This window comes from Episyrphus balteatus, chromosome 4 (assembly GCF_945859705.1).
Source record: "Episyrphus balteatus chromosome 4, idEpiBalt1.1, whole genome shotgun sequence".
NCBI classification, from domain to species: Eukaryota; Metazoa; Arthropoda; class Insecta; order Diptera; family Syrphidae; genus Episyrphus; species Episyrphus balteatus.
The window spans coordinates 61,317,220-61,605,577 of NC_079137.1; the positions used below are offsets into that span (position 1 = coordinate 61,317,220).

General features: G+C 29.2%; 11 protein-coding genes, 3 non-coding genes and 1 pseudogene across 18 annotated transcripts in view; 9 read left to right on the top strand and 6 right to left on the bottom strand.

The window, feature by feature from the left end:
* Positions 1-6,244, top strand: part of LOC129918343 (tyrosine-protein phosphatase 69D) — a 16,772-nt gene extending 10,528 nt beyond the window's left edge. The window contains exons 6-12 of the mRNA XM_055998817.1: positions 928-1,822; positions 1,886-2,038; positions 2,106-2,216; positions 3,524-3,703; positions 3,761-4,068; positions 4,136-4,271; positions 5,522-6,244. Of these exons, the coding sequence (XP_055854792.1) occupies positions 928-1,822; positions 1,886-2,038; positions 2,106-2,216; positions 3,524-3,703; positions 3,761-4,068; positions 4,136-4,271; positions 5,522-5,605 (1,867 nt within the window). The 3' untranslated portion in view covers positions 5,606-6,244. The remainder of the gene's footprint in view (positions 1-927; positions 1,823-1,885; positions 2,039-2,105; positions 2,217-3,523; positions 3,704-3,760; positions 4,069-4,135; positions 4,272-5,521) is intronic.
* Positions 6,245-11,088: 4,844 nt separating this feature from the next.
* Positions 11,089-16,891, bottom strand: LOC129918404 (alpha- and gamma-adaptin-binding protein p34). Of its 2 annotated transcripts, XM_055998910.1 has the most exons (5): positions 16,769-16,891; positions 16,623-16,703; positions 16,327-16,532; positions 11,567-11,846; positions 11,089-11,509 (listed from the first exon to the last, which is right to left on the bottom strand). In XM_055998910.1, the coding sequence occupies exons 2-5, from the start codon at positions 16,687-16,689 to the stop codon at positions 11,217-11,219; spliced, it is 846 nt and encodes a 281-aa protein (XP_055854885.1). In that variant the 5' UTR covers positions 16,690-16,703; positions 16,769-16,891; the 3' UTR covers positions 11,089-11,216. The 2 variants fall into 2 exon arrangements, with proteins under 2 accessions (XP_055854885.1, XP_055854886.1); XM_055998911.1 differs by lacking the exon at positions 16,769-16,891 and having other exon boundaries at positions 16,623-16,762.
* Positions 16,892-50,636: 33,745 nt separating this feature from the next.
* Positions 50,637-54,492, bottom strand: LOC129919834 (dynactin subunit 1-like). Its single transcript, XM_056000906.1, has one exon. It carries the CDS (start codon positions 54,290-54,292, stop codon positions 50,810-50,812), a length of 3,483 nt encoding a protein of 1,160 aa, XP_055856881.1. The 5' UTR covers positions 54,293-54,492; the 3' UTR covers positions 50,637-50,809.
* Positions 54,493-63,545: 9,053 nt separating this feature from the next.
* Positions 63,546-115,823, top strand: LOC129918047 (protein I'm not dead yet-like). Of its 3 annotated transcripts, none has more exons than XM_055998365.1 (14): positions 63,546-63,563; positions 104,628-104,651; positions 104,719-104,869; positions 107,370-107,486; positions 107,596-107,744; positions 111,045-111,159; positions 111,225-111,295; positions 112,396-112,521; positions 112,591-112,716; positions 112,780-112,986; positions 114,817-114,911; positions 114,980-115,260; positions 115,334-115,471; positions 115,536-115,823. In XM_055998365.1, exons 2-14 carry the CDS (start codon positions 104,644-104,646, stop codon positions 115,671-115,673), a joined length of 1,722 nt encoding a protein of 573 aa, XP_055854340.1. In that variant the 5' UTR covers positions 63,546-63,563; positions 104,628-104,643; the 3' UTR covers positions 115,674-115,823. The 3 variants fall into 3 exon arrangements, with proteins under 3 accessions (XP_055854340.1, XP_055854338.1, XP_055854339.1); XM_055998363.1 differs by lacking the exon at positions 63,546-63,563 and adding an exon at positions 73,792-74,205; XM_055998364.1 differs by lacking the exon at positions 63,546-63,563 and adding an exon at positions 93,548-93,768.
* Positions 63,928-64,009, top strand: Trnas-aga (transfer RNA serine (anticodon AGA)). Its single transcript has one exon. It is a non-coding gene; the product is annotated as a tRNA-Ser (tRNA).
* Positions 71,033-71,105, top strand: Trnar-acg (transfer RNA arginine (anticodon ACG)). The gene has a single exon. It is a non-coding gene; the product is annotated as a tRNA-Arg (tRNA).
* A 4,509-nt stretch (positions 115,824-120,332) lies between the features above and the next one.
* LOC129918949 (protein I'm not dead yet-like) lies at positions 120,333-122,888 on the top strand (annotated as a pseudogene).
* Positions 122,889-126,230: 3,342 nt separating this feature from the next.
* On the top strand, positions 126,231-192,214 carry LOC129917960 (uncharacterized). 2 transcript variants are annotated; one of them, XM_055998223.1, is made up of 7 exons: positions 126,231-127,123; positions 185,198-185,457; positions 185,520-185,630; positions 185,737-185,901; positions 185,963-186,063; positions 186,123-186,285; positions 191,800-192,214. In XM_055998223.1, exons 2-7 carry the CDS (start codon positions 185,337-185,339, stop codon positions 192,075-192,077), a joined length of 939 nt encoding a protein of 312 aa, XP_055854198.1. In that variant the 5' UTR covers positions 126,231-127,123; positions 185,198-185,336; the 3' UTR covers positions 192,078-192,214. The 2 variants fall into 2 exon arrangements, with proteins under 2 accessions (XP_055854198.1, XP_055854199.1); XM_055998224.1 differs by having other exon boundaries at positions 126,231-127,100.
* On the bottom strand, positions 170,488-171,070 carry LOC129917961 (protease inhibitor 2-like). Its single transcript, XM_055998225.1, has 3 exons — positions 170,935-171,070; positions 170,700-170,873; positions 170,488-170,629 (listed from the first exon to the last, which is right to left on the bottom strand). The coding sequence occupies exons 1-3, from the start codon at positions 170,966-170,968 to the stop codon at positions 170,598-170,600; spliced, it is 240 nt and encodes a 79-aa protein (XP_055854200.1). The 5' UTR covers positions 170,969-171,070; the 3' UTR covers positions 170,488-170,597.
* Positions 192,215-198,982: 6,768 nt separating the features above from the next.
* On the top strand, positions 198,983-204,865 carry LOC129918928 (probable 28S ribosomal protein S26, mitochondrial). The gene is made up of 3 exons (XM_055999697.1): positions 198,983-199,288; positions 199,345-199,633; positions 204,584-204,865. The coding sequence occupies exons 1-3, from the start codon at positions 199,086-199,088 to the stop codon at positions 204,770-204,772; spliced, it is 681 nt and encodes a 226-aa protein (XP_055855672.1). The 5' UTR covers positions 198,983-199,085; the 3' UTR covers positions 204,773-204,865.
* Positions 204,866-204,904: 39 nt separating this feature from the next.
* On the bottom strand, positions 204,905-209,892 carry LOC129918927 (DNA-directed RNA polymerase III subunit RPC4). The gene is made up of 6 exons (XM_055999696.1): positions 209,491-209,892; positions 209,060-209,424; positions 208,684-208,779; positions 205,538-205,674; positions 205,388-205,474; positions 204,905-205,326 (listed from the first exon to the last, which is right to left on the bottom strand). Exons 1-6 carry the CDS (start codon positions 209,727-209,729, stop codon positions 205,060-205,062), a joined length of 1,191 nt encoding a protein of 396 aa, XP_055855671.1. The 5' UTR covers positions 209,730-209,892; the 3' UTR covers positions 204,905-205,059.
* Positions 209,893-212,751: 2,859 nt separating this feature from the next.
* LOC129917974 (uncharacterized) lies at positions 212,752-213,322 on the bottom strand. The gene is made up of 3 exons (XM_055998243.1): positions 213,210-213,322; positions 213,048-213,143; positions 212,752-212,984 (listed from the first exon to the last, which is right to left on the bottom strand). The coding sequence occupies exons 1-3, from the start codon at positions 213,314-213,316 to the stop codon at positions 212,771-212,773; spliced, it is 417 nt and encodes a 138-aa protein (XP_055854218.1). The 5' UTR covers positions 213,317-213,322; the 3' UTR covers positions 212,752-212,770.
* A 2,796-nt stretch (positions 213,323-216,118) lies between these two features.
* LOC129919298 (uncharacterized) lies at positions 216,119-225,581 on the bottom strand. The gene is made up of 7 exons (XM_056000154.1): positions 225,452-225,581; positions 225,166-225,346; positions 224,806-225,053; positions 219,939-221,477; positions 219,694-219,874; positions 216,610-216,671; positions 216,119-216,488 (listed from the first exon to the last, which is right to left on the bottom strand). The coding sequence occupies exons 1-7, from the start codon at positions 225,494-225,496 to the stop codon at positions 216,204-216,206; spliced, it is 2,541 nt and encodes an 846-aa protein (XP_055856129.1). The 5' UTR covers positions 225,497-225,581; the 3' UTR covers positions 216,119-216,203.
* Trnar-acg (transfer RNA arginine (anticodon ACG)) lies at positions 223,620-223,692 on the top strand. Its single transcript has one exon. It is a non-coding gene; the product is annotated as a tRNA-Arg (tRNA).
* A 25,565-nt stretch (positions 225,582-251,146) lies between the features above and the next one.
* Positions 251,147-258,047, top strand: LOC129918664 (uncharacterized oxidoreductase SSP0419-like). Its single transcript, XM_055999294.1, has 6 exons — positions 251,147-251,408; positions 251,475-251,627; positions 257,201-257,377; positions 257,437-257,509; positions 257,565-257,745; positions 257,795-258,047. The coding sequence occupies exons 1-6, from the start codon at positions 251,199-251,201 to the stop codon at positions 258,003-258,005; spliced, it is 1,005 nt and encodes a 334-aa protein (XP_055855269.1). The 5' UTR covers positions 251,147-251,198; the 3' UTR covers positions 258,006-258,047.
* Positions 258,048-288,358: the final 30,311 nt, after the last annotated feature.

A 288,358-nucleotide genomic window follows, 5' to 3' on the forward strand; every position in this document is an offset into this window, starting at 1 on the left:
TCTTGATGCAAGATGTTTCGAATCTTTTCTTCGGATATCCTTACAGCTTATTGAACTAACCTTCACACGCCTATCCTCTAATACTATCTTATGGACCTTTTCGATTGTTTTCGATGTGGCTGCTGCTTTCGGGACAGAAATTCTTATCCTATCCACCCATGTAAGGATAAATTATTTTCATTAGTTATTTGACCATGTCAGAAAAATTGTGAAAAAATTGAAATTTCTCAAACATCTCTAGCTAGTCCTAGTCTGTTTGGAAAAAAATATTTTCTCGTTATTTGGATACTTTCAAAAAAAGTTTCTTCAAAGTTCCCAAAAGTTCTCATGATTGCAGGCAAATTCGCAAACGCATTAATCTGCAAATGGCCATTGCGCACAATCAGGCCCGGGAAAACAAATACCATCAAAATGCTTCATATTTTAAGTATTATGCTTCATACTTTGAACATAAACTTGGTTTTTCTCTTTGATTCGGCGTCACACTCAAAAAAGTTTGGAGGCGGACTTTGGAAAATTTTTATGAGTGAATCTTCGATATGCGCAGAAGCAAAAATTAATAGTATATACAAAATTTTCGGTGTTACAGGAAGAAACTGACTTTTGTGGACTAGGTTCAAGTTTATTCAACATAAGATTCTAGAAATCTCTCGGTAAACTTCCTAGTTTATTCGGTTAGAAAGTGATACAAATATTTAAGATTTTCTTCCTATTTTTTATCACAAAAATAAAAAACGGTTTATAGAAATAAAACTTGACGTTTGGGCTGAGAAATAACTTTCTAGTTTCTTTCTTATTTTCAAAAACGATTTTATTATATAATGGCAGTTGAAAGAATGAGAGCTAAATTTTGGTACAAAATATAACAATATAAATTATACAGTGCACATTAAACATATATTTAATGAATATTTGTATTTTATTTAGTCGTGCTCTGTGCGGAGGACGTACCAGCAACCATCGTCACTTAATCGGTTCCGCTCTAGCCAAACCAGCTGACATAGGACCCATTTCAAAAATGGATCTACCCCAGGCCTATAGAAATCGTCACAAAGACACCGATTATGGCTTCCTACGAGAATTTGAAATGCTTCCGAATCGTTTCAACGATCGCACAACCAAAAATTCCGATCTTAAAGAAAATGCGCACAAAAATCGTTATCCAGATATAAAAGCCTACGATCAAACACGAGTTAAACTCTCACAATTAAATGGAATGCAAGGATCTGACTATATCAATTCAAACTTTGTCATTGGCTATAAAGAGCGAAAGAAGTTCATCTGCGCTCAAGGTCCAATGGAAAGTACCATCAGTGATTTCTGGCGCATGATTTGGGAACAACATTTGGAAATCATTGTCATGTTGACCAATTTGGAGGAATATAACAAAGCAAAGTGTGCCAAATATTGGCCAGAGAAAGTTTCTGATTCCAAACAATTTGGCGATATAACTGTGACATTTGCTTCCGAACAAAGATTCTCTGATTTCTTGGTACGCAATTTGGATGTTTTCAAACGAAGTGCTAGCAATGAAGATGAAGAAGAACGTCGACAGATTACACAGTATCATTATTTGGTATGGAAGGATTTCATGGCTCCAGAACATCCTCACGGGATCATTAAGTTTATTCGTCAAATCAATTCGGTGTATTCAGTCCAACGTGGTCCGATTTTGGTGCATTGTAGTGCTGGTGTTGGTCGAACTGGAACATTAGTTGCTTTGGATTCACTTATTCAGCAGTTGGAGGAAGAGGATCAGGTATCGATTTTCAATACGGTTTGCGATTTGCGTCATCAGCGTAACTTTTTGGTGCAATCTTTGGTATGTCTTACTTTCTTATCTTTTTGGAACGTATTTTTAATGATTTGTTTTATGTCTTTTCAGAAACAATACATATTTTTGTATAGAGCTCTGCTGGACATTGCTCAGTATGGCAATACAGAGATTTTAGCTAGAGGCTTGAGTTTAACAATTGAAAATTTAAAAATTAAACCAAATGATAGCAAAGAGAAATGTAAACTTGAATATGAATTTGAAGTAAGTTTTATCTTTATTTTTTCTTGATTAAAAGAGATGATCAAATATTGATTGTTTGTATTTTTAGAAAATTAAAGCGATTGCTGATGAAACAAATAAAAGTTGTTCAGTTGGCAGTGGAGATGAAAATATGAATAAGAATCGTAGTGAATCAGTAATACCATACGATCGTAATAGGGTAAGTAAACCTTTATATTACTTAATATAAATATATGCAAAATTCCTATTAGTTTAAATGAAAAACTTGAATTCAATTTAAAATAATTTTAATGAACTAATTAATTTGTTGTTTAATATTGACTAAAATCAAATGCTCTCAAATTGAAATAATGATCATAATATGCGTCTTGAATTTTATAGTACCTATTATATTTGCTTGTTCTTATGAAACTACGCCATTATGCAAATCTTGCTATAATTCTAAAATTCCACCATGGTTTAACACTAATTTGAAAAACTTGAAAAATAAAAAAAATAAGGCTTGGCTTAAGTTTGGTAGATTCAGATTCGGACGATGATTTGAGAATTTACTCCGAACTTTTATTCAGACTATATTTGTGAAATTGAAGAAAAGTTAAAACAGAGCCCAAAAAAAACTATGGAATTTCGTCAAAAGTGATTTCAAACATGTTTGCCAGTTTCTTCAAAGATGCTTTTTATGTACCTCTTTCTTCTCGAACTTCCTATTCGTTCTTTCCTAAAATATCAAAATGTTCTACATCTTAGCTTAATACTATTTCAGCCCTTTTCCTGATGGTGTTCCATCATGTGTGTTAAAAAATGCATGTCCTATTTATCCCATCCTCTTTACTTTTATTCATTGAATCCAGTACTATGGAAAAATGCTTTAATTCAAGTGCTTATTCCAGTTCATAAAAAAAGGGTCAAAGAACGAAATCACGGATTACAGACCCATTGTCAAACTTTCTCTTATTTCTTAACATATTTGAGTCCCCTATCTGTATTTTGTTATCCTTAAACTGCAAATGAATTACATATTAGCGACGATCAAGATGGTTTCGTTTAAAATAAGTCAACAATTACAAATCTGCTCCAATTTTAACTCATTTTGCCTTTATTCTTTTGAAAACCGAAAACAAGTAGATTGTGTGTTTACAGACTTAAGTAAAGCATACGATCAAATGTGTAACAAGAGTTTAGTCAATAAACTTGAGTCTTAAGGATTTAATGACGAATTTTTGACGTTGACCTCATCATATTGAGCAATCGGATCAATTTTATGTCAACTCTGGTGTTCCGCAAGGAACCCATTTAGGTCCCCTTTTATTTATTTTGGAATGGAATTCGTGATAAAGCCGAATGTCAAGCAAAAACTTTAAAGAAGACTTTTTTAACATATTATAGTAATATTTGTTATTTTGTAGGTAAAATTTCAGTATTGTATGTAAATAGTTTTAACGGATTAATAAATTTCAATAAAGAGCTAATGCATAAAATTAACTTAATTTTCTATAAATATTTCAGGTCATATTGACTCCGATTCCAACACGAGAACATTCGACTTATATAAATGCGTCCTTTATTGAGGGTTATGATAATTCTGAATCTTTCATCATAACACAAGATCCGATGGAAAATACCATAGGCGATTTCTGGAGAATGATTTCAGAACAGAGTATAACTACTCTTGTTATGATATCAGAAGTAAATTCAGTTTTAATCCCTTTTATACAATTGTTATTGATATTTTTCTTATGTTAGATTGGTGATGGTCCAACAAAATGTCCTCGATATTGGGCAGATGATGAAATACAATATGATCATACATTGGTCAAATATATGCATAGCGAAAGTTGTCCATATTACACACGACGAGAGTTCAATGTGACTAATTGTAAAATTGATGATACGATTAAAGTAACACAATTCCAATATAATGGCTGGCCAACGGTGGAAGGTGAGGTGCCAGAAGTGTGTAGAGGTATTATTGAATTAGTGGATCAGGCTCAAAAACATCATACTGCCGAAAATAATTTCTCAACATCGACGCCAATTGCAGTACATTGCAGGTTAGTGTTTTTTGTGTTTAATTTGTTGATTTAACAATTAAATGAAAATTATTTTTTCTATTTTTAGTTTGGGAACGGATAGAAGTTCAATATTTGTAGCCATGTGTATACTAGTGCAGCAACTAAGAACGGAGAAAAAGATTGATATCTGTACAACTGCGAGGAAATTACGATCGCAGAGAGCTATGCTATTGGACACATATGTAAGTTAATTATTTGATTAAAATTATTTAATATAAAATGTGTAATGAAGTCTGGTGCAACCGTTGTACTATGATAAGGAAATACACAAAAAGGAACAAAGTGAATTTAAAGTAGTCTTGGTTTTATCCTCATTTGATGCATTACACAAACCAGAGTTGAATCTTTTCCTCTCTCCTCCGATGCTACTGGAACATTTTCGAAGGTTTCACCCGTTCTTGTCAATATCAATGGATAATTAAGGTCTTTGAGTTATTCTTAGCTTAAAAAAAGAGCGGTTATCAAGAGTGATTCATCGTTTAACTCTGCATTGATGTCATTTAGCGAAGTTATAGTTGATTCAGATTTTAAAAAAATTATACCAATTTTAAGCAGTTGGCTTTATTTCACTTTGAATGAGTATAGAGAATAGGGCCAATCGCTATTTTCCGATAGATTTTAGTTTCATAAAGAGCCATGAGTTAAAACAAAACTATCTCGTTAAATAAGTAGTAGTCATAAAGCGAGTTTTATTCACTCAGTCAACGCATTGAATACTTTTATAACCAAAATTTTTGAAAGACAAATAAGAACAAAATTTTACTTTAAAGTTGATTAATTCGGAGACTTATAGTGATGAGCGCTGGTAATTTGGGGAACTATCTTGCAGATAGAGTGAGCAAATTAATGATCACGCAAAAATAAAAAAATCTCCTCTGCATGTTATTGGTAGAAAGCTAATCAGAAAAATTTTCTCACATGAGAATCATTTAATTTGCACAACCCAAATGCGAAGCGGAAAAAATAAAAATTCGTGCAAACTTTTTATGAGTCGTGAAAATAAAAATTCGCGCGAAAATGGTTGTTTTTAATCCGACTATGATAAAGCCAAAAAAAGGGATATGTGCTTGTCCGTTATGGTATGGTTTGTGTGTTCATCTGTTCCAATTTAATTAATTAATTTAAATAAAAAAGTTCAAAAACTAAAACCTGATCGTTTTAAAAAGTATAAATCAAGAACATTAGATTAGATTAGATTAGATAAAAGAGACGAAAAATGTTTGGATTCATTCCTCAAACAAATAAACAAATGTTCATCCCCATTTAATTTTTTCGTGCTCCGAAGAACCGTACCTAAATTGTATTTCTTATAATTTTATATTATAATTTGAGGGAGTGGGAGTCTTAAAATTAGATTCTAACCCATGAGAACCATACTTATACATATTACAGTTAAACACGTTTTTATATACAAATCTTTTATCTTTTCTAGGCGCAGTACGAGTTCCTACATCGTGCGATTGCAAATTACGCCGATTTGCATAAGCTATCAACAGAATCACCATCTGAATGTTAATATATTTTGTTTTTATTTTATAACAAATCAGTGCTTCATTTTTAGCTTTTACATATAATATTTCATTGTGTATTATTGTACTGTGTAATGTTTAATAATTTAATTTTTTTTTTTGTTGCACAAAGTCTATTTGTGATAATAAACAAATGAAAACAAAAAATAAATAATTTAAATCAAACTTTAACCCCATCCAATAAAACAAAAATTCACCTAAAGACATAATATAACAAAAAATAATCTCATAATTGTAAAAAGTACTCTATTCATACGCTAAACTTGACGTATTCATTTTTTATATAAATTATAACATATTTCATTATTATTATTTTTTTTTTTTTTGTAATTTAATTTAAACAAACATTTTATACAAATATGTATGTATATTTGGGTTTGCTAAGCCAACATCTGTTTTGTCAACATCAAGTTTAAGCAACAAATATAAAAATTTAAATAAAAAAGAAGAAACAAATTAACTAAAAAAACAAAGATTTAAAAAAAGCAACAGAAAAAAATCGTCAAGTATTTAGAAAATAAGCTACCAAAGGACTAATACATATAATACAAATTATTATATATTTAATTATATTATCAATGTAAATTTAGAATATATAAAAAAAAAAACAAAAAATTTAAACTAACAAAAACCAATTAACAAAAAAATTGACCACACACATACACACAACTGAATATTTATTATTATTTGTTTTTGTAAACAAAGTCTTATTGTTTTTTTTCATTTTTTTTTTACAAACATAAATTTATATCTTCTATAAGATATTTATAAATATTTATACGCAAATGTTTTTTTTTTGTCTACTCCAGTTTTTTTTTTATACCTTATACTATACAACAAATAAAAAAACGCCATATTTATATACATTATTATATATCAAACAAAAAAAGAGAAATAAAAATCAAGAAAAAGAACGAACTTGAAACTATAATTGCTGCATTAATTTATAATTAGTTTTCATATTATTTTTAATCTGTAAGTTTTAACTAATAAATATAATAATTAAATTTAAAATAAACATCTCGAAGTATTGTATTTAGTTGTAAATGAAAAAAAAAAAGAAAGAGCTATGAAGAAGAGAAGAAGGAAATACTAAAAAAAAAACGCACAAAAAAAAAATAATGATTGAGCGTAACGAATCGTCATGTGAGATTTAATCAAATATTTGCAGCAGTTTAGTTCTTGTTTTTTTCTATCAAAACTTTATTTGTTTTCTTTTTGTGTTGATTGTGTACAATTTCTCTTCTATTTATGTTTTAATTTAGCAAAATTATAAATATAAAATTAATAATAAAAATAAAAAGAAACAAAAAAAAGTATATAATTAAATTAAGAAATTTAATGTTCAATTTAATTATTATTATATTATAATTATATTATTATTAATTATTATTCTCACATTAAGTACAGGAAAATAGATTTTTATACACAAAAATAGATTTTATTATAAAAAACTTTTGTACGTTTTACATTGTAACAACATTTTTTAAAATGGTTCCATCAAAATAATAATAATTAAAAATAAAAAAATAATAATAAATATATTTGTGAAGTGAGACATGAAACAAAAAAAATAAGAATCTATTGTGTATGTATAAATTACAGAAAAAAAAGAGGAAGAAAACAAAAACAAACAAAAAACATACGATATATTATGAAGCTTTTATTATGATTTTTTTTTTAATAGAAATAAATAATCTAGTCTATATACAAATAACATTTATTTTTTATTATTAAAACTGTTGGAAGTTTTTTCTATGTTCATTACAATTTTTTGTTAATTTGGTTCTCCGTGAAATCCTACAAAAAAACACCTTCCTAAAATATAGGTACATTTCTCGAAAAGGAAATTTCTAAGTAAAATAAGTCTGAAATCAACGACGATATTGAACGATACGGTACGAACTGTGTATGTAAGCTTTAACACATTTTTGTAAATAAGCGTGTATTTCTAACCTTTTAAAATATAACCCTTCATGTAGCTGTTGGTAAAATTGTAAACAAAAATGTAATGATTTTTGTCTTTTGCTGCGCCATGCCACTCAGAAAGAAATAGACAGAAATTCGCATTTTCAAGAAATAAGATCAAATTATTTCCTTTGAAGAATCATAATTCATAATCATAATTTTGCCTGTTGAAATGTTAAATTCCATTTTGTTTTTGGAAAAATTTAAGATATTACGAGTTTCACCTTCATTAATCGGAAAAACTTTATTAACTTCTTATTCGCTTTCAATTTTTTTTTGAGCAAAAAAAGTTTCAGTTTTTTTCGAATTTCACCACAAAAAACACAGGTTTTTGGTTCGTCTTAATACCGTCCATTAAGAGGGAAAAATAATTTGTGTCTGAGGCCGTGTGTGCAAAAGTGACGTGACCCATTTTTTTTTTTTTAAATAAGTCTTACTTAAAAATACATCTCTTACAACATTTATTTATAACTTTGTTGTGATTGCCATATATGTATTTTAATTTTATTTAATTAATTTTTGCACTCAACTATGTGTTTGATAAAAATGTTTAATATCAGCCTTACTCTACTCTGCGATCCACATGAGAGTCTTAAGTAAGAAGCGGTCAAAATTAAATTGCAACAAATTGTTTTTCTACAAAATTTTCAAACCAATTGGAGTGAATCTAAGAACCGATCGAATAGTATTGCGGTATTAGCTTGAAAAATTTGTTTGAAATGTGAATGTATACATATATCACTGGTTCTATGACCACAAAAGCCCCTTTTACAGTTGTTGCACTATTTTTAAGTCAAAAACAATTTTGGACGCCATATTTTAATAGTGCCAGTAATTCTAGTGATTCTGCTGCTGCTAGATGATCTCGAATTCCTTCGCAATAAGAAAATTTTAACCCGTAATAAAATTCATATAGCGTTGAAATTTTGTATAAAGGGAATGTGATTTGAATTTTTTAGTCGTTCAGAGTTCATCAGCTGAATGCTTTGGACTTCTATAAATTTAAAAATAAAAATGTTTTTAAATAGTCCCTACATTGAAACTACCTATTATTCGTATAAAAATTAAATCGAATCGGAAATGATTTCAATATCGTGTCATAAAGTTGGAAAAGGTAAGTTAAAAAAAAAATCAATTTTAATTTGTAATTTTTCTATCGGACAATAAGTTAAATTTCTTATAAAAATATGCTTTTGATTGTTATTTTAATCAATTCCAATTCATCCACTCAGTTTTATCTTTGACAGTTGTAACTAAAAATAACCAATAGAAAAAGTATAAACAAAAAAAAAATAACCAGAATTTTGAAATAAAAACAAAATTAAATTTGAATGAACACAAAAAAAAAATTGTATTAAAAAAATATATAATGCACCCAACAAATAAAATATAAAAATCCCACCTTAAAGCAGTTTTGAAAATGCAAGTTCAACTCCATTTTGTTATACATAAATCTAGTTATTGTTAATTTAATATTTTTGTTCAAATATATTTATTATTGTTTTCTTTCTTTTTAAGTCTTTTTTCTATTTTTTGTTAGTAACCTTTAAAGTTTTTTTTTTTGTTATAAAAGCTCTAAAATCTTAAAAACTAAATTTAACAAAAAAAAAAAAGATTAAAACAAATTCCCATATAAAAAACCTAAACCTAATAAATTCAAAATAAATTGTCAACTTGTAAAGAATTTTGTTTTGCCTTGTTTTTTTTATTTTGATTAAAACTATACAACTATAATATTTTCCCCTAGTTATATTGGAACTTTTTGTTTTTTTTTTCGAGTACTGATTTAAAAATTTTAAACAATAAAACAAAAGATAAAATTTAGATAACTATTTAAATTAAATTAAAGAGAAAGAAAGAAATGATAAAATTAAAACAAACAAACAAAAAAATATATTGTAATTTGTAATCATGTATCACTTATCTGATATATTTTGTATTAATAAATAAATGTTTAAATACGAAAATAAATACCAAATCTTTTAAATATTTAAAACATACAGCGCATGACGTTCATCTTAAACCGATTAAGTAGTGGAAGATAACAATGATTTCTAAATGAATTTATGAAGTTTTGAGAACACAGTCTAAAGCTTAGAAAAAGTATAAAGTATGAATGGAATTGGTTACGTAAATTTATATTCAGCCCCATTCTGAATGAAAAATCCCAGGAAAATGTGTTTGGGAGAAGTGCTCTCAATAAAAAAAACTTCCGGATTCCGGAAATGTTCTTCTCTTATTGATTTTTCATAATGATTAACGAAACGGGAACAAAATTAAACGGAAAAGGAACGATATGCAAGGAATTTTTTAAATGTAAGCCCTTCTCCCGAACACATTTCCCCGGGAGTTTTCATTCAGAATAGGGCTGATTGAAATTGCGATCAATCTCATTTTAGTTCGAAATTTTTGTTGCAAGGAAAACAAGAAATGAATCGCTACAAATTTAAAACTAAATCTATGAACTTGGTGTTCTTTCATAACACAATGTATTTTGAGCCAGACTCAATTCAAACGTTGTAGCACTTGGTTTCTAGTTTACAGTTATATTTATGTTGAGATTTTACTACTGGATAATAATAAAAATAAACACTTTAAAAAAATCTAGAATTCGGGGGCTGTCCTAATCTGAATAAATGAAATCACCTCATGCCACCTTATAATTACTTCGCTACTAGATTATTAGGTATTTAATTTCTTTCAACACTCATAGATCTTTCTGTTTTGTGGGAATGGATTCCAAAGTCCATTATATTAGTGTTGTTGAATTTAAAATCTAATTTATTAGACATTCCCTATCCTGAGTTTCACTGGGAAATATCCTGAGTTTCCCAAATATTTATGTTCGCCCGGAACTAAAAATAGGGCAAAAGTGAAATTCAATTTGCTCACGTGAAACTCACGATAGGGCTAATTAAGTTACTAATGTGGGACTTCCTACGTCTTCCTTAAAAAAAAATCCATCTGAACTTTATATCTCCTATGGTTTGAAAGTAAATTGTGGATCTATTAAATTTCATTATTCTATAATAATTGAGTTTATTTTTTGACCAATATCGACGGAATATTGGGTCGTAAGCCTCCAGAAAGAAGAAATCATGTTAAATGACTGCTTAATTCCTCAATACCAATAAATTTCGAGGGAAACCATCATGATTATTTTCGTTCCGATTTTTGAAAATTTAAATAGATTCCTCCAACAAAATATTTTCACGAAAACCAAATTCTCCTGGAGACCCATGATAGGACCCAATTCTCACTAATTCAGTGAGTATAGTCGGTAGTCAACCCCTGAATGGTTAATCTAATTTTTGTATCTATGCACCACAAAAGTCATCACTCCGAGATTTTATATTTCTACGATATCGGTAAGTGCTCAATAACTTCGACGAACCTTCAGTCAGGTACGATTTTTGTGATGCTTGAAATCCTGGGATATTAGGAACCACTCATGCTATCTATTCATTAAAATAATAAGAAAAAAAAATAACACAAAATCTCATACTTTGATGCAACTGATTTTATATATATAATTGGAATATTGTACAGTTCATTTTAAATTCCCTAAACAAATATAATAGATTTTATAATTTTTATTCTAACATTTTAACAATGAGTCATAGTCTGAAATTATTTTATGCTCCCATTAACGTCAATATGTTTGGCATCGTCATTACCCTCACCATCGTCATCACCGACTCCTTCTTCATTCATCATTCGCACAAATTCCTCTGCAAGTTTCTCCGCATGATCTAGCACTTGATCCCGCGACCATGTTGCAGTCTCCGAACGAAATGATTGCACTTGTGACAGGAGATTCTCAAATATTTCAAGTTGAGCTTCAACTGAATTCTCATCGGAACTTGTTTCTTGGTTGTTAGTTGGTGAAGCCAGGCCAATTGTTTTTAAAAAGTTTTTATTTGCTGAAAAAGTGTTATTAGATTAGTTTAGGTAGAAATATTGGAACTCAGTTTACATACCACCAGAACTAACATCGATATTAGACCAAACAAAACTCCTCAAAGCCTGTTGTACTTCATCATAACCCAATGGATCGTTTGGGTCATCTTCCTCGTCTTCTTCTCTCGATCTCTCAAGTTCTATCACATCGAATAGCAAATTGGAGCCCTGTTTGGCTTCTTTGTAGGTTATACCTTCATTGGAATCATCATAAAGTCGATCACATAGCAGAATTCCCAATTCGATTTGGTGGGTTTTGACAAAGTCAGCATAGTAACCGATTCTCTTTGAGAATCCTCGCTAGAAAAGGGAAATTCATTCATCACTCTATTTATTGTGAAATTAAATGATTCAATAGTGGAATAAGTAAAGCAAATTATTAGGGGATCCGGCCCAACAGCTCCGATTTTGATGTTTTTTTTTTTCAAACGTCGGTAATTAAAAATACTTTAGTTTAAAAATTTTTTCAATTTCATTTGTAATGAAATTTTTTTAAAATTTTTTTTTTAATTTCACTTGCAAAAAAGAAATAAAATCTTAAGAAAAAAAAAAGTCGCTATCATGAAATTGGCGAAAAGGTCGCTTTGAATAAAAAGTCGTCGCTTGGTCGCTAAGGCTTTAAAAAGGTCGCTAATAGCGACTAAAGTCGCTATTAGCGACGTATTGTTTTTTAACAATAAGGGGTAATAACACTTTGTAAGGACGAAATCGAGTGTCATTTTCATCAGCGTATAAAACAAAGGAGAAACATTATTTTCTTTTGGAGTTTGTTTAATGTCGTTTTCTTTCACTCCAATGAGAGTACCCTTTTAGTACTTATTTTTGCACTTTTGAAGGTTTTGTGTTCTTTGACGCAAAGTGTAAAAAAAAATTACTCCGGAGTAATTTTAGTACTACGGAGTACCCCGGATTTACTCCACATTTTTAGTCAGATTTACACCGATTTGAACACACACTTATGAATTTGAAGTTTGATATTTTAAAATTTTGTTTGAAAAGAGAAAAATGCGAAAATTGTTTCTTAGAATTCTTTTGTTATTAACAAAAACAACCATTATAAATATATTTCCTATTAGATTATATTCCGTAACATATATTTTTTCCATTATTTTCCGAATAAAAGAGTTTTTCAGCCAGTGTTCTTCATCAATAAAAAAAAATCCTGCGCCAGATAAAAAAAAATCCCATTTTTTTTCTGAGATGATGGGATATTTTTTTTTTACAATTATCAAACTAAGGGTGTGTGTCAATTAGGTTGAAAAAAAACCGATCAGAAGTATATTGAAAAATATACCAAAAGTAAAACTAAGTAAGTTTACTAAGCCCTGATTTTTCAATCGTCAGTTAGACTATCAGAAGAATAAATATCAATATAAAAAAAACTTTTATTCCTAGGAATGAGCTCTATCTGAGGTTTATCTGACTATTGAAAAATTGGCCCTAAGTAAACAAGGGAGAAATAAAGTTCGAAAAAAGGGAAGGAAGATTTTCTACCGTGAGTCTCCGGTAAAAACATTTTGTGACTCTTTTTGACGTTTCTCTTTGATCTTGTTCGATTTTTTGCTGTTCTGCTTTATTTTATTTCGTCGGTCACGGAGTCTGCTTCGTCGTTTGTGTATTATTTGCGTGTATAGTAAAGTTTTTAATTTATTTTCATAAATTTTTTTTCCCTAGGCCTGCTATCACTATTTTTTTAAAGGAAATTATCCATTTTTGCCTTGTCACACAGACAATTAAATAAAAAAAAAAAAATTTCTCTCATTATGTTCTATCACTCCAAAAAAGAAGTACTCCTTAACAGAGTGAAAGAAAACGACATAATTATATCAATAGGTAACAGAATAGGCTAATGTGAAATTTTTTAAATGGCAGCGTAGTTCAGGATGATCGCAAAATCCTGTGCTCCCATCGGGCGACCAACTAACTCCTACAGTTTTTAACCGATTGGGCTGAAAGGAGAATGGGCATTTTGGACGTTGAGCGGCCATTAATAAAATGGGTATCAAATGAAAGGACTATAACTTAGGAAAAACATTTACTATGGACGTTTCGCAGTATTGCGTTGAGAATGTAAGAAAATGCAGTATTAGTATCGTTAATGCATTATTCAATGTATGAACGGCAAATTGGTTTATATTTTTATTTGGAACATAAAATATGATGCTCTGTCATTTTCCCTGAGTCTGAAGTCATTATTCTTGAATATCCGACCAATAGAACACATAATATAAGATTTTTAAGACAACCACTTCAAGATTTTGTTCGAAAGTTTTCAAACAATTCAAACTAACAAAAAATTGAATAACAAAACTCTCAAAATAGTCTTGAAACTGTTGTTTTAAAATGCTTATAGTTTGGGTTCTAGTGGTTGGATATTCAAGATAAAGGTCTTCAGATTTAGGGAAAATGAGAGAGTATCGTATTTTGCACTTAAAATGCATACATAAGATACAACTTTGAGACAATCTGCATAAAGTGTTATATGCAAAAATGCATTTTATCCGTTTTTGGAGTACGTCACAATGATAAAACTTCTCCACAATATATTGGTTGCATGAGAATTATAGGGTTGTATGTCAACTCCCCTTTGTTTTGAGAAAATCGAAAGTTTGCTGGTTTTTGGATAAAATAGTTACATAGCAGTAAAGTAATGATGCAATCTTATAAAGGACCCTAAAAAAGTCATAAAACTATGAAAAAAAAAAAAACATTTATTTCACCACAAAAAAGGATTTTATGAGCATTTAAAAAAAATGACATAGAACCTTTTTATGAAAAAGTTTGTAAACAAATTTGAAAAAGGTTCTATGTTCAACATAGAACCTTATAGTTATAAAGACCTTACATGTATTAAATGTATTTTATATGAAAAAAAAGTGACTTCATCGTGAAATAGCCTTTGATTTAATTTAATTTTATTGAAGTTTTGCACAAAAGAGTCAAATTCTATTTTAAATAACATAAAAAAATACCACAAATCACGTTGTTGCATTTATAGAAAACAACAATTCCTGCTTTTGTTGAATTAGGTACACAGAAAAAAGACATGCTAAAAAACAATTAGAATTTGTATTAAATCAATTGAATGCTTTTTTCCCAAAAAGACAGTCGTCTTAAATATTAAAAAAAAAAAAAGTTAATATTTGTTTAATATTTTTATTTTTTGGATACCTACTAAGATGAAAGCTGAATCTCGTTTGCAGTTGCTTTATCCTAGTATATCTTGCCATCGGATTTAGGTTTGTCCGAAGGTACCTTTTAGGTACTTTTTGAGTTTTGACTTCTTTTGTTTTAAGTTAAGGAATCTAAGTGTTTCTTTAACTTTTGGTTTATTAATACGAACTATGAAATTCCCAACCTCAATTATGAAAAAAAAAGTTTTCAAAAAATCACTTCCAATTCTTGGCACACAAAAAACATTACTCCAATTTAATTATGATGTCAGAATATCTAGGTTAGGTAACCCGAATGAATTATTGCAAAAGTTAAGGTTGGATAGTACATATTTTGGTTTAAAGAGTACAGAACGAGATACAAAAATTCTTTGCTGTTTAGCAAAAGCCCAGGAGTGAAATCCGCCAACTTGATAGTCGATAGTTGTTAGTCAAAAACGACGAATTATGGAGCAAAATTGTCAAGTTAGCAGTTTCCACCCCTGTTGTTCAATACCAGCAAAAACATCAAAAGAGCTTTTATTTTTACTTTAGTTAAAAAATAAAAAATAACATAAAACCTTATTATATTAATACATTTATATGAAATCATGAAAGTTGTATGTCTTTTTTACCTGTACCGTCGGCATTAATTTTTTTCTAATTTTTTTTTTTTTAATTTTATCTGAAAGCCGTTGAAATTACGAAAATTTTGGTGTATAAAACTAATTTTTTTGTATTTTGTATGAAATACACCCTTATAATTCTCAGCCAGAGATATGTAAACCTTAATTACATCAAAAAATAACAAATTCATTCCTGGCCGCGCAACGTCCACATTCCATACAAACTTGCCCATTCTCCTTTTGTGTGGAGCTTAACAATACTATTCTCCAGTGAAGTACCTACGTAGGATTTTTTTTTTAAATATGTATTAATTTTTAAAGAAATGGCACTAGTTTGAATAAATTATTTCATTCCAAAAACAAAATTCGAAGAAAAAAAGACTTTATGGTCTTAAATCTTAAATCGTTAAATTTTAATATTTCAAAAATATCCTAGGTACTTTGTTTTTTAACTCTATGAGATGCACAATGTACTTTACCACGCGAATCGTGCCATTATGCGGACGGGAAGACCAGTGGTTTTCGCAACTACTAATGGCCCTCTTTCACTTCCAATTTATAATTTTCTTTAGCTCGATGAGTCGAACGTTTCTGCAGATTTCGTTATGCTTCTTTTGTATGGAAAATTTCGTTTCGCTTTAGCAGCGTACAAGTCTTAAGTGGGAAAACAGTTAGTGGGTTTTACTGTACCCAAAAAATAAAAATTTTACCTTCCAAATAACTCTTTAGTCATTTGGTACCTATTCGATGTGAAAAATGTGCCCAAATATTTTTGGCCAGTGGCCCAATTCCGCAAGTGTGATTTTTTCTCTGCCGTGTTCTTAAGGCAATTTATATGTTTCTTCGTGTAAACAGTGGAATTTACTCTTGCGGAATTGGGCACCAGGTTTTATATCAAAATACCGTACTGTGCGACGTTTTAAAAAAAAAGATCATCAAAATCGGAGCTGTTCGGCCGGGTTCCTTAATATTGCCATTTTTTTTAGCTATACTACAACTTACATTTCCTGAATCGAAATAAATGAGAAAAGCTTCAACACTTTCGATGATTTCCGCAGGCATTAGGTCAAGTTCAGTTTCCAGTGGCAGAAGTAAAAGATTTGTTTTGTAGTACTTTGTCGTCAAATGATATTTGTAAGCTTTGTAATTGAGTGGTGTTCCAACATCAATCGAAACATGATCTTCTTTTTCATCAATTTTACGAATTTCTTTAAACAAAATAGATACAAAGTATAACAGGAATTAAAAAAAAAAGAGAGATTAAAAATCAAAGAAATTTGGTGGACATTTTTTCTTACTGTTTATTATTTCTAAAGGGCTAACCTTTCCTTCGGATGCAATTAATACAATTGGGGATTCAATCATTATGGAATGTTTTTCTGTTGATAAAAGAATTTAATTTAACTGAAGGCAATTATATACTTTTTTGAATAAAAACAAATACTTTTTTTCTAATTTATTTATTAATTTAGGACAAAGAAAAATATATATTTTTGCAAAGTTGTGAAAATTAAAAATTTTTTACAGTTTTATTTTGACGTTTAGTATTTTGACAGATGTCTATTTTGTGACAGTGTTCGGGAATACATTACACTTAAGGTGGTGAACGCATGCTTAAAAAAAAAATGAATGTATTCAGTGCAAGTTTAGATTAAATTTGAGTTGGATTCGCTAGGAATCGTTTTCAATTCACTGGCAGAAGATTATTTTTTAGTACGTAAATTTTCATACAAGGAACACTTTCGCTAAAGCCTTTTAACACCAGTCCCAAAACGCAGTTTTCTCTTTTTTGAAGGATGTTCTATTGTTTCTTAATAAAGCTGCGTTCCTTTGGAAATATTTATCTACTGCTTAGTACTTAAAGCTGCTTTGAACTACTTTTTCAGTATAGCAAAAGTAGTTCAAAGTCACAGTACACATAAAAAGGTAATATATTCCGAACAGACATTGGTCGCCAGATTGTCAAAACATGACACTTTGGCGACCAATGTCAGCTACAGAATTCTTAATTGTTTAAAATACCGACGAAAAACGCACAAAAACCGATAAACCACGCACACCACTAATTTTTAAACAATTATTTACCATTTTCCGCGATGAAACAAGAAGAAAATTTGTTATTTTTCAATTTATAATATTTTTAAATGACATTTTATAAATTAAAACAAAAACAAATTTCCTGTTTACTGCGATTGAAATATAAAAATTAAAGGCCGACCTGACAGATTGGTGCCCATTTTTGACAAACAAAATTTGACAACGTTCGGAATATATTACCTTATTATGTGTACTGTGGTTCAAAGTAGTTTTAAGTACTAAGCAGTAGATAAATATTTCCAAAGGAACGCAGCTTAAATAAGTAAAAAGAGAATATTTAATAGGACATAAACAATAAAATCTTGTGAAAGAATTTTATTTTTTGTTCGTTTAATTTGATGGCCTTTTCTTCCAAACGTCATACAGTTCAAGTCATCAGACAACATCTTATTCTTGATTCGTGTGTTTTCTTTTAAGAAAGAGACGGACAAAGATAGTTTTAGTTCACCTTTGGGTAAATAGAGAGCTGGGGTTGAATAACGGCATATGTTCGTTAACGTATATGGCAGCTGCCTGGTCCCTATCTTTTTCCAGTGATTAAATAGCAACGGCAATAGTCCAAACGTTAAAGTATGATCGTAATCGTTGGCCATGATTTGACCCCTGAATTGTTTTACTTTTCAGGTTTCGAGTGGTTTAATTCATTGACAAACTATAGTATATAGTTTGTTTATGGGTTTTACAAACAAATAATATGCTAGGCAAAAATGTAAAGTAAAACCTGGGGTGGAATCGGCTAAGGTAATTTGCTATAGTTGACAGTCACAAATCACAAAATCGATCTGCGTAAAGTGATTGTCACATGTGATTATCACATCATATTCATACAAAAATAATATTTTTTTTCCTTTTTCTAATACAAAACACTATTAAATAAACGAATTTTATTGTCACAACAATAAATACAACAAAATATAATACCTACTTAATAATCATTACTTTTGTCTGAAAAAAATGTTGTTTTTTTTGCTGCAATGAATTTTGTAAGCATTTGTTGACTGCCACCCAGGAATTCGAACTTGTTTAAAATATTTAAATCTTTCGTTTAAAAAACACAGAAATATTTATAAAATAAATATTCTCAAATGCACATAAATATTTTTCAAGTTTTCTTTTCATTCTAATAGGAAGAAACATTTTCTTTTTAAAGAAGGACACTGCTTATAGAAGTCAAAAAAAGCACTCGTAATAAATTACCTAATTATTTTTAATAATTTGGTCCAATAAAACACAAAATTAAAGCAAAACAAAACGACACCACAGTAAAAAAAAATATTTATGAATAAAAATTTGACAGATGTGTGCCAATTTCGTATGTTCCCAGCAAGTGACGCGTCGATAATTGATACTCAAAATTGACGGTTTTTGGAGCAAAATGATCGTTTTTTTTTAGACTATAAACCATCGCTTTAGCCGATTTCGCCTTATGTTTTTATTTTACAAGCGATGAACTTTATTCTCAATGTTGTGTTTTGATTTTTTGCTGCAAAAAAAAGAATTTTTAAGAGCTTATTACAGAATTATTTAGTAATTCGTATAGAATTATTGTTGGAATTTCTGTACGAGTTTTATAATTATAAAATGAAACAAATTACTTCTTATCCTCGCTACGTAGGCATTATAAAAATAACTTTAAATTTAATAAATTAACAACATTATTAAAATTTCAATATAGACATTTTTTGATTTATTTGTAAAGCCTCCAAAGTCGACAACGAAAATGCTGACGAACAAATATCATCGAGTAGGGCTGTAAAAGTAACGACAAAATGAGTACCCGCATGTATACGTTACTTTTGATACTAGTACCCGCATCAATAATATCGTTACTCGTTACTTTCGTATGTTTCGCATTTTTCGCATATTTCGTATGTTTCGTGTGTTTCGCATGTTTCGTTACTTTCGCATGCTTCGTGTGTTTCGTACATTTCGTATATTTCATGTATTTGATACGTTTCGTATGTTTGGTATTTTAAGTATGTTTCGTACATTGGTATCTATAAAGGTGTAAAATTTTTTTTTGGAAAAAAACGAAAAACAATTTCTATAATCTAAGCTTCATTTTAAGGTCATAAACATTCAAATTAGTTGCGGCATTCTCATGTAACAAGATTTTAAAGGTAGCTATATTGATTTTTTTCGTTTTTTTTTAATCAAACGTGGAAACTTTTTTGATTTTTTTCCAAATTTTAAGACAAAACTTTGGTAATTTTTTGTTTATATTCGTTCAGTAATCTTGTCACAATTCTTTAGAGACCTTTATTTCAAAAGTACAACGCGCAGATCTCGAAATATTAACATTTCAATACAACCATGTCGAACAATTTTTCATTTATTTTTCTATTGAGAGTGATTTTCAAACCTCGTTTTCTCTGCTTTTTTTTTAGTTGAAAATTTTGCACCGAAAATAAACTAATTTTTTGAAAAACCAAAAAACTTTTGTACATTCTTAAGCTAAATATCAATACCATTAACACCAAGGCCATAAACAGATTGGTTGCGTCGTGGATATACATATTTCGGCCAAATAGAGAAAATACAAAAACGTCTCTTTTGATATTTCTGTATAAATTTTATCGATAACACAATGATTATTGAACCTTGGCACTACTGTTTTAATCGAGACAAAAGTAAACTCCAGATAATTATCTGCAGTTAGGATTCTGACTATAGTTACGATACCGACATGAGATGCGAAATGCGACAAATTGAGTGTATCACTTCATTTCGTATCTCTTACACGGGATTTAGTATTGAAACTGGAATCGCGTCGTTACTCGTATGTTTCGTATCTCGTACGTTTCGTTACTTCAGTACCAAGTAACGAAACATACGAGTAACGATACTGTTTAGAAAGTAACGTTTCGTTACTGAAGTGAATACCCGCATTTTAGTAACGAATACATACGATTTGCTACAGCTCTATCATCGAGTATTCTGTCAGTCAAAATAAAAAAAATTCAAATTTAATTTAAAATCAAGAAAAATCAACAGAAATAATTTTTACAGCAAGAAATAAATGAATTAAAAGTGAAAAAGCGTCAACACTGCTCTTGGAGTGAAGAAAAAAAATGCACAGGACAGTAAAAAGTAAGTGACAAATGCGTACCGAAAAACGAAATTTTCCGTTCAGGATTTCGTAACGAAATTCTGTATGGAAATTTTCGTTTCGCATCAGAAGCGTACTGGGCTTAAACTTATCAAATTTTTTTTTTAAATTATAATTTCTTATCACCTGAAGATGAAAAATAATCTTTTCGAAAACGTTTGTAAAAATAAAAACAACAATTGTACGCGGATAAGAAGCAATTTGTTTCATTTTATAATTTTATAGCTTATTAGAGATTCAGATTTATTATTATTTTTCCCAAAATGAGGTAATTTTGCCATTTAGGTCAGTTTGAATTTCAAATTTTAAAAATTTCCTGTACGATTCAAATGATAATTTACAAAATTATCTTATTTTGGTAATAGGTTATTAGGATGATGATGGCACCAAATTTGATGTGATAAGTTCTTCTTTAAAAATTCGGAAGTCTTTCAAATCAGCCAGTACCTGGGACGTTTCTTGAATCAGACTGTTTTAATGGATTCAAAGCCTTCATCGTGCAATGATTTGTATTTTTATACCTTCCTGTTTATTTCCATAGAAATTTTCTTTATTTGGATAAGTTATTTCTGTTTTTTGTTTATCATTGAAGAAAAAATAAAACTAAAAACTATTATTTATCGCAACTTAATATGTGATTTTATTTATTTTATTTTAGTTCATTTCATGAACCAACACGTCGACTGCGTTCACCATTGAATTTTTTCGCGAAAATCTGAAAAAAAAAAAAATAAATTTTAAATTTGTTTACCGAAATGCAAAGGCCTATTCACTGTGAACTCATACCTATCTTTAAACCAAAATTTGTTTCGAAACCTTGGTCCGCAGCTATCTGTCTTCGAATCTTAGGTAGAACAAAATATTTACATACAAATTAGTCAGGAACTAGACCTCATAGGAACTTTTGGTTTTCAGTTATTAATAGAGCTTAAAGACACCTTTCTTTTGATACCTCATTCGATGAATTTTTGGGAAATTTTTTAAAATGCATTTTTTTCGGCAATTTTTCAAAAATCTTTTAAGAATTAATTTTTAATGTTTGTTTACCAGAATAGATAGACTTAATCATTCTGAGCTCATACCTTCAAACCAAATCTTATTTCGACACTTGGGAGTGAAGATATCTGCTTCCGAAGGTATGAAAAACAAATTTTTTCTTTTCAAATAATTCTGTAACCAGACCTCAGGGAAACTTTTGGTTTTCAACCATTAATAAAGCTTAAAAAGAACTTTCATTTGATGTATTACTTTATGGATTTGGAGAATTTTTTTTTAAAATGCAATTTTTTTCGGCAAGGGGTACCCCTAGGATTTTTTCGAAAATCTTAAAAAATTTTTTTTAAATTTTTTTACCTAAATGCATTGGCCTGCTCACTGTGAACTCATATCTGTAAACTGAAACTTGTTTCAAGATTATGGTCCGTAAATATCTGCCTCCGAATGTAATTTAAGAAAAAATTGTTTGGATACAAATAACTTAGCAACCAGACCTTTCTTTTGATGTTTCACGGGACGCCAAATACCTACCTTAAAATAGAAGGAACCAAAAAAACTATTTTTTTTTTGCTTTTTTACAATTTTTTATAAAATTAAGTTTTTATCTGTTTGGATATGTTTGGAAAAAATCTGATGATTTTCTCATCAACAGGCAATGTTTTGATTGGAAATTTTAGAATCTCATTACATGGTTGTATTTCTTCTCCAAATTTTAATAAAAATATAATTAAAAATACATAATAGATACATCGGTTGAACCAGCCCGGCCGACAGATGTTAAACGCTTTTTTTTCCTTTAAACTGCTCACCTTGCAGTTTAAGAAAAAAATATTTTCAAAAGGCTTGTTTTAAAAGCATAACTTGATTGAAGAAATGGTAACGGAGTTACGAATAACAGAGTTACGCGCGACAGAGTTACGGCCGTCAAAGTATCGCGAAACCGAAGTTACGAAAAACTAGAGTTACGAATTCTAAAGTTATGTTAAGCTATGACATGATTTTTGGGTTGGCAACAATTGCAACAACAGTTCACCACACCAAAATAACGTCTGTAAAAAAAGGGGTGGTTTGGTTATTATTTTAATATAAATAATAACATAGTGGGTATTACAAAACATGCTATGAATAATTATATTAATTAATAGAAAAAAAAAATACGTATTTGCAATATTAGTTGGACAAATAAGAAGTTAAATTCAATTATGTCCCCCAAACTTACATAAGTATACTCATGTTTTTTTTTCTATTTCAACGTTTTTGCGATCTTCTCACAAAAACAAAACCATATATGTATATCTATACCAATCCAATCAAAATTTTACAAGATTAAATAACACCCATTTTCGCTTTACTCATTTAGTTCTGACCAATGAGAAAAATGTTAATCTGTTGTTTGTATTTCCATAATTCCATGTCGTTCCTCGCAATTGTTGCCAACCCAAAAATCGCGTACGCGTTTCGCGTAACTTTGACGCTCTTAACTCTGTCGCCCGTAACTCTGGTATTCGTAACTTCGTCGGTTTTCCATTAATTATAGCTCGGCAAAATGTTTGCCATAATTTTATATGGGAGCTAAATTTCCACTGTTTTACAATCTTTTTCACAGACAAACTGCATATTTTACTTTTGTACCTTTGCAAAAAGGTGGTTAAGACTTACGGCCATTATTCACTAGTTTAAAAAATACATCTGGATGTAAAGAAATTGAACACAAGCAAAAAAATACATAGTGATTTTTAACTATTTTCATAGTTAAAATCGGGAAAACTATTTTGGATTTGGATTTATTTTTGACATTTGACAATTTTACATCCAGATATATTTTTTAAACTAGTGAATAATATTATTAAAGATATTTTTGTTTTTGAGTTTCCAAATTTCTTTTCTCTCTCAGATTTTAAAATTGTTTTCATCATTGCTTTACCCGTTTCTTTTTCAGTTTTTCAGATTTTTTTGAAAAAATCACATTAAACCGGATAGGCAAAAAAACAAAAAAAAAAGGTTGAACGAAAAAGAAAAAAAACCGAAACGGTATTTCCCATCCCCAGTTTCCATGAATAAATCTCTTAAGTAAACAGCTTTTTTTCAAAGTTTATTTTTTTTAATTACAATTGTACATAAAATAACAATAACTAAGCCATGACTAAGTTCACTATAACATCCTTAGAAACTATGTTAACATTTTTAGCCGAAATTATGTCCCAGGAAGTGTTTTTTTTTAAGGTATGTTTTCAAAATTTATATACGATAATTAGCGGTCTAGCCAAAGTGACAAAATAGGTATGTAATTTATATAAAAAATTTTCACATTTAAATTACACTCAAATTTCACTTTTAAAATTTTCCAGGAAGATATAAAACAAATTTGATCAGATTTGGGATTGAAACTGGAATCGCGTCGTTACTCGTATGTTTCGTATCTCGTACGTTTCGTTACTTCAGTACCAAGTAACGAAACATACGAGTAACGATACTGTTTAGAAAGTAACGTTTCGTTACTCGTTACTGAAGTGAATACCCGCATTTTAGTAACGAATACATACGATTTGCTACAGCTCTATCATCGAGTATTCTGTCAGTCAAAATAAAAAAAATTCAAATTTAATTTAAAATCAAGAAAAATCAACAGAAATAATTTTTACAGCAAGAAATAAATGAATTAAAAGTGAAAAAGCGTCAACACTGCTCTTGGAGTGAAGAAAAAAAATGCACAGGACAGTAAAAAGTAAGTGACAAATGCGTACCGAAAAACGAAATTTTCCGTTCAGGATTTCGTAACGAAATTCTGTATGGAAATTTTCGTTTCGCATCAGAAGCGTACTGGGCTTAAACTTATCAAATTTTTTTTTTAAATTATAATTTCTTATCACCTGAAGATGAAAAATAATCTTTTCGAAAACGTTTGTAAAAATAAAAACAACAATTGTACGCGGATAAGAAGCAATTTGTTTCATTTTATAATTTTATAGCTTATTAGAGATTCAGATTTATTATTATTTTTCCCAAAATGAGGTAATTTTGCCATTTAGGTCAGTTTGAATTTCAAATTTTAAAAATTTCCTGTACGATTCAAATGATAATTTACAAAATTATCTTATTTTGGTAATAGGTTATTAGGATGATGATGGCACCAAATTTGATGTGATAAGTTCTTCTTTAAAAATTCGGAAGTCTTTCAAATCAGCCAGTACCTGGGACGTTTCTTGAATCAGACTGTTTTAATGGATTCAAAGCCTTCATCGTGCAATGATTTGTATTTTTATACCTTCCTGTTTATTTCCATAGAAATTTTCTTTATTTGGATAAGTTATTTCTGTTTTTTGTTTATCATTGAAGAAAAAATAAAACTAAAAACTATTATTTATCGCAACTTAATATGTGATTTTATTTATTTTATTTTAGTTCATTTCATGAACCAACACGTCGACTGCGTTCACCATTGAATTTTTTCGCGAAAATCTGAAAAAAAAAAAAATAAATTTTAAATTTGTTTACCGAAATGCAAAGGCCTATTCACTGTGAACTCATACCTATCTTTAAACCAAAATTTGTTTCGAAACCTTGGTCCGCAGCTATCTGTCTTCGAATCTTAGGTAGAACAAAATATTTACATACAAATTAGTCAGGAACTAGACCTCATAGGAACTTTTGGTTTTCAGTTATTAATAGAGCTTAAAGACACCTTTCTTTTGATACCTCATTCGATGAATTTTTGGGAAATTTTTTAAAATGCATTTTTTTCGGCAATTTTTCAAAAATCTTTTAAGAATTAATTTTTAATGTTTGTTTACCAGAATAGATAGACTTAATCATTCTGAGCTCATACCTTCAAACCAAATCTTATTTCGACACTTGGGAGTGAAGATATCTGCTTCCGAAGGTATGAAAAACAAATTTTTTCTTTTCAAATAATTCTGTAACCAGACCTCAGGGAAACTTTTGGTTTTCAACCATTAATAAAGCTTAAAAAGAACTTTCATTTGATGTATTACTTTATGGATTTGGAGAATTTTTTTTTAAAATGCAATTTTTTTCGGCAAGGGGTACCCCTAGGATTTTTTCGAAAATCTTAAAAAATTTTTTTTAAATTTTTTTACCTAAATGCATTGGCCTGCTCACTGTGAACTCATATCTGTAAACTGAAACTTGTTTCAAGATTATGGTCCGTAAATATCTGCCTCCGAATGTAATTTAAGAAAAAATTGTTTGGATACAAATAACTTAGCAACCAGACCTTTCTTTTGATGTTTCACGGGACGCCAAATACCTACCTTAAAATAGAAGGAACCAAAAAAACTATTTTTTTTTTGCTTTTTTACAATTTTTTATAAAATTAAGTTTTTATCTGTTTGGATATGTTTGGAAAAAATCTGATGATTTTCTCATCAACAGGCAATGTTTTGATTGGAAATTTTAGAATCTCATTACATGGTTGTATTTCTTCTCCAAATTTTAATAAAAATATAATTAAAAATACATAATAGATACATCGGTTGAACCAGCCCGGCCGACAGATGTTAAACGCTTTTTTTTCCTTTAAACTGCTCACCTTGCAGTTTAAGAAAAAAATATTTTCAAAAGGCTTGTTTTAAAAGCATAACTTGATTGAAGAAATGGTAACGGAGTTACGAATAACAGAGTTACAGAGTTACATAATAGATACATCGGTTGAACCAGCCCGGCCGACAGATGTTAAACGCTTTTTTTTCCTTTAAACTGCTCACCTTGCAGTTTAAGAAAAAAATATTTTCAAAAGGCTTGTTTTAAAAGCATAACTTGATTGAAGAAATGGTAACGGAGTTACGAATAACAGAGTTACGCGCGACAGAGTTACGGCCGTCAAAGTTACGCGAAACCGAAGTTACGAAAAACTAGAGTTACGAATTCTAAAGTTATGTTAAGCTATGACATGATTTTTGGGTTGGCAACAATTGCAACAACAGTTCACCACACCAAAATAACGTCTGTAAAAAAAGGGGTGGTTTGGTTATTATTTTAATATAAATAATAACATAGTGGGTATTACAAAACATGCTATGAATAATTATATTAATTAATAGAAAAAAAAATACGTATTTGCAATATTAGTTGGACAAATAAGAAGTTAAATTCAATTATGTCCCCCAAACTTACATAAGTATACTCATGTTTTTTTTTCTATTTCAACGTTTTTGCGATCTTCTCACAAAAACAAAACCATATATGTATATCTATACCAATCCAATCAAAATTTTACAAGATTAAATAACACCCATTTTCGCTTTACTCATTTAGTTCTGACCAATGAGAAAAATGTTAATCTGTTGTTTGTATTTCCATAATTCCATGTCGTTCCTCGCAATTGTTGCCAACCCAAAAATCGCGTACGCGTTTCGCGTAACTTTGACGCTCTTAACTCTGTCGCCCGTAACTCTGGTATTCGTAACTTCGTCGGTTTTCCATTAATTATAGCTCGGCAAAATGTTTGCCATAATTTTATATGGGAGCTAAATTTCCACTGTTTTACAATCTTTTTCACAGACAAACTGCATATTTTACTTTTGTACCTTTGCAAAAAGGTGGTTAAGACTTACGGCCATTATTCACTAGTTTAAAAAATACATCTGGATGTAAAGAAATTGAACACAAGCAAAAAAATACATAGTGATTTTTAACTATTTTCATAGTTAAAATCGGGAAAACTATTTTGGATTTGGATTTATTTTTGACATTTGACAATTTTACATCCAGATATATTTTTTAAACTAGTGAATAATATTATTAAAGATATTTTTGTTTTTGAGTTTCCAAATTTCTTTTCTCTCTCAGATTTTAAAATTGTTTTCATCATTGCTTTACCCGTTTCTTTTTCAGTTTTTCAGATTTTTTTGAAAAAATCACATTAAACCGGATAGGCAAAAAAACAAAAAAAAAAGGTTGAACGAAAAAGAAAAAAAACCGAAACGGTATTTCCCATCCCCAGTTTCCATGAATAAATCTCTTAAGTAAACAGCTTTTTTTCAAAGTTTATTTTTTTTAATTACAATTGTACATAAAATAACAATAACTAAGCCATGACTAAGTTCACTATAACATCCTTAGAAACTATGTTAACATTTTTAGCCGAAATTATGTCCCAGGAAGTGTTTTTTTTTAAGGTATGTTTTCAAAATTTATATACGATAATTAGCGGTCTAGCCAAAGTGACAAAATAGGTATGTAATTTATATAAAAAATTTTCACATTTAAATTACACTCAAATTTCACTTTTAAAATTTTCCAGGAAGATATAAAACAAATTTGATCAGATTTGGGATTGAAACTGGAATCGCGTCGTTACTCGTATGTTTCGTATCTCGTACGTTTCGTTACTTCAGTACCAAGTAACGAAACATACGAGTAACGATACTGTTTAGAAAGTAACGTTTCGTTACTCGTTACTGAAGTGAATACCCGCATTTTAGTAACGAATACATACGATTTGCTACAGCTCTATCATCGAGTATTCTGTCAGTCAAAATAAAAAAAATTCAAATTTAATTTAAAATCAAGAAAAATCAACAGAAATAATTTTTACAGCAAGAAATAAATGAATTAAAAGTGAAAAAGCGTCAACACTGCTCTTGGAGTGAAGAAAAAAAATGCACAGGACAGTAAAAAGTAAGTGACAAATGCGTACCGAAAAACGAAATTTTCCGTTCAGGATTTCGTAACGAAATTCTGTATGGAAATTTTCGTTTCGCATCAGAAGCGTACTGGGCTTAAACTTATCAAATTTTTTTTTTAAATTATAATTTCTTATCACCTGAAGATGAAAAATAATCTTTTCGAAAACGTTTGTAAAAATAAAAACAACAATTGTACGCGGATAAGAAGCAATTTGTTTCATTTTATAATTTTATAGCTTATTAGAGATTCAGATTTATTATTATTTTTCCCAAAATGAGGTAATTTTGCCATTTAGGTCAGTTTGAATTTCAAATTTTAAAAATTTCCTGTACGATTCAAATGATAATTTACAAAATTATCTTATTTTGGTAATAGGTTATTAGGATGATGATGGCACCAAATTTGATGTGATAAGTTCTTCTTTAAAAATTCGGAAGTCTTTCAAATCAGCCAGTACCTGGGACGTTTCTTGAATCAGACTGTTTTAATGGATTCAAAGCCTTCATCGTGCAATGATTTGTATTTTTATACCTTCCTGTTTATTTCCATAGAAATTTTCTTTATTTGGATAAGTTATTTCTGTTTTTTGTTTATCATTGAAGAAAAAATAAAACTAAAAACTATTATTTATCGCAACTTAATATGTGATTTTATTTATTTTATTTTAGTTCATTTCATGAACCAACACGTCGACTGCGTTCACCATTGAATTTTTTCGCGAAAATCTGAAAAAAAAAAAAATAAATTTTAAATTTGTTTACCGAAATGCAAAGGCCTATTCACTGTGAACTCATACCTATCTTTAAACCAAAATTTGTTTCGAAACCTTGGTCCGCAGCTATCTGTCTTCGAATCTTAGGTAGAACAAAATATTTACATACAAATTAGTCAGGAACTAGACCTCATAGGAACTTTTGGTTTTCAGTTATTAATAGAGCTTAAAGACACCTTTCTTTTGATACCTCATTCGATGAATTTTTGGGAAATTTTTTAAAATGCATTTTTTTCGGCAATTTTTCAAAAATCTTTTAAGAATTAATTTTTAATGTTTGTTTACCAGAATAGATAGACTTAATCATTCTGAGCTCATACCTTCAAACCAAATCTTATTTCGACACTTGGGAGTGAAGATATCTGCTTCCGAAGGTATGAAAAACAAATTTTTTCTTTTCAAATAATTCTGTAACCAGACCTCAGGGAAACTTTTGGTTTTCAACCATTAATAAAGCTTAAAAAGAACTTTCATTTGATGTATTACTTTATGGATTTGGAGAATTTTTTTTTAAAATGCAATTTTTTTCGGCAAGGGGTACCCCTAGGATTTTTTCGAAAATCTTAAAAAATTTTTTTTAAATTTTTTTACCTAAATGCATTGGCCTGCTCACTGTGAACTCATATCTGTAAACTGAAACTTGTTTCAAGATTATGGTCCGTAAATATCTGCCTCCGAATGTAATTTAAGAAAAAATTGTTTGGATACAAATAACTTAGCAACCAGACCTTTCTTTTGATGTTTCACGGGACGCCAAATACCTACCTTAAAATAGAAGGAACCAAAAAAACTATTTTTTTTTTGCTTTTTTACAATTTTTTATAAAATTAAGTTTTTATCTGTTTGGATATGTTTGGAAAAAATCTGATGATTTTCTCATCAACAGGCAATGTTTTGATTGGAAATTTTAGAATCTCATTACATGGTTGTATTTCTTCTCCAAATTTTAATAAAAATATAATTAAAAATACATAATAGATACATCGGTTGAACCAGCCCGGCCGACAGATGTTAAACGCTTTTTTTTCCTTTAAACTGCTCACCTTGCAGTTTAAGAAAAAAATATTTTCAAAAGGCTTGTTTTAAAAGCATAACTTGATTGAAGAAATGGTAACGGAGTTACGAATAACAGAGTTACGCGCGACAGAGTTACGGCCGTCAAAGTATCGCGAAACCGAAGTTACGAAAAACTAGAGTTACGAATTCTAAAGTTATGTTAAGCTATGACATGATTTTTGGGTTGGCAACAATTGCAACAACAGTTCACCACACCAAAATAACGTCTGTAAAAAAAGGGGTGGTTTGGTTATTATTTTAATATAAATAATAACATAGTGGGTATTACAAAACATGCTATGAATAATTATATTAATTAATAGAAAAAAAAATACGTATTTGCAATATTAGTTGGACAAATAAGAAGTTAAATTCAATTATGTCCCCCAAACTTACATAAGTATACTCATGTTTTTTTTTCTATTTCAACGTTTTTGCGATCTTCTCACAAAAACAAAACCATATATCGTCGGTGAAACCAGAAAAGTGTGTAACTCCATTTTAGCAAATTTTATAGGAGAGCAAAAAAACAAAATCGTTTTGAAGGCATTTGTATGAGTTTTCATTTTCTAATTTGCTAATAAAATAAAAACTATGAACTTTAAGGGATTCTGAGTTTAAGGAACGGTAGATATTAGGTTTGTCTAACAGATGGCATTCAAATCTAATTTTCAGAAAATTTGGACTTACACACTTTTCTGGTTTCACCGACGATATGTATATCTATACCAATCCAATCAAAATTTTACAAGATTAAATAACACCCATTTTCGCTTTACTCATTTAGTTCTGACCAATGAGAAAAATGTTAATCTGTTGTTTGTATTTCCATAATTCCATGTCGTTCCTCGCAATTGTTGCCAACCCAAAAATCGCGTACGCGTTTCGCGTAACTTTGACGCTCTTAACTCTGTCGCCCGTAACTCTGGTATTCGTAACTTCGTCGGTTTTCCATTAATTATAGCTCGGCAAAATGTTTGCCATAATTTTATATGGGAGCTAAATTTCCACTGTTTTACAATCTTTTTCACAGACAAACTGCATATTTTACTTTTGTACCTTTGCAAAAAGGTGGTTAAGACTTACGGCCATTATTCACTAGTTTAAAAAATACATCTGGATGTAAAGAAATTGAACACAAGCAAAAAAATACATAGTGATTTTTAACTATTTTCATAGTTAAAATCGGGAAAACTATTTTGGATTTGGATTTATTTTTGACATTTGACAATTTTACATCCAGATATATTTTTTAAACTAGTGAATAATATTATTAAAGATATTTTTGTTTTTGAGTTTCCAAATTTCTTTTCTCTCTCAGATTTTAAAATTGTTTTCATCATTGCTTTACCCGTTTCTTTTTCAGTTTTTCAGATTTTTTTGAAAAAATCACATTAAACCGGATAGGCAAAAAAACAAAAAAAAAGGTTGAACGAAAAAGAAAAAAAACCGAAACGGTATTTCCCATCCCCAGTTTCCATGAATAAATCTCTTAAGTAAACAGCTTTTTTTCAAAGTTTATTTTTTTTAATTACAATTGTACATAAAATAACAATAACTAAGCCATGACTAAGTTCACTATAACATCCTTAGAAACTATGTTAACATTTTTAGCCGAAATTATGTCCCAGGAAGTGTTTTTTTTTTAAGGTATGTTTTCAAAATTTATATACGATAATTAGCGGTCTAGCCAAAGTGACAAAATAGGTATGTAATTTATATAAAAAATTTTCACATTTAAATTACACTCAAATTTCACTTTTAAAATTTTCCAGGAAGATATAAAACAAATTTGATGGATTTGGGATCAGTAAGCCCAAAAATCATATAAGTTTCTTTCTAACAGCTCTAGTTTTTGAAATAAGTTTTAAATTTGCACATTTGGGGGCATGCATTGATTTATTTTCAAAAGATCGAGTTTTTAATACATATTTATTTTTTTCACATTATGGGTCTCATTCTAATTTTCTTATTTTATCTTATCACATGCGATTATTTAAGTTTCACTGGAAAATATTATTATTAATATAATAAATTTGACAAGACGCAAGATCAGTGAATTATTATTTTTAAATCAATTTTTGTTTTCAAATGAAATAAAAAAAAAAAAATCGACACATAAAGCCAAAAACTTAAGCAAATGAAAACGATTTTTTTTTCAAAAATTATTTTTCTTGTAAAATTAATTTTCGATTAAATCAGTAAAGTCGTATAGTTTTTATATTATTTTTTAATGTGCAAAATATAAAAGTAAAAAACAAATAAAAAAGTAAAATAAGTTAAGCAAAAATACCATAACACAAATATTTTAAACTTTACATAAAACATTAAAAACGAAATAAGGACAATAATCAAATTAATTTAACAAAGTAAAAATAAAACAAAAGCAAAAATAATAAAATAAAATAATTAAACAAATTAGGCAAGTACAAAACAATATTTAATTTTAATAATAAATTATAAATAGGCATTTTTGTATTTTTTTTTTTTTTTTGGAAATTAGAAAACGCGCTTGACATTGCAAGGTGATGAGCTTCTTATTTGATGCATCCCTTCTTGGTACCTATCAAACACCCAATTTTTTCAAAAGTACAGTAGCGAGTAAAAAAAAATGCAAACAATAAAAACATTGGAGTAAAATATTCCACAAATTGACTCTGTTTAATGAAAATAAAACAGTTTCAATATGCCAAATTTGGTAACTTTTAGATCTTGTTCAAAACTCTTTAAACCTCTTTCGTTTACATTTTTTTTTGCTCGCTACTGTATATCTAATAAATAAAAATAATAAAACATTCTCAATTCTTTTATTTTTAAATTATCAATAAAAACTTAAAAAAGTTTGTATATACAAATGATGTACTTTTTATTTATTTTTTTTAATATTGATGAGACGGCATCATATTTGGTTTCAATTATTGCTCGAAAGCCACTTTAAGTATACGGCTTTCTGAGCAACAATCAAAATTATATAAGTACCACAAATTTTTAATCATAAATCACTTATTTAAATAGATGGACATACCTACCTTGTTAAATCTTATTCGTTTTGAATTTTGATATGTACCGATTCCTCTGCTTTTGCCCATTTTTTCCGTTGTTCTTCACCAGGTCAGCATTTCCTCTAACGCAAATAACGATACAGGAACATGTTTACTATTTAAATTGCATCCGGATGCAAAGAATGTTTGTCAAGTTAATACTTCGTCCTTGAAATAATTATTGTTTCGTTTTTAATTTCTGCTGCACAATAAAAAGCTAAATTTTCTTATATATTTGTATTTGTAGTAACTTTTGTCACTAAATTTTACGCTATTTTACTTTTGCAGAACAAACAATATTAAGTTCATTTGAGAATATAATATAAAACTTAAAATTATTTCAACAAGAAAAGGATATAAATTCAAACAATAGTTTTTGAAGATGAGACAGCGAAGCAAGTCTTAACGGTATGAGAACTCACATTGCACTGCACCGGAAGTCTCAAAGAACGGATAATATCCTGTGATCATAACTGTTTTTCAATGTACCTCGAGGACAGGTAAGAGCTTAAGTATAAAGCTTTTTTAGCAGCAACACATTAAAATCTATAACACAGTACCAACAAGGATAATGACTTAACAATGTGTGGAATGGAAATGCGATATAAAAGTACAATAAGTGCTTTTTGTAAGTTGACACTGTTTTCAACCCTCTTTTGTGTAGGATTTTTTGTTGTTGTTTTATTCGTGAATTTTATTGCATCACTTGCGCTCATTTGAATATGATTTTTTGCTTTTTTAAAAAGCTTTGCAACACTTGTAAGGCTGTAAGTTAAATTGAATAAGCTTTGAATGCAATAGTTGTTTTTTTTTTTTTTTTCAACTCAATTGACCAATGACCAATAATTGAGCAATATATCAAAAATTGCACTATAAAATAGCTTTACTTAATTGTTTTTTAAATGGAGTGCTTCTATAAGGATTTGAATAGATGTGAAGGAAAAAGTAGGCATTTATCTAGCCAATGAAAATACTGTTGATTGCGCATAACATTTGTGTGGTTGGCTGTTAAAAAACAAATAAAAAATGAGAATGTTATATGATTACTTACAGATATTTTGAATTATATTACCTTCAACAAGCTCTGATGCCAGTGGTGGTAAAATATACCTTAACGTATGCGGTAGATTGTAATTATTTTTCTGCTCAAGCTAGGAAGAAAATAGTAGGTAATTTTATTTTTCGACGCTTTCTACGCAAAAATATTAATTTGTCCTGTTAGTAAAAAAGTGATAAATAGTGGAGTAACTAAAGCTCAAAAATTGGCAATATTAGGGAACCCGGCCGAACAGCTTAGATTTTGATGATCTTTTTTTCAAACGTCGGTAATTAAAAATACTTTATAGTCTATAGATAAAAAATTGCCGGTGTTGCCGTTTTGATTTTTTAAATTTAATTGATTTTTTTTTTTCAAAAATTTTTCTTAAATTTCATAAATTAATTGATGCCAAAAGAATGTCTAGGAAATTCAAGGAAAAAAAAATATATGGGAGTGAGGGACAATCTTCCATTGTTCAAGCGATAGATGCAATTTTCTTATTAATTGACTTCAAACACAAAAAAAAAAATATTTGAACACAACGGCAACACCTACAATATTCAAATATACATTTTTTAAAAGCTAGAAGCTTAGTCATATATGTTAAATTAAAATTAAGTTAATTGAATGAACGGCTTTTGAAAGAATGGTAATTGAACTCAGATTTTTGAAAAAAAAAAAAAATTATTGAAAAAATTTTAACATGTCGTTTTTTAAACTTGGTCGTAATATAAAATGCATTTATTTTCAAATTTTTTTGGCCGCATTTATTATGATTTCAAATTATAAAAGGAAATGTCAATATGTATTACGGTTTATGAAAAAAATTAAAAAGTATTTCATTTTTGAAGAAGTTTTGAAAAAAAATTTAACTTATTTTTTTTTAAAGTTCAACATCTAAACATGAAATTATTTTTTATTCATTTAATAACCCTTACTGTTGAAAGTTAAATAGCAAAAATTTAAAGTTCCTATTTACCACAGTCTTTGAGAAAATTAATTATTTCAATGCAAAAATTCAGTTTTAATACAAAAAAAACCATTGAAATTGAAGTAATTTTTCATTTTTTTTTTTCAAAAGTGTGATATATTTTACCTTTTTTGCTTCGAAATTCAACTGATAATATTTATGGCCAAAAATTTTTTTTAAATAAATTCATATTTTATTAGAAAAAGTTTGGAAAAAAGTCATTTCAAATTTTTCTAATAACATTTTTTTTTTAATTCTGAGTTTGAGGACCATTTTTTCAAAAAGTCTTGATTAAATTTAGTGGATTTAAATTTAAGAGATGAGAATGAGCTTCTGGCTTTTTAAAAATGTATTTTAAAATATTGTAGGTGTTGCCGTTGTTTTCAAAATAATTTTTTTGTGTTTGAGGTCAGAATGTTAGAAAATTGCATTTATCGCTTAAACGATGGAAGATTGTCCCTTACTGCCTTTTATATATCTCCCTTAAATTACCAAGAGAATCTTTTGCTATAATTTGTTTTATGAAATTTAAGCAAAAAAAATGGTTTTGTTAAAAAAAAAATTAATTTTAATTTAAAAAAACAATATGGCAACACCGGCAATTTTTAATCTATAGACTTTAAAGTATTTTTAATTACCTACGTTTGAAAAAAAATCGTCAAAATCAGAGCTGTTCGGCCGGGTTCCCTAATAATTTGCTTTAGTTACTCTACTATAAATTTCAGTTAAAAATTTAAATATTGTAAAATTTTTAAGTTTAAATATTAAAATAAAAACAATTGAAAAACATTTTTGTTTTGTGCTCTTGAGAATTGTAGAACAATTTTCACTATATAAAATTTTTAATTTTTGTTTGTTTTACTTTCAAAAATTTTTGTAAACATTTGGATACAATAGAATACTTTATCTTACACTTGGTTGGTGGGCAATTTCCTTATAGGAGTTTAAATTTGTGACATTGGCTGTACCTGGAATATGACAATTACGATTTTTTCAACGGCTCTTACAAATCTGTCTAAAATGATTCTATACCCTCAAAAAGGTACTTATTGATATGTACCTGTCAATGAATATATTTCTTCAATTCTCACTTTCTCGCACACGACTCAGAAGCGTTTAGCCCGTAATACTTGAAATGTAAAATGTTTCAAAAATAAAGCTTTCCAAATTTTAAAAAATCCACAAAAAAAATAATTCTATCAAGCCGATAATATAGGTACCAAACACGATCTCAATAATAGAATCAAACAAAATTAAAACTTTGAGCCGTTTAAAAAATTAAAAGTAATAATAATTAAAAATTATAAAAAAAAAATTTAATATTCTGAAAAATTAAAAAAAAATTGGTAGGTATGCTGGAAGAAATTATTAACCGTATATTGAAACAAGTTTTCAATAATTTTTTGCTTAAATTGATTTTTTGGGAAATTTTTTTTTTTAAATCCAAATTAGATAAATTAGTGGAGTAAAATTAGATTTATACCTCGGAATCTAGGGAAAGTCGATGAATTTGTAAGACTAGTATAGGGCTGCATTATCAAAAGGTCAAATAAGAAAGTTAAAAAAAAAATTTCACCGCTCTCAATTACAACAATTGTTAAGGACCGTTTACTGTCATTCCGTATGAAAGCGTTCAATCGGAATTGCTGTCTCATTTTAGGTTTTGCTAAAACTTTGTAGAGATGTTTTTCTAGGACTGTAAAGAAGCAAATCCATGATGATTTAATTTTAAGTTGCGTGGTTTCCCCGCTAACCGCATTCGAACTTTTACAAAACGTCATTTTCATGTTACTATAGTTTTGCGTCTATTGAAGATTTCCATATATGGCAATATCGGTAATTTTGCAGCAGGGAAAAATTAATTCAAATTAAAAAAAAAGTTGATGCATTTAAATTGTCACCGTTAGCAAGCAAACACATTTTACAGGTTTTTTTTTTATTTAATCTTTTTGGGCCCTTTAAAAATCGGGGCCTTGAGGTAATTTTCTCATCTGTCTAATGTTAACTCGGCACTATTACTTACAAACTTTTACCATTAGCAAGTACCAATGCATGTAACGTCAATTTTAGTCCCTAGAAATCACCAAAAACACTTTACTAGCAGGTTTTAAACAAATTGTTGGAGTAACTTTAAATAGAGGCAGACAAGCCGAATTGCGGGGCCCACTTTTATCGCATTTTTCACTATCCTTATTTCATGTCTCACTGTTATCTCGAGATCGATTTTTTAAACGAACCCTAAACTTGATCTATAGTATAGAAATAATATAAATTACCTTTACCTTTATATCGCAAGTAATATAAAGTTAAGTATAGGGAAATTTTTTGGAGCTAATATTAATTAATCGCACGTACTTTCTGTTATAAGTACATATTTCAAAGCACCTTTATCATAGATATTTATTAGATATTAAAGGTTTTGTCTAGGTAATCAGAAGAAAAATAAAAAAGAATAAAGGTAAAAAAAATTATAACTTTCAATTTTCCCAATTTGTACAAAAAAGCCAAATCCCTATTTCTCTTATCCACTGCGTACCTACAGGAAATTTAATCGAAATCATTAAAGCTGTTTTCAAAAAAAATTGCAATATGACCATAAAAACTTTATATGGTAGATATCCGTTAAAAAAGACATATTACAAAAAAACGGGTCTTGGAAACCACGCCAAAATCATCTGTACCAATTTTCAAGCAAAAATAGCTCGACGCACAGATGAAAAAAACAAACACGCACAGACGAAAAAAATCACTTTTTTAACTTCTCCATTATTGTAATGTTGGTTTTTATAAAAACCTCCATTTTTTTGAAACGAAAGCAATACTCGTGTTTTTATTTTTGTTATAATTTAAATTTTAACATGTTAAAATAAAAAATGTTAATGATCATAGCAGCTTGCATCTTTAGAGTTTGTACCTACTGCGCAATCGGCTTCGTTCATTTTAAACGACTCTATCAATAAACTTTTTTTTCCTAAAAATTAACTTTAAGGGAAAAAGCGTAAAAATTCTATAATTTCTTATACAGACATATTCTAAACAGATACCTCAGTGCTGCATTAAGTTTAAATTTTGTATTACCAATTAAATAAATTGCACGACTGGGGTCGCACGTACTTGCTCTTTTGCTTAAAGTAACTATAATGTTAAAGCTTTTTATTCAAGAAATTTAAAATTCGATATTTTGAAGAAATTTCATAAGTAGTATAAAAAAATTAAATCTGTTTTTATAATTAATAAAACTCCGTTTTAAAATATCTTAAAAAAAAAAACAAATATGCCATTTTATTTCTCGTATAAAAAGGTATTTTTAGAAAAAAAATTTTGAAAATTGTAGGAGCCGTTTTTTAAAAAAATAATTTTTTATATATAAAATTTTTTTAACATTTTTCAAAAAAAAAGTTGGTATGCCATTTTGAAGAAATAATTAATTTACACATAAAAACTAAATTTCAAAATTTTTCATTGATCCGTTTTCAAAAAATTGATTTTTCAAAAAAAAATTTTGAAATATTTTTTAAAAAACCAAAAATGCGTTTTTTGAAAATTTTCTAAAATTTTAATATTATCTTTACTTACACACTTTTGTATAAAAATTTTCATTTAAATCGGGTTAATTTTGTACGAGATATTCAGAAACGAAAAAAACCGTTCTATGACAGGTACCGTTAATAACGGTACAAAAAATATTTTTTTTATTTAAAAAGTTGGCCCTTATGTGTAGTATTACACACAAAAATTTTAATCAAAATCGTTAGAGCCGTTTTTGAAAAAAATTAACTTTTCTATTTCCGTTATATGGCAGGTACCGTTAGTTTTGGTCATAAAAAAAAAAATTTCAATTTCCCCTCTAGGGAATCACCAAAAACTGCTAACTACCAAGTTTGAAGAAAATCACTTCACTCGTTTAGGCTGCAGCTCCAGATAGAGACAGACGGACAGACAGACAGACAGACAGACAGACAGACAGACAGACAGACAGACAGACAGAATTGCCGGACCCACTTTTTTGGCATTCTCCATCATCGTAATGTCATGTAAAATTGTTATCTCGAGTTCGATTTTTTTTACGAATCCTAAACTTGCCCTATAGTACCTATATCGCAAGTAAAAATTCAAAAAGTTAAAGTTACTAAAGTTACGACTAAGATTAAGATTTGTCAATAAAAAAAAATTACACATACGCCGTAGTGACCATCTAAGTCAAACCGCAATTAAATAATAGAAATAAAATTATTATTCTATCTACATATGTATGTTATTATATTTCTTGAATCTTCTTTTGGAGTTTTCACTATAGTTGGGGTAAAAAAACATATTTCATATTTCGATGTAGCGTCAACTTAACAGATTCATATAAAAATCTTCGTCGCTTGAAGAATCTATAAATAACATCTCAGTGCTAATTGATTTTCGAAATTCTCTTGCTACTTTCAATAACTGTATTGTCTATTTCAACTGTTCAATATAAAGACAACATTTATAAACCGATGACAATTAAAATCCAGACATTTTAAGAAAAAGGTCAAAGAATCACAACAATCCATGAAAATGCACTTTTAACGGCAATACTCTCCTCCTATATCAACTCAACCTTCCAATGATGAAAAAAAAAAAACGTTAGAACGTCAAGACTTTTCCCAGCCATGTGCAAAATTCAATACAACAAAGTTGTGTTTACTAATTTACACTGTTGTATTAGGTATAAGAGTTTCTTGGCTTTTGTATATCCAAAAAGAGAAGAGTTTTAAAAGACATAAATAATAAATAACATCAATTGTCAAATGGTTGGGAACGAAAAGGCTGATTTCTTCTTCATTCACTATGGTTGGTAGAGGTATAAGGTAGGTTTTAGCTGATTTTTGGGAAAAGGTAAAATCTTTAGCGTATGTTTCAGTGAATTCTTCTTCTTCGGTTGTTCGGAGTGTGTCGCTTACGATTGATATCTACATTAGTTAAACTCAGCAGCCCTCCTTCGGGGAATGAAATCCATTTTCTTCCAGTATTATTTCTTGACTTGACTTCGCATTATTATTGCTGAAATCCAAGAAAATACAGAAACAAAACAATAAACTAAAAAAAAAAAAATTTTATGAGAAATGGATTTTGGTTTTCGTCGTTCCTTTTGCCTTCTTCAATATACAATACAGAGTACATTCAGACCTTAACAACAGTTAGGGCTATGAAATTTTTAAACAACACTTTGACAGTTTCAAATTCGAAAAGTAACATCACAAATGCATGGCAGCAAAACAATTAAGAAATTGCAATTTGGAGGGAAAATTAGCACGAAATAATATTCTTTAACGTTTGTTTGTGACGTTGCTTAATGAATATTGAGTTGGAATAAGATACCTTTATATGGATGGTGGGTGAGAAAATCACAGGCTATGTATATTGAAGAGAAAGCTTTAAATATTTTGGGTATATTTTGTGGAAAATGCTTACGCTTAGATTGAAGATGAAATCTATTATTGACTAGGTGAAGTCTAAAACGGAAATGTCACTCTTCTCTATGTCAACCTATTGCTGACAGTTTATTGGAGTTGACAACGGTGTTAAATTTAAAAAGACTATATTTTGTATTGGAAAATATAATGTATTTTAATATTTAATGCGAGTGTTTTTATACAAGAGGATTTGTTGGGTGGGTTAATTTGTTTTGGTTTGTGAAATTCAAATTTTTGAACAGGTTTAAATTATAGCTTTGGAAGGGATTTATTGCATTCAACGGAAAAGTAGAAAACACGTGTTTTTGAAATAAAAGGGTTTTTTTTATAAGAGTATGAAGGCATTAGAAAATGGGTCTTTTATGTTTAGAATCAATGATTTCTCCGAAATAGAAGATTTTAAGAGTATTTTTGGCATTGTGGAATCTAAATTAATTTTATTCCTATCAAGTGGCAAACTAGGTTCTGTTAAAAAATTAAGATAAGCTACAATATGGTTTTGAGGTAAAAAGGTAAAAACTGTTGACATATATTGCCGGTATACTTTGGCAAAAAAAAATCAAATGGAGAAGTAGGTCGCACGTGCTTGCACTAATTTCAAAAATTTCTTAGAATATTGAAGCTTTTTCTGTATAAATGCATGAAAGATTTTTTTAATTTAACTTTATAAGAAATTTAATTTAACTTTAAATATAGGTAATATAAAATTTGATTTCAAAATGAAAAAAAAAAATATTTTTAAATAGTTTTAACCTCAAAGATAAGTATGCCATAGTTGCAAAATTAAAATAAAAAAGAATATTATTAAACATAAAAAAATTCGTTTCTTTAGCATGATTTTTCAAAAAAATCCAAAAAAGTTTGTTTTTTAATGATTGTTTTATTTTAATCATAAAGGTCAACGTTTTTTTTTTGTAAATCGTTGAAATCAGTTCAATCGCTTACGAGAAAGTCAGAAATTGAGAGACTGTTTCCCACCTTCAAGGAGGGTAGGGTGAAGGTTGATTGGTAGTAGAGAAGGCATGTTTTCGTGAATTCTTTTGACAACACTTCTACAATCTTTTTGTTAATACCTATGGTGCATTTAAGTATGACATTTGAAGAATATTGTGTAAAACGAATTTTAGCCTCTCCGTCCTTAGTAAGGGTTCAAAAATATTTTTTTTGTCTCAAAAAAAAAAAAAATTCACAAATATTTTAATCAAAAGCGTTATAGTCATTTTTGAGAAAATTAAGTTTGTTCATTTCTATTATGTGGCAGGTATCATTAAATTTGGTCATAAAATTTATATCACTAAACCTTTTACATTTAAAGTCTAATTTACGTAAATAATTTAAAGCTTTAGATAAATGAAGTCTGGAAACCCACAAAATAAATTCTGGTGTACCTCAGGGTTCCGTTCTGTCTCCAATTTATTTTTTATTTTTATAAATTAACTATCCTTTCTGAAGCTTCTAATCCATTCAACTGTTTTGAATATTACATACTCAGTTTTTCATGTACGTTTTTGGATCCCGGAAATTACGCCAGATGAAATAACTCGAGATTTTTTTTTTTTGAAATAAGACCAACAAAATTCTTCATACAAATTCTGGATAATTTTCCTAGGAAATAAGTGTAAACTTTTCTGGGAATTCCTACCTCTTTTTTGATTTTTTGTTTTACATTTTCCGAAAAAAACTTGAATAAATGAGTTGAAAAAAATCTGGTTAAAAAAGAGGCAGAAAAATGTTTTTAGAATTTGTTGTTACATTTTGCTAATTTTTAGATACAAAGAAAAAGGCCAAGATAAAAAAGGTAGATTTTGTAATTTTAAATTGGGACAAAATATGGTAGGTAAATGAAATTATGTTACTAAAATCTAAAAACAGTTTTCTTGCTCTTTTTACAAAATAAAATTTGAAGACTGCCACAATATATCAGTTTTCTGGCATTATTTCAATTTTATTTTCCGACTCTTTTTACAACATAACAACATTTCTGGTGTTTTTTTTTTCATAAAAAAAGTTGTGCTGTAATTTCGGGGATCCACGCTTTCTGATTCACGTCCATGTTCCTCTACTTGCATCGAAGAATCCTAACAGCTTTCTGTTCTGGGTATGTGCAACCAATAAAAAGTAGCTTTTAATTAATGAACACTTACTCAACACACCGCCAAAAACTGTTGCCAAATATTTGGTTTTCTTTAAACACTTCAACCGCAATACTCGATGTTTAAGCAATACACATCGTTTTAGCTTCGAGTCAAATTTTGGACCATCTGTCAAAAAAAAAGAGATTTTTTTTCTGCATTCCAATAACTTAAGGGGAACTTTCTAAAATTGGCCCACTTCCAATGTAAAAAAATACACAATTTTGAACCACTCTTATGCTCAGGATGTTTCAGAAATTTCTTTAAAAACATCCGAGGGACAGGGGCGTACACTCCCTTGGGGCAAGCGGGGCGGTGCCCCGGGGCCCCCGACCGACCCCAGGGCCCCCACTGGGGGCAATGCAGAGAAGGAAACTGTTAGCATAAATTGAGTTACGAAGTAACAAGGGAGACAAATTATGTCATTCAGTGTAATGTATAAATGCATTGGCAGCCACACAATATATGTATATTGATTTTAAAAAAAGTTACCCCAGGGGCCCCAAAAAAAAAATAAACTGCTTTTTTAAAAGAAAAATTATAATTTTATCTTAGGGCATCAAAAAATATTACTTGAAAAATCTTTGCCACCATAAATAATACATTAGGGGCCCCAAAAAAAGCAAAAAAATATTATTTGAGGATCTTCAAAAGTGGTTCAAAACAATCAAATAGAAAATTAAATATAAATTCAGGGGCCCCAACATAAATACATCAGGGCCCAAAATAAAAACATTAGGTACGTTATTGGTGGCATTCCGAATATTACTTCAGAACAGAGGTACCAATACCAATTAATTCTTGGCTCCAACAAAATTATATTATATTTTAGGGGCCTCCTAGCACTTTATTTTGAGGCTCTAAAAATAATTTTTCAGGGGCCCCAAAATAAAAAAAATTATGTCTGATGATGGAAAATAAAATATGTATTTATTACTTCAGAACAGAGGCCCCAAGAACTATCATTTCTAAGCTAAAAAAAATTTTATTTTAGGGGTCTCTAAATATTTAATTTTAGGGGCCCCTAGTACAAGTGTTTACTACTTTTAAGAAAGACATTTTAAGTAAGTATAGCAAAGTGCATTACGAAAATATTAAAACATTAAAATAAACCTAAAAAATAAGCCATACAAAAAAAACGTATGGCGTATACGTAATTTTTTTTGTAACTAAGGGGCCCCCAAATATCAAAGGGGCCCCAAAATTAAGTCTTACCCCGGCGCCCCACAGTGGGACGAAACATAGCAATAAATAAAAAGTCATCTATTTTAGCGGTACTTTTGAGTGATTAGTAGGACATCTTAAATATGTACTTAGTCTAAATGCGTTAAAATTATTTGGAATTGTAAACAGTGTTTTTTTTTTTATTAAATGTGAATTTCGGATTTAAGTGAGGTTTTTAAAAATCGCTTAAATTTTCATATTGATATTTTTCTTGTTTTGTGATGCTCTATATATATATTAACTAAATCATGAAAAGAAGTTTTGCGCAAATTTGCTCTTTTTTAATTATTGACGTTTTTGTAGGCTTAACTCCAACAATCAAAAATTATGATCTTTTAAAAACGTGGATTGAAAGTAAGAAATCCGTAAAAATAATGAGTTTGATGTTTATTAAGCAATCCAATTTGCAACTGAAAATCAAAATAAAGCTTAAGAAACATTAAAAGAAATCAGATAAAATAAAAGTTGAACTCTAAAAAAAAGTTCGCTGCTCAGATCTTTTATTTCCATAGCAGGTGGGGGGAGAGGGCATTTATAGTTTATAATATAGATATTAAATGTAATAAGTGATAACAGGCAAAATAATTAGTTTCCAATCATTAAAACAAGAGAGATTCATTTCGCCGTTTTTCCCATACACTCGTCCCACTGTGCTCCCCGGCGACTCAACGTACGCCACTGCCGAAGGATGTAAGCGTTTTTAGATTCATTCATAACATTATTTGGATTGGTAATGACGTAATGAGGTAAGTGCTTATGATTTTATGCCTACTTATGTATCTGTTGGACTTTGAATATTATTCTTTAAAATTAATACATACATACTTAAATGATCTTTAATTCAAGAGATATAAAAATTTGCACGGATAACGCCTCCAATTATTATTCCTACAACCTAAACCCAAATAAGATGGATTGCATATATGCGGCATAAAAACTATATCTACATATATCAAAATGCAAATGACCAGAAGTGATTCTTTTTATGGAAATGACTTATTATGCACTTTCCGTGTAAACTGTTTCTCAATTAAATTAAAATGAAACATTGCAATTGCGGAAAATGATAATATTCGAAAAACCACTCACCACTTAGTAGCTTTTATCCGATGATAATAAATATATCTATACTCACATTCATATACACAATTTACTCTGAATGTGAACTAAATAATTGGGGTTGATTGTTTTAAGCGCACGCGACAGGTAGGTAGATATATTTCTGAAAAAAAAAAGTCAAAGGACATTCAACCCCGTTCCACATACTATTACCAAAACATAACAACACTAAAATCTGAATATACGAATAAGATAAAAGCCTTACCTAGTTAGGCCAAACAAAATAAAGTGTTCAGGTTTCACATTCGTATGTATGAAACAAGCATATCTAAACACTATTTGCCATCCATACGGGCCACATACGACTACGAGATGATGAAGGTAAAGTATTCTATAGATATAGTAGGTATATCCTGAATTTTGTGTTGATGAGAGTTGACTATATGAGTAAAAGGACTCGATTTCGAATGCTGGCAATTTGCAGTGTGTTTTTTAAAATCTGTTAATTAAATTAGCGTTGATGGCGTTGACATTTGACGTCAGAATGATTTTAATTGTCGGACGTGTGACTTTTAACTGTTGGAATTATTAATGTGAAAATATCTACCTTTTTTTCTACATTTTTTTTTTACGAGTAGGTAGTACCTACTCTTATTTGCTTGTTTTAATATGGTTTTTATTATAACTACCAAATTGACACAGTTACCCTTTTAAGTGTTCATTTTTTAACTTACACCAGGAACATATTGAATATTAGTTTGATGTGATTAAAATTTAATTTTTAATTGAAAAATTAAAATCATTTCAATGTTGATGGTAATTGAAGTTAATAAATTAGTAATTTTTGATAAATTGATTGTCTTTTTTTTTAGTAGAAAAGTAGTTTTATAATTGGGATACCTATAATTATTTGTTTCTAATGGAATTTATTAATATTTAATTTTGAAATACAAAAAAGTTTGGATTTATAGGTAGCACACTTTTAGTTTATCCCAAACTTATAAATGTCATCAATTTTAATGAGTGTACAAAATTTCAATTGTACATATTTTGGTAGATAGAAAAACGCAATTTTGTATTGGATCAAAAGCTTCAACATTTCAAAACTTTATATTTAAAAAATATTTTAGGGACCAAAATGTTCTCGGCTTAATAAACTTCTATGGCCAATAAGAAAAATTCTTTAAACCATTAATCTAAAAAAAATATCAGTTTGAAAAATAATAAATTATTTTCAGGATTCGAATATAAAAAAAAATAAAATGCACGACTGGGTCGCACAAACTTGCTCTTAGAGTTCAAGTTGCTTAAATATTTAAGACTTTTTATATAGAAACTTGGGAAATGTAGGTATATATAAAAAAAAAAAAAAAACAAAACAAAACAAAAAAATAAAACAATATCTGAAATCAAATCGCCCCACAAAACAAGTATGCAATTTTATTTGATATATTAAGGTGCATTTTTAGAAATAGGTGCCATTTTGTAGAAATAACTAATCAACATCTAAAAACAAAATTTCAAAAAAAATTCAATGTCCCGTTTTCGAAAATTTGATTTTTCAAAAAAAAATTTCAAAATTTTTTTAAAAATCCAAAAATTATTTTTTTCAAAATTTTATTTTTGGCTTATATTAAAATTGTATAATTGCTTTTGTATAAAAAATTTCGTTGAAATACAATAAGTAGTTTTGTAGAAAATCCGATTTGAAAAAAGCGGTCCTATGGCAGGTACCGTTAATAATGATTTTCAAAAAAAAAATTTTTCTTCAAAAGATAGATCTTGCTTAAAAACTAACATTTGAATTTTTTTAACAAAATCGTTGGAGCCGTTTTCGTGAAATTAAACTTTTCCGAAATTTTTGTATGACAGGTACCGTTATTTTTGGTCCAAAAAAATTAATTCCAAAAATCCCTCTGGAGAGTCTCCAAAAACTGCTACATAGCAAGTTTGAAGTCAATCGGTCCATCCGTTTAGGCTCTAGTTCCTTATACAGACAGACAGACAGACAGACAGACTGACAGACAGACTGACAGACTGACAGACTGACAGACTGACAGACTGACAGACTGACAGACTGACAGACTGACAGACTGACAGACTGACAGACTGACAGACTGACAGACTGACAGACTGACAGACTGACAGACTGACAGACTGACAGACTGACAGACTGACAGACTGACAGACTGACAGACTGACAGACTGACAGACTGACAGACTGACAGACTGACAGACTGACAGACTGACAGACTGACAGACTGACAGACTGACAGACTGACAGACTGACAGACTGACAGACTGACAGACTGACAGACTGACAGACTGACAGACTGACAGACTGACAGACTGACAGACTGACAGACTGACAGACTGACAGACTGACAGACTGACAGACTGACAGACTGACAGACTGACAGACTGACAGACTGACAGACTGACAGACTGACAGACTGACAGACTGACAGACTGACAGACTGACAGACTGACAGACTGACAGACTGACAGACTGACAGACTGACAGACTGACAGACTGACAGACTGACAGACTGACAGACTGACAGACTGACAGACTGACAGACTGACAGACTGACAGACTGACAGACTGACAGACTGACAGACTGACAGACAGACGGACAGACGGACTTCCGGGACCCACTTTTTTCGCATTGTCTATCATCGTAATGTCATGGAAAAATGTTATCTCAACTTTTTTTTTTTGTACGAATGCATAACTTGATATATAGTACCTATATCGCAAGTAAAAAAACAGCATATCACCCAAAGAAATGTTTATACCTATGCGGAATAATTTGATCAAGTGTCTACTTTATTTGAGAAGTTTGAGAAATTCCATTTTTTATCATCGCCAAACATCCGAAAACATTTTTTAATTTTATTTCTGAGCTCTATATGTAATTTTTTAAACTAGACATAAAATTTCATAAAATCGGACAATAGTTTTCGGAGTCCAAGATTATTTGCTCAATTGAGAATTGATCCCACTCAAAAGAACATGAATATAGAGCAGGTGAAACTGAAATTTCTACCGCTTTTATTTCGAGAAATTATATTTTGAAAATGAATATTCTTGACAATTAAAAAACAGTCATAATAAAGATACAATATCACCTTTCATTCTATACGTTACGTATATCAAGGTAAAGGTAACAAAGCGAATATAATTGTTACTTTATTGTTCCGTTTACCTAGCTACACCTTTTCAATATACCATTTCCCTTATTCAAACAAACAATGACTCAAATTGACCCTAACCAAAACTATAAATAAATGTATTTCAACTGACCAATTAAAGTTAGGGGTTGAATATCGAACGTTTCATTGGTCATCGCTAAAAACTGACCCTCACTATGTTCGAAAAGAAAATTAAAAGAAAAAAAAAAAATAACAAGGGGCCCTTTTCAATAGCAATTTAATTGTCTCATTTAACTATACCTAGCCAACTGCGTGCAACGTATTGGTGTGGTAGGTATTTTGTCAAAATTAATTATGCATTCATTTTTGTTGGAAAAATGAATGATCAATGATCAAAAAATCAACAATTCTTTTTCAATCAGATACTGAGTGGAGTGTATTAGGGTATTTTTATGGGCATGTTTTATTGTTAGCTACTATGTATGCAAGTTTGCCAAATTTTACACGGTAAATCACAACAAAAGATTGTTAAAATATACAAAAGTATTTGTTTGTTGTGTTTTAGGCTAGGCGCACACATGCGATTTTGATCGCGCGAATAAGATGACAAGAATTTCAATGACTGTAGACACAATTTTCAAATTTTTAATCGTGGGAAGCATGTGTGTTCACAGGCATTGAAATCCATGTGATCCATTTTTGCGACTGAATAATCGCGCGACTAAAATCACATGTGTGCGCCTAGCCTTAATGAGTAATTTTTTTACTTAACTTATTAATTTTTTCATTCTTTAACAAAAAACGAGAACCAAAAACGTTATAATAGAATTTCTTTCTCATTTATTTAGCTCCTTATTCCGATTCTTCTGTTCAGGATTAGTCATTTATTACTCAAGATATAGCAAAAATACTAAGAAGGCTTGTAAACAAAAAGCTTTGAAAAATCATACCTCGAAAACGTATCCGTTCTATTTCCCTACTTTCATTTTTAATGGTACACCAATTTTTTTTGTTAATTTTTTTTTATAACTTTTTTTTCATAATATAACTATTTTATTAAAAAAACGGTAGCGGGTCATAATTCTGCTTGTCAAAATTCTGTACGACAAAATTCTGTAGGGTCAAAAAACTGTAAGACCATAATTCTGTACGTCATTATACTGTAAATACAAAATTCTGTACGTCAAAATACTGTATTTTCAATACAGTATTTTTAAAGAAATTTCCTTTGATAAAAAAAACACTAAATAGTAACTTTAAATATAATTATTGACAGTAAAGTTGTAATTTTATACAAACATAATTATTAATGTAAAAAAGTGCGCGCGCACTTTTTTACATTATCAAAACGATATTTTTTACAGCATTTTTACAGAATTTTGATATACAGAATTTTGATGTACAGAATTTTGAAATACAGTATTTTGACCAACCAGAATTTTGACTTTCAGAATTTTGTTCGTACAGCATTTTGCACATACAGAATTTTGACATACAGTATTTTGGCATACAGTATTTTGAATACAGAATTTTGCAACATACAGAAATTCGACCCCAACCCAACCCAACCCTTAAAAAACAATTCTAACGATTCATTTTTTTTTTTTTTTTTTTGATAATTCTGTGTTTTTCAAGTAATCAAATGCCTTCTTTTTTAAGTCAAAATAAATTTTAACAAAAGCGTTTTGGAAAAAATTTGTTAAAAACAACAAAATCAATCTTGGGTGCAGAGGTTCACTTTCCCTAAATTCGCACATTCTCCTATTATAACCCGTTTTAAAATAATGATTTTACAAAAAATAAATTTTCTGAACATTTTCCTGAGCTTTTTTACAAATTTTTAATTGAATTAATGCACCTAATAACTTTTTTAACCATAAAAAATAGTTTTAGTTTGTTTGATCTGCTTACTTGATAAATTAAATAAAATTGATAAATTTTATTACTGATCAAAGCCAATTTAAAAACATGATTTGAATTTGAAAACGATTCAATAATAGTTCCATCACCCAGCTTTGTTTTTCAGAAAGGAAATAATGTTTTAATATTAACGTTGAGCACTGAAAAAATGTCTTTTCCCACAAAACATGTACCTAAATTAAATTTAAAAAAAAAATCAATGTTCTACAATTTACTTACCTTTAATATAGAAATTACAACGAGAATCAAGAATACTTATGAAAGAGTATGAACCAAATCTAGATTTGTACAAAAAAGCCTTTTATCTTATATCCAAACTATTTTACCATGAATTTAATGAATGCGATTTCTAAAAAAAATTATAGAAAAAAGACAAAACTACTTTACTTTGAAATATCTACTAAATTTTATTTCCACCGGAAGTCCATCAAGCTTTTTATCTACTTGTGATATCAGTTAAACAATATAATTTATATATATTTAATTAAAATATCTAAATAAATAAGTGTGTGTGTGGGGTTTTTTTTTCATTTTTAAAATATTTTTTAATGATAACAAAATGATCTACTATACTCCATTCGATACTCTAATAAATATTACATAAAATATAAATTATTAACTTCTACATTTTATTTATTTTTTTTTTGTTTTTTAATTTTATTTTACGAAAACAAAAATCTTCGCATGTTGTGTATTATTTTTCTTTGGTATTTTTGTGTGTAAAATTTAACTGTAAAAAGTAATCGCAAAAATTCAATATGTCTACAATTATTATTAATTTTGTGTATTAGTTATTTTTTGTTAATTTTTTCTTTTAGTTTAAACACGAAATGCATTAGTTACTTCAATACTAGGAAATATAGAAAAATCACTTTCAGCCGCTCGATGTGGATTACGTTTAAAATATTCACCTAATATATCTTGGGCCATCAATTCGGATTTAGTCTTAATATTTGTTTTAAATTTTCTATTATCTATGATATATGATAAAATCCAGTCATTTTTAAGCGTTTTAATATCCTTTTCGAGGCGTTCTAATTCTTTATCTCTCGGTTGTGGCACACTTATCGGTGTTAATTTCTTCAAGGCTAATTTTAATTCTTTCCCTTGTATTCGAATTCTTTCGTCACGTTCTTCTTTTAGGACAGTCTTTAGCAAAGATACTTCTTGCATTGAATTCAAATCATCTAATGTAGCAGTGCAAGCTTTCGATTTAAGATGATCTTTTAATTCCAAAGTCGCACTTTCCATTTTTGATATTTTTTCTTCCAATAAACTTATCGAATCGGCACATTGACGTTCACGGTTGTCGATATGCTCTTGAGTCTCATCGATACATTGTTTTAGATTTTCAATTGTCACATCAAAATCATGTTGAAGTTTCGTCAAGTTTCGTTCAGCCATATCTTTTCGAACTTGCATTTCCGAAAGTTCGTTAAGTTTCTTTTTCGAAGTTAATTTCAATTGTTTAATTTCAGCTTCACGATATTCTAATGCCGCTGTAAGTTTTTTAATCTCTTCAAGTTGTTGCTTCACTTGATTGGCCCGAATTAAAACTGGATTCGATCGAATGCACTTAGTTTGAGCATTATTAAGATTGGCCTTCTCAGCTTCTTGGATATTCTGTAAAATATGACTCATTTCTTCGTTAATAACATCGATAACAAATTGAAAATTCGTAACTGGACTTTTATCCGTCTCCTGATAAATCCTCGAACAATTCGAATACAACATCTTCCACAACACATCATGTGGAATCGAAACCTCCGACGAATCTTCACACTTCATCGATGAAATCTCATGAATTGCCTGCTTCGAGGTGCAGTGTAAAATCTGCAATAACTTTCCAAAAGTCTCATTTACAACTCGCATTCCATTAAATTGGTCCCTGGATATTGCATAAAATTCATATTTATGCTCTCGTGGTAACTTTCTTCGTAATGCTCTCAAATTAGCCTTGAATTTAGCTAAATTTTCCATCAAAAATTGCAACAAACAATACGAATCTGTAGTTTCTTGACCAATTTGTATCAAAGTTTGAATAATTCCAGCACTTGTCATAATCGAATCGCAACCTCTTTCAAAAGTCTCCACAATATCAGTGTAGAGTTGATGTTCATTGATTAAATCATTCGAATCCAAATGAATTATAGTCGAATACATGACACTAAAGAAATTCGAACATCTCTCAATGTCTTCGGTTGAAGAATTCTCATCGAGTTGTCCTGATTTGAGAAGTTCAATGATACCATCGATATATTTTTCATTATTCAACATTTCTGCTTTATAAATCGCAGCTCTCATTAAAGTTTCATGTTCACAATTATTTAATCCATAAATCATTTGATGTAAAATCATCTGAAGACTACTAACATGATAGAGACATCTCGAACGAAAAGCAAATCGATGAATTGAAAACCCTTCAAATATCGAATCTTTATCAAAGTCTACAGTCGATGGGAATTTCTCACGAATTTCATTCTGAATTATGTCCGATTTGAATATAAAACGATTCAGCAGCAGCTGAACTTGTATTGCATCGTAGTCTCCACCACGAACTTTGAAATCATCTGGCATAAAACTTAAAAGCAAATCACTAAGATCTCTAGTTTCTTGAAGCTGCATTTGGCTAAGCTGAACATCTATTGCACGGCTATAAGCTTTCGATTCGGTGAAAAGCTTAGTGAAATCAATTTTCGGTTCATTTTCTAGCGGAATTACAACAAAATCATCTGCAGCTGCTTCGAGATCTTTTTCCCTAGCTGTCAGTTGTTCATTTAAGATTTTCACCAGCTCACGGAATTTTATAATTGTGATGTCCCGGTCGTAGATAGTCTCCAAAGCGGCATCTTTATCACGAAGAAGTGCTTTGTTGGTTGCCCCAAGCATATCGATTTCTTCCCGTAAATCCATCTCCAAATCATGATTACTTTCGATAATTTGCTCATGAATTTCTTCTAGAGCTTCTAATTCAGCAACCTCTTCTTCCATCAATTTTACACGTTCTTCTAACTCAAGTTTACTCTCCGTCAAAGACTCAACCATAGATTCAGCTCCCAATGCTGCGTCAACCTGCTCATGTAAATCCATAATCTGGAATTCCATTGCATCAATACGCATCGATAACTTGACTTTAGTCTTCTGAAGCTCAGTAATTTCGGAAGCTTTAGTCTCCAATTCTTTATTGACCTTTTGTAGTTCTTGTTTATCCTGAGCAATGACATCTCTCAACCGAATTACAGTCTCTTTTAAACGATGATTGTGTTGTTGAAGTTTCTTTAACTCACCGCTAGATGGAATTGCAATCTCAGTCGATGACAAATGACTGTCACTATTTTCATTTTTCAAAATCTCAACATCTAAAACAAGCTCTTCGATACGTTCCAATGCAATATCCAATTCCATTTGCAAAGTATCAGCTTTTTCTTCAGCCATTTCTTTGTCAAGTGTCAAAAGTTCTACATTTTCTGACAGTTCATTGAATTCTTGTAAACATCGACTTTTAGCTTCTTGAGTTTCTCTAGCTTCTTGACGAACTCTCTGTAACTCACGTTGCAAATTCGCATGAGATTCCATGATTTTTATCTTAAATTCTAACAATTGTTCACATTGAATTTTAAGCTTGTCACATTCTTGAAGTTTACGCTTTTCATCTTGTCTCTGACGTTTGATAAGCTCAAGTTCTTGTGACAGATCTCTAACCTCAACTTTCAAATCATCAACAATTTTTTGCTCTTCATTGTTTATCATGCTAAACGATGGCGATCTCATTGGTTGCCCTGGGGTAAATTGCGGTCGTAAAATCTCCAAAAAACCAGTCTCCACAAAACCAAAAGACTCGGATGGTGAAACTGTGGTTTTACTACGAAGATGCTCGGAGTGCGTTGGTGAACTCAATAAACTTTGACTGCTAGAAGAAAGAAAACTTTTAGTACGATTTAATTTGGTTGTTTTTGGCGCTATTGGAACATGTCCATAGTCACTACTTCTTGTTGAATGAGGAGCAGGGGCATGAGCTGGAGCCGGAGCAGGAGTATTATTATGAGGAACAACATCCACAGTTGGAATCAATTGACTTGGACGTACAAAAACACCATGATTATCGGCACACTTGAAATAACTATAACCTTTTATAGTGCCATTGTTTTTTCCTTTCGGTTCATCGAGTATAACGCCCACCCATTTTCCTGCAGCAAAATTTGTTACCCCAACATAAGCAACTCGTCCTTTGGTATTCCTTCCAAGAATCTGAACTGTTTGGCCCACTTTGAGTGTTCTATCGGTGGATACGGATGAGGACATGTTTTATCTTTTTTTTCGTGTTTAGTAGCTTTGAATGCACTTTTAATTTTTTTTTGATGGATTTGTGGATAAATCGCTTCGTGTAAATTGCAAACAAAACTAAAAAAAAGTAAACTTTCAGTGATGTCCCATCATAATTATTTATTGCCTTTAGAATTTTATATTAGTTATATTTCTAACTACAGCGCGAATATTTTTAATTTTAAATTAGTTTAATTTACTTAATTTTATTAATTATATAGAAAAAAATAAATGTTTAATAGTTTTATAATAGCAAAAAGCCACGATATGCCAAAAATCACACGCAAATAAAAAATGGCCGCTGATTGTGCAACCGTAGTATACGATTATAGAATGCAAATGTAACTTTTATCTGTGTATGTGTGTATTACACATGTATATCACTATGTTTTAAAATGGCTATGTATAGATTTTTTGCTAGTAAATTAATTTTAATCCTATACGCGCTTAAATCAAAAACTATACTAAATCGATTAAAAGCAAAATATAAAAAACAACTAACCACACATTTTTTTGAGGAGGAGGAAGTATATATCCTATATTCACCGCAAACAATGCGCTTTTTTTTTCTTAAGATTTGACATTTTAAAAATAAACTTTTGACATTTTAAATTTTTTCTTCGATATTTATACTCATCTCACACACACAATTTTTTACCTTTTATCTTTGCATCAATTTGCCACCCATTTTTCCTTCCTTTGAAACTTTCACTTTTTCTGTTTTGAAATTGTTAGATTTTTTCATATGTATAATTTTTTGAACACACTTCCGGTTGATTTAGTAACAATAATTTGACAGATCATTAAATCACCACAAATGTCATTTACAAAACTCTTCGCAATTTTTAAATAATTTAAAAACTTTTTGAGGTTAAAACAAAAAATTGAAAAATGAAATAATGATTCTCGCGTAGTATAAATTTATCAAAATTTTAAAATTTTAAAATGCGCACAATCCGTAATTTTCTATATGAATGTTGTTGGAAAGTTGAAACTTTCAAGTTTTATTCAACACACTAGCACAACACGTTTTTTTTTTTTTTTTTTGTTTTGTTATCTTGCATTGATGGGGGAAACTTTATAATGTCAAAGGTATGGTGAGTGGGTGGCTCTACCAACCATCAGTAAGCTATTCAAAATGGGGGTTTTTCACAGACCCATTTTGATAAGTTTTAAAATTTGACAACAAAAATTTTAAAATGAATCCGCCACATCGCGCGGTATCGGTGCGCACGCATTGAAAACTCGAACGAAATATACAGCTTTTGGCAGAGTGTGAAGAATATAATTTTTTAGATCCGATTTTTAAGGGGTACAATATTCAACTGAAATGCTGAAAAAAAGCATCCCTTTCGGAGGAACAGAATAAAATACAGAGAGAGTAGGTACACTGTTGGGTTAAAAGTGGTAGAAAAAACGGGTTGCTGTCAAAAAATGGACCGGTGTACAATATTCAACACATTCGTCGTTTTTTTTTTTACAGTTAGGTACTGACTTGTCTGTGCAACCCTATTTTTTTTTAAAGTAAGCATCCTTTTAATAAAATCCACACACACTCTTATGAGAAAAACTATGCTTCGTCACGATGATGTGTGAGAGATGGATATTCTCGATTCATATGTGTGTATTATCAAAAAGGATCTTTTCCCCGATTTCTTTTTTTTTTTTGCTTGATTTTTTTGTTTTCTGGATGTGAATGATTTTTTAAAAGGTCCTTTCTTAATCCAAAGGTTCACGCGCAGGATGCACCCCTTCGTTAAAAAATGGGTAGACTTCCCTTTTTTATACCGATTTTTTTTTTATTTATTTTTAGTTTTTCATATGTGTAGAATTTTTGCGTCGTCATCATCATAGTAATCATCGCATCATCTTCAATCTAGAATTTCGGCAGGATATAATTCTAGGACGAACTATTTACTTCTATAAAAGTACATAAAAATGTGTACCTACTTACACCCATAGGCGCGTTTTTTTTCTAACTTTTTTTTTTTTTTTAATTGAAAGGATACACTGATGATGGATCCTTTGGAACGGATAACGCACCTTTAGCATCCATATATCCTTTATGTGTGTCGGTTTACAACAACGAATATAAAAAAAAATGAAGGGTTTTGAATTTCGCGCGCGTTCGTTTCCCCTTTTTTGTGTTTGTTGTAAAGAATTCTATTGTTCCTGGATGTCGTGTGAAGGGTTTAGAAGAGAAGCGGTACCTATATAGTTATTGCATAAGAGAGAGGGTTTTAACCAGGGTGATCTTGTATAAGTAAAAGAAGTTTTATCAGCTGGCTTTTGGAAAGATTGAGTGTTTTTTATATTTTTTTTGAAATTTTGTAAAGTAGGCAAACAACTAGAACTCTCTTTTGATAAAAATATGTATGTTATTTCCTTGGCAGACGTTAATTTGAATAAGAATAGAATTTAAATTTTATATAAAGGACATTTCTATTTATATCAAAACCTTATGTGTCTGTAGATTTGTTTTTTCTTTTTTATTTCAATTTTTTTTTTTTTTTGTAATAAAGTGTCTTTTGAGATTTTTTTTTCTTTTATATGTATATTTTCATATCATATTGCATAAGTCCTTTAGTTTTTTTTTCTTCTTTGACTAAATTTTTTGTTTGAAGAAACAATATGTTGTTGAGATTTATGGTAAAGTGGCGCGTAAACCTTTTTTTTTTTTTCTTATATCGGATATCCCGAGTTGATTGTAAGGATACATAATGTCGCAAAGTGTGTTTTTTTTTTCAAACAAAAACAAAAGGTCATGAATTAAGTTTATTATTGAGGGTCATTAGCACTCTGTTGATCATTTTATGAGAGATGGGATAAGGGAAGCTGTGTTATAAATGTGTACTTACCTACCTTTCTATGCATAAATTAAGAGGGATGATGTTATGTTTGAAGGCGAGATTTTGTCGCTATATTGATGTGTGCATATCTACTTGAGAGTGATATAGATACCAATCTATAGGATATACAGTTTGGAAATGAAGTAGATTGGTAGTTATCTATTATTCTGTGTATCTAAACATGAAAATTTTTATTGTTCACTGAAGCTACATAAGAATCGTTTTCTGTGTTATTTATACTTAAAACTAATTTACTTTTTATAGAGTACAAGTGTAGGTACCTTAATTTCAACTTTATTGATGATTATAATTGTTTGTATACTGCAGAAGTTCTATACGCATCACTTTTATAGACTGAAAAATATTGGACAAACAAACTACATAGAATTTTCAAATTTGGCCTTATACTCATTTTCCTTACGTTATTTCCAAATTGAATTTATTTCTGTTTTTGGGGGCAAAACTAATAAATACAAAACACAAACAACTTTAAAACTTATAATAAACAATACGGTTTGAAGTTGTTCTAAATTTCAACATAGAACAATTTTAAATTTATTTTCTTCAAATACTGTATTTAAACTACACAGAACTTTTTTGCACAAATCTCTCAACATGAAACCATTTGAAATTGAACTTTTATCAACTAAATATTAAAAGAACTACAAGGTTTTTGCTAAACAACAAAATCCTTTTCTTTATCTTTCTCTTGAATTAAAAAAAAAAGTAATCCAAATACAACTCGAGATTTTTTAGGGTTATTTTATAAGATTAAATCAATAGACTTCAATTCTACATAATGTTACTATTTTATCCAAAAACCAGCTTTAAAAAACTTTGAGACCGACTTTCTCAAAACAAAAGCAAAATATTTATAGTTTTCAACATTCGAATTTAAGTGCCTCCAGTTTTTGTCTCTACTTTGCCATTAACGAGGCTTTAATTTGGAAAATTATTGTGTGTAACACGTCTTGCTCCGTAGTAAGTACACCGAAAAAGTATACATTTTTAATAATAAAAAAAAAAAACAAAAATAAAAACACGTTTGCTTTCGATGTTCAAAGACTATTATTTCCTATAGCTTCTTCATAACGAATCTTTTATGGAATAAATGTGCTCTTAGTTTACTATGAAAGTAGGCTTGTTTCCTTTTATATTATTTAAAAAAATAACTCACTTATTTATTTTATCATAACTGGTGGAGCAGACAATTACCTACACAACTTTTTTACATATCGTCGGTAACGCGTGCAAATTGTGTAACTTCATTGTACCAAATTTTACAAGAGAGCAAAACAAACTTCTTGTGTTCAGAATAAGGTATTTTTTTTTCAATAATTCTGAATAATTTTAACTATACATAAATAAATAAAATTGTAATAAATGTTTAGTTCAAATCTTACATTGGTGATTAAAGATTTTAATATCACTCCTTAGAAAAATATTTATATGCGAAAAAGTTGTATAAATCTCTGATCGGCAAGTTTTTAACCTTGACACTTTTCTTACTTACAACATCATTATTTGTAAAAAGAAGAGCATTTACTTACTGTGCAGTATATTCAATACTTATTTACTTACTTTATACTCAAGTTATTTTGTTTTTATTGAGAAATTAAAATAATTAAATAAAAAATAAGAACAAACATTGAAATCAAGTTCGCTGCTCAGCTCTTTTGTTTAAACGTGTTCCAATAATTTTTCTTGCCATAAAGCGCTTATTTATCTTTTTTTCAAGCTCAAGTTGTAGATATTACCTAAAAAAAAAAGATATTTTAATGAAAGTAATAGTTGTTTAACTCGTTTTAACTCGAGATATGAGGTGTTCAAAATAATACGGCATTTTTCCATTTTTTCCTTAAGTTGGACTTGGATTTTTTTTTCGAAACAGTATTTCAGAGGAATTTTCTGGAAATGGCTTTGTTGAAGGAAATAATGCTTTAAATACTTATAAATGCTTTCTAAACTCAAACCAAACCGCAGTATCTTAAAAATCAACAAATAAAAAAAAAGAACTTAAAGTATTTGAATCCAGACCACTGTCAAACATGGATAATTTTAAACAAACTAAGTGAATGTTTTCTTTCTCGAAAATTCATAACATAACCCAGTTTCAAATCTCTTTTGAAATTTCCAAAACCCGATCATGTACAAGTACATCTCTTTAAAAACTATAATAAGAACCCTCAAAAACATGCAATAACATTAGTAACAAAAGAATTTTATCAAAAGATGCGTACACCTATTTTTTATTAGACAAAAGATACCAACAAAAATCAAATCCAATAATATAAGGGTCACTAAACCATCGATTCGTATTCAACTAAATCACAAAACCGTAAGTAATTGAAGGAGAGAGTTGCAAACATTACGTTTGTGCCCTTTTTTTTGCGCAAAAAATAGATTTTTTTCCCTCATTTTTTATTTTCTAGTAATTTTGGGTTAAAATAAATGATTTTAGTGAAAAAGAGGGGGCACAACTGAGAGTGCACCCTATCTCAATCCACAGTGAGTATTTTTTTTTCTAGCCTGCTAAATATTTTGCCTTCGATTTCGTGACTCAGTAGTTTTATTAGATATATGTGAATTGGGAAATTTTTGAAATATGACAATTTGATTGAAAATTGATAAAAAAGATAGAAAAAATAAAAAAAAAAACTTTTCTCTTAGGGTGCAATTTTTTTAATCACATTTTTTTTTTCAATTTTAAATAAGTTACGGTTATTTTTTTTTTGTTGTCTTTTCATTTCTTCCTTTAAACTCCAGATGCAGACACATCATGTAGGTAATATTAGCCTTGGCAGGGTGCAGCGGATGCATCACCCTTATAATGTTGTTTATGATGAGAATGTGATCTTAAGATGCAAAGATTCACACATACCTAGTTTTATATGCATTTCAAGATCAAACATATTACGAAAACTAGGGCGAGGAAGAACAAATTATACAGACGTTCTTCTTGTTTCCCTTTAAAAAATTCTCATGCACTTTGATTACATTTTTTGTTCTTAAATGTAATATAATGCATCTTTTTTTAAAGCCAAGGGAATTGTATACACTCAAAGACACCTATTGTGTTTTGAATATACAACATTATATTCACAAGGTACATTTGCATATAGATGAAAAAAGGAAATGTTGCATTTCGCAATTTTCCGGTGCGTTTTTTTTAGGATTGTTGCATTTAAACATTAGCCAAACTTTTTACAAGTTAATGAGAAAATTTTCCAATAGAAATATTCATTTTAGTATTTATAGTGGCTAATTGCTTCGTTCAAAAGGATATTTGAAGACAAACGCATCTGGGCATGATAACGTGATTGTCAACTGTTTGCATCACGTTACTCACCTAGATTTTTGTTTTCGAACAAAAAAGAATCATCTAAATTGGTCCAGTCGTTCTCGAGTTTTGATGAGTCTTACGCACATCAATATAGATTTATGTAATTGAACTTTAAGGAAAATCGATTGACTAATGGTATAAAACACATTTCTAGGACCAGAGGTTCAGTCAGGACATGCATGCGTTTTTAGGTTTTATTTTATTTTTCATGCTTTTTCTAGTTTGTTTTAATAAAACCCAAAAGAAGCATGCATGTACTGACTAATGTCAAAATAAAAATCTGAATAATTAAGCGGATTTTTGTTTTCATTATTTTGAAATAATTCTACCTGGTTTTTGGGTAGGTTTAAAACTGCCCGTTTTAACCGACTAAAAAAAAACTAAAGGCGATTTTCCCTAGTACAAGATTGGACAAAAATTTACAAAGTAAAGCATATTGCTGAACGAAACAAACATACATACAAAAATGTTAATTAAAATCCTTCGAGTCGTTTTTTGAGAAAAGTTTGTTTTCTATTTTGGTCATATGCTAGGTGGTTAACAGTGGCGTATTGAGGGGGGGGGGGCTCAGGGCGCTCAAGTCCCCTCCAAGCCTTCAAGATCATGTTATTATTTAACTGATTTCATCATAATGTACATGATTAACTGAAACTTGTTCGTAAATCTTAGAGATTTAGAGGCAGCACAGATGTTCGAGTCACCTTCAAATTCTGAAACGGCTGTTTGTGTTTGTTTGAGAAGAGCCTTAGCTGATGTTGAGGGTTGGTGTAGTTTTTTTTTCGGATTTTAATCCAATTCCGAATCCTTCAGATCATTTTTTTTAGTATTTTGACCATTAAATTTTGCAAAATTTATTATGCAATCTCAAAACGTTGTATTTGATCGTCTTAAGTATATTTACTTTTTTTTTTAATAATATTTTTCTCAAAGATATTGGAAATAGAAATTTTTGATATCTCAAAATCATTATGCAAATTCCAGTTTGCGTTTCTGATTTTGATTAAAAAAGCAACATATTACGGAGAAACATATACGAGTAGTAGGTATATTTTGGATTAAACATCAAAAAGAATTTCATTCAAAATTAGCTTTTCAGACCTTCACGTTCTGCATTTCACTTTTTGCGTATTCACTTGCCGAAAGTAAAATTAGGCGTTCTGCATTTAATCACTCATTTAGATTTTCTGATCGTATTAAATTCACTATGTTTCTGTAATTTGGGGGCTTTTTTCAATGAATCTGCAATTGACAAAGCAACAGTAATTTTACTTTAGAACAAAATAAAAATGGAAGATCCTTCAGTTTTGACAGTTCGAAGCAATTTCGAAGTTTTTGAAATCGATCGAAATGAAGAATATATTAATATTTCATTTCTCGTGAAATTGAAAAGTAAATTGAATTCACTTTCGGTCGAATTGCGGAACATGGGCATATATATCGAAAATAGTGATGAGTATAGCTCAAAAACTATAGACGTACCTAATAGGAATAAATCTGTAAACAGTTTTGGATTCAGCTCATGACAAATGTCGAACGAAATAAAGTGTTTTTTAAGAATGACTTGCTGTTTGTGTAAAATGTTTGCGACACAAAAACTTTGAAAAATCATTAGGTACTCTGAATGTGAAAGGAGGAGACAGTAGTACGAAGCAGTTAAATGCTACTATACCTATACCACTTTCAGTACCGCAGCACAACGCTTCCCTCTCGATCAAAGATGAATAAAAAATAATAGAAACATTTTTCGTACATTTAGGTACCCTCTAAAAAGTTTTTGAAAAATGATCCAGCCCCCTCCAAATTATTTTCTGGATACTCCACTGGTGGTTAATTTGTTTCCTTAAAAAAATTGCTTGAACTGAACTAATCACTGCACAACTGATCATAGAACAAGTAATCATTACCAGCCCATCAAAAGACAGTTCATCATATGAAACATTTTTCATCAAGAAAAAAAAAAAAACATTTAAGAGGGTCCCTTCTCAAAAGAATAACATTCATATAAATTGAACTAAAAATTAATTTGTTCCAATTAAATCTTGTGATGACATTTTCTCAGGATAGGCTGCCCATGATGAGTTGCCAAATGATGATTTGTGGTGTGATAAGTTGGGTTGATTCGAAAAAACAAATTACTGACACACTAGGCAAAATCCAAATTATGTTTTTTTTTTTAAATTAAGAAACGTTTCTTGTTTCTTGGACGCCAGTGTAATATATTTATCTTCTTTTCGAATATGGCGACATCTGTATAGTTTTTTTTCCATTTAAATAACAGTATTCCTCAGACATCAACCAAGCATCAACAAAAACCGTATAGAAATACTGCTGGTGAATTTTGAAATTCAATTCAAGAACCATTTTATAAAGTAGTATATTTTTCATCCCGTTATTATTTAATGAAAATTTCCCAAACAAGTGGTTGAAAATGCCGAAGGAAAATTTGAAATGTATTAACAAGGGAAGAAAAAATGCACAACAATACCAAACCGTGTAAAAAAATATACCTTAGGATAGGGATTTCATTCGTATATCAACAAAGCTAGGATAATGGTTGAAAATAGAAAATCAGCTCAAACACTGACTGGGGTGTAAAATAAACGCATAATTACATACATATTTAAAAAAGTGTTTTGAATTTCATCATAATTTAACGTTTTAGGCAAAAAAGTGGTGGTTAATTTTTGTACTCTGCATTGAATTTGCTGTCAATTTTGTTATTCGAATAAAATTTTAAAATTATTAGAGTTCAATAAAGAATTTATGTAATTTTAAAACTGACCGTGAAGTGAGTGACATTGAAAAACTACAGATGACAGACAGTAAATTACCTAATCATTAATCTTAATTAAAGTTAAATACCTAATTTATTGAAATTGCAAAATAAAACATTTTCTATTCCTAATGTTGTAGATAATGTTAATGTTTCTGATCTAATAATGTCTTTATTATTTTAAAGCAATGAAAGTGACAAAACAATCATTAGTTTGAAGTGTGATTTTGTGAATTATGAGCTTATAATTCCTATAAAGTGTTCAACAAAGAAGCTCCATAAAAGGTATGTACCGTTAAACCGCCTATAAAAATATTACACTCATCGATATTAAAATAACTTTGTTACGAATTCTGTCGAAATAGTCCAAAAACCAAAACAACCCAGATAAACGTCTCCTGACCTATTTCCAATTAGTTCGTCTTTACATCTGATTCATACCTAAGTACCGAAGATTATCTATGTGGATTACATACCTCTTCAAGGTCACGTATACATGTTGTATTCGTCATTTCTTACAAAAATAAAAACTCAACAGTGTAATGGTTGATGGGGGTGGGTGGAATATTGCACATTTATTGATGAAAGTGAAATCATTCTTTCAGTTTGAATAATAACAAAATATTATTCTGATGTACAGTTATTATAAGCAGTCGTGGCCGAGCGGTTAAGGCGTCTGACTAGAAATCAGATTCCCTCTGGGAGCGTAGGTTCGAATCCTACCGACTGCGAAGTGAATTTTTTTTTTTTTAATTTTTGGTTCATATCGTATCAACATCGATTTTAAAAGCGAACAATTTATTAAAGTTTTTGCCACTAGAAAAAGTTAGATAATTGAAAGGAAATAATTGGGATTGAAATTTGATTACAGTTAATGTGATAGTAGGGCATTTTGGAAGGTTAGAATTATTGTAAATGATGTTTTTTTTTTTATTAAATCCGGTGTTTAAAAAATATTTATTGCTTAAGAAAAACTTATCATATCGACGTGCCTGAAAAAAATCATAAAGTGCGTTTTGTTAAAAGCCACTATTTGATTTATTTTATAAAGATGAATTTTAGAAACAAATTCAAAACCGTGTGTTAGAGCATGTTCTTTAAATAACACATTTCACATTTTTACTTTAAAAAAAAAATTCAAATTTTTTTAAGAATCCCAAAATTATTTTTTGGAAAATTTTATTTTTGGTTTATATAAACACTGTACAAGTGCTTTTATTTAAAAAAATTCAGATTCAATTTTCTATGAGAAATACAAACCTGCCTACCGATTTTTTGAAAAAAAAAACTTTTTTGTATTAAAAGAGAGGCCTTGTCTAAAAATAAATGCTTCAATTTTTTGGTCAAAATCATGGGATTTTTTGAGAAAATTAAGCTTTTCCAAAATGATTCGAATTCGAATATTACGATAATAAGGATTGCGAAAAAATGGATCTCACAATTCTGTTAGTCTCTCTGGTCAGTCTATATCTCTCTTGAAGTAAAACCTAAGCTACTGACAGTTTTTGATAATTCCCTAGAGGAGAAATTTAATATTTTTTAAGGACGTTTGTTCTAATGACTAAAATGGAAAAAATTACTTTCTTTCAATAACAGCTCTAACGATTTTGATTTTAAAGTTCAAGTGACCTCAATTCCTGATGAGCCCACTGTCGTACCTGGGCGAAACGCTTTATAAATTTGGAGTTGAGGTCACTTGAACTGAATTATATTCAATAGCTCCACTTAAAATAAAAATAATTTTAATAATTTTATATTACATATTTTTGTTATTTTTTCTTCATTACTAACGATTTTGGTTTAAAAAATACGTGTACTTTGGCAAATAAAGTAAAGAAAGCAAAATGTCTTAAAGTTTTCAAAACCCTCAGTTTTGAATCTTTAAATAAAATCATTTTTTTTTTGAAAAATCAATTTTTTGAAAACGGCTTGGTAATTTTAATTTTTGAAATTTTGTTTTTAATTATGTTTTAATTTAATGTTTTTAATAGGTACTTTCTACAAAATAGCAAACCGACATTTTTTTTGGTAATTGGTGGAAATTCAAAAAACTCTTTGCTATACAAAAAATAAGAAAGAATACTCAGTTTAGAAAATTAATTTTTAAAAGAGTGAATTTTAAATCCTTTTTACCTACTGAATTAAAGAACGTTAGAAAAAAAAAATTACTGGATTGTCCATTTTGGTTGTAAGCCAGTGTATTGCAAGTACAAATTTGGATGTGAAAGAAACTGCTGGGTTACAGTTTCACTGAAAAAAAAATCGTTATTTAAATTTCAAAAAAGAACTTAAATTTTTGAGGCATATAATAAATTGCCCACTTCTACCCCTAATTACCTTTTTTTACCATCATCTTCTTTGAAAATAAGCGCGGTAAATATTTTCGTTACTCATTGTATTTTCGCTATTTGTCCACAAAAAAAATAAACACAAATGTGACATACTAGCACACTTATCATTTAAGTTCAAGCAACTCATTAAATTGATTGCATTATTGATAAAGTGATAGGAGTGTACCCATACGTGTATTTATTACTACACCGGATGAACTGATTATTACATCGACACCGTACAATTTTCTCGTGAGTTTAATTTTGCATTATATTGGTTGAATAGTATCTAAATAATGCACCTTTAAGTAGCGGCACCTCCCTGGTTCTTCAATAGTAATTTCTTTCTCCATTATAGTGAATGTTACATGTAACAATAACTTACTTATGGGAATTGTATGCCTTTCTTTCTTAATAATAGTAGGTACCTACGATATATTCTAGTAAATATAATCTCATGGGACATAATTATTTCGAAATGCACTTTTACTCATTTATTGTATTTTCTTTTTGTTGCAAAAAAAAAAAAAATGGTCAATCTGCTGCGACTGTACGTGGTCTTTTCCTTACCGGTATTTCAATCAAAAAAACACATAATTCAAAGATGATCGTGAAATTTCAGGTTCAGATATCTAAACTTGTTTCTGGCCATAGTGCAAACTAGTGGAACAGAAATAATCAAGCAATACACTACGTGCCAATATGCACATCCACATTATGTTGCGATGTGCGTTTTTCATGATTCATTAGAGGTTTTTTTTTGAACTTATTTTAAGCTCTCTTGACCGGCATGTAGTCTATAAAGTTAATTGACTCAAGATCGCCAATTCATTTGGAAAGTACAGAAAATAAAAACGTACACTCATTTGTAATTGTTTTTGTTTTTTGTTCTCTTTAAAGTTCCCAGGCCTATTTTTAAATTATAATAAAAATAAAAATTTGTATGAATGGATTTGATTGATTTTTTTTTTTTATTAATTTAAAATGCTGATGGAATTCATTGATTATGGTAATTGATTTTTTATTGATAAGAAAACGAAGAGTAGGTAAAATATTTTATTGTGGATTGTCTGCATTTTTACTCAGTGATATAATTAAATAATATGGTATCAACAAAATTAAGAGTAGGTATTGCCAGGAGTATTGGCCAGGAAAAATTAGGTAAAACCCGATGATTCTGAAGTTTTAAAAATAAGTGAATTTCCTTACTCAGGTTTCTATATAGTTTTAACTTAATTTGATATTAATATTTTTTCTTATATTTATTCATATGAAATTCACCTTTGTGTTATTGTCAAAAAAAAATTCATAAAGCCGGCTTTTTGAGCAAATTTTGCTATCCAAATTTTGTTTGCATACATCACTAAGCAGATAACGCACCTCCAAAAATCTAAACTGATTTTGGAGTCTTCCTCTTCTGTTATGTTTATCCACACGTTTTTAAGTATTATGTCCTCATCATACAAATTTCAAACTCGAACTTGTTTGCAAAAAAAAGTTATAAGCGTGTTACCAAAAATACAACCAGTTTCTAATGATGAAAAAATTCTATATTTGGCAAAATAATGGTCATCATGCGCATACACTAAATTAAGGTTTTAACAAATAAATTTATGACCAAAACTATAAGAGTATTGATCTTTAAGTTAATTGAATGATTTTTTTTTCTTTTGATCATTTGAAATGTTGCTGAGTGAAAGTTTTAAATGGACATTTATTGAATCGTGGTACAGGTGGAACAGGTACAATACAATACAAATATGGGTTAAGAGTGACCATATTTTATACACTACTTATGTATTTGATTTGTGATAGTTGACAGTCACATTGCAATATTTTCTTGTTGCTTTATGAGCTATAGAGCAATGTGACTGGCAACTTTTGTAAATCACATTAGTCAATTTATTACTAGATAATGTTTCTCATTTATTAAAAAAAAAAAAGAATTAAAGGTATTTTTTAACAAGTATTTTCGAGTTTCTTTCGGTTAGAGAATTACTCCTTTAAAAAGTTAAAATTCAGCTCATAGAAAGTTGGCATTTCAGTCAAAAACAATTTTGAGAGTTTAAAAAAACATAGGTATGGTCACCATAATGCATTTCATCGACCGGTCTTTGATGATCTGGTGGATGCTTCGGTGCAATGATCACCCTTTTTCTTCATTCAAGTGCGACGACCGACTTTAAAAACCAGTTTTTTTTTATTCCTGAAAATAAGTAGGTACATAGAGATATAAATATACCTTATTTATCTTTAACTTTATACTGTCTGCCTCACCTTTCTACATGATTTGACTTTAATCGTACAGGTATTTTCTATACAAAAAATATAGGGGGTCATGGAGGAAATCAATGTCAATAACTTGTCATTGTAACCAGATTGCAATAATGACAAACATTTGTAACATAATTATTCTGTAAGATCAAAAACGTTTGGTTTATTGATTTAATTCATAAGACATGCTTGTAAATTTTTAAAGATACATAATTGACGTCAAGAATGAGAAATTGAAATATCAATTACACACAAAATTGATAGTAAAATCAGAAGTTGGAGCAATCTTTGTATCTTACTACGAGTTTATCAAATACAAATAGGATTTCAAGCAGAGTTCGGGAAAAGGGTGTTTCTTTTTCAGCCTTAGCTTTATAAAAAAAAATTAATATGCACGACTGGGTCGCACGAATTTGATCTAAAAATTAAAAATGTTAAAAACCTTAAATTTTTTTTAATCAAATTCGGTAAATATTTACTTAAGTAAAAATAAAGAAAATATGCATCAAATTTGTTTTTCAATGGTATAAAACAACATCTTAGGTGTATTTAAGCTCAAAAATAAGAAAAATTCAAAATCTTTAGAGGCGTTTCTTAAAAAATTAATAACAAAAATAATTTGTTGATAAATAATTTTCGAAATAAAGTTAGTGTTGTACAAAGTTATTGTTAACCAAAACCAAAATTTAAAAAAAAATCAATGTCCCATTTTCGAAAATTTGATTTTTCAAAAAAAAAATTCAAATTTCTCTTTTAAATTGAAAATTTTTATTTTTGAAAATTTTGATTTATATTTATACATTAAAATTCGATAAAATTGAACCACTACCTTCATTATGCCGTTAATAACGATTTTTGAAAAGAATTTTTCATTGAAAGAATGAACGTATGTAAAAACTCAGAATTGAATTTTTAAATCAAAATCGTAGGATCCATTTTTGAGAAAAGTATTATGCCAACCCAAAAATCACATGTCATAACTTAACATAACTTTAGAATTCGTAACTCTAGTTTTTCGTAACTTCGGTTTCGCGTAACTTTGACGGCCGTAACTCTGTCGAGCGTAACTCTGTTGTTCGTAACTCCGTTACCATTTCGTAGATTTCGATTTCAAAGACTTAAAAACATGAAATTTGATTTAAAAAAAAAATATCTTTTTACCAAGGCTTAAATTTAAAAAAAATATCATAAACTTAATTTAGTTTTTAAATTCCAAAATTAAGTTTAAGGTAAAAAATAAAACAATTTCAAATATTTTTTCATAAATTGACAATAAACCTTAATACCCACTAGAACTATTATTGTATGGACTAAACAAGAATTTCTTCAATTGAAAAAAAAAAACTAAAATAAAAAGAAATAAAACAATGAGTCAGGTCGCTAGTTTTGGAACATTTATTTACTTTTCTTGCACACGTTTTTGTTGCTACACGAAAATTCAATTAAATTTACTCACTTCCCTTGATGTTATATTATTAAAAATAATATTTATTTTACAATATAAAAACTTTTCTAAAGATTTTATTTATAGAACTACTTCCATGTTGTCCAAAAAGTCTGAAATGATGATAAATGGTTTTGTTTGCGTCAGCTTACATCATCAAAATATTCCACATGATATTAAACATGTTTAATGTTTATAACAATTTCTATCTGATTGAGACAAAATTACTCATCACAGTTGTTAAATATTTTTCCATTTAATATTTTATCCAAAACCATATAAATTTATTTATTATTATCATGTAAAATTTCATCAGAATAGGGTTAGAGGTTAGGGTGCCCACCACCCACAAAAAAGTTTTTTTTTGCCAATTCAATAAAGAAATTCTATTTTTTTTCTGTCTGCGTGATTTCAAAAGTCAAATATTACATTTTTATTTAAGATACTAAAATACAATTCGACATACACGTGTAAGGCAGAGAGAGATTCATTTATTTGTTTGAAAAGAAAACTCTTTCTTCTTAAAAAAAAAAATAACGACTGTCCTTATCTTGAATCTTAAAAGTTCATCGCTCATCTAGATGCTTTTGTGTAGGCCGAATAGGAAGTGTGAGATAAAAATATATATTTTATTTTTTTTCTGTTTATATTTTTTTTTGGCGGGAAGAATTAAACACACAAGTAAGTATATTATACTCATTTGCTTTTATAACTTAGGTCTATAAACAAAGTTGAACACCCGCATCAACCACCTACGCAATAAAAATAGACACGTGTGGTAATCCAAAAATGATGAAAAATTTATAATAAATAAAAAAAAATTTGTATTGATTTTTTCAGACAAAAACAAATTGAAGATTTTTCAAGTTCAAGTGTAAGAAACACGTATTTTGTTTATTGACTTTTGCAAAGGGCAACGAATTCATGTGAAATTTTGTGAATTTATGAAAATTGTGAAATTATGGATTTTCATATGGATATTCATATAACGTGTATATTTTTATATCATAAAAAGATTTATGTTCTCCAATAGTTTTGAGCATGAAATAATGGTTAAGTTTAAAGTTGTGTTCTAAGGGATTTCCAATAGCCAATACTTATCGATAGCGAAGTTCAGAGTTCAAAAGAATCTAAATTTTAATTTAATTTACTGTGATTTCTTTGAATTATCTATCACAACAATCCCAGAACGATAAATTAAAAAAAATAATAATAATAATATTTCTTAGAAAAACGTCTTCTTTCTTGTTGATTCTTCCACTTTTAAATGAAGGTATTCATTTGTATCTAACCAATCGGAAAATACCTTCTATTTTTCTTTAGGTTTTCAATTCTCAGCATTAGGTTCTTACTTAACACTTCATAGAAAAATAAACAAAAATAAAAATCCCAACAAAACTTGAACTTGTTAATCGTTTATCAATTTAATAGTTTTAATTGTTGGGAAATGTATATACCAACAAATAAATCCCAAATACTTGATTGTATTCAGTTTAAATTTAACTTTACTCATTCTATTAACCCTAAAATTGGTTCAGTTAATTTAAATTTAGTATGTGTAATGTTTTATTTATTTATGATAATTAGAATTTGGTGAATCTGTTTCAAATATAATATTTTTGGATGCCACATGTATTTAGGTACATAAATGAAAAATAAATAAACATATAGGTACATAAAAATAGTTGTGCTGTTGATATTTCAACGGTCTTGTGGCGCAATGGATAACGCGTCTGACTACGGATCAGAAGATTCCAGGTTCGACTCCTGGCAAGATCGAAAGTTAAAATAATTTTTTACAAAAGAAAAAATATTCACTAATATTTTTTTCACTTGGGAGCGGGTCATAATTCTGCTTGTCAAAATTCTGTACGACAAAATTCTGTGTTGTCAAAATACTGTAATACCATAATTCTGTACGTCATTATACTGTAAATACAAAATTCTGTACGTCAAAATACTGTATGACCAAAATACTGACATGCAAAATTCTGTTTTGTAAAATTCTGTACGGCAAAATACTGTATATCAAAATTCTGTAAAAATGCTGTAAAAAAATATCGTTTTGATAATGTAAAAAAGTGCGCGCGCACTTTTTTACATTATCAAAACGATATTTTTTTACAGCATTTTTACAGAATTTTGATTTACAGAATTTTGATGTACAGAATTTTAAAATACAGTATTTTGACCAACCAGAATTTTGCTATACAGAATTTTGACTTTCAGAATTTTGTTACTACAGCATTTTGCACATACAGAATTTTGACATACAGTATTTTGGCATACAGTATTTTGAATACAGAATTTTGCAACATACAGAATTTCGACCCCAACCCGAATTTTTATTATAAAAAAATTTTAAGAAAACATTTCAACTAACTAAATAAAATTAAGAAAAAATATTTTTTTGAGTTAATAAAAAATATTTAACATTTTTTCTTTCACTTTTTTTGAAAACGGACCAATTAATTTTGTTTTTATATTTTGTTTTTATATTTATTATACCAATTTTTTTTTTTTGTAAATTATTTGAATTTTTTTTTATAACTAAACAAAATTTAAAAAAAAAAAACAGCTCCAACAATTTTGATAAATTCTTTGTCATTTACAAAATTTAATTGTAAATATACGTACTTGGCACTTAAAAACGTATTTTTTTTTATATTTAATTTATTATGTATGTTATTTTGTTTACTAAATATGTATAAAATTAAATTAAAATTCTAAGTTTTCCATACGTGCGTCGCGCTGTGGCGTTAACCTATAAGTAGCTATTTATCAAATTTTTTGAATAAAACAAACAAAATTTAATGAATGGCATTTCTACTTGTGATATTGGTACAAGTACATCAAAGGGCAAATTTAGGATTCGACCACAGAAGTGAAATTCTTTAAACTTCGTAATTAAGGGTTTTTGGTTATACCAAAATAAATAAAAATATAAATACATAGATGTGACAAAAAGGTTGAATAACCCTATCCTATGAACTTTATGTTTCAAAACTGTGTTTTTCTATTTAATTAAAATCTTGCGTTAATTTTGGGACATTCTATTATAGCATTGAAAAAAAAAATAAAGCCTTTTTTTTAAATATTTATTTAGTATTAACGGCAACTTTCACAGAACCGTTCTTTTTTTATTTAGGTTCCCACTTTCTCCCAAACGACGAATTTTTTAAGGTTTTATAAATCTTAAATACATATAAATCAAAATACAATTTTCAAAAAATATATTTTTGTATTAATTTAAAATGTTTTTATTTAAATAAATTTACTATTTAAAATTGTAGCTTTAATTCTTAATTTGTAATCTTTTGAAAATAGTACCTATACCAATTTTGACTTTTTTCGACTCTAACAATTTTTTTCCTTAAAAATCATCATAATACAAATAAATCCAGTTGCGTACTTTGTTGGAACTAAAATTCATTTGAGAAAATGATTTTTTTTAAAGAACGAATTTAAGGTTTTTTTTACATTTGTGTAAAATTCAATTTTACCAAATTTTTACTTGAACTGTGAAAATAAATTAATGCTTAATTTTCATAATTTACTTATAAGAAACCTAAAATTTTTGCAGAAATTACAAACTATTCATTTTGTAATCTCTACGAATATTTAATACAAATTAGTTTGTTCTTGTTGATTCTCATCATTTTAAGTACCTTACATTTACAATATATAATTATTGAAATTATTAAGAATTACTCAAAATTTATACAAATTAGCAGCTGAAATCTATATTTTTTTTAAAGGAAAAAGAAAATAGATTTATCTGCTAATATAAATTGAGCGTTATTCTATATTAGGTACTTAATATTATATGCATGGACTTTAATAAATACTATCAAAGCATTGACTTTAATTTATCAAAAAATATTTTAAAGCAAAACTATTGTATTGTTAATTATAATTGCTTAAATTTTGTAAAATAATTACTGTTAATATTTTGAACAACTTAGACACTTAGTCTGTAGTTGAATAAATAAATAAAATATATAGTTTAATAGCTGGCAGTGCTAAAAATAATAAATATCAGTTTGGTATTAATTATTTATTATTATTAAATCTGCCATCCCTGTTCTGCCTTCTAATTGCTGACGTCATATAAATTAACAAAAAACAATGTAAAAGTCCATACAAAAAAAAAATAAATGACGAAGGTGGTCTAGGTCTAATAGAGTAGAGATAGCACTGCCACTATAGAACCAGACATCAAGTGCATTTCTTGCATAGTTTGCTGTTAATTTGTGATTGTATTGTGTGTGTTATGTGTTACCACTTATGGACTTTTATATATGTGGTATGTGTCACAGAGGCAATGTGTATAATGACGGCGGGAATAGTGTGATCTTCAAAACAAACACACAACACAAAATAAAGAAAAACAAACCGATGCGATCGTTCGTTCTTCGTTTTGAAAAAAAATTTCTTTTCCGCGCCGTTTTACAGTTCACATTGTGAGAGTCGATTCAGTCTCATACTTCTCACACACGAAAGTGGTTCCCAAAGCGGTCGTTTGGTCGGCGGTCTTCACCGCATTAAAAACGAAAAAAAAAAAAAAACAGTCATTCCATTGACCAGATCAATCTTTAGATTTCCGTTTGGTTCTATACCTTTTTTAAATATAGCAGAAAGTTTGTCTGTCTTTCTTTTTTTGTATGTCTGCAATGTACCCAAACAAAAAAAGTGCATTAAATTAAAAAAATTAATAATTAAAAAAATAAAAAAGTTGTAAAAAAAAGTTACACTTTATGCATAAATGTTCTAAGTGTTTTTGAAGTACAAGTTCTTTCTGTTTTACTTTTATACTTTGTACTGCAGGTGCAAACTGCAATCTTCTAGAAATTCTGATCCAGTTGTTCTACAAAACAAAGTGAGTTCGATTTTTGGTTGTTCTGTTTGTTTTTTGTCTTCACGTGTTTTTTGAACAAAAGAAAAAGTATTGTTTTATTTTTCAAAACACATGTTTTTGAGATATGCATTTTTTTTTTTAATTCATGCGTGGAAAATTATGTTAGTTTGCAGTCGAAAATGCAAATTGGGTTAAACCTTTGTGCAGAAATTCTATTTTTAAACTGGCGAGACGACGCAAGCGAGACACTTAATTTGTTTTAGTCTCATTTTTTTTCTTTTTCGTAGAACTTTTTCAAAAAGAGTGCATTATTCGGCCTCAACCTTAATTATGTTTATTTTGTATTTAAGTCTCCTTTAGTCGAGTCGTTAAATATTGAAATTAATTCTTTTATTCCCAACTGTTTCAAGTTTTATTAAATTTATTCTTATCGTTTCTTGGAAAAAAACCGCTGGATTCCGTTGCAGAAAATCTGCCATAAATAAAACCAATCAACTTCCATATATGAAGTTGAAGGTATTTTATACACACCTTTAATTTTGTATTCTTTCTTCGATACAAGATGGACTCCTGGACTCGTTGACTTTTTATTATTCAAGATAGAAATACCTTTCTTTGAAGTGTTGCTACCTGACTGAGTTGGTCTTAGGTCAAAAAAGTGTGTAAATGTGCATTCAATACTTTCTTTTGTAAAAATGAAATAAAATTTTGATAACAATATTATTTTACCCGGAAATGTTAAACAAAAATTAAAAATCAAAAAGGAAAATGAAAAAGATGGTGCTTCTCGGATTTTTAATGGAATAAAACCAAATTACAGACTATACGTGACCGTATATAAGATTTTAGTATCTTTGTTGTTGTTGGAGTTCGAAAAATAGATTCCTATCGAATCCGTGCGTTGTCCGACGAGTCGTAAGATTGTATTTTTAGTCGAGTGAGCCTACATGATATGAGCAAAAAAATAATAAATCTGAGAAATTATAAACACATGTTGTAGCTAGAATGATGATGACCTTGTCGGTTTTTGGAAGGAAAAACTATTTCACAACAATTTCTTATCGAAAAGGAAATTGGTTTGAAAAAAAAAAAAAAATAAATAAAAAAAAAAATAAATAAAAAAAAAACGAAAAATGTTAAGGGTGTGTGTTAGTCAAGTGTTATTGTTTTCTTTACTTCTTATAGCAAGAATTTGGAGGATTTTGATTTTTAATGTAATTTTTTTGATTGATAAATTGTTTTAGAGGATTTGTTTTGGAAACACTTAAATCTGATTAAAATCTATAAATAAAAATCGATTTTAATGAACAGGTGATTTTCTTGTTTCAAATCGTTCGATTCTCTCTTTGTGGTATGATTTGTCAGTTTTGTTTTGAATGATCAACTCTCTAATCTCAAACACGTACCTACCATTCATTGATTTGAAATATTGAAATATTGCTTTCTACTGATATTGCAATATTGCAATGTTTAGTCATGAGTCATATCATAGCTGTCTTGTAAAAAAAAACTCAACTAAATTGTTTCAAATTTTGTATTCTTTGAAAATGGAAGATTTTTGGTTTAAAAATACATTTGAAATATTTATGATAGGAAACAGAACTGCAAGGCTTAAACACTTTAAAAAAGATTAAACATTTATTTTTCATTTAATTTATAATTCACACTTAGTTCAGAAAAAAAATCTTTTACCTTAATTTTTTTAAAAACAGGTATACGAGCAGGGGCGGATCCAGGATTTTTTTCTGGGGGGGGGGGGGCACAAGGGACGGATTGGCAAAAAAAAACAGCAATAACAGTTAGAAATAAAGTGAAGTACCATACGACTGACTAACAAGCAGAAAATTTTAACGACCCACAGTGGTCTAAAACCTGGCCAAAAATATTTAGGCACATTTCCCATATCAAATAGGTACCAAATGACCAAAAAGTTATTCGGAAGGAAAAATTTTCATTTTCTTGTTACAGTAAAAGCCACTTAAGTGCTAACCCTCTTACTCCTGGATTAGCCGGAAGAAAAAAAATATAAAAAACCAGAAAATGCACGTACAATTTTAATGCTATATTAAAGTTAGTAATCTATTCTTTATTTAATTTTTTGACTTAAGTTGTTTCACCAAATAGTTTTTGAGAAATTAAGTTTTAAAGATGAAATTTTGAAAAAAAAAAATGTTTACGTTTTTTAATTGATTTTGTATAAAATTTTGCAATATTATGGACATAATTATACCATTAGTTAATGACCTAGTAGTTTTTAGTCAAATACTAAAGACTTCATTCTAATAAATATTAAAGTTCCTAAGAATAACAAAAAAAACTGAATCATACTTTTTTGCCGAGAAACCCAGTTTTGTTTTTTTTTATTTGCATTAACCTTTTGTAACCCAAGGTCGTAAATTTAAAAATTAATAAGTCAATCGATTGGCCTTTATCTTTAATAAAACACGTATTTTTTTAAAAATTCAATAAAGTCATTATTTACTTAGTTATTTCGATATTTTGGGAGTAAAAAAAAAGTTTAAATAATTTATTTTTATATAAAAATGCAAAAATTCAAGTAAAAAACTATCTAATATTAATTTTTAGGCACTTTCCTAAAATCCAAAAATAAAACCCCGTTTGGTTTACTAACAAAAACTATTTTTTTTCTGAATTTCGTAGTTTTTACACAAATTTGCTTATTTTCAAAAAAAAAAACCCAACTTTCAACATTAACTGTCAATTAAAAACTATTGGTTAGAAAAAACTATTTATTAGAAATTTGAAGTACTATTTCGATAAAGCAATACTTAAAGATTATAATATTAGAAGCTTCAAAAGAAAAAAAAATAGTTTTGTAGAGCTTTTATGCAATCTTTTTCGGTTTGTTACAGAAATGTCACATGGGGCTACAAGGGGCTACAAGGGGTTAAATTGTTTTATACCTCAAGAATGTTGTGTTGAAATTGTAGGTCTCTTGGAGCCAAATTGACCAAGTTATGAGTATTTTAATACTTTCCTTAGGAACGTTTTAGTCTTTTAGTCCAGAGTCCAAAACTTTAAATCGTTATCCCCACAACTAATGTTTTCAACGCCGGTGCTCCTCATAACTTCAAAACTACTGCACCGATTCTTTTGAAATTTGGAACACTATTTTTTTTTACATATTTTTAGAGGTATCCCTGGAGAAATTTTCTCAATAAAATAATATTTATAAAAATCTATAAGTAAGGGTCGCTTTTGAGGAGTTTTTTTTCAAGGGGTCTTTATTTTCGGGGTGCAAACTTGGGCAAATTTCTGAAATGCAAGTTTGTTCTACATATCCAGCAGTTCTATAATATATAGTTTATGCAATTTTGTGACGTGTTCCGCTATTTTAAAAACACTAATGTTAAAAAAAAAAACAACGAAAAAAGTGCAAATTTTTTAACCACTCTGTATGAAATAGAGTTGCATATACAATTATTTTTTATATCATTCAATGTCATTCGATGTCCATATCAAAATTTTTCACCAAAATCACTTTGAAAATTCACTTTTTTTTAAATCGAAAAAAAAAAATTCGTGTGTACTCAAGAAATAGCCGTTTATTTATTTGTGAGGTGGAGCTTTTCATGGGAAAGGGATGCAACAATCAACAAAATTCGCATTTTCAGCCAGAAATAGACAAGAGTTTCACTCAAGTTCTTTCTGTTATTATTCATATATTTTTAAAACTCTTATAGTTTGATTTCCTTTAAGTATGAACTTTAAGTTCTGGGGGGGGGGGGGGGGGGCACGTGCCCCCGTGCCCCCCCCTGGATCCGCCGTTGTATACGAGAATGATATAAGGGCCATTATTTGCAATGCTTTTAATGGTTCGGCTATAAAAATGGATAATGGTTAAAAAGTAATTAGTAAAATCATGATTTGCATTTGTCAGGACCGTAATCACCGAAATGACGTCTTCTTTTTGAGGGTTCAATAATTAAGTTACGTATGATTTTAAAAGTGCATAATAGCAAAATCAAGCGGACACTGCTCTCAGCCGATCTGACATAACACATATTTAATACATAATACATTGAGAATTACCTTCAACTTAAATTAAAAAACGATTAAGCACGAAAAACACACGTTATAAAACATTTTTCAATCCAATTGATGGATACAAAAAAATAATTCTCGAGAACTAAGAATTGTTGCTTCTGTAGAATAGGAACGTTGTTAAAATTGTGTTTCGGTTGGGAATTAGTTAAACAAAAAAACAAATTTGAGCCAGATTTTCAAAAAGATTATATTTTTGTGCCAAAATGCTCATATGCTCATATTATAAACGAAATCCGTCTCTTTTGATATTTTGTACCTAATCAGAATTTTTGTTATTGGCTTTGAAAGTTCAGATTTTGTTAAATGGTTTCGGTTGAAATGGCTACTGTTTCAAATAAAATGCATGACTTTCTCTGAGTTTTCAAGTTACTTAAATTTTTAAATAAAACAAATGGTTAATGTGAATTAAAAATAAGATGCGAAATAAATTTTTTTCTAATTAAGAAAAGAAAAATATTTGCAATGAAAAAGCTTAAAATATTCTTTAAAAATTCATAAATTTGTTGAACTTGTCGTTTGGAAAAAAGTCAGAAAATAAAAAATAAAATTGTTTTATGGGAGGCAATATAAATAATGATTGAAAAAAAACTTTTTTTTCATACAAAAATAGACCTTTTTTAAAACCTAAAAATTGATTTTTTTTTATCAAAATCGGTAGAGCTGTTTTCAAGAAAATTGCAATTCCTTGAAAATGTTATAGGCATGGAAGGTATCCGGTGCACAAATCGGCGCATATCCGAAGTAAAAATATGAAGCTTTTTTGATGTATGTATAAATATTTAGTTAATGATTTAAAAAAAATGTTTCCACCTGAAACTAAAATGGCAATACGTCTCTGCACGAATTGATACTGAAACTAAAAATTTGTGTTCATTTTCAAAACTTCGTTTTTCAACTTTAACAACATTTCAATCAAATTTATCAATTTGTTGAATTTATTTTTAAAAAATGGTGGAAACATGGAATGAATTCAGTGTTATGAAATTTAGTAAGACTTCTATGTCCTGATTTAAAAAAAAACACACTTCAGAACTTTTCAATAGTGACGACTTTGTAGATAAATATTCGAGTGTCAAAGTACCTAAATGATGAAATCAAAGTTTGTCAAAGCTGTCGTATACCCAAAAAAATAAAATGCACGACTGGGTCGCACGAACTTGCTCTTAGAGTTAAAGTTGCTTAAATTTTTAAGACTTTTTATATAGAAATTTGAAAAAAAAAAAATAAAATTCGTTTTTTAAAAAAAATTAAATAAAATCTGAAATTAAATTGCCCTCCAAAACAAGTATGCAGTTTTGATTTTTATGTTAACATGCATTTTTAGAAAAAAAATTTTCAAAATCGTTAGAGCCGTTTTTTTTAAACTAACTTTTTATAAATAATTTTTTGGAAAAAAAGTTTTAAAATAAAATTGGTATGCCATTTTGTAGAAATCACTAATCAACATCTAAAAACTAAATTTCAAAAAAATTCATTGTCCCGTTTTCCAAAATTTGATTTTTTTGGAAATTTTATTTTTTGTTTGTATTTAAATTATATAAATGCTTCTTCAAAAAAAGTTTCGTTGAAATCGAACAAGCACTTTCGAAGATAATCGGATTTGAAAAAAACGGTTCTATGGCAGGTACCGTTAATAATGGTTTTCAAAAAAAAAATTTTTCATTGGAAGATAGACCTTAGCTTAAAACTAACACTTGAATTTTTTAAACAAAATCGTTGGAGCCGTTTTTGAGATATTTCAATTTTTCTAAAATCGTTATATGACAAGTACCGTTATTTTTGGTCCAAAAAAATTAATTCCAAAAATCCCTCTGGAGAGTCGCCAAATAACGCTACATACCAAGTTTGACATTAATCGGTCCATCCGTTTAGGCTGTAGCTCCTTATACAGACAGACAGACAGACAGACAGACGGACTTCCGGGACCCACTTTTTTGGCATTGTCTACCATCGTAATGTCATGGAAAAATGTTATCTCAACTTTTTTGTTGTTGTACGAATGCATAACTTGATATATAGTACCTATATCGCAAGTAAAAATATTATTTTTTTTTTAAGTTCTAAATTTATTTTTGTAACAATCCAATACTTCGTCTTTATTAAATATTTTTTCAAACCTATTTTTTTTTTTTTTTTTTTTTGGTGTACAAGGAGGTTTTGTTTGCTATAGTTGGTTTTTGTTGTCACTCGTACCGGCAAAATATTATAATGTTGTATCGAATTACATAGCATTCTACAGTTTACAATCATATACAAGTATGTACTTAAGTACCACATGGGTTGAGTTATCATCAACGATAAGAATATTTTATTGGACATTTTTTGTTTGTTTTTCACTATTTAACGATGCATACTTCAGATTCAAAATGTATTGCGTGGTAAAAAATTTGTATCCAATTAAGTTTTAATCTATTAAAGTTTTCTCAATGAATTTTCATAAATTTAGTGAAATATTTCAATAAGATCTTATCTATGTATTTTAAGTATAACTAAGTACTTAAATTTAGCTTTAAAACGTGAATAATTCAGCCATGGAAACAATATTTGCTCTTTTCTACACTGAGAAAAAAGTGACAGCAAAAAACAACGTAAAATCAATGAAAACCACATTGTATAGTTCATCTACCAATCAAACACAAAATCACAACTTTAATTTGTTTTTCTTTCAGTGTGCATTCTTGTTTATTTATGATGTTTGTTGAAAATAATCGTTTGGTAACTACTACTGTTAGGTACCATAAAGAATAATATTTTATCTAATTAGGTTACTGTAATAATGTGACAGTCCCTTGATTGTTTTTGTTTTTTTATCAGGAAAAAAAAAAAAACTTGACTTGAAACATGATAATTTCGATTCAGAAACGTTCCTGTAATTGAATCATGACGTGAAACAGCGACGACACCCCCAAACAAAATGCAAGACTATAGTTCTATGTTATGACTTGATTTTGCAATTTGATATTTTCTTAAAAAAAAAAAAAATTGACTTTAATCAAAACAAAAATAAACAGTTCCAACTCTGAACATAGAGAGGTACATTATTACTTTGTTTTTATATAAAAGAATACCCACGTGTGCTAGGTATTAAATTACAAGAATACAAGGCCAGTGTTTTGTTGCGTCGCGTCTAATATAAGATCGTAGAACGCGGCAACTTGTGTCACAAATTGTAAAGAGAAAAAAAAGTAGTTTATTACTTTTTTTTCATAACAAGGAAATTAATGAAAAATAAAAGCTATAGTTCGATATGCAGCCATAAAAATAAACTAGTAAATAAATAAATTAAAAATGACAACAACAAAACAAAAACAAAAGAATTTGCATACGAGTTGCACCTTTTTACCTACTATAATATGTATAAGTACAGTTATTACTATTTGAAATACAAAAACCACAAAAGACATGTATCATAATGATATAGTTTTTAACTTACAATATACATACCTACAAACAGTGGGGTGGCCTTGTAAAAAAATGGTGAAAATTTGAAATAAAGAAATAAAAACAAAATTCAAACGGACCACACTTTTTTTTTAGGTAGGATAATAAAGGGGTCAAAAACTTTATTTAAAAAAGTTGGCTTCTTAAAGATTTGATTGATTAAGATTATTGATACTAGTGCCTCTCAACACACTTTTACCGCATCTTCACTAAACTCGTAAATCAGTTAATTTAAATAAAAGTATTGAATAATTACAATTTGTATTTGTAATTATTCAATTAAAAGTACTTAAACCAGGTGAAGATTGAAGATAACAAGATCAAATAATATAAACAATCGGCTAATTTTAAACATTCCAATAGCATTGGCAACTCTATTCGAAATGTTTTAAGATATTTTGGTAGTAATAATCTAATAATCAGGGGCGTACGTTGAGTTGTGGGGGCCCCGGGACAAGACTAAATTATGGGGCCCCTTTGATATAGAAAATAAGAACAAATAAAAAAGTATGTATACGCCCACTTACTTTTTTTTTTGGGGCCCTTGATGTACCTATCATTTGTTGGTCGCTAAGAATATGCAAGTAATAATTTTTGGGGCCCCAAGATAATATGTAATTTTATTGTTTCTCTTCTTGCTTCGATACTTTTATAACCAGTTGCACAGAGAAAAATATGACCCGCTAAAAACTAACAGATTGCCATATTGTTTTACCGTCCATACATTTCATAAGGAAATCTTATTAAAATCAACGATTAATAAGGTTTTTTTAAGGAGATTTCTTATTATTTTTATAGAGAAAATCTTATTAAAAATTGACTGAAAAGTTGATTTTTTTTTTGCAACTTAGCACTAGAACAAAAATCGCGATCAATATTTTCATGGCAGGTTGGTTCAGATGGTAAGGTGGGCGACTAATGATTTGAAGTCTCCAGTTCGATTCCCAGCCTGGTCATCGTTTTTTTTATTTTTTTGCAGATTTTAAAACAATAAGGAAAACCCGATTGTTTTAATAAGGTTTCCTTCTTGGATGAAAACCATAGAGAAATCTTATTGTTTTTGTTCTATTTTATGTGGTCTATTTTTCTCTGTGTGGCTTCTCTGCATTGTCTCCTTACGGGGCCGTGGCGTGTTGGGGGCCCCGGGGCACCGCCCCACTTGCCCTAAAGGTGTGTACGCCCCTGCTAATAATAATAAATTTATTGAACTAATAACAGTAATCAGATACCACGTTTGGGGCAGGAAAATAAAAATTAATCAATTTAGATACGAGATTTTCTCTAAGTTACAAAAAAAAAATAGGTTGGTTTATTGATCAGATTGAAAATATTAAACTAAATGTTATCAAAATTAAATCTAAAAAAGATTGCTTTAAAATGATAGGTTGCTAAGTAATAACTGAAAACAAATGTAGGTATTAGAAATTTGTTTTATATAGTTTAAATTTAGGTAGGTACTTAAAACCATTTCGAATCCAAATATTTTAAAATTATGTTCATATTTGTTTTTCAAACTGATGTTTGTAAATAAGGCAACATTTTTGAACAACTTATTTCACAACCACATGGCAACACGGTGTTGGCATCAAAATTAACCACATTTTTTCAATAATCGATATCTTTACACCGAATAATAATTCAATATTTAAATAATATACAAAACAGATACACACGTGATGAATTTTTATTTTCTCAATTGTTTAAAAAAATTGATCATTTATTGATTGATGGTTAATTGTTTACAAGTTTTACCTAAATTCAAACACAAAAACATATACATAGGTACCTTATTTGATCATGGGAACACATTTTGTAATAATAGAGCAAGATCCCAGGGCCGCCAGACATTACTTATTTTCTCAAGAAAAAAATGTATGGAATTACGTAGTGCTAGGACATACTATTAGTGAATGGATACTGGCTATCTTGTGCCGACGGCCATTTTACCACTAACAGGTGCTAAAGGTACGAAAAATACGTAGTTAGATTTCTTATTTTCTCAAGGCTGATTTTTATATATGATACTCAGGGAACTAATACATTAATTTTTGTAAGCTGCCAGACCCGTCGGATGGGCCTAACACCTTGCCAGACACGCATTTCAGTATACGGAAAAGTTAGATTTTGTTATATGGAGGTCTGGGAAAAAATTTATAACACATTTTGACTTCAGGACTCGAAAGAGTATCAAGACACGAGTCGAAAACCACATTTTGAACAATCGCATCTAGAGTCATTTGGCCGCCATTTTGTTTTTTTAATAAAAATTTCAATTTTTCACATAACTCATGTATTTTTGAATCTACAGAAAAAAAATGTATTGCAAACTTGAAGATAATTTACTACAATATATGTTAAATTACTTTTTTCGATTATACCTTCGGTTTAAGAGTTAGGGTGGTTTTTTTTTGAAACCATATTTTCGTCATATCTCTTTTATTTGAGCTTTTTTGAAAATTAACTTGAAGTAAAAGTTGTAGATCTTTTTATTACCTTCAATTACTAAATTAACGGTTTTTCGATTTGACAGTCCGTTTTTGATCTGTAGGAAAAAAACTTCAAAAAGGTTGCAATTTTTTAATATAGGAAAAATATTCTAGTACAGGGTATTTTGCATTAGATGTAACAACAACCTAGGCGTGTAGGTTGCACTCAGACAAGAACAAAATCGTATATAACTAACACTGCCAGACCCATTCCGACAGCCATTTTTTTTGCCAGACACCTTAAAGCTTTGAAAAAAATAGTTTAACTTTACTTATTTTCTCAAGCTTCATTTTTATATATGATACTCAGGGAACTAATTCAATAAATGTTTGTAAGCTGCCAGACCCGTCGGATTGACCTGACACCTTGCCAGACACTCACAAATGCTAGCTATGTGTATCAGCGCCAGCGCAGCGTGAGCATGTTTGTAAAGGAGTTTTATAACAAAGCGTGTCTGGCAAGGTGTTAGGCCCATCCGACGGGTCTGGCAGCTTACAAAAATTAATGTATTAGTTCCCTGAGTATCATATATAAAAATCAGCCTTGAGAAAATAAGAAATCTAACTACGTATTTTTCGTACCTTTAGCACCTGTTAGTGGTAAAATGGCCGTCGGCACAAGATAGCCAGTATCCATTCACTAATAGTATGTCCTAGCACTACGTAATTCCATACATTTTTTTCTTGAGAAAATAAGTAATGTCTGGCGGCCCTGGGATCTTGGACTATAAAAACAATCTATTTTTTTTAAATTTTATATACTCATGTGTATATTTTTTCAAATATTTATTTTTGTTCTTTAAATATCCTGAAAATGTAGTTAATCTTAAATGTGGGTAAAAAATTAATACTAGAAAAATAAGTCCAATGCAATATCCGTTTTGAAATAAAAACTAATTTGCAACTAATTTATGAGCAAAATAAGTAAGATTTAATCACATTTAATAGTACAGGAAAGATAGACTTTTTCGTGGAACGAAATACAGGACGGCTGATTTTTTCAAATCTGAAAGAAGGGTATTGGAAAAGCTTAAGTCCTGGTTTTCGGGACGCCAACCCCCTGGCGAAATCCGCCATTTTGAAAAACGCGAATATGTCTATATCTCCCAAACTATTGGCCTGATCGAATAAGTTACTTAACCAAAAATGTAGGTAATATATATATCTTTTTTAGTGCATTCACTGTTTTTCAGCGAGGACAACACTTTTGAGGTTATGTCGTTTTATTTTTTAGTTTTTCGGTTTTATTAATTTTTCTCATTCTCTATGATAGTTACATCATTTTTTGAACAGTAAAAGTTATTGACCATCAAATTTCCAATAATTTGGTATTTTTTTGAAAGTCATGCGATGAATGAGTCGAAAGTTATTGATCTGAAAACTATATTTTTAGTACTGGAAAGTTAGTATAAAGACAGGCATTTTGTGGAACGAAATATAGGAAGGCTGATTTTTTTCATATCTGAAAGAAAGGTATTAGAAAAGCTTAAGTCCTAGTTTTCGGGACGCCAACTCCCTGGTGAAATCCGCCATAATGAAAAACGCGAATTGGTCTATATCTACTAAACTATTGGCTTTACCGAATAAGTTACTCATCCAAATTTGTAGGTATTATAAATATCTTTTCTTGTACATTCACTGTTTTCAGCGAGAACAACGCTTTTGAGGTTATGTCGTTTTATTTTTAATTTTTTCGGTTTTTTTAATTTTTCTCAGTCTATATGATGGTACCATAATTTTTAAGCATCGTAAAAGTTGGATGTTTGACTTAAAATAAAATATGTCCACAATAATGTAAGTTTTACCATAATTTTTTGTTTTTTAAATTTTAAATTAATATTTAGAGGAAACTGCCGGACCCAACTTAATAATGGGAAATACACTCCCTCTCATATAATATTTTTCTTGTTTTTACATAAAGTACACGATTTAGCCTTTTTTTCATACCTTATGTAAAAATAAATTAGTATACCTATCGTTTGAAAATATTGAGAAGGATTGTTCTTTAAAGTTCAGTATCTTTGGTTTGAAAAGTCTTGAAGGCTTCAAAAGTATACCAAATTAATGGAAATGGAATGATGTTCTACAACTTTTATTATGATAAAAAATTATGTAACTATCATAGAGACTGAGAAAAATTAATAAAACCGAAAAACTAAAAAATAAAACGACATAACCTCAAAAGTGTTGTCCTCGCTGAAAAACAGTGAATGCACTAAAAAAGATATATATATTACCTACATTTTTGGTTAAGTAACTTATTCGATCAGGCCAATAGTTTGGGAGATATAGACATAATCGCGTTTTTCAAAATGGCGGATTTCGCCAGGGGGTTGGCGTCCCGAAAACCGGGACTTAAGCTTTTCCAATACCCTTCTTTCAGATTTGAAAAAATCAGCCGTCCTGTATTTCGTTCCACAAAATGCCTGTTTTTTTACTAACTTTCCTGTACTATAAATAAAAATATAAAAATAGTAGGTAATTACATTACGCCACTAAAGTATGTTATTATAAAATCTTTTTCAATATATTTATAAATTAAGAATGTGGTCTTTACGATTTCTGATTTAAAAAAAAAAAGCAATAATAAATTGATCAATAACAATCTGATTTTATTATCATGATTTTAGTTTTCTATTTGAAAGAGAAGTGGTTATGGCATTTTATCAATTTAAAAACTTAGATACTTTTTTCGCTTTGTCATCATAATTGACATATTCGAATCAACGCATCATTTTATTTAATTAAAAAATACGGCTAAAACATATCGATATAATGTACCTATACAAACACACAATTTAGATACAAACATATTGATACTTTTCAGTGATTTACATTAATAAAAATATTTTTTAAATATGCCAAATAGGATAAAACAACTTCCACTAAAAGTAATTCAATAAAACATTTAAAAAATTTCAAATTACAAAAATTTGCACTAAAAATTATACATAGTTTTTTATTCAAGTCAGACTTGCTTATCATAAACTTGTGCGCATATATTTTACTACGTAAGATTGCTAATGTTAATAGATTATGAATTGGAATTTTGATGCTAAAGTCCTAAGATCAATTCTACAATGAAAATGAAACTTATCATTGATATAAATAATTTCAGTGGAATACACGACTTTATTAAAAATTACAAAATACAAATATAATATGGAAAGGACTACATTTTTTTAGCCAAGATTTCATAGAAATCACATAAAAATTTATTTTTATCATCAAATACATGTGTAGGTACAAATATTCAACGGAAAGTACTATGTCAAAAACAACTGTTAGTACAAATTTTCCAAAAACTAACAATTTAAAAAATTCAATTCTGTTTGCAATTTTGTCATAAAATTGGTACTTATTTTATTTACATTCAACAAACAAATGCACTCTTTACTCCCATTTATTAAACTCGGGTTGGGTTCGATATCCCGCTTTTTATATTCCCGTTTTTTAAAATCCCTCTTTTAAAATCCCGTTTTTCATTATCCCGCTTTTTATAATCCCGCTTTTTAAAATCCCGATTTTTATAATCCCGTTTTTTATTATCCCGATTTTGCAAGCAAAACTAGTTGTTTTATTTTAAAAAATCGCGCGATTTTTTAAAATAAAACAACTTGTTTTGCTTGCAAAATCGGGATACTAAAACAAATTAAAAAATGAGACATTGTTCTAAACGCATTTAACAAAAAATATAATCTATAAAAAAAAATAAGAAAAAGTAAGGAATGTGATACTAAAAACAAATCAATTAACAAACTAATATTTACTTTAAAGTTTCAGAAGAACAATCAAATCGTGATAATCCCATAGATTAATAATAACATAAAATGATCACAACTCCTTAAATTAAGTACACACTACATAATCAAAAGAAATTTCATTTAAATATATTTCAACTTATATTTGGATGCATTTCAACAATTTTGATATATAAATAAATGAAATTTCTTTTACTTGTGAACTCAATTTAAGGCTTTAATCATTTTATGTTGTTATAAAAGAAATACCGTTTTCATAATGTGTTGAAGGTACATATTGTGTGGGCAAAAAATCAGCTTTACTAATTTTTTGTCTATTTCTCATGATTTTTTTATTTGTGAATTAAGCAAGTATTTTGTAAAAAATCGGGATTTTCGGGATTTGACGGGATTTTAAAATGCGGGATTTCAGAAAACGGGATTTAAAAAAGCGGTATTTTAGTAAACGGGATTTTGAAACTTTTTTTTCGGGATTTTCGTAAAACGGGATTTTAAAAAGCGGGATTCCGATACGCTCCCATTAAACTCATTACTGAGATCATATGTAGATAAATATATTAAAATAGTTATTAATTTTAAGCTGCATTTAATTAATATTTATAATGTTAATTAACTTCCACTGTACGTAGACATAGGCAACTACTCATAAAAATAAAACTTCTGGTTACTTAGATTTTTTCAAATAATAAAAATAATACAACAATATTATGTAGGTACAAATTAAGTGATAATGTATATTGCGTGATAATAATAATAATAAAAATGATGTGGTATTAAATATTTATTCTGTCATTTAAATCTATTTGCTAAATTTATTCTCACAAAGATGCGATTTAATCCATCAAAAAGCCCCCAGGTGACATTATTCATTTACTCGTGAAAATGATATGACAATTCTGTCAAAAGTAAATAATAACAATTATTAATCAAAAGAATTTGCACGTTACACACGCGTAGGGAGAATTTATAATATAGAAATCATTTTCATTATACTATAGTAATACAAAAAACTTGCCACTCGAAGTTCTAACTAATTTTTTGTATTATTATTCTTTTCTTGTAATAATATTTACTTGTATTACACTCAGAAAAAACTACCTAGTAAATTTAAAATAAAAACATATATAAAAATAAAAAAATTGTAAATTTTAACAGTTACATATTATTTGAAAAAGTGTTAAAAGTTAAAAAAAAAAAAAAAAAATAAGAAGAGATTTCAAATAATGTTAATACAAATAGCAGAAGAATAATAAATTTAAGAAAATAGGTCCCAACTGGCCAACCTTCGGTACCCCGACATGACAATGAAAAATGTCTATTAATCAAAAGAGCAATAATTACTTTCTTATTTCTAACATTTTACATACATTAGAATATTCCTTATTCTGCTTTTTTTCGAACTATTCTCTTGATTAGATTACTAATTTTGTTTCTCGATCAATATTGCAGTTAAAATATGAAAAAAATTGAACGTATTACCAGTTTTATTGTTAATTGGTCACTGTGGTTTATTATTGAATACATTTGAATTTGTAGAACATTTTCTAACTATGTATATGTAGGTTTTTTTGAAACGAATTTTAATTTTTAATATGAAATTTTAAGATAAATAAAAAAAAAATCTCTCTATGGAGAGTTTTTAAATGGATCAAATCTAACACAAAATAAAAATAAAATGTCTACAATAGATATAAGTGTCGGTAGTATATTTTTCAAAAGTTGATATCAGTTTCTTTAAAACTGAAGTCTTAGGCTGAGAGGAAATAATACAATTTTTGAAGTTATACTTCTTATGGGAGGGTGAGTATGAAAATTTACTTTTTGACAAGAATGTCAAAGGGATTATGACGCGATCACCATGGGTAGCAGGGCTGTCGTTTCACCTTTAGAGTAGGCAGTACTTTAGTATTTAAAATAGCAGTACGCCGCAGTACGGCAAACATAAAACACACAACACGTTGCAAGTAACATGTTTCATGTGGCAAGTTGCATGTGGCAAGTTGTATGTGGCAAGTTGCATGTGGCAAGTTGTATGTGGCAAGTTGCGTGTGGCAAGTTCTAGTGGGAAGTTGCCTGTGACAAGTTGCATGTGGTAATTTCCATGTGGCAAGTTGCCAGGGTTGCAAAAAGCTCACATTTCAGCTTAGCTCACAGCTCAGCTCAAATTTGAGCTAGGTGAGCACCCCAACTTCCAACGCCTATATCTCGGAATTTTGAAGAAAATGGAAAAAAAATTTTTTGATGCCAAAAGGTAGCGGGGACTCTAACATACATTTGGGTACAACTCTCATCGCTGTAGGTCCACGCGTTCTCAAACCGGGAGAACTTAAAAGTAAAAAAAAAATTAGGCACGATTCTGATAAAATAGGCATGATGTGGTTTAACATGGAAGGCGATTTTTTTAAAATCTGACAATGTGCAAAGCGTAGGCCCATGACACAAGCTATCATTTGGCATCACTCCCAAAAATTGCTCTCAAGCGGTTTAGCTTCCAGGAGCGTTCAAAGATTCGGGGATTTTTCGAAAAAAAAAATTACCCCAACTTTCAAACGCGATTTTCTCGGAATTTTGAAAAAAATCGAAAAACCGGATTATACCACTATCGGGTAGCTGAGAATATAAGCTTTCATATGGCACCACTCCCCTGTCTCTAGATCAAAGCGTTCGAACGCCTATATCGCGGAATTTTGAAGAAAATGGAAAAAAAATTTTTTGATGCCAAAATTTAGCGGGGACTCTAACCTACATTTGGGTACAACTCCCATCCCTGTAGGTCCACGCGTTCTCAAACCGGGAGAACTTAAAAGTAAAAAAAAATTAGGCACGATTCTGATAAAATAGGCATGATGTGGTTTAACATGGAAGGCGATTTTTTTAAAATCTGACAATGTGCAAAGCGTAGGCCCATGACACAAGCTATCATTTGGCATCACTCCCAAAAATTGCTCTCAAGCGGTTTAGCTTCCAGGAGCGTTCAAAGATTCGGGGATTTTTCGAAAAAAAAAAATTACCCCAACTTTCAAACGCGATTTTCTCGGAATTTTGAAAAAAGTCGAAAAACCGCTAGCTCAAAATTTGAGCTGAGCTGTGAGCTGAGCTCAGCTAACTTTTGAGCTTTGTAGCAACCCTGCAAGTTCCATATTGCTACTACTTGTGCTGAAGCACACACAATTCTCATAAAATTACCATATCGCACATTTTATGCGCAATTCATTTACTTTCGTTAACCATCAACCGTACGTTCTGAACCGCACAACATGAGTAAATTTCACAGAATAAATTGAAAACTACATGGACGCAAGGAGGATGAAAGAATTAATTTATTGTTCACTTGATAAAAATTAAAAAAAAACTAAGTGTGGATTATTTACTTCATAATAGAAATTAAAAATATCAAATAAAATTAATTTACATAATACTGAATGAGAAGTATAACTTCAGTCGCGTGTACATGTGTACACACACTCTTTTTTTTACGTATTCTTAAAATCCAAAATGAGGACCTTTAACTCAAGAAAGAAAAATAAAATGCAGGACTGATTCCCACGTGTTTTGTCTTATTATAAAAGTTTCTTATATCATGAATATACCTATAAGAAATGTAAAAAAGTACAAAAAGTTGTTTTTAAAATTACAAAAACATCTGCCAATTTAAAAAAATTAATAATCCATATATCAAAACAAAGTTTCAAAAACTTCATTATCCGTTTAAAACAAAAAAAATTTTGGAATTTTTTTCATTATTTTTAAATTAAGATTAAAAATACGCTTTCGTATAAAATTTTTCGTTAGACCAGTTAAGTCATTTATTCAAATGGTTCTATGGCGATAGTGTTAATAAAGTTTCAAAAAATATTTGTTTTCTTAGAAAAGTAAAATCGTTCTTTTTATTCATAATTGTTAGAGCCATTTAAAAAAAAAACCACAAAAACGTAAAGAATAATTACGCCAAATATCCAACATTTTTTTTTTAAAGAAGGCATTGTTAGATGTATTAGATTACTTTTTTTTTCTTCTGAAATATTATTACCACAACACTCCATGGCTATCATTTGAACACTATGCCAATCCTCGTCAGTTTGAATTAAAGACATTTTTTAATTACAGAAAAAATTTAACAAAGCCCAATCACTTTCAGTTTTATTTATTTTTTCAGTTACGGTCACTATGGTGTATGCGTAACTTGTTTTTTGTTAAATTAATGAAATTATGTTGTCGTCAACTGCATTTTATTTAGAAAATAACTCAAATCCTTGTAGAGTTTTTAATATTAGGACCACATTGATAGTTACACTTGATCTATTGTAAAAGTCTTGGGGCCTAGTACTTTTAGTTTGGTCTGATGCACATGAAAACTCATTTTAGGTTAGATCCAGTCTTTATTTGTTTTCATAAACGAGTCTTATTGATACCATCACTCATTCATTTTTGCTGGGATATATTTTGCATGCCTATTTAAAAACCTACTCTATTGTTGCACTTTAACTTCCGTTTGAAACCTGGGTTTAATAAGATGATCCCATAACTGATAAAATTCATAAAGAAACCATAAAACTTCAAAAAATTCATATTCAAAACACACAACAAATATTCAAACCTAAGAATATGCAAACAACACTTGAAAAATAAACTTTCATTCAAATTTCAATATGAAAGAGCCTGTTTAAGTTTCATCAATATTTTTGAAAGCAACAAAAGATCAACAACCAGTTTACCCCTTTTGAAATAATAAATACAAAAAAAAAAAAAAATGTCACAGCTCTTCAAACAATTGATTTCCAATAATAATGTTGCCAACTGAAATAACTATGAAACAAAATTTCAAGTATGGCAAATGTCATTGACGTAGTATTTCTTTTTTTCAATACTATCAAAGATATTTCTGTTTGCAAATATTAAATATATGAAAAAAAGCGGGCCAACAGCGTGTGTAAATTAAATACTGATAATGTCAAGCAAAAAAATGGGTATTTTGTGTCTGTTTCATTCGATTATTATCAACAAATAACAACAACTAGTCATTATCACTTTTTACCTAGTGATAGGCATTTCAATTATATTTATTATCTGTCAATAAATAATAAGTTTGTGTTAATTCCATGTAATATTAATATTTACACTATTAAATATGATGAATAGTTTATAGTAACGATGCTTTAATAGATTCGTTTAACGGTTCTTAATTCATAACAATATGAAATTGTAATTTGTCGAAAATTTAAGTGCGTCAATTGACAAAATTGTAAGCATGTAATTATCAATATTTGATCGTCATTTTTATTATTTGTTCAAACTCAAGACTTGTGATAAAATTTTGTCAAAAAAACTGATTAGCGTTGAGTTATTATCACCAAAAAAAATGAAAAATTCAAACGTCAGCTCGTGATCGATTTAATTGTACAAGTTGTTATATTTGTTTTAACATTATTCTTTTTACCTCAAGCAAAGATAAAAGCTGACATAAGAATTTTGTCAAATTCACATCATCATCATCATCGTGTCTGTCGCGGTTTTTCGGGTTTCCTTAAAAGATAAGACGTCGGTCGTGTATTTCACAAAATGTGTAAACACATTTACGAGCTGTTCAATTGATACCTACTTTTTGTATGTCTTATTACAGAGATAACTTCTTCGTATATAGACGAAGTCAGCTGTTTTAATAAACATGAACAGCAACGGAGACAGCGATCATTAGCATCAAGAATATTGTTTCAAGAATAAATTCAGTTCGAAATTCGAATTGGTAAGAACCAGCTGGTTTTGCGGTGTTCTTTTCTGTTGTCTATCAAAAAGATAAATTCCGTCTTTTTTGTGATCCGTGCCAACAAGTGAGTGAAATGTATTTGTATATATATATAAATGAAGGGGGCTTGGCTATAGTGCCGCGTGTCGTATTTACTTTGATTTGGCTTCTTTTATATTCAAATATTTATTTATTCATTAAAAGAAATTTATAAACAAAAGTGTGTTGTGGGGTCATCTTTCGTGTGATAGTAATATATATTCAAAAATAAGAGTTAAAATTTGCATGCATGTGGTAAAAATAGTTTATCTTTCAAAGCTGTATCGATTATATTATTATTTCATAAGAATCAATTCAAGGCCGCTACAAAAAAAAATATGTGACTTGAAATTTTTGCATTTGAAAGTTATAAGTCCACTTTCGATTATTTTTTTTTAATTAAACAAAAATGTGATTTAATTTTTGATATAAGGTTTAGTTAATAATATTTTTGAGAGTTTTCATAAAAGTGTACCTCCTACATACAATGCATTTATTTCAATTATAATGTCTATAACAGCATCATGTGTTTAGTATTTTTCTGTCACCTTACTCAACATTTTATTTTCAAATCTATTTTTGTTTTATATAAAATATATTGTAATAGTGTGTCAAAGGGTGCATAGTTGAGGTAGCTTCGTCTAGTCGTCAGATAGTTTATTGATACTTTTGGCTACCCAAACATTTACTTGCCTTTTTCAATTTAAACTGCAAGCATTCTGTTTTGTCTTTATTAAAACAAATCCCTGTATTTAAGGCCATATCCAATATAAAAAATAAAAAGATAAATGCATTTTTCTGTGCCGTTCATATAATGTAAAATTTTGTTTACTGTTTAATGATAGGTTTTTGAAATAAAGTGTAATATAGCCCAGTCATTTTAGTCATTTTTAAGCCCAATCTGCGGAAAAATTCCTACTGGGCTGAATTTTGGTATACAGCTTAATGACGGCTTTGTTATGAAGATGTGAAAAATCGACATTGATATCGTGTCCGCGTTAAGAGTTATAGGGGTCAAAAGGTCACAAAAACTGGTTTTTCACGATTTTCAGCAAAACGGTAAGTCTTATCAAAAAATTTTCAAAGCAAGAATTGTAGACCAGATTATTATATATAAAAAGTGTCATGACACTTTTTTTCCTAAGACCCACCGTTTCTTAGGTATAACGATTCAAAAAGTTGAAGTTTAGTTGTAATCGTCATAATCCTATTCCTGAAAAAAAAAAACTCCTAACTGAAAAGTTCCTGAAATTTCATTATTTTTTTAGCTTGAATTTCGTTCCTCAACTGTTAAGAATATGGGGAAACCAAAAAAAAAATGGAAATTTTCGCCATTTTTCCGATTGGGGCCCTTCTCCCGAAACCATTTCCCTGGGAATTTTTGTTTAGAATATGTCTGAAAATATACAGGGTGTGCAATAGAGAATGGACAACCCTAAAACGGCTTATAGCTACACTTATGATTGTTCTAAAAACAGATAGAAAAAAGTTCTATCGCAACCAGTTCATAAAATATGGACTTTTTTTCGTTCAGTGTATTTTAAATTTTATCATCTTATGTTTTCGTTCACTACAACCACGAATGAATGAATTTTATTTATTTCTTTTTTTTATAATTTTCTACAATAATTGGATGAGTACATAAACACTTTAAAAATTTCATAGCTATTGCACATTTTCGTAAAAAAAATTTTGAAATCTGTTTTTTGATGCAAAATGCAAAAAAAGTATTTTATGAAAAATTTTAAACACCTGTGATATAAAATAAATCTATAGAAACCTAGGTGGCCATCTTTCTTAAAAATATTCTCCTTATACCAGAATATTTTTAAGAAAGTTGGCCACCTAGGTTTCTATAGATTTATTTTATATCACAGGTGTTTAAAATTTTTCATAAAATACTTTTTTTGCATTTTGCATCAAAAAACAGATTTCAAAATTTTTTTTACGAAAATGTGCAATAGCTATGAAATTTTTAAAGTGTTTATGTACTCATCCAATTATTGTAGAAAATTATAAAAAAAAGAAATAAATAAAATTCATTCATTCGTGGTTGTAGTGAACGAAAACATAAGATGATAAAATTTAAAATACACTGAACGAAAAAAAGTCCATATTTTATGAACTGGTTGCGATAGAACTTTTTTCTATCTGTTTTAAGAACAATCATAAGTGTAGCTATAAGCCGTTTTAGGGTTGTCCATTCTCTATTGCACACCCTGTATATTTTCAGACATATTCTAAACAAAAATTCCCAGGGAAATGGTTTCGGGAGAAGGGCCCCAATCGGAAAAATGGCGAAAATTTCCATTTTTTTTTGGTTTCCCCATATTCTTAACAGTTGAGGAACGAAATTCAAGCTAAAAAAATAATGAAATTTCAGGAACTTTTCAGTTAGGAGTTTTTTTTTTCAGGAATAGGATTATGACGATTACAACTAAACTTCAACTTTTTGAATCGTTATACCTAAGAAACGGTGGGTCTTAGGAAAAAAAGTGTCATGACACTTTTTATATATAATAATCTGGTCTACAATTCTTGCTTTGAAAATTTTTTGATAAGACTTACCGTTTTGCTGAAAATCGTGAAAAACCAGTTTTTGTGACCTTTTGACCCCTATAACTCTTAACGCGGACACGATATCAATGTCGATTTTTCACATCTTCATAACAAAGCCGTCATTAAGCTGTATACCAAAATTCAGCCCAGTAGGAATTTTTCCGCAGATAAAACCTAAAATTACTGGACTAATAGCTATTTATTATTTGAAATTTTCACAAAAAACTATAAAATCAAGTGAAGTCATATAAATTAAAAAATAAAATAAAGCATTAAGTTTTTTTAACGACTTCCAAAAAGGAGGAGGTATTCAATTCGTCTGTATTTTTTTTTTTTTTTTTTTTTTTTTTTGTTTTTCTTTATGTTTGTTACCGCATAACTTTGGACAGAGTGAATCAATTTTGATAATTCTTTTTGTATTGGAAAGGTAGTGGCTGCAATGGTCGCATTTCAATTTCGTTCAGTTTAAGCCATAGGAACCATTAGAAAAACCATAAAACCCCATTTTGAATCATGGAAGTCTGTTTTGTTTTTTTGATAAAAATTATTATCATTAAATAGTAATTTAAAAAATTTTTCCGAGTAGTGAAATTTTTTTATTTCTGCATTTTTCGTTAAAATGTTAAAATTTTACAAAATAGTTTTTTTGTACGTATTTAATTGTTTTTTTTTTTGTCGAAAAATTATTTATTTCAAAAGGATGGATGTGTTGATTAATAATAATTTAAATGGCATGCGATCTTTTTTTATTAGAAAATTTTTATTTATAAAAATAATTTTTTAAATTTTGTTTTCAAACATTTTTCTTGTTTTCAGTTTCTTAAAATGTCTTATAAAATTATTTTAAGGATTTTTTTTACCAATTTTTACATTAAGAGAAAGCACGTACGGCCCAGTAAGGCATTTTATTTTTACTATCTATACAGGTACTAAAGAGCAAGTGGAGCAGTATTCGAAAAAAAAAAATCGAACTGGAAACAACAATCAGACAAAGATAGGAAACATGAAAATTCTGTACGCCAGCCTATTGTAGAGTAACTAAAGCAAATTATTAGGGAACCCGACCGAACAGCTCTGATTTTGACGATTTTTTTTTTTTCAAACGTAGGTAATTAAAAATACTTTAAATTCTATGGATTAAAAATTGCCGGTGTTGCCGTATTGTTTTTTAAAATTAAAATTTTTTTAACAAAACCATTTTGTTTGCTTAAATTTCATAAAACAAATTATAGCAAAAGATTCTCTAGGTAATTTAAGGAAAATATATGTATAAAAGGCAGTAAGAGACAATCTTCCATCGTTTAAGCGATAAATGCAATTTTCTAACATTCTGACCTCAAACACAAAAAAAATATTTTGAAAACAACGGCAACACCTACAATATTTTAAAATACATTTTTAAAAAGCCAGAAGCTCATTCTTATCTCTTAAATTTAAATCCACTAAATTTGATCAAGACTTTTTGAAAAAATGGTTCTCAAACTCAGAATTAAAAAAAAAAATTATATTAGAAAAATTAAAAATGACTTTTTTCCAAACTATTTCTGATAAAATATGAATTTATTTAAAAAAAATTTTTGGCCATAAATATTATCAGTTGAATTTCGAAGCAAAAAAGGTAAAATATATCACACTTTTGAAAAAAAAAAAATGAAAAATTACTTCAATTTCAATGGTTTTTTTTTATTAAAACTGAATTTTTGCATTGAAATAATTAATTTTCTCAAAGACTGTGGTAAATAGGAACTTTAAATTTTTGCTATTTAACTTTCAACAGTAAGGGTTATTAAATGAATAAAAAATAATTTTATGTTTAGATGTTGAACTTTAAAAAAAAAAATAAGTTACATTATTTTTCAACACTTTTATTAAAAAAAGTTCTTCGAAAATGAAATACTTTTTAATTTTTTTCATAAACCGTAATACATATTGACATTTCCTTTTATAATTTGAAATCATAATAAATGCGGCCAAAAAAATTTGAAAATAAATGCATTTTATATTACGACCAAGTTTAAAAAACGACATGTTAAAATTTTTTCAATAATTTTTTTTTTTCAAAATTCTGAGTTCAATTACCATTCTTTCAAAAGCCGTTCATTCAATTAACTTAATTTTAATTTTACATACATGACTAAGCTTCTAGCTTTTAAAAAATGTATATTTGAATATTGTAGGTGTTGCCATTGTGTTCAAATTTTTTTTTTTTGTGTTTGAAGTCAATTAATAAGAAAATTGCATCTATCGCTTGAACTGTGGAAGATTGTCCCTCACTCCCATATATTTTTTTTCCTTAAATTTCCTAGACAATCTTTTGGCATCAATTAATTTATGAAATTTAAGAAACATTTTTGAAAAAATTTGTTTTTGTTCACAAAAATCATCAATTAAATTAAAAAAATCAAAACGGCAACACCGGCAATTTTTAATCTATAGACTTTAAAGTATTTTTAATTACCGACGTTTGAAAAAAAAGATCATCAAAATCTAAGCTGTTCGGCCGGGTTCCCTAATATTGCCAATTTTTGAGCTTTAGTTACTCCACTAAAAAGCAATTGAAGTCATAATGAGTTGAAAAATAAAAAAAAATTTAATTTTTTTAAATTTAAACATTTTTTTGCGTCTAATGAAAATTTTTAGGATACTGGATTTTTCGTTAACAACTAAAAACAAAATTATCTTACAGAAAATTATACATTCCTTTATTAATATTTTACAAAATGTGATTTTTAAACATTAGATGTAAAGTTCTGAATGACCAGTTTTGAAATCAATTGAAAATAAATTAACTACATTCAAAATCATTTGCTTCAACTATTAAGTCAGGGATAGAAATTTTTAGTTTACTATTTAAATTTGTCCATAAAAAATGTAACGCATACACCACCGTGACTCACAAATTGTTTTCAGTTTCTTAAAAATGTCTAATAAGATTATTTTAAAGAATTTTTTTACCAATTTTTAGAGAAGAGAAAGTACGTACGTCTCAGTAGCCCATTTTATGTTTATTAGCCATAAAATCGAACTCGAAATAACAATCCGACACGATATAACGATGATAGGAAATATGAAAATTCTCTATGTCAGCCAGTATAAATATTGAAATAGTTCCTAAATTTTTACTGAAGCGATTTTCTTCAAACTTTTTAGTTATGAGTTCGTAGACCAAAAATAAAAAATTTATCATTTTTTTTTTTATCAAATTTGTGTGTGTACTGAAGCAGTTTCTTAGTTAAAAAAAAATATTTTTTGTGATTTTTAGCTTTCATAAGTCTATTTTTTCTCATTCTGACTTACCCATAAAATATACAATACACTTCAACAATTTTTTTATAAAAAAGCTTTTTATTAGTCCTTAAATTAAAAATCATTAATATTTTTGAAAAATCAATTTTTGGAAAACGGTCTTATGCGTTTTTTAACCCCTTGTAACCCAACATCGTAAATTTTAAAATTTATAATGTCAATCGAAAGGGCTTTAGCTATAATAAAACACGTATTTTTTAAAAATTCAATAAATTCATTATTTGCTTAGTTATTTCGAAATTTACGCAGTAAAAAAATAAGTTTAAATAATTTATTTTTGTATATAAATGCAAAAATTCAAATTTTCAGACGCATTCCTAAAATCCAAAAATAAAACCCGGTTAGTTTATGCACGAAAAATATTTTTTCTGAATTTCGTAGTTTTTACATAAATTTGCTTGTTTTCCAAAAAAGCCATACTTTCAACATTAACTGCCAATTAAAAACTATTGGTGCTATTTATTAGAAATATGGCGCATTATTTCGATAAAGCAATTTTTAAAGATTATGTAAGAAGCTTTAAAAGAATAAAAATATGTTTTTCACAGCTCTTGGGAGATCTTTTTCGGTTTGTTACAGAAGCAAGATGTGCCATTTATTTTATCTATTTGAAATAATCTCTTAGTTACCTTTGACCAAGTACCCGCGACTGTAGTCTACATTTAATTCAGTTAAAATTTTATAATCCCATGCCATTTGACTGTAATTGATATCTTCACTTCATTAGCTAACTGTATTTTACTGATTGATTTTTGAATAACTTGAACTTGATTATTATTATTATTATTATTATTATTTGTGTACGAGAATCCAGATGAAAGTTTTGCGGTTGGTGTGGTTTTTTGATTTGTTTTGTTAGATGATCTTAAGCATTTGAAAATTGTTATGTGTGATAAAAAAAATGTCATATACTATATCCAATTCATGTAGAACGAGTATTTGGTTACAAAATATTTAAATTTTGGCCTTTTCAGTCGAGTTGAAAGAATTTATTTCTCTTTAATTTTCTTAAAGGCATTTCCAGTAGAAATTAAGTAATCCAAAAGAATTGAAATTTAAGACAACTTCATTTGCATCAAAAAATTCATAATTTTACCATTTTTTTTATGATAGTTAACCTAGCTTCATAGACATTATCATTTAATTTTTCCGTTGAACTTACTCAAAAAAAGGCAATATTTAAAAAGTTTATTGTTGCAATCTATAAAGACTTTTTAAATTGTAGGCTATCCTTTTTTTTATTGTTAAAAAGATAATAGATATTGCGAAAATTTTCATTCGTAAGTTAAATAAAATTTAATTGTTTTCTTATACAACAAAAAGTCGTAAATTCATTATTTCAAAACAATAAGTTCTTAAAAAGAATAATCACCGCCTGGCGCGTGATTGCAGTGTTGTGATTGCATTTTTATTTTTTTAACGATATATCTGTTTTAAGTTTTAATAAATCAGAAACGTTTAAGAATATAATTGTTTTATCGACAACTGTGATAAAAATTCGAAATAAAATTGCACTTACCTGTCACCTCAATTCTATAATAAATTTGCAGTGTTATAAGTTTAACGAGTGTTTTATAATTCGAAAAAGAGGTCTTTTAAGTTGTTTTATATTAAAAAAAATATTATTCAAGACTGGAACGTGTTTTGAATATTAAAATTTCAATTTTGAAGTTGTCGCTAAAAAGCTAACAAAGGGGTTAAAACCATAAGTTTCAGTTTCAGTTGAGCTTCTCTTCTTCATCAAAAGAATCAAAGTTTCATATGTACATAGGCCAATATTCTATTCAAAATAAATGAAGTCATTGGAAAACAATTATTAGTTACTGAATCGAAGGCAAAATAAATCGTAATTATTTAATGGTAGCCGGCAACTGCTGATAGAGTTTGAAGTTTACCCAGACAACATAGTTATAATAACCATCAGATTAATTGCCTTGACTTTGAACTTCTTCACGATTCTTGACATCGCATCATTTTGAATTAAACGTGACAAATTTTTAAAAACAACTTTTATTATTTTTTTTTTTTGAAATATCCACAATCATAATAAAGTGTCTCTTCGATATGGGTAATTCCATGAAAAAGTGGACACGAATTTTGAACAAATTATGCAGTCTTTTTTACTTTTTTTATTAGAAAATTACTATTTACAAACGGCAACTCTTTATGCAAGTTGCAAAAAAATATTCTTTGTTGTATTCCCTTATGGATAGACATAAAATTCAGGGAGTTTAATAATCTTAAAGCATTTTTATAGCATAAGCTTGACAACAACAGAAGAATTTCACATGAAAATGACGGAAAAACAAGCAAACTGAAAATATGATGAGTCTAATAGTGACGATGACAATATCCCCTAATGAGTGCTAAAATAAGTTAACATTTAAGCAAGCTTCGTTACACACTATTCGATTAAAAAAAAACTTGAGTGAAAATGCATCTTTTCTTTACTTTTGGAACCACAAATCGCAGGTAACATGAGTTACCAAAATAATGTAACGTGAGTTACCTAAATATTTAAAAATTTTTCCTCGAAATATTGAAAAAATGTTTGGTTTTGTCACTCATATTAAAAGCTTGTAATTTTGTATGTATGGAATCTTCATTGAAAACAAATTAAGATTCTTAATTATCACATAAAAACTTCATACTGTCGGACTCTTAAAATTCGTGTCCGATTTTTGTAACGTGAGTTACCATCAAACTTTTATTTTTCCCAAGCAAATGTTAAAAATAAAGACAATTTTTTTAGTTAATTATGAAAGTAATAGTTATGCTCCATTCATGGATAGTAATTTCGTATCAATTTATATTAAAATTGAAAAAAAAAAAAATATTTATGTGTTGGAAATTTTTGTGAATGTAACGTGAGTTACCATGGAATTGCCCATATCAATTAGGTCAAGGATGATTACTTTTATAGAATCTTAATGACACATTGCGAGCAACAGAATAAAAAAAAAAAAAAAACAGATTGTATATTTGTCACAATGTTAATTAACTTCTTCAAGTTTAAATGAATACTTCAATATTGTAAGTTGATCAGATGTAAATAAGTTCTATGAATATTATAGAACTATAAACAACTCCCTCATTTAAATTTATATTCATTAATATGGAAAAACAATAAAATGTTAAGATTTATTTGTTATGCACTTTTCAAGACTGCGACATTACTCATTAAAAATAAAAAAAAATTAAATAGAAAGGGAAACTTTATTACATTTGCATAACAATATTTTCAGTTAACTTTATGAAAACAATTGAACAGTAGCACAACTATTTTTATTGATAGCAGTAATTGCTGTTTTCATTTTAATGTAGGGTGTCTTAGGATAAAATGACTTACTTAAGTTTTTTTTTCAAATTAAAATTTAATTTTAATTTTTTTTTTATTTTTCGAAAAACCTGAAATATATGAATTTTCCCAAGGTACATTTTGTGTTATTTTAAGCTGCATTCCCCTACAGATAAATCGTCTTTGTCTGACATAATAATCCATACTATTATTATTAATAAATGATACATGTACCTACTTAATTTTTCAATCTTGAACATTTCCTTTATGTTTAATTGGAAAAATATTAACCCACACCATACCAAACCACCATTAATAATAAATGTATACCCTGATAACCATGAATATACAAATAATAGTGTTAGAACAACTACAACGATCAATTACATATTTTGCAAAAAGTGACATTGAGCTTGAAAATAAAAAAAGGCTTGTTTCGTGCACAAGTTCATTGTTAAATGTTCTTGTACTTGACACGTTCATTTATAAATATTTTAATATTTAATCAACAAATATATAAGCGATAATCTATACTATACTTTTGTTTAAAAGTTCAACAAGTCTAATGTACACGTATTATAATACCCCCAACTGCAGAAGAATGAAGGTTATAGAGGTGTTGCAAATTTGTTTTTAAATAAGTACCTGCAAGTGTTTAATGACTTTTTGGTTTAAGAATATGCAAACAAATTTAAAACATACCACACCTTTGCTAAATAGCTGCAGGTTTTGTTAAATGTTTTGTATATTTTTTTGCATTCAGGGACGGATGCAGGGGGAATATAGGAAAATTATCCTGACCTGTCACTGGGACTAATAAAAATATTAAGTTTTAAATGGTCACTTCCATGAAAAATATCAGTCCCAGAAAAACAATTAAAAAATATTTCTTAATTGGCGCCCAACAAAAACCATAAAGTCGATTTTTTTAAGGATTTTTCAACTCTTAAGAAAAAAATTTGATAGTCTGCATTTGAATCACCGCTTACATGAGTAAAATGTTACAATTTAAACAGTTTCCTTAAATGGCGCCCAACGAATTTTATATTCGTTAATTTCGTAACCTTGAAAATTATACTACTTTTAAGAATGCAAAACTAATTTATTCCCCTTTGAACCAATCTTCCAACTGCACCTGACTGTCTATTCCTTATATTTACTTAATTACAATTTATTGATTGACCTTACTTTAATGGTGTTTTTGGTGGAAGAGTCAATAACTCGAATTTTGAACAAAAGTTGTTAAAAACCCGAAAATAATTACAACTGAGTCAGAAATATTCGGATTTAGCAGGATCCCCGACTTTTTAATAAATTTTGTTGTTGGATTTAATTATTTTATTTCAGCAGTGTGAACAAGTTTTATAGAATTGATTTCACTTTAAATTCTTTGACTGAACAAAGTTCAAAGTTAATTTTTGAATTCTTGTTTTTTAAATAAAATGATTTATTGTTTTTTTTTTTTTTGAAGCTGATGTTGAATCAGGTTATTTCTAAAAGTTTGAATAAGAGAACGTGTTTGTTTAATTTTTTTTTTTTGCAGCAAATTGACTCAGTTGTTTGAGTTATTGCTAAATATTTAATTTATTTAAATAAATAAACAATGAATTTAAAAATTATTTTTCTTGACAAAAACATTAAACATTACACATTTAAGTACCTACTACATTTTGTTATTTTGCTTACAATGAAATAAGAATTTTCTTTATTAATAATTTTTTTTTTCTTTTGTTTTATTACAGATAACCCTCAGTCATTATGGAAGTGTAAGAATAAATTCGTCTTATTTTTGTTTGTTACAAAAATTTTAATTTTTTTCTTTTATAAATATAGGACGATAAGGGCCGAATCGGTGGATCCCGTTGACTCCAAATTAACTTGCAGTGAAAAAGCATCAAATTTCTTTGGAAATCATTGGAAGGGACTGATAGTATTTTTTGCACCATTAGCATGTCTTCCAGTAATGCTTGTGCATTTTACACCTGTAAGTAAAAGAAAAGAATTTTATTGGTTGTTTAATTTATTTTTTAATTTGTTGTTTTTAAAAAAATGACAAGAGGTATATTTTCATTTTTTGAATCAAACTTAAGAATAGTCATATTTTTATTGATTCTTTACGTTTTTTATCATGTGCATAATTCATTTCGAAATGACTACAGAAGAACGAGTTATTGGGGTTTTTCAAATTTGCCCCATGACACTTAGAAATTTTAGAGCTTTTTGTCAATACATAAATTGAAATAAAAATAAAAAAAAAGGCCAAACTGCACCTAGTATGTCAGTTGATATCTTCTATATCAACAAGTTTAACATAAACCAAGGAAAATCAAAAAATTTTTGAAATTCAGGAAAAATATCCAAAAATGGTATAAAAAAACTATTTTCAAAATTTAACTTTTTTTGAAAACTTTTAATTTTTCCTTGGTTTATCTTAAATTTAAACGATATTTATCAATAAAATGTTCAAATAAACTCAAATGAATTTGATTTTGCTCATAAAAAAGTTCAAAGAAGTAAGTCATTTAGACCTGCAGAAATATAGTGTTTTATTTCATCTCAAAAGTTCAAACGCTCACAACAGTAAAACTGTTCGATGAATAAATCTGTAACTTTTAAAATTAATTTCAAGTATTTTAAACTTCAATAATTAAGACTCAGTTTAATCTTACCACCCATAGAAATAAAATAGCGGTAAATTTTCTAAAAAACCGTAAAAATGCCTATTTTGATAGCTTTTCTAAATTAATCTGAAAAATAAGAAAACATTTTGTTTAACAAAACAATATTAATTTTTTTGTAGAGAATTGAATGAAGTTTTTGAATGTGTCCTTGAATATTCTGTTCAGTGATCCGTATTTGAGATATTGATAGTCAAAGTCAAAAGTATGGTTTTGGTTTGATGACCAATTTTGCAGTCTAAAAAAAATCGTAGAATCTTTAAGCCAAATAAATGGCCTTTCTAAAAATGATAATCATTTTATCAGAAAAAATGTTCCAACTTTCTTAAGAGAAAAGTAAAAACAAAACAAAGTTGGAAAATTTTGGTTTTTGTACAGTTTCAACGATTTAGCTATTTTACAGTTAGAAAGAAAATATTTTAACATTTAATCCTAAAACTAAAAGAATAGAGCCATAATTTTTTTTACTGAGATACAACCTATCGAAAATCACTAAAAAAAATCACGATTTTTTTTTTGTTCCCTTAATTTTTTGGGCTAGTGTTAAATTTTTAGGCTACTGTGAACTCTTTTCAAAATTAGTTTTTATTGAAAGTCAAGTCAGTTATCTGAGGCTTTTTTAATGAATGTTTAGGATTTAAACAGACAGACAGACTTCTCGCAAGGCTTTAATAAATGAAAATGCTTTTTTACTATCAATATTTACATCTTGCAAAACATAAAATTTCTGAAATAAATTTTGTAATTAAATAATCCTTTCAATGTTACTATCAGAAAAATAGTGAAATTAAGTTATATATTTTAGTCTTGCATTTTCATAGGTAACAATATTTTATTATTTTCAAGGGCAAATACACGTTATCTGGGTTAACACGAAAGAAAAGCTAAAAGTTTAAAGAAGCTGTAATTTGCAGACAACAATTTACAGACAGAAAAATATTCATGACCTAATTTTCTTATCATCGCATTGTCAAGATTTATTTTTGTCTGACACAAAACAAGGTGCATGATTTTTTTTATATTTGGCAGAAAAGTTACTGAGTGGTATTTTGAAAAAAATTTGTTTTCAAAAATGTATCTTACAAATTCAACCGCACTACTTTCGTTAAAAGGGAGAACTTTCTTAAACATTAGAAATGTGATTATTTGTTTTAAATATTTTTTGCATTGTCAAAAATGAAAACGATTTGAACAGAAAATTCAAATAAACTAACAAAAAATAGACCGAGTGTACTCAAGACTCAGACAGAGCCTTTAAACTATAGTTTTTCTTGTAACATTGTATTCACAGGGGCTTCTACATTGGACATTGAACTGTCTCTATCGGAAGTCTACATTAATTTTAGAATATTATAAAATAGTTCTAAATCCAAGAAAAACATATCAATTAACAATCCAGCATCATTGTTTATATAGATTTTAATTGATATTTATTAAGATTTTTGATTTATCACTTTCTGTTTTATTTAATTGATTTCACACCAAGCCCCCTTATTTTTTCTACTCGATTTTTTTTTCAATTGATTTCTATATACAAGATCAACTATTTTTCCTTCAATAACCAATGAAGCAATGAAAAGTGATGTTGACATTGTTTTGGAGGCATATTTGTTTGTGCCCCTTCATCTTGCAACAAATTATATCTCCAACTGAAGGTTCTTTGCCCGAAGTAAAAAAAAAAAAACAACAACGTTTATAGTAGCAAATTGAGAAAAACAAATAAATTTATTCCTTTCATTTTTTATTGTTTTTTTTTTTTTTTTTTTGTACATATATTTTTAATATTTTATTATTATTTATTAACAGGAATACAGATGCATGTATTTACTACTGGTGATGTCCATTTTTTGGGTCACCGAAGCCCTGCCTCTCTACGTAACATCGATGATTCCAATTGTTGCCTTTCCTATAATGGGAATTATGGTATGTGCAATAGCTTGGTTATTGTCATCATAAATCAATTTCAAGCCTTCACACGCACACTTCACCACTTCTACTTTATCTTAACTAATTTGCCTTTCTGAATTTACAGAGTTCAGATGAAACATGTAGATTGTACTTTGGTGATACATTGGTAATGTTCATGGGTGGAATTATGGTTGCATTGGCAGTGGAATATTCTAATTTGCACAAACGTCTGGCATTGCGAGTTATTCAATATGTGGGCTGCAGTCCCAGAAGGTACATATATTTAAATATTTTATATATCTATTGTTTATTAAAATTTATAATTATTACTAAAACAAATATATCATTGAAATATTAAGATAAATCATAGTTAAAAGTGTTAAATGCATTAATTACAAGTTAGGTATTGTAAGTCGAATGCGAAAAACAGTTGTTAATATAGAAATAATTTATTATTGCATGCATTTATTATTGCATGCATGATAAAGAGCTGCTGCTCTCACAATCATTGAAATTAAGATATTAGATCTTGAATTGAATAAACGTGCTACTATGCCATTAATTACAAACAATTAGATAAGAATTTCATTGTGAATTAAGGTGAATGAATGGGTCGCATTTACTGGACTAGATTAATAGTTTTCATAAGTTGTTTTTAACTTTTAGGGTTTAAAATCGAAATCTTTTGTTATGATATAATTTTGAAAATCATTAAATTGTTAACTAAGGTGAACGAGTTTTATTATTTGATTAGCAAAATAAACGTTTTTTTTTTTTAATTGATTTTGATAGAAACAAAAATATTCCACATACACCACAGTGACCATTTTTGTAAAATTTGAATTTTTTTAAATTTTAATTTCACACATTGTTGTTAAAGATGCAAACATTTTACATAGATATGCACTGAATAAGGCCTTTATTCCATTTAAAGATTTTTTGATTCAGACCATGCAAATATGCATACCTACCTAACTTATATTTTATTTAATGAGATAATTATTTTTAATAAAATGGGTAATGGAAAATAAATCAAAATGTTTGATGTTTAAAAAAAAAACCTGATTTGAAAAGTTATCTTTGTTCATTTTTTAAAATTTAATTTCATTAATTTAGAACCCTAAATTAATTTTGACCATCTTTTCTATCACTAAACCTTAATTGACTTTATGTTTCTATTCAAATCAAACAGTTATTTTTTTGGGAGAAGAGATGCAAAGAAACAAAATTATAAGGCATACCAATTCTTTGAAGGATTTTGTTTACTATATTCGTTATTAGTTGCTCTTTGACTTTGTCAACTGACCAAATTTATGCTAGCTATATGTTAAGAATAACGGTACGATAAAATTAAATAATTCATTGCTATGTTAAAATCCGTTTTGTTATTTTTATTTACCTTTATTTTTAACAAAAAGATTGGTCACTGTGGCGTATACGTAACATTTTTTTTTTCAAAGCAAAATTGAACAATTTATTACAAAACTCTTTTCGCAGTGACCACCCTAATATACATTTGTACATGTAAAGTGTTAAGATCACAGAGCCACACACTTGAATTTTTTGATCTTTAACAAACGAGTATAAGTGGGAAATTACACGTATACCGGTTAGTTTTCTTGTGATTATATTTTGTGTTTTAACAATAACAGTTAAGATATATTTACCAACATATGTATAAACAAATATTTTTGTGAAATCAATCCTTTTGGTTGCACTTGATTGTTTGCAAAAAATGAGACCAAAAAATTACATATTTGGTAAGCAATATTAAAGCGATTTTTTAAAAGTATTATTCGGAACCAACATAACATAAAGTTATTTGATAAGCATAGAATTTTTTAACATTTTTTTTCCAAAATCTTTTTAAACTTATTTTAATTTTAACGTATTTAACACCAACACCAAGAAAAGAGATATAATAAAAATAAAGTGGGAAAACTAAAAAAGAAAAATAAATAAGGATTTTATTGACCTTTCTTTTTAAATTTTGAAAAATTGTTTCTATCGCTGACCTAAGTGAAAAGAGTTGAAAAATAAAGAATTAATTTTAACAATTAATTGTAAAAAATAATGGTTATCTTCGGATTACACAAACTTAATGAAATGAGTGTCAAGTTAGCGTTATATCCACCACTTATTATTGAAAAGTGAGTAGTTAGATAACTTGGTTAATATTTTTTCACAAATTTGCTGTAGATTAATATAATTAAAACTCAGCAAATTAAAAAAAAAATACTTAGGTTACAGGGATAAAACATATCTTATATCATAGTTTTATCCATTTCTTTGTTATTTACCATTTATATAAATTAATTAGTTTTGATAATTTCAATTTTGTCGTTAACTATTTCTATAAAAATCTCTAAGTTTTGCGTGTATCCAAAAATTGCTTTAAATCGTTAAGCCATATAAATGATGAAAGCCACCGATAAATACATGATAAAGTTAAGTTGAGAGATACTTAACAATATTGAATACCTTGCAAATTGTGGAGAAGTTAAAAACTGATTTACTTTGATAAGTTGAGTTCAAACTTGTAAGACATCAAGCAATTATATAAACTTATTGAATGACAAAATAAAAACTATCACATCACAATTAATAAACTATAAACCATCAACTGTTTTGATAATTGATGGATATTTTGGTATCTTGACATTTTTCGATTCTTATCTGTAGACTCAAAAACATTTTTACAAAACCCATTCAGTTTTGGAAAATGTTCAAGAGTTTTACAAAATAATAACTTCTTTTTTCGATTTCGCAACCAAAAAAGTTTGTTCTGAAGCTGTTTGCCAGTAGATATTTTTTTACGGATAAAATGGAGAAAATTTAATGCTTGTCCAAAAATTTTGGAACTCAATATTTTACCTTAAGAACACATTAATTTTTCGTAAATAAGAAAAAGTGTGGCTGGTGTAGATTTAGATATTATTTCATTCATTTCAATTTCATTGAGAAAATTATACTTCGTGTATCTATACAAATGCAATAAGCTTCGGAACTTGCGTAGATCATAATCTATTACTGGTTAGATGTTGTTTGTTATCTTATGAATGCTATACATTGTTTTTGTTATTATATGTGAGAAGATTAACCTATCATTAAAATTATCATATTCAAACAAAAACCACTTCCTTGTTAATAAATTCTTATAATTTATGAACAATAATAAATTAAAAATTCTAAGATTTTTGCAATAAAAATGTATTTGCTTGAAAATCTATCTTACAAATATTTATAGATTTTATCCAGATAAATAGAATGTTTTTGAATGACTCATTTCCCATAGCTTCAGAACATTAATAGTGAATGCTATGAGGTGGAGTAAGGGAGTAAGTTAGCAAGTTATTTTAAGCCCTTTAAACAAGACAATGTTTTCTTAACTCTTCTCAGAAAAGTATAACTTATTTTCTAACGTTAAAATTTTTCTAAATGATAGTTTTTTCAGAGTTTTCAATGATAACCTAATACCTTTAAGTTTAAAGCTAATATAGTGCAGTTCATTTTAAGTACTTCATGTCTCAACCAAAAATACTTTAACACCTTTAACCTTTTTTCTTCATTCAGACTCCATTTTGGTTTAATTGCTGTAACAATGTTCTTATCCATGTGGATATCAAATGCTGCTTGCACCGCCATGATGTGTCCAATTGCTCAAGCTGTTTTAGAAGAACTTCAAGCTGTAAGTTGCAAAATAAAAACAAACAACCGACAGTTTTTCTAACAAAACATTTTTCAAAATTTCAGCAAGGACTTTGTACAATGTACACAACACCTAAATACAAGTCACTTGCTGCCAAAAATGATGGAGAAGAAGAGTAAGTTTTTTAACTAGAAATATTATAGACCAAAGTTGTAAAAAATCATTTTATATTTAATGCATTTGCTCTCCATTACAAATTTTTAAGAAAATATTTATTGCAAATAAAAGAAATTTGCATAAAAAAAAAAAAATATTTGCTGCAACTGACAAATATTTGCATTAACAAAAATTTATTGCAACTGAAAAATATTTGCATTGAAAAAAAAAATATTTATTGCAACTAAAAATATTTTGCATTTAAAAAAAAATGTTATTGCAAATGAAAAAAATTTGCATTGAAATTAAAATTTTTACTGCCAACAAAAATATTTTCTATTGACAAAAAAAAATTGTATTGCAAATAAAAAATTTACTGCATAGAAAAAAATTCAATGCAAAATGTGTGCATTAAAAATTTATTTTTAATTCTCGTCGAATTTGTTACAATTTTGCCTATTTAACCAAACATAAACTTTTTGCTCTATAATATTGAAGATAATATAAGGTAAAAAGTCAAAGATGTTAGAAATTCGACGAGTATTAAGAAAATTAATTATTAAACCCACACATTTTGCATTGAATTTTTTTTCAATGCAGAAAATTTTTTATTTGCAATACAATTTTTTTTTATATGCAATAATCTTTTTATGCGAAATATTTTTAGTTTTAAGTAATATTTTTTTCAATGCAAATATTTTTCAGTTGCAGCAAATTTTTTTTTTTTCCAATGCAAATTTTTTTTCATTCGCAATAATTAAATTTTTATATGTAAAATATTTTTCACTTGCAATAATATTTTTAATTCAAATATTTTTCAGTTGCAATAAAATTTCTTTTTAATGCAAATGTATTTCAGTTGCAACAAATATTTTTTTTTTCAATGTAATTTTTTTTTTATTTGCAATAAATATTTATTTTTTTAAATTTCAAATTCATTTTTTTTTTTAATTGATATTTTTACAACCCTGCTTTTCAATGTAATTTTTTTTTATTTGCAACAAATATTTTTTTTTTAATTTCAAATGCATTTATTTTTTAATTGATATTTTTACAACCCTGCTATAATAGACAACACTTTGGTTTCAAAAACTGATTTATTTTATTCTTCCAAATTAGGCTTCCTTATCCATCAAAAGTAACACAATGCTATTTCCTTGGTATTGCCTATGCATCATCGATGGGTGGTTGTGGAACAATCATTGGAACAGCTACAAATCTTACCTTCAAGAGTCTTTATGATGGGTAAATTTTTTTATTTTTTTATTTTTTTATGAAAAACAATAGTTTTGAAAATCCTCCATCATTTTTTAGTCGTTTCCCACATGCAACTGATACATTAGACTTTCCAACTTTCATGTTTTACTCAGTACCTTCAATGTTGATCTACACATTCTTGATGTGGCTATGGCTGCAATATCATTACATGGGTCTTTTCAGGTAAGTTATTTCTAAATTTTTTTTAAATTGAAATTTAGTATAATAAAATATTTTTTCATAAAGGCCAAAGAGTAAGGAAGCTGCTGAAGTTAATATTGGCAGAAATGGAGCTGATGTTGCTAAGAAAGTCATTGATCAAAGATACGAAGAATTGGGACCAATGAATATTCATGAAATTCAAGTTATGATTCTATTCATTATGATGGTAGTTATGTATTTTACCCGAAAACCTGGTATCTTTATGGGATGGGCTGATGTATTGAATACAACGTAAGGATTTTTTTTTTTTTTTAAGATAATTTCTTTATAGTGGAGTAACTAAAGAAAATTACTAAGGAGCGGCCAAACAGCTCCGATTTTGAAGATCTATTTTTTATACGTCGGTTATTACAAAAATTCTTTAACCTAAATAGGTTGAAATTTGCCATTATTGCCGTATTGTTTTTTTTTAAATTAATATTATTTTAATATTAAATTAAATGATACAAAAAAATTGTTCAGGTAATTTAAGGAAAAAATATATATGGACAGTCTTCCATCGTTTAAACGATAAATGCAACTTTCTCAGAAACATAAAAAAAAATATTTCGAGCAGAACGGCAACACTTACAATCAGAGATGGCAAAAATGGGATTTTTTTTGATTTCCTACATTTGTTACGTCTACTACATAAATGAGGTAGTTAACGTAGTTTAATGTAGTTAACGTAGTTAAATGTAGCAGACGTAGCGCTAGACGTCAAAATGTAGTTTGAAATGCCAATTTTACTACCAAATTGTCAAAGTCTTATTCAAATCGAAATACATAGCTGTGATAGTGTGAATTTGAATAGAATATTTGAAACCAGATGGATTTGGGGTGGTTTCTTTGAAAAGGTTTTACTTTACTAAACCAAATTCTCACGAAAACACAGCTATTTATTTTTTAATATTTTTGAAATATAACGTTTTTTATGTAGTTATTGCACGTAGCAAATGTAGGTAGTACATGAAACAAATCAAGCGAGTAGTTTATTCGATTAACTACGCGTAGTTAACCGAGTAGATTACCTGACGTAATCTACTCTGCCATCTCTGCTTACAATATTTAAAAACATATTTTCAAAAAGCTAGAAGCTCATTTCTAACTGTTTAACTGAAATCTACTAAATTTAATAAAGAGTTTTTGAAAAAATGGTCCTCAAACTCAGAATTTTGAAAAAAAATTTGATTAAAAAAAATTTTCATGATTTTTTTTTGTTTTGAATTTTTCGTAATAAAATATCAATTTATTTTAAAACATTGTTTGGCCATAAAAAAAGATAAAAAAGACAAAAATTAAAAATATTTCAATTTCATTGGATTGTATTGAAATAATTAATTTTCGCTAAAACTCTGAAAAATAAGACCTTTAAACTTTTTGTTTCTAACCTTTAACAATTAGGGCTTTTAAATGAAGAAAAAATAAATTTATATTTAAATGGTGAATTTTGATACAAAAAAATTATTACAAATTTTTTTTTTAAACTTCTATTAAAAAAAGTTCTTCAAAAACGAAACACTTTTTTTCAAAAACTGTATTATATTTCGACATTTTCTTTTATGAATTCAAATAACAATTAATATGGCCAAAAACTGTTGAAAAATAAATGCATAGTTTATTACAAAAATTATTTAAAAAGCAATGTTTTTTCAAAATACTGAGTTTGAGGACCAGTTTTTTTTGTAAAAACACTTCATTCAATTAGCTTGTGTATATTTAAAAATTGTAGGTGTTGCAGTTGTGTTCATATATTTTTTTTTTGTGTTTGAAATTAATTTGTGAGAAAACTGCATTTGTCACTTAGACGATAGAAGATTGTCTCACGCTCCCAAATATTTTTTTTTCTTTAATTTTCTACACAATCTTTTAAAAACAAATTTTTTTTGTTCACAAAAATTTTCAATTAAATTAAAAAAAAAAAAAAAACAATACGGCAACGGTGGTAATTTTTAAAGTATTTTTATTAACAGACGTTTGAAAAAAAGATAATCAAAATCAATTTTTGAGCATTAGTCACTGTACTATTAACAATTTTTTCGTATTTATTAATAAAACAAATTCCTTTTTTTTTTACTAAAGGGTAATCCGCAACTCCATGCCAACTATTTTTGTTGTTATTATGTGCTTCGTTCTGCCAGCAAATTATGCCTTTTTGAATTATTTCGGTGGAAAGGGTAAGTTTCAATTTTTCTGTCAACTTTAAACCTTCAAGTTTCAAAATCTTATTGTTTTTTTATTCTAGGACAATTACCCAACAAACCCATTCCTGGACTAATTACATGGAAATTCATTCAAACCAAAGTACCATGGGGTTTGGTATTTTTGCTTGGTGGTGGATTTGCTTTAGCAAAGGGTAGCAAAGTTAGTGGAATGGCAGAACTTTTAGGAAATGGTCTAAGTGTTCTTAAAGCTCTTCCATCAGTTGTTTTATTATTTGTTGTAATTGTTGTGGCTGTAATAATGACAGCATTCAGTTCAAATGTTGCAATTGCAAATATTATTATTCCAGTTTTACAAGAAATGGTAAGAATTATAAGTTACAAAAAAAAAGCATTTCAGCTTCTTAACAAAATTTGTATCATTTTTTTTGTTTCAGTCTGTTGCAATTAAAATCCATCCATTGTATTTGGTTTTGCCTGCTGGTTTGGCTTGCAGTATGGCTTTCCATTTGCCAGTTAGTACACCACCAAATGCTTTGGTAGCAGGATATGCCAATATTCGAACAAAGGATATGGTAAGTTTTTTTTTGAAATTGTTTTTTTTTTAAGAAATATTTTATAAATTTAATTTTTTTCTAGGCCATTGCTGGTATTGGACCAACAGTTGTCAGTGTGATTGTTTTGTTCGTCAACTGTTTAACATGGGGACAAATTGTGTATCCCAATCTTACAACATTCCCCGATTGGGCTCTACCAACAAATGGGACAAAAATCTAAAATTAAAAATTTAACTTAAAATTAAGTAGGACAAAACAAAAACACAGAAGATATATATTTTTACTATAAGATTTTTTTTTTATAATTTCTATATATTTAAGAACAAACAAAAGAAAAATATTAAGATTTTGCCACTCCCGAAAAAATGCATTTACAGTTGTTTTCTTTTTTTATAAATAAATAAATAAATAAAAGGATTATAAAGTTTGTAAGATATAAATGAATAAATAACATTTTGGTGCATTTAATCTTACAGATGTACTCAATTTTCTAAAAGTTTATTAAAATGGTACACATTTACACTGTATATTGTTATTATTTTTGAAAAAAAAAAAAACTGATGTACCTTATACAAAAACTAAATACAAATAAAATAACTTTTAAATAGAACATGACAGAAAAAGTTATATTAAAAACTGTAAAAAATAGACAAGATTTTTTTTTTTCTGGACAGTTTAACAAATACAATTTCTAGAACCTGGATATACATAAATGTTTAGTTTTAGAAAAAAATAAAATGTTTACAAAGAGATGGCAAATGCAAAAGAAAGCAAAAATAAGTGTTGTACAATAAAATATTTTTTTTTATATATTTAAAACAGGACTGAAAATGCATAAAAAAACGAAAAAAAAAAATAATTGTTAAAAGAATGAAATTGTTAGTTTATAAGTTTGGTAAATATAGTTAAAAATATTTTTTTTTTAGTTTAAATGTTAAATTAAATAAGAATAAATAATTATTAAGAAAAAAACAGTAAGCCTTTATTTGAAGAAGCAAACACAGAGGGAAGTGGATTTAAAAATGCTCAAAGCTAAACGCTTGGGTTGAATGTCGAGCAATGGTCAGTCACTCCATAGGATTAAAATCTTTTATGGATGTATAAAAAAAATATTTAGGTATGGATTTGAATGGATTAGATTTCGATATCTTAAAGCGTTTTTCAAGAAACTGCAAAGTTGACTTACTTTTTTATCTATTGATAAATTCAAGGAACTGTTCACGATTAACCATTTCAAGAAACTTTCTACTACTGTCTACACTCCCGCAAACTGATTTGTACCTACCAAATTTCATCTAAATGATCTTTCATTTAAACTATGCAATCGGTAACAAATAACCTATCAACTCAAGTAAGTTTTTGTCTCAACTTAATTCAGGATACATTACTCCTTGTGGAAGAGTGATTAAAGTACTCTGTTTATATGTTCTGCATAGTGTCTGAGTTTTGGGCAGGTTTTTGTATGCAATACAAGACTTGGCTCAATATTGAACTTATTAAAAAGTTTCGGCCACCCATTTGCCCAATTTGCTTTCTCACGATGACTTCTGAAAGTTTTCTTGGCAATTTGTTTTCAGAAAAAATGCTTACTCTTTAAATGTATTTGAAATGGCGCTCGAGTCTTGAAAGGAAGTCTTGTTTCTATATAAAGCTCGTAGTGTAGCATTTCACTAGATAAGGAAAAAAATATCTTTATGAAAAACCTTTTCAATTTTTTTACTTTTAGGGCCAATTTTTCAATAGTCAGTTAGTACTTATTCCTAGGGATAGAGAAAAAATCAATTTTTCAACAGGCAGATATAGCTTATTCCTAAGAATAAAACTATCTGCTTCTTTCAGAGACGAATAAAAATTATTCTAAGGAATAATCTCAACAAAAATATTGTGTCAATTGTCAAAGCTGTTTTAAAAGAATTTTGAAAAAAATACAGTGGAACACAAGAAAACAAAAACAATCATGAATAAAAATGACGTTTAATTTTAAATATTTTTGAATTTGACATTTTTTTTTTGTTATTCTGTAGAATAAAGGCTTGGCCACACTGGAGGGTATGCGGTAGCGGTACGGGTAGCGGTGAGGGTACTTGTATGAAAAAAATTCCAAACTGACACATCAACGTTCAGGTGTGGAATTTTTTTAGTACAAATATCGTTACCGCTATACCGCATACCCTCCGGTGTGGCCAAGCCTTAAAGCCTGAACTACATCAAAACACAAAGTCAAAAAAGTAAACACGATGTTTTTTCTTCTTCCCCCTAGTAGCTTGTTTGTATATCTCTCTTTCATTTTAAAAAAGTATTCGATTCAAAAAGCTTGAAAAAGACCAAGCTTTCAATTTTCACACAGTTTTAAAAACAAATACACTCAAACAATATTTTATATAATTTCCGTAAGGTAGCTCTTCGATCACATAGTTCCTGTCATTTTCCGAAAAAAAAGCTCTTTTGACAAACAATTGAAATTTCAAATACAGTCGATTCCCTATAAGTCGTACTTCTTTTAGGTCAAATTTTCCTCTAACTCTATTTTTTTTATAGTTTTTAATGAAACCGCCTGCAGCAAAAAGATTAAATAGATTCCTATTAGTCGAATTTCCCTCTAACTCGAACCAATTTTCGTGTCCTGTGACAATTCGACTTAGATGGAGTTGACTGTAATTTGTTTATTATTTTTTTTTTATTTGAAATTTCAAAACTTCAAAAACAAAAGAGCTTTTTTTGTTAATTTTTTTCCAATAGATGTCAGGAAAATATACATGTGATTTTTATATTTTGAACTTTGTTTACTTTTTCGTACTTTTTTGACTTTGTGTTTTGATGTAGTTCAGGCTTAAATTATTCTTGATTGAAAAATTCAATGTTTTTATCTGATTGTTTATGAGCCTAATAACTTTATTCGTCGAACAGTTAACTGACTGTTTATTAGAAGATTGAAAAATTGGCTCTTAAAATATTTGGAAAGTTACTCCTATCCTAAGTGCTTGTTTTTGTTAGATATTTTGATTTTATCGTTATTAAAAGTTCATTGTTCTTTACATGCCCGATGACCATCGTTTGGTAAAATCACTATTTCAGATTTACCTAACTTTCACTACCAGATTCCATTTTGTAAAATAATTGATGAAGCTTTTTATCATTGTTTGCAAAGAAGCCGATTTTTCCGAAAGTAACACAATATCGTCTGCCTAAAGAAAGGCTTTTACTGATATCCCTCAACAGTTCATAGTCGCTCAAGAACAGAAATATTAGAGCACTAAGGACGCGTCTCTTAATTAAACATCTAGCTGATGTTCGTTCTATTCCGGTGGATCCCGTTTTTTTAGAGATGTCAGTAAATTGCAGTTTTCACAAGAGTCGAATATTGAAACATGTATAAAAATTGGAACGAATTCAAAATATTTTTCGATTGTGTAGAAATTGACGACCTTTAATACACAATACATATCTTATACCTACGGTGACCATATTTCTGGAAGCGAAACCCGGGACAGATACAAAATTCTTTGGAACGTTTTTAAAATATTGATTTTTCAAAAAAAAATTTAAATTTTTTTAAATGAGTTTTCATAATTTTTCCTTATTTTGATATGAAGATTTCCTAAACGATTTGATTTTATGGGAGCGTTTTTGTTGCAATCATTTAAGTCGTTTACCAAATCAGAAATCAAGAAAATGGTTTTCTAATAATGTATGTTAATAACTTCTAAAAATATATTTTTTTAATCAAAATCGGGAGAGCTGTTTTTTAACATTTTATTTTAAATGATTTTGAAATTGTATGATCTTTAACACAACTCTTAACATTTCCTTAAAAGTTTTGAAATTTATCTGGGTTCTTTACTCTTTCATATGTTGTTCTTTATTCGAAAAAATTTTACCTGGTGTAGCAACCTGACAAACAGAAACTGGAACTAAATAATTGACGAACATTTATTAAAAAAAACACAAAGCCTATCCTAGAGGCAAAACGAAAATTTTCATACAAAACCAGCACAACGAAATCGTAAACGATTGTGCTTTCGTTGCTTAGGTAACGAAATTCTTACCTGTGCTAGAATATATAGAGAGTTTTCAATCTTTTGTCACTCCCATTTATTTGTCCAGGCAATTTTTCTTGCAGCAAGAGTTTTTTGGTTTTGGAGACTTAGAAAAATTTTCGTTTTGCTTCGACAGGCGTACTAGGCTTAATGCTTTATCCGAAAAATTAGAAAAATTTAATTTTACAACCACTGTTTTCTTGTTTTCCGTACAAAGTACCTACCTATTTAAAATATTGAATACAAAAATCAGAGAATGTGCAAATACGGGACAAATTACAAAATACGGGACACTTATACGTCTCTGGTTTCTGAAATAAAAACCCGGGACAAGCTGTACAAATACGGGACAGTCCCGGGTAAACCAGGACGGATGGTCACCGTACTTATACCTAAACTTTGAGGTCTATTGTAATGAATTTACCCTGCAATATTTGGAATGTTTTTTTTTGAAGCTTTAAGACCAAGATTCATTGTTTTTGAAAAAGAAGACATTTTTAAAATGTTGCATTCAACTATTCCAAAAATTCAAAATGCTATAAATAACTGTATCAAAAATCAGAACTAGTTACCAAATTTGGACTTCTTTACAGAATCAACAAGTTTACTGGGATAATTTACGAAACTTCAATTTTTCAAATATCACTGATTAGATTTTTTTTCTCTAATTAAAATTTATTCATCCTAGAATTAATTTTAAGTCTGTTGTCAAAAATTGCAGATATTCAAAAATAAGTCTTAATTTTTTGATGAACCTACCATCATCACACTGACCCGTCACCATGAAGTAAGTTAAATAAGTAATTTAGAAAATTTTCCATTATTCTTGTATTTTTTCAAACCACTTTTTTAAATATATGTAGTTCTGAAGACCACACATGCAGAAAAGGATGTTTCAATATTCTCAGCCTGCATTATGAAGGCTTAATTATCCTTTTACCACCAATTTTATTTCTTCCTGTTATGCTCATGAGCGATGATGTTGTATGTCCTTGAGTTTTCTTCATTTATAGAAGAAAGAATTTGAAATCTTTTGTTTCTTATTTTAAGGCTAACCGTTGTATGTACCTTTTATTGGTTATGGCTGTTTATTGGATTTCTGAAGTCATACCATTAGGAGTAACATCAATGCTTCCAATACTTGCATTTCCTCTAATGGACATAATGGTAAGTCACAAAATTTATCACAAAAAATCGCTGGTTATTCCATAATGATCTCCGCAGTCAACCGAAGAAGCATGTCGACTTTACTTCCGAGACACCTTGGTTATGTTTGTCACCAGTATAATGGTTGCAACTGCTATAGAATATTCAAAACTTCATATTCGTTTAGCGCTAAGGGTCTTACAAATTGTAGGTTGTAGTCCTCGAAGGTAAATCATTTATTTCATTTGTTTCAACAACAGACTTGTAAACTGCTAATTTTCAAGACTACACTTTGGCTTGTGTGGTGTAACTATGTTTATGTCGATTTGGATAGCTAACTCAGCTTGTACAGCTATGATGTGCCCAATTATCTTTGCTGTCTTGGATCAATTAACATCAGTAACGTTTTTGAAAGTGAGTTTTTTTCGAAACTGTCTAATTTTTTCATTTCAGCAAGGATTGGTCAAACAGTACCACGACGATGATGCAGACCTTCCAAAATCTGAGTAATCAAACCTTGATTTTTTCTATGAACTTAAAATTGTATCTTTAAAATCTATTAGGAGACGCCCGTCAAAACTGGGGAATTGTTTTTATTTAAGTGTTTCGTATGCAGCTTCTATTGGAGGAGTTGGGTCACTAATTGGAACTCCAACTAATCTTGCATTTAAAGGAATTTATGACAGGTAATTTTTAATTAATTTTTTAATTAAGAACTATGATTTGAAAATTTTGAATTTTTTATTTTTTCAAGTCGTTTTCCAAATTCTGAAGAAAAATTGGAGTTCGGGACTTATCTGGCTTATGCTTTACCATTTGTGTTTGCTTGTACATTGTTCATGTTTTTAAGCTTGGAAATTGTGTTTATGGGTTTATTTAGGTAAAAAATAATCCAAATTATAGATTATGACTTTAAAACAATGATTTTTTAGGCCAAATAGCAAAGAAGCTAAAGAAATCGAAGTTGGCAAGGAAGGTGAAGAAATTGGAAAAAGAGTTATTGATGAGAAATACCGTGAACTTGGACCGATTACAACGCATGAAATAACTATTGCAATTTTATTTGTTTTACTTATTTTTTTGTACATTGGCCGGAAACCCGGTTTTATGGACGGTTGGGCAGAACTTTTTGAAAATCCGTAGGTTTTGTTGTATTTTTTTATGAACCAGAAGTATATTAGATCAATTTTTTAGATCCATCAAGAACTCGGCTCCAACAATTGCGATATTAATTCTAATATTTGCACTGCCCGGAAATTACAAATTTCTCAAGTTTTGGACGGGTAAGAGAAACTTTATAGACTTTTTTGTGGTTTTCTGGTAAATTAAAAAACTTCAAACTTTCAGAGGAATCACTTGAAAAGACGCCAGCTCTGCTAACATGGGAATTTATTGTGCCCAAAGTTCCATGGGGATTGATCTTTCTTGTTGGTAAGACTGTTTGAAGTTTTTAATCCTTTTAGTTTTACTAACCAAAACCAACAATCAAAAGGTGGTGGAGCAACTCTTGCAGAAGGCAGTAAAGTTTCTGGAATGGCAACCAAACTTGGAAAATCTTTATCGGTGTTAGAAGTATTACCAGCGTCTGTTTTGCTCCTGGTGGTTATTACAACAGCAGTGATTTTAACAAACTTCAGTGCAAATGTTGCCATTGCCAATATAACTGTACCCGTTTTAGCCGAAATGGCTGTTGCAATGAAAATCCATCCTTTGTACTTAATTTTTCCAGTTGGATTGGCTTGCAGTATGGCATTTATGTTGCCAGTTGGAACACCACCGAATGCTCTAGTACAAGGATATGCAAATATCGAGACAAAAAATATGGTAAGAAATTGTAGGAACTGGAAAAAATAGGAACATAAAGCGCTTTCCTTTGGGCTTTGAGAAGAAGTTTTAAACTTCTTAGAAGCCCAATAATGATTGGATTTTGATTTTAAGAGATATTGAAACTTAAAGCTAATTAATTCTTCAAGAATAATACAAAAATTGTTTTACACAATAATAGCTATCCATTTTGTTTATTTTCAAGGCTTTTGGAGGTTTATTCGTATCGATAACAACTATTCTTTCAATATGGCTGCTGGCGCAAACATGGGGAGTTGTAATTTTTCCCAATACTACAGATTATCCCAATTGGGCTGATGAAGAAGCTAATGAAACTCGATCTATTGATGTTTTTTGGGAGGAACTTTAAAAAATTCTTTTTAACAAACAAAATCTTTGATTTTAATAAATGAATAATGATAAATGTTAACAAATAATGCTAATTCTGTTTTAACAAAAAAATTTTGAATATTTCAATAAAATTTGTTCTTAATTCATTTTTTTTCGTCTAATATTTTATTAAGCTACATTTTTATTCTAAAGCCTGGTTAGCAGATTGTACTAAATTTTAGCTGATTTTTGTATCTCTGTTTTTTCTTCAATTATTTTTATTTCCCTTAATTTTTTGTGACAGGTAAAAAAAGGACATGTTGAAAACGAAAATGTAGTTTTTATACAGGGAGTGCCTACAACTCGTCTGAAAGTCTGGGAGCTTTTATTTGAAATAAAAATAGGGTTTTGATGGGTTGAACAAGTCATAATTCACACTTGAATATATAATTTTTTTTCCCTAATCCAAGAAATCTTAGTCTCGGCGATAAAACAAATAGAACTCAAGATTAACTTTTTTAACTAGCAAAACTTGGGAGAGTTTGGAATTCAAATAAAATAATACAAAAATTAAACAGAAAAGTCTATAAAAAATAAATTGATTTATAATGTTTTTTTATGAGGAATACTTTTATGCCAAAATTTTGAATGTCGCAGTCAATTGCTAGCCAAAATCTCAATCATGTTTGTAAATTTTTTGAATACAAAAATAAAACTAATAAATTATATTATTAAAGTTGTATTCTTCTTTTGGATTAACTTTTTTTTATTAGTTTCAGAAAAATTTTTTTTAATGAAAAGCTTTAAAATTTTAAGCGTTTGTTACGGTTACATATGAAATGAATTTGATATTTGAATTGTTTTTCTGATTAAAGAAAAAGATTTTTTAAACACCTTTTTACTTGCGATACAGGTAATATAGGGAAAGTTTAGGATTAGTAAAAAAAAATCGAACTCGAGATAACAATTTTAAATGACATTACGATGATGGAGAATACCAAAAAAGTGGGTCCGGCAATTTTGTCTGTCTGTATGTCTGTCTGCATATGTGTGGATCACAATCAAAACCCATTTTATCCACTTTTTTTGATTTCGAGTAAATCGAGAAAAACTCGTATCTCGTAAACGAAACATTTTTTAGTACTTTTTTAAATGCAGGATTGATTCAATTAGGATTCCCTACAGTTTAAGTCTAGAAATCGTGATCTGAGGGTTTTAGTTTTAGAGTTATACCCAAAACAAATATGTATAGAAAGGATTTTGAAAATAACCTCTGAATTTCAGACCAAAATAAGAAAAAAAATATGACATTCAAAAAAACTCAATTAAGAACGAGAAAACTTTATTTCCTTTTTTTTAACTACGCCTACTTTCTTGAACAAATAAATTCAAACCTAAATGCCGAAATTTGTTTTTTTTTCAAAAATCCGTATAAATTTTCGGATATTCCCATCAAATCTCATCCCATGGATAAAATGGTTTTTGAATTTCAAATTTATTTTAGAAATAATATTTTGAATGGATATAAAGGATTTTGATGCAAATAAAATTGTTTGGATATAATGGGTTTTGAAACAAAAACTCAAGTGGATCAAATGGGTTTTGAAATTAACCTCTAACTTTGTGGTCTGATTTCTACGCCAAAAAATGTAGTTAGAGACTCAAACTTGGGCGCAACGTATGTATTTGAATAATAGAATCCTAATGTCATTTTTTTTGAAAAGTGGATATAATGGGTTTTGATTCTAATCCACACATATATGTACTTACCTCGAGGTACAGCCCACACGAGTGAAGTGATTTTCTTCAAACTTGGTAGTTAGCATTAGCAGTTATGGGTAGGGTTGCCAACCGTACTCTAAAAAAGAGACTTTTTACAAAAAGTCAAAAATTACAAACTCATTTTGTGACAGTTTTTCCCTTCACAAAATTAAAAGTAATGAGCAAAAAGCTTATTTTTTGGTTTAAAAAACTATTTTTTCAAAAACAAATAGCCCTAGAAAGAAATAAAAAATTTTTACTTTTGTATATTTGCCACTTTTTCACTTTTTAGGTCATTGTAGTTATGGCTTAAGGCTACATATTTTGAAAAACTAAAACTTTGTTTTTTTTTTTTTAGAAAAAATTAATCGCGACTGATGCTATTTTTCTTGGCCTTGCAATGTTAATTCAACGTAATAAAAAGAAATAAGAAGCTCAAATATTATTACCTTGATTTTTTACTAAAAAAAATCTTAAGGTTTAAGATATTAAATAAAGAAATATAAATTTTGAATTTGAACACAAACAACAAAAAAATGTTATGTACGGCAAGAAGAAAAAATACATTTTCAAGACTTAAAATAAATTGTACTCTTCTTTTTTCAAATGTACCTACTCTTTTTTTCGTCTCTAAAATCAAATATACTCTATTCTTTCTCAAAAAAGTTGGCAACCCTAGTTATGTATGACTAATGGCACCTGCCTTTTACGGAAATAAAAAAACGGATCTAACGATTGTGATAAAAAAATTTGTATGTAGTATGTATTAGATTTTATTAAAAAAATTTTGAAATTTCAATTTTATGTGTAAATTAATTATTTATTTAAAATGGCATACCAACTTTTTTTTTTGAAAAATGTTAGAAAATTTTTATATTATGTAAAAAATTATTCTTTTTTTAAAACGGCTCTAACGCTTTTCGAAATTTATTTTCTAAATATTCTTTTTTATATAAGAAATCAAATAGCATACTTGGTTTTGTGTAAAAGATCATTATTAAAACGGTGTTCAGTCAATTATAAAAAGAGATTTTATTTTTTTTTTTTTTCAATTGTTATAAAGTGCCTTAAAAATATCAAGTTTTAAATTTTCCCTAATTTGTTCAATAAAAAGCTTTAACATTAAAGTAACTTTTGCCATAAGAGCAAGTAGGTACGTGCGACCCCAGTCATGGATTTTATTTTTTTAAAGAATACCATTTTAAAAATATTATTTATACGTTTGTTAAAAATTTCAATTTATAAAGCATTGAACTTCAAATAAATCTTTTCTAAATTGTATCTCACAAAATAAAAGTAACATGATGTAAATACCTACTATCTAATTTATCTAATTTTATCTTTCATAAAACTCTCCACAGCAACACTACCATCCAACACCATACCGTTCGATCCAACTTAAATAAGCTCAACTTTCAAAACTGTTGTCTTTTTGCCAAAGCTCTTCCATTCAAAATCCCACCTCCCCCCACCTTACAACAAGTCAATAACAAAAATAAAACACACTCAACTTCATCTCTAGTTCGATATAAACTACAAAGGTGTGTCAGCCCAGCAAGCAGCAAGTTTGTTCCATGCTGACAGTGGACTTGTTGTAACTTTGCTTTTGGTTCAACATTATATCCACTTCCACCACCACTCTCTGCCACTCTGTTTCTCGACCCAAAAGCAATCCCCCATATGCCCATCTCCATGCCAGCAAACAGCTCCACATCAAATGTGCGTTTAAAAATTTTTCGAATTTCCAGTTAGAGTTCTGGCTTACACCGAGATGTTGTGTGCTGTCGCGGTTTTTTGAGGTCTTGTCGATGTCAATAAAATAAATTTTTGCGCCACGTTAAAAAAGGCAAAGAGTGATATACAATTTGAATGATATTTGTTTATTTTTATGATTTTAATTAATTTATTTATTAATTTTTTAAATAAATATTTAAATTTAGAAAAAAAAAAGTGGAGAGAAATAAATTAATGCATTTCTGAGAAGAATACAAAAAAGAAAAATGATGTTCGTTACGTTTGGCTGAACCGTGTCGTTGTTCAAGTCGTGAATCTGCTTTGTGTTTCTTTTTTATTTTTTTTATTTATTTGCAATTCCGCGGTTTCTGACGAAGGCAGTAGAGTGGAGAAAATAATAAAGAAAATACAAAAAAAAAAGAGAATTAACACCAAATCTCTACACACAAATACTTGTGCATCTTGTTGACGACGGTAATAGTGCCTACCTGTGGCATGTGGATACGATCATTTTTTTAAACCGAACCATCTTTGTATCTTAGTCGCGATTCGATATCAAACACATTTGCAAATTCAGATTCTCCCCCTTTTTGCCCCTTGCACCTTTTTGCCCCCTTCGAACTGGCCGGTCCTGTGTTTAACTTATCTGTCAACATTCCAGCCGTATATTGAGCGCGTAAAATTTGGCTCCCTTCGATTTAAATCGGCAAGAAAAGGAAAAGAGGAGGATATCTCTCAGTAATTGGAGAGTAGGCGTTTAAACTGAGAGACGGGGCGCACCGGGCAACCAGCTCCAGCCGGCCCCTCACAAACAGGTTAACAACAATTTACAATTCAGGTGTGTTTTATGAATGTATGTGTGTGTTTTTGTTTGATTGTGTAATCTTGATAGTGTGTTTGTGAATTGACTTATAATTCAGGGGTGTATATTGGCAGGAGGGGGGCCTTAGACCCCCTCTATTTTTAATTCACTTCCCGCGTTGCATTGAAAAGACCATTGCATTGAATGAGTAATAAACTTGTCAGACGCAAATGATAACACTGGTTTACAAAATTAAACTTTTTTTTTGTTGCCGGAACAAAAATATACTTTTCTGAAGGTTTTCGGTGTGCTGAACTTGAATCCGAAGTCAAAAAAATTCTAGCAGCTCCCGTTTTTGAGATATTACCGTTAGAAAGTGCAGCACTTCGGACCTTATTCTTTTATATAAGGAAAATTGTTTGAGCATATTTAGTAACGGTTTTTATAAGAACTATTTACCACCTTTTTAAATCTGTTTAAATCTCTCCGATATCTTTTTTACTTCCCGAGATATCCTCAGTTGTTTGATATTTTTAAAAAATTTATAATGTCATTATCTTCTTTATGATATATGAAGCCAAACCCACTGACTTCAGTTTAAGATATCTCGGGCAATACATAAGATATTGAAAAGATTTAAACAGGTATCGAAAGATGGGAAATAGTTCTTATAGAAACCGTTACTAAATATGCTGAAACAATTTTCCTTATACAATAGAATAAGGTCCGAAAAACTCAAAAAAAACGTTTTTTTGCATTTTCTAACGGTAATATCTCAAAAACGGGAGCTGCTAGAATTTTTTTGACTTCGGATTCGAGTTCAGCACACCAAAAACCTTCAGAAAAGTATATTTTTGTTCCGGCAACAGAACCCTAGTTAACCAGTGTAATCCTCTAGCCACCATCTAAAAATATATAAATTTCTAAATTTTAGTACTCGAAACGTGTAATCATGAAGGGACTGGAATCTTGGAGCCCGTTGTCGTTGTCGTAGGCTCCGGCTCCATTTGGGAGCCAGAAAGTTGCATCTTGCATCATTTCGCGTTCGTTTAAAAAACCTCTTTTGCTTGTGTTTGTTTAAGTTTCTGGTTCTTGTTGTTGAACGGCTTCCTCCAAAATTGGCATGTGACAAAATTAGACAATTTGGGGAAGCATGTCGTTTTGATTGCACTTCGAAACCAATTATTGGCAAGACATTCCAAAAAAATAGTGTTGTCGTCGAGGTTTTTAAAAATATGTATAATTTACCTAAGCGTTGTTGTGGATTGTGGTGGCGCGGTAACGCGTAGGAATAAAAAAAAAACATGGGAGACGATGTGTTTTGGATTGTTTAGGCTTTTGTATAGGTAAAGACCAGAGTGAGAACAAGATGGTGGCGGGTTATAGGAGATAAATACTGTTAACGAACAAGTTGTTGTTTTCGGAGAATATTATTATATGCATTTTATTTTTGCTGCTGTTGTAACGGCTGGTAGATGGTGCAAGTTTACAAGTTGAGTAGGTTGATGTTGTTTTTTGAGAATTATATAGAAGAATAAAAAAAAAAAAACTTGTTCTATGCATAAAATAAATCGAAAAATAAATGTTACTTCTTCTTATTCGGGTAAAAAAGAAGTTAGGCTAACGACATGTGCAAGTTCATGCATACTCGTAGGCATCAAGTTAGTTAGTCAATGAGACTATAAACGGGTTTTTTTTTATTTTTCTGTTTCGTATTAATTGCATGATGTGAATATACATATTTTTAAGTGGTTTGTAATTGCAAGGGAAATGAGGTTTTAGAGAACTTAGTAGGTACATGCAAAACTTTTTAATTGCTTGAGAAAGCGGCTGGAGTTTTGTATATATTTTCACAGTATTCAAGGTACATAAGTCAAGATAAGTTAGTATTTCTTATACAGTTGGGTACATAGGAGTAGGGTAAGGTGGTATAAAAGTGCGCATTTTAGACAAAACACAAAATAAAACAATAACAAAAAGAATTTAACTACTTTTTTTATATATAGTTTTTAGTTTATAATCAAAGCAACGAAAAAAACTTAAAACTGGTAACAAAAATATATTAATTCAAAAGTTATAAACAAAATACCACATTAGGAAATTTGCGCACTCTTATACATCCTATTGTGTAAGAGTGCGCGGCTTAGTTTGTAAGAGTGCGCGGCTGCGCACAGGTGTAAGTTTGCACAAAAGTCGCAAATAAAATTGCCTATCTTTAAATAAACAGAGTATTTTTCAACCCATCACTCCTTGCATGAGGAACAATCAATTTAGTCTTCGATTAATGGTTCCGAGAAATTTTCAATGTTTCCTAGTTACTCTCATTCGCTTGTTTTTTGTAAAACTTTTATTTGGTTTCTTTTTGGTTGGAATTCCTTTTTCTAGCTGCTGTTTGCTGGTATATGGACAAATGCCAGTTATTTTGAAGCCTTGGATAGCATTTACTGCTCTTTTAACCCGCGCACTCTTATACATCATCATGGTGCGCACTCTTACACTTCCAGACATGTAATCGAAGAATATATATGTATTTCACAATGCACTTTATGACCAATCTTACGTGTTCCTCAAATGTTTCTTTTTGTCGACTTTTCAATGTCCCATACTTTGTTTATTGTTATTTTTTGTTGTTAAGCGGAAAATTTAATTTGTTTGGCAAGAAAAATTTAAAAAAAAAAGTGCTAAAAAACTTTAACTTAACTACCACCTCTGTTTACAAACAAATTTGCATGAAATTTTGACAGCAGATCAAACTCATTTAGATCTTTCCAAAATAAGTGCATTCAGTCTTATATTCCCTTGCAAACCGTAGAAAATGGCCTTGCGCACTCTTATCAACCGCGCACTCTTATACCATCCTACCCTAATGGAAGATTTCTAATTCAGCTAGATTTAATCTCAGGATAACATACGTTATAGTGGCATTTACATTTGGAGGGCTAAGAGCTGAAGTTAATCAAGTTAACCAAGTCACAAAAAGTGAATTCGGAGATGTAACGAGATAAAGTCAAACCTTGCGCAGATTGTGGCACTAGATTTATATTTTTTTCTTTTTTTGACTTGGTCCGTTTGAGCTGTGAAACCTCCATTTAATCTGAGTCTTTCTTTTACGTTTTTTTCTTTTTCGTTTTTATAATTCACAGTTTCTATTGCAAGAAAAATGTGAAAAACAAAAGTTGTGATTTTTGGTTTGTTTACTTAATTACTTTGAGTGACCAGCTTCGTAAGGTGGGTACAATCCATTGTGGATTTGGGTCTCAATCTACAAGCTTCTCCAGCCAGCTCTACATTTAGCTAGCTACTTTCAGTTTTGGAAGCAAAGTTGATTGAGGTCCCCTTCCAATAGCGTGCGCTACGTGAGACGAGGTTTTCCTCTTGGGTTGGAGTCGAAAACTTTCCGGGCCGGAGCATTACTGTACATGCGCTTCATCTTTCCAGATTTCAGTTCTAGGCTTGTAACCTTGAGATGATCTTTTTACCTTCTGGTGCAATTTCTTCTTTTTTTTTTTGTGTAACTTTTAACAAAATTAGATTACATAATTTTTTTCTTAAATGTTGATTCTAAGAAAATAACTCAAATAAAAACAGAACACAAAACTTCTTCTGATTTAGTGAGCGGACATGCAAACTTATAGCAGAGTATTCAAGCTGGAAGATATCGAAAATTATTGTATAGTTCTAAATGATCAGCTGCTTAACCTGGGGTCGAACTACGGCATCTGTACGTTAACGTATTGACGCTTTATGTCTCTATCATTATCTTCTGATTAAATAGAGATAGCATTAGTCAAAACGCTAACGAACGTTTGCCGTTGTTCAACCCCTGGGTTACAAGAAATCCCACAGGGATCAATTCTCAGACCAGTATTCTTTTGAATATTCATCAATGATCTACCTTCTTAGTCTTCACGTGTCTCTGTGCCCTTTTCTTTTGACGCTGGTGTTCAACTTTATCATTCAATACTGTTTCATATACTGAATCAGTCAGCTAAAATATCCGTCAACAAAGTGCCTATTCTAGCAGCATTTTATGCTTTTACAGGCGCTTGATTTTGAAAATTTTTTGTTGAGCTCAATTAAAAATCGACGTAAACTTAAACTGTCTTGTATTCCGTCATCAATAAGCAATGCTGAAATTAAATATTTTTGTTTCCTGTGTAAACAAAACGAAGGTAAAAGCCATAAAAGCAACGATTTAATTTAAAACTAGTAAACTGAGTTTAGTTAGGTTTTTGTCTGGATGAAATATTTAAGAAAATTGAAAATTGTTGACAGTTATACCCTTACTCATAAAAATATGCCTTCCTACTCGAAAAATTCTAACAATTGCCGTTAGTATATTGTCGGATTTTATAATGTTTCTTTGTTTTCAATTTCAAATAAAGTTGCGATGAAATAGATGGGCTTACGGACGCCCCTCTGAATCACACTGGTTAACAAAATTAAACTTTTTGTTTGTTTCCGAAACAAATAAAATATACTTTTCTGACGGTTTTTGGTATGCTTAACTCGAATCCGAAGTCAAACAAAATTTAGTACTTCGGACCTTATCTATTATATATATTAAAGTTTGGTTTTGTGTACGTTCGCTAACTATCCACACAGACTGACTCATTTTCTTAATTTTTTTTTTGAAATCAAAGAGGCATAAGAGGAGAAGGTTTAAGACAAAAAAATTCAAGATTTTATAGGGTAAATAGGGGTAACACGACATTGAAAAAAGAGGCTATTTTCTAAACGGTAAGTCGTAAAGAGTTGACTTTTTTTTTAAATGATAGACAAATCTATTCAATAGTTAAAAAAGGTATTGAAAAAATTCCAAAAAATTTCAAAACCAAGTTGTGAAGGTTTTTTTGCAGTCATAGGCCTTCGACAAAAGACTAATTAGAGGTACGCAAAATTTTGCACAGAAATTTGAGTTACACCATGAGAAAGATATTAAAAAAAAAAATTAGGGGTCTAAAAAGGATTTTTTTCATAGGCCCTGTATTTTGAAATAAAAATTTTTGAAAAACAACCTAATTGTTAGGGACATTTTTGAGTAGTCTTTTATTTTTTTGGAATTTTTTAAAGTCTGCAAAAAATCTCAAACTTATAGGAAATATAGGCTTTAGTCATGCGCAAGCATTTACAAATTTTTAAATTTTAAAATGATTTTTGACCGAATAACGGGAAAAACAAGTTTTTTTGTATCAAGTTTTTTGGCCGTTTTTAACATAGGCCATATTTTACATAGGCCGCTTTTGCTACAAGTTTAAAAGTGAATATTTTTAAAATCATTTTACGAACTTTTCAAGTTTTGATTCCCTTTTTCATTTAAAATGTTAACTAATTATAGAGTCGAAAATTAAAAATAAATCCAAAAAATTGCGGAACGAAGTCCGCCGGGTCAGCTAGTTCTTTTATATAAAAAAAAAAATGTTTTAGCATGTTTAGTAACGGTTTTTATAAGAACTGTTTTCTAACTTTTTAAATCTGTCTAAATCATTCCGATATCTTTTTTACTGCCCGAGATATCCTCAGTTGTTTGGTATTTTTATAAATTTTATAACGCCACTATCTCCTTTATGATATATGAAGCCAAAACCCATTTACTTCATCTTAAGATATCTCGGGCAATACAAAAAATATTGAAAAGATTTAAACAGGTATCGAAAGATGGAAAACAGTTCTTCCTCATAAAAAAGAATAAGGTCCGACGAACTCAAAAAAAGTTTTTTTTGCATTTTCTAACGGTGATATCTCAAAAACGGGAGCTGTTTCTGAGTTCGGATTCGAGTTCAGCACACCGAAAACCTCCAGAAAAGTATATTTTTGCAATAAAACCCTTGTAAACCAGTGTTATATTAAAAACAAAAATAAAACACGAATAGTAAAAGGAAGTATGTATGTAGACGAATATAGATAAAGAAGTGTCATACTTTTTCATATTCAAATGTATTCAAACTCTTTTTCTCAAAACCCAATACATACCTTTATACCTACAACCTAGGTACCTACTTATAATGATATGGATATTCATCAGTGTCATATCAATGTCTGTGAAGTTATTACACAAGAAAGTATATTATCATCAAAGCTTTTTCTATTTGATTTTCACTTGGTATATTTTTACGTATTTCCATATGAAAATTCTTGTTCCGCTTCTCGAGATGCATGTCAAAGTGATTTTTCGCAATATTCTTAATAGCAGACCCGTTTGAATTGAATAAGGCAAAGGGGAATCTCCTTGTTACTCCTTTTATTAAATTGAAGTGGCTTAAAGTTTATATATATTTTTTAGCGTTTTTTTATCGCATAAGAGTGTTCAACAAAAATTTTAGCAAATAATTCTCTAATTCAGTAACAACCATCTACCCCAAAATCTATGAAGTACTCGTAAATGTTCAAATTGAACTAAATCTAAATTGAACTAACTACCAAACTAAGTTCCACCGACAATTTCGTTAATTTTTACAAATATAACTTGTAGTAAAAATAAATTCCTTGTGACAATTTAAAATGAATCCTTCATTCACCCAATATAATAATGAAATTTAATATAAGTATAATTTGTCGCCAATTTGTCGTTAATTTGTCGTTAATTTTTCTTTGACTTAGTAGAAACTCGACCTTGATTTCCTTTTTTTGCGTCTTCGTCTAGTTTGTACAAATTTGAAATTCCACTTCTAACAAGCGACAAATTAAATACCAATCCACCTATTGATTAAAGATGAGTGTTTTGCTAACTCCCTGTGCCTGAGAGAAAAATTGCAAAAAAATTGAATTTAATATCTCGATTAATTTCTTTTAATTTTATCTTACCAATCTCTTTTTCTCCATTTAAATAGGCATAATATGCACAAGTAACAATTATAAAGATGAAGAAAAACCTGGTTTAGAGCCTTAAAAGTTGTTTAGTTTAAACTGGAAATAAAGCCTACCTCAATCTAAATGTTAAATATGAGAGAAAACATCATGAATTGCTCAAATTAATTACACCTGTCAAATGTCTTGAATTAAGTTACACAAAAAAAAAAAACATAAATAAAATGATTCAGATACAAGTTGGACACAATTTTATATGGATTCCAGTTTTGTATCTGATAGTGTTAGCAAAAAAAACATCATCTTAGTTACATCTAACAGTTTAAAGCATGAAATAGAAATAAAAAATGACTGCGAATGAAGAGTGGGAACATTTATTTATAAACGTTGAAGGTTGATGGTACCCATTCGCGAAATCAGCTCTTTTTCTGTAATAACTCGCCTACGTTTTTTTCAACTTATCAAAAAGGTTTTAGTAAAAAAAAAAGGAATTCTCGAACCGTCCTTTAGCATCTTTTCATCAACAACAACAATTACACCTTTTATGACGGAAGAAGAAAAAGACGAACAAAAAAAAAATTCTGGGAAGTTGTTAATTACAAAACATAGTTTACGCATGACACGAGCTCAAGCATATTATTACACTGGGCTGAGTACTGTGAAAGCTTGAGATTTATAATTGCCACTGCCACCCACTTTACCAACAGAGCATCCAAAAGACTTGCAGAGACCTTCTTATGTGGATGGAGAAACATTTTCATAAATTTGTGTTATTATATCGTTCACCTTCTGTAATAGTTAAGAAAAAGAACTTGCCAAGAATTTGTATGTGTACCACCCCCAAAAAATTGTTTTGAATATAATTCATAAACCATTATCTATCCACCCTTCTACCATGCCTTCAAAAGAGTTCTTACTCATACTCATTATTATGATTTTGCTAAGTAGTTTTCTTAAAATTAATTAGTGAGTTCCTGTTCAGACAACTTGAAGTTATAAATTTTTGCTCAAGCAAAATATTAAAATGTGTAAGAGGCACAAAAACTTTTTCTTCACTTATTATACTCAACTATATTCTTTTCGATCTTTGGAATTAAATTTAAATAAATTAATGAACTTTAAAAGAAATTAGCAATTGAATCTTCTTGAATGTGCCTGAATCATCAAAGTTCCATCGTTAACTTAGGAATGTTCATTGCCCAAAAAAAAAACGTTCTTAATGGTTTCATGGATTTTGCTTTAATTACCTGTTCTGCTCTAATGATGAAACTAGGCCACAATTTGCAATAAAAAAAATGGACTTTTTCATGATTGTGCTAATGATGTTCTTGGTGCTTGGTGATGTTGCCCTTATCCTCAAAAGGCAAAAAGAAACGCCTTTAAAAATTGCGTAGAATAGCAAAATAAAATTTTATATATTTTAAACGTTTAATGACCGAATAAAAAAATGTGAATCACGATGAAATTACAATTTAAAATAAAAATAAAAAAAAGAAAGAGAGAGACCAAAAATTGAATCCATCTGGCCACGAAGGATAACATTTTGAATGGAGGACTTTTTGGCTTTTTAATTTAATGATGAGCTTTAAGGATGTTCAAGTAATGTTCTGGAAATAAAAACTGGCTTTCATGGTAAATAAATGTTGAAATGAACATTTCTGACGGATATGGAATAAAATATATTTTTCATTTTAATAGAAAATTGAAAACTTCAAAAAGACATTGAAGCTTTGGATTTTATTAAGTTGATTCTCGTTCATTAGTTGAATATTAAATAAGTTTAAAGTTGCATAACACAAAGTCAGATTAATTTTGCTTTTGATTATATGATCTATTAGGAGTAGGTAAGGTAGGTACCTATAGTTGTTGTCAAGAAAGTCACGTATTAAGGAGATGGGTCATGTTTAGAGCTCATAGATATTCACGATTTAAATAAATGAAATAAATGAGAAACTTCTCGTGATATTAAGCTTGACGGGAAACAATCTAAAACAATTTTCTTTCAAAAAGACATTTTTTACTTGAAATTGGATAATTGCAGGTTATGCACTCACTAAAAAAATTTGAACATGAGATAACCAATGATATTAATATGATAAAAAGTACTTAAAAAATGGGTCTCACAATCTCGAGCCAAAACTATACTAAAGCGATTTGGATTTTGAGTGATTTCTTAGGGGTGAATTTTGTATTTAAATCTTGTTGCAGCCTCAATGTTAAAATTTGAAAAAAATGTCAAAAAAATAGAAAAATATTTTTGAATTTAAAAAAAAAATTCATTTGCTTTTTTTTTTTGAAAATCAATTTGTCGAAACTGGATCTATGAATAATTAAAAAAAAACCGTTTTCTACAATTTTTGAATTTGTATTCTAAAAATTCTTTGTAATACAATAAATTAAAATGCATACATGGTTTGAAGTTCAAAACATTCGAAAATATATCTTTGTAGGTTTAAAAACATTTTTTTACTCTGTTTTTGTTGGCAGTAAAATAATGGCTGCAAGTAACAAAACCATATTAAAAAGGACTTTAGATGGTTAAAAAAAAAAACTAATTTGGCAATCTTGCTCCTACAGCCTTAAATGTAACGGAAAATGTGTGGGATTAACTAACATATACAATTAATAAAGGTAGAAAGCTGTATCTTGACAAAAAGACGTCAAATGATAGAATCGAAGTTTCGTTACAATTTTCTCGAAAAAATCGTATTTCTGATAAAATTCTTAGTAAAATTTAAAATTATTTGGTTAACTTTTAAAAATAATAAGAAATTGTTTTTGTTGAACTAATTTTCGAAAAATTTTTTAGCCAAATAAATGGAGTGAGGCTATCCTAATGTTGCAAAAAAACGACTAATTTATTGACATCCATTAGAAAACACCGTTAACTTTAAGAAATCAAGTTATTTTAAAAGTAAAACTTTTTTTTTCGTTACAACGGTTTTTTTTAAATCTGATTTTATCTTAAACGATTTGCTTTTTTTAAAGAAAAGCATATATATTAGGGTGGGTAAAAAAAAATCGAAATTCTTTTTTTTGATTTGGTACTCCGAAAAATCGATTTCTAGACACCTCTAGAATATACACACCAAATATGAATTCTTTATATTAATGGGAAGGTCCTCTGATTCACAATTTTCCATTTTTACATCAAGATTCTACTAAAAAAAAAATCATTTTTTTTTTTTAATCGACTTTTTAGCAAATTTCTTTACATATTCTTGTGGGAAATTGAACGCTCTACAAAAAAAGGCCTTGTACACTTTTTTCGTTTATCTAACCGTTTAATAGATATTTGAGGTTCAAAAATAGAGAAAATCTTTAAAAATTCGTTTTTTGTTCTTAATTTTGTAACAAATTGAAAAATTATAATATTCAAACGCGCAAGACATATTCTTGTAGGAAATAGATTGTTCCACAAAAAATGTCTTAATAACTTTTTTCATTAATCTAACCATTCTAAAGATATTCGAGCTCAAAGTTAAAAAAAATTATAAAAACATTTTTAATTTTAAAAATTTTCTAATTCACTGAAATATTTTCAAATTAGCAAGATATATTCTTGTGGAGGCTTAAACGTTCTATAAAAAATTCCTTGGAATCAAATTGATTGCTTTAACCGTTTACAAGATAATCGTATCCAAATCGCAATGCATACGAGTCATAAGAAAACTACTGAAATCAGTGGGCATTGGTTTGGATGCGAATATCTTCTAAACGGTTAAAGTAATCAATTTGATTCCAAGGGATTTTTTATAGAACGTTTAAGCCCCTACAATAATATATCTTGCTTATTTGAAAATAATGAATTTTCAGTGAATTAGAAAATTTTGAATAGAAAAAAATGTTTTTATAATTTTTTTAAATTTTGACCTCGAATATCTTTAGAATGGTTAGATTAATGAAAAAAGTTAATAAGACCTTTTTTGTGGAACAATCTATTTCCTACAAGAATATGTAAAGAAATTTGCTAAAAAGTCGATTAAAAAAAAATGATTTTTTTTTAGTAGAATCTTGATGTAAAAATGGAAAATTGCGAAGCGGAGGACCTTCCCATTAATATAAAGAATTCATATTTGGTGTGTATATTCTAGAGGTGTCTAGCAATCGATTTTTCGGAGTACCAAATCAAAAAAAAGAATTTCGATTTTTTTGACCCACCCTAATATATATGTAGTTTTTATATACCTACCTAAAGCAAAAATAAAATTTTGAAAAAAAAAAATAATTTTTGGATTTAAAAAAAAAAATTGAAATTTTCAATTTTGTTTTGAAATATCGAATTTTCGAAAACGGGACATTGAATTTTTTTCAAACGAACGCATTTAATGTTTTTTTTATTTCATATAAAACCAAATTTGTATAAAAAAAAGTCTTAAAAATTTTATTAATTTTAGTTCTAAGAGCAGTCGTCTTCTTTACTAGAGTTATTGTGTTATTTCAATCGAATTGTTAGGACTTTGATTTACCAGATTATGCTTAAAAGGGTGAAATTCAGCTCCATAAAACCTTAAAGGTTTTAAATTTTTGGAAGTAAATAGGGTGTGTAATATTGCTTTATTCGAAATTTCAAATTTTTACACTTAAGTCAACATTTGTTTCATGAAAAATTAATGTTTCATGTGCAAATATAGTCTAGAAATGGACTACTTACAGGGCTAACTCTTGATGTTTTGCTATAACTTGAAGAGGCAAAATACAAAGACAGAATTATTCTCCAATTCACTAGAAGTTTTAATTCGATACTTAAATATTTTCGAAATATTTAATCGTTGTTTTAACCTCAACTTAAAATTGAATAATATCAAGTGAGATATTTATGTGTAGATTTAAAAGATAACAAGATTCATTCTCAGTTTTTTTTTACTTGAACAAGACATTTCTGCTTTAAGGCCTCATTTAATCCATTCCGGATTAAAATCTATAGACACTTGAAATTAATAATCATTATTAAGTCTTTTCGTTGCTATTGATTTCCAAAATAAACCCTCTTGAAAAAGTACCCAAAAAGATCTTCTTAATATACGAACCTTTCAACAAGATAAACCCAATTTATAACAAAAAAAAAAGCAATTTAATTCAGAGAATGACTTCATTACAAGGTTTTATATTAAAAAAAAAAAAGAAGAAAAACAGAACTTATGGCTTTTTTTCGGTCTCTCTTCATTTAAGTAGCCATATCGTGAAAGGTTCTTTTGTATGAGATAAAAATCTATTTAACAGCGGAAATAAATCGCTATAGAGAGTACTTTTGATGTCATTGTCTCTTCTGATTCTCCGCAATTTACCTTAAAATACAAAAAAAAAATAAGACAAGAAGAATTGAGGAAGTTTTATCTAAAAAGACTTTGGTCTTAGATTGGAGGCTTTAACTGTTGTTGCAAATGCCAAGCCAAGTCAAAGCCAAGTTGTTGGGGCAACTTTTTCCTTTTTTAAGAAGAGATAAAAATCGTGCAAATTGTTGTCCCTCTATACTTAACTTTCTGTTAGAAGATACATTCACCAAATCTTTTTTATTTGTTATTTTTTTTTTTTTTGTATCTTTTGGATGATTCTTCTTCTTGTTTTTACCGCCATATGTTCTATGTTCCAGTATAAAGTATTAGAATGTTTTTTTTTTTTGTACAATCTCAAAGCTAAAGCACCCATTCACTTGTGTGAAACCACACAAAAGACCTAAAAGTAGAACGAAACCGTAGAATCAACGTTCTGATTCTCATGCCACAATATTTTATATAGAGCTGCAACTACTCGTACAATAATGATGATGATGATGATGGCGATGGTAAGTATAACCAAACAAAGTAAAAATGCTTGTTGTAATGTTGATGTTGCTGATGATGATGAAGAAAACTTTATTACGGCAGAATATTATATTTCACAAAAAAAAAAAAAAGATCACCGTCTCAGAGACTTCGGGAGATGCAGATAGTTAGACGAAGAAACCTCTTTTTTTTTACCTGGAAGATAGATGAAGCACAAAGTATCTTCTACCTACAACTTGAGTAGGAAGAAGAATAAAATCCACCTGAGGTCAATGAATGGATCGAACGTTCCGCCACTCGGCTGGTGGTTCAATTTTTCTTAATAAAATAAATCTGAGAAATACCAACTAACTATACCTTTCCTACAGACTTTTCTCTATTCTGGCATTATTATAGAGGTCTTGTGACGACTTGTGGTCTTGAGTTTAAATAAATTTTGTCATCTGTCATTTTGGCGGCGCTGGCGTCGCATCCAGAAACCCACTTGAAACCCATTTTTTTCTCCTCTGTCGTGCTCTCGTGATGTCATGAAGAATTATTACAAAATATCAAATCTATAGGATTGTGGTAATTCCTCGCTATTTTGACCGCAATGTTAAAGTTTGTCTTACAACAACTCTCACACAAAAATGATATTGCAATTTCACTCAATCAAAAAGAAGATCTTAAAGAAGATACGAAGTGGAAGAAGAAGAAAATTAAAAGCTTAACCAAAATGTCAAAATGTCAGAAAATTATTTATAATCTGATTACCTCCATCGTCATAGATCGGTGCATTCTATATTTTGCCTACGAACAAAAAAGTAGGTAAGTATCTGCTGTAAATCTACATACGTATGTTATTTGAAGTGACAGGGTTCAACTTCCTGTATTCCGTTTGTCTGAATTAATCTTCAACAACTTCCATGGTCATACAGTGGAGCAGGTTTTTGCATTTTTTGAAAGAAACTTACAAGTTGTCTTACGGAATTTACTGACAGGAAACTGTTAAAGAAGCACTTTAAAAGGTCGTGGTTAAATCTAACTTCTATAAGCTCACTTACCGAAGTTTAACCGAAGGAGAGATTTCTTGAAAATTAACAACTTCAACAAAGATATTGAAGAACTTATTATTTTTATAAGAAAATTAATTCTTAAGAAAGCCTTTTAGAAGGCTTATAGAAGCTATAAGTTGGGATATGTTAATTTTCTAGCTGTCTGTGAGTTGAGTTCTGATAATGTGGATTAGAATAAATACAGGTAATATGCTCGACTTACAAACTCACTTCTGTAAGGCCTTACAGAGGCTTCTATTGCTTCTGTAAAGCCTTCTAGAAGCAAATTTTGTTTTTGTGTTAGGTCTTCCTAAAAATGTTCTTAAAATTTTTGAAATTTACTGTATTCGAACAGATCTAATGTTCTGTGAAGTAAGTTGTGAAACCATTTTGTCCCACTGTCTTCGATCGCCTGGCCGTAGTGTAGTTTTCCATCATCATTTCTGATCACGGTGATAAATCAAAAAAGTAAAAATGTCGTTAGGGTTGACCTACTTTTGGAATATGTGGCTTCTTATAAGAGTTTATAGTGTATAGATCTGTTTTCTGTTCGGTTCTGTTCTGTTTTTTTCGTTCCTTCTGAATAAAACAGTTACTTTATATCTTTTTCTTACTGTAACTTGTTTTTTTTTTTTCTTCATCTTCTTATCATGACTTTTATATAAATGTGCATCTCTTGTGGTAGAAAAGACAAAAAAAAAAAAAAAACGATAGAGAAGAGGGCATCTCTATGCAACAGCAGCTCAAGCTAATTTACCGTGTAAATATGGAAATATTTCTTATTGTTGGTTGAGTATGATGATGAAGTTTCTCTTTTTTTTTCGTTTTTTTTTTGTTGGTTAAGAGTTTTGTGGGCAAAGAAAAGGTCCCAATTGAGAAAGATAAATATGTACCTACCTACCTGCGATTCATAGTAGTGATGATGGTAGATTATGTTTTCTAATGCAGGTATTTTTTACTTTATGGTTTTTCATTAAGAAAAGTGGGCGATTATACCATAGGAGAGATGATGAATAGAGAAATTTTTGTATTTTGTTTGATGATTGGAAAATTACTCTGTTGATTAAGTTTTTTTTTATTTTTTTTTTTTTAAGAAGGTTCAATTGAATACTAAGTAGGGAACGGTATTGATACTAACTTTTGTTAAAAACAGAAGGAAGTTTTGTTTCAAATCGAAATCAAAATGATGGAATTATAGGAGCCGAAGAGTCTGACTTGTCAAATAATTCTTATGGTATTTTCAAATGGTTCAAGAATTAATTACACTGGTCTGCAAAATTTAACTTTTTTTTTTCTTCTTCAAATAACTTTTTGATATTATGAAAAATTAGACTATTCTGAATCTAAATCTGGTTTCAGAAAAATTCTATCAGGTACCATTTTTGTAAAAATGATTTTTGAAAAATGTGGGTAGTTTCTAAAAAATCACAATTTTAGATTCACTTGAACTTGTATAAAATTAAAACTATTTGTCGCATTGAGCTCGATTGACACCAAATATGTCCTTTTACATTAATGTTTACTCATATTTTAAAATACTGATTGACAAAAAAAGCAGAAATATCGAAATCCTTCACTTTTTAGTAAATCCTACATGAACAAAAACACCTTAATTAAGGAAAATGTAAAATATCAACGCCCATTATATTTAAATAGTCAAATATGTAAGGAAAACCATAATAAAATACATTAAACAAAACTTTTACGTTTTTTGTAATTTTATATACTATTTTTTCTATTTAGAAATATCTTATTTGTAATAACACATTCGATAAACTGCCTTGTAAAGCTTCAGATTTGTTTCTCCTAAAAACAAAAGTGTACTTTTCCTATAGTTTTTGATGTGCTGGGTTAGAATCCGAAGTCAAAAATATTCTATCACGTGAGGATTTTGAGATATTCACATTAAAGTATCACAAAAAAACTACTATATCTCAAAAACAAGAACTGACCGACATTTTTTGAGTTTGGATTCAAAATCAGCACACTAAAGTCCATTAGAAAAGTATACTTCTGTTCTAAGGAGAAAGATATATTAATTTTTAAGAGATCAGTTTCTTTATGGTAAGATATGCCAAACCTACCAAACTTACTTAAATTAAGATATCTCGGAGAAGAAAAGAGATATTGAGAAGATTGAAACTGAATTTGAAAGAAAAAAATAAGTTCAATCATAAACCGTAATTATTTTAATTGAAAAAGATTACATTATGCCAAAATATTTCTTCGAAAACAGCAAAAAATAAAATGCACGACTGGGTCGCACGTACTTGCTCTTGTAGTTCAAAGCATCTTTATCTTAAATATCTATTGGAAATTTAAGATTTTGTGAAGAAAAAAAAAAAATAAAAACAAAAAAAAAATCGAAAGTTAAAAAAATTCAATTTTTTAAAAATTTTTTGAAAAACTTTTTTTTTTAATTTTTTTTTACATTTAACACTTCAATACCTATGATGTCTGTAAATTTTGAAAAAATTGACTTATGCTTTGATGAAATATATGAACTCAAAAAACATGTCAATTTTTGAAAAACGGCAACGCCATATTTCCGCTCTTGGCATTTTTTGAGAAAAACTAAAAACGCAGTTTTGTTGGAATCAATAAGAGTACTGCGCACACCAAATTTAAACGAAATCGTTAGAGCCGTTTTCGAGAAATTTGAAATACCTCGAAAACGTTATATGGGAGATATGCGTTAAATTAGAGATATTAAAAAAATAAAAAAAAAGGACCTAGGGAATTACGTAAAAATCATCTGTACCAAGTTTCAAGCAAATCCATCCACCCGTTTAGGCCCTAGCTCGATGTACAGATGGACGCACAGACGCACAGACGCACAGACGCACAGACGCACACACGCACAGACCGACGGACGGCATGACGAAAACCACTTTTTTGATCTTCTCCATCATCGTAATGTTGGTTTTGATTAAAACCTCGATTTTTTTTTTCTACACGAAACCAATACTTGCCCTATAGAGCAAGTAAAAAAGGGGTTTTGAGATTTTCTAACGGGAATATCTAAAAAACGTGACATGCTAGGTCAATTCTGACTTCGGATTCGGAATCAGCATAGAAAAGAATAATTTTATTTAAAGGACGATTTCTTTGCAGACCAGTGTTGTTTACCAGTTTGACCCAGTTTGAAACCTAGATTATTTCGGTGCTGCTTACGGGTATCTAAAAGTTTGGACACGATAAGAAATAAAGTTACTAAAGCAGGTACCTTTGCGTTATGTGTCGTTTGTTAAACTTTAAATCTTAAAAATCCAAAATTTAGAATACAAAAAAAAAAAACAACGAAAAACCTGAATAGGATTCTTGATTTTCTAAAACTTAAGTTTCAAAATTAAAATTGTTTGCATAAAAAACAAAATTTAATGCATTAAGATAAAAATGATGTTCGACAACCCTGAATAGCACACATATGAGTGAAGGCTAGAAGGAAGGAATTTAATATGTTTTTATTTTTCATTTACATTAATAACACTGGTCGGCAAACGAAAAAAGAGCTTGAACCAAACCATACTTTTCTAAAAGATTTTAGTGTGCTGATTCCGAATCTGAAGTCAAAATTTCACTATCACGTCACGTTTTCGAAATATTTGAATATTAACAGGTCAAAAACGAGTTTTTTTGGTACTTTTGGCGTTGAATTTAATTGCCATTAAATTTTTTTTGCAAAAATACTTATGCAATCTCCAAAAGCCATATTTTATCCTTTTAAATATGTAAATTTTTTTTATTGCTTTTTTCTAAAGGATATTTGATATAGAAGTGTGTGATATCTTAAAATCCTGGTGGTTAAGGTTACATATGGTTTTTCGAAGCAGATTTTAAGTAAATTACATTTTTCGACTCTTGATTTGGATAAAAAAAGCAAAATATTACGGAAAAATATATATTGTAGATCAAACGTCAAAAAACATTTTATTCAAAATTAGTTTTTGGGAGTCTATAGCGAAAATAGTGATGAGCATAGCTCAAAAACTAGACGTGTTGGAATAAATCTGTAAACAGTTTTGAATTCAGAACACTCAAATTAATTAAAATCACCTTACAGAGTTCTTGCTATCGACTTTTTTTGGTTTTTTGCCGACCAGTGTTATTTGATACAACATGATCTCAATAATTTTGAAAAGCCTTAATTGTTGAAGACATTTAAGAATTTGAAGTTACATTATTTTCTAATTTTATTTTCTAAATAAATTAACGAATATATTCTTTGAGTTAAAAAAAAGGAAACAAAAAATGCTACGAAATTTGTTAACAGCTTCTACTCTATAATGTTGAAACACTTATTTTAATTCAAAAATTAATTAAAAAAACAAAATCATCTTGACATGAGTATAATAGTAGCTTAATTAAAACTACCGGATCAAAATCAATAACTAACAATTAATTTAATATTTGAGAAGAACAGAAAAAAATCACACTATTGTGTTAAATGAAGTGCATTCTCCCATAAAATAAGCATCTATTCAATAAAAACTACACAAACTTATTAAATATAACAATCAAAAATACATGATGTGGCTGTCATATCTCCATCTCAACCTTCACTATCATAAAAGCGTGGATCTTTTTGTTTTTTTTTTGTTTTTTGTCTAACCATGAAATGCATCATGAAAGGGAATCACCTTCTGCTTGTTTATGTTTAATTTTTTGGAAAATTTATTACAATTGTTGTATACATGCAAGTAAAGGGTGTTTCTCAATTACACACATAAGAAAAGTGTTGTTAAGGCATTAATTGAAGATTTTGTTGATGAAATTTAGTGGAATTTCAAAATTTTTGGATACAAAATTCAAGATAACTTTAAATTTGTCAGAAAGTTAAGTTAGGTCATCTTCAATTTCCCAAAACCAAATTCATTTTATTTAAATTCCAAAATTATAACGACACACAAAAAAAAACACCCTTTAACGAATTGATACCTCCAACTTTACCTTTTTTTAAAGAAACAAAGAACCAAAAAAAAAAAGTAAGAAGCTTTCTTTTTAAGTCCTCTCTGTCTGCACTAAAGATTGTTTTTTTGTTTTTTTAAAGTCTGAAGAAGAAATTCTTGTAAAACCGTTACCCAAAAAGTCATCGGTTTGTCTTGTTTACTTTTTGGCTCTGACCAGTTTTAGGCCAGTGACCTTTTAATAAAAATTTCGATTTCTATCGTTGGTTTTTATTTTTGGTTGGTATAGGAGTGAGAATTTTAAAATGCTTTCAACATGTTTCCCCTTTTTTTCGTTTTTTGGAATTCTACCGTTATATGCATAAATTAAACTTTAAGTATTATTACCTCACAGTTGGTGTTCGTGTTTTATGTGTGTGTGTTATTTAAATGGCTCCTATGCGACGAAAAAATGCAGTTCAAGGCGCAAACATGAACCAGTGGTATATTAAAAGTCATAGGCTGGGTTGGGTGCTGGTTGAGATTTATCCAGGTGGAACATTTAGATCCAAAAATATTTAACAAAAAAAAAAAAAAAAAACTTAAATAGCTACAATAATTGGGTGCGGGTTTGAGATTTTTTTTTGTATCTTTTGTTGATAAAAATTGACTTCTTTTTTGGAGGGGGAGAGTCATGTTGTATAGAAGCGGAAAGTAGGTAGCCATTTGTATGCACTTCCGCAGTCAACACACGTGTTGTTTCGGTAAAGATCACTAAACGTTGATGGCTAGTTCCTGTCTGTATGAATAAGATCACTGATGGTGCGTAAAGTTACTTTACGTTTAAGTCATGAAGTAAAGTTTAATTCACTTGAATGCATCAGCCAAATGATACATTTTTTTTTTGGTTAACTTTTTCTTTTAAATTTTTGAATAAATTGCCCTTTTAAGCAAAACTTGATGGACTTGTTTGTGTTTTATATTATTTTTTACTTCCTCTTTAACATTTACTCGATGACATTTTTAGCAAAAGAGCAATTCAAGAGTTTATAAGACCTGTTTTGCATGTTGATGACCTGATGACAAACGGTTGGCGGATGTACGCAACTTTGAAATATGACATCATAACGAATGTTTTTATTTATTTATTTATTTTTTTTTTTTTTTTTTTTGTGAAAAAGTTTGGGAAGTCTAACCGGCTATTTTGTTTTATTTTTTTTTTTTTTGCAAAACATTTGTAAACATTAATTTAATTTTACATGGAAAATTGTTTATTTTATGAGAAGAAATATGACAAGGTGATTTATAAATTTAAACGTGAGAAAATATTCTAATTTTAAACTGTGAAGACAAAATGTAGTTCAAAATTTTGAGTATATAACAAAAATAGTGGAGAATGGAACTAATGTTCAGAAAGTGTGTTATAGATTAAAATCAGTTAATTTCACATCAAAATTTTGTTTGATGGAGGTGATATTTTATATTTATCTGTTTTTTTTTTTTTTACTAAAAACAATTCCAAAATAACACTTAAAATTGTGTCAAAACAGAAAGTAAATTATTTTGGAGGAAGGATGTAATATTTAAATACAATGACTTGTTGTAGGAATGTAAAAAGACATTTAAATCAAAATACTGTTGTTTGTTAAAGCTAGTTTATTAGAGTGTCGGATCTGGGCACCATATTAAAAAAAAAAAATTGTTTGGGAAAGGTCTAATACAAAAATTGAGTGAATTATCGCGACTTCTGGTGGGTTGTTGAACTATTTATATTTGAAACTTTTTAAATTTAGTCTTGTTTATTTTATCATCTTAAATTTCTTACAAATATTTGGAACTGAAAACTAAACAGTAAAAAAAGCCGATGTTGAAAAAGTTTTAATTCTATAGGCACAGTTTAAAAAGATGAGGTGTATAACCTATATTTCGAAGATTTTCTATTCAATTTAGTTACAGCACCTAATGTATTAAGTTTTAATATAATAATAATAATAATAATGTTTTTGTGACTATTAGTGGTTAACTTAGAATTGTTAGCATAGAATTGTGAAAATTTTTCAAACTCTGCTATATTTTTTTTTTTTTTCAATTGGAAAAAAGGTTTGTTAGGACCCTAGAGTTTGACTGCAGAACTTTGGACATCCCCCAACACCGTAAAAATGAACTTGTTTTCAAAAAAGACGACAGTGAAATTGTCACCAAAGTTCAAGTCTATAAGATGTGTTTCTGTATATCTGTAATTTCTCTTAACAAACGATAAAAGAAAAATTACTTCAAATTCTTCCTCCATTATAAAGTTTTTTGGAGGTAAATCAACATTGAAATAAATAAATATGGTCACATGGATTTGCTCTTATACATAAATAAAATTCAAAATTGTTCTAAGACCCTCCAAACAAAGTATGCCATCTGATTTCTTCTATAAACCCGAATTTTTAGGAAAAAGTTAATTCTGGAAACCCAATTTGCATTTATTTTTTCTATTTTTTCTTTTTTTTTTACTCAAAAAAGACTTACTATTCCATTTTGAAGCAATTTTTACTGAGATTAAGAAAAAAAAAATACATAAAAATTTCTTTTGAAAACAATAATATTGCTCTACAATTTTTGTTCTTGAGCAAGCAAAGTAAATTAATGTTCTAAGAAGTTAGCAAACATGTTTTATGTTTAAATCAAATTCAAATCAATACAAAATTGTTTTTAGTTATTTATTTACTCACTCCAGCTTCGAGAAAATGCACTTTAATTGTAATATGTATATTATTACACTTTACAAAAAAATTTGACACTTCTAAGTCAAAGGCTTAAATAGTTATAGCCATTTTACTGGGATTACATTTTTGTACGAATCCTCCCCACCCGTGGGGTACCTTCGTACAGCACATGGGGCACATTCGTACAGGATATTTAAAACGTTAATTTGACTAACTTTTGATTTGTCAAATGTCAAATATGAGTTTTAAAACATTTAATTACTTATTAATTTATTAATTAATTGAACTTGACTCAGAAAAAAACAAAAACACATAAAAAACTTAATTTTTCTCGATTCGATGATTCTGAAACAAATTATTATTTACATATATAAAAATACCAACCTTAATTTAGGGGAGAGTGGGGCTGTTTTGAACACTTTTTGCTTTCGCAATTGCTAGAAAGATATTTATTCGATTTATTGATCTGTTAAGTTTACTTATATGAAGCAGTGATATTGAACTTCGATTTTAAATTATATCTGGTTATTTTAGCATATTATTTATATTTAATTTTAATTTTTAACCAATATTAGATCTTATGTTCAAAAGTGCCCCATGTATGGGGCAGTTTTGAACATGGAAGGGGCAGTTTTGAACATCAGTATTAATTTCGTTGTAATGAATAAATAATACTTAACTTTTTATTAGTTTTTTAATAAGAACATACAAAAACTCCAAATTGATTATTATATCATATTCAATTAACCAACAAATAATAAAAACTCAGAAAAAATAACATTAAAATTTAAACTATAGTTATCAGTTTATCACATTTATAAGTTCAAAAGAAAAAGAAAAAAAAACCAAAAATTCATTTAAAATATATTTTAGAAAAATGGTATTCATACCATTTATGCTTCTCAGAGTAAAATAGATTTATTTTGCGATCTAAATCGCATTTAGATTTAAATATTAAATCTAAATGTTAACAAAGCGGATGTTCTTCATGTACAAGGAGCATTAATTGGTGTAGGACTTTAATTTCTATAACGCTTAAGCGGTATATAATCGAGTTCTCATCGAGAAAAGTCTAGCAGAACTTGAAGAATTCAGGAATTATTTTAAATCTTCAATTATGTTGTACATTTTTGTATTGTTGTATTCCCATTTTTTCTTTAATTTTGGCCACAAATGCTAATTTCATTATTTTTTTTATAAGAACATTACGATTTATTAAATATAACACATTCAAGTGTCCTTAAAATGTCTGATACAAACTGCTCGGGGCGGTTTTGAACATGTTCAAAAGTGCCCCACCATACTTGTTCAAAACTGCCCCTACTGTGTCAACGACATAAAATGTTGAATAAATATTTAACATTAATGTATTCATTCAAAAATTCACCGTCAATTAGTTTAAAATTCATTAACCATTAACAAAAATTGTATTGCGTTTTGAAATCACGTACCAATTTTTTTTAAACTCTTACAACTAAAAAACTGAAATAATGCAAAACCACTATAAAAATCACCTTCCACCTATAAATCTGAAAGTCAGTTGAGATAACGATGGAAAGTCATTGACATTTATGGATATCGTGTTGACGGGTTCAAATATCGAAATACTTCTAAAAAAGATTGATATACTAAAATTTTATATGCAGTGTTCAAATGTGCCCCGTGTTCAAAACTGCCCCACTCTCCCCTACTATAGAATGGGAAAAACTTATTATAGAGAATTAAATTTCATTTCAATAAAACTGTAACTCCGTGTTTTGATTGTTATCTGCTCAAGAAAATTTACTGGTGGGCAAGCGTATGCGTACGAATGTGCCCCATGTTTGACTGTACGAATGCTCCCCAAGCTGTACATAATGCAGAAAAATCGATTTTTGAAAAAATGTACTGAGATTTTGAAATATTTATAATCAAAACACAAATTTAACACTTTAATCAACAATTCTTCATTACTGTTTAGCCAAAAACATACTTAACTTAAACACAACATGACATCAAATGTACATAAAAAAATTACTCAGAGCACTAAAAAACACTAAAAGTTTTGTGGCGACCGAATCCGTTGCACTTAGGATTCAAAATTTATCTAGCAGCTCGGCGCCTACTATGTCTTAGCACACTAGTAAGCACGTGTTTGAATACCGTTTAGTTTTAGTTTTATGCTCACTGTACGAAGGGTGACCGTGTACGAAGGGTGACCACTTCCTTCTACGCATTTTTGGAAAATCAAAGTTAAATAACAATCATTTTACAAACAAACATTTTAGCAGAGTTGGAGTTCAGGTTGCAGAGTTAGAGTTGAACTGTGTATAAAATTAAATTTTCCATCAAAATAATTGATTTCAAAGTTTTAAAGAATATTACCAATATATTTTTCAGTAAACATTTAAACAGAACCTTCACAAAGATTAACAGACAATATTTAGATCTTTTAACATAATAGCGAAATGAATTTATGTTTAACAACATCAGAATCAAAAAATTGATTTTAAACTTTCTTGAACTCACTAATGAATGTGAAAATCCAATCATTTTTTCTTCAAAATTAAGTTCTAATTGGGATTTTTATAAAAATAATTTAATTTTTTAATCTGATTTAATAAATGATAACCTTTTTCCTTAAGGATAAGCTAATTTACTTAATAACTTGTTGTAAACCTTTCGAAGTAGGTATTCTATCGATCGACGCTTCTTCAGTGTACATTTCAATACGTTATAAAAGACACAAAAATATAATTCCTTTATATTCATACCATTATACAAAGGCTACTGCACTTGTTTCCATAGCAATGTTATTAAAAAAGCTGAATTTTGTACTTAATTTTATTTTCTTTTTTGAAGGGTTTTTGAGTAAAAAGTCAAAATTTTCTCCCTTATATTTTCCCTCACTGATTACCACATCTAAAAGCCATCACAACAAAGGGATTTAGGTTAATCTTCAGTTAAGTTTTGCTTCATTTCATCGGGTTCATTATACTATACAATACTTCGTGAATGAATGAATAATGTAAATATTTTATGAATACCTACGTATTTCGTGTTTTTCATCGTTTCATGTTTTACATAGATTTTCTTCAAAATGAAAAAAAACTAATACTTAAACCCTTAGCTCACTTTTTATAGCTCTTAACTTTTGACAGCTTTTATAATTCAAAAAGTTTCCTTTGAAAATGGCTTATGTTTGGAGCTAAAACACGAGCACCTTTATACAACACAAAAAAAAAAAATCAAATTAAATAGGCCAAGTAATGCACCATGCTTCATTGGTAGGTAGGTAACTTACAACACACATTCTGCCTTCTATACTCCTACTCACAGTTCAAGTGTTAACTTAACACATTTTCTCGTGAGCATTTTGAGCATGTTGCCTTACCTGTTACTTTATAGACCAGACGTTAGTTATTTATGCAAATACCTTTTACAAAACGTGTTGGAAAATCAAGTTAAGTGCGCCCACTCAAAGCTGGGGAGTTTATATACAATATTTTTATTTTTGTTGAAAAGGAATCATAGAAAATGGGAATGTATAGGTCTTCATTTTGTGGTTTATTAAGTTGAATTTGAATAACCCAGTAGGTTTTTGAATTAAGCCTTTTCGTACATATAAAACATTCCACCTTCTTCTTACTTTGAAAATCTTCAGTTTCTTGTCGATAATTCAACTCACTGATCAATGTGTTTCCTGTAAGTAAATTAAGTAAAAAAACAATTTTAAATACAGACTCTTAAAAGTTTTGAAAAGCAGGTTTTCTAACTCTTTGAATTGAGTTTACAATTCCCGATAACTTTCCATTCAAGCTATGCCTAATTGAATACCTTTCCGGCTTCCAACACTCTTAATAGGTTAACAACTTTTTTATATGTCTACATTATTTTGTTAACCTTATTTAACACCTGTATCAGACGACAAAATAAAGAAAAACCCAAAACAAATTATACAGAAAAAGTTTATTCAAAGTGAAAGCATTTTTTTTTTTGATGATGAAACGTTTTCAAAGATCGTTGCACCCAAAAACATGAAAGAAACTCAAGTGCGTGAACGCTTTTGTTGGCATTGAGTGTGTAACCTAAGTGTGAATTTAGTATAATTTTTTTTTATTTTTGTGGCTTTGTTGCATAGGTATAATGTATACAAAATGAAATGAAAGTAGGCGTCAGCATCATCGTCTTCGTCACCAAAGGTTTGTTATGCAAATAAAGTAAATGCATTTCAAATCCATAGAAATATAGTTGTTTGATAAATGTGTGGTGACAAAAATGCAATTAGTTGAAATAAAAGTGGTAGATATAAAGTAAAAATAAAAAACTATAAGCATTTTGGTATTGAAATTTTAGGAAAAAAGAAAAAGTTTATAATATGTAGATAATTTGAGCCAACTAGTTTGTTCTTTGAATTTGCATGTTGTTTAAAGGGTTTAAAGTTAGAATGCTAAAAGTTAAAGTTAATGAATTTAAACAAAATTGCAAAACATGAAGGTTTTAGAACAACTTTTTCTCCTTTAGAGACATGAACTGAAATAATTTCGAAAATGTATAAGAAAATAGGAAAAAATGTTTGCTTAAAGTTATGAAATTTATAAAGGAGAATGGGCAAATTTATATGAAACGTGGACGTTACGCGGCCAGGAATGAATTTTTCATTTTTTCATTTTTTGATGTAACTAAGTCCTACATATATTCTGCAGAAGTTTTATCCTTATGACGTACTTCAGAAACTCTGTCATTTTCCCTGACTCTGAAGACTTTAATGTTGAATATCCAACCACTAGAACCCGCACTATTAGCTTTTCTAAACAACAATTTCAATTTTATTTTGAAAGTTTTGTTGTTCAATTTTATGTTAGTTTGAATCGTTTTAAAAACTGTCGAACAAAAATTAAAGTTGTTGGCTTAAAAATCATGTATTATGAGTTCTATTGGTCGGATTTTCAAGATCAATGTCTTCATGATCAGGGAAAATGACAGAGCTTCATATTATATATTTGAAATAAAAATATAATTCAATTTTTAATTCACACATTAAATGATGCATTAACAATACTAATATTGTAATATCTTGCATTCTAAAAGCAATACAGCGAAACTTCCAATGTAAAAGTTTTGCCTATTAATAGGTATATCAATTTGAAGTTTAAAAAGTACACTTCCAGTTAGCTTTGCACATATGCACAAAAGTTTTAGGAAAATTGATTTCTGATTTTTTTTATTTTTTTTACAGTACACTGAACCAAATCCTTACGTAAATACAACGAAAAAATTCGTTGAGCCAACGAAAATTTAATTTTCAGCCGATGAAAAATTTAATTGGCTCAACTTTGGCTTTCATACGTTAATGAAGAACTTTATCAATCAACGAAAACTGTAGTATTTTAATGAAATTTTTCATAAAATATTTTTATTATGAGAATTAATGAATTTTTACATCACTTTACGATTTTTACTTGCGATATAGGTACTATATATCAAGTTATGCATTCGTACAAAAAAAAAAAGTTGAGATAACATTTTTCCATGACATTACGATGGTAGAGAATGCCAAAAAAGTGGGTCCCGAAAGTCCGTCTGTCTGTCCGTCTGTCAGTCTGTCAGTCTGTCAGTCTGTCAGTCTGTCAGTCTGTCAGTCTGTCAGTCTGTCAGTCTGTCAGTCTGTCAGTCTGTCAGTCTGTCAGTCTGTCAGTCTGTCAGTCTGTCAGTCTGTCAGTCTGTCAGTCTGTCAGTCTGTCAGTCTGTCAGTCTGTCAGTCTGTCAGTCTGTCAGTCTGTCTGTCTGTAAACGAAGCTACAGCCTAAATGGGTGAACCGATTGATGTCAAACTTGGTATGTAGCATTATTTGGCGACTTTACAGAGGGGTTTTTGGAATTAATTTTTTTGGACCAAAAATAACGGTACTTGTCATATACCGATTTTAGTAAAATTGAAATTGCTCAAAAACGGCTCCAACGATTTTGTTTAAAAAAATCAATTGTAAGTTTTAAGACAAGGTCTATCTTCTAATAAAAAAAATTTTTTTTGAAAATCATTATTAACGGTACCTGCCATAGAACCGTTTTTTTCAAATCCGATTATCTCCGAAAGTATTTATTTGATTTTAACGAAACTTTTTGTAAAGAAGCATTTATATGATGTTAGTATAAGCCAAAAATAAAATTTTCGAAAAAATAATTTTTGGATTTTTAAAAAAATTTTGAAAATTTTTTTTTGAAAAATCAAATTTTCGAAAACGGGACATTGAATTTTTTTGAAATTTTGTTTTTAGATGTTGATTAGTGATTTCTACAAAATGGCATACCAATTTTATTTTAAAACTTTTTTTCCAAAAAATTATTTATAAAAAATTAGTTTTTTAAAAAACGGCTCTAACGATTTTGAAAATTCTTTTTCTAAAAATGCATCTTAATATATCAATCAAAACTGCATACTTGTTTTGGAGGGCAATTTGATTTCAGATTTTATTTTATTTTTTTAAAAAACGAATTTTATTTTTTTTTTTATTTTTTTTTTTTACCTATACTTTTTCCAAATTTCTATATAAAAAGTCTTAAAAATTTAAGCAACTTTTACTCTAAGAGCAAGTTCGTGCGACCCAGTCGTGCATTTTATTTTTTCATCGATTAACGTAAAATTTAACTAACCACATTTTTTGAATGAGTATGAAATTTTTCGTTAATTGATGAATCTTTTCATTAAATTGGATTTTTTGGCACTAAAAAGGGAGAAAAAGTGTATGAAACGTTTTCATTAATTGATGAAGGTTTTCATATTACGAAAAATTACATATTTTCGTTGAGCCAACGAAATTTTCGTTGGGCCAACGAAAATGTAGTGTATAAAACGATTTTCGTAATTTTACGAAATTTATTATTTTCAGTGTACTAGTAGCTTCTTTTTAAAGGAAAATTTTGCAAACCCCAATATTGTACACATTTAAAAATGTTTAGCTCAAAATTAAGATGAAAAATGCGAAACTCAAAAGGAAACTTTTGTGACAAAGACAAAATTATTTTTTTTCCCAACAAATTTAGTTTTTCAAAGCTACAATTTCTAGAAAAGAAAAAAGAAATTAAAAATTCAACTTCTTTGACAATTTTTTATCGTTACTGAAGTTTCGTCTTATTTAAGCGTAAACCTTGAATAACAATAAAACTAGTCTAAGTACAAAGTCGAGAATCAAGCATTTAATTTTGATTTTCGCTTTTTTGAACCCCGTAATCGCTCTTAAATACGCGAATACGCCTTTGGCAAATACCAAATTTGAAAAAATCGACGAATAAAACATCTTAAAAATATGTTTTTTTTCCGATTTGGAGATTCGGAAGTAAAATAAATTCGATTTGTTGCAATTGTTACTACTTCGTAAATTTAATTTTTCCCATTAACCGGCCAAAACTCAATTTTGAAAGAACTTATTTATTTTTAACGCTTAACGATTGTATACAAAATGTTTAAGAACATTTTTTTAAATTTGAAATTATAAATGAAAATGAATACTTCACGATTATTAAGAAAAATATGTTATTGGAAAAAATTTACGTATTTTGAGAATTTACATTTTTTAGTTCATAAACTTTTTGTGTAGCATGTAAAAAATTAATTTAACGTAACCAGTTAAAAAATAAGATTTAAATGTTAAAACTTATTTCAATCTGTGTCACAAAAATAAACTTTAATACAAACAGTGTATCTATTTGTAAATATTAACAATATAACCGGGTTTCATATTTCATCAATAGCAAACAACCTTTCTTGTCGAATAAACAAACAATTGACAACCTACCTATAAATTTGTATAGAAACCTAACCAGTTTAAAATAAATTCATCTATCAATAACCTATCAAACCAGAATTATTACGATTATGATTACATATTAGTTATATATATCAAAAGCTTCATTGCCCACTGTTTCAAACTCGTGATTATTTATAAACCTTCTTTCTGTCTTTTTATCTCGTTTTAAGTAAATTCAGCCAACATTTCTTGATATCATACATCCATTAGCTATTTTGTGTTATTCATTTTTTTTATATTTATATTTTACAGTTGTTGTCTTTTTGCTGTTCATTTTCCACCAACGCCTAAATGAATTTATTAATTAATTAATTTTGAAGTGTGTCTTCTTCATTTCGTACTGTACGCGAGGAGGGAATATTTTTGGCACGCAATAAGATTTATATGTTATTTCAAGTTCATTGAAAATCAACCACATTAATTCAGCTATATTATTGGGGATAATTTATTAATCGTATCCCTCTTGGCTCACATCACTCCATAATGAATAGAAAAAAACAACATAAATATACAAAAAAATATAAACACACATTTTAGGTACCTACCTACCTTTTGGCTTTTTATTTACTATTTTTTCTATTCTCATGTGAATTTTCCCAGGTTCTTTGCTATTTTTTTTTTCTTTATATTAATGACCATAGTTCCTTAATGTTGGATTATGATGGAAGACATGTGAAAACTTTTATATTTCTTTTCTTTTTTTTGTGTAAAAAGAAGTTTTAACGATGTCGAAATAGGGTTGCCATGAATATCTTTTGAGCTCTACAGGAAAAAATGAACTCTAGGTTTTCTTTGAAGTCTATTTTGGTATATGTACAATATTTTATTAAAAAAGCTTTTTAAAATACTTACTATGTGGCAACCCTACGTGTGGGACTAAAGGTAATTTAGTTAGTGAAATTTTCTCAAGTGAAAGAAAATGTAATAAATCTACACAAGTTTACCCCCTAAAATTATATACTGAATTGAATTAAACCATATTACCTATTTTTGTTTGACTAAGAATTAGAATTAGAACTTGGCAAATAATTTATTCATTTGTGCGATGCTCAAAATAACCTACAAAAGTGTGTATATTTTCCTCTTTTCTTTTATTTACTTCAATCAAAATGAGTTCATAAAACCTACGACATAATTAATTTCACACCCTAGGATGGTTTATATGTCAATCTACATAAATAAATTTATGTAATAGACAGAATTTGTATATATGTATATATTTTTATTTACTTGAAATGTTTTTCTTTAATTTTTTTTTTGTTCTGAAAACCGTCTGAATGTTTCTATCTGGACGACCGACTCGACTGTTAAAATAGGTCAACGTGAGTTTGGGAAAGCATTTTAGTCGTGTGGTAGAGCACGTTTTTTGTTTTGTTAATGGCATTCAAAGTTTTTGGAGAGAGAGAGATATAGGAGTACAATGATACATGTAAACATGATATTAAAGGCAGCACATTTCTATTTGAAATGCATGCATATAGACGTAGTATAGTTGTTTTGTATATCTTGTTGTGTTGACCAAGTAATTTGACTGTGTCACGACAAAAAGTTATTTCGCTAAGGGTTTTTTTTTGCTTGGTTGTAATATGTTCTATACCTAGGAATGCAAAAGTTTGATATCATCACAAAAACAGTCTGAGTGATAGAGTCAGAAATTTGAGGTTTCTTAAGTGAAAAGTATAAAGCTTCTTTCACGGTTAAAAAATTTAAATTAAATATGAAAAAACATGAAAGTTCTATGAACCAAACTGACCAAAAATTTCCAAAATTTATATTATAAATCTGAGAAATCTTAAATAACAAAAAATAATACCCTTTGAGCTGAAAACCTAACATTTTGACTGAATATTTAAAGATTACTCATTTTTTAAGGTCTTAATAAAATTCTTAATTATTAGTTAAAAAGATTTAAATAGATTAAACCAAACTGTTTTTTTTATCTCTCTCAGACTATAAATAACGATTATCTACTTGAATCATTTAGGTACCTATTTACGTTGCTTTTAAATTTTGTACTACTTTGTTTTAAATCTATAAACAAAAATTGCTTAAGAATGCTTTAAGTAAAAAAGGTAATGGAATGTCTTTCTGCTTACGAGGCACAAGAATTTACTAATTACATATGTATGTAATATATCTAAATAATTTTCTTCATATATAATAATAAATACAAAATTCATGACATTTTTGGTATATTCGAATTTCTTTCACATGATATATTAAGGTGTGAAAAGAGGTCAGTGTATTACCTAAGTTCGTGTCAGTTTTTCTAATACTTTCCAATTATATACAGTTGTAAGTATGTAATTGTTGAATGGGTAAAGTAATTACCGTCAACTTGAACTTAAATTTAATTAGAACAACGTAATATTTGTTGACCTTCAAAAAAGGGTACCAAAACTATATACATAGGTAGAAGGTAGAGTAGGTGTACCTACGCTTTGTAATAGATAGAAGGATGGATATTCTGAAAAGTCTAAATAATTGAAGTTTAGTAAATTTTATGAAAGTTTAGCTAACATAATATTCGAACATAATAAAGAAGTAAATTCAATGACTCAGACTAAAAAACTAATATCAGCAAAATAGGTCAACGACTCTCTGACGTAAATATGACGTCAAAACATTTTCCAAGATTTAAATATTATGTGATCGCCCCTGGAGAAAGTCTGTCAACGCGTTGAAGGGTACGATAACACTAGCGCTGATACACAGCTCCCGGGTTTTGACATTTACGGGGGGTTGGCAGAGTGAAGATATTGTTGTTATGACATCAGAGAATAAACTCGTTGTTCGATTTCGTTTACTGTGTAATCCTTGCATTAATATTAAGCCTCTTTTTATTATTATGTTTTAGTAACCTCAATTTAAAAATTAAGAAAAACATTTAAAAACATCAATTTTGGATACTACATTTTTTTTTAACGGATTAAAGAATTTGTTTGAAATTTTGTTAAAGTATGTGAACTTCACCAACAATTTTCTAAACAAAAATTCCAAAAACAGTAAAATTTTTACCATAGTGGGTATTGTGCAAGATAGGCAGGAATTGAACTCTTTTTGAATTTATTACCAAAAACAATAATGTCGGTTGATCATTGCAATGAAATTCAATTTTTCCTGAAGATGAATATCATAATCGCTTTAAAATCTTAAACTCCTTAAGTAAATTTTTGTTACTTGCGATAGAATAAAATATATGTATATAATGTTTTCGATATCGGTTTTCTGGAATCATTTTCGAAATTTGGGATATTTACTGTGTTAATGTTAGACGTTGAAGGGTACTTTGCTTATTAAAAATTTAAAGTATGTAATTATTATTTCACTTGATTTTTTTCCGCTATACTAAACGATCCACGATCACGATCATACATATCAAAACCTTTTTCGCCATTTAATTACTTTCACATCATGTCAAGTTTGTTAGAAACGACCTTCGATAAATTCTTAGAAAATACTTTAAATAATCTCTCAAGTCTTCTCCCACGTTAATCATTGTCAATAATAAGTTTAATCTAAATAAATATATAAAAAAAACCCTGTAATCAAAACTTTAAAATTACATGTAAATTTGTTTATTTTTCTATGAATTTATGCTTACTTGACACGAATATTTTTAAAAACATTTTAACTATTTTTTTCTTTCCAGGTAAAAATTCTCACAAATTATTCAATTAATTTTTATAAATTGGCATGCAGGTAAATATCATTTAAAAATTAGTTCCTTACTTATTAGGTACTGAGAAAAAAAAACCATTTCAGAAATTCTTTCCAAACCAATTGTTTCGATTTCATTGTGTTATTAAACGAAGTATAAAGTATAATAGATTCAAACTTACGTGATAGATTGTAGCTACTTTTATTAGCTCTATGAGAATTATTATTTTTCTTGTTATATCTGCTGTCTATAAACTTATAAGAACAATGAATATTATTCTATTAATTGAATTTTCACAATAACACAATTATTCCCATGTTGTTGTATATGATTCATCATCATCATCATCATCATCGCACACGACTACTAACTAACGATAAATACTCTTAGAAGCCCATCATAAGGATAGAAATCTATTGAAATATAGAAACTCATGGAACAAATTGTACTCAGCATGCCAACAATTATTATTAAATATTTTTCTATTTCTTTATTGCATAATGGATCAGTGGGGCGTTGAAAAGATATGTCTATTTGAAAGGTCAGATTTTTGAAGTAAAGAATTTATTACACTGACTTGGCCAACTCTAACCCATTGATAGACAATAAAATTTGACTTTGCGAGGTAGCCCTTAGAGGCCAGGAATCAATGTTCATTGTTGGCACAAATTAATTCAAATAAAGAAGGTATTTATATTTCATTTCTGTCACAGATGGTTTTCAGTCAACCAGAAACAGAACTTGGAACGTTTGATATTCAATTTCTAGGGCATTTATAGGGTCTATAGAAGTTGGGATTGTTGTACATTACATCGCAATAAATAAAAATCATTTCTGTCAAACAATTCCACAGCAAAGCTCTGTCTAATTGAGAAGTTATAAAGGTCTTTGGTGCCAGAGTTAAAGTAAGGAAATATTTGATACGTCAATATTTGAAGGTACTCGTTTTTTCAAATGCCAACTTATAAATCCCTAAAGGTCTCCAAAAATACTGCCAATCAAGTTACATAAGTTACCATAGTATCCAATCAAAATCATTGTGCATTTGGTAGGTAAAACGTAATTGGATCATGGCACACTTTCGATCTTATTTTTATATTTGAATGTTTTTACCGACTTCCAAAAAGGAGGAGGTATTCAATTCGTCTGTATTTTTTTTTTTTTTTTTTATGTTTGTTACCGCATAACTTTGGACTGAGTGAACCAATTTTGATAATTCTTTTTGTATTGGATAGCTGGTGGCTGCAGTGTGGTCCCATTTCAATTTCGTTCACTTTTTGCCAAAGGAACTATTTTAAAAACCATAAAACCCAGTTTTGATCCATGGAAGTCGGTTTTGTTTTTTTGCTAAAAATGATTATTTGAGTTTTCAATTTCAATGCAACAACACTGGCTTGTTGGCTGGACATGGACACAAACGTTCATTTCGTTTCGTTTTTGGCTTCGTCTCAATGAATTCGATTCACACTGGTTAAGTGGATCACCACATAAAAAAAAAACGGAACCGAGCCAACAAACGCAGCCAGACAAAACAGACAGACAGACAAAACAGAGCTTTACAAATAATATTGCATTTTGCTTGCAACGAAACAGAATATTATGGTAATTAAATTGTTAGTGGTGCTTCAATTGAAATTAGTTTTATTACAATTTTTGTTGTTGTTGTTGTTACTGAATGTTTTTTATTGTTGTTGTTGACTTTGCTTTAAATGTATGTGGACATTATTATTTGTGCAACATATACAATTACATTTGTATTTTTTTTTTTTTTTTTTTAATTTTACATTCATTTGAATATAAACTTGTGCTGTTGGAGTAGATCAACCGGACGGACGTTGAATGTTGATGCCGGTTCAATTTGGTTGATGCGTTTTTTTTTTTTTTTGTATTTCAAATTCCAAAAGCAACAAGATTTTAACTGAGCTAATAAGCAACTACTGATTTTGTCTATGTCTGTATGGATAAATTGTTGTCATTCAGCTGGGATGTTGTCATTTTAATTACGAAATAGCATTGAATTTTGTTGATATATGCAAACAAACTTCGTTATAGAAAACTAAAAAAATAATTTTGAAAATTTAGAACATTAGGTATAGGTAGGTACCTATTGAAGATTTTGATTTGATTTTGCATAGACATATAAATGTATTTCCGTTCGATGATAGATATAAAATCTATAATGGGCCAGATGCTTAATGCAAATAAATGATTTTCTTTTTATAAAAAATTAAAGATTAAAATTTCTGTTACGAATTATACAAAATATGTATTTTAGTTAACTGGAAAATATTTTAGATACAAAAAAAAAACAATCAGACAATGATCCAAGTTTAAAAAAAGATTCAAAATAGTTTCTTTACCAAGTTAAACAAAAATTAGCGCGCACCATATCAAGGGACACGGTTGTACCTAACCATCTCAAGGAACTTCGACCCTCTTCTTATTTTTATACCAATGGACCGAGAGTAGTTCCTTATATATAACGCTTAAGAAATCACAAAAAACCTAAACTAAGACACGCACAAGCCTTGAATGCATTCGTAGTTTTTTTTATGAATAAAAAAGAATTATCTTAAAACCAGGTTATTTGAGAGAAATATTATTGTTATAGACTGTTTGGCTTTGGGTTCTTGGTTTCTGTTATAAATGAAACATTTTTACCAATTTTCATTTGTGCAACAATTTTTTCCTAGTTTTTGTGGTACTAATTACGAATTTCAACATTTCTTTAAAAAAAAAAACACCCTTTCACTCAAGATAATTTTGTACACTTTATAGATTCTTAATTCTTATACCTACCAACCAAAAAATTTACACAAAGTTTTAAAAATTAATTAAATTTAAGTCAGCTGTTATGATACCTTCCTCACACACAACTTAACCCATCAAAAAAAACACCCTGTCACCAAAAATAATTTTAAGAACTTTATGAATCCTTTGTTCCTGCTTTATCTAAAACCTTCATTCAGTGTAGCATGTTTTTCACATGGGTTTCGGTTATATTTTACTTGTTGAAGTCAAAAAACAAGCACCCTTGTTTTTAATCGGCAATAGCTTTTCTTAGAGCAATCGTATTGACTTTATTTTTATGCCTTTAGATTCAGCATCAAGAAATACCTTGAAAACATGTGTCATATGATGATATTCGACAAACAATTTTTTTAAGTATATTTTTGACTTTCACCCCCTCCCTTTTGTCCGCGAAAAAACACCCTTCCACCCAACTTTTCTTATAGACTTTTTTTTGTACTTGGTTCTTATCCCAAAAGCAAACTTTTTGAAATGTTTCGTGAGTGTAACAATTTTTTTTCTTTAAAATGCCTATTTTACCTGTACTAGTTTGAATTTTTAAATTTTTAGCAAGGTTATTCAGGGTTTCAATACAACTCATGAAATGCATGGCTACGATTTTGTAAATTATTTTCCTAATAATTGTTATTAACTACCCTATCACCCACCCGTTTTCTTTTCAACGTTGACTTGTTGGCCCTCCTGTAAAAAAAATTTATAACATTAAAAAAAAAAAAAAAAAACAAATACATATCTAACTCATTTTTAAAAAAATAGATTTTTTGAAATCTTTTTTATAAAAACGCAAAAATTAATTTTTTGAAAATTTTTTAAACTCTAATGCATTGATATGCTTCTTTGGCAAATACATTAAATAACGGTTCATCAAATATTTTGTTAAATATTTTTTTTCTCACAAATGTATTGTCTCATTCAAAATTTTAATCCAAATCATTCAAAAAAAGGTACATTGCAAAAAGTGGTAAATTCTCAACAAAGATATATAACAGAAAAAGGGGCCAAGTTCTCCTTGGTTGAAGAGATTTAAGTCTCACACAAAATGTAAAAAGGAATGCACCAAATTCTAAGATTTGATAGTTTTACATTTTAATTGATTAAACAAAATTTGTTTTAATACATACAAATCCAGATCGCTTCAGACCTTATTCAGTGATTTCTCCAATTTTCTAACTTAACGTGTCAAATAGGTATATGCTCCTTCAATTCTTCTTCAAACTTAGGAGTGATCAATTGTTATTTTGTCTTGATTTTAGGCATAATTTTCTGTATCCAGAAAAAAATAAAAAAAAGGTTACGTATACGCCATACACCTACACAAAAAAAAAAAAAAACGAAACTAGTTAAATCATGTTTGTTCTTTCATATAGATAGTATGTAAACATAAAATTTTAACACATTTTCATCAAACACGAAACCTTTGTTCAGGTTTTTATATCAATTTTACTTGATAAAGTTGAATGTATTCGAAAATTTGAGTTTCTCAAAGAAGATAAATTAAAAAAAAAAAAAAAACTGCTATTTGACCCTGAAACAACAAATATTTGTTTTCTATTTTCAAAATAAATATTGATTTGCAAAATGTATACACCTTTCCATTTCGCCATAGTTTTATACAAATGGTTTTTGTTTATGTGCTGTAAAAAATAAAAAAAAAAAAAACTACAATAGTTTAAAACTAACTAAAAGTTTGCAATATTTTTTAGTTCATTTACCAGTGCGTGTTCAGTTAAAAACCATTTATTCATATTTCGTGATTTTTCAACCAACTAACTTATCCTAAAATTTGCTTGCAACAAACTAGTTTCTAAAAGTCATTAAAAATTTAAATCGAATATATGTAAAACCATAAAATTTAACTTTTAAACCATAAATATTTAAGCACTCTCTCATGCTAGTAATAGGTACCTATATTTTCTTTTATGAATTATTTCCAATGAGAACATTATTTTTTATTATTGCTGCGGAACATAGTAAGTGTGGGAATTTAAACCGCAAACAATATCTGCCTATATAATATGCTGGGGGTATTTTAATTGTGACTAATTCTAAAATGACCTTCATATGAATGAATAAAACAAATAAAAAAAAAAAATTAACTCGCATATGTGACAATGACACACATTATTATTATTTGGCATGAAAAAGACATTTTTCATCAGTTGCCATAAAAAATTATAAAAATTGAAAATTGAGAACATTTTTAATAATTAATGACATTGAAAGAAGAAAAAAAAATTTCTGTAAGCTTCTTAAAATTAATAAATTTGATCTTTATTACTTTATTTGTCTATTCACATCCGGATTAATCTATTTTTTTTTTTTTAAGTTCAAAACATTCAAAAAGAACGAAATAATACCCATAGATTTTAAAAATTCACAAAGCATTGGCTAACAATCGATATCTTATCAAATATTTAAATAACAATCTAAATAAATTACATCCAATTTTGTTACCAATTGTTAGAAAATTCAATTTTATTTATTCACCACCAAACTGTTTTTGAACTTCATAATAAAGATGATAATTTAAATTCACATCAAAATGCATTTATAAAAAAGGTGCAGTGGGTATATTATCATTATAATTAACGGTCAATTTGAATGTGCTATACCAAATACATTGTTGTTGTTGTTTTTTTGTGAATATTATTGGCAACACATTGGAATGTGGTTATACCGGCAAGTAGGCATCAATACGACTTAATTCCAAAACCTGTAATGCCAAATAGACAACTATAGTGTGTGTGTTATTGACGTTAAACAAACATTCGCATATTATTAACTTAAATATCTATCCATACATAGCGCGCTCATAGAGCAATCAAAAATTCATATTTTTTTTTTATTTATATTTTGCCATTGGTTTAGCTTAATAATAATAATAAAATAGACCAAGACTTCATTTGTATTCTCTATGGTTTGTCCGTTACGTTCCGTAACAGATTAATATTTCTATCGTTTTCTAGGCTACCGTGTTCCGACTGACGATGATAACTTCCCATAGGAGTGAAATGCGGCTCGGTAGGTAGTAATACACGCACAAAAGTGGTTAATTTTGTACGATTTTTTTGTTGTTGTTTTGTTTTAAACTCGCGAAAGTGCATAGACCATAGCGTGTGCTTGTTATATGCATGAGTGCATTGTTTGCAGGATTGGTTTTGTTGAAAATGGCGCCCGAGTAAATGAATTTAATTGGTTGTAATGCCTTAAAGAAATCATATGATTTAAAAAGATCTTCATTTATTTTGTTTAGGGAAAGCAGTCTTAAATACGACTAATATAAATTCAGTTAAATTGTTTTATAGACCAGACTTTTTTTAAATGCCAGTTTTCAAACTAATTTTTAAAAAGAAAAGAAAAAGGATTTTCATGCACAAGGTTCAAAACAAGCATTATAAGCTCTAAACAATCTTAGGACTTTTGCTTTTAGGAAGGTATAATTTCTGTATCTTTTATCATTTCTCTATCACATATAGCTTTTAAGTTATCCATTATCACTTACCACTTATCACTTATCACTTATCACTTATCACTTATCACTTATCACTTATCACTTATCACTTATCACTTACCACTTACCACTTACCACTTACCACTTACTACTTACCATTTATGACTTATCACTTATCACTTATAACTTATCACTTATGTTATAACTTATCACACATCACTTATCACTTATCAGTTATCACTTATCAGTAGGGGAAAGTGGCCTAAAATGGCACCCCAAGGTGCCAGGGGGCCGAATTGTAGAATCGAAAATAATTAGAAAGTTTTATGAACGCGATTCTTTAGTTTATCTTACAAAACCAACATATACGAAATTTCAGCAACTTCAAGCCATTATTTGAAATTTGACAGGTCAAACTGTCTCTATCCACCTCAAAAAGTACACTTGTTATAATTTTGTGAAATTTTTTTTGCAAAAAAAAAGTATAAAAAATATTGTATTTTGGAAAAAGAAGTTAATGTATGTACGCATGAAGTATTTCTTATTATTTTACTGAAATAAGTTGGTTTAAAACGATTTTAAATTTTTTGGTGTAAAAATTAAATTGAAAAAACTCAAAATGGGCAAAATGGCCTACTTAGTGCTCGGGTAAAATGGCATACCTATTTCACATGCCATTTTAAATTTTTTTTTTCACATTTTCATTTTTTAAAGTGAAAATAGTTGCTATTTATGAAGGATGTACAGAGAGGAAGTCCTGGACTGAGGAAAGCCCTTGATTCCGTCAAAAAACCTGGAAAAAAGCATCCAAAACATTCAAAGTTGCAAAAACTACAAAAACGAGACGAGCAACCAACATGAACTGGGTTTTAAATGACTGGATGAAAGATCTGGGGGGATTAAGCACCACTTGTTCCAAGAAAATTTAAAAGGAGCCCATTGACTCAATTTCGCATTTAAAATAACGTATGTTTGGACAGTGTGCCATTTTACCCTGGTAAATTTGATCAGTGAAATTTGTAGACGTCTTGAAAATTAAAAAAATTAAATACCTTTTGGAACTTTTTTAACTCGCTAATGAAAAAAATGTGAGAGTAATATATTAAACTTTGAAAAGTATATAGCATTTAAGTTTGAATGCTACTGTTTTTCGAGATACAGGACATTTTCCTTAGGGGGGCCATTTTAGGCCACCTTCCCCTAATCACTTATCAGTTATCACTTATCACTTATTACTTATCACTTATTTTTTTATTGCTTATCACTTATATTTTAACTTATAATTTATCAAATATCACTTATAACTTCTCAGTTTCTCTAATTTCTAAAACTCGTTACATATGACTTTTCAATAACATTTCGAGTTTTATTTACCATTTACCGTACAACCATTCCAATCCACTTCTGTTTCATTTGGTTTTCCAGTTTAAAATGTTTCTCATTAAAATAGAAGACATACGAATAGTTAATTTTAAGGTAGGGAGGCTATTAAGAATTTTTGCTTGTCGATAGAATTTTCAATTTAGCTAGTGATACTGACTGACGCCCCAGAATACATTTCGCCGCGCCATCCACCGCTTAGTTGTAAATGTTGTTATGGGTGAGACTTATAGAGACTATTAATTCATAGATATAGTATTTCAGAGTAGGTGTGTGGTGGTTATAGCGGTTTTTCTTAATGTTTAGTAATTTATTTTGTGGAGAAAGATAAACATTTTTTCGCATTGATAACAGGTAGTATGGAAAGTTGAAAAAAAATTTATTTTTATAGTAAGTGTTAAAAAATTATGTGCGAAATTCTAAACCAAAATTTGTTTTTATGTATAGAATTCAGAAGTGATATTGACATATGGTTTTTTTCATATGATTACCGATTGGTACTCGTATATTTTTTTAAATTCTTTATATAGTTCGGTAGTAAGTGATGAATTTCACACCTCGTTGTGTGAATTTTTTTGTAGCGTACAAAATAGGTAATAAATCAATTATTTTAAATGTAAAGAAAAATAGTCAAAATGTATATTTTATGTTAAATTCACTTTGAACGGTAAAGTTGATGCCTTTGCTATTTCCAAACACTAAGTTTGGAAATAGTAAATAAAGTTGTCTGAAAAGTCACCACTTAAAGTAAAAAACTTAAACTACATTTAATTCTTCACACTATCTCAGTTTTTGTTTAATAATGAGAAGTAAACAACTAATGTACTTATTTTGTCCGTTTCGTTTTTTTTTTTCTATATAGAATGAGCTTGTGTTTAACAATTTAACTTAAATTTAGGGACTCTACCTGTCGCAAAACTTAGTATGTGCCTGCTCCACATAAAAAAAAAAACTACAATAGAATTCAAAATGATGTTTTCTTTACCATTACCTATGCCTTGACTCTGAAGACTAGACCTCTTTAGTGTAACTCCGTATTCAAATTACTAGGAACATAATATCTGGTTTGGAGCCTGTTCCATAAAACAACAAGAGTTGTTAAACAAGTGCCTCAAGTTCACATTTAACAAAAACATGATTTTTATGATGAAAAGGTTTCCTTACAAATATTGTAGCTAAATGTGAAATAATTCATTACCTAATAAGAATTTTTTGATGGAGTGTTTTAAAGTGACATCAGGCTTAGAAAGGCAAGTTTAAATTTAAGTAGAGTAGGTTTCTAGTCCCTGGATTGGATATGTAATTTATTGTTATCAAATTGAAGGATTTTGTATTATTTTGATTTAATTGAAAACTTGAATTAATGCTGAAAACGTTAAGAATAATTGTATGGAATGATAAAATCTCCGAAGTTCAAGGAAACAAAAAAAAAAAAATGAAAATCGTTAGGTAAGGGCAGTTTTTTTTAAATAATTTTTTATATAGGCAAAAAAATTTTCTAACATTTTTTCAAATAAAAAAAAAAGAAAATGTTGGAATGCTATTTTGAAGAAATATTAAAGAAATTTCGAAATATTTCACTAATATTCCAGTCATTTTAGTAATTTTTTACTCCAATCTACGGAAAAATTCCTACTCGGAAATTTTGTATGTTTCCTTTTTTTCTACAATATGCACCTTTATTGTTTAGAACACACTTTTTAAACATGGTTCAATATTAGTTTTGAGCTTGTTATCAATTTTCCAAACATGATTCCATAGAAAATGTCGTTTGGAGCTTCTCAAGAGAAAAGTTCCAGAATACCTTATAACAATATAAAATTATCTGCTGAAATAACTTAATGGTAATTAAAGATTGATAACAAGCTCAAAACTAAAATTGAACCATGTTTAAAAAGTGTGTTCTAAATAATAAAGACGCTTATTGTACAAAAAATGGAAACATACAAAATTTTCGAAAAACGTGGTTTGCCCTTTTGTATGTATATTATTTTTTAATTCCAATGTGTACATTTTTAATTTCTTTAGTTAATCCGTATTTATGTAATAAGATAAGTTAATAAGACCAAACAAATATAAGCTATGTTGATAAAAGCCTCAAAAATTGCGCAAAATAAACCAAAAATATGTATTTTTTGTATGTGGGTGCAATTTAGTCACCTTCTCTCTACTCCCTAAACGGTTTATTTTATAGAAAAATGTTATAGGCATATGTTGTAGATAATTTTACGACGAACAATTTTTATAATAACCTCTGATGAGCTCCGATCAATAGGTCGCGAGATATTTCCCAAAAACTTTTCGTGACCTTTTGACCCTTATAACTTAAAAGCTGGACGATATCAATGTCGATTTTGCACATCTTCATTAAAACGCCGTAATAAAGGTGTATACTAAAATTCAGCCCAGTAGGAATTTTTCCGCAGATAAAACCTAAAATTACTGGACTATAATTCGTGTTAAAAAAAGTGATTTTTAAATCCAAAAAATTTTTTTTAAATTTTTGTAATGATTTAATACTACACGCTTTGGTATAAACATCGGGTTAGTCTTGTAAGAGATATTTAGAAACAAAAAAAAAGGTTCTATTGCAGGTTCGATGTCAAATTCTCTCGATGTCAAATTTCTCCATAATAAATCGTTAAACCTCTAGTTTCTTCTACAAGTTGACTTCTTGTGGCAGCACTTTGGTGAAGTCGTAAACTGTTTCTCCTTCTTTCTAAAACTGGGAACTTCTTCCGAACGATGTAATGATCTCTTGTTGTCACTTCCTGTTAAGGTAGCTCAGGTGCCACAATTAAATAATGAATTAAATGAATACAAATATATGTATATAGCAATGACAACATAAAGCGCAATCAATAGCCAATTCGAAGCTTTCCGCAATCTGTTTTTGAAAAAAAAGGCAATTTTGTTCCACAACAACAATGCTGAATCCCGGTCTTATCTATTCAAATATAATTGTCTATTTACTTTGTTTCAAAATAAAGCAATTTTCTGAAGGTCAGACATTAATAAACTTTTGTAATGCACCTACACAACGTCCCATCATGCATGTCTTGATTTCTATGAAAGATAAGCAAATTAGGTATACAAAATAGAGATCTAGTTTGTTTTATTATTGCATTTTTTTTTTTATTTTGATCGCATTTTAAATATTTCAATATCACTTTTATGTCTTCAAAGTATCAATATTTGTATAAAGATCCAAAATCTAACATGATCCTTGCCGCAACATTGTCACAGCTAAACAAAAATGATACAAAGAAACAAATTAAAATGATATTCTAATTGACCTTGACAAAATTAAACTTACACTTTCCGCACTTGTTTGCACAATTTAAACTGCCCCTATTAGAATAGCTCACATTATCACTCCCACAGATGGGACTATATTCAAAAGTTGTTGGACATCTAGAAAGACACTGTTCGTAGCTGTTACTTCCTTGAGGATGTCCAATAACAAATACGAATACCATAAGAAGTGATACTAGAAACAAAATTCTATTCACAAAATTCAAAAAAATTAGATTTAATTCAATTGATCTCACCAAGGAAAAAAACAATTTTTAATTGATTAGCCATGCTTATAGTTTAAAAATCACAATATCTAAAAGTCAAACAGCTACCACAAGTTCTATGATTAGACTCACAGGCTTGCATTCTAAATCATTTCATTTTATATTCCAACTTTTGATTAGAATCTTATTCCGGCTCTAAAGAGAAGAGTTTTGTCTGTATTATCTTCTCTTTAGTAACTGACACTGGTTATCACTAGTTTTTAGCAACTTTTCAGTGTGAATTCATTTGGTAAATACTCGTATAATGATTCTCAATTATTAAAAAATCCCCTTAATTTTGCGCAAAGTCCACTCAAATAAGAATTATAATAAATCATGGATGCATCACGATTGTCAATATTAAATTAAGTTTTATAAGATAAAATAAATATTTGAGTTTTTTTTTTTTTAAGCTCCTACAAGAAAAATTAAAATGATTTAACAACTTGAACTCCACCATGCCCAAAAGGTGTGTCGTTTACAGTAGATAGAAAAAAAGTCATAAATTGAAGTTTTTTTGAAGTTTGTTTTGAAGTCTTTTCAACACATAAACGTAATTTTGAGATGATCTCAACGAATTTTGACATTAAAATATAAAAATACCTTAATTAATTAAAATAAAGTTGCCTTTTAGGCTTAAATTTAGGGTTTTCGATAAAATGTAAAAAAAAAACAACAGATTTTTTTTACCCTTTCTTAGTTTTTGATACTTTTTTCACTGGAGTCCAGTTTTTTTTTAATAATGTGGAATTCATCTGGACTGCATTAAAAAAGTCCTTAACCATATGATATGCCCAATAGTTTTTTCAATATACCTAGGTACAGCTTTTGAAAACCTGCCAACTTTTTGAACTAGAAATTTTTTTTTAGATAAAAATTAATGGAGATGTTCATAATAGGGTAATTTCAGATTTTTGTATGTTTTTCGCTCTTATTTATTAAACCATTCAATAAGTTAAGCATTTTAACACATTAACACTAAATTTAATAATTTATTTCTAACTTGTATGCTCTCTGAGAATATCTTCATATAAGATGTGACTTTCTAGTCCTTGTCTGTTGATATCTTATGTGAAAGGTATATTATTAAAAATTAGCACTACGAAAGGATTTTCGAAATTCAAAGATTTAATAGGGTAAATAGGGGTAAAACGACATTCCAAAAAAAAATGGCTATTTTCTAAACGAAAAGTCGAAGAAAGTTGAGCTTTTTTCAGAGGATAGAAAAAATTCATTGAAAGGTTAAGGTACCTATTGAAAAAAATTCTAAAACATTTAAAAACCAAGTTATGAAAGTTTAAAATGAAAACATTTGGTAGACCTTCGAGAAAGTGGTTATTATAGCAAGGGATTATTTTTTTTTTATTTGAATTGCCAATGGAAAGTTAGTGAAAACAAATTTGGCTTCTTGAGAGTGTTTTTTTTTTTTTCTTAGGCGCTGCGTTTTGAATTATGAATTTTTAAGGTTTTTTTTTGACTTTTTTGTGGAATGCATTTAAAAATCTAAGAGATACAAAAAATGGACTCGATTTTGTTTGTTTACCAAAACTATTGCCTTCAAAGATTCCATTTTCTAAAAATTGGGCTTAGTCAAAAACTGGGTTTTGGAACTAGGTAACTCTGGTGTTTTTGAAAAAGAAAAAAACAATTAAAACGGAAAAAATCGGAAAAGTCTGCAAACAGCTTTAAAAACCATATCATTAAAAAAATGGGGATGTGTTTGCACGAACGTAATTAAATTATGTCTTCAACCAATCCGATGTGTCTAAAACAATTTTTACAATATGCATAGAACTATTTGACTTCATTTCTATCGGAATGATGGTTTTAGAAAAACAAGCCCAATGCTACGTTCACTTTAATTTTATAATAGCAAGCATGTAGTTTTTGGTGTAGGTATTTACAGAAATTCTTCAACTGTCACGCTCAGTTTTGTTTTAATTATTTGAGATTTGTTGTTGAAGAATTTGTTTAACTAATAATAATAGAACTTCGTGTTTTTTTACGTTTCACTTCAAGTTTATGTCAGACTTAATAGAATTTTGCTCCGAAATTTTCATCGGTTTATTTCGGATTGTACTCGTATTTTTTTCTCAAAAATTATTTTTTTTTTAATAGATGTTTGAATTTAATAACGTTCTTATTTACTAATTCAACTAATTGAATTAATTCTCATTATACAAACTTAGTATTTGGTTTAGCAAAATTTCAATCATGATCTTTTTCTCTTATCAACTGTTTGCTATGCATTAAACGTGCAATTCCTATATTCACCTAATGAACTTGTTATTACTTTCTATTGTTTCTTAATTTTAATGAAGATAAAATTCAACACTTAATAGATTGTTTAGATATTGTTTTATTTTATTTGTTTTATAAACTGTTCACTTATTTAACTTTTTGAATTCAGTTGAATGTATTTGTGAAAATTTTATTAATTTTAGTTTAAACTCTAACATGTTCCTCTTCTTTCGATGGTCACGGCTAGAAAAAAATTGAAAAATTAGATGATTTTTTTCCAATTTAAAAAAAATAAACTTAAAACTTACGATTTCCACACCCGACAGCACAATCCAAAACTCCCCTATTAGCATAATTAACACCATCGCTGCCACAAAGTGGCATATATTCGTAAGTTACCATGCATGTTGAAAGGCAATCATTGTATTTCTTGGATGAAAGTATATCCTTTGTAGAAGGATCCTGATTTGCAGGTCGTCCAATAACAGTTGCAACAAATAACATTGCTAAAAACAAAATTTTATATGTAGGTTTGTTTTTAAACTAAAAATAAATTAATTAAATCACTGTATCTTACCAAAGAAAAAAATAATTTTTAACTGATAAGCCATTGTTTAGAAAAGAAATTAATAGAAATAAGAACTCAAAGGTCTACTCTAGGAAGATTTATAATTAGACTCATGATTTGACATTCAATATCATCTTCTTTTATATTCAAATTTTTTACCAGCAAGTTTGTTTTGGGTATAAAGAGAAGTGTATTTTTATTCTCTTAAAAATTATAGATTGAATAGAAAGAAATAAAATTGAATTTGATACTTTTTCAAGATTGAATGATCCACTTAATTTTTGTGGGTATCTATTAAGTATTTAGCCTTCCAAAAATTGATTGACTGTTTTGTTTTTAATGCAATACTTCATTTGGGATTAAGTTCACCTGCAAAATGTACCTATAACAACTGATATAGCGAGTTCTGAATTATCATCATTCGAAATCTACAAGTTGCATTGGCTTATTTTTGAAAAATTAGGTAAACAACTTGTTCAAAAATAGAAAATTAGTTTATTTTGTGTTTATTTATAACATTCCCTCTCATTTTAAATAATTAAATAAGAATTTGTAATAATGGGTCTCACCATCACTACCACAAATCGGCAAGGGTCCGTATGGTACTGGACATATAGCAAGACAGTCTTCATATTGTCTTTTAGTAAGAGTATTCTTTGATGATGATGATTGATGGTATCCTTGAGGATGTGCAATAACAGTTGCAATAAAAAGGAATGCTAAAAATATTTTTTATATTTATATTAATCCAAAAATAATGTATTAAAAGATCTATTTTACCACAGAAAAACACAATTTGTAATTGACTAGCCATGTTTGGAAAGAAATGTAGAATTTCGAAGCTGAAATGCGTTACTACAAGATCATTACAATAATCATTTTGTTTGATAGGTATACCGATTTTCTATCAGAATTTATTGTTTTTAGCTTTGAAGAGAAAAGCTTTACTGGATAATTAGAGTGATCTTTGGAAAACAACAAAGGACCCCGCACAATTTGTATGGGAAGTGGCCCTCGGTGAAATTGTCTGAAATTTTAGTATGTTGTTCTCTTGAAGCCCTTGATCAAAAGTCGATATGGGCAGAAAGTCGAAAAATGGACAGTTTTTAAAATAACGGGTTTTTTCCGATGACCATCTCAAACCTTTTAAAAGGGATAATTTTTCGTGCTAATGAAACACTTTGAGAAGATTTCTGCATGTTCTGACGGACGCTTCAGGATGCACAATCGAAAACCATTATTTGGGAGTTAGAAACTAAAAAAATGTTTTTTTATAAACACGTTTTTGCCAAATTATCGATCTTGTTTCAAAAAATAGAAATACTTTTTCTCATTACATAACATTCCTAGAACCGATTTTGGAAAAAACTATACTCTTCTAAAAGTAATGTAAGGCAGGTACCTAGATTTTTTTTAGAATAAAACATTGTTAAAAATTTTGGTGTAGATTCTACTAAAATTTGGATTACATATGAGGCAACACCAAAATCTTATTTAAATTTTACTATTACATTTGTAAGTTTAATACAAAATGTATTGAAATTTAATTTTTTTTTATATTAAAAATCAAGGACGTTTTCCTAAATTTAAAGTTTTAGTTTATTATAATTTTTACTCATCTTAAACTTAAACTTCCTAACTACTATCTCTTTTAATTTTTTTTTTTTCACAAACTATGTGAAGTGAAAATCTAAAGGCCCATAGAATCCGTTGCGTCCGTTCCGTCAATCGATTAGTTAAAGTTGACGGATGGGACAGAAAGGCGTGACCTATAGAATACGTCGTATGACGGATTGCTTTTTGACAGCTCACTTCAAATTCGAAAGTGTATTCGATATTTTCTCGCTGAAGGTGAACTAAGGAAGTTCTGATGCAAAATTTTTTTATCTTAGGTAGGTACTTGCTCTTCATTTAAAAACAATTTTAAATAACAAATTATCAGTTGTAGGTATGACTTTGGTATTGTTAAATTGAACTCTGCAACAGAATTTAGATATTTAATTGATATACATTATTAGATATATCGTTAAATGTTTTTTTCGAACTGATCGTGTGTAATTTATCGAGCTGTCAGTTGAAAACTTCGACGCAACGGACGCAACGGATTCTATCTGTTGGGCCCTTTAATGCAGATAAAATTTTTTCATTTGATCATACATTTTACTTCGAAAAAATACAAATCGCATTCAAATTAGTGCAAATTCAGATTTTTTATTTTTTATCAGAAAAAAGGTTAGGGGAGAGTGGGGCCAAATGTAACACTTTTTTCTAAAATCGATGGTTCTCCTACAAATTTGAAAGTGGGTCAACCAGACCTTTTTTAAATTAAAGACCCATGTTTTAGCTCCAAGATCCATCATAAAAATTTAGCAAAACATAACGGTAATGTTAAAAAATAAAGCTTCCAAAAAAAAAATCGTGTTGTTTCAACTTACCCCACATACGGGGCAAAGTGTAACACATACCGGGGTAGGTTGTACCAAGAACTAAAAATAAGAGAAAAATACCTTTATTTGTTTGCATTTATTTATTTTTAATTAATAACAATAAAAACAAACCTCAGTCATGAAATTTTGGTGCAAATTAAAAAAAAAAAGTGGAGCAAATCCAAGATTTCCAGAGAAAATTTGACAGTAGTCTTAAATTAAAGTTATTTGAATTCATAAATAGTTTTATAAGCTTTATGAATTCAAGTGGTGGTTCAAAAAGTGTTTCCAATTTCAAAATAAATACAAATTCAATTACAACCATTCATATCCACGGTTGTTAATTATATTAGGTAAACAATTTTTCAGTATAGGTAGGTTTTTACATGGTACAACGTGCCCCGGAAAAATGTTACAACTAGCCCCAGCATGAAATTTTTCAAACAAAATCAATTTAAAAAAAAAGCGAAACTGATATAGACATAACATATACACGCAATTTGAGCCAAAACACAGTTGCATATAACAAAAAAACACTTAGCACTCTATCTTTTTCGGGTAAAGAGGTAGACCAAAAATAAAATTAAAAAAAAAAGTTACAAACATGCATTTTTTGGGCACCACTAGTGTAACTTCTCACCCTGTCGTCTAATCTTCATCTGAAGAAAATGTGCCGGTAGATATGAAAAAATTGAGCATTTTTCTCCTTTACGCGTTTCTTAATATTGAAAGGAACATCGCTTTTTTTAGCTGTTAATTCTTACCCCTGTTACATTTAGCCCCACTCTCCCCTACCAAATGCATTTTTCTGAACCTAATTACAGTTTAATTAAAATTTAATTTTCTTGTATTAAAAAATAAGACGAGTATTTAATTTCAATTCTTATCCAGATAAAGTTATAATATAGGTGCAAAGGAGTTAGTTTTTATTTCAAATTTTCATTTTAATGTTTTGTATTTGAAATCAATAAATTTTTTCAAAAACTGTAATAAAATCGAAATATTATAAACTTTTTTTTTAATTCAAAATTGCCTAATTCCAAAGGTTGGCTGCAACAGAATTTTTAACCGTGTACGATGAATAAAACTAAAAGTAGGTAAAGGTTTTTCAGTTACTGTGTTTGGTGGACTTTTCTATTTAACTCCTTTCCATAAGAGTTGCAATAGTTTAGCAAAAATTTGGATATTTAAATTGTCATTCCAAATTTTGGTTAAGCATAATTTTGAAATATACATGCCTATTACCGAAGACGCAGATGCACTGCGGCGGGAGTGAGAGTCACTTTCACAAGATTTCGTATTACCGAAGCCGCCGCCGGTGCGGAAGTGATAGAATGACATTTGGCTATGTAAGAGTCAACAATGACATATGTCGGTAAGCAGTTTAGTGTGTTTTTGTGGATCGATAATACAGTTCATCCCGGGGAGTTCACAGATTATAATTTGATTCGGTTGCGGATCAAGTAGATTCCCCGGGAGTGAGTCACTGCGTCTTCTGTAATAGGCATGATAGTCTTTCGAACCGCTCCCAGAAAATGTCGGTATTCAAATCTTTTATAATGCACTAGGATTTTTTGGCATTTTCATCATAATCATCAATAAATTTGCAAATGCAAAAAATAACATCAAAATTAATTAAGAAACTTTTAAATTTAAAATGTTTAATTCATTCCATAAGATATCTATTTTATGTGACGCTTTGTTATCATCGTTTGTTTTATTTATTTATTTTTTTTTTTTTGCAAAGAAAATAAAAAGAAATATCTTTTTATAATTGCCCACAATAAAAGCTCTTAAATGTCACTTCCTTCGCCATCAAATTTAAAATTCAAGAAAAAACAAAGATTAATAACCTCCATAACTTTCACATAAAGTCTAATTAATAAAACTTCATTTTGGACATTTCATAATGGAGTTGTTTAGTTGAAACTCGAAAGTTAAACAAAAACGGCGGTGATTAACACGTTTTATTACAATTTTACGCAGGTTACTCACTATTTATAAATAAATAAAATTAAGTCGTTAATATGAAAAAATAATATCATTTTTTTGGCTACGATGTGAATTATAATCTAAACTTAAATTTTAAATAAAAAAAGAACTTCCTCCTTCCTTTCCGGATTTCAGAAAAAAAAAATTCAATATTATCATTAAAATAAAAATCATGTTATCCAAAAAATGTTGTGTCATGTTCTTCAAAAATACATCACCCACATCAAAGTCAAATAATATCTTTCAACAGAAAAAAAATATATATATAAAAATCATCATCAGTAGGTATGACGTGAAACTATTCACTTGTCAGATTTATTGCAAATAAATGTTTGTTAATCTTAAAAATTAAAAAGAAAACATGAATTCAAAGAAAATCACTACAAATGATTTTAAGTACAACCCACTCATATTTGTTTATTTACAAAATGACTAAGCCATCAAACAAAACATTTTTTACTCTAATTGAAAAAAAAAAAATAAATGTTTGTTTTTATTAATTAAAAAGAAAAAAAACCTAAGTTTATGACCTTTTGTTTTTAGCGCATATTTGGCCATGGTGAAAGTTAATTAAAACAATGCTATCGCTTTTTACATTATGAAAATCCATTCCATTTAAGAAATCGAATATCGCACAGTTAAATAATCACGAAGGATATAGTTCATGACGTCATATTGATATAACAAACAGTGGGGCAAATGACAATACATCAAATGAAAGGGCTTTTTAAGATTTATTCATGGTAAAAAACCGAAAGTTTCTCTGAGGTCTTTGAAACTAAACATATTTTTTTCATACATTCGAAACCAGATATCTTCGGACCCAAGTGTCGAAACAAGATTTAGATTGAAAATATGAGCTCAAAATTAACATTTCTATCCATTTAGATTTAAAAATTACAAATCTATTTTTTTTCAAAAGATTTTCGAAAAAAAATCATTTTACAAAATTTTCTAAAAACTCATCGAATGATACATCAAAAGAAAGGTCTCTTAAAACTCTATTCATGGTTGAAAACCAAAATTTTCTCTGAGGTTTGGTTGCAGAGTTATCTGAAACTAAACATATGATTTTTTTTTCCATAATATTCGAAAGCAGATATCTTGGGACCCAATTGTCAAAACAAAATTTGGTTTGAAGATATGAGCTCATAGTGAACGTGTCTATCCATTTAGGTAAAAATTACGAGTATATTTTTTTACGATTTTCGAAAAAATACGCTCCTGACCGTATCTCAAATTTTCGCTAACTCGACTTTTACTAATCCAATTTAATTAAGTATTCAGATCCACATCAAAATTGATTTTCTTCCAGTTTTTGAGTCGTTATGTCCTAATGTCCTTTGAAACCAATGAGCACACCAAATAGAATAGTGTGCGTGTAACAAATCTGATTAAAACCACCAACAAGAAGGTAAAACACAAGGTATCTGTTAATTTTCCATACCGTGTTTAAGGAGCATTAAAATCATTTCAACGGTGGGTAAAAACCATTGGCACATTCTCACTGAACTAGGCCATTATACGTTTGTCTAATAACAGAGAATATCGATGAAGTTAAAAAAAAAAAAAAAACAAAAAAATAATAAACAACAAAGTTTTTTTTTTATTTTTTATTTTTTGCCAATGCGGAGCACCAGGTCTGGTATTGATTTTCAGATTTGGTTTCTAAAGAAACTCCCTTACAAGTGTGTAATCTATACCGTTTTACTGCAATGCTATTAGTCAATATATAATACATATCTCTCTGTCTTTCTAGACAAAAAAAAATAATAAAAATAAAAGCCCATTTGAGCCCCAAATAGTCACAGTAAGTCTGAAGAAATGGCTGTTTCCTTAGACAACCAACTCAACTACTGTTGTTTAATTTTTTTTTGTCTGGAGGTAGTAATATTTCGTATATGGTATGGGGAAACCCATTATGATGCCATATTGCCATGTCACTATACGATAAAAACCGCATCGCAAATGACACACATTTTTAAGTCGTGCGTCGCCGCCGGTTTTTTTTTTTGTTTTTATTATTTTTATTTATGTTTTTACAATATTTTTGCAATAACCTTGCGCTGTCATCATACTCGTATTCATACGAAAAAAAGTCTCAGGAAATTGAACTTATAATGCCTTTTAAGTAAGTTAAGAACTTTTGCGAGCACAAGCTAGCGCCTTGGATATTAATTTTTGATTTAAGCTTTTCCATTATGTATGGGCATAATGTTTGTTACGTTTTTGTTCGCTCGTCAAAGTCGTTGTTCTTTTTTAGATCAATTACCTATAGAGTAAGAGCAATTTGTGAAATATGTATATTACTTACGTTCACGTCTAGAAGTCATTATAGTCATGCATTTTCCATAAACGTATACTATACATAAAGACCCTATATAACATGGCACATAAAAGGCAGACGGAACTTTCTATTGTTAATTAACATTCGTTGTTATAAATTATGAACTCAAAGTAGACGACTTATTGGCGAGGTAGCTTACTTTGTAAAGAGTTCCATGTGATGTTAATTTTTCTTCAATGGATTTTTAATTTATTATTACAAACTAAAGTCAATGACACCACCTGAGAGCTGAGAGAGAGAGAGAGAGAGAGAGAAAAAGAAAAAGATGTGACATGATAAAGGCATAAAAGTTCATATAATTATGGATTTTATTTTTGAATCAAGGCTAAGACACCTTTAGGCAAAGAAAAAAATTGACTTTTGTCACGTATCTGAAATAAAATATACCTGGGTTTCTGAAGAAGAGATAAAAGATAAGGCCAAAGTCGTTTAAAGACTACAGATTGCAGTTGGGTCTTTAAAGTTTTGAAAGAAAAGATTAAAAAGCTTATGAAATTTTTCTTATGATAATATTTTCTATGCAATAGTTTTTGGTAGTTGGGTTTTGTGGGATCAATTTTGCGAAACCCAATGCTGAAAACTTTGAACATAAGATTTTGTCTTCGCACAGTTAAAATTAGGTGAAAATTTCGGGGTATACAAGAACGCTTAGGAAGTAACTCATGGCGAAATATATGTACCTGCATTAAGGCTTTTGCAGACTCTAATCGTAAGTGATTCTGAGAACTCACTTTAAGGAATAGGTAGCGAAGGCACCAAAGTGGAACTTAAGTCCTGTTCATACGAATTCTATTCGTATCGGAAATTTGCTTCGATTCGCGAAAAACCAATCACGGAATCCGTTCGTGATGGAAAATTTCATACAAATTGTCACTACGAATGGATTTTGTGATTCTTTTTTCGGAAATCGTAGAAAATGTCCGATACGAATGAAATTCGTGATAAGGCCGATTTATCTAAAACATTACTTCTTGATCTCCAGAAAAAGGTAATCACATCTTTCAGTGCCTTAAAACATAAGAAATCAAAAAATAAAGCTATTAATAGCTGCTATTTAATCACTCTTTAAATATCATTTAGAGCGCCAAATTACTCTTTAAATTTCTTCTTGATTTAAAATATGATTGAAAATGTGGAATAAAAAAAAACAAATAAAAAGTAAGTGACCATTTTCAATTTTTTAAAGAGAAATATTTCAGATTGAAGTCATCTGTTTTGTCATCATCTTGATCAACTTTTCTCTACATTTTTGCTTTTTTCAGTGTAAATCAAATCATTATATTTATATGAAGAACAGAATACTCACAAAAACAAGCAGCGAAGGTGAAAGGGAAAGAGCCGGGAACATGTTCTAAAAAAGAGCAATGAATTTAACAGAGAGCAGTTTTGCTCATAAGAGCAGTGAAATCTTTAATAGCATATAGAGCTGTAGCAAATCGTATGTATTCGTTACTAAAATGCGGGTATTCACTTCAGTAATGAGTAACGAAACGTTACTTTCTAAACAGTATCGTTACTCGTATTTTTCGTTACTGGGTACTGAAGTAACGAAACATACGAAACCTACGAGATACGAAACATACGAGTAACGACGCGATTCCAGTTTCAATACTAAATCCGATGTAAGATATACGAAATGAAGTGATACACTCAATTTGTCGCATTTCGCATCTCGTGTCGGTATCGTAACCATAGTCAGAATGCTAACTGCAGATAATTATCTGGAGTTTACTTTTGTCTCGATTAAAACAGTAGTGCCAAGGTTCAATAATTATTGTGTTATCGATAATTTATACAGAAATATCAAAAGAGACGTTTTTGTATTTTCTCTATTTGGCCGAAATATGTACATATATCCACGACGCAACCAATCTGTTTATGGCCTTGGTGTTAATCGTATTGATATTTAGCTTAAGAATGAATTGGTTTTTCAAAAAATTAGTTTATTTTCGGTGCAAAATTTTCAACACAAAAAAGCAGAGAAAACGAGGTTTGAAAATCACTCTCAATAGAAAAAATTAATGAAAAATTGTTCGACATGGTTGTATTGAAGTGTTAATATTTGTGCCCTTAATTATGAAAGTGGACTAAGTCACTCCTAAAAATGGCATTAAATTAAGCCTAAAAATTTTATTGTTATTTAAGGGGTAAAGTTTATTTGAAAGCGAAATTGCAGTTAATAAACTTCTTTATTGCTCCTCTAGTGATTTCATAAAAGAAATATAATTAAATCGTTATAAAAAAATTATTATGCAAGTTTTTCTTCAAACAATGCAAAAAGTGACTTAGTCCACTTTCATAATCATGGGCACATTTCGAGATCCGCGCGTTGTACTTTTGAAATTAAGGTCTCTAAAGAATTGTGATAAGATTACAAACGAATATAAACAAAAAATTACCAAAGTTTTGTCGAAAAATTTGGAAAAAAATCAAAAAAAGTTTCCATGTTTGATAAAAAAAAAAACGAAAACAATTCAATATAGCTACCTTTAAACTCTTATTACATGAGAATGCCGCAACTAATTTTAATGTTTATGACCTTAAAATGTTGCTCCGATTATAGAAATTGTTTTTAGTTTTTTTCAAAAAAAAAATTTTTACACCCTTATACCAATGTACGAAACATACTTAAAATACCAAACATACGAAATGTATCAAATACATGAAATATACGAAATGTACGAAACACACGAAGCATGCGAAAGTAACGAAACATGCGAAACACACGAAACATACGAAATATGCAAAAAATGCGAAACATACGAAAGTAACGAGTAACGTTATTATTGATGCGGGTACTAGTATCAAAAGTAACGTATACATGCGGGTACTCATTTTGTCGTTACTTTTACAGCCCTAATAGCATAGACCATTTTTTTTGTTCTCCCTGTTCACTTGTTTGCTTCATATGTTTATCATTTTCAATATAAAAAAAAAACAGAACACAACAAATAAGATTGGTTTGGATTTTTGTAAGACTGAGGACTGAACAGTGAGCAGCTATATTGAAGAGCAATCGTTCACTGCTCAGTGGAAGAGTTTAGTGATTGAAAGCAGCTATCGCAATAGCAGCATCAGCTCTAGTTATCGCACTACCCATCGTACCACGGGGTACTACGTACTACTACTATTTTTTTTTTAAACGATTTCACATGTTTCGACGATATCTTTATCGAACGTCCAACTGGAGGCCAACTCTAAAGTTGGCTTATTTCAAATTTGACTGCAAACCAATAGTTTAAGCAAAATTTGAAAATATGTTTTTACTCATTCATTCGTAAATTAAAAAGACCTTTCTTTTGAGGTATGACTCGATGGCTTTCGAAGAATTTCTTTAAAATGCATTTTGTTTTAATTATTTTGGAAAAAAATTAGGTTTTAATTTTTATATCTAAATGGATAGGCCTGTTCACTATAAAATCATATCTTCAAACCAAATCTAGTTTCGAAACTTGGTTGCGAAGATATCTGCTTCCGAATATGTTTGTATATACAAAGTTTGTTTAGTTTCAAATAACTCTTTAACCAGACCTCAAAGACACTTTTGGATTTCAACCATGAATAGAGCTTAAAAAGACCTTTCTTTTGATGTATCATTTGATGGACTTTGAGGAAATTTTTTAAAATGCATTTTTTTTTTGGCTAGGGGTAAACCTTGATTTTTTTTTTTCGAAAATCTTAAAAAAAATAGATTTATGACTTTTGTTCTTTAATAGACAGGCATATTCGTTATGAACTCATATCTTCAAATCAAAACTTGTTTCGAGATTTGGATCCAAAAATATCTGCTTCCGAATGTATGAAAAAAAAAATATGTTTAGTTTCAAACAACTCTGTAACCAGAGACCTCAAAGACACTTTTGGATTTCAACCCTGAATAGAGCTTAAAAAGAACTTTCTTTTGATGTTCGAAGATATGTGCTTACAAAAAAATATAGGTAAACAATTTTTTTTTTTTTTTTGTTTTTCAATATTTGTCAATTCTCAAAAAAGGGATCTTAAAAATAAAAACTCGATTCTTACTCCTTAAATGGAAGTTGACCTCAAAATACTATTTTACTTGACAATAAAATGGTCATGAACCTAATACAAAGAAATTTTATTTTTATATGACCATGTCACGCTCCAACTACTACCAACTAACCCAACAACAGTTTGTTGTAGGTATAAAAAAATAAGACTCTTCAGAAGAACAAAAAAAAAAATTAGCTTTTGGAAATATAAAAAGTGTCTCTTTAACTCACTTGACGTAATCCGTCAACAAGCCCCCACGGCATATCGACATTAATCTTGACGTTATACCCTTTTTTTTAGTTGGCTGAAACTTTGTCTCCAGTTAAGAAAAACAAAAACACATAGAAGTTATAGACCCTTGCGCATAAAAAAACAAAGAAAAACTTTTTTATTTATAGATCAACCCCTCCTATATTGTATTTGTTTGTTTTGTGGTTCCTTACCTTGTTTTGACCTTTACCTCAAGATTGTATTTTTTTTAAAGATTTAATTGGAATCATTCTGAACTTTTCAAGAAATTAATCACTTTATTTTTATATTTTTTGTGTTTATATTTGATTTAATAAAAATGACATCAATATTTTTACCACTATAAAGTACCTTTGTGGGCTTGTTTAAAAATACTCCTATAACGCGTCTTTAATCAATTTTTCTTTATAATTTCAGATCTCAAATGGATTGCTGGCTAAAATTTTCTTTGATAGAAAGTAAACAATCTCGAGATCATATCGAAGTAAACGTCGAATGCAAACAAAAAATTATATCCAACTAAACAAACTGATTGTTTAATTATGCTGAAGTTGAAATGGCTAGACCGAAAACTTCTATTTACGCTGCGGGGATAACCTGCTTGGGTTTTATTTGCTTCATACTAGCTGCAGCCGCAGTTGGAATACCAATATGGGGCCATTACGATAGTCCATCAGGTGAATACCTACTATTAAATTATTATTTTTTTTTTAACAATACAATCTTTTTTATTAACCAGGTGGATATTACGACTCCGATAGAGGATACTTTAGTCTTTTTAAAGTGTGCAAACAATTAACGTACAACAGAGAAAAATGTGGCAGTGATGTATCTAAATTTCAACTTGCTTGTAAGACTTACCTTTTTTGAACTTTATGACCTACTTTATCCTTTTTTATTTAAATTTAAAGGACAGATATTTAAGAATCACATTAATAATTTATATTTTATTTTAGCCTCTGTTTACATTAGTGGCCTTCTGGCAGTACTTAGTACAATTGCATTAGGGATATATTGCATTCTGGCAGTAATACAGATGGCAATGATATCGTCAAGGGAAAAGGTTGTGATGAAATATACTTCTTTGGTTATGTTCAAAATGTTTATGGCATTAATAGGCTGTAAGTTTTTATAATTACTTCTATAAAGCTTCTTTAATATAAAAATGGTTTAATTCTTAAGGTCTTCTGGCTATTATTGCAACCATTTTGTTTGCTGTACAAATAGATGATTCGGAAAATTATGGATTCCGAGTAACTAGAGGAATTTCATTTTATATTCAAGTAAGAATAGTTTTATTATTTTGTATAAAAGGTGTCTTGAGAGATAAAAATCTTTACAGATAGCTGTAATAGGTTTAACAATAGCCCTTTTTGTGGCATCAGTTTATGATATGATGTTCTCAAGGAAACCTGAAGGAGATCCAACTATGGCTATAGATACATCACCAGCAAATGCTACAACATTCAATAATCCTGGATTTAAAGAAGGACGAACGAGAAATGGTAAGAAATAAATATTAAATCAATAAACTATCTACATATTTTTTTTCCATACTATTAACAAAAGTTGCTGAAACTTTGAAAAAAAAATCGTATAAAAGCTGATTATTATGATTGGATTTGGTACTTAAATTTGAAAACTTATTTTCATATGTCCAATCTATGATACGATTTATCAGCAAAAATAAAGGTTCAAATTGAATAAATCACATAACTTCAAATTAGTTTAGTTTTGTATCGTTTATTTATTTTAAAACTTGGAGTTGAAGATAAAGATAGAAGTAGAAATAGTCATTATTTTGTATTGTTTAAGCCAATTAGAGAAGAATTTGTCAATTAATCTTTTGACTTCAGAAACTTATTATTTTGTTTTATTTAAATACTTTGAACTACGGTATTGTACTTAGAAGTCCGAACATAATTTAAGAGACTTATGAGCTTTCCTTGTCGAATTCTTTGGTGTGCAAAAAAGGGGTTATAACTGCTAAGTCTTAACATTCGTCCACATACAAGATTTAATTTAAAATTTCTGAAATTAAAACTTAATTTAAGTTCTACCAGTTCTTAAGCTTACAGCTGTCAACTCGAATAAAAGTTGTCGTGTTTACAAATTTCCAAAACCTGACGAAGATGATGACGATGATTGTAACGAAAACGATAACAATGACGAAAACGGCGAATCAACAGGAAAGTGTCTCAAAAATGTGTGTTTCTGTGCGATTCATGAGCCTTAAATGTTCAACATAATTATCATTCCAATACATTCAAATATATATTTTCATATATTCACATCTATACATTATTTTTTCGCTTAAATTGTTTTTACATGAGTGAGTTTTATCATCTTGAAAATTTGATTGGCCAACCCTGAATTGTATTCTATGAATAATAAAATACACATACGTCAGATTTCAAAAATTTTAATAGGTACCCCACGGCAATTTAGTATGCTTTTGTTCAACTTAACACAATTGAGTAGGTACTTATACAAATGCGAAAAAAGACTGCATAAAATGTGTCAAAAAGCTAGAATGGGTTGATTTGACGCAAGAAACTTATGGAATTGAAAAATTTCAGAAATTTACTTAAAATAGAAAAAATATATCATAAATATATGGCAACACCAACCAGAAATCTTTTCTATCAGGTTGTTTTGATGCAATTTTTTTTTGAAATTTTTAACTGAATTCTTAGTAATGTATTTTTTTCCATAATTGTACGTAATTAAATACCCTTTACTTTTTAGTATTCAATACTTAATTTTTAGTAGAAAATTAAGAACTAAACGCATTTTTTTTTTTTGAAAAAATCGAAAGTAATTCAACAAAAACTACCAGCAGAAACAGTTTTTTTTTTTTCAAAGTACCGTACGCGTGCATGCGTCGATCAATTCTTACGTCACAAAAAAATTCCGAAATTTTATTATTGTTTTTTTTTTTTTTTTGACTTAGAAAACATATTTCCAACCAATCTTCCTTCCCTACTAACAATTTTGCTTCTATAATGCTTTACAGAAGCAACAATTGCATCTGTAAAGCTTTATAGAACCAAAATTGTTTGTCGGGTTATGAACCCAATAATTTGTAAATTAGGTTTTAATTTATTATTTTTTAAACCATGATTTGAACGGGAGCGTATCGGAATCCCGCTTTTTAAAATCCCGTTTTTCGAAAATCCCGAAAAAAAAGTTTCAAAATCCCGTTTACTAAAATACCGCTTTTTTAAATCCCGTTTTCTAAAATCCCGAATTTTAAAATCCCGTCAAATCCCGAAAATCCCGATTTTTTTTTACAAAATACATGCTTAATTCACAATTGAGAAAATCATGAGAAATAGACAAAAAATTAGTAAAACTGATTTTTTGAGTTGTAAATATCACACAATATGTACCTTCAATACATTCTGAAAACGGTATTTCTTTTATAAAAACATAAAATGATTAAAGCCTTAAATTGAGTTCACAAGTAAAAGAAATTTCATTTATTTAAATATCAAAATTGTTGAAATGCATCCAAATATAAGTTGAAATATATTTAAATGAAATTTCTTTTGATTATGTAGTGTGTACTTAATTTAAGGTGTTGTGATCATTTTAAGTTATTATTAATCTATGGGATTATCACGATTTCATTGTTCCTTTAAAAGTTTAAAGTAAATATTAGTTTGTTAATTAAACATTCCTTACTTTTTCTTATTTTTTGTATATATTATTAATCCAGTCAAATAAGGGTTTAACCTCGGAATGAATGTTAGTAGAAATTTTTTTTGCTCAATATCTTCCTTTTGCCATTCTATAATATATCTCAAAAGTCTAGAAAAATCTCATGTCCGCTTGTCGCGATTTCAAGGTCAAATCGCGAAATGGAGATTTTCAAAATTAGCAATAATAGGCTATGGTATTATATACACATATGATACATGATTTCAAGGTATTTTTTAATACTGATTCCAAAAAATCTAAAATCAAGACAATCTGACGTCTCTGGAAAAAGTTATACCTGTTTTTCATCTGTCAGCTCATATTATTATAACAGTTGCAAACTTACTGCCGAAAAACCCTTAAAAGTTATGGTAGATGAACTAAATTTTGCATAAAGATTTTAGAATCCATCATTATTAAAAATCAAAACAATCCATTACAAAAATATATATACCTACGAAATAATGGTATTTTTTGATGGAGGGGCAAATTTTAGAATATGCACTAAAGAAGATTCTTGTTCATCTTAGGAATAAGTGCAAATAGGCTAATTTTTTCATTTTAATCTTTGTTTGGATATTCTTTAATTACCCTCAAAAATCTAAAAAAATCTCATGTCCGCAAGTCCTAATTTTCTTGGTTTGAAAATAAGGTGCAGATTTTAAAAAATTGGAAAACTACACTTAAGATTTTTGTGTCAGATCAACATGAATAAGGTGCATTACTTTTCAGGGATGGTCAGGTTGACTTGTTTGTGAGTTTTGTTGGAATTAGTGTTAAAAAATACCTTTAAATCATGTCGCTTAAGTTGGTATACATATAAAAATTTAAACTTTTCTTATTAATTTTTTAAAATCTGCACCTTATTTTCAAACCAAGAAAATTAGGTCTTGCGGACATGAGATTTTTTTAGATTTTTGAGGGTAATTAAAGAATATCCAAACAAAGATTAAAATGAAAAAAATAGGCTATTTGCACTTATTCCTAAGATGAACAAGAATCTTCTTTAGTGCATATCCTAAAATTTGCCCCTCCATCAAAAAATACCATTATTTCGTAGGTGTATATATTTTTTGTAAGGGATTGTTTTGATTTTTAATAATGATGGATTCTTAAATCTTCATGCAAAATTTGGTTCGTCTATCATAACTTTTAAGGGTTTTTCGGCAGTAAGTTTGCAACTGTTATAATAATATGAGTTGACAGATGAAAAACAGGTATAACTTTTTCCAGAGACGTCAGATTGTCTTAATTTTAGATTTTTTGGAATCAGCATTAAAATATACCTTGAAATCATGTATCATATGTGTATATAATACCATAGCCTATTTTTGCTAATTTTGAAAATCTCCATTTCGCGATTTGGCCTTGAAATCGCGACAAGCGGACATGAGATTTTTCTAGACTTTTGAGATATGTTATAGAATGGCAAAAGGAAGATATTGAGCAAAAAAAATTTCTACTAACATTCATTCCGAGATTTACCCCTTTTTTCTCCTTATTTGACTGTATTATATATTTTTTGTTAAGGTTTTAATTAAATGCGTTTAGAAAAATCTCTCATTTCTTAATTTGTTTTAGTATCCCGATTTTGCAAGCAAAACTAGTTGTTTTATTTTAAAAAATCGCGCGATTTTTTAAAATAAAACAACTAGTTTTGCTTGCAAAATCGGGATAATAAAAAACGGGATTATAAAAATCGGGATTTTAAAAAGCGGGATTATAAAAAGCGGGATAATGAAAAACGGGATTTTAAAAGCGGGATTTTAAAAAACGGGAATATAAAAAGCGGGATATCGAACCCAACCCGATTTGAACAATGGGAAATCTGACTTTGTACAGAAAAGCATAAATTTAACTTTAATCATCGATATTTTTGCGATCTATGTATATCGCAAATAGAATTAAAGAAATAATTTTGAAAACTTGAAGCTCATTACCTTGAGAGACTTTTTTTTTAAATGAATTTGAAAGTGGCTATGTGAAGTTGGCACCCCCAAATGATAATTTTTTTCCAAACCCGCCTGGTTCGATTGCCCAAGGTTACTCCAAGATTTTTTTTTCGCTAGCCCATCCTTAGTTCTAAAATTATTTTTTTTTTACCTCAAAAATCTTTTTAAATAATATTATTTTTTTAAATAGAGTAAAAATTGTTGGTTTTGCACTGTGGCTCGTTTCCCCAAGGTAAGCCCAAGATAGCCCAATTTTTTATTTTCGGTATCCTACGATTAGTTTAAACATTATAGAAGAATTAGTTTTAATTCACCACAAAAAAATTTTAAAAAAATAGTACGCATACACCACAGTGACCTTTTTTAATTTATAATTTAGAAAAGGTAAATCCACTTGTGGTGGGCATTGCACCTCAAATATTATTTATTTGACTTAGAATTCTTACTTGGTTAAATGTAGTCCTTATAACATTCTTTTTAAGATGCTTAAGTAGATTTGTTTCATTTCACCTTAAAAACCACAAAATAAAAATATATTTTCAAGTATAAAAATCATTGATTTTTTTTTTTTGTTTGCCATATAAGCACCTAGAAGAGCTACATGTTTAGTAAAATCTATCCAAACATTTTTCAAAAGTAACAACAAATATAGACTGGTGTGTGTAGTGATTTCTTTTTCAGTACATGAATAGAACTTTTTAGACCTTTCTGAACTAACTTTGGTAATTCTAACTAATTAAAGCACTATTTTTCGTTAGCCTGCCCTTAGTTCAAAGTTCAAATTATAATTGAATTGATAAAAACACCGAAAATTTCGTTTTTTTGTCAACGTTCCGCTAATTTTGACTACCCAGTGTATTTAATAAAAATAAGATATTCTAGTTCAAATATCTTCCTAAAATCTATGTCAAAATAAAAAAAAAAACGGTGAGCAAAATTGTTTTGAGTTTATTAAGTCTAGGTTCGTTAACAAAAATTTATGTTTTATAAATTGTTTAAAAGTCTGAGTATCTTTTTTTGAAATAAGAAGAAAAAGAAAACATAAACAAAATTTGTTTTTGTTTTTTTGACAGTTGGACTAAAGGTCAAAACAAACCTTTAAAAGTGATTTTTTTTAAATAGGTAAAAGAACCAAAATGTTCACTGTTTCTGCTGAAATTCCGGTAGACGGGTAGAAGCATAATTTTAAGGATTTCCATTATGTGTTTAAATGTTTTTTTATTTGCTTGAAGTTTACATTTGTGGAAATTGCCTCTCCTACCAAAGGGGTAAGGAGAGGGGTCATACAGCGTCTTTGAATCTTATAGTTGATTTACCATATTTTATACATTATATAAAATTTATTCTATTTTTTCTTCTTTTCAGGAGTCTCTGTAACAGATGCTTCAGGGAAACCCTACAGTGGCATCAGAAATGGTGGCAGTGTTGCATCTATGAACACAACCCTAACAAGTGTTTCGAATGGTTCAACAGTTGAATCTGTTACCCGATCACCATTACGATCCAGTTTAAAGAAACCTAGACCTAAGGATACCTTGGGTATACAAAATCCAGGATTCTCTGGATCAGGACATTCACCGCCAATGAATCGAAATGGCAGTGTTAAAAAAGTTCGAATACAAACGCATAGTACGGAAGTTTAAAAAAAAAATTAAGAACAACAAAATCATAAAAAAGTATATTACTTATAAAAAATATATATATTTCTCACCACCACCACCACGAACCTACCTTATAGTCCGTTTAAAATTTAAACGTGTTGTTTTTTTTTTTTTTTTTTTGTTAAGAAGAAGAAGACTGTGTAAAAAGTAATATAAACATAATTCGTTGCATTAAGTCATATGAATTCTTTTAGTTATGTTTTATTTTAAAAATATGTACTGTTGTGCTGATGGAGTATAAACAAAAATTAATAATACCTTATTAAAAAAAATTTACATTTTTTTAAAAACCGGGCAAAAGCAAAAATAATTCTTCAATAATAAATAAATTAGATTTATCATTTTTTTAATTGAATTAACACCCACACATAATATGAATTTAAAAAAAAATAATTAATTTAAACATTTAATATAACAATTTTGTCTTCCATAACGTTACGTATATGTTATAATTTTTACCTTGATTCAAATTGCATATTTAAATTTATAATTATATAAAATTATAATTATGGAAGTACAAAATGGAAAAAAAAAAACAAAATATGTAAATATTTCTCAATATTATTGTTTTAACATCACCATTTTTCTTAAAACCGAACTTGAAGTATTTTAATTTCGTTTTTATCAATGAAGACATAGTTATTATTAAATTTAAAAAATTAATTTAAAAACATTTTTAGAAAAACAGCAAACGATTCCGTCCTATGGTGGAGCACGAAGCATCATCCACAATATCTGATATTCGTTGCTGGCACTGTGATTTAATATGAAACGTTTTAATATTATTTTTTTTTTTTTAATAATTTTATTTTATTTCAATTTTATTTTTATTTAAATTTATAACCTCACACCGTTTTTTTATTCGTAAAAATTTAATTTTTCTAAAAACAGGCACAAAATATTTTTTAAAAATATTGTTTGTTGAATTTTATTTTAAAAAATATAAAAAATATTGAAATTTAACCTTAAATAGTTATAAATATTAAAAATAATTAAAATAATATTTAGTTTTACACTTCAATTTAGAGAGTAAGTAAAAAATATATATTTAAAAATATATATTTGTTGATTGATCTTATATATTATTTTTTTTTTTTCTTTAAATTATATGAATTGTATAACAAATTATATCTATTTGTATATGAAATATTTTAGTCTTAGAATAAATGAAATTTATTTAAAAGAAAACGAAAATGATGTTTATTATTTAATTTTGAGAATTTAGCGGGCTGGCGTTGATCACAAAAGTATGTAGGTAATAATTTAGTGGCTCATCCGCAGTGACTTCAGGGGTGTTGTATTGTAATCCTGAAGCGAACTTGTTTTATAGGATAAGTTGAACTTACTAACAGAACTCAGGAAATGAAATATTGCATTAGTCTTTTCTAATGCAAATCAAAGTACGAAATGGGTATAGTAAAAAAAAAAGTTACCATAGCTATTTAATATCTTCAAAGAGTTTTAATACCACTGCCATCTTATGAGTTTAAATAGCACTTCACGTGCTCTTCTGAATAATCTAGCACTAAATTAAATTAATAAATTGCTATGCAAAAGAAAAAAAAAGTCCAGAAATGAAAAAAAAAAAATTATAATACAGTAAAATAAGGAGAAAAAAGGGGTAAATCTCGGAATTAATGTTAGTAGAAATTTTTTTTGCTCAATATCTTCCTTTTGCCATTCTATAACATATCTCAAAAGTCTAGAAAAATCTCATGTCCGCTTGTCGCGATTTCAAGGTCAAATCGCGAAATGGAAATTTTCAAAATTAGCAAAAATAGGCTATGGTATTATATACACATATGATACATGATTTCAAGGTATTTTTTAATGGTGATTCCAAAAAACCTAAAATCAAGACAATCTGACTTCTCTGGAAAAAGTTATACCTGTTTTTCATCTGTCTACTCATATTATTATAACAGTTGCAAACTTACTGCCGAAAAACCCTTAAAAGTTATGGTAGATGAACCAAATTTTGCATGAAGATTTTAGAATCCATTATTATTAAAAATCAAAACAATCCATTACAAAAAATATATATACCTACGAAATAATGGTATTTTTTTATGGAGGGGCAAATTTTAGGATATGCACTAAAGAAGATTCTTGTTCATCTTAGGAATAAGTGCTAATAGGCTAATTTTTTCATTTTAATCTTTGTTTGGATATTCTTTAACTACCCTCAAAAATCTAAAAAAATCTCATGTCCGCAAGTCCTAATTTTCTTGGTTTGAAAATAAGGTGCAGATTTTAAAAAATTGAAAAACTACACTTCAGATATTTGTGTCAGATCAACATGAATAAGATGCATTACTTTTCAGGGATGGTCAGGTTGACTTGTTTGTGAGTTTTGTTGGAATAAGTGTTAAAAAATACCTTTAAATCATGTCGCTTATGTTGGTATACATATAAAAATTTAAACTTTTCTTATTAATTTTTTAAAATCTGCACCTTATTTTCAAACCAAGAAAATTAACACTTGCGGACATGAGATTTTTTTAAATTTTTGAGGGTAGTTAAAGAATATCCAAACAAAGATTAAAATGAAAAAATTAGCCTATTAGCACTTTTTCCTAAGATGAACAAGAATCTTCTTTAGTGCATATCCTAAAATTTGCCGCTCCATCAAAAAATACCATTATTTCGTAGGTATATATATTTTTTGTAATGGATTGTTTTGATTTTTAATGATGATGGATTCTAAAATCTTCATGCAAAATTTGGTTCATCTACCATAACTTTTAAGGGTTTTTCGGAAGTAAGTTTGCAACTGTTATAATAATATGAGTTGACAGATGAAAAACAGGTATAACTTTTTCCAGAGACGTCAGATTGTCTTGATTTTAGATTTTTTGGAATAAGCATTAAAAAATACCTTGAAATCATGTATCATATGTGTATATAATACCATAGCCTATTTTTGCTAATTTTGAAAATCTCTATTTCGCGATTTGACCTTGAAATCGCGACAAGCGGACATGAGATTTTTCTAGACTTTTGAGATATGTTATACAATGGCAAAAGGAAGATATTGAGCAAAAAAAAATTCTACTAACATTCATTCCGAGGTTAAACCCTTATTTGACTGGATTATTACGCATACACCACAGTGACCATTCAAGTTTATACTTTGAAAATTCAAAGTATAATTCAAAGTATAATCAAAATTTGTTGAGTGTTCTTACCTTTTTTTCTTTACAAATTGGCCGTTTTCCATTGAAAACGTTAAACCAATAACTGTAGTATTGAGTTCTGATAAATCTTTGGCGCCGGGTACAAAGTGGTTAAGTCAGAAAAGTTAGTTTTGAGAAAAATGAAATTGAAGTTTCAATTTTTGTTCCCAAATCTGAATATTATTATTTAGAAAAAGTAATGATGCAGAAACATCATTTATAAGATCTTTTTTAAATTCCATATGCTGTTGACCAGAAAATGAACGTTCTTAAAAAAAAAAAAATGTGTTGACTTAACACTACTTTAGAGCCATTTAGTCATTCAAAATAAACTTGATACAAAGGAGTTAAGTCAAGAAAAATCTTTGTTTACATTGATAACAAATTTCAATTTGTAAAAGAAAGTTGGAAATATCAATGTGATTATTTACCTTTGAGAATTCTTTTTGAGCTAATATAATACTGTAGAAAAATGAATTTTCGTTTTCTGTCTTCCTCTTGACTTAACGCCTTAGGACCAATTTTTTTATTTTTAAACTAAAAATTAATGCAAAAACAAAGGATTTAAGTCAACTTACGCCCTTAGTACCACAAAATTTAAAATTTTTTGACTTAAACCTTTTGTACTGAATCATTTCTAAAGGAAGGAGATACACTAGAGCTATGGCGATAGGACCAAACGAAAGAGAAAACAAAAAGTCCAATAAAAATCTGAAAATCGAGTTTTTTTGACTTAACCCCTTTGTACCCCGCAGCAAAGAAATATGGTATTGAAGAAGACAAAAGATATATACATTCAACTGCTAAGTAATGTCGAATTCCTTTCAATTGAAAAATCGAATTTTCGGCGATCTCGAAGCGAATTTTTTCTGAAAATCATGTTCCATAGAAAAAAAATTCGCCTCAAACGAAGCAGAATTCGAATTTTTTTTAATCCCTCTTTTTTGAGAGATTTACACGGATTTGCACACACACTTGGAGCATTTGACATTTCTCAAACGTCAAGCTGAAAGTTTTCTTCGTGTTGTTTGTTTATTTGAGAACACCAACTTCAAATAAAGAGTAAATTTTAATTGAATATCGTATTTTTATTGCGGAAAAATATGAAATAAATAAAAAAAAAACAATGTACGATCAAAATATATTTTTTCCTGGCATATTTCTTGTGAAAAAGTAAAATTTTTGTGACTTTTCTTCTCGCAATTGTCGTCAGAAAATTTTTTCTCTGTAAAACCACAGCATATGACCAAAATAATAACCTTCTACTTCATATTCACTCAGATCTCAATAATAACTGCAATTTCCCTTTGATTCTGATTAAAATAAATCTATATTACCGAAGAAAATAAACAAAATTATTGATCAAAGGAATCTCTGGTTTTATTTTGCAGAAATTGTTTTGGTTTCAGCTTGACGTTCGTGTAAAAATTGTTGTCAAATGACACACATACAATAGCAAAAAGAATTCGGTCTGTTTTCATGTTCCTTTTTAACACCAAAAATTCGATTATTTTGAGGCGATTCAAAAAATTTAAAGGAATTCGACATAACTATAAAAACGGTTTTTCTGAATTCTGTAGGACGTGTAGTATTTTTTATCTAAACGTGACACAGTTCAATTAAAAATTTCTAAAACATTAAAGGTGCTCAAGACCGTAATGATGTTTTTCTTTTACAAAGGTAAATGCCTTTTTGATATTTTTAGTAAATTTTCACTCTGATAGGTACAAACGTTGAAAAAGAAGTATAAATTCAAAAAATTACTTTAGTTGCATCTAACGAACATTGATTAAATGTCTATTTTGTAAGCGTTTTTCAAAAGCGTATTTCAAAAAAGGTTTTGTAATGAATTTTACCTTAATCCCTTGTTCTCTATTTCCACGGCATGACATTATTATCTTAGCTCAAAAGGTTAGGATTAGGCTATGTTTATTTTTATACCATCAAGCGAATGTATTAATTTTTTTATTAAATGTTACTTTTATTTGCACTCATGTACCCAAGTAGATTAAATTGTTATATATTATTAAATAAATAAAAATTTTGTAATACTTAATAGTAATAATAAAATACAAGTAGTGGCTAAATCTTCGTAAACCACGATCCTTTTTTAATTTAACAAAATCGGGTTATTTAAAAAAAAAAATTTAAATCGGTTTTGCCGGGTTGAGTTTCATAGGAATTACACAAAAATATCTAACAGTAATCTTTACAAGAAGCTTCTCTGGATCAGCCTTATTCACCACATTTTTCTTGCATCATATGACCGTTTTGTCAACCTTAGAACGGTTGAATGCTTGACCGGTATTCTCAAAGCTCAGAAATTTAAAGTACCTAGGTACTTGTATATGGTATGAGAGTATGATGAATAATGTGGTAAATAAATAATCTAATGAACGCTCTTAGAGTGCCTGCATAATACAATCCTAGCAACCAGCAATTCTCACGAGTCACAAAACCTTTGTGATCTATAGCGAAGCAACTAACAAGAAATTGAACTTTTTTCGTTATCACGAAAAATACTTCCTCACGATATCAAGTTCACTTTTGACCTTATGTGAGTATTCAATTAGATTTTCCAGACTAGGGCTACCATCTCAAAAAAAAAAAAATCCGAAAACTCAACTCCTTACTCCTAAAACATGAGTGCTTGGAGAATAACCATATCCTCTGAAAAAGGCATTTTATCATGTGAAGGCAAAACTTATTCAAAACACAATTAACACGTGACCAAGGTACATAGATACATTCTTCCTAATCAAAACCTAATAGGTGCTGCTGATCGAAAAGGTCAAACAAATTTAGCATAACGTAAGGATGAACATTAATCGATTCTTATTGGAGATAATCTTAACCATACCATTAATCTGACAAAACTAACAGTTTTGTTAAAGTTTCTAATTACCTTCGATTAAGCTTCTAATGCACCTTATGACTACATTTTATTGAAATGTGTATAACATTCTAGTTTTTTGCCAGGTACAATAATAGCACCTCGGTAGAACCTCATTCCCGAATAACAAATTTGCTTCTATAAAGCTTTATAGGTGGATATGTGACTCCTGTAAAGCTTTATAGAAAAGATATTGTTTGTTGGGTTGGTTACGATATCGCCTCTGCGCAAAGCTAACCCTACTAACAATTTTGCTTCTATAATGCTTTACAGAAGCAACAATTGTATCTGTAAAGCTTTATAGAACCAAAATTGTTTGTCGGGAAAGGCTCCTTGTATGACTTTAAAGAAGCTGAAATGTTTTATTTGGTACAGATCTGTTTTTTTTCCAGTTACTTGTAAGTAAAGTTACATTTCAAATCCTTAGTTATCCTGTTTGTAAAGGAATTAGAATCCAGTAGTATTGCTAGTTCGAATTCTAATTTACCTTACAAATTGGTTTTATTTCAAATTTTGACAATATTCGCGACACCACAGGTTTAGTCTACAAACAATAAAAATTTTAAGATGCATTAAGGAAATTGGGCTTAAAATCCAGCTGAGGATATGTTTTTGACATTTTATTTATATGTGTTGCATACAAAAATTACCTCGAACGGAAATTAACGGAAAGATTATACTGCCCTCTATTAATCAATCATAATAAACATACCTCAGTATCCGCTGTGCATGATTCACACGTCCGCTGTACTGAATTTCAACTTTTGACATATCTCAAATTCACCACCATCCATCTGTCATTTCTGTCACTTCAAAATTAACCTAAAAAAGAAAAAAAAATTGAAGTGAAAAAGATTCCTCTTCCAGAGCCGACCGAATTTCCATAAAAAAACCAAAACAAATCAATTTTATATAAAAATCATGTTTCGCTCCGCTTTGACGGTGCTTTCACAAACAAGTGAAACTAAAATAACAAATTGTTCAATTGGTTTGGAATTCGTTCGATGGCGTCGCAAGCCTCGTTGGTTGCCAGTTGCCAAAAGCAAAGTATTTCGTATCCCAGAAAAGAAACCACAAACCGAAGATGAAAAACTTGAATTACTTCGATTGCATAATCATTACAAGTAAGTTTCAATTAGAATTAAAGAATCTTCCAACAGATGACAATTATTCAATTTAGAACTCAAATGAGATCAATGCGAATGTATTTACGTGAAGAATCCCAACGCATTAGAGAGACTTCAACAGCCGATCATTTGGTTGAGACACCAGAGCAGGAGGAACAAGAATTCCAACGTTGTGTGGATTTGAATAAAGAGTGGAATGCTAAAATCGCTGGAGAACGTAATGCTCGTTTGGCGAAGGAATACGCCGAGAGAAGAGAATTTATCAAAGAGAGGTTAGAATTGGCTAAGGAACGCGAAGAAGATCGACTTCAACGCATCGAGGAGATTGTCAGGAAAGAAAAGGTAATTCTTTTAAACAAATGTTAGTGGAGTAATTAAAGCTATAAAAATGGCAATATTAGGGAATCCGGCCGAACAGCTCTGATTTTGATTATCTATTTTTTTTTTTTCAAAAATCGTTAGTTAAAAATACTTTAACCTCTATAGTAAAGTGTGTTAAAGTGCTCAACTATAGAATTTTCAAATTTAATAGCTTTTAAAAGTTGCATTGCTTTTTCATTTTTATTAAAATAGCGAGCTAGCTCAAAATATAGTAAGATATTTGAATTTTTAAGAGATTTTTCAAATACCTATGTTGTTTTTAATTGCACCGTTTCCCACAGTGGGTACCCTACTAAACAAAGTGTTGACAAAAATAAAATGCTTTCATTATTTTAAACAAAATGCACATAAAACTCCAAAATATTTGAAAAAATAGGTTTTTAATAGTTTTTATGCATTTTTTGGAAAATGAGGGGTGGAATCGCATAAGGTGATTGGTGATAGTCACATTTGCGATCATAAAATGTGATCACAAAATATTTTTCGGCTGTGTAAGGCATGCATGTCAAACTTGCGGCCCACAACGAGTAACTTTGCGGCCCTCGACATTTTTGATAATTTTGAGCTTAACCCTCTGTCGGCACACGGGTGCGAATTTGGCAGCACAAAAATAAAAAGTGGCCACAAAAAAGTGTCTTTATGAGGGTGAAAAATCATTTTTTTGGAATTGTGAATACAATATTCGAATTTCTCGGAAAATTCTACATCAATTTCATATATGATTCTTTATAAAAGAGTGAGACCAAAAAAAGTTCTAGCGACATGAAAAAGTATAAACCAAATCTGCAAAAAAGAGGTGTGCCTACAGAGGGTTAAAGCCTGGTACACATATCCGAGCCAAATTTTAGGTCCCATAGAAATTATCAATATGATGCTAAGATAAGTTTTATCTCGGCTTAATTTTTTCGACACTTTGTATCGGATCTAAAGTGTATTTTATTATGAGTTTGTTTTGAACAATAATTAAAATTCCAAATATGCTAAAATATATCTCGATTTGCGTACCAGGCTTAAGGTTATAATTTATATTTTCTGTTCAACGCACATTCACCTCTTTTTTAATGAACAAATAAATGTGGAATGTACTCGAAAACAAAATTATAAATTTACCTATAAGATCTCGTGAATTAGGAAGCGAATGTTCTGATTTAACCCAACGAACGGTAGGTTAAATCATGAATGCCCTAGGATGGCATTCTTTGTTTTTTTTTTTTTTTTCATAAAAATAGAATAATTGTCGAATGATATGGAAATAAAGGTATTCGAGTTTTAGTGTGACTCCGAAGTAAGTTCCAAATTTCTATGAAGTGGATATGACCGAATTTCAAAATTCTTTTTCAGTCAGATTTGGGACAATTTAAAACCACCATTTAAAATCGCTTGCGAATTTCACACAACCTTCTGATGCAAGCAAAAATTTTTTAATTATTAAGAGAAATAAGATCCAGCCTAACTTACACCTTGGTCTGGTGAAAAAATTACAAGTAAAGAAGAGATTGTAGGTATCAGGAAGTAAACATTAATGTTACAATTCTTATTATTTTTATAGATACATCTGTTTTATAAAAATTCTAGTTTTACTTTTTTGCGGCCCATAAAAATTAAGATCTCGCTGTTTTGGCCCCCTAGAAACCATTGAGTTTGACATGAATGGTGTAAGGTGATCAGCAAAAATGTTTGATAAATTGGCATGCAAAGAATTGGCACACATCTGTCAAATTTTCATTCATAAATTTTTTTTTTATTTTGGTCTCCGTTTGTTTTGCTTCTGTTTTATTAAACAAAATAACTAAAAGTAATTAATTTACTACAATAGTGTCGTCACTTGAATCAATCTGTACGTACGGGGTGCTTTATTTGCATCTATAAGAAGTGTCCTCCAAAGAGAAAAACATTTAACTGTAAAAATGTTTGATGGTTAATACCTTTTTGAAAAGGATGTTTAATATAGAATAGAACCTCATCAAACATTTTTACATTTAGGCTATATCTAAAAAAATGGCCTTATAAGTCAACATATAACTATTTCAAATGAGAAAAAACTTTAACCCTCTTGGGGCGCCATCTAGCGTCAAAATAAAAATCTAAAAAAATTAGGGGATTTTTTTTTTTATTATTTAGAAACAGTTTTTCCACTTCGGAACTTGATTCCCAAAAAAACCTAAATAACGAACGCCCTAATGTACGTAAATGTAATGTCAATTAAAATTGAGTAAATTGAATTAAGTGTTTTTGAAAAATTGATCTTCAAACTCAGAATTTTGAAAAAAGAAATTATTAAAAAAAATTTAACATGTCTATTTAAATAAAATTTCGTAATAAAATATTATATTTTTTTTTCGAATTTTTGTTGGACTCCAAAGGTGTTTCCATAGGCACCGTTGCCAAAACAATAGGATGAATTGACCATTTCGAGAGGATTTATTTTTTAGACAGTGCCTCCTTCAGTAAAAACTTTAAGGAAGGAACAATAGAAGCTTTAACACCTTAGGAAAAAAGAAAATTTAGAAGAGAAGCTTTGAATTCAGCCATATCCACGAGCAAAATTAAAGAAAAAGCTGGGATAATGGAAAGAACATCAACTTTTCGGCAGATTATTTTGAGTACCGAACATCCTTAATTAAAATAAAACTTAAAAATAGCCACTAAAAAACTCTGTTTGAAAAGAATAGCGGTTGGAGATCGCACCTCTTCACATAACGTATGAAACAAGTTATTGAAGTTTTCTAAACTGACCAAATGTGTTATTTTTTTTTAAGGAAAAAAAGCTTAATTTGAATTGTTCTCATGGGTAATCCCACTACTTTCACGATTTTAACAAGGAGGACAAGTTTTTGACACTCCACCATTCAATACAACTGGTGTAAGGGTTTTGGGAGCCATTTAATACTACATTCGATTTGGTTTTCGTTTCAAACCGCTATTCTTTTCAAACAGAGTTTTTTAGTGGCTATTTTTAAGTTTTATTTTAATTAAGGATGTTCGGTACTCAAAATAATTTGCCGAAAAGTTGATGTTCTTTCCATTATCCCAGCTTTTTCTTTAATTTTGCTCGTGGATATGGCTGAATTCGAAGCTTCTCTTCTAAATTTTCTTTTTTCCTAAGGTGTTAAAGCTTCTATTGTTCCTCCCTTGAAGTTTTTACTGAAGGAGGCACTGTCTAAAAAATAAATCCTCTCGAAATGGTCAATTCATCCTATTGTTTTGGCAACGGTGCCTATGGAAACACCTTTGGAGTCCAACGCGTCATTTTTCCCTTTTTCTTTCGCGCTCAGAACTTTTTTGTACAGATTTTGAATGAAACTCACTAAAAAAATACTCCTTGATGCTTAATCTTCCAAATTTAATCAAATCAGTGCAATAGATCTCGCCAAACTAACTAATTTAAGGTGTGCGTCTAATCTTGTGAGCCAAAAAAAGTGCCCTTTTTTCTTACATCAGAGACAAGAAGGAGTAAAAAGTACCGTTAACTTCCACTCACCCACTATTTCTTTTTGCTTTTCTATTAAGAACTAAATAACCATTCTAACGAATACAATTTTTTTGGTTATTCTTGTACACACCTACAAAAAACTGAAATTTAAGTAAAAGAAAATTGGTGCGTCTAACCATGTGAACCGCACTGTACATATATTACCTTTCCTCTTCGGAATTCAGCTAACAATATTTATGATCAAAAATTTTTTTTAAAATTCATACTTTATTTCGAAAAAGTTTAAAAAAAACTCATTAAAATTTTTTCAATAAAACTTTTTTTTCAACATTCTTAGTTTGAGGAACATTTTTCAAAAGCTCGTTACATTTAGTGGATTCAAATTTAATAGATATGAATGATCTTCTAACTTTTTAAAAATGTGTTTTTAAATATTGAAGGTGTTGTGTTCAAAATATTCTTTTTTCTGTTTGAAATTCAGTTTGTGAAAAAATTACTTATCGCTTAAGGGCTAATAACACCTTGTAAACCACGAAATCGAGCGTCATTTTCATCAGCGTGTAAAACAAAGAAGAAATATTATTTTCTTTTGGTGTTTGCTTAGTTTAATTAAGTATATAAATAGGTAACAAATAAGCTAATGTTAAATTTTTTAATGATGTGAAATTTTTTAAATTACGGTGTAGTTCAGGGTGATAGTAAAATCCTGTGCTCTCATCGGGCGACCAACTAACTCCTACAGTTTTTAACCGATTGGGCTGAAATTTTGTGTGGAGCTTTAAAATACTATTCTCTAGTGAAGTACGTAGGAATTTTTTGAAATATTAAAATTTAACGATTTTATGGTCTTTTTTTCAACGAATTTTGTTTTTGGAATGAAATAATTTTTTCAAACTAATGCCATTTCTTTAAAAATTGATATTTCAAAAAAATTCTACGTACTTCACTAGAGAATAGCATTTTTAAGCTCCACACAAAATTTCAGCCCAATCGGTTAAAAACTGTAGGAGTTAGTTGGTCGCCCGATGAGAGCACAGGATTTTACTATCACCCTGAACTACACCGTAATTTAAAAAATTTCACATCATTAAAAAATTTAACATTAGCTTATTCTGTTACCTATTTATATACTTAATTAAACTAAGCAAACACCAAAAGAAAATAATATTTCTTCTTTGTTTTATACGCTGATGAAAATGACGCTCGATTTCGTGGTTTACAAGGTGTTATTACCCCTTAAATGTCCTTAAATTATTTAGAGAATCTTTAAGTCTCATTTAATTTTAAGAAAATTAAGCAAACAAATTGGTTTTGTTTTTTAATATTAACCTATAGAGGTCAAAGTATTTTTAATTACCGACGTTTGAATGAAAAGATTATCTAAATCGAAGCTGTTCGGTCGGGTTCCCTAATAATTTGCTTTAGTTACTCCACTATGTTCCAATTGAAATAAATCTTAACTGCTGTCAATATTTCAGGAAGCTGCAAAGAACTTCATCACTCGTGAGAATATTGATGCGGCAATAGAAACAGCTTTGGCCAATCCATTGGACTACAACTTCTCCATCGATCTTCGTGGCAATTTGTACCATGGTCGTACCACTGTCCCAGGTGGCTCACCCGATCAGAAGCAACCCGAGCCGGAGCTCCTCGCTGCAGCTAATTGAGACACGACAACTCTCCAAAAAGTCATTTGTTCATTTCGTTTATAGAAAAAAAAAAATAAAAATTTATAGCTTAGATCAACAGTTAACAAATAATATTTTCTTGTATTATTTTCATGTTTTTTTGTGTACAAAATTTCCCTTCTTTTTCTTCCTCCGATACAAACAACAAAAAAAGAGGTTTTTGTTTCTTTCTTTTTTTATAATTCCCGGCGTGTGTTTGGTGTTTTTTAAGAGCTACACAGTTTTTTTTGCTTTAAATCTAGAATAATTTGTTTTTGTTTTTTCTATTATTTTAGAAGATACTCCCAATCAGGAGTGGCAGTCAATTTGGCTTGTATTGGTCCCAAGTTAATCATATTTCCACTTCGTTCTTCTCGATTTGTGCTTATTGACATTAAATCTTGTAGGAATCCAGTTTCAATGCCCATTGTAACATCGAATTGAGCCTCGCCAAGGACTAGCTTCAGTTTACCCGATTTGTAGCGAACTAATTTACCTATTTGACCCTCCACCATTTCTTTGAGAGGGTTTTTCTTTTGTACAGGTTCTGTGGGCTATAAAGAAGAGATTTTATTGTCAATCGTAGGATTTTGTAATTCTGTTGATTTAACTTACTGGAGGTGGTTGTTGTTCTTTACTAGTACTTGGTGGTGGGTTCTCTGGACTATCATCAGGATCTTCACATGGTAACGTATCTGGTAACTAATGAGGAAAGAGATTTATTCATAAATACAAGAAAGCAAGTGGTTTGGAAATGTTTATTACCTGCATCATAAATATTTGCGGTTGAGTATTATTGAGAAGATCATCCACAGTCAATGGGTATCTTGGTGTGTTGGTTTGGGTTCGATTGACATGCAGAGCTTGAAGTTTTTGCAATATGGCATCAGGCTTTTCTTTTTCTATTAAAAAAAGGAAAAAAAAACAATTTATGCTTAGCAAAAAATGTGTACTATTTTTTTTTTTTTTTTTTTGGAAAATGAACTAAATAAAATGAAGCTGTAAAAAACGAATTTAAAGGCGGTTTAAATGAATAACGTAAGTATATTTGGTTATAGTTTATATTATTGCTTACATTAATATTTATGGTATAAAAACAAATACGAAACTAGAACAATGTTTTTTTTCTCTATTCTATTAATTTAATTTTCAATACATAATTTATTTAAAAACAAAATTAATAATATTCTTTCAGTCGGCAAAAATAATACAACTTCTACGTGCAGACACTATAATGTAACAAAAGTATAGTTCGTATCTACACTTTTTTAGATGAAAAGTAGAATTTTACTTTAAACTTTGGTTAACTATTACAAAATAATGAGTTGCATAACTCAAAGTTTGTTAATCTCGCTTGTAAATACGACTTTTACGGTCGAAAAATGTATCCTTTAAAATTTCAAATTTAAAACTCAAGATTTTTTATTTTAACTCGTTATAAAATATATTTCCAATGGAAATAGGTTTTGCAAAACATAAATTAATACTCCAAATGCAAATCAGTTTTCTTAATCTTCTAATAAAACACTCAGAAATTGTAAATGGGTTGTAACACATTGTTCTGGCATCGGTTTTTTGGAGTCCATGTCCATGACGTTCGCTCACCAACATTCTTAAACTAAACTGAAGGGAGTTGCAACTTTCTAAAAAAATATTTTTCACTTTTCTCTGGATCTGTAAAATATTCTCACTCAAATTTGGCTTATTTTTCAATAATTCTGTTTGACGAGCAAAAACGGTCTGAAAAAGCATCAAAGTATCTTGAGTATATCTTTGCTAAAATTCTTTTTATTCTTTTTCATCATAGAATCCAATCGCTTTTATTTAAAGTAAAACGTATGTTTCTTTTCAAGTGACGCGCAGTGTCATGCAATTAAAATAATAAACAAAGTAATAAAAATTATTTTTAATTTTTTTAATATAATTTACTAATTTTAATAAAACCATGAATATGGGTGCATTTTACGTTTTTGTTTATAGTTTAGTTTTTTTGATAACTCAGAATTTATGCTGTAAACAACAACAAATAATTTCTTTTATTTGAAAATAAGTAAGTATAAAATTTTAAAAAAAATTGTCTTTTGTTTGTCCTTTTTTTTATAGTGCAAATTTTTACTGAACGAAGTACCTACTGAGTTACATAACACAAAAATCACATACATTTTTTTCATGAGAATATTTTCTCCATACGTTAGAGCGTTATTTTTGAGAAGTAATGCCTGATTCACAATTCTTGCGCGACGACGAGACAAAAGCGTTGCGAGAGTAAAATTAATACCTAGTTTTCGATGTTTGGCCAAATAATTTCCTTCTTTTTACACACATTCTTCTATTTCCTGTCAAAAAAAGACAATTACCCAAACAAATCTTAACATTACCAAATGGCTTACGATTTAAATGACCAATTAAAAATCTCGTCTCGTAGTTCCGCAATATTGTAAATCGGCATCAGGTTTAAGTTTTTGAACTAAGTTTTTACTTAAATTCAGTGTCGATAATTTGGACAATACCAAATCATAAAAAAAAAATATAAAGGGTTTGTAGATTGTGTTATGCACACAACTTGACTTTCTGGAAAACGCCACAAAAAGAAATACAAGGTAGTTTAACATGCCAAGGAATTCCGGTACCTACGAATAAATTTATAGCTATATGAAGTCTGACATCGAGTTTTAAAGTCTGGCATGAGACACATGGCTTGAAGGGAATCAAAACAAAATTGTTTTTTTTTTCTTCTTAATAAACAAAAGTCTCCAAAAAAGTTTTTTTCTAGGTTTTACCTTTTCGTAAAATTATGCATTATTAATGCACTTTATATAGACGTCATTTTAATCAATACTGGGTTTGTCTCCATATATTTTTGGGCATTCTTCCATGGAATCATTTAATTGGATCCAAAAAGCTGGGATTTCAAATAATACATAGGTAATTTGATCTTTAAAAGAAAATACGTCCAAGTTGTGCATTTTATTATTCTTGTAACAAACACAAGTGTGGCAGATGGCACCACATTTTTAAGATCACATTTTGGCCTTATCTACACTACAATATTAGAAAATACGTTCGATTGGGTTTAACTAATTCATTACTTTTAATTTCTGCTGAAATTTTAACAAAAAAAATCAATCGAATAAAATTTAAGTCAAATAATTATCCATAGGTTTCTAAATACCAAATTTTTTTTACAATTAGAGCCCCCGCATACTTCAAACTTTCTTTCGGCCGATAGTTTAGTCAGGATGGGCTCCTAGTGTGCGCACAATCAGCCGACTAAATAGTCGATTAGGTAGGAAATATTTTAGTTTGTAGGTAATTTTGTAGCGTAAACTGTCGCATAAGGATTTATGTAGAACTTAAATGCTTAAGTCGGCCGATAGAAAGTTTGTTGTAGTGTGCGGAGGCTCCAAAGTATGAGGGAAAACTCATACTTTCATTTAGATTTCCCTCATTTCATCAGTTATGTTCTTTAGAGAGGCAGTTTTTTGTACTGAATTCAGATTTTGTAAATTCTGAAAATTAATCTCACTCCAATTAACTCAAGAATCGGTTTTTCAGTAAAGCCCAACAAACTCATATCAGTGAGTCAACATTAAACTAAGCCTTAGATACTTTAAAAGCTTAAATTGATAACGATGATTATTTGAAATAATCTGTATTCGTTGCACTTGGGATGAGCAATAACTTTGTACATGATTGCGCTTATTTTCGATAAAAGAATTTGCAGATTTATATCTACTGTTGTATCACTCATCTACCAACCATTTGCAACCAAAGAATTTTACCAACTTTTAAAGCAAACAAATCAATCAAATAATTGCGTTATGAAAATGAAGGCGAAGCAATTGTATATATTATAGACGTTCCACGAACATTAAACAAACCTTTCTCCCACCAGAACCGAAAACTCTTACCTTCAACAACTTCCATCTTCACTTCTTCACCATCAACCGTAGCTGTTACTATCTCTTTTTTCTCAACTTTATCAACTTTAAAATCTTTCCATTTGGCTGTCAAAAAGTACAAATATCTTAGACATTAGCCAAAAATTCTTTTCAAATCAAACAAATCTCAAAAATCAATCTCTGTTGCACTCAAAAATTACAACTTTTGCCAAACCAAAACTAATAAAGACACTATTTAAATCTCTACAGCATTGGAATGTTTAAAAAAGTGCTTCTTTATGATTATAAATAATCTACTCTCTTGTGCATGATTAAATAAGACATTGGCACATGGGGTAGATGAAAATTGAACAATATTAAAGTTTAGTTTGTGTTGAAAACTTACCTTCACTTAATTTAATTGGAATCCAATCTGGGTCAGACTTTTTGTCAACAAAATCATCCTCATCCGAATCACCAAGAAGCTCCCGAATGTGTTCTTGTTCAGCTTTGACGTCAATCTTAAAGCCACCCTCTCTTTTGATGAGTGTCGGCTTCCTCATCGCCGAAGGAGCATCATCCGAACGACTATAACCGCTGGAAATCTGTTTTCTCATACTCAACGCTCCAGCGCCTTCTGAGAAAACACCAGCCGTTTGAATTAAGTTGCTGGCGCCTCGTCCAGCACCTCGGCCACGACCTCGTTCGGTCTTGCCGCGGTCTGAACGGCCCCTGCCACGAGCCGATGTGTCTTTCGAGGTTTTAACATTTCTACAAACAAAATAACAACAACAAAAACAATCGTAGTAATGAAAATAAGAATTTTCCAAAACTTACGCATTTTTATTGCGGGTAACATTGAGATTTGGAGTAAAGACTTTTTTATTGACGCCGCCAGTTCCTCCTCTCCCAACACCGCGACCAGCGCCACCCAGAGTCAAATCTCTGGGCATTGAAAACGATGAGAGCCGGAAGGTCGCAGCGTCAGCAGCAGCAGCCGCATTGCCATTAAGTGTCATTGGTTCCTTTTTGATCGCAATTGGCTTGAAATTAGTTTTGGCATTTTCAGCGGACATAACGTTAAATAGTAGCAGAGTGTTGTGTGATGTTGTTGTTAATTTTAACAAATTTTTGTTAATATTTTTTTAAACAAAAAATTCACTTGTTTTTCATATGAAATTAGCAACAAATCGTTCTTTTGGTGTGTTTAATCTTGAATGAGGTTTTTGACAGACAGTTGTCAAAAGTGACGTTTTTTGTTGCGAAAGTTTTCTTGCACAGGAGCTTTGCATGTGATAAGAAATTTTTCGGAACAGATTAAGATATACAGTGAGTTGATAGATGGCGCTGTATGTATTGTCGTTATTTATTTGAAAAATGATTCTTATAGTGGAGTAACTAAAAGCAATTAGGGAACTCGACGGAACAGCTCCGATTTTAATGATTTTTTGTCTCAAACGTCAATAATCAGAATTAAAATGTTTCCATATTGTTTTTTTTTTTTTTTAAATAAAATTAAATTTTTTTCAACAAAACCTTTTTTTTTTGCTTAAATTTCATAAATTTAATGATTCTCTAATGGCGTTTTCGATTGGCAGTCCGGAAGCGTCCGGAATCATTCTGAAAAAATTTTATTCACACAAAACTGTCAGTTTTGTACGAATAAAACGCTTTCAGAATGATTCCGGACGCTTCCGGACTGCCAATCGAAAACGCCATAAGTAATTTAAGGAAAACAAAAATGTGGGACTAAAAGACAATCTTCAATCGTTAAAGCGATAAATGCAATTTTCTCACAAACTGCATTTCAAACAAAAAACAAATATTTTGAACACAAGGGCAGCACCTACAATCAGTGGCGTATTGAGGGGGGGGCTCAGGGGGCTCAAGCCCCCCCCAAGCCTTCCAGATCATGTTATTTTTTACATAATTTCATTGTAATGTATATGCTTCACTGAAACTTGTTCGTAAATCTTATAGATTTAGAGGCAGCTCACATGCTCGAGCCCCCTCCAAGTTCTGAAACGGCTATTTGTGTTTGTTTGAGTAAGAGCCTTAGCTGTAGCTGGGGGTTGGGTGGTTTTTTTCGGATTTAAGTCCAATTCGAAATTCTTCAGATCACTTTTTAATATAATACGTACGTCGAATATCATCACCGTGTAATTTTGCAAAAGTTCTTATGCAATCTCGATAAACACTTTTTTCAAAAATTATATACTTCTCAAAGCTATTGGAAATAGAAATATTTGATATCTCAAAATCTTAGTGGTCAACATATGTAACTAATGGTTTCTTTCAGCAAATGCCAGTTTGGACTTCGAATTCGGATTATAAAAGCAACATATTACGAAAAAATATATATTTCGAATTAAACATCTAAAATAATTTAATGGAAAATTAGTTTCTAGGCTTTCACTTTCTGCATTTTTCACTCATTTAGATTTTCTGATCGAATTCAATTCACATTATTTCTGTTTGTAAATTTGGTGCCTTTTTTAATGAATCTATAATTTTTAGACAAAATATTATCATAACTTATTTGTGTCTCCTTATTTTTTCTCTTGAATTCTTCTTTTTTTTTCATTAAAATTGCCGATAAAATTGCATCCAGCAGTAATAATTTAACTTCAGAAACAAAATTAAAAAGGATGATCCTTCAGCTATGACAGTTCGAAGCAATTTCGAAGTTTTTGAAATTGATCCAAATGAAGAATATGATATTTTATTTCACGTGAAATCTAAAAGTGATTTCAATTCACTTTCGGTCGAATTGCGGAACAAGAACTTTAAAAACAGGAGACAGCAGTACGAAGCTGTCGACGTCGAGAGCAGTTAAATGCTACTATGCCACTTTCAGTATCGCAGCACAGCGCTTCACTCTCGATCAAAGGTGAATAAAATAGAGAGAAAAATTTTTCGTACCCCTCTAAAAAATGTTTGAAAAATTTTCTAGCCCCCTCCAAATTTTTTTCTGGATACGCCACTGCCTACAATATTTACATACACGTTTTTAAAAAGCCAGAATCTCATTTCTATATGTACAATTTAAATCCACTAATAAATTTAATCAATAGTTTTTGAAAGAATGGTCCAAAACGTTATGAAAAAATTTTAAATGACTTTTTTTTAAATTTTTACGTAGTAAAATATGAATTTATTAAAAAAATTTGTTGGCCATAAATATTATCAGTTGAACTCCGAAGAGGAAAAAGTAGGGTCAAAAAAAAAAATAAAAATTACTTCAATTTCATCGGATTTTTTTGGATAAAAACTGAATTTTTGCATTCAAATAGTTGATTTTCTCAAAGCCTTTGGCAAATAAGAACTTTAAATTTTTGCTATTTAACTTTCAATATTATGGGGTATTGAATGAATAAGAAATATCTTAACATTTAGACATTGAATTAAAAAAAAAAAAAAAAAAAAAACAAAAAACTGTTTTTCAAAAACTTCTATTAAAAAATTTTTTCGAAAGTGAAATTATTAATTTTTTTCATAAACTGTAATACATTTTGACATTTCCTTTAATTTTTAAAAATAAATCGATATTTAATTACGAAAAATGTTTCAAAAGAATTTTAAAGTAGGTACAAGTGATCTCAAAACGACATTTTAAAATTTGTTCAATATTTTTTTTTTCAAAATTCTGATTTTAAGGATCAGTTTTTCAAAAACACTTCATTCAATTCACCTATTCCTAATTTTGCTTTTTAAAAATGTATACATATTTAGATATTGTAGGTGTTGCCGTTGTATTCAAACAATTTATTTGTGAAGTCATTTTTTGAGAAAATTGCGTATCTCTTAAATTATCGAAGACTGTCCCTCACTCCCATATATTTTTTTCCTTTAATTTCCTAGAAAATTTTTTGGCATCAATTAATTTATGAAATTTCAGCAAAATTTTTGAAAATTTTTTTTCACAAAAATCTTCAATGAAATTTAAGAAATGAATATGGCAATAGTTTCAGTTTTTAACCAATAGAGGTTAAAGTATTTTTAATTACTGACGTACGAAAAAAAGATCATCAAAATCGGAGATGTTCGGCCGGGTCACTCCCTAATATGGACATTTTTTAGCATTAGTTACACCACTATTATTTATATTTTATCATGTTTATTGACTGCATTTATCAGTAAATAGTAATTTTACATCATTATTACATTTTTTAAACTCGAAATAATTTGGAAAAATATTCTCTTTCAACATTGTTTTGTAAATTTGTGTTCGTTGTTTCTTATAATTCAAATCTTCTTGAATTGCATTTTGTTTGATTTTCCATTTGTGATTAATCGGTTTTATTTTCTTATCGAAAAAGAAGCCAAGGGCACTATACAAAATTTATATTATTTGAATTAAATTTAAAAAAAAATTAAAAGAACAAAAAATATACCAATTAAGTTGATCTCCTAGAGTTGTTTCGTTATAATTGATTTTTGTCATAAAATCAAGAGGGTCGGATGAAATGCTTTCTATTTTGTTAATAACTCTTTAAAAATTGTTTGAATGATAAAATGGACTATTTAGAGCTTATATAGGCAAAATTTTAGTTTACCTTGATGTAAAAATATGATTCAAAACATCAGAATTTAATTTAAGCCTTTGGCATAACACTGGTTGAAAATTAGTTAGATCTTTTTCAATTTGTGATGAGACTGGCATTGAAAATTGTTCATTGATTGGTAGAATTGATTCCAAAAAAACTGTTTGTGTTGGAGAATTATAGAAATATTTGTTGTCCTTATGCATTGAAATTAAATGTTCATATTTTTCTATTGGTAAAAATTCTATTCCTTAAAAAGTTAAAAGAAAAAAATATTTTGGAAAGTTTTGAGAAATAGCTATATATTTTTTTTAAAGTTTTTAACACTTTTGTTCTAAAACTTACCAAATGTATTCGGTTTAGCCAAAAAATATAATGTGTCTACGTAAGGTAAAAGTTCGCCACCGCCATCAATTTCTTTAAGTTTCATTTCTCCTGTTGCATTTATGACTAGAAAAGCTTTTTCGTTTGTCAATGTTAAGATGTCAGTAGTTGCAGTTGCATCGGGAAATAAGTTCAGGTTCAATTTAATTTGCCTCAAAGAAAAATTCAAACCAAAATTATGTATAATTATCATTTTTTGTCTAACAAAGGTTTATAAAAAAGTAAGGACGTTATAAAAAAACACGTTTTATTTAAACAGAGTTTAATTTATTCAGTGTTGGTGTCGGTGAAATCTTAGCAATTTCAGAAATCTTATCATCAGAATAAAATAAATTTGAATCTCCGCGAAAGACAGTACATAAAGTAAGGTGAAGAATCATAGGTCCTATAAGCCGAAATTCAATAATAGACTAGGTACTCTGCCCCACTAGTTTTTTTTTTATAGATATGAGTTTTTTTTAAATGCGAGTTTCGTGTTTCAAACTGAATGAAGTGATTCTCGAGCAAATTTTGAAAATAATTTTATTAACTGTTTTTAAATTAAGTCCGCGTCGAAAGCTTTGAAAAACATGATCCGCATGAAAATAAAAATTCTTTTTTTTTGATTTGGTACTCCGAAAAATCGATTGCTAGACACCTCTTGAATATACACACCAAATATGAGCTCTTAATATTAATGGTAAGGTCCTCCGCTTTGCAATTTTCCATTTTTACATCAAGCTTCTACTAAAAAAAATAAATTTTTTTTTAAATTGACTTTTTAGAAAATTTCTTTACATATTCTTGTAGGAAATTGAACGCTCTACAAAAAAGGCCTTGTACACTTTTTTCGTTTATCTAACCTTTTAATAGATATTTGAGGTCCAAAAATCGAGAAAATCTTTAAAAATTCGTTTTTTGTTCTTAATTTTGTAACAAATTGAAAAATTATAACAATCAAACGCGCAAGACATATGTCTTGTAGGAAATAGATTGTTCCACAAAAAAGATCTTATTAACTTTTTTCATTAATCTAACCATTCTAAGGATATTCGAGGTCAAAGTTAAAAAAAAAATTATAAAAACATTTTTTACTTTTAAAAATTTTCCAATTATGGGCCATATTACGAGGAATAAGTCCTCCAAATTTAAGCTCAATGCTACAAATAGTTTTAATTTTTCACGAGTTCAAATAAATCTAAAAGGTTGATTTTTTAGAAACTACCCACATTTTTCAAAAATCATTTTTACAAAAATGGTACCTGATAGAATTTTTCTGAAACCAGATTTAGATTCAGGAAAGTCTAATCTTTCATAATATCAAAAAATTATTTGAAGGAGAAAAAAAAGTTAAATTTTGCAGACCAGTGTTATTATAATTTTTCAATTTGTTACAAAATTAAGAACAAAAAACGAATTTTTAACGATTTTCTCAATTTTTGGACCTCAAATATCTTTTAAACGGTAAGATAAACGAAAAAAGTGTACAAGGCCTTTTTTGTAGAGCGTTCAATTTCCTACAAGAATATGTAAAGAAATTTTCTAAAAAGTCAATTTAAAAAAAATTATTTTTTTTAGTAGAAGCTTGATGTAAAAATGGAAAATTGCGAAGCGGAGGACCTTCCCATTAATATTAAGAGCTCATATTTGGTGTGTATGTTCTAGAGTTGTCTAGCAATCGATTTTTCGGAGTACCAAATCAAAAAAAAAAGAATTTCTATTTTTTTGACCCACCCTATTCTACATACGCTTCAATGAAAGCTTTGTTTTAGATTTTGAATATTGATACAAAATCTGTAGTTGCTATTTTCTATTGGTCATATTTGAATGTTCTGGACCTTTTAAACAAGAAAATACTTATTGAGTTATGACAAACTATCATCAGGCATATGTGAAAATAAGATTATTTGTTTTTATTTTAAAAACTAATAGTACTTCAATTTTCGGACGTTATAATTCTGATGAGACTCTTTCAAGAGTAATTTATTGTATTATTGTACGATTACTTATTAAACTTAATTTTTAAAGATTTTTAATCGATCCGTGAAACAATTTCTCACCATCTACCCAAAAATAAACCTTGTTATTCCTATAGCCTATCAAGTAGGTACCACGCACCTTATATTCCCATTGTATATCTTTTTTGGTATAAACTCCCTCTAGATGAGAAATTAGAATTATTCGTGCTTGTGCAATTTTCTACTTCATAACATTTCCATTTGCATAATAATGACAAAATCGAGAAAGTATACTACATACACACAATAGCTGGAAGAGTGGAAGTGTGTGCATCTTCTAATCCTAACTATCGTAAAAAATAATAATAAAGCCAACTATGGATACGTAATGTGTGTATAGATAAGAATGTGGTTTATCCCATAGCTCTAACATCAGAGACAATGCAAAAAAGGATGTGCCACAGAACAAATGTACAAAAGTGTAGGATCCCTGTCACACCAAGTGGAATGAGCTCTTTAACAGAACTTATCATCATCTTCTCATTTGCACATAATTTTATGGTTCCGTAAAATGTTCACGCATTTCGTATTTTTTTTTCTACATTTTTTAATGTGCAGATTTTATATGCATGATGAAAATCCATGTCATTGTGGGTTGGTGGTATCAGGAAGGGAAGAAAGAGACTCACTTGTTCTTCTCTAGATTGGAGACGCCTGAAAGAACGGTACACACGCCTCCAGCAATACGAAAGGAAAGTTCTTTTCCAATGTCAATCAGGACAACGACGACAGGATCATGGTTGTCGTCGTCGTCGTCATTTTCCTTGAGAATGAGCTTGAATCCATTCGGGGAATATATTTCCATTTTATCTTTGCCACAGACTTCAACAGTCGCGTAGTTTTTATGCTGCATTAAATAGTTCAGATTATATGTGACGTAGGAATTCTGTGTTTTTGCTTTGTTAGCGCCCTATAGAAGTTGAGTTAAGTTATGGTTGTTTATTTTTTATTTATGCGTGATATGGTTTTAAAGAAATAAAAGTTACTTGAGTATATATTTTTTTTTAAAGGGGAATAAAAAAAAAACTTACTTTTGCAACAAAAGTTGGATTGGTGTTTTCGAAAATATTTTCCATTATATTTGTTTCACATTCTGGAAGAAAAATTAGAATAACAGTTAAAATGTATCTACGTAGATGTTGTGAAAAGGTTAAGCCGCTATATTTAGTACGTTTTGATAAGAAATCCTAACATCATCATTCAAAATTTCGATAATTCAACATTTATGTAGGTACTTATAAAATTTGCAAATTAATGGTATCATTAGATAATTTTGTGCTATTCGTTCCAAAAGACGCTTGAAAAAAAAAACATCCCTTGTTAAAGCGAAATGTCAAGCTATTAAGACGTTTAGAGATATAAAAGGTACTTAAAAGAAATCGTACTGACCTATTTTGACAGAATATTTCTTCACCGTATACCGTAGAATGTGTCACTTTTGTATGGCCGGTAAAAAGTACTTTAATTTTCCAACGTAATAGTGGTCAAAAGTTTTATTAGGGTCTAAAGTTGCATAATATGTAAAAAAAAAAATTACAATATCGTTCGTCTTTGGCTCGCTCAAATCGGTAAAAGTTGTTAAGAAAAAAACGATTTTATATGAAAAAATGATTTTTTTAATTCGCTTATTTTTCGCAGCTCCTTTACTTAGGCCCAATTTATTCACACTCCATTAAAATTAAAGTATCCATTAAAAACGGGAAATTTTAAAATTTGTATGTGATATGACAGATTTTTTGTTTTTAATGGGGTCTTTAAATATAATGGAGAGTGAATAAATTGGCCCTTAGTGTTGAATTCCAACAAATATAAGCCTTAAAGTTTTTTTCTAGGAATAATCTTTCACGTAAAAGCCTAAAAATATTTAATATATTTGTTTTTGTATCCAAACATATATTTCAAATATCTCTAGAAATCCAAATTTCTTCGATTTCTTCCCATATTTTGAGCGAGCCAAAGATATTTATTAAAATGAAAATTGTAAACGCAGGATTTAATTTTGATAAGCAATGCAACTTTTAAAAGCTATTACATTTGAAAAGTATACAGTAAATAATACACATCAGAGAAAAAATAACACATTTATTATGATTGTATTTTTCCTACTACAGAGAACGCATAAAATAAAGGTAATATTTCTGTCTTAATCTTATCAACAATTTCTAAAGAAAACATTCACATAAACATCGTCCTTAAAATAATCTTTTTTAAATAAATGCAAAAAAAAAACTAAGTAATAAAGATTTTTCTTTAAACTATCGGAAGCTGTATTTAACTTTATTTCTGATATATTTAACTTTATTCTGATTAAAAAATATACTATAATTAACGTTATCCCTGGCTTATGGTTTCTCCGTGTGTCATTGAGAAAGCTCATGAAAAAAAAAAAAATATTTTTAGAAACCTAACAGGCTTCTTGGTAGAATTTTCCAGAAAAATTTGGTAAATTTTACCAGGCACTTTGCCTGGAAACCAGATTTCTTGTAAATATAAGTACTAGATTTCTTTATAGGTATCAGGAAATCTGGAGTTATTTAATACAAAATCTGAACTATTTTTATTTTTTTTTTTACCACATTTTTTTCTGGTTTTAATTCAACCAGAAAATCTGGTTCTTGGTAGATTATACCAGATTTCTGGTATATTAATTTTTACCACGAAACCTGGAGTTATTTACTACGGAATCTTGACTACCTTGCCAATTTTTTGTATGGTATTTTCTACCAGATTTTACCTACAAGACCAGGAAAATTTTATGAGTGTACCTGAATGTAGATGTGTAATAAGTTTTTGACGAAGTATGGTACATTCAAATTCCTTCCTGAAAGACTTTAAACCTAATAAATTGTTTTCGTTGGGCTGGGGTACCACAAGGTAGTATTGTGGTTCCCATTTTATTGTGATTTTTGTTTATGCTCGATATAATTCGTACAGAAAAGACCATTTTAGCTACTTTTGCTGAAGATGCGATACCGCAGTTACTTACTCTAGAAAAAACGATTAACGAATCAAACAGTAATTTGCAAAATGCTCTTAATAATGTCAATGAATACACGGATAAGAACATGCCAAATAGATCTTTACGAGTTTAAGTCAGTCCACGTGAATTTTAAAGTATAAGTAAATTAATAGATTTTCTGTTTTTTCAATACTTTTAGCTTGATTTTCAAATTAGGTAACATATCTCGAGATGACTCTTGACAGACTGTTGTCCAAAACTACTTTACTCGTTGCAGAAATCATAACTTTTGAACGCATTTTTTTTTTTTTTTAATTTGAAGGAAACTTCCAGTGCTGTTAAAACACTGAATTTTAAAAACTGTTTCACAGGGTGTTTGGGAATCATTGAACGAAGAAAGATTTTCTTAGAAAAAGGAATATGTAGAAAAAACAACTGAAGTAAAACTTTAAAAATTGTCCCTAGTTTTTCAATTTTTTTTTTTTTTAAATAAAAACGATGACTACCTAAGTAGGGTGTTCCAAAATAAAATTGATCACAACAGTGGATGTTGTAAAGAAACCTATTTCTGAATTTGTTTTCACTAAGTATTAAAATTGTATTTTTTTTTGCTTTAAGTAGTCCATAATAATATTTTAAACATAAATAATAATAATAAGAAATAATTTGAAAATACTGGAATTTTTCATTTTTTTCCCTTATTTTGAAATAATACCGATAAATTACAAAAAATCTTTAAGAGAAAAAGAGAAAATTATTTCCGTTCTTAAATTCAGTTTCAATTTGTTCTTCTTTTCTTGTATCAGAACTGTCATTTAGTTCAATTCAGCGATTTCAGAATTTCTTGGAATTACTCCGGAAAGTTGTTAACTTTCTAAAGTTTTTTATATGAAAATGAAGTCATTTTAATAAACAAAAACAAATCGCAAGAGGTGCGTAGAAACTGTGAAGTTCGAAGGAAATTCTTCTTTATTAAAAAGAGCGAACCTCAAAGTCTATCTATCATTAAATGAGAATACGGATTTTTCTGTATCCTGAATTTTGTATTCCCACCATTTTCAACAAAAGTGAATGAATAAAATATGTTCGACAACTCTTTTCAAATTCTTCTACCATCTTGATCCGGTAGATCTAAACCACAATATTTGAAACCTACCGAAATTTGTCCTTATGCAATCTTCCATGACCGTGGTAGTTATAATAGTTCCGCAAGGATAATAACATCTCAAGCAGTCACTGTTCCAAACCATTTTAACCCCATCATCACGTGCAAGATATTTCTTGCCCTCGCAATAGTCCATCCATTCATAAACCAATAAATGTGTCACTTCTTCTTGCTAGAAAAAAATATAATTTTTTTTTTAAATTACAAATATTTTTGATATAAAAGAAAGACTTTACAATATTTCCATTCATAGAAATTTTCAATTTTCTTCCATCACATAATGTAACTTCAAAACTCTTACAAAATATCTCATAATTTTGAAGATTTCGAACAAAATCAATTTCATTTGATTCTTTTTGATCGTCTTCAGTAGAGAAGTTTTCAAAATCAAAGTCTGTATTAGAGGTTTTACCAAGCATATAAATAATTCCATTCGGAGTAAGAACTTGTATTCTATCATCTTTAAGGTATCGAATGACAAAAGCTTCCAAAGTATATAAACGCTTAAATTCAAGATTATCTTTTGAATATTGATTACTTTGTTCGACAAATGTATACTGATTGTTGTACCGAATTTGACAACCATTAGGCCATTGTAAAGATAAATTGGGATGAGATAAGTCCTTGAATATTTCAATATTTGGACAAAGATTGTTTTTAGTTATGATTCTGATCTCTGAGGAATTTGAACTAATAGAATTTAAGCGATGAAGGTAAACAAAAGTATCTAATAATTTTATTTTAACTGAAATCATTTGGTCGTCTTCATCAAACCAATTCTGAAACGAAGAAGATATTGATCCGTTCTCAAATCGAAATACTTTTTTATAAACTGTTAGTTCTTTTAAAGTATCGTCGAAAACTAGACCAGTATATTTTGGCTGACTTTTCAAGTCTTTATTAGAAGAATTTTTCATGAAGTTTCTAAGAAAGTTTGCTAAATCAGGAGCAATACAGCCACAGAAATCACGGAAACACAATCTCGTTGGAAGTTGAAATTTTTCTTTCACTTCCGTAATTTTATTAAAATTTCTTCGAAGAACAATCAACTTGTATCCTTTTGCTAAATCAGTTTGAAAACATTCATCAAAAAGTTTCTTGCAAGTTTCAAGCCTCTGAACAAATGATTCCCATGAAAGAAGTTCATAGAATTCAGGAAGTTCAATAGCTGCTGTTTCCATTTTATTTCCACTATCAGAAGTAATTTTCGTATTAACTAACATATTGACCATTTTCCAATAAGTTATTAGATTCAATTGATTAGTTACAGCTGACCGAAGTAATTGATTAGCTTCTTCTACAATAATTTTGCCGTAATTATTTTCTAGAAATGGACTTAAATGGCAAACAGATGAATTTTTTCGTTCCAAATTGGTGTGGTTTTCAATTGTATCAAATAAATTATCTAAAAATACGCCCACAGCTGCATCATTATCCTGAATAGTCTGAGAATCCTTTTTCGTATCCACAAACTTTGACCATAGTTCTTTCTCCTGACTTGGCAATTGAGTATCATTAATTTCGACAAAGTCATTTTGGTAAACGATAAATTGTTGCGTTAACATCTCAATGTCATACAAATAGCATGTAAATTGATCGTAAATTTGCTGGGAGTATTTTTGTTGTTCTTCTTTTACTTCTTTTTCAAGTAAAAGGTATTCAGATGAGGTTTCAGTTGGAATGGGATTTAAAGATTCAATGAAAATACCAACATTCTTGGTATTTGGAGATTTTCTTAAGAAATCGATATCGTTGTGCAGTTTGAGAAAGTTTACCTTCAAGTTAGATTTTGGACATGGAATGAAGTGAATTATTGCTTGTAAGGGTTGGTTGGTTCTGTGGAAATCGATTTTGAGGAGGGGATTAAAATTTTGAAGTAGTTAGTTTGGATTATAATAGAAGATGAGTGGGTTGGTTGGGAAAGTTTACATTTTGCAAAGAAGTGTCAAGCATCTTGATCGAGTATGTGTAGTTTTAGTTTTTTTTTTTATTATTCTTTTTTGTTTGCTTCCGAGTGTGTTTTTGAAAGTTTTTTAAGAAATTTTAAAATGAAATGCATTCATTGAAGGTGTATAGAAAAGTATCTAGTATTGCTGGCGACAGGAAAGTGCATCGTTATTGATGGCAAAACAGGGTTTTATGTCTGAAAGTGTTTTTTTTTTTTTTTTTAAGAAAACTATTGAATGAGTTTTCTTTTCAATAATTTGCATTTGAAATAAGTTGGAATAAGAAAACATAAAATTGGACTTAAACTGATGAATTCAAACTAATGTGAGTAATAATAAAAAGCATTTAAGTAATGTAAAAAAAAGAGTTGAATAATTCAAAAATAATTGTATGCAGGTCTCAGGAAACTTTAGAAAGGATGATAGTTTGTTTTTTGAAAATTTGAAAATGTCTAATTTTTGTTTAAAAAATAAAGAAACCATAGCTAAATGTCGACTACTGACTATATTTTAAGTCAGTTAATGGCCACAAAAGGGAATTGGTTTCATTATACAGTCGTTTTATTATTGCATATTTGTTTTCGTATTTTTTTATTATTAAAAAAGAGGGTCACTGTGGTGTATGCGTAACTTTTTTGTTAATGAAAAAATAAAGGTGTTTTTGGATTGTTTTCTTCTAGAACATGACCAATTAAATAGCCAAGTTGACCTTTGTTGACCTTAAAAAAAATTGATTTTTTATGCAAATTTTTACAAATATGTAAACTATAGCAGTTAAGGGCCAGTTTAAAATTTTTGAGTAAATTATTTTATCTAACGATAGGCGATACCTGGCATTGATTTAGATAAATAAAGCTCCGACTTTCCCGTTTAGTTAACTGATTTTTAGTTACAGAACTTCAAACCTTACAGAAATACTATGTCACCACAGGATTGTGTTTAGACTGATATATAGATGGGAAAAGTTTTGGTGTAATTGTTTTGAAGGGCTAACTTTATATTTTTTGAGTACAGTTTCGAAATTTTCAACAAAAAAAGTTCTCACCAAGTATTTTTTTTTATAAGGACGGATTTTATGTAAAAATTAAAAATATGTTTTAAAAAAAAAATATTTCTTCTACATATATAAAATTGTAAGAAAAAATTTAAACAAAAAAAATCTTGATAGATATGCCTCATCATAACAAATTTCAAAAATTTACTGGTTTCAAAACAATTTAATAGTTTATGTCTCCAAATTAAAAAAAAAGTCGTTATAGCGGTTTTAAACATAAAAAAATTTATGTAATTTTATAAAACTTTAAAAAATTAGTTTTTGAAATGTTGGAATAATGTACATAGCTATGTGTGCACGTGTGTATTTAAAAAAAAAATAAAATCATAAACATGTTTAACTTTAGTATTATGGGTGCTTAATTATTATTTGTTGAAAAAATTTTGTTCAAGTTGATTGAATTTTCAATGGGAAATTTTGAAATCAAAACAAAAAATTTTTTTTTAATAAATGGTCTTAAAAAAATAATATTTAAATATAAAGTTAAAAACTAATCGCTTCATTGGACAGACAGATGGGCAGACAAACAGATTGAGAGAATTGTGTTATTCATTTCGAGTTCGATTTATTTTAAGAATACTAAAATTTTTCTGTAATACATACCTACATCCTACATAGGTTAGGTATTCATATATCGGAAGCAGAAATGTATCTCATATAATTAATAACATATATTCAGTTTAGGGCAACAAAAAAATATACATATACCTACACTTTCCTTATAAATTTACGATACTCACTTAACATTCAATTAACATACAAAATTGGTTCTATTTATTAAAATTATAAAGTGTAATCTTCTTTTTATGATAATTTGATTTTGGTGACTATAAGCTAGTGTATTTATTTTTGGATACACGATTTTCTTAAAAGAAAACCAAAACATATAAAAATAGTTGTGTTGTAGATATTTCAACGGTCTTGTGGCGCAATGGATAACGCGTCTGACTACGGATCAGAAGATTCCAGGTTCGACTCCTGGCAAGATCGAAGGAGACTTAATTTTTTCTTACAAGAATATTTTAAAATTGATAATAATTGTTTTTTTTTTTTTTTTTTTTGAATAAAGGGAACATTTAAGACTCTAATCTTGAAAATAGTTTTTGTGAATAATAAACTATATTTATTATATTTATCTTCTAAAGCATCTTTTCATTGATTTTCTTTTATTTTTGTTATTTACATACCAGGTAAAAAACATAAAAATAGATAAGAAAATTTGAAATACTTTATTTAATTAACTTTAAACAAATTTTTGCATTAATGTTTATTGAAAGAAATAATAGTTTGCATTAATAAAATTAAATTGCAAATAAAAAAAAAATTCTGCATTGAAAAAAAAAAAAAAATCCAATGTAAAATGCAATTTTGACCGTACATTTCTATTTCAACTATAATATTAAAGCTAATGTAAGGCTATTTCGTAGTCAAAATTGTGAAAAAATTCGACGAATGTTTATGAAAAAAAAAATATTTAATTAATATATTTTAATATATTTTGCACAAGAGAAATCTATGGGTTCCGGGGATAATATTACCCCTAATTTTTTTGTTTTAGTTTCATTATCGAGTTAAAACGGTTTATTTTTGCGTTACCCTTACCCGAAAAAATAGGAAATTTAACTTAATTCAGAAAATAATTTTTTTTTTTGAATGAAAATATAGTTAAAATGTTTCGACTTAACAGTGTTTCTATTTTTAACCCGCTAAAAAAAAAATGGTTCAAATAAATATTTAATTATTAAGAGATTTTAACTTTTTTTAAAGTTTAATTTAGTTTGTAGATTTTTGCTGAAGAATTAAAATATTTTTGCATTGTTAATAAAATAATGTCAAAGAAAAAGTAAAAATAAAATGCAGAATACATAAAAAATCTGTTGACAATAAATTTTGTTGTAATGTTATGAAAAAGCCATTGAAATAAGGATTGATATAAAAATTTGTACAACTCACATCAAGAGGTTAAACAAACTTTGTGATGAAAATTTACCAATTAGCACAATAAAATAGTCACACAATTGGCAACTTCTTATCTAGACAAAAAAAAAAACAATGAATTTTGTATTAATTTTCTATTCATCAGATGCAACCAGTCGGATATACCTCAGAGCTCAACACTTTCAAATCAGTTTTATGAATTTTTTTTGGTAATATGTCTTCAGTCTCATGAATATCAAATGATTTGTCACCTTTCGCATTTTCAGAGTATCCGCCCACGTCCTCCTCATTCCAGTATCTTCTCAAATCCTCACTAAGTGTACTTGTAAGACTTTCCCATTGAGAGTCAAAATCTTTTTTACATCTTTCTATAACTTCTTCAATCTGATGAGTTTGCTTCTCTAACTTTGTGGCTGTTCAGGTTAAAAGAAAAACTTCTAAATGAAATTCATTAAGTCAATTAGTTTGCAAAAAAAGAACCAAAGACAGAAAAAAAAAAAAAAACAAAACTAAGTAATTTCCAACCTTCTGAAATCGTTTGGTCTCCATCATCAGTATCCGTATCCGTACCATTTACCATGACAATGTAGATTTTTTTACTTGAACGAACTTCCATTTGTTTCAATAGTTCTTTCTCCATGACTTCCAAATTGCTACCATGAAAGCTAACTGCAAATATTTTGAACGTTTTTCTTGTACTTTCAACCTGCGCCATAATAGACAACAAAATGAGAGAAAAAAAATATATATACAAATGGATGCATTAGATGAAAGATACAATTTTTGCAGATTGAGATGTTTTGGTGTGTACCTTTGAAAGACGCTTTTTGTCGGATAGATTCTTCGACTTGGACATTTGGGATTTTTATAAATGGTCTCTTCTTTCAGGGAGCAAATGTAATTAATGAATGTTTTTTTTCCTGAAATGTCACGATTTTTTGTCTGAATTCTGGGATATTTTAATCAAATAGAAAAGGCGACTTAAAAAATTGCGAAAAACAAGTACAAGTACAAAAAGGAGCTGTTTTTTGGAGAAGGATAAGAACCAAGGACCTTTATTAAAGTCTCTCACTTAAAAAAGAGTGAACAAGTTTTGGTCAAGAATTTTACGAAAAAAAAAAACCTTTATTTCACTTCACTCCATCTGTCAAAAAAATTTCCATGAATAAAATTCGACACTTAAACATGTTTCCGGTGTAATACTCCAACAGCAGCCGGACAAGGACGAAAATAAAGAAAGAAACCCTTTTCAACAAGTGAGTGAGTGATTCAATTTCCCTAACTCTTCGGAACAATTTTTGTTGTGGTCTGCAATTTTCCATGTTTTCCACAACATCGCCATTGTCCGGCAAGTTTGGGTCCTTGAAGGATTCTTCAAATGCATCCATCCACATGCAGATGAGTACCCACTTTACAAGAAAATCTTTCGTCCCTTTTTTTTTTTGTTCTACTCGGTAACCCACCACCACCACATCGCATTTAAAGGTGGTTTAAAATATTTTATCCTTCGTAACAAAAAAAAAAAAAAACGATGTCGAACAAAGGAAATACTCTACGTATGGTCTGGAAGTTCGAGACTAGGAAAATGATTGGGATTTGTTATAAAAAAAAAAAGAAAAAGGACGAGACTTTTTGAATTTTTTTTTTATTGGTGAATAAAATTCAAAAGTGTGTTTTTTTTCTTCTTCCTTCCTTTCTCAATAGATTTTGTGTTGGGAAACATAATATACGAATCAACATACGAGTACTTACTTACATATAAGTATTACAAACATATAGAGAAGATGAAAAGCTATTTTCGAAGATTTTTGTATGGAAGTGATTTGGTCCTTAGTCAAGTGGAAGAGAGAAATTCTCTTCTGTTTCTTGACGAAACGAAACACAATTGAATCTCATTTATATGTTTGTGATGTGTGTTTTTTTTTTTTTTGAAAGTAAATGTCTTTTATTTGGATGCAGAATGAATGTGCAAGAGTTGGGAGTTTTGAGAATTTATATATTTTTTTGAAGAGTGAAAGAAGAGGTCCTTGGAAAAAGTGCTGAGTATAAGGTAGGCATTGTTATTCAATTGAATGTTTTTGATCTTATTTCAAGTCGATTAGCGTTCTACTCTTGTCTATACCTATGTGTGATGATGAAGTTGATTTGAAGTAAATGTATCGAGTTACTTTCAACCACATGAATTAGACTAGACGATTTGAAGATGATGGAATTTGAATTGGCTTTAGATTTTCAGTAATATTTTTTTTGCTTTGAAATATTAAAAGCTGATCAAAGAAAAATTGGTGTTAAGTACCTACTGTTATTTAAGTAATATTGGTAATTTAAGATCAAGAATGTTTGAGTGTTGATTACTTTAGCTGATTATACTTGAGCTAAAAGGTTAAACCCGTCTTTAAACTTCATAGAGAGGAATAAAAAATGTTTTTATTTTTAACATGTAACGTTTTTAAGTAGTATAATATTATCCATCGCCAACCACCGTCTTTTGTCCTTCATGTAGCCTTCTTATACTGGTTTTTAAAAGGAGGGCTACGATCTAAAGTGAACCAAGTCATAAAAGGTGAATTCGAAGATATAACGAGTTAAGGTAAATACGACAAATGACAATTATTTGAAACGCTTGATGGCGCCCCCAGACGGGTTAAAGTTTTTCCTCATTTAAAATAGGTACATAAATACCTACATATGTATATGTTGAGTTATGAGGTATTTTTTTAGATATACCTAGCCTTAAAGTACAAATGTTTGATGAGGTCAAAATTCTTTATGTATTTGCCTAAATTCGGATTCCAAAATTTTGTACTCTAATGTATGTAAATTTAAAGTTCTGCATTTTAAAATTCAGTAAATTCAAAATTCTGTATTATAAAATTCTGTAAATCCATAACTCTGGATTTCAAAATTCTGTAATCTTATGGTCTTTTTAGGACCATAGGGGTTTAGCCAGGACATGCATATTTTTTTTGTTTTATTTATTTTTCATGCAGATGAAATGCTTGTTTAAAAAAAAACCAAACTTGCATGTCCTGACTAAACCTTGTAAGAAATTCGACGAATTTCAAAAAAAAAAAATATTTAATACACATTTTGCATAGATTTTTTTTTCAGTGCAGAAAATTTTTTATTGGCAATAAAATTTTTTTAATGCAAAATATTTTTACTTGCAACAAATATTTTTTAATACAATTATTTTTCATTTGCAACAAATTTTTTTTTTTAATGCAAATTTTTTTCAGTTTGCAATAAATATATTTTTAAGTGAAAACTTCTTTAGTAACGTAGTGATTTGAAACAAGATGAAACGAAAACGCGACACGAACATTCAACTTGTTATAACTTTTTTGTTTTAATAGATAGATAAATGAAATTTGTACTGTAGGTAGGTAGTTAAATTTCAATTAATTTCATATTCAAAATTCTGAGATAGCCTTAAAAAAAAGTTCTTTTTCTACACACGTTATATCTTTTGATCTAGTGCACATAAAAATTTGATTTAACTTAAATACGCATGCTGATAACATAACCTTTCATTTGATATAGATTAACTGTACGAGCTCTACAACTTAAACAATCTTAAATTGAAAAACTTGAAAAATACCTCAAAACACCTGTGGAGATCTGTTGACGATGACCAGTGTAGGAAGTACCGTAATCTCAGCTTGAAATTTCGACATAGTTGGCTTTATGAAATTCTTATTTTTTTTCTAGGCATGGTAGAAATATAATTCATACGTCATATAAAAGGTGAAATAACCTTTCAGATGATGTAAAATTTACTATAGGTTGTCATTTAAAAAAATATATTTAATAGTGTTAAAAAAAAAGATTGATTTTTTTGCTTTTTTGATGAAAAGTGATTTGGTTTAAAAATAAAATGCACGACTGGGGTCGCACGTACTCGCTCTTGCTGTTCAAAGCACTTTTATGTTAGTCTACTTGTAGATTTTTAAAGCTGGATCTAAATTTTTTAAAAATTGATATTGGGGAAGAGCCGACATTTAGGGCAAAATTTTGTTAAATAAAAAAATTTTTTTTTTTGTTATTTGACTTTTTTGAGAAAAAATGAAAATGCAGTTTTATTGCCACTGCTTTAAATATTACGTATACAAAGTTTAATCAAAATCGTTAGAGCCGTTTTCGAGAAATTCTTAATATCGTATTTTTTCGTATGGGAGGTATACGTTCTAAACGAGATATAAAAAAAACAAAAAAAAAAAAACTTTCAGAATTCCATAAAAATCATCTGTACGAAATTTGAAGAAAATCCATCCACCCGTTTAGGCTGTGGAAATGTGTACAGATGGACGCACAGACGCACAGATGCACAGACGCACGGACGGAATTACGGGACCCGCTTTTTCGGAATTCTCCATCATCGTAATGTTGGTTTTGATTAAAACCTCAATTTTTTTTTTTCGTCACGAAACCAATACTTGCCCTATAGAGCAAGTAAAAATAAGCTCTTTTTGTAGATGTTGTATAGACATGGACGATATAAATATTTTGAACTGAAACAATAAGCTTTCAGATGATATAAAATTAATACAGGTTGTCATATAAAAAATATGTATTTAAAGGAGATAGAATAAAAAATATTTATGTAGATTTTTTCTGTATTTTTGCAAGAACATTTTTGAAGTTATACTTCTTATGGGAGGGTGGGTATGAAAATTTACTTTTTGACAAGAATGTCAAAGGGATTATGACGCGATCACCCTGGGTAGCAGGGCTGTCGTTTCACCTTTAGAGTAGGCAGTACTTTAGTATTTAAAAGTGCAGTACGCTGCAGTACGGCAAACATAAAACACACAACACGTTGCAAGTTACATGTTTCATGTGGCAAGTTGCATGTGGCAAGTTGCCTGTGGCAAGTTGCCTGTGGCAAGTTGCATGTGGCAAGTTGCCTGTGGCAAGTTGCATGTGGCAAGTTGCGTGTGGCAAGTTGCATGTGGCAATTTCCATGTGGCAAGTTGCCAGGGTTGCAAAAAGCTCACATTTCAGCTCAGCTCACAGCTCAGCTCAAATTTGAGCTAGGTACCATGAGCGCCCCAACTTCCAACGCCTATATCTCGGAATTTTGAAAAAAATGAAAAAAAAATTTTTTGATGCCAAAAGGTAGCTAGGACTCTAACCTACATTTGGGTACAACTCCCATCCCTGTAGGTGCACGCGTTCTAAAACCGGGTGAACTTAAAGGTAAAAAAAAAGTTAAGCCCGATTCTGAAAAAATAGGTATGATGTGGCGGTTTAACATGGAAGATGATTTTTTAAAAATCTGAGAATGTGCAAAGCGTAGGCCCATGACACAAGCTATCATTGGGTATCACTCCCAAAAATTGCTCTCAAGCGGTTTAGCTTCCAGGAGCATTCAAAGATTCGGGGATTTTTCGAAAAAAAATTTTACCATAACTTTCAAGCGCGATTTTCTCGGAATTTTGAAAAAAATCAAAAAACCGGATTATACCACTATCGGCTAGCTGAGAATATAAGCTTTCATATGGCACCACTCCCCTGTCTCTAGATCAAAGCGTTCCAATGCGGAATTTTGAAGAAAATGAAAATAAAATTTTTTGATGCCAAAAGGTAGCGGGGACTCTAACCTACATTTGGGTACAACTCCCATTCCTGTAGGTCCACGCGTTCTCAAACCGGAAGAACTTAAAAGTAAAAAAAAATAGGCGCGATTCTGAAAAAAAAGGCATGATGTGGTGGTTTAACATGGAAGGCGATTTTTTAAAAAATCTGATAATGTGCAAAGCGTAGGCCCATGACACAAGCTATCATTTGGCATCACTCCCAAAAATTGCTCGAAAGTGGTTTAGCTTCCAGGAGCGTTTAAAGATTCGGGAATTTTTCGAAAAAAAAATTTACCCCAACTTTCAAACGCGATTTTCTCGGAATTTTGAAAAAAGTCGAAAAACCGGATTGTACCGGAATTTTTTTTTATGATAAAAAAAGAAATATTTTACTAAAAAAAATAGAAATATATTTACTATCAAAAACACCAAGAGAAAAGATCACGAAAAATTATCTGTCTTATTTATAAAAATATCTATGTGTTAAAATAATTCCATTAATAACTAGAACCAAACATCTTAAGCTATGGTGTTATATAAAAGTTTAAAATATCTTCATATTTCATTATACTTTCCAAATAAAAATCAATGTATCCTCTCACCCATCACAGCTCAGCTCAGCTCACTTTACCTTAGCTCACCCAACAGCTCAGCTCAACCATCAGCTCAGCTCACTTTCAGCTCAGCTCAAATGAGCTGAGCTATGGTACATATCTCAAAAGTGAGCTAGGTCAAAATTTGAGCTGAGCTGCGAGCTGAGCTCAGCTCACTTTTGAGCTTTGTAGCAACCCTGCAAGTTCCATATTGCTACTACTAGTGCTGAAGCACACACAATTCTCATAAAATTACCATATCGCACATTTTATTAATTATTTACTTTCGTTAACCATATATAATACGTTCTGAACCGCACAACATGAGTAAAGTTCACAGATTAAATTGAAAACTACATGGACGCAAGGAGGATGAAAGAATTAATTTATTGTTCACTTGATAAAAATGTAAAAAACGAAGTGTGGATTAATTAATTTAATAATAGAAATTAAAAAAATCAAATGAAATTCATTTATATATGTATACTGAATGAGAAGTATAACTTCAGTCGAGTGTACATGTGTACACACACTCTTTTTTTTTTTTTTTTTAAGTTTCACTTCTACCACGTGTAAATTGCACACATGACCTTTTTTTTCTTTATAATTTCAAATGCATTTTTTTTTAAATTAATATCTTAACAACCATGCTTGGAAGTTAATGTCGAATTCCTTTCAATTGAAAAATCGAATTTTCGGCGATCTAGAAGCGAATTTTTTCTGAAAATCATGTTCCATAGAAAAAAAAATCGCCTCAAAAGAAGCAGAATTCGAATTTTTTTTAATCCTTCTTTTTTGAGAGATTTACACGGATTTGCACACACACTTGGAACATTTGACATTTCTCAAACGTCAAGCTGAAAGTTTTCTTCGTGTTGTTTGTTTATTTGAGAACATCAACTTCAAATAAAGAGAAAATTTTAATTAAATATCGTATTTTTATTGCGGAAAAATATGAAATAAACAAAAAAAAAACAATGTGCGATCAAAATATATTTTTTCCTGGCATAGTTTTTGTGAAAAAGTCAAATTACTGTGACTTTTCTTCTCGTAATTATCGTCAGAAAAATTTTTCTCTGTAAAACCACAGCATACGGCCAAAATAATAACCTTCTACTTCATCTTCACTCAGATCTTAATAATAACTGCAATTTCCCTTTGATTCTGATTAAAATAAATCTATATTACCGAAGAAAATAAACAAAATTATTAATCAAAGGAATCTCTGGTTTTATTTTGCAGAAATTGTTTTGGTTTCAGCTTGACGTTTGTGTAAAAATTGTTGTCAAATGACACACATACAATCGCAAAAAGAATTCGATCTGTTTTCATGTTCCTTTTTAACACCAAAAATTCGATTTTTTTGAGGCGATTCAAAAAATTGAAAGGAATTCGACATAAGAGTTTTGGGCGAGTTTCGATTAGAAGGTTGATTTACAAAATTATCAATTCCAACCATAGGTTCATGGTCTTATGTTAAAAGAAGCTTTTTATATTCAAGATATCAAGATTTTGAAAGATTATTTTTATTAAATTCTATAAGAAATTTTAATGAAAATCAAAAAAATAAAAACATAAAATTTGATATTGAAATAACGAAAATATCTTTTTAAATGACTTTTCCCTTAGTATTTACTATTTAATTTCTAGTATAAAATTTAATTCGTAGAAAAAATTAATAAAAAAAAAAACTAATTTTATTTTTTTTAAATCAATTTTTTGAAAATAGGCCGGTAAATAGTTTTAAAAATTTTGTTTTAATCTGTCAAATAACCAGCCTTATTCTGCTATTCGATTCATATGAAAGTCTCAAATAAGAAGTGTTTTGATTGCAATAAAAATTAAATTTTGAGAAACAATTTTTCTTGAAATTTTCTTAAACTAACAAAAGGAACGGTTGGAAGCATCGTGCTGTTCCGCGGTAACCCAGCTAAGGGTACGTTTTATTTTATTTTCAATATTCTTATTTAGTCAACAAGATTTTAAATTTGAAAATTTATTTCCAATCAAATGAGCCCATCATATTAGTTCAGAATTTTTTTAAATTTAAATCTACGTTTGAACTTAAACATGCAACCGACACGATTTAGGGTTATCCAAATAAACAGTAATTACAAGTATTCTTATATTATCTTACAAAAAATATGCCTCACATAACATTATTCACTCTAATGAGATACATTCGTATATTAATATCTCATAAGTGCACCACATATGCACTTCCACCGGAAATACTTATATACCTTAGCTCAAACGTCTTTTCAAGTAGAAAAACAACAACAACAAACCATATAAGTTCTAAAATGTTTACTTAACGTTTTCCCTCTAATAAGAATGCTAACATCTTGAAAGCAAAAAATATTTACATTCTTGAAAACTCAAAAGCAATGCTAGGTCATAAATATACACTCTTCTTATATGAAGAGGCAGAAGTTCGTTCAAGGTATATTATAGGTTTTCTACCCTTTCCTTTTTTCAATAAAAAGCAAACATCATTCAGAGATGAAAATGTATCTGCAAATAAACTTTAGCGTGCGCCGAAATGCATATTTCATTTCACATTATATGAAACCAAGACCAAAGTAGAGTAGAAGTAGAGTGCAAATGTAATTGAGATCTCCTATAGCATCAACAGCTTCAGTTTTCTACTGCCGACAAGCAAATAGATGTTTTTGCGGATTCAAAGTGCATTGGTAAAATATTATTATGAAAGAGATTGGAAGGAAGCCATATTCATATATAAAACGTATCCTGAAGGAGTAAATGTATTTACTCTAATCATCTTTGCAGTTATAAGGACAAGAAGGAGTTTGAGAAACCCAACGACGACGACGATGACGGTCACAAAGCTCTGGAAATGTAATGAAACCCTCTGCCTCTAGAAATGTGTAACTATTCACAGAGATTGATTTATGGTTCTCCAAGAAACACTAATTACTCTTCCTTTAGAAATGCGAAACACTTCTGTGTGATGTGTTTTGTGATGCAATTCGACTTTACCCCCCAAACTTTCAAGGATTCATTTGGATAGAAATTGAGTGTTCCAGTTGCATTAGCACCTCAATTAGAATGTAACCAAAAGAGAATGAGAGACCTCCAAAGTTGATGGACTTCTCAATATTAAGCAATCAATGCTCCCTTTTCATCAAAAAAAATATTTCTATATTTACAAAGAAGGGGGCGCTGCTTGAAAATATGATATTTCAAATCGAGAGGAGTATTGGATTCGTCTGGATTAATTTGCCATAGGGTGAGTTTGGAAAAAAATGCAAAAACCCGCTGGACACTGTACTACCCCTCTACGATTTGAGTATAAGTAAACGTATAAAAAGCTTCAAAACATTTGAATGAGTGTACTCGTCGTCGTACAATCATTACAATTCTAAATGCAAAATGAGATGGGAGTTTACCCTAATTATCCTTTATTTGCCATTGTAAATGATAAGGACCCTTTTCGATATATACTCGTATTTTTTCCAGACGGAGACGGAGAGGACATACGAGAACAATTCCCAAAGAGCACCTCCATTAGTGACCACGATAATTGCCCCAAGCTGCTTACTTGCGCTGGCTCTGGCTTCTGCAAATAATATCAAATCAACCGTTTGTCCGTCGCGTAAGTCGAGAGTCGTTCTGTCGTATTCGTCAGAGAGGACACTTGTGTATCAAATGTACCTACCTTCGACCACAACACGGCTCAGGATTTGTGTACTTCGGATGACTAGGTACTAAAGGACTTCTTTATTCTAACGCTCCTGATGGTGAAAGTCCGGAATAGAGTGAGATTGAGATGGAAACTGAGGTTTCGCAATTAATTTCGACAATAGAAGTCGTGGAAGTCGTACTTCCTTGGTTTGAGGGGGAGACATTTTTGAAAATAAGGATACCAAGGATAATGGGGTCGTCTATAACCTAGCAGTTCAGTGTTTTCCTTTATTTTTTTTTTTTTGTGAATTGGACACAGGAAATTGCAACATCAAAGTCGACGGACAGAAGTATTTTTTGTTTCTGCTGTTGTGTCGCCCTTTAGATTCCATTTGCATAGAGACTCTTCATGTCCTTAGAGGATTTAAGTGAAATATTTTTCATGGCGTTAGTGGGAAAAATTCATAAAAGATAAGTGTTATGGAATTTTTTTTGATGGGTTACCTTACTTTTGTTATTATGGCTATAAGGATATTTTATTTTTTGAATTGTTTTCTTTTAACTTTTGGTAACATCCGGTTGGAATGAATTCGTAAAAGTTAAAAACTTTAGACGATGTGATACTGGGTGCGTTGTTTTTTTGTCCGTGGTTTTGTTTTTTTGTCCGTGGTTAGGGTTTAAATTGATGAGTTTTGATGTTGGGGGGAATTTTGATTTGATTTTTAATGGGAACTCATTTATGGAGATGATAAGATGAAAGTTATTGGGGTACGTTTTTTGATATTAGAAATTTTGCTATCCGAGGACGAACACAGGATATGCTAGTTTTTGAGAAAAAATAATCGACTTTCTGGATGCGTCATTTCATTATTTTATGCATATAAAACATATATCTTAGTCTTTACTAGAAACAAACTTTGGGATCATCACCACGTCTCACAGTGGTACATTTGGTGCTTTTTGGCGTCAAAATTCATTAGCACGGCCATTTCTTGACGCAATGTCATGAAATTTGGTACATCAAAGGATATTTGTACGGAGAATACGAAAAATCTGTGAACTTTTTTTTAAATTCAAAATGGCGGATCCAAAATGGCGGCCAGAATAAGCCTTTAAATATAATTTTCTTTTTCAAAATAGTATATTAGCTAAAAAATCGGCTTAATTCAGGTCAAAAAGGCTATATATCTTAAATATAGAATTCATAGATTTATATTCCATTAAAAAAAAATCAAAAATTTTAAAAACATATTCCAAAAATTGTCAAATAAGTAAAACACAATTTTAGACCTCTTATTACGCTATTTCATTTATATTATTTTAGATTAGGCCCATTTTGATATCTATTCTATTTATGTTTGGTAAAAAAAATTAATATTTTGGGGTTAGGTATATGATTGCCAACTATGTTTTTAAGTAAATATTAGAAAACATGATATAATGAAAAATTTCAATGTTCAATCAAGCTGAGAATTTATTTTTTCGGTAAACCCAAATCCAAAATATTTTTCAAATAGATTTTAATATTCTAAATTCAAAGTCGCAAAAAAACCAATGACTTCACGTTTTTGAGATATAAGAAGTTGAAAATGAAGTTTTTTCTACAAAACGTGACGTCATAGATTTTTTTCGACTTTTTTATTTATTTTTAGCAATTTTTTGGAGCATTCAAAAAATCTCAAACTTATGCTTTTTAATGGCATAGTTTTTTTGTTAGCTTTTCTTACAAAAAAGTTGATATAATCAGAAAAGAAAAAAGGGTAATTTTTTAAACTTGTTTTTGTAAACTATGATTGGATTCAAAAAATTATTCCGTTTTTCTCTATAAATATGCAAGTCTTAATCTTTAGCTTAAGTACTATAATATGAGATGGTTTTATTATCGTAAAGTTTTTAACAAGCAAGGTGACGAAAAATAATTTAAAATTTTTCTGTTGTTTATCAAAACCACACAAACTTTTTTTTATGACGTTATCACGTAAAATTATCGTCCGTAAACCGAATTTACAGACAACCAACTGAAATATTTTGACTTCTATACCTAATTAATATCAAACAAACTTTTTTTTTATCATTTTTTTTTCTTTCAAAATTGTATAGAAGATATAAATATCAACAATTATTTTACAATTGAGTAACTTTGCAACTGAAAAGCCAGTCCCATTGATACAGGCAAAAACAACTAAGTACATGCAATTTATATCCAAAGTCAAAAACAAAATTCTCTTCCTCTGGCATGAAGCTATATATCCTTTTTGGTGCAAACAAAGACCCACAACCAAAAAGGCTATATAGCGTATTTATCATTTTGATTACCAAACATATATTTGGTGTATTCCACCACACATATTCAATGTCAACATAAAACGAAGGTGATATGTGACTTTGTGTGGAAGATCTATTTCATTCAAAACAATAAAGAGAGGGAAAAAGCCAACAGAGCCCTTAACAATGTGTCCCAACAAAAGCAACAATCTACCATACATGGTTTTAAAAAAATTGAAAATATTTTGCATATGAATGAAATCAAAATGATTCAAGTAGATGAAGAATAGATTTTGTGGTTGAGTAATGATAGAGAGAAGATAGGTATGTCCTTATTGCTTAGTCCTTTGATACAGAATCCATTGCATTTGACGCTGACAAAGATGCTGATAGGCACTATGGATGTGTGTATAAATATTCTTAAAGAATAATTATTCATTTTGTCAGAGGAATGTTATAATATTTCTGTGGCAATGATGATGACGATGATGATATGTGAATGACTGAATTTAATTAGAATGGATGCATTACGATATTCATGAAATGGGTGTTGGAGTTAATATTTACAGGGTGTACTTTTTTTTGTGTCATATAATGTATTTTATTCAGTATATCGAAAAGTAAATGGTTGTGTAATTCAGTTTGTATGCCTACAGTCAAGAAAATAATCGTTTTTATCAGAAAAAAAACCGACTTCCATGGATCAAACCTGGTTTTATGGTTTTTCTCATAGTTCCTATAGGTAGAACTGAAAGAAATTGAAATGGGACCACACTGCAGGCACCAGCTTTCCAATACAAAAAGAATTATCAACATTTGTTCACTCCAAAACAAAGTTATGAGGTAACAAACATAAAAAAAATTCGACCCCTGAATTTTGAAAGCAGATTTTTGAAAGCAGAATTTTGATAAAAAAAATTTTGACCCCGGCAGAATTTTGACCCCAAATCAAAGTCCTGATGAAGATTCGCGAAATAAAAAATTCAAGGCAAGTAATTTTTGTGGTTTTTGAAAATGGGGAAGGAAGGGTTCTCGAAATTATAATTTTAAATCGACATTACGTTGGCAAACAATAGTATACACTAATAGAATTAATCACTGGTGTATACTTGTAATAAAAATTGTAGTAATAAAAAAAAAATACACACTTGTCCAAACATTTTGTTCCAGCAAATACATATGTAATTTTTAAAATTGTAATAATTATATTTTTACTCGAAATCAAACAACTTTTACGAAGATTATTCGATTTTTAATGAAAAACGGAATACTTGTTTATTGTTGACTTTTGTCCTCAAAACTTTTTTATCTAAATAGTGTTCAAAATTAAGTTAATTTATAGACTTTGAGAAGAATAAAGTTCACTGTAAAAACTTCTAATTTCTATTTTTTAAAACAATACAATACGAAATATATAACAATATCAAATGTTTACTTAAATTTTATATCAATAAAATTGTCTTTTTTTGTACAAAAAGAGGTTGCCTGTAAAGCCGGTTAACGGACGATGATTTTACGTGATAACGTCGTCAGAAAACAGGTTGTGTGGTTTTGTTTAAAATGAGTCAATTGAAGAGTTTACTTTTTCAAACAATCATAATTTACAAGAAAAAGCTAAAAAAAAATACCTTTTTTATTTTCTCATTATATTAATTTTTTTATTTTAAAAGCTTACAGAAAAAATTATGCAATTTAAAAGCCAAGTATTTCTAAGAATAAAACAATTTTTAAATTTTTACAATGCGCAAAAAGTATAAAAATAATTTATTGAAAACAATCATTTTCATCAAAAAAAGCAAAGAAAACATGAATTTTTATCTTCTCACGTCATTAATTGCATTTTTTTCCCTAACAATATATAAAAAATTTTACACCATCTGAAAGCTTATTGTCTTAGCTCAAAATATATATATGTATCAGGTCTATGAGACCTCTACAAAAAGAGCTAGAGTTTTTTGAACTCCATGTATTTTCATCAAAAAAAGCATAAAAAACATTTATTTGTATGTTCTCATGCTATAAAATCAATTTTTTTCAATGACAACCTATACAATTATTTATATCACATGAAAGCTTATTGCTTTTTTCACATGACGGTTCTCATACATAAATTTTTTTTCTCTCGAGTTAAATCATCTATTTTTAAAATGTTTCTTGATTCTGGTTGGAAAATAGTTCCTTTAAAAGATTACATTCAAAATTTCCCGTTAAAAATTTTTTTTATATTTTATTTCGGTTTTTGAAATTATTAGCAGTTTTCGTAGTTTTTGCTTTCACCTATCACATAATTTTAAATGCAGTTTTATTGGTTTTAATTCTTTTCAAATATTGCATTCAAAAATTTGTGTATAAATCAAAAATTTTAATTTTTTTAAATTTCTATTTGAAATTTTTTCAAAAACATACAAATTTGTATGGGGAAAGTATGACCTTAGAGGCACGGGTTAATGACCTCTAAAAATTTTTTTGTTGCTAAATTCCCCTTATTTAGGCCCTAAACTTTCGATCTGGGAGGTGTCTCCCCCGAAAACATCACTTTGGGAAATCACGGACACCCTACTGTTCATGGGGCAACAGATCTCCACTGGTGTTTTGAGTGTTTTCGCAAGTTTCTTGATTTAACATTGTGTAGCTTGTAGTTAGTCTACCGTTTTTATATGTGTGATATACCAAATGAAAGGTAATTGTATCAGGATGCTCATAAAAGTTTAATCAAATTTCTATGTGCTCTAAATCAAAAGTTATAACCTGTTGAATTCCGACATTTTATTTTTTTTATTTTACCGTTATCTCAAAATTGTGTTGTTTTTAAAAATGATTGAAATTTCGCACGCATATAGTCCTGGCTATGCTCTATCAACCCTCCATATACTTTATTTCTCTATCTGTTAAAGAAAAAAAGATAAAAATCAAAAACGATGAAAATCTGTTAAAAACGCTCAAAAAACCTGTTTTTTTTTTTAAATTTATTTTTCCTGTTATTCAGTCAAAAATCATTTTAGAACTCCAATTTTTTGCACATGTATGCAGATAGCCCAGGCCTACATGTCCTATAAATTCGATTTTTTGAACGCTTTAAAAAAAAAGCTAAAAATAAAAAACTACCCAAAAATACCCCTAGAAAATAGGTGTTTTTCAAAAAATCATATTTCGAAATGCAGTGTATTTAAATAAAATCCGTATTAGACTCCTAATTTTTTTTTCCAAATTCAACCTTATTGCCCCTTGTCAAAATGAAATAATAATAATTAATTAACAAGACCAAATGTTAAAAATGTATGAATAAAAGCGGACGCAGTAGCATAACATCCAGAAAAATAATATTAAATTTTATTTTATTTGAAGGGTCATATTCATTAAGGATCATTAGTCTCAGATTCAATTTTGGTTGCTTAGTTTCGGTTGCTTAGAAAAGTTTTTGATTCATTATAGATTAAAAAATAATCATGTGTTAAAATAAATAAAGCTAAATCAATTCTAAACGCCCTGTTAAGGGGTTAAAAAACAATATGGCTTCATGATAAATTATCCTCTTTTTTTTCCTTTGATAAGAAAAATGATGTTAAGATGAACGCAATTAACAAAAAAACGCACATGGTTGTATCTGTAGCTGAATATGTATCTGCGAGTTTTATAATCATATAGATATTTATGCAAATCTTTTATTTGCTTTTTAGATTGGAATGGAACTCTATGTTGGTTATAACGATGATGATAATGATGATGATGATGCATCAATGTAAGGTACATGACGTTACTTCTCACACCAACCAAACAAAAAAAATGGATTTGCATACGGAATGAAACTGTGGCATACTCCATTAATTTTCGTCTCCTTGTTAAGTTTTTTTTTCTCTCCTGTTTTTTAATCAGCTAAAGAACTATGCAAGAGAAATGGAAAATTCCTTTAGGTAAACAATACACAAACACCCCACACCTCAAACCCAAAAAACCAAAGTTAAAATTTATGCAAATGAAAAATTCATCATTCTTTTACAACCCTTTTTTCCCAAGTTACAAGTGCTGACTTTAAGCTGACAAAAAGATAGAAAGTTGGAGAAATGAAAAAAAAAAAAAAAAAAAAGGTCCCACATGTGTATACCTTCATCATGATTTTGCGTTTTGGATTTAAGACTCCAGCATTTAGAAAGGTATTAGCAATTAAGCATTGATTAATGATTCCTGGCATCGCTGAGAGAATAGGATTCATCCCGATAATGACATGACAGTCAGTGGCTTAACATATGGTAGAGATATAGAAAAGGAAACATCGTTCTCTGAACTTCCCAGCACAATGACTCTGCCCAAATGTAAAATTGTACTACCGAATTCCGTATTGAAGGAATTTTCAGAGATTGTCTAGATTTTCCAAGGATTTGTTTGCTATCCTGATGATGCATTTGAACTTTTAACCCTTTTTTTGTGCTTCTGAGAATGATGCTTTTCTCTGATTGCTTAACATGTGCTGAAGGGAATAACAAAAGATTTAGTTACGGAGATAAATGATTCGAAGATAGGAAGTGGCGTTTTGCATTTAGTGTGTTTTATTTTTTTTTTTGCTTTTCTTTCCCGTTTTTTTTTTGTCCAAAATTTGTATCTCTAAATGGAATCTTTAATTTTATCCTTTAATAAAACACAATGTCTGTCTATTGTATTTGACTGGCGACAGATATAAAGCTGCAATAAAAATATCACAATGATGTGTCGGAGCGCTGTTGATATTGTGGGGGAAAATAAAAGAAAATAAAAGTAATTTTTCATCTTCTCTGGTGGAACTTCCTTTTTTCGTATTTTCTTTTTCTTATGTTTCTACCTAAAACCAACATGCGGATGTGTCAGAAAGGAAGGCGATTGTTCAAGGATATCAGCAAAATACGAAAAAAAAAAAAATACTAGGGGATGTATATTTATAAAAGAATAAACAGGCCAAACCAGAAAAAAGAACACAAACAAAAAAAAATATAGGTCAGATAAATAAATCTTATTTCTTTTGACATTTTCATAGTAGATGTATAGTTGTCTCTCTACAGGCTCAATTGTAGAACATTGAGATTTAATCCTTTTAATTAATTGAAAAAGATATAGATTTATGGAGTGCGAAGTCAGTGAAGTGGACTTTTTTCGGAAGTCTATATTCATTAATTATGATTATTCTTTGTTCTGGCAATTAACGAATATAGTTTTTATTTTGTGGGGAGATTTTAATAAGATGAATTGTTTTTATTTGAGATTTTTGAATGTTTAGATGGGAGTTTCCTTTTTGGGTTGGATTTAAGGGCGTGGACAAATAGTTTAAGTTTGATTTAGTAGATATTTATAAATGGAGTAAGTTGTGCAAAAGGAACATTAATTTTCGAGCCAAAGTGTACATTAGGGTGGACCAAAAAAATTATTTTTCATTATTTTGATTTGCTCTACCGATAACTTGTTTTCTCGACACAAAATAATGCTACCCTAATTTCTTCAGAATTTTTCGATGATGTTTAGGGGTTGCGCGCACCCCTTTATTAAAAAAAATAAGCTCTTTTAGTTTTTAATTTTTTTAAAGCTTAAATAATTTTTTAATCGAAAAGCTGTTTGAGTAAAAAGTATTGAGTTTCAATAGGTCTACTTGCTTCAATTTTTCTTTTTTCAAAAAAAAAATATTTTTGACTGATTCCCAGGGGTTAGAAGTCGAAATTACTGATAAATGCTGGCAAAAAAGCCTTAAAACTATGTTTTACTGTTTTTTATAACGGTTAAAATTTTTTTTATAGTATTCCTCATCAAATTTACTATAAAAACCGTGCTTTTATATTGCTCAATTCTTCTTAAATTGATAAAAGAAAAAAAAATTTTAAAAAGATCGTACCAAAACAAGTGAAGGAAAAATGGAGGAGGTCACTATATCTTGGGCGCCGAGATTTGATAACGGTAGTTTGTAGAGGAGTTAAATACGATCATTTTTTACTATGGGAGCGGTGGTCTATCTGGCTCCGTTTAGGCGGGAATGGCAATTTTCTAAAAAATGACTTTAAATAATAAAAGAAAACATTAAAAAAAAAAATTTTGATTGGTGTCCTTAGAATGCTTTCATTTTGTCTTGAAAATTTTCAAAATAAAATAATAATAAAAAAAAAAATAAATGGTGTCAATATACATATTATAATAGATATCAATCATTTCAACTCTCATACAAATTACTGGCCATTTCTTGAACGAAACTTAAATATTTAAATAGTACATGAATGCTATCAAGGGGCACGGTAGTGCCCAGCCAATTTCTCTAGAAACTTTGGCACTACACCCTTATTTACAGGAAACAACTCAGGCCATTTTCGACCCCCCTCTAACTTCCATACCAAAAATGCTAGAAATTTCAAACTCACTACATTTGTTGAGCTCGTCAAAACCAAACACCTCACAAAATTTCAGCCTCCTACGATGAGTAGTTTCAGAGATATAGGGCTTCAAAAATCGCAAAAACCGTAACTGACTCACTGACTCACTGACTCACTGACAGATCATCAAAATTATGGAGAACTTCCCGATATCGTAGAAACTTGAAATTTTACACGGTGATAGGACTTGTGGTGTATACAAAGGAAAAAATCGAAAATTTGAGATTTTCAATACAGGGGGCGTGGCATCCGCCCATTTCCGCTGAATTTTCATCATATATTACAGAGCACTTCTGATTATCGTAGAATCTTGAAATTTGGTAGAATAGTAGAGCTAATAGTTTATACAAAAGAAAAAATTTAAAACTTGAGAATTTCAGCCAGGGGGCGTGGCAACCGCCCATTTCCGCTGAATTTTCATAAATTATTATAGAGCACTTCTGATTATCGTAGAATCTTGAAATTTGGTAGAATGGTGGTGCTGGTAGTTTACACAAAGGAAAAAATTTAAAATTTGAGAATTTCAGCCAGGGGGCGCGGCAACCGCCCATTCCCGCTGAATTTTCATCAAATATTATAGAGCACTTCTGTATGTCGTAGAATCTTGAAATTTGGTAGAATGGTGGAGCTGGTAGTTTACACAAAGGAAAAAATTTAAAATTTGAAAATTTCAGCCAGGGGGCGTGGCAACCGCCCATTTTCACTGAATTTTCATCAAATAAAGAGATTTTATATTCTACAGCCATACCTTGCAAAAAGTAGTGAAATCACAACAAAAACATTACTGTTAAAAAAAGAGCCAAGTTATCCTATATTGAAATTATGCTGGCACAAAAAGTACTGAGATGTAAAAGTGTACCAAGTTCTAAAGTTTGGGTTCAAATTCGTATCAATAAAATTTTGATTGTTTACTTGGCAATTTTTGAAATAACTTTAAAAATCGATGGTTAAGAAAAATTGTCAAGAGAACAATCAAAATTTTATTGATACGAATTTGAACCCAAACTTTAGAACTTGGTACACTTTTACATCTCAGTACTTTTTGTGCCAGCATAATTTCAACATAGGATAACTTGGCTGTTTTTTTAACAGTAATATTTTTGTTGTGATTTCCTTTACTTAAACTGTCACAAAAGGGTTTATATGTTGCATTTAAATAATTAAGATTTATTTCAGCAAACAGCTATTAAGAACATAAGAATTTGTATTTGTACTCAAACAAAAGAGCTGGTAAGCAAACTTTCTTATTTTAAATTTTCTAAGATTGGTCAAAAAATTTGAATGGCTGTCCCATAAATCACGAAAATCTAACGATGATAAAAAATGCAGATTTATAATAAGAAAGTTTTAATTTTTATTGATTCATAGAATATACAGGTTGGGTTTATGTAAAGAATAGCACATCGCACATTGCTGCCAAGAGAATGTAAACTTTTATTGAAATTTTCTATCACTATTTTGCATGACTGGAGTATCATTATTCTTCAAAAAATAACAACAAGAAAAGCCCAATGACTTCACAAGATAAGGACGGTCCACTCTGATGGCAAAAACGTTTCTCTGAATTTTGTAGTTATTCTCTTCATATAAGATGGTTTAATAATAATTAATAATAATCATTTTTTAATAAAAAAAAAAAAACAAAACCGACTTCCATGGATCAAAATGGATTTTATGGTTTTTCTCATAGTTTATATACCCAAAACTGAAGGAAATTGAAATGAGATCACACTGCAGGCACCAGCTTTCCAATACAAAAAGAATTATCAAAAGTGGTTCAATCAGTCCAAAGTTATGAGGTAACAAACACAAAAAAAAAGTCATGTGTGCAATTCACACGTGGTAGAAGTGAAACCTTAAAAAAAATTCTTGCAAAAAAAAGAAAAAATCTACCTATTTTTTATTCTATCTCCTTTAAATACATGTTTTTTATGGGTTGGGGTCAAAATTCTGCCGGGGTCAAAATTCTTTTGTCAAAATTCTGATTTTCAAAATTCTGTTTTTCAAAATTCTGTTTTTCAAAATTCTGCTTTTCAAAATTCTGTTTTTCAAATTTCTGCAAAAAATTAAAAAAGGGTTTGCAAAATGTTAAAAAGCACGTGCTTTTTAACATTTTCCAAACTCTTCTTTAATTTTTTGCAGAATTCTGTAAAATCATCTTCTTGAAAAATGATCTGCTTATTTGATTACTTACCTTAGTAATTTGTCATTCTTTGAATGCATATTAATTTTTGTTTTATAAATGAATAAATTTGAAAATATTAAGAAAAGGTTTTTAATACTAAAAATTTCCGAAAATAATTCAAAAATTTTTAATTTATCAAATAAAGATGAATATTCAAAAATTTGAATAAGAAAAGGAATATTTTGTATCAAACAACATCGGTTCCAATAATTTATAGAATTTATTTAAAGAAAATCAGTCTATGCATTTTAAAAAATATTTGCGACACTTAAACAAAAAAATTTAGGAAAGTACCAATGTTGAATTACATTAATGAGGTGTATTTTTCTTTAGTCAACGCATATGCTATAAAAAAAAAAACAGAATTGGCAGAATTTTTTTGGTTAAGTATAATAATGGCAGAATTTTGAAAAGCAGAATTTTAAAAAGCAGAATTTTGAAAAGCAGAATAGAAAAAAAACAGAATTTTGAAACACAGAATTTTCGTTAAAAAAGCAGAACTTTGAAATTCAGAATTTTGAAGCCAGAATTTTGACCCGATCCCGTTTTTTATATGACAACCTATATTAATTTTATATCATCTGAAAGCTTATTGTTTCAGCTCAAAATATTTATATCGTCCATGTCTATACAACATCTACAAAAAGAGCTTATTTTTTTCAAACCAAATCACTTTTCATCAAAAAAGCAAAAAAATCAATCTTTTTTCTATTTTAACACCATTAAATATATTTTTTTAAATGACAACCTATAGTAAATTTTATATCATCTGAAAGGTTATTTCATATATATTTTTCTATGACGTATGAATCATATTTCTACCATGCCTAGAAAAAAAATAAAAATTTTTTTAAGCCAACTATGTCGGAATTTCAAGCTGAGATTACAGTACTTCCTATACTGGTCATCGTCAACAGATCTCCACAGTTGTTTTGAGGTATTTTTCAAGTTTTTCAATTTAAGATTGTGTAACTTGTAGAGCTTGTACAGTATATCAAATATCAAATGAAAGGTTATGTTATCAGCATGCGTATTAAAGTTAAATCAAATTTGTATGTGCACTAGATCAATAGATATAACGTGTGTAAAAAAGAACATCTTTTTACCGTTATCTCAGAATTTTGAATATGAAATTATAATTGAAATTTTGTGCATTAATAGTTTATTTAATTACCTATCTACAGTACAAATTTCATTCTATCTATTAAAACAAAAAAGTTATACAAGTTGAATGTTCGTGTCGCGTTTTCGTCGGTAGAAAATCACTCTGACGGCCGTATTTTGTACGAAAACTGTGCAATGTAGCTGACAAATTTTCTATAATTTTGAAATATTGTTTAATACCCGTTGTTCTTTTGCTAACCCGAATTTTTAGCTGTCATATTCTAATGTTTTTTTTTTTTTTTCAATTGTCAGCACTGTACTTTTAAGTTCAAATTTTGCGTGAATGGATTCTTAACTTCAACAAAATCAAATGCTGCAAACGCTTATATATGTGTATCTGCATAAATAATTCACTTTCATCTTAAATTACTGACGGACTTAATTTCCTCCAAACTTAATTAGGAAATTAATCTTCTTCAATTTCTCTTCAAACTTTATACCCTTCTCGTACCACATACATATTCATAGATATAAAATCAAATGAATGCATTCATCACATGATATTAAACATCAAATTGCAATTTGATCTAAGCATTATTATCAAGTCAACCGGAAGTATCAACAACATTCATGATACCTATATAATACCTCTCTTCTATACCTAATTTATATATTCTACTATACTATACAATAACCTTATTCACGGTGCATTACAACGCAAATCCTTACAAAGCCATTTAATTACAACATTCTCCGGTTTTATATTAGCTCCTGCCATCGCACTATACACATTCATCCCCAAATCTTAAACAAAAGAAATAAACAAAAATACAAAAAAAAAAAAAAAAGGGATGAAACATCAAGCAATTGAACAGCCACATCGGAAATTATCACCTTCTAAGAACAATGCACCTTTCAGCCTTTCGAGTTTTTGTTCAAGTTGGAGAGAAAGATGTAGACTTCCTTTAACATTAACAAGTAATCTGTCCAACCCTTAGTCGAAAAATGGGTATTTTGGCTGAAAATATAGCATCTTATCGTAAGAACCACCGTGCCTAATGAGAAAAGAACAATCAAGTGGCGCATATTAGAATGAAAGTACTACCCCACGACAAGGACGATGATGATGGCGATGACTACTTCCCTTATAGTAATATTGGTAAGTACTCAAGAATCAAGATATAGAACCACTTTTGTTGATATTAATACACGAACGACATTCATGGGAAGGAGATGAACGACAAGACTATAAGAAAAAGAAAAAAAATGTTGTCTGTCAGTCAAATGGTTGCAACACTTATTTTAATGAAAAATTCTAATTTACCGATATCACCCGAGTCCAAGACACCAAAATAGATACACAATCTTTCAGATACATACTCATCAACGCAGAGAAGAAATATTTAGGTATACCAGAACGAAAAAAAAAATAAATATAGCCATTGTGTGTCAAGCTAGAAGCCTCCCTCTACTCTTAGCTATTTTTATTACTTTCGTCCTTAGATCCAAAGGAAACACCGTAAACATATCTACCAGTCTCCATCGTATAGCTCCAACTCCAACAAGTCATTATGTTCTCTATCGCATCAAGTTAAACATGCAGAAAGCCAGGATGAAATGGTCATAGATACCAGACCAATGGTTATCTTTTTTTTTTTCGAGCACACACCAACAATTTGGACAAAACTAAGTGCTATAAGGATGTATAGATATATTTTGTGTACAAAAACGAAAACATTGAAAGAATGTGATTCAGGGAATTAATTAATACATTTTCTTTCCACTTCTTCTTCACTGCTGCTCCTGCTGTTAGGAATGAAAGGTTTCCATTTCATTGTGTTTTGGATCATCTCCAACTCTGATCAAATATACCTCCTCCCCCTCCTGCACACAAAGTGCAAGTGTCACTTTAGAAAAGCCAAAAAGTCAGAGGATAGAACGGAAATGAACAGGGATGTTATAGATTTTTTATTTTGTTAAAAAAAGTATTAGAAAATAACTGGGATACAGTTCTCCACCTAAAAAGATCCACAAGACAATTTAGAAACCTTAAAAATCAATTTTCTTGAAAGAAAAAAAAATCAAACTTTTTTTCTTCCATCACCTTTGAAACAATTTTTTATATGAAAATCTATAATAAATTGTATATCATCTGAAAGCTTATTATTTAAGCTTTAATATATTGTTTCAATCATATTTGTACGACATCTAGAAAAAAAGTTACAATTTTTTAAAGCCAAACATGTCGAAATTTCAAAATGAGATTACGAAACAGATTTTGAGGTATTTTTTAAAGTTTTTCAATTTAATATTGTGTAGCTTGTAGTAAATGTACCGTTATGTGTGATATATCAAATGAAAAATATCGCAAATCACAACGATACTAAACAAGTTTTCACTCTAAAAATGCAATTTAATGTTGGTATAACAACCCTGACTCCAAAAATAATTTTTCCTGTATTTGCACTTTTTTTTCGGAAAGAATATATATTTTTTTCTGTTTGAATTTTAGTTAGTTCTTAGGGCGTGGGACCGTGATTGAAGATTACACCAGAGTAAAGAAAAGAAATGTATAATATTCATCTTGAAAAATAAAAATTCCTTAAGGATTCCATTTATTTTTTTTTCCTTCAACAAATTTCTATTTCTTTTCTTCGTAGTATTTTTCGTTGTAGTTATGAATTTTATGATAATGATGATGATTTTGAGTCTTCAAGCAACAGTGTATAACAGAGAACAAAGACCACTTGAAATAACGAGAAAAAAGAAAACCTTGAAAGGCTCTCTTTTCTGAGCTGGGAATATAATAAGAAGACCAAAAGAAGGACGAAAATGGAAAATCTATTTGGGCAGGAAGTCTTTGAATGAATTTTAATTTTGTGCATATTTCCAGTCTTATTTTTTTGTATACATTTTTTTACTTCATCTCAATCTTAGGCTGCATTCAAGGCAATTCATTATAAAAAAAATAATAAGAACTTTGATAAAGATCGCCATTTGTATTGTTATGAAGTAGTCTTCCTGGGCTTTCACCTGATTTTTTTTTTCGTTTGCTTTCCTCTTATTTTAATTTACAGTAACGCGAAATGAAAAGTTAAAATGCCACTCATATTTTTGGACATGTAATTCAGAATTTTTTTTTATGAATTTTTAAAATTACAATAAGCTTTTTATTTTGAATTTTGTGAAGAGCTGTGTAACAGTTAGTCTGAGTGGTAATGGAATATTTAAATTACTTGCAGAGAGTAGGGTAGTTTTGTATTTTTTTCTTTAAAATTTTAAATATTAATACGAAGTGATGATATGAAGGGTATCTAAGAAATTGATCTGATTTCTTTTGAATTTTTTACAGTAGGTACATTAACAAAATTTTTCACGCTCTCAGGCTAACGGTTTATGTGTTTTGCATGAAATTAATTATAACAAAGAACGGAAAATTATAAGCTTATCAAGGCCAACAATTTTCATCCCATTTACATTTTCTTGAAAAAAATGTATGTGTTAGGTAGTAAAAATTAAATTATTATTTAATATTTGAAAGTTATTTTTGAGGCAAAGGGGTCTGGTAACTCCCTTAGCTCCTCCTCTTCTTTTGTTCATTCTTTGAAACAGTTGCTATTTAAATTTTGTTAAATATATTATGATCTAATTATAAACAGAAAACTTAAATGTACAAAGTTCGCTTATCAGCTCTTTTGTTTTAGTGAAAAAAATTCCTGAATCATGTTTCTCCATAAGATAATGTCAAATAACATGGTTTGAACTGAACTAATCATGCTACAGCTAATCATAAAACAAGTTATCATGGACAGCCCCACCAAAAGACAGTTCACCATAGGGAACATATCATCAAAAGGAACAATTTCTGAGAAGAATAAAAAAAAATCCTGTCAGAGAATGTCCCTTTCAAAAAGAAGAGCATTCAAATAAATTGAACTAAAAATAAATATGTTCCAACGCAACTTGTGATGACCTGTCTCATGATGGGCTGTCCGTGATGAATTGTCTTAAAATCTGTGATGTGATATGTTGGGTTAATTCGACTTAACGTATGTGATCTACTCAGAGACAACACGCATTTGGATCACTTAGGTTTGGAGAACTATCGATCCTTGTTCTCTCAGTGTGTTCTGCTAAGGAAGATTGATCTACAATACCCTATTGTCGATTTCATAATTTCCCGGAATATCTAAAAAAAAAAAAAATAATAGAGTTCATAATCAAATTGTTAAACTCGAAAGTTACAGATTTTAACGCAAGAGTTTGTTTTCCATTTTTTCAAGACATTTCTGAGAATCATATCACTCTCTTTAATATATTTCAATCTCCCATTGTGAAGGGAATTTTGAGACGAAAACACACACTCAATTAATACTTCTAAATTTTCGCACTTGTAACGCTAAATATTTTTTTCATAATAAAAATAAATTCTTAACCCAGTAGCTAAGATCAATTTTAATTTTTTTCTTCGTAAAAATGCAATGTGTATCTAGACAAATATTAACTTAACTTATTGTATTGACAAAAGAATACAAAAATAAAAATACTTCACTTTCGCTTCGGTACGAATCATTTCTAAGTTTGAATCAAATAAGTAAACAATTCCGCTAAAAAAAGCTTAAGAAATAAGATTGAAGTTATAATGCACCTTTGTTTATTCATTGCACTTTATATTACTATACTAATAGTTAAATCTACAAAATGATGTGATAAATAGAGGTTTGGTTCTGGCAATTAACAACAGTTACTTGTGAATTGTTGTAAAGAACGAAACAAATGTTCTACGAGATTCGGCACGGTTAAAAATATGTTAAACGTTCATAGTGCTGGAAAAGTTCCATATCTAAAGGCTTCGCCTTTAAGACAACATTCGTATTTCGATCGATTTAAATTAGTTATTTTAGTAATTTTAGATATAGTAAAAGTGATTTTAATAATTTTAGTTAAAATATTAATTTTACCAATAAGTGTTTGGCTGAGAAATGGTCCTAAAAATATATATCGAAAAACTGCATTAGTAATAAAAATATTTAATTGAATGGATGTTATAAAGTTTTGTAAATATTTTTCATTATTTGTTAAGATTACGGGTGGTGCAAATGGAATTGGAAAAGCTGTTGCATTGGAACTTGCTGAATGCGGATGTAATATTATTATAGCGGATATTGATAAAAGTGCATCGGAGAAAACTTTGGAAGTGTTGCAGAAATATGATATTAAATCACTTAGTTATTCGGTAAGCATTGATTTACTAATTTGTATGGATCTTGGAGCATACTTACATATTCAAAAATCTTAAAAATCCCTTAAAGTGTTAAATTCATTTCAAAAGTTGTTTAAAAATATAGATAAAAGAATAAATTAAAAAGAAAATGTAAAAGAAGGAAATACGCAAGATTCGATCTTGAAAGGAACAAAACCCTTATTAAATGAATTTGAGTTCAAAAAATTCAACCATTTGATTCCTTGGATTTTTGAAAACAAAAAACAAACAAAATTGGTATGCGATTTCTAATACTTAAAAAATTCAAAACCATTCAGTTTACGGATTCAATTGACTTTTCAAAAAAAAAATTAAATATTTTTTTAAAATCTAAACAATTTGTTTTCAAAAATTTTCTTTTCAATTTTGTATATTCAGTTTAATTGAAATCGGACTGGTCATTTGCGATTTATTCAAACTAAAATAAAATGCCCGACTGGGGCGCACGTAGGTACTTGCTCTTGCAGTTCAAAAAACTTGTATGTTAGTTTATTTGCAGGTTTTAAGAGCTGCCTCTATATAAATTTTAAAGAAATTTTGTTGATGTTGGGGAAGAGCCGACATTTAGGGCAAAATTTTGTTAAATAAATTTTTTTTGTTATTGAAGTTATACTTCTTATGGGAGGGTGGGTATGAAAATTTACTTTTTGACAAGAATGTCAAAGGGATTATGACGCGATCACCCTGGGTAGCAGGGCTGTCGTTTCACCTTTAGAGTACGCAGTACTTTAGTATTTAAAAATGCAGTACGCCACAGTACGGCAAACATAAAACACACAACACGTAGCAAGTTACATGTTTCATGTGGCAAGTTGCATGTGGCAAGTTGTATGTGGCAAGTTGCATGTGGCAAGTTGCATGTGGCAAGTTGCATTTGGCAAGTTGTATGTGGCAAGTTGCGTGTGGCAAGTTGCATGTGGCAAATTGCGTGTGGCAAGTTGCATGTGGCAAGTTGCCAGGGTTGCAAAAAGCTAACATTTCAGCTCAGCTCACAGCTCAGCTCAAATTTGAGCTAGGTACCATAGCTTAGCTCATTTGAGCTGAGCTGAAAAAGAGCTGAGCTGAAAGTGAGCGCCCCAACTTCCAACGCCTATATCTCGGAATTTTGAAAAAAATGAAAAAAATTTTTTTGATGCCGAAAGGTAGCGGGGACTCTAACCTACATTTGGGTACAACTTCCATCCCTGTAGGTACACGCGTTCTCAAACCAGGAGAACTTAAAGGTAAAAAAAAAGTTAAGCCCGATTCTGAAAAAATAGGCATGATGTGGCGGTTTAACATGCAAAGCGATTTTTTAAAAATCTGACAATGTGCAAAGCGTAGGCCCATGACACAAGCTATCATTTGGCATCACTCCCAAAAATTGCTCTCAAGCGGCTTAGCTTCCAGGAGCGTTCAAAGATTCGGGGATTTTTCGAAAAAAAAAATTTACCCCAACTTTCAAACACGATTTTCTCGGAATTTTGAAAAAAATCGAAAAACCGGATTATACCACTTTCGGGTAGCTGAGAATATAAGCTTTCATATGGCACCACTCCCCTGTCTCTAGATCAAAGCCTTGCAACGCCTATATCTCGGAATTTTGAAAAAAAATGAAAAAAAAATTTTTGATGCAAAAGGTAGCGGGGACTCTAACCTACATTTGGGTACAACTTCCATCCCTGTAGGTACACGCGTTCTCAAACCAGGAGAACTTAAAGGTAAAAAAAAGTTAAGCCCGATTCTGAAAAAAAAGGCATGATGTGGCTGTTTAACATGGAAGGCGATTTTTTAAAAATCTGATAATGTGCAAAGCGTAGGCCCATGACACAAGCTATCATTTGGCACCACTCCCAAAAATTGCTCTCAAGCAGTTTAGCTTCCAGGAGCGTTCAAAGATTCGGGGATTTTTCGAAAAAAAAAATTTACCCCAACTTTCAAACGCGATTTTCTCGGAATTTTGAAAAAAGTCGTAAAACCGGATTGTACCTGATTTTTTTTATGATTAAAAAAGAAATATTTTACTAAAAAAATAGAAATATATTTACTATTAACCCTAGAAAGATAATCTACGTCTGTAAGACGTATGGCGTGTAAAGAACTGTTTTATCTAATTCAATTCAAATTTCTGGGTTTTTGTTAAATTGATTTGATTTATTATATCACTTCTTTAAAATAATCTAAGTAATGAGTTAAATAAATATGACAAAAAGTGTTAACATAAGACCAAAAATCTTTTTTAGAATCATACGTCTCTGAGACGTATATTATGATTATCTTTCTAGGGTTAAAAAACCAAGAGAAAGATCACGAAAAATTATCTGTTTTATTTATAAAAATATCCATGTGTTAAAATAATTCCATTAATAACTAGAACCAAACATCTTGAGCTATGGTGTTTTATAAAAGTTCAAAATATCTTCATATTTCATTATACTTTCCAAATAAAAATCAATGTATCCTCTCACCCATCACAGTTCAGCTCAGCTCACTTTACTTTAGCTCACCCAACAGCTCAGCTCAACCATCAGCTCAGCTGACTTTCAGCTCAGCTCAAATGAGCTGAGCTATGGTACATAGCTCAAAAGTCAGCTAGCTCAAAATTTGAGCTGAGCTGTGAGCTGAGCTCAGCTCACTTTTGAGCTTTGTAGCAACTCTGCAAGTTCCATATTGCTACTACTAGTGCTGAAGCACACACAATTCTCATAAAATAACCATATCGCACATTTTATGCTCAATTCATTTAGTTTCGTTAAGCGTATACCGTACGTTCTGAACCGCACAACATGTGTAAATTTCACAGAATAAATTGAAAACTACATGGACGCAAGGAGGATGAAAGAATTAAATTATTGTTCACTTGATAAAAATGTAAAAAAATGATGTGTGGATTAATTAATTTAATAATAGAAATTAAAAATATCAAATGAAATTCATTTACATAATACTGAATCAGAAGTATAACTTCAGTCGCGTGTACATGTGTACACACACTCTTTTTTTCACTTTTTTTTTTTAAATTAAAAATGCAGTTTTATTGCAATTATTGCTTTAGATATTACGTGTGCAAAGCTTAATCAAAATCGTTAGAGCCGTTTTTGAGTTATTTGGTATAACTTAAAAAAAAAATTATGGGGGGTACACTTTCTAAGTGAGATATAAAATAAAACAACTTTCAGAATTCTATAAAAATCAATAAATGCAGCTTTATGATATTTCAAGGGCTTCTCTTGGCATGGAGCTTCTCTGGGCACAAGAATACAAAAAATGTTCATTTTGAAAAAAAAAAAAAAATTAAAAATCTCAAAAAGTTTTGGTAATATTTTTGTGCCCGGCAAGGCATAAGACGCGTTAAAATTAAAACAAAATCTGGTACACCCTAGTGAAACAATTTTCTTAAATTTGGGAAATTATGAGTTTTGTGATATTGGGAAATTAAAATTTTAGTTTTAGCGCTAAAATTGACGATAGGTATGCCACATTATTTGAAAAATGTAAAATCTTTCTTAGTCAAAAAACGTAACAGTTTTGATTAAAATTTGTGTATGTAGGTAGTTTCACACATAGATGCTTTTAAATTTAAAAAAAAATGTATTTCATTATTAATGGTACCTATCTGTATTTTCAATTCTGAATTTCCGATAAAATACATTTTTGGGTTTTTTAATAAAATAAAAATAAAAGAAAAATTGAAAAGGGTCTGATTTTTTTAAAACTTGACTTTTCCTTATCAATTATTTATTTTGAATGGCATAGATTTTTTTTTTTGGAAAAAAAGTTAATTTAATTAGTATACTTCTTTACTTGTAATTTAAAATAAAATATTTTTTAACAATTCTTATTAAATTAATAAAATCAAAATTATTTCGTGTAACCTAGTCGTAAATTGGTTTTTTGTTCGAATATTTTTCATAATGTTTTACAATTTGGAAACGAAAACTCAAATCAACAATTACACGGTGTAACACTCAAAATATACGCGGGCGGAGACCTATCAGGTTTTGTAGAGCTAGTCGCACTGAATACGAAACGGTATTTGAAAATCCCCTAACACCCCCAAAATCTGGAGTTACGGGCAAAAAACGGTTTTTTGGACCTTCACCCATTGAAAAAATTCTAGCTTCGACAATTTTTTACCCATTCGATTTTTTTCGATTTCAATTTTCTCAAAAACTAGAAGACATAGAAACATATAGTTTTCACTGTTCGATAAGGAATCAATTGAGGAAGTTTTTTGTGTGAGTAATTTTTTTACTAAAATTCACAGTCTGGACAAAAATAGTATAAAATGAGTTTTAAAAAAATTTGTTTCGCCTACTGTTAACTTTAAAAATCAAATGTTCAATTTTTCCTTTCGGAAATGGTATCATTTATTACTGTAAGTGTTGCCGTTGTTTAATAATTTTTTTTATTTTGATAATTTTTTTTTAGAAAAATGCCCCTCCCACCTAAACGGGGAGAGATAGACTCCCCTCCCAAAGAAAAAAATGTTTGTATTGAGCTCCTCTACAAAAACCCGTTATCAAATCCTGGCGCCCAAGTTATCCTACTACGTGCCGAAACAACATTTTTGTTTTATACCTAAAAGTTCGAATTTCTGTATCTGGATTGAAATCGAAAATTTTTTTTTCTAAGCCAATTTATAAGTGATTTTCAAAACAAATACCTCGATTGATTGGGAAATAGATATAGTTTTAGAATATATTTTTAAATAGCATGTTGTTCTGAAAACATATACTTTAAATTGATGCCAAAGTTGGGAAAATGACGAAAAAAATGGAATTTTTGAACTTTGACAGCTTATAAATTCTAAGTGGTTTAACCGAGTTACAAGTTCTATACATTGTTGAAAAGGTATATTTATCTTCTATCAGAAACTGTCGAAAATGGGTAAAAAATTGTCGAAGCTAGAATTTTTTCAATGGGTGAAATTCCAAAAAACCGTTTTTTGCCCGTAACTCCAGATTTTGGGGGTGTTAGGGGATTTTCAAATACCGTTTCGTATTCAGTGCGACTAGCTCTACAAAACCTGATAGGTCTCCGCCCGCGTATATTTTGAAACCTCATTTTTGTAACACCGTGTTATTTAATCAATTTTGTTGATTGAAAATTAGGTCATTTTTTTAAATGACTTTCTTTTAATTCGAAAAACTTATATTTTGCTTTAAGTAAAATTCAAAAGCTAACTTGAAACAAAAACAACACACATTTTCACAACATGTTATCAAAATCAGATAGGTAATTATTTTATAGGCAAATAAGAACACAAACAAAAAATAGTTTTTACAGTTTTCTCATCATTTTTGAGTAAGAAAATGATTCAAATAAGAGTTATATATGTTTTAATAATCTACAACTTTAATATTATGATTTTTTTTCTGTAAGAAGGGTATTTTTGCGGAAGGGTATTTTTGCGAAACAATTATAGTTGCCTTTGGAAAAATATTTGTATTAAAAAAAAAAAATACAATTTATGTTCTAAAATTAACTTTTTTCACTTTTTGGGAAGGGTTTCCCGATTCAGTGGTTAATTGTAATCGTTTCAGTAAATTTCCTTTTTCTTGCAGATCGATGTTTCAAACCCCGAAGATGTGGAAAACTTGAAAGAAGAAGTTGAAAAATCCATTGGACCAGTTGATATATTAATAAATAATGCTGGTCTTATGCCATTAGCTTCTCTAAGAGAAGGTAGACCAGCTGATGTTAAACGAATTGTGGATGTTAACATAAATGCAAACTTTTGGGTAATTATTTCTAATGAAAATACAAAAAAATAATTCTTCAATGCAATTTTTTTAAATAGACAATAAGAACATTTCTTCCAGGAATGATACAAAGGAAAATTGGCCATATTGTTCAAATCTCATCAATGTCAGGTAACTACTTGTCTCTTTGTTAAATCTACTCTAATTGTTTCATAAATTATTCTAGCTCTTCATCCTATTCCCGGCGCTATTGTTTATACAGCCACTAAATATGCTGTAACAGGACTTATGTTGGCCCTAGAAGAGGAATTACGTCAAGAAGGATCTAAAAATAACATAGATTTCACCACAGTGCATCCTTATTTTGTATCGACACGATTAGACCTCATGAATTTACTCAACTTAAGGTGATATGATTTAAACTTCAACTTATTCTTTTAAAACTTTTATCTTTAGATTTCCAGCAATAACAGCCGAGTACACTGCCAAGGAGATCGTCAAAGGAATCATTCATAGAAAAAGACGCGTTGTCATCCCTCACTTTGATGTCTTTCTCACTGCACTACTCCCCAGCTTACCTTACATGGTACAATGGCTTGTCAGAGACCACATCCTGAGAGAACCCGAAACACGGATAGTCAAAGATCCCTTTGTTTATGTTTCTTAAGTACACAATGCAAAAGGGTTATAAAAACTTTGTATCGAAAATTGCCAGTACTAATTAAATTGCTCATTAATCACAAATTTCATTTTCTTCTTTTTTTTCTTGATTATTTGTCATTGTATTTTTGGAATTCAATTTAGCTAACAATCTGGTTTATTCGTTTCGAACTGATAAGCGAACCTGTTTTAATGATTTATCTTCTCTCAAACTTTGACATCTTAAATGTTGTTGGAAAAAAATTCCAATTTCAAGCTCGTCGAGCAAATAGATTAGGCTGTTCGCAGTTGTATGTGAATGAAATCACATCAAACCATCTTGAACTCTTGTAACAAATATTTGTTCAAAGGATCAAAACTTATATTATACGACCGGAATGTCAAGTTTTGTCGCGAATAATTAATCATTTCGAAACGAAAGGAATATTGGTCAACAAATAAAATATATAATAGAAGAAAGTGTGCAAAGATATCAATCATTTTGTTTTTTTTTTTTTTTTCATCCTGCGAAACTCTTAAGACGCACATTCGCATCCATTCAGTGTGTATTCATGTGGCGAGACAAAACGGCTGCCAAAAGTAGTCCAACAATCATGGTTTACCCCATAAAAGAGGTTACAAATTAATTCCTTTTTGTGAAAATACACACCCTTTTTTTCTTCGTCTCCTTGGGGTTAGATAAATCCTTATAACCTAACAACAAGTTAAGGACCTGTATTTTGTGCAAAGAACACTTTTATTGCCGACTTCTGGTTTTTATTATTTGACGATGCGAATTGAATACAAAATTTTAATGACTGAAAATACGATGTTGATATTTTTGGAGATTGCAAATTGATAAATTGTACACTATTGATTTTTGGACATATCCAAATGTTAGGTACCAATATTCTATATGAAATATAACTGATTGCATAAAATTGCTTCCTTGTTTTTAACAAACTCAGATGGCCTTTAAGCGAATATGTATTTCCTTAGAATTGTATGTGTTTTTTTTGCAAGCATCATTGACCTTTTCGAATAACTATAAAGCCTTACAAATGCTTCTGTAGCTTTTTTAAATCTTAATTGGAACACAGAGCCATTGTAAATCTTTACAGAAGCAAAATTGTTAATTGGGTTTTTTTTAAACAAAAGAGCTGAGCAGCGAACTTTATTGTTTTTCTTGATTTTCTTATATGTTTTTCTTCTAATGAACTATCTAATATTTAAAAATATTTGTTAATTTTGATAGATTGAAATAGATTAGATAGAACAAGATTATGTTCACAGACATGAGTTCACAGTGAACATGTCTATCCAATTAGTATACCTACAAAATATAAATTTAATTTGTTAAAGATTTTTGAAAAAAATCCAAGGGGTACCCCTTGCCGAAAAAAAATTCATTTTAAAAAATTCTCTCTGAATCCATCGAATAATACATCAAAAGCAAGATCTTTTCAAACTCTATTCATGGTTGAAAAACAAAAGTTTCTTTGAGGTCTAGTTGCAGAGTTATTTGAAAGTAAACATATTTTTTTCATACATTCGAAATCAGATATCTTCGAACCCAAGTGTTGAAATAAGATTTGGTTTGAAAATATGAGCTCATACACATAACACATCTTTCCATTTAGATATAAAAATTACAAATCTATTTTTTTAAGTTTTTCGAAAAAAAATCAAGGTACCCTTGCCGAAAAAGATACATTTTAAAATTTTGTCCCCAAATCCATCGAATGATACATGAAAATAAAGGTATTTTTAAACTCTATTAATGGTTGAAAACCAAAAGTTTCTCTGAAGCTTGGTTGCAGAGTTATTTCAGACTAAACATATCCATCGAACTTATGAATTTTCATCTGTTCCATCATAACTTCTGAACTATATATCGTAGCTTGACAAATATGGTTTCTCTTAAAGCGTGTTATTTGACCGCTAGTTAAAAGCTATATGAAGTCAAATTAATTTGAATCAGACGTTCTCTAGACGCTTATGTTTAAGATTTGTTTAATGAAAAGTATATTGTGGTAAAATATCCGATAAATCCCTTCCAAATTCTATTCTATGATTGCTAAGCTTACTAAAAAAATATAAAGTTAAATAATTCAATTGCTTAAATCTTCAACAAAAGTCTTTAAAACCTTTCTAACAAAACAAATATGCAGTCACCATTCGTATGACAATAAATTTTCTCAAAAATAAAACCAAAAATAAAAGTCATAAACATAATCCTTATAACACAAACAACTACCTCGAATGCAGCAGCAGCAGCAGTAGCACCATCACACACTAAATCTTTTCACTAATATATTTTATTCGAATGTTAGCTGTTGCTGTGGCGCCTGTAACTTGACAGCAATGCATTAAAAGCTACAAAATTTACAACCATTTGTAACACGATTTGTACCCCCAGACGCATATCCTTCTTACATGTTTTGTAGAGATATAGTGAAACATCATGTTGCCTGACCTTATGGCTGTCCCCCCAACAAAAGTAACAGTAATTCCAAAGATATATAGTGTCCCACAGGCAAAAGGATAAATCAATGTGAAAAGCGGATTGTTTGTCCTGGTTTTTTTTTTTTTTTTTTTTTTAAGAAAAACCTAGACACCAACTACACCACACGTATCTCTTTCCTTTTGGCACACAAAGGATATCAAGTTTTAATTCCTCCATGGAAAACAAAATCCCATTAAAAAAAAAAGTCCTTAAAATAACTCGAAAAAAAACTTCTGTTTTTGTTCCAAAGAAAAACACAGAGAGAAGTGAGAATATATCCTTATGCAAATTTTTACGAGCTTATATTTCTTTCATTGCCCGCACATACTTTAGAGAAACAGCAAATAGAGAGAGAATGATTTTCATGATTTTCAAAAAGGATAATAGTCCTTGTCATCGATGGCGTATAGCTGGTGAGCATGGTACTTGGCCAAATTCCCCATAAAATCTGCAATTACTTAACTTCCACATATCTACACATAGAGAAAAGATTGCACATACGGATCCATTTCCCATGTGTCATGGTGCGCGAGTTCCTGGGTCATAAACTTGGCTCTTCGATTGCTATAATGGCGCTATTCAAATCTTTTTCGAATTTCTTCAATATATGATAAAAAAAAGGAATGAAAAAAAAAACACAAAATCCTTTTCCTTTAGTTTCAGTTGTGAATTTTTTTTTTTATTGCTATGAATTTTATTGCAAATTATACGGCGCTTGGTTTTCTACTGCAGCTTATAGTAAAAAAAACAAAAATAAGCTCAAAAGCATTAATATAAAAGTTTTATGGTTGTTGTGAACTATAAATCGCACAAGGATTTAAATAGCTCTCGGGGTATCCTAGTAACTTTATCAATTTCATTAATGGAACACAGCAAACCAAGGCACAAACAAAAACACATATCATCCAGGAGGATTTAACGTGCCACTAATTCCTTCTTGTTGGGAAGTATAGGGGCGAAAAGGTGGCACTCGTGTGGTCAACACTCTTGACTTAAGCTTGTGTTTAAGCAATTATGGTTCTTATACTAAATAAAAGAATTTTTTGTTTTTTTTTTCACAAAAAAAAGGAGAAAGGATTTATAATCCTTTTGAAGATATAAAGAGGATTGTTGTTTATGTGTTTAAACTATAGCTTTATTGATGCATAAACCAAATGTGTGGTGATCGTTTGTATAATGCCAGTCGTGAGAATGCACACACCAGGCGTCGTCGTCAATTCGAAAATCGGATTTTAACTTTGAATTATAATACAAATTCTACAAAATATTTACATTCTGTAATGAATAGAATTAAATTTTCTCTCACACTTCGTTTATGTGGATGTGGGTATTGTTTGTAATTAAAGAGCTTAAATAATTACATTGGTATAACAAATATATATTTCGAATCAGTGGCACGGAAATTACTGTCCTATATGTTTGTAATTTGGTTATTTATAGGATTAAGGCAATTGTTTTGTTTAACTAATAGGTTTTGAGGTTATTTTTTGCAAGTTAATCAATTCAGCAATAAAAGTGTTTTTTTTTAATTTACAAAAATAAAGTAATTTTAACAATAGTATAAATGAATCAATGTACTTAAATAAAAAAAAAGATATTTTTTGAGGTATGAATAAATTGTATAAATATGTGGATCTAACAAAAAATATCACAAACTCTTATTCGTAATGGTTTAATTGAAATGATTTTAACTAAAAATCCACCCAACAGATTTAAAGTTGATGCTTTCAAAACAGCAAAATACTTGTTTGCTTGTTTCACGTAGGTCTATTTCAGAAAATTTACGAGAAAAAATGTTGAATTCGTCGTTTAGGTTCAATTAAAAACTAAAATCTTACTTAGTTTTTTTTTAAAAAAAAAGGAAAATAAATCAACCTTAAAAATCCATAATCGAATATTTATAAATGAATTTTACAAAAAATTTATTAAAACTTAACCCTTCGTAGCGTAATGACTCAGATTTTGGTAAAATTTTCAAAAAAGACGTAAAAAACATTGATAATACGAGGAAAAATAATTAAAAAAATTAAACTTTAATTTCTTTATTTTTTGTTGAGAAAATTTAAATGTTGCAGATTTTCAACATTTCACTATCTGTGCCATTTTTAACAAATTACTTGCAATTGAAAGCTTTGTAACAAATCTTTGTTTTATTATTGCATAGGCCTACTGCAAACTTTTCACATAAAGCTTTTATAAAACCAATTTTTTTGATCATTTTTAACAATCAATGAAATCATATAAAACCCAAAATTCGGCTTTTGGCAAAAAATAAACTTTGACAAATGACAGCAAAGAGCACAAGTCATGTAGTGGGTTCAAACAAAAATCAAGCTTAGGAAAGGAATGTTGCTGATAAGCGACATTGCTCCGAATTTTTATTTATACAGTGAAATGGGGTATGTTGCAGATCTGCAACTCAGTGCAACGAAGGGTTAAAAATTGTGTAAAATTACAAAAACCCCAAACGAATGAGGTAAATTTTTTGTTACAGCTAAGCCCTGATTTTTCAATCGTCAATTAGTCTATCAGAAGAATATGTAAATGTCAACATAAAAAAATCTTTTATTCCTAGAAATAAGCTCTAACTGAGGTTTATCTGATTACTGAAAAATTGGCCCTTATAAGAAATTAATAGTAACTATTTTTTGAAATCCGTTTTTTTAAAGAGTTTTTTAAATATTCAAAAATTATGTGTAATTCTAATACAATACGATTTACAAAAGCAAAGTTTCGAAAAAAATGTATCTTTCAATACAAATTTGTATGTTTTTTTTTAAATAAAAACATAAGAAAATATTAAATAAAAAATCCTGCGAGTCCAACGAGTCTCTTGAAACTCTGTTCATAATTGAAACCCAAACAAATTTTCTGAGGTTTTTTTGAAAAAAAAAAAAAAAATTAAAAAAAATGAATTTTAAAACTTTTTCTTCGAGTCCATCGAGTGATATATCTAAAGGAAAGGTTTCTTTAAGCTCATTTCATTTTTCAAACTTTATACAAGTTTTTCTGAGGTCTCTGAGGTCAAATTTATCTTTGTTTTTTTTTTTTTTAATTTTTGAAAAAATTTCGGAGTTTGCAGAAAAAATGCATTTTAAAAAATTTCATCGGTTTATACTCTACACTGAGGGAAAAAACAACTTAAAACTAACGAAAACCACGTTGATTCAACTATTTTTCGTAATGATTTTGCGTTGAAGACGAAAATTTTAAAATCAAAGTAGAACATTGTTAGTTTAAAGTGGTTTTCCGTTATAAAACATCTTTGAATGAAAATTGTTTCAACTTTGAAAAAAAGCATCAATTTGTTAAAAAAAAAAAAATTGACAGCCGCGGGGGATCGAACCTACAACTCTTGGGTCTCTAGGCGAATGCTTCAGAGTCTATCTAATGATAGTAGGTACATATAAAGGTATTTTAAAACTTAATTCACTGTTGAAAACCAAAAGTTACTCTTTACATCTGACTGGATGTAAAATTATTCTTATTCATACATTTGGAAGCAAATATTTTTGGACTCAAGGTTCAAAACAAGATTTGATTTGTAGATATGAGCTCATAATGAACATGTCTATCCATTTAGGTATAAAAATTACAAATCTATTTTTTTAAGTTTTTTGAAAAAATTTTAAGGTTTACCCCTTGCCGAAAAAAATACATTTTAAATTTTTTCACCAAATCTATCGAAGGATACATCAAAAGAAAGGTCTTTTTAAACTCTATTAATAATTGAAAACCAAAAGTTTCTGTGAGGTTTGGTTGCAGAGTTATTTCAAACGAAACATATCCATCGAATTTATGAATTTTCATCTGTTCCATCATAACTTCTGAATTATATATCGTAGCTTGATAAATAAGGTTTCCTTGGAAGTGCATTACTTGACCGCTGGTCAAAAACTATATGGCGTTAAATTAATTTGAACACGAAGCGACGTCCTGTAGACGCTTCCCGACTAACAATTTTGCTTCTGTAAAGCTTTATACATGCTTCTTTTGCTTCTATAAATCGTTATAGAAGCAAAATTGTTAGTTGGGTTGTGTTCAAAATTTATTAATCAATAACCATTAATCTTAGCATTGTTCACAATAAAAGCTAAAACGTGCAAACCCATCGTGCATTTATATCTAAAACTTTTTATGTTGGTGATCTTTTTGTAATTCTTTAAAGCGTTTCGTCCATGTTTCGAAGGACAACTGAAAAACTATGGCATCGATAATCTGAAAGACAACACCAAAACACACAAATATAACTCTTTCTTGCAACCTTTTTTTTTCAAAAGTTATCCCTTTAAAATTCAAGTGAATTTATTTGTGTGTACTTCCTGTCGATAAACATGTCCGAGGTGTTCCTCCCCCATCGATATTATAAAGAACATACAAAAATTCTTGTAATTGCAAATTCATGACCCCTTCTGGCTACTCCCATTTGGTTTTCGCTGTTAAAAAAAAATTCAACAAAAGGACTTTTTATTCCAAGGATAATCAATTTTGTCGTAATTTAAAACGAACATAAAATGAAAATAGATAAGGGAAATAGCTTCCATTTTAAAATATTGCATCCGACAATACACAATGAATTCCAACAATAGAACGATGCATATAGAAATCGTTTGGAAAATAAAAAATGAACCGAGTTCCGGTCAATTTTTCATTCTTTATTTATATTTTTTTATTTTTTGTGAAAATTGTAAGAAAAGGACTCAACTCACACTCTCCTATTATCTCGTTTTGTAGCCAATAATACAAGGCTAATCATGTGAAAGACAGATATTTATCATCGTTTCCTATACAACATTGATTCGTTGTGCCAAATGATCCAGTCTTTTGAGCCACCCTCATCTTTTTTTTTTCATTCAAGGATAACCCAAAACACCACACACATGAATCACACCACACACATGTCCTTTTTTTACGTTTGATCAAAATAGTTCGTCACATCCATCAGCACTCTCACTCACTGCGGATTATAAGTTAAAAAAAAAACAAAGTTTAATCGAAGCGTAAGATAAAAAGCTCTGTCATCTATCGCATCGTTAGGAAAATATTATCTATTTGCTCCTGATTATCCTTGCAGAACACAGAAATGCTCTCACTTGGTTTTGTTTATTATGATTCCTGAAATCCTGATGCAAAATTGTTGTTGTTTTTTTTTCGAAAACAACAAAACTGGCACATCAAAGACGAATTATACAAAATTAAGGAGAACAAAACCACAAACCTTATAGAATTGAGTTGGTGTATGGTGGCACTACTTAGACTGTTTTAGGGGTGCTTACTTAGTGAAAGAGCATCTGTTGATGGTTTCAGCAGAGTTTCGAAATAATAAAGCTGATTTCTGAAAGATGCAAAGATGACAAATTTGGTCAATTAACTATGAAAATAAACATCATCGCAGCCAGTGTACGAGTAAGTGTTTCTAAGTGCTAACAAAAAGGATCCATCAGGGATGTATACTTACTCGTATCCATGTGAGATTATTGAAAGGATGAGGTGATGATGATGATGATGAAAGAGGAGAGATATTTAGAAGGCAAATTAGATAACCAACGATATGGTTGTTATGGTGTATCATATTGGTTCAGTGGTTCCACGCAATCTAGCTTCATAATTTGATGAGTCTTTGGGTTTGTTTGTAGCTTGAACCCTTTTGGGTTGGAATTAGGATTTTTTTCTTCCACTTTTTTTTTTCTTCTATGTGTGTTTAGGGTTTTAGCCTTTATGGCGGACAGTTTTCAAATTTACGGTTTATTTATTTGCTTTTGCGAATAATTTTTAATCCTATAAAGGTTGTTTAAAAATTGGATTAAATACAAATATTAAACATCTGAGACAAGACTCGGCGATGTCTGTTGAAAGGGTTGGATATATTTTGAATTATTGATGCGTTCATAAATGCGCAAATTTGTTTCTTTTGGAATTTTTAATTACAAAGGTTTTTAATAAAAAAAAAAGAGTTAGTGGTTGCTAAGAGCGTTTTGAAATAAAATAAAGTATGACGAAAGAAAAACAGATTAAATTTTTTTTGTAGGTATCAATATGTACCTACTTAGTAAGAAACTTCGAAAATACGTATAAACGTTTATAAAAGCTTTTGGTGAATATTTTCTTTTTGTTTCGAAGTTTCGTCCATGTATATGTAGAATATTGAAGGTGAACAATGGTTTTTAAGCAAATTTTTTATAATTTTGAAAATTGTCATCATTTCGACTGAATTCAAATTTGATAAATTTTTGACGTGATAAGGTCTTATAAATCGATGAACCATGGCAGAAACCACAAAAAAGTGACGCCATTTTCTCCCGTTACACTCTCGCACTTTCGCAGTGCGGCAAAAATTTCAATTAAAAATTAAAAATAAACTATTAGAGATACAAAAATCTTCATAGCTAATTTGAAAGATAATAACCTAAAGCTTAATCCAAATGAAGGATTTTTAAAAATTCCGTCATTTAATAGGTTAAACAGGGGTAAAACGGAAAGATGAAGTTTGGGGTAAAATCTAAACGCAAAGTCGCAGAGAGTTGATTTTTTTTTGTTTTAGATAGATGAGACTAATTTAAAAATAACTGCATTTAAGAAAAAATTCTAAAAAATTTTTAAACTTAGCTATAACGTTTTGTTTGAACTTTGTACACGTGTTGGGGCTATGACAAAATGATGATTTTGGGTAGGGGAAATTTTTCAATTCTAAAGGTGCCAGGTGAAAGATGAAGGAAAAAAAAATTAGGCGTCTAGTACGTATTTTTTTCCAACACTCTGCGTTTTGAAATATGAATTTTTGAAAAACACCTTGTTTTTTAGGGGTATTTTTGGATAGTTTTTGATATTTAGCTTTTCATTTTTCATCGTTTTTTTTTTTTTATCTTTTTTTCTTTAATGGATACAGGAATAAAGTATATGTTTTAATGATAGACCATGACCACGAATTCAACAGGTTATAACTTTTGACCAAGAGCAGATAGAAATTTTATTAAACTTTTATGAGCATCCTGATACAATTACCTTTGATTTGGTATATCACACATAACTGTAACCTAACTACAAGCTACACAATGTTATATCAAGAAACTTGCGAAAAACCTCAAAACACCAGTGGAGATCTGTTGCCCCCCGAACAGCCACCAGTGTGGGAAGTACCTTAATCTCAGTCTGGAAATTCGACATTGTTGACTTTAAAAAATTCTAACTTCTCTTGTAGGCATCTTTGAAATGAGATTGATACGTCATATGAAAGGTGATAATAATAAGCTTTCACATGGTATATATATTTTATAGGTTGTCAAACAAAAAAATTGATTGCATGCATAGCCTTATGCTTTTTTAATGAAATTTGATCGAGTTCAAAAAATTCTAGGTCTTTTTGTAGATGTCTCATAGACCTGATCGATATATATATTTTGAGCTAAGACAATAAGCTTTCAGATGGTATAAAATTTTTTTATAGGTTGTTAGAGAAAAAAAATGGAATTAATGACGTGAGAAGATAAAAATTCATGTTTTTTTTTGTTGCTTTTTTGATGAAAATTATTGTTTTCAAGAAATTATTTTTATACTTTTTGCGCATTGTAAAAATTTAAAAATGGTTTTATTCTTAAGAAGAAATACTTGGCTTTTAAATTGCATAATTTTTTCTGTAAGCTTTTAAAATAAAAACATTAATATAATGAGAATATAAAAAGGTATTTTTTTTTTTAGCTTTTTCTTGTAAATTATTATGATTGTTTGAAAAAAGTAAACGCTTCAATTGACTCATTTTAAACAAAAGCACACAACTTGTTTTCTGACGACGTTATCACGTAAAATCATCGTCCGTAAACCGGCTTTACAGACAACCTCTTTAAAAAAAAATTCAAAACAACGGCCTTCGGAAGGTTTGAAATTACCAAAGCAAGTCTTTTAATTTTCAAAAAATAACATTACAAAATCAACTACTTTTATTCAAAATATTTTTGTTTTGTATTTTGTAAAAAAATATAAAGTTCTGTAAAATATTAAACTTTAACCAAAATTAACTTACAACTTGTATTTGTTCAAAGTTTTCTATTAAATAAAGTTAATTGCTCAATTTGACCAAAGTAAAAAAATACTTTTTTTCCTCAACAAGTGAACAAATGAACAAATGAAAACTTTTTTAAATTCAAAGTAAATTACCTTGTTAAGATGATCCTTCCTGGTGGAATCAATTTAACTTTTTTCCTCTCTTTCTATTCTATCGTATATATCCAGTATCCACTCCTAATTATCCCAACCAGACACACGAATTACCAGGATTACTTTACTTCCCAAAACAACAACAACAATAAAAATATAAAGTACAAAAAAAAATCCCTAGGATTAAAAAAGCCAAATTGGTGAGGAATACAAAAAAATAAAGCATGAAACTTGATCCTTGAATTTAATGCGCTCTCTAAAGTATTTTTTATAAAAAAAAATGAAATACAACTTTTCGCATCCACGGATACAGGAACCATAGATAAAAGAGACACACTGTGCTGTGAACCATGGAGCTCATTACCCATCAGTAATTCATTTCCTTTCGATCTATGCCAGAGATATACTTTTTTTTATATCTGGAGTAAACGTGCAGGTAGAAACACTCTGAGTCACTTGATTGTGATTGCCAAGTAGGGGAGAGTGGGGCCAAATGTAACACTTTTTTCTAAAATCGATGGTTCTCCTACAAATTTGAAAGTGGGTCAACCAGACCTTTTTTAAATTAAAGACCCATGTTTTAGCTCCAAGATCCATCATAAAAATTTAGCAAAACATAACGGTAAAGTTGAAAAATAAAGCTTCCAAATAAAAAATCGTGTTGTTTCAACTTACCCCACATACGGGGCAAAGTGTAACACATACCGGGGTAGGTTGTACCAAGAACTAAAAATAAGAGAAAAATACCTTTATTTGTTTATATTTATTTATTTTTAATTAATAACAATAAAAACAAACCTCAGTCATGAAATTTTGGTGCGAATTTGTAAAAAAAGGGGCAAATCCAAGATTTAGAGAGAAAATTTGACAGTAGTCTTAAATACAAGTTATTCGAATTAATAAATTGTTTTATAAGCTTTATGAATTCAAGTGGTGGTTCAAAAATGTGTTTCCAATTTCAAAATAAATACAAATTCAATTACAAGCATTCATATTCAGGGTTGTTAATTATATTAGGTAAACAATTTTTCAGTATAGGTAGGTTTTTACATGGTACAACTTGCCCCGGAAAAATGTTACAACTAGCCCCAGCATGAAATTTGGCACATAAAATCAATTTAAAAAAAAAGCGAAACTGACATAGACATAACATATACACGCAATTTGAGCCAAAACACAGTTGCATATAACAAAAAAACACTTAGCACTCTATCTTTTTCGGGTAAAGAGGTAGACCAAAAATAAAATTTAAAAAAAAAGTTACAAACATGCATTTTTTGGGCACCACTAGTGTAACTTCTCACCCTGTCGTCTAATCTTCATCTGAAGAAAATGTGCCGGTAGATATGCAAAAATTGAGCATTTTTCTCCTTTACGCGTTTCTTAATATTGAATGGAACATCGCTTTTTTTAGCTGTTAATTCTTACCCCTGTTACATTTAGCCCCACTCTCCCCTAATCGTGTTTCCTGCAAAAGATTTTTGAAAATATCAAAAATATTTTAGAAAATTACTAAATTTCCAAAAGGGCTTTCAAAAGTTTTCGAAATTTTTGTTTGATTAGTTTCGAATATAGAAAATTTCGAAATTCGAATTTTTTCAAAACATAAAATAGTCAAAACGATTGATTTAATTTTGGTGATTGGGATTGTATATTCCGCGTGTTACCCAGGCATAGATCCTTTTTTGGTCTCGTTAAATAGAAGTTAATATTATGTATCCTGGTGGTCCTTGCACCCGCTGAAAAAAATTGAAAAAAAACCTGCAGTATGTAAACGGAGAAGATTTTAATTGAACTTATTTTATTATCGTCTATCGTTTCTGAAATTTACGAGGATGAAAATTATCTTTGATATTTTAAATAAATTGCATTCTAGCATGGTATTGTCCTTTGTCGTCCTTATACTTTCATATATTTTTGGTATTTTTTATTATTTCGCTTTTGAAAACATGCAAAGGCAATAATTTACAGATAAGTTTTATGTTAAAAAATTCACTTCGACTCGTTATTTTTTTATATTTTACATTTCCAGGATGTGTGCAAATAAATAAAAAAAAAGAAGAAAGAAAACGGATTTTTTAATTTTCTCCCATTTCTAATGTCATAAATGGGTAAAAAAATTAAAATAAGGAAAATCATAAAAAATTCACATGTGAATGCGCGATAAAAGGATGTGAAGCGTGAAAAGAGAATAATATAATATCCTTGATATTGATGGTTGTGTCGGTGTCGACGCGTTTTGGTGGCTATCATATCCTTGGGTATAATAAGGATGCCATTTATATCGTTAATTTTATTTTTCTCTCATCCAAATTCATACAACGAAATGAAAAGTGCACGGCTATAATGGTGGGTAGTTAAATTTTTTGATTTCAAAATAAAAAGCACCTTTTCGATGAAAAAAATAGAGACAGGATAAAGGAGGATATAAAGAATGGGATGGAGATGGTATGGTATTTCCTTTATGATCAGATACAATTTTTAAGACGGTCGAAGGCATTAAAGTTTGAATGTTTTTTAGAGAAATTCGGTAAGGAATCATTTGATAAGGACGAAGCTCCTTAAATTGCACACACAATAACATAGCTTTGAAGTTCGATCTTAGAGTAGAAAACTTTATATGTCAGGCAATATAATGGGTTTCTTTTTTTTTTTTTTCATTTTATTGAAAGCAACAGTATTAAAAAGTGTGATGCAGGGTTGGCTTCACGGCAATCTTCTTCTTGTTTCGTATCGTTAAACTTTCTTCTGATTCTTTTTCTATTTTTTAGATGTTACACTTGAGAAATTTACACATTAAAAAGAAATAAATTTAAAATTGAATAGAACCAATCAATTAAAATCGTTGATTTTTTAGATTTGTCATAAAATGTGTTCTTTTTTTTAGTGAAAAAGGGAGGATAATAGGATAAGGGCTTTGAAATAAAAAGAAATCTTTGTATTGTGAATGATTTTGTAAAGAATAAGAAGGGGTTATTTTGTATTTTGTGAGGGACTTTAAATGTTGAAGAAAAACATAAAAAAGAAAAAAATTTAAAGTACAGAACTTTAATTTAACTTAAAGTAAGTATAAAGATTTGTTTTTTCTTCAAAAAGCAATGAAATTAAAAAAAAATTGATTTGGCAATTCTACTACTGTTAAAAAGGTAGAGACCAGAGTTGTGAAAATATCAATTGAAAAACAATGCATTTGAAATTTAAAAAATATTTATTGCAACTAAAAAATATTTGCATAAAGAAAAATTTTAGTGCAAACCAAAAAAAAAAAAACTACAAAAAAATGTTATTGCATTAATAAAAAAATTTATTCCAGCTGAAAACTATTTGCATTAAAAAAAAAAATATTTATTGCAAATAAAAAAGCTTTGAAAAATGTTATTGTAACTGAAAAATATTTGCATTAAAAATAAAATTTTTACTGGAAATGAAAATGTTTTGCATTTAAAAAAATATTTTACCGCAAATAAAAAATTTTCTGCATTGAAAAAAAAAGTTTCAATCCAAAAGTGTGCATTAAATATTTTTTTTTTAAATATTCTTCGAATTTCTTACAATTTTGACTATTTGGCCTTACATAATCTACTTCTAATATAATATTGAACCTAATGTAAGGCCAAATAGTCAAAATGGTAGGAAATTCGACGAATATTAAAAAAACAAAGCATATACATATTTTTCATTGATTTTTCTTATTGATATTTCTAATTTGTAACGGAGAACAAATGCATATAAAAAAATGATTTCTTAGAACCCTGGTAAAGACACACAATATTAAAAATAGATTATTATATTTTCGATGTAAAAAAAATCATAGCAGTGTTGGTATTGCAATATTTGACCAAAACGAAAGAGCTGATAAGCAAACTTTATTTGCTTTTGCAAGAAAGTCATATTATGTAATTGATTTATAATTTAAACTTTGATATTATTTTTGTGCATAACAGCTGTTTGGGCATACAGTACCTTATTCAGACTGCACAAGGTACCTACTTTATGTGTTTCAATAGTGTCAATTTGTTTCCCTTTTTATAAATAAATCAAGATAAATGTCAGAAATTCTGACAAAACCCACACTTCAATTTGATTATTAAACAAAATAAGAAAGAATTTTAGGTGTACACACATGTAAAATATTTTACCCCACCCAATATCCTTCGAGTTTCATTTTCATATACCTAATATAAAATTTTCTAAGTGACAAGATGACAAGAACTGTAATTGAATCTGACACTCGTTTTTATTACACACAAAAGAATGATATGGAATTATATACATATATCCCATTGCAAATATCCGGAACAAAAGCTATATCTCAACTTCTAATAAATTTACGTATCTATTTAACACAAATAAAACAGTAAAAACATAAATTGATTTAACAGTTGCAAGAGTCATATAACTTGCAGCAGTAGCAACAGCCCTTTGGATGAGAGTTCTTACATAATTTTTGTTATTTGCGTCTGACTTGTTTGCTGTTCCGCATTTTGTTCAGAATATGATAGTAAGGATTTGCGAAATTCAATCGTAAAATAAGCAAACGAACAAATTTACGAGCTTCCTTTCCCATCATAGCATAAAATGAATAAAGTGAAGAAAGTAGATTGGAGTATTGGTTTTTACACATATTACGTGTAGCTTCAGTGTGGATGTGGATAGAGATGGGGATTGTAGTCCTTGGTGATAATGTCTAAATATGTGTGTAACATAGGCGAATATGGTGGAATATTATACGAGTAATCTAACGTAAAATTGAATAGATATAGTTATCAAGCTATATGATGATGTTATAGCAGACAAATGAATACGTTCTTTTCAGCTGCCGCCAATATTTTACAGAAATATGAAACCGCTTCATTTACGATTGAAACATGTGTCGGGGCCAGAATATTGGATGAAATTGACGACACCGTATAATATTAAGGATGTTTGAATTACATTCACAGCGGGTGGATACAGAATTATGTAACAATGTTTTTTTTATATGAGTGGAAAACTTGAATTGAATAACTTTTCAACAAATATTTAATTTTTTCTAAAATATGTTCATAGGTAAATCAAGAAGTGTATTTATTTATTCCAAACCTGCTTTCAAGGTGGGAAATATTTAAAATATCTTGTTAATATAAATGGAATAACTATTATTTATATCCATTAGTAATTTTGCGTTTTGCATTAATTCCCCTCGTTTAAACAAAAGACCTGAGCAGCGAACTTTATTTTTTTTTAAACCCTTTTTTTGATCATTTACTCAAGTATTTTATTTTTTTCTTCAATTTTCCGCACTCACTTTTAAATTACAGCACACTGAAAGTATTAAAATCTTTCATATCTCTAACTCTCACGCCTTAAATTGGAATAATTTTATTAAAAAGGCTTTGATTTTTTCACACATGTTTTCCTTCATAGTTTTCATTATTATGTAATAATTTAATCTCATTAAAATAAACTGGATTTAAATCACTTACATCATATTGATACGAAATCAATGAAAAAAAAGAGTAAATATGTGGCTTGAATATTAAACAATCTCCTATACAACCCAAAAGTGCATTACCTTTATTACAAAATGGTAGAATATTTTGACCAGATGCCCCATAAATGTATGTATACACTTTTTTTTACACTATATTAATGCTTCAATAACCATATATTCAATACACAAAGTTATTCTGTGTGTATTTTCATATTATAAATGCATTTAGCCTGCAGGTTTATTGAACTGAATTTTTCGTGAGTGCTCACTTTGTAAACAAAATTCATTTCAATTCGCAATTTAATAACCCAGTGCCATGAATATCCTGGATGCTTCACTGAAAATTGATAAATATTATGATAACTTTAATATGAAATAACGACCAGTCTGCATTTTAATTTTGGGAAAAGCTTTTACCGCGACGATGTTTTACATTTACATTAACCAGGATGATGATTATGACGTGTCCATTAGGTAAAAACTCTTTATTTACATTGCAGTTTTTAGATAATTAAAATTTATATATATTTTTTTAGTTTTGTTTTGTTTGACCAAAAATGGTGTTTTTATATTCAATTCAAGTATTTTATTACATTTACTCAAGTTTATTACATAATTGAATATAATTTTGTTGATCCTTTAAGCTTCACTGTAATTCCAAATAATATGTGAGGAAAAAGGGAGGCATTAATTTATTACTCACTTAAGTACACAAAATGTATCAGCATATAAATTTTTAGATAATGTCCTTCATTCCCATCCTCTTTAAATCAACCTAATAACTTGACAAAACTGTCAAGATATTGTGTTTTAATGCCACTTATGTGTACAATAAAACAACAGAGCCCACTTACACACTCAAACAATATTACTCGTTATTATTTACATTTTATGTTACATGTTAATTTGCTATCAGCAATTTAAAATGAAATTACACATCCTTTGCGCCTATTGGAGCGCACTACATTTATAGATATAATAATACATAAATTTATATTGCAAATAAGTGTTTGTACAAATAATTTACTTAGTTGATTGCAAATTAAACTTGATACGATTAATGACACAGCATCCTTATCTAATGGCATTTCAATGCTTATCGATGTCAATGAGATGACTAAGGGGATGCAAAAAACACCCGTCTGCCTAAATTTTAAGATTATATTGCAATTTAAATTGCATACCTATAGGAGTTGTATAATACAGCACCTCTCTTGCATCAACTAATTGCTAAATGACCGATTAATATAAGGCCTCCAAATTAATTGTCAATCTAAAGTGTGTGCATTCTCTTGTGATGCCATTTCCAATATAACTATACCCAAAGTTAAAGGAACATCAACTAAAACCCAACTACTCTTCTGACTGCTACCTGCCAAGGGAAATATCATTCCTATCATGACATTTATTAAATGAGTATGTGTGGATGGATATTGTAATGTAATGCAAAATGTATAAGTATATTCATATCTCTAACTATTTGTTCATCTAATGAGCAGAGATATCTGCAAATGATAACTAAATAAATGTTTGTGGTAAAGTATTTCGATAAGGTGTATTTCTTGGGTATGGGGAGAACAATGACAATGGAAGATGAAGAAGTGATGGTAATTTTCTTAAAGTTCTTTAATTAACATAAAAGGAAAGGTATGTACTTTAAGTTTGTAAGTGCCTATGATTGTAATTAGGAAGGTGCATATCAAGGTATTGTATCTTCACTGAATTGGTAAGATTTTATAACCACTTAAAATTATGAGCTAATAATAAGGATTTATTGTTTATTGGTACTTGAAACAAAATAGCTTCTAACAAAAACAAATTTCTAAATTTTAAATAAAGTAATATACGAATGTATTGGACTACCTAAAAATTTAGCATTGACATTTTAAAAATTCATACCGGGACCTTTTTCATTTTATTCTTCCTTAAAGTTTAAAGTATAAAAATACAAATTTGCATATTAGGATGGGTCAACAAAATCGAAATTCTTTTTTTTTTATTTGGTACTCCGAAAAATCGATTGCTAGACACCTCTAGAATATACACACCAAATATAAGCTCTTAATATTAATGGGAAGGTCCTCCGCTTTGCAATTTTCGATTTTTACATCAAACTTCTACTAAAAAAAAAATCATTTTTTTTAAAATCGATTTTTAGCAAATTTCTTTACATATAATTGTAGGAAATTGAACGCTCTACAAAAAAGGCCTTGGACACATTTTTTGTTAATCTAACCGTTAAATAGATATTTGAGGTCCAAAAATCGAGAAAATCTTTAAAAATTCGTTTTTTTGTTCTTAATTTTGTAACAAATTGAAAAATTATAATAATCAAACGGACAAGACATATTCTTGTAGGAAATAGATTGTTCCACAGAAAAAGTCTCAATAACTTTTTCATTAATCTAACCATTCTAAAGATATTCGAGGTCAAAGTTTAAAAAAAATTATAAAAACATTTTTTACTTTTAAAAATTTTCTAATTCACTCAAAAATTCATTATTTTCAAATTAGCAAGATATATTCTTGTAGAGGCTTAAACGTTCTATAAAAAATTCTTCGGAATCAAATTGATTGCCTTAACCGTTTAGAAGATATTCGTATCCACCATAAAACAATGTGAAATCAATGAAAACCACATTGATTTAACTATAATTCGGAATGATCTTAAAGTCACATAAATCAAAGTAATTCATCTTTGAAACAACGACGTTTTAATTTCAATTTATTTTTTCCCTCAGTGTAGAAAGGAATTGAAATTACTGCATATAAAACAATGGACAGAGACGTAAATTGGTAAGAAGTACGGGGGGAGGAAACACCTAAAACTTCATATTCAGAAACTTACACAGAATTTAATAAAATAAATAAATTTAATGAAAGGTCGTGACAGTTGATCGATTCAAAGCTATATGCTAGAATTAAAAAAAAATTCAAATGATTAAAGATTTAATTTAACATTTTTGTCGAATAAAAAATCAGTTAAACCCTATTTTATTTGTGAATTCAAACAATTTTCGACAGGAACACATTTTTTAAATGCAAGTTTAAATTTCAAAGATACTGCTTCGATTTATTTCTTTAAAGGGGTTATGGGCCTAAAAAGTTGTCCCTTTGGACAGTGATTTTGAAAAAGAAATATGGAAATTTTTATCAATATATTTTCATATACTTTAGCTGACATAGCACGGGTCGTTTGAACACGACACTACTCGAAGTGTCTTGCACTCCAGATTTGTTGATGCAGGAATGTTCCTTGGTGTCTAAATAGTAAGAAAAAAGCTTCTTTAAAATCTCTTCTCTCTGAGAAATGTTAAGTTGAATTCAACATGTTTGGTGCATATTCTCTATGCAAAAAATAGAGGTTGTCTGTAAAGCCGGTTTACGGACGATGATTTTACGTGATAACGTCGTCAAAAAACAGGTTGTGTGCTTTTATTCAAAATGAGTCAATTGAAGCGATAACTTATTTCAAACAATCATTATTTACAAGAAAAAGCTAAAAAAAAAAATACCTTTTTTATTTTCTCATTTTATTAATTTTTTCATTTTAAAAGCTTACAAAAAAAATTATTCAATTTAAAAGCCAAGTATTTTTTGTTAAGAATAAAACCATTTTTAAATTTTTACAATGCGCAAAAAGTATAAAAATAATTTATTGAAAACAATCATTTTCATCAAAAAAAGCAAAAAAGCAAAGAAAACATGAATTTTTATCTTCTCACGTCATTAATTCCATTTTTTTCACTAACAACCTATACAAATTTTATACCATCTGAAAGCTTATAGTCTTAGCTCAAAATATATATATCGATCAGGCATATGAGACATCTACAAAAAGAGCTAGAATTTTTTGAACTCGATCAAATTTCATTAAAAAAAGCAAAAATAACATTTATTTTTATGTTCTCAGGCTATGGAATCAATTTTTTTGTTTTATAACTTATACAAAATATATACCATGTGAAAGCTTATTATTTCACCTTTCATATGACGTATCAATCTCATTTTAAAGATGCCTACAAGAGAAGTTAGAACTTTTTAAAGTCAACCATGTCGAATTTCCAGACTGAGATTACGGTACTTCCCACACTAGTGGCTGTTCGTGGGGCAACAGATCTCCACTGGTGTTTTGAGGTTTTTCGCAAGTTTCTTGATTTAACATTGTGTAGCTTGTAGTTAGTCTACTGTTATGTGTGAAAGGTAATTGTAATGAAAGGTAATTGTATCAGGATACTCATAAAAGTTAAATAAAATTTCTATCTGCTCTTGGTCAAAAGTTATAACCTGTTTAATTCTAAAATTTTATTTTACCGTTATCTCAAAATTGTGCTTTTGAAAATGATTGAAACTTCGCACACATATAGTCGTGGTCATGGTCTATCATTACTCCATATACTTTATTCCTGTATCTATTAAAGAAAAAAAGATAAAAATGAAAAACGATGAAAATCGGTTAAAAACGGTCAAAAAACGTGTTTTTTAAAAACTTGCTTCTTCCGTTATTCAGTCAAAGCTCACTAAACGATTCCAATTTTGCACATGTATGCATAAAGCCAAAACCTACATTAAATATAACTTTGAAATTTTTTGAACGCTCCAAAAAAAAGCTAAAAATCTAAAACTACCCAAAAATACCCCTTAAAAACAAGGTGTTTTTCAAAAATCCATATTTCGAAACGCAAAGTGCGTAAAAAAAATCCGTAGGTACAAGACCCCAAATTTTTTTCCCTCATCTTTCACCTGGCACCTATAGAATTGTCAAAAAAAACACGTGTACAATGTTCAAACAAAACGTTATAGCTTACTTTCAAAATTTTTTAGAATTTTTCCTTAAATGCAGTTATTCTTCGATTAGTCTCATCTATCTATAGCAAAAAAAATTAACTCTCTACAACTTCGCGTTTAGATTTTAGCCCAAACTTCATCTTTCCGTTTTACCCCTGTTTACCCTATTAAATGAAGGAATTTTTAAAAATCCTTCAAATGTATTCAACTTTTAGTTATTATCTTTCAAATAAGCTATAAAAGATTTTTGTATCTCTAATAGTTTATTTTTAATTTTTAATTGAAATTTTTTGCCGCAGTGCGAAAGTGCGAGAGTGTAACGATAGAAAATGGCGTCACTTTTTTGTGGTGGCTGCCATGGTTCATCGATTTACAAGACGTTATCACGTCAAAAAATCTTTTGTTCGTTTGGGTTTCATGGCAAATCTCAAAAAAATCTTTACCTATCACTTTCAAATTTTGACATATTTTCTACTTCCTTTAAGTTTTTTGGTAAGTTTATAGGAAAGGAAATTTTTCAGATTTGCCATGAAACCCAAACGAACATAAGGTTTTAGGTTTGCTTACTAAAAAACGCTTATTTCCTAAAAGAGTTATTCTTCACTAGGGAAGATCTAGAAATTGACTTTTCTACGTCTCGTTTGTATATAAATCGTAAAATTGTGGACGCTTCAAATAAAAAAAATTATATAAACTTCATTTACTAGAAAGGTAAATGTAAAAATTCCCCACAAACAAAATTTAATTTTAAAAGATATGTTCACCTTTTCTAAAGTTATTTTTTCTTACATTTCAATTAGAGCCAAAACACTAATTAAATGATTAAATTAGCATCATTTCAAGAAAAAAAAAAAAAAAAAAAAATAGAAAAAGAATACCAAATATTTAAACTATATCTAACAAATGTACACAAGTAATGCTACAATCCCAGAACATAATTTCCGTTTAAGAAATTGTTTAATTAAACATTCACTACGTGCACTTTTGGGTGCAATTTTCTCTTCTTCTTCTTTTTTCTCCTTTGTTATTTACCTAATACTCTGTAATTAGCACACAACTCCGAATGCAGAAGGACAACAAGTGCAAAATTTCATTATAAAACCTTTTTTGGTATTATAACAGTAGCATCTAGTATAAAGTATCTTCATTTAAGGTAGGTAACATCCAGACAAAAAATAAAGAAAAATAATTAAGTACGAGTCGAAGAGAGGACCTGTGCTGGACTTGAATCCATAGGCGGATCCAGGGGGGGGGGGGGCACGGGGGCACGTGCCCCCCCCAGAACTTAAAGTTCATACTTAAAGGAAATCAAACTATAAGAGTTTTAAAAATATATGAATAATAACAGAAAGAACTTGAGTAAAATTCTTGTCTATTTCTGGCTGAAAATGCGAATTTTGTTGATTGTTTCATCCCTTTCCCATGAAAAGCTCCACCTCACAAATAAATAAACGATTTTTCGATTTAAAAAAAAGTGATTTTGGTGAAAAATTTTGATATGGACATCGAATGACATTGAATGATATAAAAAAAATAATTGTACCTATATGCAACTCTATTTTTTCATACAGAGGGGTTAAAAAATTTGCACTTTTTTCGTTGTTTTTTTCAACATTAGTGTTTTTAAAATAGCGGAACACGTCACAAAATTGCATAAACTATACATTATAGAACTGCAATATATGTAGAACAAACTTGCATTTCAGAAGTTTGCCCAAGTTTGCACCCCGAAAATAAAGACCCCTTGAAAAAAAACTCCTCAAAAACGACCCTTACTTATAGATTTTTATAAATATTATTTTATTGAGAAAATTTCTCCAGGGATACCTCTAAAATATGTAAAAATAATAGTGTTCCAAATTTCAAAAGAATCGGTGCAGTAGTTTTGAAGTTATGAGGAGCACCGGCGTTGAAAACATTAGTTGTGTTTTGAACTCTGGACTAAAAGACTAAAACGTTCCTAAGGGAAGTATTAAAATACTCATAACTTGGTCAATTTGGCTCCAAGAGACCCACAATTTGAACACAATATTCTTGAGGTATAAAACAATTTAACCCCTTGTAGCCCCATGTGACATTTCTGTAACAAACCGAAAAAGATTGCATAAAAGCTCTACAAACTATTTTTTTTTTTTCTTTTGAAGCTTCTAATATTATAATCTTTAAGTATTGCTTTATCGAAATAGTACTTCAAATTTCTAATAAATAGCACCAATAGTTTTTAATTGACAGTTAATGTTGAAAGTTGGGCTTTTTTGAAAATAAGCAAATTTGTGTAAAAACTACGAAATTCAGAAAAAAAAATAGTTTTTGTTAGTAAACCCCACGGGGTTTTATTTTTGATTTTAGGAAAGTGCCTAAAAATTAATATTAGATAGTTTTTTGCTTGAATTTTTGCATTTTTATATAAAAATAAATTATTTAAACTTTTTTTTTACTCCCAAAATATCGAAATAACTAAGTAAATAATGACTTTATTGAATTTTTAAAAAATACGTGTTTTATTAAAGATAAAGGCCAATCGATTGACTTATTAATTTTTAAATTTACGACCTTGGGTTACAAAAGGTTAATGCAAATTAAAAAAAACAAAACTGGGTTTCCCGGCAAAAAAGTATGATTCAGTTTTTTTTGTTATTCTGAGGAACTTTTATATTTATTAGAATGAAGTCTTTAGTATTTGACTAAAAACTACTAGGTCATTAACTAATGGTATAATTATGTCCATAATATTGCAAAATTTTATACAAAATCAATTAAAAAACGTAAACATTTTTTTTTTTTCAAAATTTCATCTTTAAAACTTAATTTCTCAAAAACTATTTGGTGAAACAACTTAAGTCAAAAAATTAAATAAAGAATAGATTACTAACATTAATATAGCACAGAATTGTACGTGCATTTTCTGATTTTTTATATTTTTTTTCTTCCGGCTAATCCAGGAGTAAGAGGGTTAGCACTTAAATGGCTTTTACTGTAACAAGAAAATGAAAATTTTTCCTTCCGAATAACTTTTTGGTTATTTGGTACCTAATTGATGTGGGAAATGTGCCTAAATATTTTGGCCAGGTTTTAGACCACTGTGGGTCGTTAAAATTTTCTGCTTGTTAGTCAGTCGTATGGTACTTCACTTTATTTCTAACTGTTATTGCTGTTTTTTTTTGCCAATCCGTCCCTTGTGCCCCCCCAGAAAAAAATCCTGGATCCGCCCCTGCTTGAATCTCTCTATATATTTTGTATTTTGTTAATTTTGCTCTATGAAAATACTCCTCCAAGGAGTTGGTCGCTGTCGTTGTAATTTTCTTCCCTGAATACCAACAAATTTATTTATTTTTTTTTCTTCATTTTTTTTTAATATAAAACTTTCCTGCATAAGCAATGTCTTTCAATATGCAAATTGGTATGCAATTAAAATCAAACTACACAGTCGTGGACAAAACAAAATACCAAAACCAAACAACCAACAACTGCATTTAGATCCTTTAGGTATTTCGTGCATTTTAATTTTGGAGCCCCAAAAACAGAATAAGTTTCACTTCTGTTCTTCTTCTTCTTTGCTTTTAGTTTATCCTTTGCAGCAATTCCCAAGTGATGCGCCATATGAAACGTTCTCCACCATCTCTCTGGAAGAAAGCTGAAGACCGCATCAAAATCCTAAAATCCAAAAGGATATTACCTTGGAGCTTATGAAATAAGCCATCTAACGTCTCATCCACCCACTCTATAGATGCAATGCCACAGTTGTATATGGTTTCTTGAATAGTGATGGGCAGCTATCCTGCAGCCAAGTCGTCCAATATGGTGTTAAAGGGTTGTAATCCAACAAGATCCCAAATGTATAAGTGTGTGTGTTTGTGTGAGGGTGTTTTGTTGAATTGCATTGCAGAGGAAATACGAGTAAAATATCCAATTTAAATTTTATTTTACTTTAACCCCTCCTTGGTCGTATAAAATGCGCGCCGCAAGTAATTAAAGATAAAAAGCGGTTAAGTTATAAAACTTTCAGCTACCACGGCTGTGACCAGAAAAATTCTAAAAAAAAAATAATAAAAATTTTCCATCTTCTTCGTTCCGATCCGTCTCAGTGCGTCGTGTCGGTCGTTGGAAGTCCAACACGAAGAAGAGTTATCGTAGACGAATAACGAATCTGTCTTTATCCATCTGGCGTGTCATGGAGTAAGCATAAGAAGCAGGGGCGGATTTGAGTACCAAATGCCCTGAAATATAGGAGAACGTGAAATATTTAAAAGAAAATATGAAAAATTTTAAAAAGGATTTTATTAAATTTGTACCTTTTGTTTAAAATTTAATTTGGGGCCCAGCGCCCTTTATACTCAAAACAGGGCCCATTTTACATTGAATTTTTTTTTCCTCAAACTCCTGAAGAATTATAATGGGTTCTCAATGTTATCTTAGTTTTTTTTTCTTACTATTAAGACTTTTGGGCCCTTTTTATAAGGACCCCTTTTGGTTTGAGATAACAAATCCACCCCTGGCATGAATAAAAGCCACTGCAGATAGTGCTTCTATATACTATCTGCAAGTTCCTGGTTCTGGTCTTGGTCGGGTTAAATTAGCCAAATGTGTACTTGTTGGGCAACGCCCGAAAATCCATCTATCTTTTATAGCTTTCATAGCGGCAATAAAAACATAGATGAATACAAATCATAAAGAAAAATTGGTGTTCTCTTTTGTGTAACAGAAGAAGAAGAAGGATCGTCCAGAATGAAAACGAGGGTTAGATGATTTCTATTGCTTCACTTTTTTTTCTATGGCTGGCTGCTTTTTTATTTCGTTTGGTAGTCTTGTAGAAAGTTCTTGGTGTTTTTGATTGAATATGCGAAGCTAAAGGACCTCAAGCGTTACACAAAATGCAGTAAAATTTTTTTGGTGAATATTTTATCAACTCGAGCTTTTAAGATATGATATCCTTTTTCATATTGTATAATATCCTATCCATTTAATTATAAGTGCACGAGGCATAAGTTTTATGGCAATTTAATGAGGACTTGAGTAAAAATATGATTTAATCGACTTAAAGGGTATACACACCAACTTTATAAACACTCAAAGAAGATTGGTTTTAATCATAAAAAATATACATCGCACTTGGGATTCACCCTTTAACCCTTCTCTTCTATTGAAAGATAGATATCAGCAGCTTTTTTGATATATTTTTGGGACACCATTAGTCGTAAAAATATTAAAGGAATTGTGTCGTAAAGTTGTTTTAATTTACTCATTCCTCAAAAAGTAAAAAAGCTTGTTGATTTGACGAGAACTGATGGTCACAGAGAATAATTAATGATTTTGTAAAGGTTTTACGACCGAAATGACGATATTATGATGGTTGGGTGAGTATTATATTGTTTGAAATATTTGCGTTCTAATTAAAATGTCCTCTTTTATTATTTATAAACAAAAAATTTTAAATGCTGCTCTTAAAAGGAAAAAAAATGTGGACTTTAATGAAATTGGAAGAAATATTAATCCACAAGGAAATGAAAATATCATCTCAAGTCCTACAAATTGGATGTACGTACAATACTTTTTATAATTATATTTATTTTACTTTCAATTTTCTCCAGTTACCCTTCTGTTTTCACCACATGTATTTGCTAGTGGATTTTTTTGTATTTCAGCTAGTAAGATTTTCTTAAATATTCTGCGTTTTAATATGGTATTCATAATCACTCGATCAGGGACGGGCCAGAATATTCTGTATTGATAAATAAATCACTATTAACGTATGCAACAAAATAACATATTACCCAGAATTTGCTATTGTGCCCTATTTTGGTAACGCAGTTGTTTTTACAAAATATTGTAGTCCCAAAGCATCTGTCTAGTGTCTAATGATATGAAGAAAATTTCCATAATTTCAGGTACATTATTACCAAAGTAATGAGTTTCAACTTTATTTCAATATCAATAAGTATTTCAAATAATATCCTGCGTTACCATAATTAAAACAATCTTAATGTGACTGTAGTTTGATATAATGTATCTCATTTAGTTCGACATGTTTTAAATAAATTATAGCCATTGGTTAAAGGAAATAAGCTAGACAAATTCCAAGCTTCAAAGTCACTGAAAGAGGTGTGAGTGTTTATTGCGTTACCACTGAGTTACGACATTAATGAGAAAAGTTCAGACGAAATCTAGGTATATTATTTATTGCTATTCTTATAAACAATGATGACATTTTTGCAGTTTGTTTTTTAATTCAGTTCATATTTACGATATAATTTAGATATTTACAGCAAGGTTACTGCTCCACTGCGTTACCATAAGGAATAAATTGGTAAAGCATTTTTTTTTTAATCTATTTTTAAGTTATGTATTAAATTCATCGAATTTTTCAAAGACATTAATTGAATTCAATTAGTTGTGAAAATCAAGAAATGCTTAACATGTTTATACCAAGTCACATAACATAATAGCCCAGTGCATTTATAATTTGACCCAGCAGTTTGTACCATCCCCAAATTTTTTTTGCTCATTCGATAGAGCATTGGCTGAATATCATTACCCTGATTTTTCGCAATCGCGAAATTTACCTTTCGGCCGCCATCTTGGATTTTAGTTTTTGGTGAATATCTCGATTTTAATTTATCCTACATAAAAGTTGTGCATACAAGAAACGTAGGCAATTAAATTTCGCATCTTTTATATTAAGAACACTTTTTCGATATTCTGAATATTAAAAAAGTTACAAGCCAACAAAGTAAAAAAAAAACGAAAAAAATGACAATTTTAAAGATTTGAGCACTTTTTATCAAAATTATGAAAAAACGTTTCGAGATAGATTATTCGCCTTGAAATTCTCTACAACTCTGCTATACAACTTTTTTTTTATATCGCTATAATTAATAAAGTTATTAATACTTTTTTGTTAAAAAATACCCCTTTTTTACGAAATGAAGACACTAAATATAAAAAAATTGCAGGTCCTGAATTTTCTCTTGTAACATAAAGCTGTAAAATAGTCACTAATCATTTAAAATTCAAGATTTGGTAAAAAAAGAAATTAAGAAAAAAGTAAAGATAAAAAACACAAACAAAAAAGAGCATTTTTAACAAAAAAAAAGTATTTATAGCTTTTTTATTTATAGCGATAGAAAAAAAAAGTTGTATAGCAGAGTTGTAGAGAATTTTAAGGTTAATAATCTTATTTCCGAAGGATTTTTCATAATTTTGATAAAAAGTGCTCAAAACTTTAAAATTGTCACTTTTTTCTGTTTTTTTTTTTTTTTTACTTTGTTGGCTTGTAACTTTTTTAATATTCAGAATATCGAAAAAGTGTTCTTAATATAAAAGACGCGAAATTAAATTTCCTACGTTTCTTGTATGCACAACTTTTATGTAGGATAAATAGAAACCGAGATATTAAACAAAAACTAAAATCCAAGATGGTGGCCGAAAGATGAATTTCGCGAGTGCGAAAAATCAGGGTAATGATATCGAACGAGCAAAAAAAATTTGGGGGTGGTACAAACTGCTGGGTCGCCAATATATGAACATCATAAATGCACTGGATTATAAAGTAGATGCGACAAAATTGTATGGAACTATGCACAAAGTTTAGGATAACCTTGAATCATGCAAAAAAATTTCCCTTACTCCTTCACCTCGATACAAAATCTGTATTACTTCTTAGTTTTCATTTCAGCCGCAGCGTTTTTACAGAATTTCTTAGGTTGCAAGTAGATCTACTTTATTTCTAATTTGTGCTAAATCTTTTTATAAAATCGATTTTTAATTTTTTACGGGTGGTCGTATTGACATATTTTTGGTCATATTTGATTCAGCATTTAAATATTCAATCAAACTATGTAAACATAAACATATGTTTAGATTGGGTCAGCATAAATTTTCCAACGTAATCAACCTTACTAGCACTTTAAATTTGGTTAAAAAAAATAAACTAATGTGGGGATTTTTGCGAAACTTGAAACCACTGTAGAAGGAGAAATTCGACAAAACTAATCATAAAAAATCATCATGAACTTTATTTTTCTGGCCCTAGTGCCTAGTCCCTATTTTTCCTCTACTAATTGTTAGATTGGTTCTTTTTTTTTTTTTTAGCCCTAGATTTCTTTACTGTAATTATAATAACTGGCTCTGGTTGTTAGTTATAAAAAAATATTTCCACATGAAATTTCCTATCCATTCTGTCTGATTGTCATGCATATAAATCTCAATAAAAAAACCTGCCATTCACTGCGGCAGCAAAATTGAATTCATATTTCATAATGATTTTTCGTCAGTTATTAAAATATCAAAATTGAAAAGAAATTAAATCACGAAACAAAATGCAAAAAAAAGAAAATATGAATTTGATGCAAATTGTATATGTAAACTTTTTCAACATGTTACATGGAAGCCATGAAATATGAAAAATATATATGAAATATTACCTCTCTCTAGAGCTCCACTTACAAAAAGTCAACGAACAAAAAAAATAATAATAACATCACAATAGACATACAAAAGGGGTTTGAATACCATCCATTTCCCAAGTGGAAACCGGAAAACCAAAAATATGTCAGTTCAATTCAATTGGAACGCAGCAGCAGAGACTTTATCCCGCGATGAACCAATCCATCCATATCCTCGTGTATTGTTTGTTCGTCAACGATATTCAAACAAATCCCTGGACTCTGTGAACTTGTTGGCGGCAGTAAAAACCCCCTAACTACTGAATTTATTTTATACAATCGTATCATAGAAAAAAACGAAAAACAAAAATTGCCAATTTTTCATTTCACCCTGGGTGGCGTTGTAAAACTCATATATAAAAAGGGGTTTCGGTTACCATCATTCCTAATATAGAAACATCGCGGCCGTTTGCAGAAGCTCCAACCAATCCATAAATTTAATCGAAAAATCATAACCACATGTCAACATATGCAAAGCAGTGCGCCTAGGATACATCCATTATACACATTCTTACATATCCCAGGATGTAAAACGGTTTTTTTTTTGTTGTTCGTCCATTTCCAATCCGGTTTCAATACATCATGTTACAGATGCAGATTTTGGAGAGTGGGTGCTGACAGTCACCCACCCATTCAAAATCACTCTGACTCTCTGAAGAATAAGTTGATTTAACTGTATTTGGGAGACTTTTACTACGAAATACACATCACAGAAGGGTTCGCGGCGTCTCTTCGTTTTTTGGGTGGTGAAAAATATATGAACATGTGTTCACACATGGATGCTCATATGCAGACGTCAAGCTTGGCAACAGCCACCCACCACTTACCCATTCTTTTGACAATCGAAGTTCGCCAAACCATAAGCCATCAAGTTGGCTGCGGCAGGAATTCGACATCAGTGGAAGAGTGTGGAAGAGACCCTTAATTTATTTGCGTGTTTCGGAAGGTTATTTTGCGGCTTTTGGAGCGAGAGCAAATAGAGATCGAAGCCAGAGCATTATTACCATCACTACCGCACTTTT

Coding starts and splice junctions, on each gene's coding strand:
- LOC129918404 (XM_055998910.1), bottom strand. CDS start 16,689: ATGATTGAATCCCCAATTGTATTAATTGCATCCGAAGGAAAGGTTAGC. Junction 16,533..16,622: donor CCCTTTAGAAATAATAAACA/GTAAGAAAAAAT, acceptor TTTTGTTTAAAG/AAATTCGTAAAATTGATGAA. Junction 11,510..11,566: donor TATCGATGTTAGTTCTGGTG/GTATGTAAACTG, acceptor ACACTTTTTCAG/CAAATAAAAACTTTTTAAAA.
- LOC129919834 (XM_056000906.1), bottom strand. CDS start 54,292: ATGTCCTCATCCGTATCCACCGATAGAACACTCAAAGTGGGCCAAACA.
- LOC129918047 (XM_055998365.1), top strand. Junction 112,717..112,779: donor CATTACATGGGTCTTTTCAG/GTAAGTTATTTC, acceptor TTTTTCATAAAG/GCCAAAGAGTAAGGAAGCTG. Junction 115,472..115,535: donor ATATTCGAACAAAGGATATG/GTAAGTTTTTTT, acceptor ATTTTTTTCTAG/GCCATTGCTGGTATTGGACC.
- LOC129917961 (XM_055998225.1), bottom strand. CDS start 170,968: ATGGCTAATCAATTAAAAATTGTTTTTTTCCTTG. Junction 170,874..170,934: donor AAAAATTGTTTTTTTCCTTG/GTGAGATCAATT, acceptor TTTTGTTTCTAG/TATCACTTCTTATGGTATTC. Junction 170,630..170,699: donor TGCAAACAAGTGCGGAAAGT/GTAAGTTTAATT, acceptor ATTTTTGTTTAG/CTGTGACAATGTTGCGGCAA.
- LOC129917960 (XM_055998223.1), top strand. CDS start 185,337: ATGGCTAGACCGAAAACTTCTATTTACGCTGCGGGGATAACCTGCTTG. Junction 185,631..185,736: donor ATCTAAATTTCAACTTGCTT/GTAAGACTTACC, acceptor ATTTTATTTTAG/CCTCTGTTTACATTAGTGGC. Junction 185,902..185,962: donor GTTTATGGCATTAATAGGCT/GTAAGTTTTTAT, acceptor TTAATTCTTAAG/GTCTTCTGGCTATTATTGCA.
- LOC129918928 (XM_055999697.1), top strand. CDS start 199,086: ATGTTTCGCTCCGCTTTGACGGTGCTTTCACAAACAAGTGAAACTAAA. Junction 199,289..199,344: donor CGATTGCATAATCATTACAA/GTAAGTTTCAAT, acceptor TATTCAATTTAG/AACTCAAATGAGATCAATGC. Junction 199,634..204,583: donor AGATTGTCAGGAAAGAAAAG/GTAATTCTTTTA, acceptor TCAATATTTCAG/GAAGCTGCAAAGAACTTCAT.
- LOC129918927 (XM_055999696.1), bottom strand. CDS start 209,729: ATGTCCGCTGAAAATGCCAAAACTAATTTCAAGCCAATTGCGATCAAA. Junction 209,425..209,490: donor GTTACCCGCAATAAAAATGC/GTAAGTTTTGGA, acceptor TTTTGTTTGTAG/AAATGTTAAAACCTCGAAAG. Junction 205,675..208,683: donor GAAGATGGAAGTTGTTGAAG/GTAAGAGTTTTC, acceptor TTTTTTTAATAG/AAAAAGAAAAGCCTGATGCC.
- LOC129917974 (XM_055998243.1), bottom strand. CDS start 213,316: ATGCCAGTCTCATCACAAATTGAAAAAGATCTAACTAATTTTCAACCA. Junction 213,144..213,209: donor AATCATATTTTTACATCAAG/GTAAACTAAAAT, acceptor CAATTTTTAAAG/AGTTATTAACAAAATAGAAA. Junction 212,985..213,047: donor CTAGGAGATCAACTTAATTG/GTATATTTTTTG, acceptor AATTTTGTATAG/TGCCCTTGGCTTCTTTTTCG.
- LOC129919298 (XM_056000154.1), bottom strand. CDS start 225,496: ATGTCCAAGTCGAAGAATCTATCCGACAAAAAGCGTCTTTCAAAG. Junction 225,347..225,451: donor ACAAAAAGCGTCTTTCAAAG/GTACACACCAAA, acceptor ATTATGGCGCAG/GTTGAAAGTACAAGAAAAAC. Junction 225,054..225,165: donor AGACCAAACGATTTCAGAAG/GTTGGAAATTAC, acceptor TAACCTGAACAG/CCACAAAGTTAGAGAAGCAA.
- LOC129918664 (XM_055999294.1), top strand. CDS start 251,199: ATGTTAAACGTTCATAGTGCTGGAAAAGTTCCATATCTAAAGGCTTCG. Junction 251,409..251,474: donor TATATCGAAAAACTGCATTA/GTAATAAAAATA, acceptor TTATTTGTTAAG/ATTACGGGTGGTGCAAATGG. Junction 257,378..257,436: donor ACATAAATGCAAACTTTTGG/GTAATTATTTCT, acceptor TTTTTTAAATAG/ACAATAAGAACATTTCTTCC.